Here is a 288,358-nt window from a genome sequence, read left to right as displayed (position 1 = left end):
GATATGGACTGCTTCCGCATGTGCAATCATCAGCGAACATCCCCACTTCTCACCTTATGATGGATGGAAGGTCATTATTGAAGCAGCTGAAGATGGTTGGGCCAAGGACACTACCCTGAGGAACTCCTGCAGCGATGTTCTGGAGCTGAGATGATTGACCTCCAACAACCACAACATCTTCCTTTGTGCTAGGTATGACTCCAACCAATGGAGAGCTTTCCCCTGATTCTCATTGACTCCAGTTTTGCTAGGACTCCTTGATGCCACACTCCGTCAAATGCTGCCTTGATGTCAAGAGCAGTCACTCATGCCTCACCTTGGGAGTTCAGCTCTCTTGTCCATGTTTGAACCAAGTCTGTAATGTGATCAGGAGCTGAGTGGCCCTGGCGGAACCTAAACTGGGAGTCAGTGAGCAGGTTATTGCTAAGCAAGTGCCGCTTGATAGCACTGTTGATGACCCCTTCCATTACTTTACTGATGATTGAGAGTAGAGTGACGGGGTGGTAATTGGTTGGGTTGGATTTGTCCTGCTTTGTGTACAGGACATACCTGGACAATTTTTCACATAGCCGGGTAGATGTCGATGTTGTGGCTTTACTGGAACAGCTTGGCCATGGGTGTGGCAAGTTCTGGAGCACAAATCTTCAGTACTATTTCCAGAATATTGTCAGGGCCTATAGCCTTTGCAGTATCCAGTGCCTTCAGCCGTTTCTTGATATCACGCGGAGTGAATCAAATTGGCTGAAAACTGGCATCTGTGATGCTGGAGACCTCCGGAGGAGGCCGAGATGGATGATCCACTTGGCACTTCTGGCTGAAGATTGTTAAGAATGCTTCAGCCTTATCTTTTGCACTGATGTGCTGGGCTCCTCCATCATTGAGGATGGGGGTATTTGTAGAGTCTTCTCCTCCAATGAGTTGTTTAATTGTCTACCACCATTCACGACTGGATGTGACAGAACTGCAGAGCTTAGATCTGATTCATTGTTGTGGGATCACTTAACTCTGTCTATCACTTGCTGCTTATACTGGTTGGCACATAAGTAGTCTGTGTTATAACTTCACCAGGTTGACACCTCATTTTTAGGTATGCCTGGTGCTGCTCCTGGCATGTCTTCCTGCACTCTTCATTAACCAGGGTTGATCCCCTGGCTTGATGGTAATGGTGGAGTGGGGGATATGCCAGACCATGAGGTTACAGATTGTGTTTGAGTACAATTCTGCTGCTGCTGATGGCCTCATGGATGCCCATTCTTGAGTTGCTAGATCTGTTCGAAGTCTATCCCATTTAGCACGATGGTAGTGCTACACAACACAATGGAGGATATCCTCTAATGTGAAGACGGGACTGTGTTCCCGCAATGACTGTGTGGTCACTCCTACTGATACTGTCATGTGCAGATGCATCTGCAGCAGGCAGGTTGGTGGGGATGAGGTCAAGTATGATTTTCCCTCTTTTTGGTTCCCTCACCACCTGCCGCAGACCCAGTCTAGCAGCTATGTCATTTAGTACTCAGCCAGCTCGGTCAGTAGTGGTCCTACCGAGCCACTCTTGGTGATGGACCTTGAAGTTCCTGACCCAGTGAACATTTTGTGCCCTTGCCACCCTCAGTGCTTCCTCCAAGTGGTGTTCAACATGGAGGAGCACTGATTCATCAGCTGAAGGAGGGCGGTAGGTGGTAATCAGCAGGAAGTTTCCTTGCCCATGTTTGACCTGATGCCATGAGACTATATGGGGTCTGGAGTCGATGCTGAGGACTCCCAGGGTAACTCCCTCCCAACTGCATACTGCTGTACCGCCACCCCTGCTGGGTCTGTCCTGCAGACGGGACATGACATACCCAGGGATGGTGATGGTGGAGTCGGGAGGAAAGCAGCTTTAAGAAATAAGTATCTAGGAGGAAGTGTGGCAATCGGCAAAGGTAAAGGAGAAAGGGGTACACAGCCTAAGTTTCCAAATGCTGCTGAACTGATTGTAGATGCTGTGGATGGAGTCACATTGATCAGAAAGAAACTTGTCCTGCGTAGTGCCAGAAGTACATGTTGTGAACAGAACCATTTCTCAGCCAAACGCCTGAAGGCCAAAACTCAGGGCAAAGGCAGACAGCGGTGATATACTGTAAACTGAAGTTGCTGGGGGCTCAGGCTGATGCTGCATTCTCTTGCCTGAAGTTGTTACGTCAGTAAGCAGGTAGGTGAGTGCAGTGCATTTGCAATCCACAGACCTGGAGTTAACAATCCAGAAAAAGGGCAATTAAGGATGGGCAATAAATGCTGGCCCAGCTAGTAACGTCCACATCCTGGGAACAAATAAAAAAAAGTAAGTTTAAATCCCACTAGGTTATCGTGAGAATTTGAATTCAGTTGTTTTTTTTAAAAAAACTTAAGTAAAAATCTTGTAACAGTAAAAGTATCCATGAAATGGTCAGACTGTTGCAACAATCCAACTGTTTTGCTGATGCCCTTTAGGGAAGGAAACCTGCTGCTATAACTGGGTTAGATCTACATGTGACTTCAGTTCCACAGTAGCATGGTTGGCTTTTAACTATGCTCCTAAGTGAGCCATTCAGTTGTATCAGGGCAAGTAGGGATAGGTAATAAAAACTTTGTCAACGACACCCTTAACCAGAGGATGAATTTATGAAAGTTACACCAGTAAGTCCTACGCAGTGCATTCAGAAGCAAGAAAACTTGGACTTCAGTGCAACAGTGGTGGTACAGTTAATATTTTATCTCAGTTTGAGCACCACTATCTGATGATCCAATTGGCAAACAGCTACAGGTCCCTTAACAGTTCATTGCTCACGTTTAAGAAAACGGAGATTCCATCAGCAGAGAATATAAAGAATCAGTGTCAGAACACCAGGCAGCACAAAACGTACAGCATCACCTTTCATCCAGTGCCAAGTGGAAGTAGGCCTGTTCTAGGTGTCAAAGTTTCTTAAAACTTACCAACTTATGACAGTGAATCACCGGATAATTAAAACAAGACATACAGGCCAAATCCAAGGACCTCCAAAAAATTAGAAAGCATCCTACATCTTTAGTAAACTATAAAACCTCACCCACACAGCTACCACCTGCAAACAATCCGTGATTTACTGGTCCTCTTCAGTACTGGTAATAATAAATGGGAATGTTTAAGTGCAGTTGATTAAATACCACTTAAAGCTCTCATAGGGTTGAGACAGGAATATTCTGGGCATTGCTGCCCACTCTGCAATGTCACCAGCTGCCGCCAAAGAGAAACAGCACATGTTTCAGCATGACTGGAAACGAAGCCGACCGGGGGAGAATCAGCTGGGAGTTTTGAGGGGGAAGAGAGGGAGCGAGAGATGAAATGGGATCCAAGGAGATGGGGGAGGGATAAAGCCTGCTAGAAGTGGCATTGATTGAGAAATCTGATTGCACCTTGTACAATACAAAGGGATTCTGGCTGTAAGTACAGGGTGAATAGCCTGTTGTAGGGTTACAACTGGTCACAGGATGTATTTCAGGGCATTACATCTATTACTACTGATTACATGTAGACTTTAAGGGAGTTATTGAATTCCTGTTATTAATGAGAAAAGTCTGAGTGTCACCAGTATTACTATTATTTTATATTCTCTCTCTTCAGATACCATTCCCTAAAAGGTGTGGGCAACCATGGACCTCCATGTTACTCTGGAGGTGTGGATTATCTTAATTGGCGGTACATTCATCCAGTTTGTGAGGCTCTTTAGAAAGATCATTCTTTGTCTACCTCAGTCTTTCACCTCGGCATCTGACTTCCTAAATCATGATTTCTTATTACATACCCAGGAAATTCCAAGGGCAGTATTTTACATCCCGTGGGAGGGCCGTGCCCGACCCGATTGGGAGTAAAATAGTTCGCAACGATGTTGGGTGAGTGCCCCGAAGTCATCATGCACTTGAGCAACATTTTGGTTGGCGGGCATGCGCGAGAGCTGGCAGCATGCCCGCTGACAATCAAGAGGCCTATTAAGGCCATTAATCAATTAACTTAATCTTATTCGCCCAGCCTATTCACCCACCCGCCAACTGTAAGGTTGGACAGGCAGCGAAAAATAGGATTCCCTTGGAATGTACCACAAATTAAGATGATCCACATCTCCAAAGTAAGATTAACAAGGAGGTCCATGGTTGCCCACACCTCTTAGGGAATGGTACCTGAAGAGAGAGAATATAAAATAATAGTAATTCTGGTGACACACATTTATAAGGAAACCTCATCCATGGGTGGGGTGAGGCTTCCAATAGTAATTAAAAAAAATAAAAGTTGTTAAACATAATTTTTAATATGTCCCTGCGTCCCTGTTCATGTGACTTAGTCACATGTGGGAACATGTTTCCCTTATTTTCAAAATCTTTATTTTAAATTGTTATAATTCTTCAGCTCCTTGAGGCAGCTCTGTGCCTTCAGAGAACTTTCAGTGTGCGCTCCCTCATGCACGCGCCAACTTTAGTGCTTGCGCTCCTCCTGCCACCATCTCGGCAGCGCTGAGCATTTCGGCGGTAAGTCATGGTCGGGGCCCATCCACCGTGCTCACCCGATGAAGGGGAAATCCTGCCCCACTGTCTCTTCCCTGATCTTGGTCAGCAGAGTTCTTTTGGCCTCAGATTTTACTAGTGCCTCTTCATTGGTCATGTAACCCAACCAAGATATCTTCATTATTCATCTCAAAAGCTATAACTCTGCAGCCTCAATTCTTCTCTGCATTGCTTCATTGATCATCCAACACTTTCTTCCGTATGTCAAAATTGGTGTGATGTAGCGTTTCAGCATTCTACATTGCTGCTGTTATATAATTATTTATCCTATTTATATTACTGTTAGTGAGTTACTATTAAGTACTGATGGAGTCAAATTGTCTTCCACTACTGGTTTCTCAACTGCAAATTGCTGTCCCACCTTCTCCTCTTCTCCACCCTTGGTTTCCTTCCTTGTCTTCTTGCAGGTAGCCTTCTGATTTTGCCATCTATCGGCTCTGGGTGAGTTGCAGTTCAGGTAGCAAAATGGAAGCCCATCAACACCAAGGAAAGGAGGGTCAAGGGCAAGGTAGGTCTCCCTCTCTGGGGCAATGTGACTCTGTTCTCTTCTATCGATCAGCATGTTGCTTGTGGAATGCAACAAGACTGGGCAATGTTAGGTTGATAAACTGTCATTTTAATTTTACTCTACTGCCTTTAGGTAAGAGATGGCAGAGTTATCAATACTGGAATGTCTCTCTCTGGAGATATTCACCTTCCTCAGGAGAATAAGTAAGTTTAAAAAAAAAAGATCAATGCACAAATTGTACATAGTCTGTGAAAGAAGCAAATTAATGGAATTGTTATTTTGGGCTCCCATTTTTCATGGATAGTCTTGTACATGTGAAGTGCATTGATGTAGAACAAAAGGAACAAATTGCAAGGCTATGGGGAAAGAGCAGGGGAGTGGGACGAATTGGTCACTCTTTCAGAGAGCTGGCACAGGCACAACATATCAAAGACCCTCCTTCTGTGCTGTATGATCCCATAATATGTTTCATTTCAATTGCATTACAGGTCCAGTTTACTGCAAACAATCCAAGTTTAATCAGTCGGGATCAGTAACTTTACATATTGTTGTCACAAATCTGGGAAGAAAACATCAGCTGACAACAGTAACGAATGCACCAAAACTGGAAGCCATAGGGGGTCATTTCTTTTCCCATTAAATAGTCTTTGTGAAGTAAATATGTTACCGAACATTAAGCTCTCTTGAAAATAAATACTGATTGTTCACACTTGCACTCCTTGTCAAGCATGATGCTTTGGATGGTGCAGGTTAATAATCAAGGCTTGGGTAGGAGGTGAGAGAGTGTCACCAATAGCCACTGCCTGTTTATTCACCTTACTGCACTCAGCACAGAGGTTGAATGATAGTCAACAGATTGGACATTTACAATTAATAATTTCTTCAAAAGAGAATTTGACTGAAAGGTGACTGCAGATAATTTGGCAGATCCAAAGTCTTACTCATCTTTCATAAGTAACTATCAAATGGTGGGTGGTTGACAATGAACGAATCCTCAAGGCTGACACATATTGAAAATGCAACCACCTGAGCAACTAACTTGCTTTAAGTAACAAAAGCAGATGAATTCAAGGTTAGATTAGTGCACCATGCAATTTAATACTTGTCTGGAATCGGTCAACTGAATAGAAAAGTAAGGGAACCAGCAAGGTTTAACAAGGTCGCCATGCAACCAATTGCTTTAACATTTAGCCTGTCAGAATTGAGTTAGATCCCAGTGATTATGATTATTTTTACCCTGTCATTCACTTGTGTTTGTTTCCTCCCAGCAAACAATCCTTGTCTGATTCTCAGTTCTATAGGCTTAACATAATGGGTTACCTTATTTTTTGGGGAGCGTGATTTTTATGTTCACACAATGGAATGTTAAAAATATATTTATTAAAAGAGAGATTTGCATTTATAAAGGGATTTTCATGACCTCAAGACATCCCAAATCACTTTGCAACCAATTAAGTATCATTGAAGTATAGTCACTGTTGCAATGTAGGAAATATGGCAGCAAGTTTCCACACAGCAAACTCCCATCAACAATAATGAAATAAATAACAAGATAAATAATAAATAACTGTTTTAATGATGCTGATTGAGAAATAAATATTGACCAGAGCACCTACAGAATTACCCTGCTCTTCTTCGAATCATGCAATGGGAACTTTTTTTCTATTTATTCATTCATGAGATGTGGGCATCGCTAGCTAGGCAGCATTTATTGCCCATCCCTAATTGCCCTTGAGAAGGTGGTGGTGAGCTGCCTTCTTGAATCTCTGCAGTCCATGTGGTGTAGGTACACCCACAGTGCTGTCAGGAAGGGAGTTCCAGGATTTTGACCCAGCGACAGTGAAGGAGCGGCGATATATTTCCAAGTCAGGATGGTATGTGACTTGGAGAGGATCTTGAAGGTGGTCGTGTCCCCATGTATCTGTTACCCTTGTCCTTCTAGATGGTAGAGGGCATGGACTTGGACGGTGCTGTCGAAGGAGCATTGGTGAGTTGCTGCAGTGCATCTTGTAGATGGTACTCACTGCTGCCACTGTACGTCAGTCATGGAGGGAGTGAACGTTGAAGTTGGTGGATGTGGTGCTGATCAAACTGGCTGCTTTGTCCTGGATGGTGTCAAGCTTCTTGAGTGTTGTTGGAGCTGCATTCATCCAGGCAAGTGGACAGTATTCCAATACACTCCTGACTTGTGCCTTGTCGATGGTGGACAGGTTTTGGCGAGTAAGGAGGTGAATAACTTACTGCTGAGTTCCCAATCTCTGACCTGCTCTTGTAGCCACAGTATTTATATGGCTGGTCCAGTTAGGTTTCTGATCAACGGTAACTCCCAGGATGCTGACTGTGGGGGATTCAGCGATGATAGTGTGATTAAATGTCAAGGGACGATGGTTAGATTCTCTCTTGCTGGGGATAGTTATTGCCTGACACTTGTGTGGGACGAATGTTACTTGCCACTTATCAGCCTAAGCCTGAATATTGTCCAGGTTTTGCTGCATTTGGACTTTGGCTGCTTCGTATCTGAGGAGTCATAAATGATGCTGAACATTGTGCAATCATCAGAGAACATCCCCACTTCTGATCTTATGGTGGAGTAAAGATCATTAAGTAAGCAGCTGAAGGTGGTTGGGCCTAGAACACTACCCTGAGGAACTCCCCCAGTGATGTCCTGGGGCTGAAACGATTGACCTCCAACAACTACAAACATCTTCCTTGTGCTAGGTATGACTTCAATCAATGGAGTGTTTTCCCCCGATTCCCATTGACTCCAGTTTTGCTAGGGCTCCTTGTTACCACACTTGATCAATGCTGCCTTGATAGCAAGGGCAGTGACTCTCACCTCACCTCTTGAGTTCAGCTCTTTTGTTAATTTTTGGACCCAGGCTGTAATGAGGTCATACGAACATATGGAATAGGAGCACAAGTACTCCATTTGGACCCTCGATCCTTCTCTGCCATCCAATAAGATCATGGCTGATCTGTTTGCGTTTCAAATTCCACATTCCCATCTACTCTGATAACCTTTGATTCCTTTACCTAACAAGAATCTATCTACCTATGTCTTAAAAATTTTCAGTGACCTCACCTCCACCGCCTTCTAAGGCAGAGTTCCAAAGTCGCACAACCCTCTGAGAAAATACTTCTCCTCATCTCTGTCTTAAAAGGATGACCCCTAATGTTAAAACAGTGCCTCTAGTTCTGGACTTCCCCACAAGAGGAAAGATCCTTTCCACGTCCACCTTGTCAAGGCCGTTCAGGATCTTGTATACTTCAATCAAATCACCTCTCGCTCTTCTAAACTCCAGTGGAAACAAGCCCTGTCTGTCCAACCTTTCCTCATTTCATTTATCAATCTAGTAAACCTCCTCTGAACTGTCTCCAATGCATTTACATCCTTCCTTAAATAAGGAGTTCAAAACTGCACATAGTATTCAAGATTTGGTCTCACCAATGCCCTGTACAACTTGAAGCATAACATCCTTACTTTTATGTTCAATCCCTCTCGTAATAAAGGAGAGCATTCCATTAGCCTTCTTAATTACTTGCTGTACCTGCATGCTAACTTTTTGTGACTCATGTACTAGAACACCTAGATCTTTCTGCACCTCAGAATTCTGCAGCCGTTCTCCATTTAAGTCATATTCTGCTTTTATCGTCTTCCTGCCAAAGTAAACAACTTCACATTTTCTCAATAAACTCCATTTGCCAGAACTTTGCCCACTCACTCAACCTATCTATATCCATCTGCAACTTCCTCATGCCCTCTTCACAACATACTTTCCTACCTATCTTTGTGTCATCTACAAATTTAGCTACTATGCTTTCGTTCTCCTCATCTAAGTTGTTAATATAAATTATAAAAAGCTGAGGACCCAGCCCAGACCCCTGCGGGACTCCACTTGTCACATCCTGCCAATCAGGAAAAAGACACATTTATGCATACTCTCTGCTTTCTGCTAGCCAGCCAATCTTCTATCCGTGCTAACATGTTACCCCTACATCATGAGCTTTTATTTTTGACAGTAACCTTTGATGTGGTACTTTATCAAATGCCTTCTGGAAATCCAAGTATAGAATGTTCACAGGCTCCCCTTTATCCACAGCGCAAATTACTCCTTCAAAGAACTCCAGTAACTTGGTTAAACATGATTTCCCTTACACAAAACCATGCTGACTCTTCCCAATTACCTTGGGTTTCTCTAAAGGCCCAGCTATAACCTCCTTAACGATTGATTCTGACACATACCCCACAACAGACATCAAGCTAACTGGTCTATAGTTCCCTGTTTCCTGCTTCCCTCCCTTCTTGAATAGTGAGGTTATATTTGCTTCTTTCAAGTCTGATGGAATCTTTCCATAATCTAGGAAATTTTGGAAAACTAACATCAATGCATCTACTACCTCATTAGCCACCTCATTTAAGACCCTAAGATGAAGTGCATCAGGACCCGGAGACTTGTCAGCCCACATTTCCATCAATTTGCTCAGTACCACTTCTCTAGTGATTGTAATTTCACCAAATTTCTCTCTCCCCTCCACCCCCTGACTTACAGCTATTTGTGGAATGTTTTTGTATCCTCTATAGTGAAGACAGAAGCAAAATATTTGTTCATTTCATCTGCCATTTTCTTATTATCTACTATTAACTCCCCATTCTCACTCTCTAGAAGACCAACACTCACTTTACGTACTCTTTTCCTTTTTAAAAACCTGTAGAAGCTCTTGCTATCCATTTTTACATTTCTAGCCAGCTTCCTGTCATGCTCTAATTTCCTTCTCCTGATTAACCTTTTATCTATTCTTTGCTGTTCTTTATATTTTGACCAATAATCTGATCTGCCACTCACCTTTGTGCAGTTATATGTTTTTTCCTTAAGTTTGATGCTTTCCTTAACTTCTTTAGTTAACCATGGATGATGGGTTCTCCCTTAGAATTTTTCTTTATATGAGGAATATACTTATTCTGTTTATTCTGAAATATCTCCTTAAATGTCTGCCACTGCTACTCTACTGATCTGTCCCTTATCCTAGTATCCCAGTTCACTTCAGCTAGCTCTGCTTTCGTGCCCATATAGTTGCCCTTATTTAAGTTTAAAATACTAGTCTTACCCCCACTCTTCTCCCTTTCAAACTGGATATAAAATTCTATCATATTGTGGTCGCTGCTACTTAGGGGTGCCTTCACTCTGAGGTCATTAATTAATCCTGTCACGTTACACAATACCAAGTCTAAAGTAACCTGCTCTCTCTGGTTGGTTCCAGAACATGCTGCTCTAAGAAACTATCTCAAAAACATTCAACAAACTCCTCATCCAGGCTACTACTGCCAATCTGATTTTTCCAGTTTATGTGTAGATTAAATCACCCATGATTATTGTCGTACCTTTATCACAAGCAACTCAATATTTCTTCTTGTATACTTTGTCCAACATTGTGGTTATTTTTAGGGGGCCTGTAGACCACACCCACTAATGACTTTTTCCCCTACTATTCCTCATCTCTACCCAAACCAATTCTACATCCTGATCTCCTGAACCAAGGTCATCTCTAACTATTGTCATTCTTGCTTAACAGTGTTAGCCCTCCTCTATTCTTCTTGAATGTCATATACCCCTCAATATTCAGGACCCTAGCCTTATCATCCTGCAGCCACATCTCTGCAATGGCTATCAGGTCTTATTTATTTACTTCAATGTGTGCTATCAATTTGTTTACTTTGTTATGAATGCTATGCGCATTCAGATACAGGTCAAGAACTTAATGGCCCTGGCGGAAGAAAAACTGAGCGTCAGTGAGCAGGTTATTGCTATGTAAGTGCCACTTGATAGCACTGTCGACGACACCTTCCATCACTTTTCTGATGATCGAGAGTAGCTTGATGGGGCAATAATTGGATGGGTTGGATTTGTTCTGTTTTTTGTGGATAGGACATACTTGGGCAATTTTCCACATTTTTACTAAGAATATCACTTTATCTCTCCAAGAGTAACAAACACTTTTGTACACCCAGACATACATGAAGACACAAGGACACACATACAAACAGTCCAGAGGCAATAGAAATCAAGTCAAAAAACATAATTTAAAGCAAAGTGTTTACATAGGAACCACCTCAGGAGGGTCACTCGAAGACTGGGGGACGACAATGTGTGGGATGCTCTGGAGAGCAGTGCAAGTATGGCATCTAGCTGTAGCCTGTTCAATGGAGGCATCCATATCATGTGCATAGAAATACTATATTGCTGGGTGACTGATTTGAGTTGATGACATGAGGGGTGACCAAGACATAGCAGTGATAAGAGCTTCCAGAACATTACATGGAATGGTAATGCATTCTCTGGATGGGGCAAGAGGCTCATTGTGCTGAACATTGAGTAAATCATCCCAGACAATGGTAGCAACCCAGACATAACATGTGACATTGTGAATGTTGACACGTTTCTTTGAAGGAAGGATGCATTACAACAGGTGGGCGTTTGTGCAATGAAGGAGGGGCCATTCTGACTGGATAGCTAGCTATGCTGCTCTGCTGGTGAAAGGGAGCTTTGTTGAGCCCGATACAATGTCATCAATGGATACCTGGTGAACAGTGGAACGTGAGGTCTGGTGTATGAAGGAACAGACTTGGCAGATGAGGTCCTCACAGTGAGGTGCACTGAGGCTTGCAAAATCTGATGGGATACTCACAGATCCAGCTAGGTGTCTGACAGAGGCATGGTAGTGACCGGCCATAGAAAGGAAAGTAATGACATGTGGACTGGCAGAAAATTCTCCCCTGCACAGTTTCTCAGAGGCCTGCACATAAGGTTTGTTGTCTGTGAAGTTACAAGGATGGTGTTTGGGCCGCACAATATACAGGCTGAAATCTTATGGTCTTATAAGTGTTTGCTAGAAGCTGCAATGAATAGATCTTCAATTTTACAAGCCAACCAGGTGATTTGATGACCACACAATTTGGTGCTGAAAATGCCAGCCAGTTTGAGTCTGTTGCCAGGGGCACATCCAGGGTTGATGCGATATCATGCTTCTTAACAGCACTGTCTGTGATAACTGGACGGGGAAAGATAATGGTTTTAGTAGATGAAAGAGCAGATTGAAACAGCAGATTGAACAGGAAGTTCATGCACAGATCACCTGTCCACTTGACCGCTTCATTGGACTGGCACCTGGCAGCAACAGCATCCAAGGGGGTTGTGTATGAGGCACACTGAGGAAGGACCTTGAAAAGCATTTTTTAGGCTCCGATGGAAGAGTTCACGCCAGAAAGCTTCTCCTGTGGAGAGCAGGTAGAGAGAGCAGCCATGTGGTGTGGGCTAGCTTTCATTGTGCCAAATCCATCCCAGGATAAGTTGTAGTCTTAGCACAGATGACAGTCCTAGAGGCAGATAGACACCGATCATATCATGACAGAGCATGAAGTACACTTTGCCATTTAGGAGGAAGCTCATCAGAACCGTTACCATTACAGTACAGGTTGTCTGCAAGCTTGACGACTCAGCCCTCCTCTAGAAGATCACCTAAGACACTTCATGTCAATCCTTAATGGTGGATTGAATGCATACACCCTTTGTAGGGTGTGACCACTCCACAGTACTTCATTGAATATTTGCTAATGGAATCTTGTAAAAGGTGTTTGCCCAATTTGTTGCAATGATGTGTATCCACTGGGGAATTTTGCATAAGGTTGAGTCAGCATTTGACATAAGTGAAGATTGTAGCTTACTTTAGAACCTAACATCAGTGAATGCTGTGACAAGTCAAAAACCAAGTTTAACCTCTTCACCAGAAATGATGGGTTAAAGTACTCCACAGTGATCCCTATGTCTTCAAGTTGAGCAAAGGCTTCAAGGCCTTCAAGGTCATCAAATTTTCGTTATAACTTAAGTTTATCTCTGGCATACTGGAAAGGCGATCCTAGCGTTGCGGAGGTGAAACATCGAGTTTTAATGCAACCACAAAATTGGGCAGTACAATAAGCAATAAAAAATTGGCTGTCCCCTCACCACCCCCCCCCCCCCCCCCCCCCCCCCCCCCCCCCCGTCATGGGAACGGGCTTCCAGTCATCAGAGGACAATAATATAATGGCACTACATGCTTGAGGTGCGCGCACATCACGCCCACGCTAGTGTCCTGTCAGTCAGGACATACAGCATGAACTGAGCCCAAAGTAGCTGGAGGTGCTCTGGCTGCCAATTTTTTTGAATGAGGGTTTCTGTAGTGCCACTAGTGCCAGTGCTCCAGAGCCCAATTTCACAGCCAAGATATATGGTGATTTTAATACCAATGATGAAGGAGCACAGACCGTTTCTGGGGAGGAAGATGAAGGGTTTAAAAAAGGATGAGGTTGAATTTTGTGTTGCGATTTTCTACTGCATTTTGCAATTGGTCGGCCTCCCACCGCGTAACTTTCGTAAACTTAAGCTTGTAACTCTTTTAAGTACAAGCCCATTTCCATCTGTTTCAGATGAAGTTACATTGTTTCATAGTTTGCCATTGTGAGATTTGAACTCTTGATACTCTTTTGAGTAAACCTGTTTTCATCTGTTTCAGATGAAGTTACATTGTTTCATAGTTTGCCATTGTGAGATTTGAACTCTTGATCTTGGGGTTACAAACCCAGTACCATAACCACTTGGCTATTTAGGCCAAGCCTCATCAGCTGAAGGTGCAGTCACCATAGAATGATTAAAATTGGGGATACTTAAGCAGCCACAATTAGAGGAATGCAAATATCTTCAGATGGGGCTGGAAGGGCTTGCAGAGATGGGGAGAGGCACAACCACAGAGGGATTTGAAGACAAAGATTAGAGTTTTAGGGTTGTGGTATACCTTAACCAGGAATCATTGTTAGTGAGCACAGGGTGACAGCTGAATGAGACTTGGTACAAGTTGTGCAGCAGAGTTTTGGATGACTTCAAAATTTATGAAGGATAATATGTGGGAGGCCAGCCAGGAACGGAATAGCCAAGTCTATTTTTTTTAATTAATTCACAGATGGTTACAAAGTTATGGACAGTCATAAACCTGAACTTACGCCCAGCAGAGTATGCACACTTGTTTTTAGTTCAAACCAGTTACTTCAGAAACAAGCCTACTGTAGGGGTGTCAACCCTCCAGGATTGTCCTGGAATCTGTAGGAATTAAAGATTAATCTCCTGGACATTGCTTCTAGCCATCCTGGAGGAAAACTATTGGGGACATTAAAATTTAAAAATATATTCTTTTTTTTAACTCCCATTTATTGTTGGAGATAGGAAGAAATGCTGTTTGGCTAACAGACAGAAATGATCCAATCAAGGAAAGGAGAGTCAGTCTGCTTTCCACAGTTGGCTGTGGGAACGGGGTTTGCCCATGAGAATTGTTGTATGGGGAATTCCTCCAACCAGAGTTGGCAATCCTTGCCTATAGTATGGACATGAGTTTTAGAGCACATGGGACTGGGGTCTAATTTTAACATACAGCCTAGAGATTACTGTTGCCAATATTAGCAGCCAAACGCTTAAACTCTTGTTATGATATTCTGCTTGCTGCTCTTTTGGCATAGCGTTAAAAGGCCCCTCTACATTCAAGTCACTGTGATCTTCACAATCTACATTTCAATGTTCATCATTCCTGTCAGCTCCACCTTGTCTGATGTTCACCGCCCTCAATAATAACATTAGCAACTTACATTTATATAGCCCCAGAACCAGGGGAAATGTTACAAGGTGCCACACAGAGCAGTAAAAGGAAGGGATGCAGAGCTTTTGACAGAGAGTTAGTTTATGGAGGGTTTTAACGGTGGGGAGGGAGGCAGAAAGATTTGGATAGGGTCAGGACGACTGGAAGTGGGGTTTTCAACAGTGGAACAGTGGGAGAGGGATATACAGGAGGCCAGACTGTGGGGATTAGAGGATGCAGGAGGAGATGGAAGGCCGAAAAAGGTTGTAGTGGTTGGGCATGGCCATAGGGGAGGATTTTAAATTTAATTCATTGATGATGGGGCTCAGTGTAGGTCAGTGAAGAGGCAAGAGACAGACAAACAGGGAGCAGTGTGCAGCCTGATGGAGGTAGTGCCGTTTCAGACAATGTGGAATTTACAGAGGGTGATGGCAGACAAGGAGAACTTTGGAGAAGTTGAATTTAAACGTAGCAGAGGAGGGCATATAAAGGTTGGCAAATTTATTGTCACTATGGGGAAGTATGAAGATGAGAAAGAAGAGTGAGTGTGCGTTGATGCTATGGTAAAAACATTTGGGTCACTTAAAAGCAGATAAGTTTATGTGACTATGGCATATACACAAAAATTGCTATTTAAAATCAGTGTGTTGCCTCGGTGTCTATGTCTATCCACACATGGATCCATGTACATTTATATGTAAAAGTATGCCAGAGATGAGTGTAAGTCTGTATGTATCTCCTTTATGTGTCTATGTATGTATGTGCAGCATTTCTGTATTTACATGCCCATAGGTATAAGACTGCACGTGTATGTGCAGGAGTGTGCATGGGCGTTTGTTATGTGAGGGTATCTGTGTAAAATTCGCACAATTGGCATTACTTTACAATTCAAATGGTTGCCATTTCTTACATATACTTTTTTGGCCAAGGCTCCAATTTCCATCTTAAACGCTGCCTCTGCTTTCTATTCTACACACTCTGTGCTACTGTTCTGTCTCTTTACTGTCCCTGTGCTTCCCTATGTTGGCCAAATGGGTGACTGTTGCAAAATCTTCAATTATACACTCTAGTGTGGTAAATAGTTCTTCTGAGTTTGGAGTTAATGTGCATTATCCCTCGTATTAGTTTTTGCATTAATAATGTAAGAAAGTTTCTACACTTGCGAGATTCCTTTTCCCGCCAGTTTTACCCTGTTTAATAATAGACGATTGTTAGTGAGAGGATGAAAGCAGCTTTATTTCTTCAACATTTATTGTACTTGTCTTGATACTGGGAGAGTGGAGAGAATTTTTCCAAGCATGAAACACAATTGGCCTGGAATTGATCTACTGCAATATGTTCCAATCCCATCACTGACATCTCTCATGCCGATGAGTTGAAAAAAATAAATCACGCACAAGAATATACATTAAAAACCATGACAGAAATTGTCTCACAATCAGGAGAATGAAACAATTACCAAGAGTTTTACTTACTGTTAACTATTCTGTTAATCTCTCTCTCTCTCTCTGATGAATTAAATTGATGGTTTAAATTAAGCTCTTAGTCACTGTGTGGGCAGTAATGCTATTAAACTAGTTACCCAGCAAAGTCATCAGCTCTTGTGAGTTAAAAAAAACATAAGAAAATGGACAAAGCAAAATTGAAGGATGTTAATCGGAAATCTTTTTTAAGCATTGTATAGAGGAGTCCTTGTAGTTTCCGCAGTCATGCGGTCCTAACCTCTGTTTAAAGACAAATAGCTGCCAGTGTTCAAAGGTTCATACCTGTTGCCCAGTGGACACTGAAGACTATCCGCGCCAGTGGGCTCTGCTGAGCAAATTAAACACGAAAGTAAATTCAGAGAGTGAATAGGTTTCGCTGTCAATCAGCTTTCTCCTACCTGCTTCTCTTGTCTTCCTGTGAATATTTAAGGGGTTATTATGTGAGCCTGCGGTGACAAGAAATCCTAGACAGGATGTGGTCTCATGTGGTCTCTCCATTGACAGCACAGCCCGACAAAATTACCCCATGGTTTATCGCTAGATTTTACATTTAAAATCAATTCAAGTTCTGCCAACTAAAAATCGTCTACAAATCATAAAATAAATACCAATAATAACACAAATTTCCCGTGCACAATATTAAAATGCAGTTAATAAAACCCAAGAAGATGTAACGAGTCATACCAGTTCCTTCAGTATATTTTCCATTAGATGTTGATCCCAAATCACTTTCTACACCCAATTTCTGCAAAAGATATGAAAAATTACAAAGGGAGCAAAGCCCAGGCAAGTTTTAGTTGAATGACAGAGGGGAACTGAGGAGTATTGGGAGCCCAATGCTGCCGAGTTTCAGCATGAGTCTCATATATAGTTGGTGTAAGAACAGGACCATTCCAGAATACCTCTTCATGGTCTGTTAATTATGCTAAAAATACCTGAATTGCATTTTCTTCACATTTATGATGAGAAGCCCAATTGACCTTTAGAAGAACTGAACTTTCCCAATCACTGGTGCTGTCCAAGTGACTGTGACACAGCAATTGAATTGCAATCTGTGTAAGCATTCTACATTGAACAGGTTGCAAATTACAATCAATTCCTTCAAAGTCCCAGAGATATATTTGGTGGGTCCCATATAGTGGGCACCGCAGTGACATAGTGCCATGGTACTGAGGTTAATATTCCCCCTGGCCATGAACCCAGTCTTCTGGCCTCACTTCCCCTAGTTGATGAGTTCATAACCTTGGCCATGGTATGCGAGGTGGAGAGACATTGAGAATGAAAAAAATGTAACAATTGCCATCTAGTTGCCAAGTGTTAGCTGTGGCTCAATTGATAGCACCCTTTCTTTTGAGTCAGAAGGTTGTGGGTTCAGGTCCACTCCAGGGGTATATAGGAACATAGAAAATAAGAGCAGGAATAGGCCACTCAGCCCATTGAGCTTGTTCTGCCATTCAAACAGATCATGGCTGATCATCTTCCTCTTATGGCATTTTTCTCACTATCCCGATATCCCTTGATGTCATTAGTATCCAGAAATCTATTGATTTCTGTTTCGAACATGCTCAACGGCTGAGCTTCCACAGCCCTCTGTGGTAGAGGATTCCAAAGATTCACCACCCTCTGCATGAAGAAATTCCTCCTTATCTCATTCTCAAATGGCCTGCCCCTTATTCTGAAACTGTGTCTCCTGGTTCTAGATTCACCAGCCAGGAGAGACATCCTATCTACATCTACCCTGTCACATCGTGTAAGAATTTTGTAAGTTTCAAGAGATCACCTCTCATTTTTAGAAACTGTAGAGAATACTGGCCCAGTATCCCCAATCTCTTCTCAAAAGACAATCCTGCCATTCCAGGGATTAACCTGGTGAATGCACTTCCTCTATGGCAAATACATCCTTCTTCAGATAAGGAGACCAAAATTGTACACATTACTTCAGATGCAGTCTCTCCAAGGGTCTATATAATTATCGCAAGACATCTTTACTCCTGCACTCAAATCCCCTTGTGATGGAGGTTAATTTGCTTTCCTAATTGCTTGCTACACCTGCATGCTAACTTTTAGTGACTCATGAGCAAGGACACCTAGGTCCCTTTAGACATCAATACTTCCCAAACTCTCACCATTTAAGAAATACTCTGCCTTTTTGTTTTTTCTACCGAAGTGGGTAACTTCACACTTATTCACATTATATTCTAAATGTCATGTTCTTGACCATTCACTTAGCCTGTTCAAATCCCCTTGAAGCTTCCTTGCATCCTCACAACTCACATTGCCACCTAGTTTTGTGTCATCAACAAATTTGGAAATATTACATTTGGTCCCCATATCCAAATCATTTATATAGATTGTGAAAAGCTGTGGTTCTAGCACTGATCCTTGCAGCTCCCAGTTGTAACAGCCTGCCATCCTGAGAATGACCTATTTATTTCTACTCTTTTCTATCTGTTAAGCAATTCTCAATCCATAGCAGTATATTACTCCCAATCCCATGTGCCCTAATTTTGTTTACTAACCTCCTGTGTGGGACCTTATCAAAAGACTTCTGAAAATCTAAATACATCACATCCACTGGTTCTCCTTTATCTATGCTACAAGTAACATCTTCAGAAAACTCCAACAGGTTTATCAACATGATTTTCCTTTCATAAATCCATGTTGACTGCCCAATCAGATCATTATTTTCCAAGTGTCCAGTTATCACATTTTTTATAATAGACTCTAACGTTTTTCCTACTACTGATGTCAAACTAAGAGCTCTGTGGCTCTCAGTTTTCTCTCTCCCTTCTTAAATAGTTGAGTTATATTTGCTACTTTCCATGCTGCAGGAACCTTTCCAGAAGCTATAGGATTTTGAAAGATATCCACCAATACATCCATTATCTCTATAGCCTCTACCTTCAATGCTCTAGCCTGCAGCTCACCAGGTCCAATGGATTTATCAACCTTCAATCCAATTAATTTTTTGAAAATTACCTCTTTTTTTCATTTATTCATTCATTCAAGGGATGTGGGTATTGCTGGCTAGGCCAGCATTTATTGCCCATCCCTAATTTTCCATGAGAAGGTGGTGGTGAGCTGCTTTCTTGAACCGCTGCAGCCCATTTATTGTAGGTAGACCCACAGTGCTGTTAGGGAGGGAGTTCCAGGATTTTGACCCAGCGACAGTGAAGGAATGGTGATATATTTCCAAGCAGGATGGTGAGTAGCCTGGAGGGGTACTTCCAGGTGGTGGTGTTCCCATATCTCCGCTGCCCTTGTCCTTCTAAATGGTAGTGGTTGTGGGCTTGGAAGATACTGTCTAAGGAGCCTTGTTGAGTTCCTGCAGGGCACCTTGTAGAAGGTACATACTGCTGCTACTGTGCATCGGTGCTGGAGGGAGTGAATGTTGGTGGATGGGGTGACAGTCAAGCTGGCTGCTTTGTTGTGGACGATGTCAAGCTTCTTGAGTGTTGTGGGAGCTGCACTCATCCAGGCAAGTGGAGAGTATTCTATCACACTCCTGACTTGTGCCTTGTAGTTGGTTGGCAGGCTTTGGGGAGTCAGGAGGTGAATTACTTGCTGCAGGATTCCTAGTGTCTGGCCTGCTCTTGTAGCCACAGTATTTATTCAGCTGGTCCAGTTCAATCTTTGGTCAATGGTAACCCCCAGGATGTTGATAGTGGGGGATTCAGCAATGATAATGCCATTGAATGTCAAGGGATGATGGTTAGCTTCTCTCTTGTTGGAGATGGTCACTGCCTGGTGCATTTGTAGCACGAATGTTATTTAGCACTTGTCAGCCCAAGCCTGGATATTGTCCAGGTCTTGCTGTATTTGACATAGACTGCTGCAGTATCTGAGGAGTCACGAATGGTGCTGAACATTGTCCAATCATCAGCGAACATCCCCATTTCTGACTTTATGATGGAAGGAAGGTCATTGATGAAGCAGCTGAAGATGGTTGGGCCTAGGACACGACCCTGAGGAACTCCTGCAGTGATTTCCTTGAACTGAGTTGATTGACCTCCAACAACCATAACCATCTTCCGTTGTGCTAGGTATGACTCCAACCAGTGGGGAGTTTTCCCCCTCATTCCCATTGTCTCCACTTTTTCTAGGGCTCCTTGATGCCACACCCAGTCAAATGCTGGCTTGATGTCAAGGGCAGTCACTATCACCTCACCTCTGGAGTTCAGCTCTTTTGTCAATGTTTGAAACAAGGCTGTAATGAAGTCAGGAGCTAAGTGGTCCTGGCGGAACCCAAACTGAACATAAATGAGCAGCTTATTGCTAAGCAAGTGTCACTTGATAGCATTGTTGATCACCCCTTCCATCACTTTACTGATGATCGAGAGCAGGCTGATGTGCACTAATTGGCTAATTGTACAGGACATACTTGGACAATTTTCCACCTTATGGGATAGTTGCCAGTGTTGTAGTTGTGCTGGAACAGCTTGACTAGGGGCACGGCAAGTTCTGGAGTACTTTTACTGGATTATTGTCAGGGCCCATAGTCTTTGCATATCCAGTGCCTTCAACCATTTCTTGAGATCACATGGAGTGAATCGAATTGGCTGAAGACTGGCATCTATGATGCTAGGGATTTCTGGATGAGGCCAACTTGGATCACCCACTCGGCACTTCTGGCTGAAGATTGTTGCAAAAGCTTCATCCTTATATTTTGCACTGATGTGCTGGGCTCCCCCATCATTGTCGATGAGGATATTTGTGAAGCCTGCTCCTCCAGTGAGTTGTTTAATTGTCCACCACCATTCACAACTGGATGTGGCAGAACTGCAGAGCTTAGATCTGATCTGTTGGTTGTAGAATCGCTTGGCTCTGTCTATCACTTGCGGCTTAATATTAAATTCTTTCAGTTCCTTATTTTCATGAGTCCTTTGGTTCCCTAGTGTTTCTGGGAGGTTTTTTTTTAGGTTTCTCCACCATTTCCCCATTCTCCATTATAAATTCTCCTGTCTCTGCCTGTCATGGACCCATATGGACCTTGCTAATCTTTTCCTTTTCACATAGCTAAAGAAGCTTTTACCATCCACCTTTATGTTACTCACTAGCTTGCATTCATATTCTCTTTTCCCTTTCTTAATCAGCTTCTTGGTTCTCATCTCAAGACACCCAAAACATGGATTTTAAGGGTGAGATAAAACAGTTCAATAGCACTAAGCTGGAGCATGGGATTCGATGGGTTGATTTTGATTGATGTCTTCCAAATCCCTTGCAATTCATTGTTAATGACACAAGATGGTCTTCCATCACTTTTAGTGTAGTTCACTGGTTGAAAACTTGCTTTTCAAAGTGATTTTCCCCTTTTCATCTTGACAGGGGTTTTTTCAGAGAGAGCAGGTTACAGAGGTATGAAGAAAAAGCCAGCTAGCTAGCCTTGTAGATTTACTGGAATCTTACACATACAGGAAAGAGAGGTTTTAGGTGTGTTCTCTTTGCAGACTAGGATCTCCCTGCTCACTGCTTTCACACAAGACCTTGGCCACCTGATCAGGAGCCAATTAAAATGTTGTTGCTAGGCAGTTTCCCTTAGTTCAGGACTCCCTTTCCAGCACCATTTTATCTAACCTGGCACACTCTGTTCCAGGAGATAGCAACATTGTATTTTCTCAGCCTATTCCAGTGAACATGTCTTTCAACTGCAGCCATGGTAGTCTTTAAAGCCAAGTCCAAGAAAATAAAAATAGGTTCTTTACACTACCATCAAATCTTTTAGTGCATTTTCCCAATCCACCACAGCCAACTTGCCTCTCATACCTTCATAATTTCCATTGTTCAGATTTAGGACCCTAGTTTCAGAATGGACTATATCACTTGCAAATTCAGTGTAAAACTCTATCATATTATGGTCACTGTTTCCTAATGGCTCATTTACAGCAAGGTTATTGATTATACCTTTCTCATTAGAAAATACGAAATCTGAAATAGCCCGATCTCAAGTTGGTCCCTCAATGTACTGCTCCAGAGGCCCATCTTGTACACACTCCAGCGAGTCATCCTCTACAAGATTAGTTCTCATTAGGTTTACTCAGTCTATGTGTAAATTGAAGTCGCCCATTATTACTGTATTACCCATGTTACATGCAGCACTAATTTCCTGATTTATACAATGCCCAACATAATCACTACGGTTTCATGGCCTGTAAACAACTCCCACCAATGTTTGCAGCTGCTTGTTGTTTTTTTAGCTCCACCCAAAATTATTCTACATCTTGATCCTTTGATCTGAGATCCTCACTCACTAATGTACTGATCTCATTCCTTATAACAGCACTACCCCACCACCACCCCCTTTTCCCCTTCTAAATGACGAATATCCCTGAATATTCAGTTCCCAGTCTTAGTCACCCTGTAATCTTGTCTGTGCAGTGGCAATGGTTACAGGGGAGGTGGTGGCGTAGCGGTATTGCCGCTGGACTAATAATCCAGAGACCCAGGGTAATGCAGTAGGGATCCAGGTTTGAATCCCACCATGGCAGATGGTGAAATTTCAATTCAATAAATGACTATGAAACCATTGTCAATTGTCGTAAAAATCCACCTGGTTCACTAATGGCCATTAGGGAAGGAAATCTGTCATCCTTTCCTGGTCTGGCCCACATGTGACTTGAGACCCACAGCAATGTGGTTGACTCTTAACTGGCCTAGCAAGCCATTCAGTTCTATCAATCCACTAAAAAGTCTAAAAGGTATGCCGGACCACCTGGCATTGACCTAGGCACCAGAAACAACAATGGAAAAATCAGCCGTGTCAACCCTGCAAAGTCTTCCTTACTAACATCTCGAGGCTTGTGCCAAAAGTGGGAGACTGTCTCACAAACTAGTCAAGCAATAGCTTGACATAGTCATATTCACAGAAACATACCTTACAATGTTGCACACACCACCATCACCCAGGGAGGGAGTTGCCCTGGGAGTCCTCAAAATTGAAATCTCATGGCTTCAGGTCAAACATGGGCAAGGAAACCTACTGCTGAGGACCACATACCGCCCCACCTCAGCAGATGAATCAGTACCTCTCCATGTTGAACACCACTTGGAGGAAACACTAAAGGTGGCAAATGTGCAGAATGAACTCTGGGTGGGGGATTTCAATGTCCATAACCAAGAGCGGCATGATAGCACCACTACAGACCAAGCTGGCCGGGTCCTAAATGACATAGCTGCTAGACTAGGTCTGCGGCAGGTGGTGAGGGAGCCATAAAGAGGGAAAAACATACTTGACCTCATCCTCACCAACCTGCCTGCTGCAGATGCAACTGTCCATGACAGTATTGTTAGGATGTGACCAAAGCACAGTCCTTGTGGAGATGAAGTCCAACTTCACATTGAGGATACCCTCCATCTTGTTGTGTGGCACCACCACCATGCTAAATGGGATAGATTTCAAATAGATCAAGCAACTCAAGACTGGGCAACCATGAGGGCCATCAGCAGCAGCAGAATTGCACTCGAACACAATCTGTAACCTCATTACAAGGCATATCCCCCACTCTACAATTACCACCAAGCCAGGGGATCAACCTTCATTCAATGAAGAGTGCAGGAGGGCATAAAAATGAGATGTCAGTCTGGTGAAGCTACAACACAGGATTACCTGAATGCCAAACAGCATAGATAACAAGTGATAGACAGACCTAAGCGATTCCACAACCAACAGATCAGATCAAAGCTCTGCAGTCCTGCCACATCCAGTTTTCAATGGTGGTGGACAATTAAGCAACTCACTGAAGGAGGAGGCTCCGCAAATATCCCCATGCTCAATGATAGGGGAGCTCAGTGCAAAAGATAAGACTGAAGCATTTGCAACAATCTTCAGCCAGAAGTGCCGAGTGGATGATCCATCTCAGCTTCCTCCTGAGGTCCCCAGCATCACAGAGCAAAGGCTTTGGGCCCAAACAATATTCCAGCAACAGTACTGAAGACCTGTGCTCCAGAACATGCAGCACCCCCAGCTAAGCTGTTCCAGTACATCTACAACACTGGCATCTACCCAGCTATGTGGAAAACTGCACAGGTATGTCCTGTAGACACAAAGCAGGACAAGTCCAACACAGCCTCATCACTCTCCACTGTCAGTAAAGCGATGGAAGGGGTGATCAACAGTGCTATGAAGCTGCACTTGCTTAGCAATAACCTGCTCATTGACACTCAGTTTGGGTTCTGCCAGGGCCACTCAGCTCCTGACCTCATTGCAGCATTGGTTCAAACATGAACTAAATATGGACAAAAGAGATGAAGTCCAGAGGTGAGGTGAGAGTGACTGCCCTCGACATCAAGGCAGCATTTCACTAACTGAGGCATCAAGGAGCCCTAGCAAAACTGGAGACAATGGGAATCGGGGGAAATTCTCCATTGGTTGGAGTCATACCTAGCGCAAGTGAAGACAGTTGTGGTTGCTGGAGGTCAGTCATCTCAGTTCCAGGAAATCACTGCAGGAGTTCCTCAGGGTTGTGTCCTAGGCTCAACCATATTTAGATGCTTCATCAATGACCTTCCTTCCATCATAAGGTCAGAAGTGGGGATATTCGCTGATGATTGCACAATGTTCAGCACCATTCACAACTCCTCAGATACTGAAGCAGTTCATGTCCAAATGCAGCAAGACCTGGACAATATCCAGGCTTGGGTTGACAAGTGGCAAGTAACATTCATGCCACACAAGTGCCAGGCAATGACCATCTCCAGCAAGAGAGAATCTAACCATCGCACCTTGACGTTCAATGGCATTACCATCACTGAATCTCCCACTATCAACATCCTCGAGGCTACCATTGACCAAAAACTGAACTGGACTAGCCATACGAATACTGTGGCTACAAGAGCAGGTCAAAGGTTAGGAATCTTGTGACGAGTAGCTCACCTCCTGACTCCCCAAAGCCTGTCCACCATCTACAAGGCACAAGTCAGGAGTGTGATGGAAAACTCTTCACCTGCCTGGATGAGAGCAGCTCCAACAGCACTCAAGAAGCTTGACACCACCCAGGACAAAGTAGCCCACTTGATTGGCACCCCATCCACAAACATTCACTCCCTCCACCTGACGCATAGTAGCAGCAGTTTGTACCATCTACAAGATACACTGCAAGAACGCAACAAGGCTCCTTAGACAGCACCTTCCAAACCCATGACCACTACCATCTAGAAGGACACGGACAGCAAATAGATGGTAACACCACCACCTGGAAGTTACCCTCTAAGACACTTACCATCCTGACTTGGAAATATATCACCGTTCTTTCACTGTCATTGGATCAAAATCCTGGAACTCCCTCCCCAACAGCACTGTGGTTGTACCTACACCGCATGGACTGCAGCGGTTCAAGAAGGCAGCTCACCACCACCTTCTCAAGGGCCATTAGGGATTGGCAACAAATACTGGAAATAGGAGCCCACGTCCCATGAATGAATAAAAAAATTTAAATCGTACACATTGACCTCTATTTGTGCCTTCAAATCATCTATCTTGTTGTGAAAACTGCATGCATTCAGATAGAGTGCCCTTAACTTTGTCTTTTTTACATTATTCTGCATTCTGATCCTATTTGGTGCTTGCCTTTGTTACATCTGCCTTCTAATTTGGCTTACTGCTTTTCTACTTCCTGTTAACAGTTTTGCTTCACTCCAAACTGAGCTCCCTTTCAGGTTCCCAACCCCCTGTCAATCTAGCTTAAACGTTTTAGACTTGAGCACAAAATCTAGATTGATGCTTTGGTGCAGGACTGATGGGGTGCTGCACTGTTGGTGATCATGTCCTTTAGATCGGACATTAAAAGGTGAGCATGTCTACCCTCTCAGGTGGACATAAAAGACTCGATGGCATTTTCGAAGAACAGGGGGTTTTTCCCTCGGGCAGGATCTTTAGGTCGGCGAGCGGGAGGCGGAGGGGGGTGGGCCCAGTCGCCGACACGTAAAATGACGCGCCTGCCCGTGCCTGCTATTGCACTTTCCCCTGGTATCTAGCTGATATTTACCCTTCAACCAATATCACAAAAACAGATTATCTGATCATTTACCTCATTCTTATTTGTGGGGCATTGTTGTACACAAATTAGATACTGCATTTCCCTCTATTGCAACAGTGCACCACTGCTTATTGTCAGTAACTTGTTCTTCATTTGTTTCGCAATCAGAAAGGCTTGTGAACAATTCTATCAACACGCTACTGCATCAATCTTTACAACACTAATTTTTTTTTTTATTCACGGGTTGTGGGTTTCGCTGGCTGGGCCAGCATTTATTTCCCATCCCTAGTTGCCCTTGAGAAGGTGGTAATGAGCTGCCTTCTTGAACCGCTGCAGTCCATGTGGTGTAGGTACACCCACAGAGCTGTTAGGGAGGGAGTTCCAGGATTTTGACCCAGCCACAGTGAAGGAACGGCAATGTATTTCCAAGTCAGGATGGTGAATGATTTGGAGGGGAACTGTTCAGAAATGGGTAACCAGGACAAAGAATTCCACAGGGTTTACCATGGGAGTGTGATGCCACAGAAACAAATTGGTCACATGTACAGTAACAAGTGCATTCTGGATTTTTCCTTATGCATTGCGCAAGCTTCTTTGGAAGATTTCATGGGTTGACTGGAGTGCGCAATAGACCAGAATTACACACAGTCTAGGAGGAACTGCTTTGTTGTGCAAAATGACCCTTTCTCAGTTCATCTTTTTTTTATGTCCTGGAACCAGTGGAGTCACTAATATTATTGGGAACTGATGCCTCATAATTTTATTCCGACTTCCGGCTATTGCGGCCTCACAAGTTCTGTCTATGTAACTTGAACGTACAAAGCGTTTGTAATACTATTAAGGAGCATGTGATTTGTCTTTGCCCTTTTGGTTGGTAAGCAGCCTCGAGCCCTGTGAACTGTAGCCCCTCATCAGTACAATGGGAAGTTGCAGAGGTTACAATTGTAAGACACATTTTGTAACACATTTCGATCTCCTGTACATTCATCATTAACTAGTGTCCAAAAATATACATGGTGCCTTAACCAATAATACATGCTGTTGCCCAGTAATATACATTGTTCATTGTTAGCCAATAATAAATTGCAATAGTGAAATTCTGTTGTGCTTTAAAATAAACCCATGTATTGTAAATCAGCACTTTAGCATTAAAATGCCAAATGCACATTCTTGGCTTTTGCCAATTTTGCTCCCTATAATTTCAGAACCATATAAAAGCTAATACACAAATTTATTCATGCTTTAATTTGATTATCTTACTGACGCTCTCTGCAAAAGTGATATCAATACAATGGGAAGAGCCAGCAATTATAAAAAATGGTCCTGAAAATTTAAGATCCCGCTCAACTGCCAAAACAATGGTTTACTATGACTTCTGCATTACACAATTACTCACCTGACCCCACTGGGATACCCAGGATCTGGCCAGTTAAATAAAGTGTGGGTGCCCATGCCAGTAGCAGCACAGTGAAGCTGTCCATTCGGTTGGAAGTAGAAATAGTAGCATTGGCAAAATCTCTGAAGAACAAAGAGTCAGTAGATCAGGCATTAGATTTCAGAAATTAACAAAGAGTCTCCCTTTCCAGAGAGTCCAATCTAGAGCAGCCAATCATGTTGCATAAGACCACCGCAACCTCCAAATTCCCCACCATCTTGTCTTAGACAATTATCACCACACGTCCATCATTGCTGGGTTTAAATCCTCGAGCTCCCTCCAATACAATTATGGGACTTCACCGTCACAAAGACTGCAATGGTTCGAGGATAAGGGCCATCACTGCCTTCTCAAAGCATCAAGGGGTGGGCAATAAATGCTACCTTGCTCACGTCAGCCGCTTTCAGAGAACAAATAACAATATAAATCTCAATTCACAAAGAAACTGATCTTCTGCTCCCTTGACACCCCAACCCCCTATCCCCGCACCATTCAGTTCCTGATCACTGAACTCCTGTTCCTGCACCCTGTGGAATGTCAATGGTCCCTTTTCCTCAGGAAATGTCCCACTCCCCCATATTTCAAAACTGCCATCATCACCTGTTTCTCAAAGAAACATTGATCCAGCTTTTCTCTCCAACTGGCAAGTGGTTTTGTGACTGGAGGGCTGTTTCCAGTGGGGTTCCGTAGGGGTCAATACTAGGTCCTCTGCTTTTTGTGGTACATATATTAATTATTTGGACGTAAATGTAGGGGTATTATCAAGAAGTTTGCAGGTGACACAAAAATTGGCCGCGTGGTTGATAGTGAGAATGGATTCTGTAGGCTGCAGAAAGATATCAATGGTCCCGTTGGGTGGGCGGAAAAGTGCAAACGGAATTCAATTTGGAGAGTGTGAGGTGATGGATTAAGGAGGTCAAAAAGGCAAAGGAACACAACAAATGGGAGAATACTGAGAGGTGTGGAGGAAGTGAGGGACCTTGGAGTGAATGTGTACATCTCCCTAAAGGAAGCAGGACAGGTCGATAAGGTGGTTAAGAAGACATAGGGAATACTTTCCTTTATTAGCCAAGGCATAGAATATAAGAGCAAGGGGGTTATGCTGGAGCTATATAAAACCATTAGGCCATAATTTGAGTACTGTGTGCAGTTCTGGTCACCTCATTACGAAAAGGATGTTATTGCACTAGAGAGGGAGCAGAGGAGATTTATGAGGATTTTGCCAGGACTGGAAAATTGCAGCTATGTGAGAAGATTGGATAGGCTGGAGTTGTTCTCCTTGGAACAGAGGAGGCTGAGGGGAGATATAATTGAAATGTGCAAGGTTGTGAGGGTTCTGGATAGAATGGATGCAAAGGGCCAATTTACCTTAGCAGGTCTGTGACTGGGGGGCATAGGTTTAAAGTGATTGATAGAAGGATTAGAGGGGAGGTGAGGAAAAATTATTTCACCCAAAGGGTAGTGGTTATCAGGAACTCACTGCCTAAAAGTAGAGACAGAAACCCTTAACTCATTTAAAAGGTGTCTAGACATGCACCTGAAGCCCTGCTATCTCCAGGGCTATGTAAGAAGTGTTGGAAAATGGGATTAGGCTGGGGTGCTCGTTTCTCGACCAGCGCAAGCATGATGGGCAGAGTGGTCTCTCTCTGTGCCGCAGATTTTTCTAAATATCTGAAAATATGGAATGTGCAGGGATTGTGGGAGTGGCAGTATGTGAATTTCTCCTTAGGAGAGCCAACACACACATGATGGGCTGTATGGCCTTTTTCTGTGCTCTATGATTCTAACGACCACCCCATTTGTAGCGTACCTTTCCTCTTTAAAGTGTTTGCGTGTGTCCCGGCTCGATGCCTATCTTTTCTGAAATACCCTATTCAAATCCCTCCAGTCAAACAACCTTTCTCATAATCACAAATGGCCGCTTTTGTAATGGTGCACATTTTCCCTTCCCATTCTCCTGGGCATATTGGCCAGAATTTTCCCCACTTAAAAGATTTTCGGGGTCCTGACCCATTGCACCTCATTAATGCACCCACCAGCTTAATTTTGCAGGAGGCAGCCAATTAATAGGCCGCCACCCTGATTGCCATCCAATTAGGGATGGTGAGCAGGCTGAGGAGTGGCTGGGTTTGGAGCTGCATTAAAAGCTTAAAGAGTCCAGTTCCTCATGGAAAACTCCTCTGGATTAATTTTGAGGTGTGGCCACTGCTTACATGGAGGCAAACTTTGCTCACAGCAAATTTCCACAAGCAACAAAGGCAACGAATGACCAGTGTATCTGGTTTGTGCGCTGTTAGTTGGAATGCTGGCTCTTTCTTTGAAAGAATGTTACTGGCAGCTTTGTAAATATTATGGGTACACTTAGCTTGTTTTAACTATTAGTGGTGCATTTAGCATGTCATACATATTATGAGTGTATTCAACTTGTTATATATACTATGGGTTTATTTAGCTTGTGTTACAAATTAAGGGTGTTTTTTTTTTAATTTGTTCATGGGATATGGGCATTGCTGGCTAGCATTTATTGCCCATCCCTAATTGCCCTTGTTCAGAGGGCATTTTTAAGAGTCAACCACATTGCTGTGGGTCTGGAGTCACATGTAAGCCAGACTGGGTAAGGACAGCAGATTTCCTTCCCTGAAGGACAGAGCAATAGTTTTGTGGTCATCATCAGACTTTGAATTCAAATTTCACCATCTGCCGTGGCAGGATTCAAACCTGGGTCCCCAGATAATTATCCTGGGTATCTGGATTACTAGTCTAGTGATAACAACACTATACTGCACTACCTGTAGCCTGTGATATATATTATGAATGTTATTACTCTGTATTAGTATTTTTTAACTCTTTCATGGTTTGTGAGTTTTGCTGGTAAGGCCAGCATTTACTGCCCATCATCAATTGCCCTTGAAAGGATGGTGGGTTGGGCATTGTCGGGAGTGGGGGTGAGCATTGTTGGGGGTGGGGGGGGTGAGCATTGTCGGGGGGTTGGGGGGGTAAGCATTGTCGGGGGTGGGGGTGAGCATTGTGGGGCGTTTGGGGGTGAGCATTGTCGGGGGTTTGGGGGGGTGAGCATTGTCGGGGGGTTTGGAGAGGTGAGCATTGTCGGGGGTTTGGAGGGATGAGCATTGTCGGGGGTTGGGGGGGTTGAGCATTGTGGGGGTTGGGGGGGTTAAGCATTGTCGGGGGTTGGGGGGGAGGAGCATTGTCGGGGGTTGGGGGGGGTTGAGCATTGTCGGGGGTTTGGGGGGGTGAGTATTGTCGGGGGTTTGGGGGTGAGCATTGTCAGGGGGTTGGGGGAGTGAGCATTGTCGGGGGATTGGGTGGGGTGAGCATTGTCAGGGGTTTGGGGGGGTGAGTATTGTCGGGGGTTTGGGGGTGAGCATTGTCAGGGGGTTGGGGGGTGAGCATTGTTGGGGGTTTGGGGGGTGAGCATTGTTGGGGGGTTGGGGGGGTGAGCATTGTTGGGGGGTTGGGGGGGTGAGCATTGTCGGGGGTTTGGGGATGAGCATTGTTGGGGGTTTGGGTGGGGTGAGTATTGTCATTTTGGGGGGTGAGCATTGTTGCGGGTTTGGGGGTGAGCATTGTCGGGGGTTTGGGTAGGGTGAGCATTGTCGGGGGTTTGGGGGGGTGAGCATTGTCGGGGGGTTTGGAGAGGTGAGCATTGTCGGGGGTTGGGGGGTTGAGCATTGTGGGGTTGAGCATTGTGGGGGTTGGGGGGGTTAAGCATTGTCGGGGGTTAGGGGGAGGAGCATTGTCGGGGGTTGGGGGGGGTTGAGCATTGTCGGGGGTTTGGGGGGTGAGTATTGTCGGGGGTTTGGGGGTGAGCATTGTCAGGGGGTTGGGGGGTGAGCATTGTTGCGGGTTTGGGGGTGAGCATTGTCGGGGGTTTGGGTGGGGTGAGCATTGTCGGGGGTTTGGGTGGGGTAAGCATTGTCAGGGGTTTGGGGGGTGAGTATTGTCAGGGGTTTGAGGGGGGTGAGCATTGTCGGGGGTTTGGGGGGGTGAGCATTGTCGGGGGTTTGGGGGGGTGAGCATTGTCGGGGGGTTGGGTGGGGTGAGCATTGTCAGGGGTGGGGTGAGCATTGTCGGGGGATTGGGTGGGGTGAGCATTGTCGGGGGTTTGGGGGGATGAGCATTGTCGGGGGTTTGGGGGGGTGAGCATTGTCGGGGGTGGGGTGAGCATTGTCGGGGGTTTGGGGGGATGAGCATTGTCGGGGGTTTGGGGGGATGAGCATTGTCGGGGGTGGGGTGAGCATTGTCGGGGGTTTGGGTGGGGTGAGCATTGTCGGGGGGTTGGGTGGGGTGAGCATTGTCGGGGGTTTGGGGGGGGTGAGTATTGTCAGGGGTTTGGGGGGGTGAGCATTGTCGGGGGATTGGGTGGGATGAGCATTGTCGCGGGTTTGGGGGGTGAGCATTGTCGGGGGTTGGGGGGGTGAGCGTTGTCGGGGGATTGGGTGGGGTGAGCATTGTCGGGGGTTTGGGGGGGGTGAGCATTGTTGGGAGGTTGAGTGGGATGAGCATTGTCGGGTGTTTGGGGGGGGTGAGCATTGTCGGGGGTTTGGGGGGGATGAGCATTGTCGGGAGTTTGGGGGAGGTGAGCATTGTCAGGGGTTTGGGGGGGTGAGCATTGTCGAGTTTTGGGGGGGTGAGCATTGTCGGGGGGTTGGGGGGGGTGAGCATTGTCGGGGGTTTGGGTGGGGTGAGCACTGTCGGGGGGTTGAGGGGGTGAGCATTTTGGGGGCTTGGGGGGTGAGCATTTTGGGGGATGATGGGGAGTGAACATTGTTGGAGGTTGACAGCTCCATTTAAACACTTTGCAAGTCAGTGAACTGAAGACAGACCTTAAGGGACGTGTCTTCAGTTCATGACAAGAAAGGATGTACAAAGTTTGGCTTCACTTCAGTTATACTTCACCACTAGGCCACCCGACTGTGCTCAACACTGCATCAAAGCTGGAGCTGGTACAGGAAGGTCCAAACACTCCAGCATAAATAGTTAAACAGGCTGTTTAAATCGCAGTTAGCAGTGTGCACACCCACTCTGCTCCTGACCGGAAGATCCTGGCCAATATTTAACATCTGTGGTCTTTCATCAAAACTGAGAAAAAGAACAAAAGGGAAGGAGGGGTTAGGGTGGAGGAGAGATTAAATGACAAAAGATTTCACGATGCAAAAGGCCAATGGAAGTGGTTATGTGACAAATTGGGGAATCAGTTCTGGCTGAATGAGGAGTGTAAGAGGGCAGGTCAGGAGTAGCCCCAAAGTCCTGTCTCCCAATCTTAAATTCTACTCTATTTTTTATTAATAACAAATTTCTCAAATTCCCCAGTACCGCCCCATAAGAAATCATTAGCATGTGTCATCAAAGTAGCTAAAAGTTTTCTTTTATGACATTAATGTTTTCAGCAAAACAGGTGTCACTAAAAAGTATCATACCCTGGAACCATCATTCAGGCCATAGATGGATTTGTTTCATTTCCATAGTTTTCCTTCTACATCCACTGCATCTTTAGGCAGTATCAGAAACATTTCTTTCAATCTGAAAAGTATCCCTTTGCAGCAATGCAGCTCTTGATTTACCTGCACTCCCATGAATATGTGACCAAGGGACCCAAAGAGATTTTAGCTCTGGGAGAGGCCATTCTAGCATCTGTAACGCCCAGTCACTCTTCAAAACCCCTAACAACCAAACTTGCTTTAGCCTTATAAATCCCATCTGCAAGGACATTACCAGTACAAATCCACCTGTGGCAAAGCTGATTGAAGCCTGTTTAATACCTCACAGAAAACTCCAAACTCTGTCTAAAATGATCTTTGTTTTGCCTTTCTTATTAGTTTACCTTTATTGGCAGCAACCAAAACTTCACAATCATGAGGACTTCTGTGCTTGGTTCTGTGACTGGACTGCTCCATGGCCTTTGTTTCTTTGTCTCAGCTATATCTATTAGAACTAGCATTATGGAATCTCCCTCTTACACTTTCTCCAGTACATGCTCATTTTCTGATGTTAGAGCCACTTCTGGACTCATCAGTACTTGTACAGGACTTTCTTATCATCCACTCTTTCACCCATTCTGCCAGGCCATGGACCTCACCTATTAGTAACCATCTTGGACACTCAACTTATATTTAAACTTACTGGTAGTTTTTCCTGCCTGACCCACAGCTGTCACATTCCTCTATTCACTAAAACCTTCTGAAATATATGTCACCCAGGTACCTCGTCAAAGCAACAGGCCTATGGATGTGATAGCTCTGCCATACGTGTCATGATCACTCACATTACCACTATCAAGTCCTTGATCCAATGCATTCAGTACCTCAAGACCTTCAACACAAAAAGCATGACTATTTGAAATGCAAGATGCTTCATTTGCTTCTATCAGCTGCTCAGAGTCTGAGATTTTGTAATTAATTCCAATTAATCATGATGAATGAACCTTAACAGTTTGATTGCCATGTTTGATAAGTACTGACTTACCATCATGATCCATTACCTTACCAGGTCCTTTTGATTTCCCATGACCCTCTCTTTTGTAGTATATCCAATCTCCTGACTTGAAGTCTGTCGCGGATGGCCTTCTATGATGATTCAACACTTTCCGAATTTTCTTCAAGACCTCAGCCTTGATGAAAGACTGTCTCCCTGTATGTAAAACATTTAAAAGTGCGGAAAAAATGCTCTAATTCTCATTCCTTCCAGAGCAGGAGGATTATCGCACAGAACAAAAGACAATTTGGGATTTTACCAATAGATAATTGACATTTATAACCTCCAAACTTCTGATGTGAATTGTTTACAAGAACCATCCATGCAAGGGAGATTGTCAGCTTGCAGTCTGGTTGATCAGCTAAAATTTTATGCAGCATTTCATCGATCACTGTATGACTCCTTTCACAGACGCCATTGCTGAAAGGACTTTGAGCTATATTATCCATGACCATGATGTTCATATGTTCACACATCTCTGAACATGTCATTGGCAAATTCCCCTTCGTTGTCAGTCAGCAACTTCATGGGTGTCCCAAATACAGTCTCCATCAATTTCTGCATGATTTTGTCTATAATAACCATTTTGGCCTCGCTATGTATTACTGTAGAAAGATTACATTTGCCAGATCTATAAAATGTAGGATAAAAATATTTCTGCATTTGTCTCACACCCTTAGATCCATGGCAACTATCTCATTAATGTCACGTGCCAATGGACAGCTTACAATAGAATGTAATGTCATCCTTTGATACATTTTACAGATTTCCCAGTTCTGACTAATCCCTTTTATTAGCCTCTCATACAATTTATCAACCAGACCTGCAATTTTAGCTGGATTTTTAACCTTTGACAGTAGGCTGAGTAAATTGTCTATGTAACTTTGAGATTTTTTTTGTCCCCCTGATTCTTATCACCTGATGCCACTAATAATTGTCTAAAATTCTGATGAGCAACATCAAGTTTCAATAAGGGGATACAATAATGTCCTGACTGAGTAAACTGAAGATCCACTAATTTTTCAAAAATATATGCCTTATCGAGTGCCATACCAAGTTTCATTTGTTCCTTTTTCATAAAAAGTTTACTCAACACCATGCTACACCAGTATTTATAAAATGGCTTACCTAAGGTATTTCACATGGAATTACAACTTATTTTAGTAACCTCAATGTGTTGCCATCATCAAACCTAATGCAAATAGTGCTTTTATATTACTTAACCTTGCTTCAATCCTCATTACTTAATGAATCAACATAACATTTGGACCAAGCTGTCGCACATAATAGAGAAGTGCAAGTACTATCTAGTACTGTACAGTTAAATGAATATGCGATCAACATTTTCATCAGAGGACTGAAATTCCTTGTGACCAATGTAATTTGTTTGGATTAATCATTATCTTCGTCCTCTTCTTCAGAATTATTTTTGTAATCTGTCATTTTGAGGACCAACCTTTACTATAGACATTCCCTGCATAATGATACTTTGAGTCACACCTGAAGTTCCCTCTGGGCATTCTTGGGATTCTAATTTTATCTTCTGCCATCCTTTTCTCATCTGGTTTCTGCCTGTCTTTAATCTTTCCATTTTGTTGAAGCCTGTGTCCAGTATCTAGCTAATCATATTTGATAAATTTATTAGGGTTTTTTGAAGATGTAACTCACATTATAGATAAAGAGGAGCCAGTAGATATAGTATTCTAGGATTTTCAAAAGGTATTTGATAAGGTGCCACACAAAAGGTCAATATGCAAGATAAGGGGTCATGGGTTTGGGGATTATATATTAGCATGGATGGGATATTGGTTAATGGGCAGAGAGTAGGATAAATGGGACATTTTCAAGTTAGCAGGTTTAAACTTGAGTGCTGCAAGGATCTTTCTCCCTTATTGTAGCATCCTCAGTTATCTGAGAGTTGTTAGCAACATAGGACATAGGAGCAGGAGTAGGTCATTTGGCACTTCGAACTTGCCTTGCTCTTTGACATGATCATGGTTGATCTGGTTGAGACCTCAAGTCCACTTTCCTGTCTGCCCCCTCCATAACCATTAACTCCCTTGTCTATCAAAAATCAGCCTTGAATAAACTCAATGACCCAGCTTCTGTAGTTTTCTGGGAAGAGAATTTTTTATTATTATTTCATGGAATGTGGGCATCGCTGGCTTGGCCAGCACAAGCCAGCGATGCCCACATCCTTTGAGAAGGTGGAGGTGAGCCTCCTTCTTAAACTGCTGCAGTCCATGTGGTGCAGGTATATCCACAGTGCTGTTAGGGAAGGAGTTCTAGGATTTTGACCCACTGGCAGTGAAGGAATGGCGATATGTTTCCAAATCAGGGTTGTGGGTAGCTTGGAGGGGAACTTCCAGGTGTTGGTGTTCCCATGTGTCTGCTGCCCTTGTCCTTCCAAGTGGTAGAGTTTGCAGGTTTGGAAGGTGCTATTGAAGGAGCCTTGATGAGTTATTGCAATACACCTTGTAGATGGTACACACAGTGCCACTGTGCATCAATGGTGCAGGGAGTGAGTGCTGAAAGTGGTGGATGGGGTGCCAAACAAGCAGGTTGCTTTGTACTGGTTGACGTTGAGCTTCTCGAGTGCTGTTGGAACTGCACTCATCCAGGGAAGTGGAGAGTATTCCATCACACTCCTGACTTGTGCCTTGTAGGTGGTGGACAGGCTTTGGGGAGTCAGGGCGTGAGTTACTCTGCACAGGATTCCCAGCCTCTGATCTGCTCTTGTAGCCACAGTATTTATATGGCTGGTCCAGTTCAGTTTTTGGTCAATGATAACCCCCTGGATGTTGATAATGAGGAATTCAGCAATGGTAATGTCATTGAATGTCAAGGGGAGATGGTTAGATTCTCTTTATTGGAGATGGTCATTGCCAGGCACTTGTGTGGCATGAATGTTACTGCCACTTAGTAGCCCAAGGCTGAATGTTGTCCAGGTCTTGTTACATATGGGTATGGAATACTTCAGTATCTGAGGAGTCATGAATGGTGCTGAACATTGTGTATTCATCAGCAAACATCCCCAATCTGACCTTATGATGGAAGGAAGGTCATTTGATGAAACAGCTGTTTGGGCCTATGACACTGCCCTGAGAAACTCCTCCAGTGACTGAGATAATTGACCTCCAACAGCCACAACCATCTTCCTTTATGATATGTATGAGTCCAACCAGTGGAGAGTTACCCCCTTATTCCCATTGATTCTAACTTTGCTAGGGCTCCTTGATGTCACACTCAGTCAAATGCTGCCTTGATCTCAACGGCAGTCACTCTCACCTCACATCAGGAGTTCAGTTTTTTTGCCATTTTTTGACCAAGGCTGTAATTAGGTCAGGAGCTGAATGGCCCTGGCAGAACCCAAACTGAGTGTCAGTGAACAGGTTATTGCTGAACGAATGCTGTTTGATAGCAGTGTTGACAACATTTTCCGTCATTTTGCTGACGATCGAGAGTAGACTGATAGGGTGGTAATTGGCCGAGTTGGATTTGTCCTGCTTTTTATGTACAGGACATACCTGGGCAATTTTCCACATAGCCAGGTATATGCCAGCATTGTAGCTGTACTGGAACAGCTTGGCTAGGGGTGCGGCTAGTTCTGGAGCACAGTCTTCAGTACTATTGCCAGAATATTGTCAGGGACCATAGCCTTTGTAGTATCCAGTGCCTTCAGCCATTTCTTGATATCATGTGGAGTGAATTGAATTGGCTGAAGGCTGGCATCTGCAATGCTGGGGACCTCCGAAGGAGGCCGAGATGGATCATCCACTTGGCACTTCCAGCCGAAGAATGTTGCAAATACTTCAGCCCTATCTTTTGCACCGACGTGCTGGGCTCCCCCATCATTGAGGATGGGGTTATTGGTGGAGCCTCCTTCTCCAGTGAGTTGTTTAACTGTCCACCACCATAAATGACTGGGTGTGGCAGGACTACAGAGCTTAGATCTGATCTGTTCAATGTAGGGTTGCTTAGCTCCGTCTATCGCAGGCTGCACTACTGCTATTTGCCAGACAAATAGTCCTATGTTGTAGCTTCACCAGGTTGACACCTGATTTCTTTTTTAGATATGCCTAGTGCTGTTGCTGGCATGTCCTCCTGCAGTATTCATTCAAACCAGGGTTGATCCCCTGGCTTGATGGTAATGGTGAAGTGGAGGATATGCCAGGCCATGAGGCTACAGATTGTGGTTGTATACAATTCTGCTGCTGCTGATGGCGCACAGCGCCTCATGGATGTCCATGCGTTGCAAAATCTGTTCACAATCTATCCCATTTAGCACGGTGATAGTGCCACACAACATGATGGAGGGCATCCTCAATTTGAAGATATGACTTCATTTCCACAAGGACTGTGTGGTGGTCACTCCGACTGATACTGTCATGGACAGATGCATCTGCAACAGGCAGGTTGGTGAGGGTGAGGTCAAGTATGTTTTTCCTTCTTGTTGGTTCCTTCACCACCTGCTGCAGACCCAATCTAACAGCTATGTCCTTTAGGACTCAACCAGCTCGGTCAGTAGTGGTGCTACCAAGCCAGTCTACGTGATGGACATTGAAGTACCCCAGCCAGAGTACATTCTATGCCCTGCCACCCTCAGTCCTAGTCCAGGAAGAGCAGGAAGGTATTGTGTGGTGAAATATTCAACAGGCATGACACTGAACCTGTAAGATTACCTTTCAGCTGAAAGGAAGATAAAAGTTTTCATGTCACCAATCACAATAATGTACACTTATATCAGGCAACCCTGGCAAAATGCATGCAGGTCCCTTTAATAGGACTTTAAAGACTTTTACGTTTAGAAATGTAGTTGTGCAAAAATGTTAGTGTACTGTAATTTAGATGGGGAAATCCGTGATTATTGGTCCATTGAAATGGGTTCCTTCAACCAAACAAGCTTGAGAATAATGTTGCAAGCCTGTATTATATATTATGGGTGCTAATAGCCAATATTTTGCATTTTGGGTAAATTTAGTCTATGTTACATGTTACAGGACAGATCCAAATAGAGAGATCTCCCTCATCAAACCATCCCAACATTTGAGAACAGAGTCAGGTCCCTACTGGACAAGCTAGCCTGCTGCGTAGCCATTGTATCCATGCAACCCTCTAACAGTGAACTTTAAATGTAATATTGCAGTTTCACATGTAAATCAATGTTTGGTTTAACATCATAGAGAAGGCCACACCAATTTAAATGTTGAACTACTGGTCTCCTTGCTGAACACGCATCCGTGGAAGTGACAGGAGACTATCGGATCAAATATCACAGGTATACATAGCTTCTATTGCACATTATGGGTGTTACTAACTAGGGTTGCATAATAGTTTTGTTATTGTTTAATTTTTGCCTGCTTATCCTTAATTTTTAAAAAAGGCAAGTTGATGAGCTCTGTATTCACACGCTAATTCACAGTCATAGCTGTGTTCCTTTGGTGTGATATATTAAAACGGAAAGGTTGACTTTTGGAGTGAAATAGTTACGGACTTGTTCCAGTTTGTCCCGACGCCCGCCCGCCTTCCGTCCCAAATACTAGCTGATCATCATTATAACACAGCATTCGCAAAATCATAGATCAAATGCGGCTGTTAGGAGCTTGGAGCACTCTGAATAATCCTATTTTACTTCAAAGATAACGTTGGCAGGTGCAAGTTGAAATATCTGCGCACCTGGCATTTATGTAGTGTGGACACTGTGTACCCTCCATAACCACATCCTGCACTCATCGTCTCAAGCAGCGTCCAGCTCCAAGACAACTTTGGACAGCTCGTCTTGCTAACAACGGACCATTCAACCGTTTCTGAAATGCTTTAGATTTAAGACGGCGGCTATGTCCGTCTGGTGTGAAAGCACGGGGTGAATCACACAAACGGCAGACATAAGAGCACTTTGCTCGGATTTCACACGCTTTTAGCTGCTCTCCCTTTTCCAACTGCTGTACATGCCTCAGCAACGGGAAATTCAACAACCCATCTGAAGTCAGCTCCAGTTATTTCAAAGTACTGCTTAAGCAATGGGTGCGGGCACTCAGCCCCAGCAAATGACTATGTTTCGCACTCCACACCTGGTGGAGGAAGGGGGAATGGCACGGAGACAAGACACCTGGTGGAAACCCAGATTCTTTCCAGGAGTGCTGGTTTAAAATGTCCTGGTTAAAGCAATTCGCAATATTTTTTGGGCAAAGAAAGACACGTCTATCTGACAGGGCCGTCACAGTTTGAAAATAAGGGGTCTTCCATTCAAGATAGAGATGAGGAGGAATTTGCTCCCTCAGACTTTCACAGAATCACAGAATCACACAGCGCAGAAGAGGCCCTTTGGCCCATCCAGTCTGCACTGACAGGTGAGAAACACCTGACCTACCTAATCCCATTTACCAGCAATTGGTCCATAGCCTTGAATGTTATGACATGCCAAGTGCTCATCCAGGTACTTTTTAAAGGATGTGAGGCAACCCGCCTCCACCACCCTCCCAGGCAGTGCATTCCAGACTGTCACCACCCCCTGGGTAAAAAAGCTTTTCCTCACATCCCTCCTAAACCTCCTGCCCCTCACCTTGAACTTGCGCCCCCTCATGACTGACCCTTCAACTAAGGGGAACAGCTGCTCCCTATCCACCCTGTCCATGTCCCTCATAATCTTGTACACCTTGGCTTTGGAATTCATTTCTCCACTGAGCAGCAGAGACTGGGTCATTGGATGTATTCAGGGCTGAGTTAGACCAATTTTTGTTTGACAAGGGAGTCAAGAGTTATGGAGGGTTATGGGGGCCGGCAGGAAAGTGGTGCTAAGGCCACAATTAGATCAGCCATGCTCTTATTGAATAGTAGGACAGTCTCAATGGACCCATTGGCCTACTCCTGCTCCTATTCCTTATGATTGGCAGATTTGAATATTATTGATAAACAGGAATTAATTGTGAAAAGTCACATTTTAAATTGTAGCCAGACACAATTACATTTAATAGAAGAGCAACAATGTACACTGTATTGGACAGAATAAAAAATGAGTTGATCAAAGAGGGAGTGGGAGAAAAAGGAGACAATTCTTATTTCCTGGAAGACTCCACTAATTCTGAGGTACAGTGAATAATCCAGTGATCTTGGGACTGGACCAGTAAGTCAGAGGTTATGAATGTCAATGTAATAAATCTGATAAATTGTTGGGCTGGCAATGAGGGAAATAAATTATATAAAAGCTACCAAAATCCAGTTAGTTCACAAATGCCCGTCAGGGAAGGGAACTTGCTTCCCACCTACCCTGTCTGGGTCTACATGTACTTCCAATCCCAGACTAGCTGGTTGACTCCTAGTGCCCTCAAGGCTTTTGGAAAGGGGGAAGGCTGTATTGCCAAGGACAGCCAGTATAAGATAAATTCGGATGAATGCTATGTTATTTCTAAAAACCACTGTATCACTCTAAGATGCAGCAACTCTTGTTACCTCCTCTTGGCACCATGCCCTAAGGTGGCATTAGCAACAATAGACTTCCATTGGATTGGTCCATGATTGTGCTTGGCGAAGTACCGCAGTGGTTTGTCATTGCCTTCTGCAGTATGGCTGACCAGGAAACTCTCCCACTCTTACCACCTGCCATCAGGCATATTGGAAGCATTTGCAGGCTGAGAATCAACCTGTTTGGCCACTTTATGAACGCACCTTCCATGGCCACCAAGTCCTGACATGGGACTTGAACCCAGAGCTTCTGCGCCACAAGACCTCCTCACCCTTGTTATACACTTGCATGAAATTATTTGCAATAATACACAAGCAAGTACTTTGGGAGACATTAGGTTTGCAGCCCGTAATCATCGATCTTTCATAAGTTCAAATCAGTACTGGTGGGGGATTTCAAATTTCTTGCTCAGTTTTATATATTTTGCCCTGATAATTGAGTGATCTCAGTGTTAACCGCAAGAATATGGGGCATACAGTGACATATAGAGCACACCATGGAGGAATGGGGTCAGACATGAGTGAGGCAAATGGTTTCATATAACAATTCAGCAGCATTCCCCGTTACTATCCCACAAAGCATCGAAGGTAGCAAATTTAACCTAACAAATTACCATGCTGGAATTTCAACACACAAACTCAGTATTGCTGTCAGCCTTGGACCACTGTGGGGTTGCTGCAATAAACCTCATTTTGGAATACTCTAGTATGAATTCAGCATGTCCATATCTCAAATCACAACAGATAACTCTTCAGGAGCCACAGGCATTTCAGAAATGTAAGAACCTGCAACATCTTTTAGATATCCCAGGTCAGCACCAGGTATTACAATACAATATGGAAAGTGAAGCTTCCTCTACCCCGCCTCAGCAGTACTACTCTAAAGCTCATTTCCAATCTCGGATGTTAGCAGCATTTCCATATCCAGCAGCAGGTGTGCCCTGGCCCCCCCTAATCAGCCTTCCAATTTATTACCATTAATACAAAATTAAAGGTAGTTTTGTGCAATGAGCTTTGCCCGCTGGAGCTCCCGAACTTATTTCACAGTAAGAACCATTAGAATCAGCAAAGAATGGGCAGCATTTATCCTATCAAACTGAAATAGAAGTTAAACTCTCAAGGGTAGCTTTAAAAACTATCCGACTACTATGAAGTGCAGCATGTCAAATATCCTTCCACCACTTGATACAGAGGAGGGAACACACTTTGTCCAACAGGCCCCCAGGAGTTCAGGGGTACAGCACAGGTCTAGAGTAAAGCAAAAAGGGGCATCATCGCCTTTCCAGGATTATCCTGAAGACTAATCTCATCCAGACAGCCAAGTCACCGGGAAAGACAATTGGATGGAATGTAAAACAGGTGGTCGATTTGCTATCATACATTCTGTGCCAGCACCTAAAATTGAATTCTATCCACTCTAACTCTCATTTCTACCTCTTTCAGGCGCTACTAGAAGCTTGCTCTGAGCGCATATATACGTTGCAGGATAATTTTGCTCAATCAGATTTTTGTACATGTTTCCGATCACAGCACTAGCAGTTGAGGACTGTAGAAGCACTGGAAGGTATTGCATGGTTCAGAAACGTTTTCTGTACATTGGAGTGGTCACCAAAGTAATGAGATCTACACAGGGCAGCAGGTAGAACAAAAACAAATGTGCAGCCCAGAGATAAGAACCCAGGATGGAGTAACGTGAGAGCTGCAAGTTATTTATTTAACTTCGATAACGTATATCAAACTTCTTACACAACTGATTTTGTAACACGAGGCTATCACAGTCTTAAGCCTCACTATCTCCAGGGAGATCCTAACTCCCACTACCACTCGTTTACCAAGTTTAGAACAATCCAGCTGATTTAGAGCAATGCAACTGATGAAATCAACAATACATACAATTCAACTGCTCTCAGGAGCTTCTATTTTTCACACAGGCGAGGAAGGCAATTTGAAATAGATCATGAATTAAGCACTGGAGAAAGTGCAAAAAGAATAATTTACAAGGGTAATATTAGAACTAAGAAGAGATAACTTTGAGGAAAGACTGAAGAAGCTGAGGCTCTTTTCTCCAGAAAAAACTGAGGTGACCTGATAGTGGTCATTAAAATTAATGAATGTTTTCCATAAGCTAGACATAGAGAAGATGTTTCCACTTGTGGGCAAGTCCAAAACTAAGGCCCATGTACATTGGATACTCACTAATACATCCAATAAATAATTCAGGAGAAACTTCTTTACTCACAGATGGAGATAACGTGGAACTTGCTACCATATGTGGTGGTTGATGTGAATAGCATAGGTGCAGGTAAGCGAAAGCTAGATAAGTACATAAGGGAGAAAGGAATAGAAGGTTACAGAAGCAAATTACATAGATGCTGGAAATCTGAAATACAAAACAGAGAATGCTGGAAATACGCAATAGGTCTGGCAGCATTTGTGGTGAGCAAAAACGAAGTTACAGTTTCAGGCCTGTGACCTTTCATCAGTCCTTCCTGATAATTGTACTTTCTAGGTTCCAGCTGGTTCCAACGCATTTTGATGAAGGTCACAGACCTGAATAGCAGGATATATTCATAGGGTGAGATGAAGGTGGAGGAAGCTCGTATGAATGATAAACACTGACATAGATCTACTTCTGTGCTGTAAATTCTATTTATTTCATTAATGCACCTGTTTTTTTAAATCTATAATTGTACATCAGGAACATCCAACATGGCTTCATCTTAAGTGCTAAACTGAGATTGTTTCAGAAACTGCACATAACCAAATTTGGAATCAACAGACATCTGACCCTAAATGAACTGCAACCCTGTCCCCTATGCTATTCGATAGGAACCTTGCAAGGAGAGGAGGCTTTAATCTATTGGCCCAGGTCAGATTTGAATTTGAAAAGGATAAGTTGTTCTATCACCAAGATGGTGGCCTGGCAAAGTAAAATTGTTACGTTGCGAAGAATACCAACAAAAATTCACTTAGCACCGGGATGTCACCTGTCATGGAATATTTCAGTGCTGCTGTTTGCCTGCTTACCTGTAGAAATCTGATTCCATAGGCTGAGATTTGATGCACCAGAGGACAGTATAGGATGTTCCAGATAACTAAGACTGACTGCTCTGCACATCAAGCTCACAAGGAAGCCAGAGCTCTCAGTGGGTGTGACCAGCATAATTTGGATGTAGTTATCACCCTTAAGTGACAAGATTTATAACCAAAGCATGACAACCACTTGATGCCAATAAATAGAATGAGTTACTGAATTTTAGCTCACATTCCAATGGGAATTAATCCAGGGAACAAACATTAGCACTTCATTTAACATTACAAATCTCTATTTTTGAATCTGGCTGTTTGTGTAATTAATCAGGCTTAAATGATCAAACTGAATTGTACGTAAGCTGACTGATGAAAAGTTTTAATTTGTAAGTATTATTGGGATGATTCATGAATTTTGGGGTACGTTGTAACAAAAGTCTTAAAGTTTAAGTGCCAAATACTGTGATGTAGCTTTAGGCAAGAATATGTGGGTCCTTTGAGAGTGAACTGAAGTAATAGCTAGGACATATTTGCACATTTGGGTTCCACTGAGTCTAGCTTAGCAGTAAAGAGAAGCCAAAGCTACAATGATGATTAGCCAGGAAGGTGGCCCAAGGACTAGATGTTCCAGAGTCTCCTGTCAAAGATACAAGTTATAGTTTAGCAGTTAGAAGGGACGCCAAGGCCACAAAGCTGATCAGCTAGAAGGATGGTCTTGGGCTTAGAAAGTTCCAAGGAACTCTGGTTAGAAATCAAATTTCAGTTAGGTTGTGGGGACATTAGGGAAACTCTTCCCATTGGTCAAGAGTTGCAAATATTGGGTTAGAAGTCTTAGTTGTGTTGTTTCAGGTGCACATACATGTGCTATGTGTCACAAAGCTACCTACAAAAAGGGGGAAAAAAACTGAGTGCACTTGTCAAGGGTTAACATTTGTCACAGGATACTTGCTGGAAGACATTTGTCAGGAGAGGGAGTCAGGATTCACTTACTAGGATGTTAGCATTTGTGTGGGACATTGCCAGTCGATGGGTATTTGTCACAAGTTGAGGGGTTGAACCCAGTATTATGCTTACTTAGTGACCAAAGTAACTGACACAGGGCAGAGGATTGCCTTGTGAGCTTGACATGCAGAGCAGTCAGTCTTAGTTATCTGGAACATCCTATACTGTCCTCTGGTGCATCAAATTTCAGCCTATGGAATCAGATTTCTACAGGTAAGAAGGCAAACAGCAGCACTGAAATATTCTATGACATTTGACATCCTGATGCTAAATGAATTTTTGTTAGTATTCTTTGCAACGTAACAATTTTACTTTGCCAGGCCACCATCTTGGTGATAGAACAACTTATCCTTTTCAAATTCAAATCCGACCTGGGCCAATAGATTAAAGCCTCCTCTCTTTGCAAGGTTCCTATCAAATAGCATAGGGGACAGGGTTGCAGTTCATTTAGGGTCAGATGTCTGTTGATACCAGATTTGGTTATGGGCAGTTTCTGAAACAATCTCAGTTTAGCATTTAAGATGAAGCCATGTTGGATGTTCCTGATATACAATTATAGATTTAAAAAAACAGGTGCATAAATGAAATAAATAGAATTTACAGCACAGAAATAGATCTATGCCAGTTTTTATGTTCCATACGAGTTTCCTCCACCTTCATCTCACCCTATGAATATATCCTGCTATTCAGGTCTGTGACCTTCATCAAAATGCATTGGAACCAGTTGGAACCAGTTGGAACCAGGAAACCTTGAGTATTAGAGATCAATGGACCCAGTATAGACAGAACTCCCAGGGCTAAAGGAATTGCCTTAAGAGAGAGTGAATAAAAAGCATATAATCACTTAGCTACAGAGGATTCATTCAGTCAGTTAAAATCTAGCTTGGAAGAGTTTCTCTTTTCATTTATTCCATGGGATGCGGGCATTGCTGGCAAGGCCAGCATTTTTTGCCCATCCCTAATTGTCCTTGAACTGAGTGGCTTGCTAGGCCACTTCAGAGGGCAGTTAAGAATCCACCACATTGCTGTGGGTCTGGAGTCACACGTAGGCCAGACCAGGTAAGGATGGCAAATTTCCTTCCCTAAAGAACATTAGTGAACCAGATGGGCTTTTACATCAATCATTGGGTTGCATGGTCACCATTACTGACACTAGCTTTCAAATTCAGAGCTTATTAATTGAATTTAAACTCCACCAGCTGCCCCAAAGGATTAGCCTGTTTCACTGGATTACTAACCCAGTGACATTATCTCAACGCCACCATCACCTCCCACTCCCACTCAAGTTGAAGTCCTAATTTGGTTAAGCTAAAATCTTGAAAGGATGTCGTGAGACAAGAGGCCAGGTTGAAGGAACCAAGAAGCGAAGACCCCAGAAGTTCTGAGACTTATGGAAAAGGCAGACCAACATGCATTCAACTTGTGTATTGTACCTCGACTAATGAAGTATTAAGTATCAATCTTTATTGTCCAATAAACCTTGTTAGCTAGCTCTCTAAATTAGTGATGTTGCCAATATGGTTATTCCTTGACAAGAATTTTCTTCCTCTGGGGTTTAGTATCGAGTCCGAATCCCTACAAGGCTATACTGGCATAAATTAGTCCTGTTTGTGTCAGAAAATAGGCTGAAGTTCTATTCTGCTAGAACTCCACCATGTTAGCATAGCCCCATTTTCCACCATTATTTCCAGTTGCACCCCACTTTTATTTTACCCTTAATAGTTCATGGTCTCGCATGAACAAAACTGCCATCTAGGGACAGCCGCCTCCAAAGCAAAGACAAGAGTGAATAAATAGAGCACGGTAGATGTTGTACAATTGGTAGAAATTTTTAGGGGTGCCTTTAACCCAACTCACCCTTTGGGAACTGATAGGATTGAGTGGAACAGCCATTTAACCCCTGCCTAATATTACATTCCATTCAATTCCAATTCAATTTCTGACTTGATTTTTGGTACCAATGACTTTCCCATCTACTTTTGTGTCTTATGCAGCAAGGCATCCATTTCCACATCCCCTCCAACTCCAACACTCCACCCTCATCATTTCAGGCAGGGTTAAATGGAAACTTACTGGTATTTTTGGATTTTGGAAGAAGAGGAAGCAGCAATGGGGGGATACCAAGCTTTCAGGCAACACTGGAGGTGCTTGACACTCATCACTAGTGCTTGCCCGCTTAAATATATAAGCAGGAGTGTACATGGCTTTCTAATAAGAGGCATGGAATATAAAAGCAAGGAAGTTATGGTAATCCCTTATAAATTACTGGTTAGGTCCCAGCTAGAGGATATTGTGTCCAATTTTGGATTCATTCCAATTGGTAAATGTGGTCATTAGACACGTATTTGGGAACTAATGGAGTTCAGTTCCACATGCCTGGATGGGTCCAACTGTGGAAAACACTCAAGAAGCTCAATACCATTCAGGACAAAGCAATTCATTTCATCGGCAGTCCATCAATCACCCTTAAACATGCACTCCTTTCACTATCAGTGCACAGTGGCTTCAGTGTGTGCTATCTACAGGATGCGTTGCGGCAGAACCTCTCAAACCCCTAAGTCCTGCACCATCCCGACTTTGGACATATATTGCTGTTCCTGCATTAGTGCTAAGTTAAAATATTGTAACTTCCTACCAAACAACACAGTGGGGGCATCTTCACCACTCTCACTTCCAGTTGATCAAGAAAAAGGCAAACCATCACACTATCAAGGGTAACTAGGGATGGGTTGAAGTGCTGGCCTTGCTTGCTATGGGGTCAAACCAAGGCTTTCTACAACTAAAGCATCATTTCCTCCCTTTTGTATTCATTTCCTTTGTATTCCAGCCTCCCTTGAAATGAGAATCTACATTTCAATAGCTATTTCTGGTTGCTTTTTGTACCTGACTACTGGAGTTTAATGATTTATGTACTTGGACTCTCAAATTTCATTGGTCCTCTACAGTCCCTAGTTTCTCACCATTTAGAAAATACTCATTTATCTTTCTCAGGTCAAAAGTGGATGACCATACACTTACCCACATCAAAAATCCATCTGCAATAGTTACGCCCACTCACTTAATCTGTCTCCATCCCTTTTCATCTTTTGGTTCCCATCTATACTACTTACTGTCCCTCCTAACTTAATGTCATCCGTAAACCTGGATAAAGAAAGAAGGAAATACTTGCATTTATTTGGTACCTTTCATGATCTTAGGGTGTCCCAAAACATTTTACAGCCAATGGAGTGCTTTTGAAGTATGGTCACTGATGTAATATAGGAACATACAACTCTCTATACCTTCATTGAAGTTATTAATAAATAAATATGGTGAAAGGTTGAGGCTCCAGACTTCCTATCTTTTATCCTCACTATTGTCTGCCAACCAATTCTCAAGCCAAGTAAAAAGGCTACTTCCAATTCCAAGCCCATTTTTGCTAATAATTTCTTGTGTGGAACATTAGAGAATGCTCTTATAGATAAAGGTAACATCCATACACACTTCCTTTCTACGTTATAAATGAGCTGCTCGAAAGATTCAATTAGAACAGTCAGATATCATTTTTTCTTAATGAAGACATGTTGGTTCTCTCTGATCAACTCATATTTATTTACCACCTAGAAGTTCCTTTCCAAGTCACTCACCATTCTGACTTGGAAATATATAACTGTTTCTTCATTGCCTCTGGGTCAAAATCCTGGAACTCCCTCCCTACCAGCACTGTGGGTGTACCTACACCACATGGACTGCAGCGGTTCAAGAAGGCAGCTCACCACTACCTTCTCAAGAGCAATTAGGGATGGGCAATAAATGCTAGCCTAGCCAGCGATGCCCACAACCCATAAATGAATTTAAAAAAACCCAGTCTCTCTTTCACTAATGACAGATTCTAGTAGCTTCCTCACAATTTAAATAATTTTTTGTAAATAATTGAGTGACATTAGCAAATTTCCGATCTAATGCAAAAGGGCTTTGAAAAATAACTAACACTTCTACAATTCCATCACCTACTTATGTTAATACCTGAAACCATCTGATTTTGGAAGTTTATCTATATTAAATCCTATCAATTTCACCATTAACATTTTATTACTTATACTGAATCCTGTAAGTTTCTCCCTTTGATTACTTTCTGATTTCCCTTTGGCATCTTATCCTCTTCCTCTACTGTGAAAATGCATGCCATTACCTTATTGTCTATATCATCTACATCTGTCTTTAATGGACTCACATCTTAATATATCTAAAACTTTCACTATTTGCTTTTATATTGCTTGAAATTTTTTTGTGTTTCTCTTTCACAACTCAAAGTTTTCTTTGTGCCTCTTTATTGCTTTCTATATTTCTCCCAGCCATCTGATTACCACTTTTGAAAATTGTATAAGTCACATCCTTTAGTTTTATACTCTCTCTTACTTCATCTGTTGACCATAGTTGTAGACTGTGCAATTGAAACTTTTTTTTTCTCTTTATATGTATGTATTGGCCTTGTACTAAACATTTATTCAAATATCTCCCACTGTTTTACATGTTAACAGCTCAGCCCAGTTTAATGTTTTCAGCTTATGCCTCATCCCTTCAAACTCAGCCTTACTTAAGTTTAAAACCTTGGTTTGTGTGTGATCTTTCTCCTTCACAAGATTAATGTCAAACTCTATCAAGTTTTGGTCACTATTTGCATGATGCTTCCTTAATGTCAGGTGATCAATTAGTTCTGGCTAGTTAGTCATTACTAAATCGACTATGGCTGTTTCCTGTTGGTTCAGCATATTCTCTAGAGTTCATTGCCTTTGTGACTTGAGCTGTTTTGCATCTTCCAATCTATGTGCAAATTAATCCTCCTGTTATAACTCCTTTGCCTTTGCAACATGCTTTCCTGATCACTGTCTTACTGCTGTGATGAGGTCTGTAGACTACACCCATCAGCGTTTTTTATCCTTGGCTATTTCTTAACTCCAATCAGTCTTTCTAATGCCTGCTCAGCCTCATTCGATGTCCTTTCTTTCAACTGATGTAACATTATCCTTTAGCGATTTTGATACTCGTCTTCATTCATTTCAGGGCAGTAGGGTCATTTGAGACCTCAAGGGTAGTTGCCCCTGCCTTTTTCTGAATCATGCCAGACCCAGGTAAGTGTTTCATGCTCAGGGTTATGAGCGATGGTCAATGGCAAAGCCAGCAAATTTTTGGTGGTGATGGTGGAAAAGTTAGAACCACAGGGCACAAAGCTGCTTAAAGGCAGAGGATGCTTCAGGAAGAGGACTTGTATTTCCTTAAGCATACGAGAAGGCAACAGAAAACCACGTCATATATTCTTTTCCCTAGTCTTATTGTTCATTGCTTATTGGAGCTGAAAATGAGAGGCTCTTACTGATAACTGAATAAGGCAGCGCAGGACCACAAGACATGGATAAATGGGCAGAGGAACTGCCCTTGGGAAGAGCACAACTACATTAACCTCATTCATCTATTACCCTGTCCTTTCTAAAGGTCTTATAACTTGGAACATTAAACTCCCATTCATGACCAGCTTATAGCCATATTCCTGATATGTAATTTATGCTCCTAATTTGCTTGTTTTACTCCACATATCGTGTCAACTTGCGTAGAGATTTATGATTTGGCTAACAGCCCATTGTCAGTTTTGACTAGTTTCTACCTTGGAGAGACAGTGGAGTAGTGGCAATGTCACTGGATTAGTGACCCAGAGGCCCAATGCCCTGGTCAATATTTAACCCTCAATTAATATCACTAAAACAGATTAGCTGCTGATTATCACATTGTTGTTTGTGTGAACTTGCTGTGCGCAGATGGGTTATCATATTTCCTACAAAAGTGGCTACAATTCACAAGTACTTCATTAGCTGCAAAGTGATTTTGGAAGTCCTGAGATTGTGAAAGGTACTTTATAAATGCAAGTCTATCTTCTTTCTTTACAGTGAGCAAGTCACCAGTGTACTATTTGCTAAAGCAAGTAAATTTATCTCCTTCCTCATGGTTAATCGGGGCCAGCATCAAACGGTGGTCAATGATGTCATATTGGAACAAGCCTATACCACAGAATCTAAATGCAGTTGTGATCTTTAAAGTATGATACCTGAGGATGGGTGGGGTTATGGGGTTAAATTCTAACATGCGGTATGATTGAGTGATGTCTTCCTTTGTAAAGTGAAGTCCCTACATACACTGCTCCTCAGATAAGGCAAATTGTGGTTTTAAATTGAGCATTTTTCCAATGAGATCCAATCACTACTGCAGTACTCCCAGGAGTGATGCTGGTTCCCTTCCTGTTAATGTTTATTAATGATCTGGAGCAGGACATAGAAAGTTGTTATTAAATTCATGGATAATGCTAAATTATGTACAAGAATTAGGGCAACTTCTTATGTTTTTGGTTATCAGGTTCACTTTGAACATTAGCTGCGCTCTTGATATTAGTTGGTGCTTGAAACAATATAAGCAGAGACCAATTAACTGAACAGACACTGGTAGTTTATTGGAACTAAGAACAGAGCACTAACACCATGTGTGCTTCTTCGACAACCTCTAGCTGTAGACTTCCAGTTAATCAAGAAACCCACACTGTGTAGCGATTGGTCAATACAGTCACATTGTCAACTAACTACATTCTCTTAAAGGTACATAGCACTCCAGTTTACCACATCCCTCCCCCTTTACTTGAAAGTACAATTGACAAGCATCACAACATCCCAATTATTTACACGAATAACTATTTACAACTCAAGTCTCTCAGGGGACTTCTTCAGACTTGTCGAGCGTCATAGCTCAAAGGCCTCTCTGGTTTTTCTGAGACTCCCTTCTCAGGGGTCAACTGTCCACCGGGCTCGTCGGTGGAAGTGGGCAAGTTTGTGTCTTCGACCCTCTCGGGTCCAACAAGCCCCACCGGGACTTCCAAATCATGTGACATTTTTTCCATATGCGGTGCAGACTCGAACACAAATGATGACAGCATTCCTTCATCTGGGACTGTCTCTCTTCTCCTGAGATGATCCACGTGTTGTCTAATTATTCAGCTGTTTACCAACACGTTATAGGAGAAGGGGTCCTGTCATGGCAGTCACTTTGTCTAATAGCCAATTTGCCCAAAGTTCTTCAGGAGAACTGTGTCTCCCACCATTAAGTTTCTTTCATGATTACGGCCATCATGTCTTGCCTTCTGGGCCTCTTGGCTTCTCTCCACCCTCCCCCATAAATTCGGCCTTATAAAATTGGACGGGTGCAGAGACATCACTTCATTAGTAATTCAGCGGGGGCAATACCGGTGGTCGTGTGTGGCATCATCTGGTATGTGAACAGGAACATTGACAATACGGTACTGATGGAATCGCTGTCCAGCTTTTCCATCCTGGACTTAAAAGTTTGGACCACCCGCTCAGCCAAACCATTAGAGATGGGGTGGGAAGGCGAGGTTTTGATATGAGTTATTCCATTGAGGGTTGTAAATCTGTGGAGCTCCCTGCTGGTGAATACAGTCCCATTGTCTGACACGAGCACCTCTGGTAACCTGTGCGCTGCAAGACTCTGTCGCAAATGGTCTATGGTGGCAGCAGACATGGATGACCAGAATTCGCAGACATCCATCCACTTGGAGAGGGCGTCTATTTGTAAAAGTAACATCGTGCCCAAGAAGGGCCCCATATAGTTGATGTGGAGGCGCACCCATGGCCGCCTGGCCATTCTCCGGGGTGCAATGGAGCTAAGGGGGGGTAGCTTTTGTACCTGCTGGAATTGAAGACAACTTTTAACTAGGGATTCGATGTCCATGTCCATCCCTAGCCACCACAATTAGCTGCATGTGAGCATCATCATCCTGCTAATGCCAAAACATTATAGGAGAGGGGTCCTGTCACGGCACTCACTTTGGGTGAGCACTATGTAATTCGGCCAGTAATGACCTTTGCCCTCTCAGGGGCATGATTACCCTTGCTGCCCAGAGCAATATGCCATCCTGGCAGGTGAGCTCATATCAATGATTGAATTAGGGCCTCATGTCATCAGACTTTGGCTCACCTGACCATCCATTCAAGACCTGCTCCCGGACATGAGATAAAAGTGGATCTTGGCTTGTCCACTTGTGGATTTGTTTGGCCTGGACAGGGGAGGAACCCAAAATATTTAGTACTAAGACGAATTCCTGGGGAATTGGAACTTTTGCGTTGTTATCTGGTGGCTCAGCACGTCAGCATGTGCGATCTGGTTTCCCAATTGGTGAATAAAAGTGTATTCGTAAGCAGCCAGTATCAGTGCCCACCTCTGAATGTGAGCAGATGCGATGGGGGTATCGTCTTATCTTCTCCAAATAATCCCAGCGGAGACTTGTGGTCGGATATAATGTGAAAATATTGACCGTGGAGGTATTGATGGAATTCCTGAACACCAAACACAACAGGCAAGCCCTCCTTCTCAATTTGAGAATATCATCGCTCTGCAATACAGGGCGGACGAGATGTATAACCAATGGGTTGTTCAGAGCCATCCGCCATCCAATGTGAAAGTAAAGCCCCTAATCAATAAAGGGATGCGTCGCAAGTTAAAATCAATTCTTTCTTTGGAACAAAGTGGACCAGTGGGGCTGATGATCTTAACAATTGCTTTACCTTCAGAAACGCATCCTGGTGCCAAATCCATTTATGGTTTTCCTTCAGCAATGTGTATAATGGAGCCAGTATGGTTGATAGATTTGGGAGAAATCTTCTATAGTATAAAAACAAAAAACTGCGGATGCTGGAAATCCAAAACAAAAACAGAATTACCTGGAAAAACTCAGCAGGTCTGGCAGCATCGGCGGAGAAGAAAAGAAATATCCCTCTCTTTAGATTCATTCAGTTCTGTTGAAGGGTCATGAAGACTCGAAACGTCAACTCTTTTCTTCTCTGCCGATGCTGCCAGACCTGCTGAGTTTTTCCAGGTAAATCTTCTATAGTAGTTTATCATACCTAAAAAGGCCTTTCATTCTGTAGTGTTTCTCAGTGCAGGTGCCTCGCGAATAGCCTTTTCTTCTACGGGATGCAGGCCCTGTGCATCGACCTTATGGCCCAAGTAAACTATCTCTTTGGCTTGGAAAAGACATTTTTCTCGCTTAAAGCGCACCCCTGCTTGTGAGAATCATTTCAACATCTCCTCCAAATTAGCTAAGTGCTCTTCGTCAGTTAGTCCAGTGACTAAGATATCATCCAGATAAGCCATGATGTGGGGCAGGCCCTGAAGCAGATTTTCCATGGTACGCTGGAAAACAGCACACACCAACGAGACCACAAAGGGTAGTCGAGCATATTGATACAATCCTCGATGTGTATTGATGGTCATGAATTCCCTAGGGCCTTCTTCCAACTCTACCAGCTGGTAGGTGCGGCTCATGTCAAATGTTGAATATGTGATGCCCGCCCAATTCTGAGTATAATTTGTCAATCTTCAGTATCGGGTGTCTATCAACTTTGGCCACTCTATTTACAGTTAACTTATAGTCACTGAGTAAGTGAACACTTTGGTCTGGGTTCAATACGGCTGCTATGGGTGTCGCCCACTCGGAAAATTGTACCAGTTGTAAGATACCCAACATTTCCAGCCTGTTCAGCTCAGTCTCAACCTTGTCCCATAGAGCATAAGGGACTAATTTGGCTGTGATAAATCTGGGGGTTGCATCAGTGTCTATGTGGATTTTGGCTTGTAGCCTGCAAATCCTTCCCAGCTTGTCACTGAAAATGGAAGCGTACTTATGTAACAATTCCTGTGAGTTTCTTGTTCTGATTTGAAAAATCTCGGCCCATTGCAATTTAATCATTTTGAGCCAGTTACAACCAATTAAACTTGGACCCCCCCAGCTACTACTGTAAGGGGTAAATTTGCAAACTGATCCCCATACTGCACTACATACTTGACATATCCCTTTCACTCTTATCTCTTCACCCATATATGTTTTTAATTTAATGTCCAATTGTTCCAAACTTAAAAGGATGGACTCCTCTATTCAAGTGTCTGAACGTATGTTCTCCTGTGACAGATATTGATGCCCCAGTATCGACCTCCATCTTGATGGTTGTTCATTGACTCTAATGACTACCTGGATTGGCTCAGTTCTACCCACTTTCAGGCTGTATAATGAATAGATGTCAGGATCTGCTTCCCCTGGTTCTTCAAGGAGACAGATTTCGTTATTTATATTTTTGTTTTTAAAACACTGTCTCAGCCGATCTTTACAGAGCTGCATTATGTGACCACTGGGGGGGCAGAAAAAGCATTCGATATTTCTGAACTGTCGATCATCTGCAGGCTACCTGGATGCATTTCTCTCATTAATGTCATGGGGTTTCATTGTTGTTCTTCAATGGTCTGTACATAGTGGGCGTTCCCTGCCTTTCTACAGAGTCCGACGTTTTCGGGCCTTTTGTTACCGGCCCCTCCCACCCTACAAGATGGACGGCGCCATTTTGTGTATCTTTTATTGCCCCCGAGTCTCTAACAGCCTCTCCATGGCTGTTGCCAATTCTAATACCTTACTGAAGTCTAGATTGGTTTCAGATAGCGATCGCTTTTGAATAGCACCATCCCCAATTTCGCATATCAAATGATCTCTCAACATGTCATTAATTGAAGTTCTGAGTTCACAATATTCCATTAATTCCTTTAAAGCAGCCACATTGCCAGCGATTGTCTCTCCCAGGAGCTTATTCCTCGAATTGAGTTTAAAATACTGCATAGTGACTGAGGGCTTTGGTTTCAAGTAGTTTTTTACAATGTTTACTAACTTGTCAAAAGTCTTCGTATCAGAGGGTGTTGGGTGATGTGAGGCTGTGGATCAGCCCATACGTTTTTCTCCCACATGTAGACAAAAGAATCACCCTCTTCTTGTCCTCCCCGCGATGTTGTTAGTGGTAAAGAAGAACATTTGATGTAATGAGACCAGTTATTAGAAATGGGGTTGAATGGTTCAAGATGTCCAAATTGCGGCGTACTCAATGACTAAGGAGACTGCACTGTCAAACAGCTTTCAAGATAGTGGCGAAGTAACATAGCTGGCTCACCGCGGCATTCTTGATTGCCGTCAATTGATCCGGTTTATCCTCGTCGCCAGTTTTATGTTTTTAGTTATCAGGTTCACTTTGTCCGGCAAACACTAGCTGCCCCCTTGATATTAACACATTAGTTGGTGCTTGAAACAATACAGGCAGAGAGACTGATTAACTGAACAAACACTGGCAGTTTATTGGAACTAAGACCAGAGCATTAACACCATGTGTGCTTCTTCAATCACCTCCGGCTCTAGAAGTACAGTTACCCAAGAAGCCCGCGCTGTGTAGTGATTGGTCAATACAGTCACATGGCCAAGTAACTACATTCTCTTAAAGGTACATAGCACTCCACTTTACCACAGCCTTAGAAAGAGAAAATAGATTGAGGGAGTGGGCCCAAGACTGACAATGTTACCATATATCTGTTGCTCTAAATTGAACCCTCAGTTGAACTTCTGAGCCATTACAGACTGAAGAATGACAAATGGTGCATGGAGGAACACTACCCCTCTTCCTTTCCCTCAAAAGTGAGATCCAAATGCCATCAATGGTTGGGATTTGGAATCTGACCCAGTGAATGAAAGTCAAAATTCTTATTGCTGCAGTTGCACTACATTGAATGTGATTTCCTTTTATTACACAGAGATTATTTTGAAAATTAGTACAGTGACCATGGCATCATGTATCAATGATTACAAGTCTAGACTTGAAAAGAAATACAGGAAAAGAAACACAGTGCCACAGGTAACATTAAGTAAAACAAAATATTGTGGATGCTGCAAGCCTGAAATGAAAACAGAAAATGTTGGAAAACACTCAGCTAGTGAGTCAGCATCTGTGGAGAGAGAAACAGAGTTAACTACTCCATAGCCCCCACCCCACACCACAAAGACGTGTGTTTTTGGTTCAGGTGGGTGTTCAAAATTTTTTAAAGTTAAAATAAGATCCCAACCAGCCTCAAACATGCCCACTCCAGTTCTCATAGATCAATGATGACTAATCTGTTGGCAGGTCAGCCACATAATAGGGAGGTTCAAAGTTTGATGCCTGGTCAGTCCTGAATTGCTGTTCAGTGACCCCTGTTAGAAAGTGAAAAACAGAATTGTATCATATGAAAATGTGAATTAGGAGCAGCATTAGGCCATTCGCTTCCTCAAATCTGCTCCACCATTTGATAAAATGATGGCTGATCTCATTGTTGCCTCAATATCACTTTCCTGTCTACCCCCGATACCCTTTGAGTCCATTGTCAATCATGAATTTATCCAACTCAGATTGTGATCAATTCATCAGCTGTCAATCATTGTCTGATCTTGTACAAGTAGAATAAATATTTGATGAGCTAGCCAGTATAAGCTTGTGGTTGTGAAACTGTATCCCAGTGCTTGCCGGTATCTTCAGAAGACGTGAAGTGAAAAAAGTGCAGAGAGCTTACAGGCTAAATTATGAAGATAAGTGGCATAAACTTGGCTTGTATTTCCCTGAATATCGAAGATTGAGGGATTATCTGATTAAGGTATTAAATGTTATAAGGGTCAGTAGGCAGAATTTTATGGTGCCCTGTGGGCAGGTTTGCAGGTGGGGGGGTGGGTAATGTCTAAAATTCCATGGGTGCCTTTCCTCCTATCTACCTGCCTGCCCTCAACCTGGCCGTGACTTAACGCCAATGTCCTCACGCCAATTGAGGCCCTTAAGTGGCCAATTAATAGCTGTTTAAAGGCTACTTCCTGCTCGGCCATAATGTTTCAGCCAGTGGGAGGAGGTCAGCAATTGGTGGGAAGCCCAGCAGGTATATCTGCTTGGGTCTTGGGTGGAAAAGAGATCATGTCTCCTTCACAGGCTCCCTTTTCTGATCAGAGAGCCCCCACATGTTCCCTCCACTCCTGGCCACAACCCGCTCCCACTCCCCTCCAGGGCCTCCTATCATGGCCCCACTGAGAACCCCCAACTTTGCCTTTCATCCAGCTCCTGGTTCTTTTCCTTTGAGGACTGGATGAGGTCCCAGTGGCCATCACTCCCAACCTGATTGGCTGGTAGCTCTCAGAGGTGAGATCTCTTCCCCAAATGAGGGTGGAAGACCCATCTCAAGCCATTTAACTGCCTCAGAGCATTAAATGCTGTGGGACAGCCTGCAGGACTGGGGGCGAGTTTTATGGTGACTTTTTCGGTGGTGGCGCAAAAAGGGTGTAACGATAAACCCAGCAACTACAGGCCATTCAGTTTAACCTCAGTAGTGGGGAAGTTTCTAGAAACATCACTTGGGTGAATGCAGGTTAATTAAGAAAGCCAGCACAGATTTGTTAAAGGCAAATTATGTTTAACCAACGTGCTGGGTTTATTGGTGAGGTAACAAAAAGGGTTGATGAGGGTAATGCTGTTGATGTGGTGTACATGGACTACCAAAAGGCATTTGATAAAATGCCAAACAACAGATTGTGAGCAAAGTTATAACGTATGGAGTAAAAAGTGCAGTAGTGACATGGATACAAAATTGGCTGAATGACAGAAAACAGAGTAATAGTTAATGGATGTTTTTCAGACTGGAGAAGAATTTGTAGTGGAGTTCTCCAGGGGTTTGTTTTAGGACCCTTGCTCTTCCTGATATATATTAATGACCTAGACCTTGGTGTACAGGCAACAATTTCAAAATTTGCAGATGATACGAAACTTGGAAGCATAATTGTGAACTGTAAGGATAGTGTAGAGCTTCATGGGAGATTCTGCAGTCAAATTAATAATTACATGCAATGGAGTACTAGTCTTTTCAGTGTCAGTAAGGGATCAGAAAATGAGGAAGGATGTATTAAGGTCAGGAAAACTTCTCTGTACAAAGTAACAGTGCAGAAGCCTGGGTTCAAAGCCTTACATATAAGAGAAGCCAAGAAGACCCTCCAAAGGTAGGCTGTGAAAACAGCAGCCAGTCCATTTTGTCCACAGAATCTTGGAGCACTCTTGTATGTGAAGCCTAGAAACCCCCAAAATCTGTACTGCTGGCCATGCCAACTTGGTGCAAGAACATGATGTGGGCTCGTTTGTGCATAGATGTAGATCTCAATTTTGTGCAATAATGTAAAACAGGCAATGAAAAATCGGCAGCCCCTTTTACCTCTCTCCCTAAAACAGAAATAAAAATGGGGAGACATGTAGATGTGCTCCTGTTTTAAACCATTGCATAAAGCCAAGATCTATCTCAATTTTTTTAAGTTAGAGGAAAAGGGCCTCAAGACGAGTTGTTCTCCATCATTGGTCCATCACTTGGCTGCTGGGCAATATTCATTAATTCAGACGTGTACCTGTCTATAAGATAATTAATATAAAGCCAGAAATAAACTGACACATATTAGCATTTAACCTGCTTCCTTATATGGTTCATCAGATGCTTTAAGTAAACACGAGACTTAATAGTGTAGTACACGGAACATTCTTAATTGGTAACCAGCAGCGATCAGCCTAGCTGTATACAGAGAGAATAATTCTTTGGTTTCTCTATCTTTCAAGAGCTATTGAAAACCTGATCCTTTATAAAACATATTTTCCCTACATCAAAGGTGCTTGTCACAGTTTTGTCTTCATGATGTATCTATTCTCAAATCCTTTGAAGACAATTTATTCAAGTAACAGTTGTAGTTCTGAGGAAGAGTTATCCTGAGCTTGAAACATAACTCTTGTTTCTTTCTCCACAGATGCTGCCAGACCTGCCGAATTTTTCCAGCACCTACTGTTTTAATTTCAGATCTCCAGCATTCACAGTATTTTGTTTTTATAAACAATTGTCGTTGTTTACTTCAAAGCTGCTTTGCTCACACGAAATATCTAAGCCCAAATTTTCACTGCAGGCACAGGAATTGGAAGTAGGGACCATTTCCAGGTCTCAAACCCATCCCCTGGAGGAAGTAGAAATGGATTCTGAGTTTGATGGGGCGACCCCTTAATTGATACGGAGATGGGGTGGGGGGCGGGGGTTTGACAGCCAATTAAAGATGGTGGGGGTGGGAACAGAGTCAGAACAACTCAAATGCAGGACCAACTTAAACTGTCATGGCTGCTGCTTTGCTGCTGTGACTGAACAGTGAAGGTTCACAGAAAATTTCATTTCCACAATGTCTCAGGTGAACTAAAGACCTGAAACCCAGGACAGGGCAGCCCTTAGATTTTCAGATGTGGGCCTGGAGGTCATCTTGGAGATTGTGAGGAGGGGAGGGAGGTCCTCTTCCCAGAGGGTAGCAGCAGAAGGCCACCCACACAGACCTAACTGACATGGATGCACGTCGCTGCCACTATCAGCAGCAGAAGTGTGGTGAGAAGGACCTGGATTCAAGACAGGGAAATGTTCAATGGCCTGATACACTCTGGCAAGGTGCGGATGTGAGCTACTCCCAACCTTCAGGATAGGTCTCTGGGTACTCACCGTCCAAGTAGAAACATCAGCTGAGGGTGCATGCTGCTCCTGAACATGGAAGGAATGTGTGCCCTAGATATTTACTGACATCTCAGAATGACTCAGAGCCATGCACTGCTGAGGACTTGTCAACACTGAAACATGCAGCTTCTAATGTCAAGAGCAGTTGGCATTGACTGTAGAGGTCAGCAGTGCCTTATCTCCCTCTCTTCTGTCCTTGCGGGAGAAACGGCATGTAATGCCCAGGAGGGGGACCAAACAGGGTGGAGGTGTCCCCTAGCTTCACAACATCACACCAGTGAAGGAGGGAGCAATGGAAATAGTTGGAATCACAGGCCATGAGGTAGTCAGCCCTGGCAAGATGGGCACTCATAGTGGAGATGGTGAGTACAATGCGCTCCACCCCATCAGCATGCAGAGCACTAAGCTGCATTGGGAAGCCTCTGCACATGCTCAGCTTTTGCTCTCCAAGGCTAGTTCTCATCATCTCTTCCTGCGTCTCCCACACATGCAAACATCGACCCAAGGAGACCTTCTCCCTTCCAATAACTGGGCCAAGAGAACCAACAAAGCGCTCTAGATGCAGCGTCACACCTTACAATCATACACTCCACCAACACAGAAATATTTACACCTTGGTGGTTCCTTGCATGCATACAGATAGGGTGGCGCTAGGTGAGGAGCCGGCATTAGTGAGCTGGAAGAGAAGGCCGGGAAAGAGGCAGCTTTGGGCAGTCTCCTTCGGAGGATGGAGGACAGACACAGCCCTGCTCAGTTAGGCACAGATGCAGGGCCTCAGGAGTCAAAGAAAAGGAGGCTCTACCTCAGTCGTATTCATGAGAAAAGTAGTACAGGCCAATTGGGTAGAAAATTTTAATTGGGTTTGAAGTAGCTTTTAAAAATATAGATTCATTGTTATTTTTTCTTCAGAAAGGTATCTTTGTACAAAAAGCACAAAAAATGATAAAAGTTAAACTATACAGATTATGTTCCTAACACGTTTTATAACTTACTCTTTATAACTTACTAACTCTTATAACCGATTAACTCTTTCTACCTCCTGCTTGCCACCTCCCTCCCACTCCCTGACCCTCCTACTCATCAACCCTCCTGCCTGTTGTCTCTCCCAAACCCTCACAGTGAGTGAAGGCTTGGGAGAGGTGTAGTAAGAGGGAGGAAGCAAGTGAGGGAGCGAGGGACTGGGAGTGGGAGGGTCAGGTAGAAGGTAGGTGGCAAGTGGGAGGGTCAAGAGAGGCAGCAAAAAGGAGGGAAGTGGGAGGATCAGGGAGGAAAATGGCGAGCAGGAGGACCAGTGAGCTGGAGGGTCAGCGACGCAGAGAGTTGGTGAGCGGGAGGGTTGGTGAGCAGGCCACAGCAAGGATAAATGCAGGCGGCAAGCAGCCCCAGACCTGTGTAGTGAATACTGTTGCTCCATCTAGACCAACAGCAACAAATCTGTGTACATATGTCAGAGCTCACTGAGGCAGTACTGGGTCATGGGCTGAGATTGGAGTCGTTGATTCAGTTCGTGTGCATCACAGTGGTTCAGGGTTTTGAGGACATTAGCTCCTCTACTGAAAGAGTGGCCAATCTCATGGAGAGCCAAGTGTAGCAGCATTTGGAATGCATGCAAGAAATATATTCTGATATACATAGAATGCAAGGCATACATATATGGATTTGTCCAGTCAGTGCTCCTGATGGTGCAGAGATGTTTGGAGTGGATGCAAGTTGTACCCCTGCTGGTGCTCCCTTCCAGACCTCTGGAGCGTCATCAAAGGGCTGAGGATGTCACTGAGGAGGATGGTCAGTGTTCTACCCCTCAATGGGTGCCTTCATCATCTTTGGTCTTATTGGCCCCTGAAAGTGGGAGAATCAATGTAGCAGGGCAATGAATGAGAGTACCATCACCCCTCCAAGCCATTCACCATCCTGACTTGGAAATATGTCGCTGTTCCTTCACTGCCGTTGGGTCAAAATCCTGGAACTCCCTTCCTAACAGCACTGTGGTATACCTACACCACATGGACAGCAGCGCTTTAAAAACGTGGCTCAGAACCACCTTCTCAAGAGCATTTAGGGATGGGCAACAAATGCTTGCCTTTTCAGTGATGCTCACATCTCAGGAATAAGTAAAATAAAATTGATTGGTCATTTTTTTAACAATTATTTGTGAATTAAGCAATGTCCCATTGAGCAGCAGTAAGGCTGATTTTAGTTGCAGCCTTTTAAAAATTGATTTTTAAATAATACACTGTTAAAAACAGTTTAATTAGCATGTCAATTATTTAATGATACATACATTGTACGGGGTGTTTAAGCCCTGTTCAGGAATTTGACTGATATCACCTGAGTAGATAGCACTGTTGGAAACTTTGGATACAAGTACATCTTCAACATGACAATTCAAATGTGCTTTACCATATTACAGTTATATACAATAGCACTCACTAATTCTCCAAGAATGCAGCATTATAAAAGATTCTTGCTCATGCACTGATTCTATACAGTCTCTGATTCAGTGATTTTGCCATGTGCACTCAATCTGAGGTGAGCTCAATAGCAGCATTTAACAAAAGTGTCATCATGTAATAAATACTATTATTTTCACTTAGTTCATAGAGTGTTTTATATTGTCCCTACATGGTTCAGCAAATTAATACTATCCTCATATTGATGCCTTTGGAGAGGATCAGTCATCACAATTGGACCTTTCATAATCAAATTTTGATTGTTGTGATGCAGGCTATCTTCCATACCATTAAACTGATATTTCTGGTATCTGTTTTCATTCAGCAAATCAATATTTTCACTGTTTCATTGACTGATTCCCACAATCTCAGATTAATCGTATCCTAGCTGTGTTATTAACACCTCCGCGTACTCTTACTCTTTTCACAACTGCTGCTGTTTCTTGTGATTTTCCTGCATGTTTTGGTTTGGTCCTTACATCTTCGTTATCTGAATGACATTTAAACTCTGTACACACCATTGAGGTTTCCCATTTACCTTCTCTTTTCTGGGCTGTAAAGCTTAATTTAAGCATCTTTAGTCTTTCTTCATAGCCCTTTATTCATGGGAATTAACTTCTTGCTCTTCTCCATATCTTCAGCAAAGTATAAATTTCCTCTCATACAATGGCATCCAGGTCAACAAACAGTACTTCTAAAGGGACCTAATAAGTGCATTAAGAAGCTTCAGCATAACTTGTATTTGTAAGGTTAAAGGTAACCTGAGATGTCGTGTACTTGGCTTTCCAAAAGGTATTTGAGAAGATGCCACATCAAAATAAGAGCTCTTGGTGTAGGGGGTAACATATTTACGCAGATGGATGATTGGTTACCTAACAGGAAGCAGACAGTAAGGATAAATTGATCATTTTTAGGTTGGCAAGCTGTTACAACCTATACCAATGACATGGATGAAGGGTCTGAATGTATGGTTGCTAAATTTACCGATGACACCAAGATAGGTAGGAAAGTAAGTTGTTAAGAAGACGTAGTCTGCAAAGGAATACAGGCACGTTAAATGAATGGGCAAAAATTTGGCACATCAAGTATAATGTGGGAAAATGTGAGCTTGTTCTCTTTGGCAGGAAGAATAAAAAAGCAGTATACTATTTAAATGAAGAGAAACTGCAGAAATTGGTGGTCCAGAGGGATCTGAGTGTCCTGGTACATGAATCACAAACGTTTATATGCAGATACAGCAAGCAGTTAAGAGGGCAAATGGAATGTTGGTATTTGTTGCAAGGAGAATGGAATATAAAAGTAGGGAAGCTTGACTGCAGCTTTCTAGGACATTGGTGAGACCACATCTGGAGTACTGTGTACGGTTTTGGTCTCCTTATTTGAAGCAGGATATAATTGCATTAGAAGTAGTTCAAAGAAGGTTCACTTGACTCATTGCTGGGATGAAGGGCCTACTTTATTAAGAAAGACTGACTGGGCCTATACCCTTTGGAGTTTAGAAGAATGAAAGGTGATCTTATCAAAATATATAAGATCTTGAGGGACTTGATAGGGTGGATACCAGACAATGTTTCCTCTTGTGGGAGAGACTAGAACAAGGGGACACAATTTAAAAAAAGAGGTTTGATGGACAAGGAAATCAAGGATTATGGAAGGCAGACAGGAGACGAGTTGAGACCACAATCAGATCAGCCATGATCTTATTGAATGGTGGAGCAAGCTCGAAGGGCCTACTGTTGCTCCTGAGTCCTAGTTTCCTATGTATGGTGCATTTAACGTACGAAATGTGCCAAGAAATTTTTAAAAAGGGGGAAAAAATCAAAATTAATAAAGGGAAGGACATTGAGATATGGTTGGATAGTCAGGAGAGATTGCTGAAAGCTTGGTCAAAACGTTTTAGAGGCAGGGAGAGAAATGGAGAGCAAGACTCTGGTATCAATTCTGAGATGGAGATAGGAGCATATACAAAAGGTAAAGCTTAAAAACAGAAGGTGGGTGACGTTACTCCGAGAGGGTGGGTCAAAGCCAGAAAGGACTTAAAGAAGGAAACAAGGATTTTCAAAGCAATGCCTTATCGGATAATAAGCCTTTGTACAAATAGCAGGTTCAGGGCAATGGGCATTGAATCTGAACATGAGAAAGGTGGTTATGTTCTGAACAGGTTGGAATCTAGTGGAGAAAGGGAGGCCAGAAAGTAAGACATGAATGAAATAAAGGGCCAGATTTTTATTTACCTGACCCGCCAGGGAATGAGAGTCAAAATGGCATGGAGAACCTGGTTGTCACATTCCCCTTCACACTGTGGAGTTTTAATGCATGATATCACTGATCAGTTCCTGCCCAGAAGCCAGCCTGATTGCCAGTTTTGGTAGCTCCACATCAGGATAGGGCTGAACTTGGAATCATGGTGAGGGAGAGGGGCTGGTCACAAGGGTTCCTCTGGAAGGCACACTTGATCCAGGAAGTAGGTGAAAAGACACTCACCTCCCGAATGAGAAAAGTTAAATTCAAGAAGCTGAAAGACAATTAGGTTCGCAGTCTCATTATCATATTTATGGTGTTAATCCACCTCCATGAAGCAGTTTAATCCCCCGACCACATTCCTGCCTCAGGTTAAAGCCAAAAATGGGCTTTAATGAGGCAAGTTTAGGTCGGTAATCTGATTTTTAAGACTTTAATCCCACATTCAACCCAAACAGATCCATTTTTTGGGGGTTAAAATTTTCAAGAGTCTAGACTGACTAGCATTTTGCAGTGACAGGGTTAAGGTAGTGGCAAAGAGTGGTGATGTTATGTAAGCAATCTTGATGAACAGGATGTGGAGTTTGAAGCTCAGCTCAGGGTTGAACAGGATATCAGGGTTTCACACAAACTCTCAGCTGAGAGGACAGACCCTCAGCTTTGGGACTTCCTGGAGACTATCTACTTGGATGAACAAGAGGTGGTGATGGGGTTGAGATGGTGGTGGTCATGTTTAACAACTGGATGTTTAAGTGTACAAAAAAAAGCTGATTCAACACAAAAACAAAAATACCTGAAAAAACTCATTAGGTCTGGTAGCATCGGCGGAGAAGGACAAAGTTGATGTTTCGAGTCCTCATGACCCTTCAACAGAACTAAGTAAAAATAGGAGATGGGGGAAATATAAACTGCTTTAAGGTGGGGGGAGGTGGGGGGGCTGTGGGGTGGTTGTAGGGACAAGCAAGCAGTGATAGGAGCAGAAAACCAAAAGATGTCACAGATAAAAGAACAAAGAGATGTTGAAGGTGGTGATATTATCTAAAAGAATGTGCTAATTAAGAATGGATAGCAGGACAAGGAAGGTACAGGTAGCTCTAGTGGGGGTGGGGTGAAATAATACTAAAAGGGTATAGATTTAAAAATAATGGAAATAGGTGGGAAAAGAAAAATCTATATAAATTATTGGAAAAAACAAAAGGGAGGGGGAAGAAACGGAAAGGGGGTGGGGATGGAGGAGGGAGTTCAAGATCTAAAGTTGATGAACTCAATATTCAGTCCGGAAGGCTGTAAAGTGCCTAGTCGGAAGATGAGGTGCTATTCCTCCAGTTTGCGTTGAGCTTCACTGGAACAATGCAGCAAGCCAAGGACAGACATGTGGGCAAGAGAGCAGGGTGGAGTGTTAAAATGGCAAGCGACAGGGAGGTCTGGGTCATTCTTGCGGACAGACCGAAGGTGTTCTGCAAAGCGGTCGCCCAGTCTGCATTTGTTCTCTCCAATGTAGAGGAAACCGCGTTGGGAGCAACGAACGTAGTAGACTTAGTTGGGGGAAATGCAAGTGAAATGCTGCTTCACTTGAAAGGAGTGTTCGGGCCCTTGGACGGTGAGGAGAGGGGAAGTAAAGGGGCAGGTGTTGCACCTTCTGCGGTTGCATGGGAAGATGCCGTGGGAGGGGGTTGATGTGTAGGGGGTAATGGTGGAGTGGACCAGGGTGTCACGGAGGGAACGATCCCTATGGAATGCTGCCGGGGGGTGAAGGGAACTTGTGTTTGGTGGTGGCATCAAGCTGGAGTTGGCGGAAATGGCGGAGGATGATCCTTTGAATAAGGAGGCTGGTGGGGTGATAAGTGAGGACAAGGGGGACTCTATCATGTTTCTGGGAGGGAGCAGAAGGCATAAGGGCGGATGCACGGAAGATGGGCCAGACACGGTTGAGGGTCCTGTCAACTACCGTGGGTGGAAAACCTCGGTTAAGGAAGAAGGAGGACATGTCAGAGAAACTGTTTTTGAAGGTAACATCATCAGAACAGATGCGACGGAGGCGAAGGAACTGGGAGAATGGGATGGAGTCCTTAAAAGAAATGGGGTGTGAGGAGGTGTAGTCGAGGTAGCTATGGGAGTTGGTAGGATTGTAATGGATATTGGTGGACAGTCTATCACCAGAAATTGACACAGAGAGGTCAAGGAAGGGAAGGGAAGTGTCAGAGATGGACCATGTGAAAATCATGGAGGGGTGAAGATTGGAAGCAAAACTAATACATTTTTCCAAGTCCCGACAAGCGAACGAAGCAGCACCGAAGTAATCATCGATGTACCGGAGAAAGAGTTGTGGGAGGGGGCTGGAGTAGGACTGGAACAAGGAATGTTCCACGTACCCCATAAAGAGACAGGCATAGCTGGGGTCCATGCGGGTACCCATTGCCACACCTTTTATTTGGAGGAAGTGAGAGGAGTTTAAGGAGAAATTGTTCAGTATGAGAACAAGTTCAGCCAGACGGAGGAGAGTAGTGGTGGATGGGGATTGTTTGGGCCTCTGTTTGAGGAAGAAGCTGAGAGCCCTCAGACCATCCTGGTGGGGGAATGGAGCTGTAGAGGGATTGGACGTCCATGGTGAAGAGGAGGCGGTTGGGGCCAGGGAACTGGAAATTGTTGATGTGACGTAAGGTGTCAGAGGAATCACGGATGTAGATGGGAAGGGACTGGACAAGGGGAGAGAGAAGGGAGTCGAGATAACGAGAAATGGGCAGGAACAGGCTGACATGATCAGTCTGCTGGGACAGTCCTGTTTGTGGATTTTGGGTAGGAGGTAGAAGCGGGCTGTCCGAGGTTGGGCGACTATCAGGTTGGAAGCTGTGGGAGGAAGATCTCCAGAGGAGATGAGGTCAGTGACAGTCCTGGAAACAATGGCTTGATGTTCAGTGGTGGGGTCATGGTCCAGGGAGAGGTGGGAGGAAGTGTCTGCAAGTTGACGCTCAGCCTCCGCGAGGTAGAGGTCAGTACGCCAGACAACAACAGCACCACTCTTGTCAGTGGGTTTTATGACAATCTTAGGGTTGGACCTGAGAGAATGGAGTGCAGTAAGTTCAAAGAGAGACAGGTTAGAATGGGTGAGAGGAGCAGAGAAATTGAGACAACTAATGTCACGCTGACAGTTCTCAATGAAAAGATCAAGAGAAGGTAAGAATCCAGAGGGAGGGGTCCAGGTGGAGGGAGAATATTGGAGGTAGGTAAAAGGATCCATTGAACAGGGAGAGGACTCCCGCCCAAAGAAGTGAACATGCAGATGAAGGCGGCAGAAGAGTTCAGCTTTGTGCCGAGCCCAAAATTTATTGAGATGAGGGCTTAAGGGTATGAAACAAAGTCTTTTGCTGAGCACTGAACGTTCAGCATCGGAGAAGGGAAGGTCAGGGTGTATAGTGAATACACGGCCGGGGCTGGGATTGGAAGATGGGGTGGGGACGGAGGGACAGGCAGGGGTGGAGGGTCCTAGATGGGTGTTGGTGTCGATGAGTTGTTGGAGCTTGTGTTCCTTAGCACTTGAGAGAAAGAGAAAAAGTTTCTTGTTGAGGAGTCGGATGAGACGAAGAATAATATGAAACTGGGGGCACACGCAATTTTGAAAAAGGGTGCGGCGGTGCTGCTGGAGGGAGAGGTCGAGTGTGTTCATATGGCGATGCATGGCACTGAGTGTGGATCTCAGAACGCGACGGGAACAGCAGTCCGAGAAACGTTTTATGTCCCGGAGATACCTGTAATCCTGGGTGGGTTCAAAACATGAGAAATGGAATTTCAATTGAAATCCACGTGGGGTAAGCCGGAGATGGAGACAGTCACTGAGAAAGGAAATATGCCTGTGAAAGCGGGTTTTAGTAAACACCTTGTCAAACACCAGGAGAGAAATGGAAAGCAATGAAGGTGAACAAGGCAAGAGAGAGATTCGAAAATCCTGACGGAGAGTAGAACAGAACTTCTTCAAAGTAGGCATTTCTTGAAGAGAAGTGGCAGTCAATTAAACACAGAGATAAAAACAAAAAACTGCAGATGCTGGAAATCCAAAACAAATCGCCAAGTGGCAGCATACAAATAAGGAATAGGACTGGACCAAGTTTAGATCCTTGGGGAACTCCAGAAGTAATGTCATAGAAGTAAGAAGAGATGGAGATTGTTGCAGTTGCTGTAACAACAGTCAGGTTGGTAAGAATGAAACCAAGCAATGGCAGTCTCATTAAGTGGGACAATGGAAGGGAGGCGTTAGAGAGGGAGGATGTGTTTAATCATGTCAAAACTCTGGAAAGAGGTTGAGAAAGTGGAGGGGCTGTAATGCAACATGGTTATAGTCACATAGGATGTCACGTGTGACCTTGGTTAAGGCTATAAGGCAGTGCAAGGAACAATTGGAAGAATTCAAACAGGGAGTTTTAAGAGAGATGGGATTTTATAAGGGAGGCAACAACAGAGTCAAGGAGTTATTGCCGCACAGGAGGCGGCCATTCAACCCATTGAGTTCACGCCAGTTCTCTATCGAGTAATCCAATGAGTCCCATTGTCTCGCTATATCCCTATAGCCCTCCAAGTTAATTTCTCTCAAGTGCCCATCTAATTTCTTTTTGAAATCATTCATGATCTCTACTTTGAGCACCATCACAGGCAGTGAGTTCCAGGTCATTACCACTCACTAAATAAAAACATTCTCCTTTGCATACCCATTCATCCCTTGCACAAAAACTTAAATCTGTGTCCACTTGTCCTTGTACCACCAGCGAAGGGAAACAGCTTTTCTTTATCTACATTAACAAAACCTGGCATAATCTTATATGCCTCAATCAAATCTCCTCTCAAACTCCTTTGCTCTAAGAGAATAACATCACCTTCTCTAATCTAACATTATAGCTAAAATCCCTCATCCCTGGAACCATTCTGGTCAATCTCCTCTGCACCTACTCAAGAACCCTCACACATTCTTCCTGAAGTGTGGTGACCAGAACTGGACGTAATATTCTAGCTGTGGCCTAACCAAAGCTTTGTGAAAGTTCAGCATAACTTCCCTGCTTTTGTACTCAGTACCTCTATTAATGAAGCCCAAGATCCTATATGTTTTGCTAACTACTCTCTCAATATGTCCTGCCAACTTCAAAGATTTATGTACATCAACCCCCAGGTCCCTCTGTCCCTCTATACTATTTAGAATTGTGCTATTAAGGCTATATTGTCTCTCACTATCCTTTCTTCAAAATTGCATGATAAAGGACATTGGAAAGGAAATAGAGATTGGGTATTTGCATGAACATGCAATATAAACCTTCATCTGCCACGAGCTCTCAATCCAGTGAAACAGATAATAGGAAAGCTAGACTAGCCATCAGCCAGCCAGACTCTACAAATGAAGTCATGCAACCACAACCATACAGATATATGCACTAGTAATTACAATATTTTCACAAGTCACAACTCGCTGATCCCATTGAAATTACGTTTGTGAAACTCCTTGGAAATTTCCAAAAAGGACTTCCCCTTTGTTTCTGGCAGGAAGATTCCAATGAATAAAGCTGCGACCAAGCTCAGGCAAATGAATGGCACGTAACAGAAACTGCCCAATCCCTCCTGAAAGGCAGAAAGGCAGAATGAATGCAAGCATACAATGTTTTTGTTCTAAAGAATGAAGTCAGTTGGTCGTTTTCTACTTTTACCTTTTGTCAGGTTTCCCTCTCCCACCCCTTTACAGCAGTTCTGACTCTAGGCTTCACCAATGGTAGAGATCCCACCTTAAATCAAATGGTTGTGATTAGTCTAACTCCAGAGAATTGAGCACATAACCTATGTTGCTCTTCTCTTCTCAGGCAGCCCCTGGGGATTGAGGATCACTTGCTTCCACTCAGGTTCGATGGGCTCTGAAATGGCTGATAATTTACGATCTGCAGACTCTGCCATGTGGGGCAGGTGGTTGAAGGGTTGGGTAGGTAGTCGTTTGGAGGGTAATCTAGGCTACCACTTCAGTGCAATATTGAGAGGCTTCAGCACTGTCGGAGGTGTCACCTTTCAAATGGAACTGAGGCCTGATCTATCCTCTCAGGTAGATAAAAAAAGATTCCACTGAAATATTTGTGACTGAGCATAGAAATTGTGTGTCCTGGCCAATATTTATTCCTCAAGTAACATCATTAAAATGATTTAGCTGACTGTTGTTTGTAGGATCTTGCTGTGTGCAAACTGTTACTGTTTCCTATATTACAACTTGACTACAGCTCCAAAACACCTGATTGCCTGTGAAGCACTTGGGATGTCCTGAGGATGTGAATGATGCTATATAAATGTAAATTCTTTATTTTCTCTGTAACTTTTACAGAAATCACCAGGTAGTGACCAGGAACAGCTGTAGGTGGCTTCCTCAGTGGGTAAACACCTGGCCTTGAATTGTACAAGCAGGACTGGAAAAGCATAAGTTTCAAAAAGTCGGCACAGAAGTGAAGAACCAAATGTTCTCCTCCAGTACTGCATCATTCTATAAAGGTGGGGTTGATGGAATGGAGATCCTGTTCCAATACCTTATCTTCTGCCTCCAACATAGCACCTCATCAATCCACCAACCAAGACTAATACCAATGCCCAAACTATCCAAAATTGTGGGGATCTGGGGTGAAAGAACAGAGTGGAGCAGTAACTGTTCATAATTGGCCTGAGGTTCCCAAACTCCAATCCAGTCCATGATACTTTTATGACATATACTGGTGCAATGTTCCCATTGGCCAAGAAGAGGGAGAAATCTACCTAGAATCAGCATGAGCTCTGGTTTTGTTGGTTTAGATTTGTTTAGTTAGTGCTGCTGTGAAACTGCGCTTCAAGATGCCTGGAGCCACATGAGTGATTATCTACATGATGAATGGTGCTGATGGAGGGCAAGAGCTGAGTCTAAGCAAACTGCTCTTAAGGGACAGCGAAGGAAAATCATCCAACCAAGTACCCTAGGCGTCTGCTGTATAGCTCCCAACCATTGCCTAAATAGCAGAAAAGGCTCAACAATTGACCCCTCTGCCCCTCAAGCTAGATAATTCTACAAAGGTCTCATGAGAACAGGGAAAGTAGGGGAAGGAAAAGGAATTTTTTTTTAAATAGGAGAACAATCCATTATAAAGAAGGAGTCAGAAAGCATGCAGAACATCACAAGGGCTGCGGTTGTCAGGAAGCAATATGACAGCGAGAAGGTAGCTTGTCACAATATTAAGTATCATTTAATCTCTGTTCAAGGTACTTACAATAATGAATGGGAAAGTCATTCCTACAACAATAAGGTTTATCCAGAGCAGAGAGCCATTGATCATGTAGGCTGCTGGCCGTGCAGTTTGGTCAAAGATCTCCATCGGTATGACCCCAGTTACTCCAGCTAAGGGCAAAGAGGTCACAATGGATTTAGAAGTTGGGGTGCATAAGCAAACTTAGTATTTGGAGTAACAAGCAGTCAACAGAAGAGAATATCTCCTCACATGTTACGGTCATTATAATTGATACACAACAGAGAGCACTGGTGTAAAGAAAGACCTGCAAGGAATGACACTGAACCAAATGGGGTTGCAGTAACACACATTACTGCTCACCATGCCCAGAAGCTCATTTTCTGATAAGAATGAACATCATGTCATAAAAGTGCTATTTCATTGGCCACTTCTCCTATTAAGTTACCAATCCTCTGTGGGATTCCAAACAAATGTTTTGGCATTTCCGTATGAAGAAGCTGAGGTTTTAGTGCTAGGGAATGAAATAAAGCTCCCTTACATCTCCACAACAGCTTCCGAATCAGGCATGGCGGCAAAGGTTAGATGCAGCATTTCTTGCTTTTCCATTCTGCAGGTCTCATGTCATTCAATCCATTAACTCCCTTGATGTGACTAGGGTACGTGTTGTCCCCACTCCCTTAGCTTTTTTGGTTCAGATTCTATAAAATGCACATTTATCTTTCTGTTTTGAAGGGCTTAGTGTGAAATGTTAACCTGTCTACTTTTTCTAGATGTTGACTGACCTGTTCTGTAATTATAACATTTAGAGTTTTTCCTTTATGTGATTATAATTACAATTCAGTGAGTGACCTACCTGGTCCAATTCCAAAGCTTAAGATGGATGCAAAGATACAAATCATGCTCATGTATGGCATCCAGCTGATCTTGATCTAAGTGATGACAGACAGTATCAGTAAGACATGCAGGGCTTATCTTTCCCATTTACAATTAACTGTTGGACAAATTAATTCCAACAGTGCAACAAAAAAATTATACTCCGACAATGACTAGGTTCAAAGAGCTCATTGAGTTGGTGAATATTTTTTCGAATGAGAAGTTGAGCCACACAAACCTCTCCCAGATCTGATCCCTGTTTTGAATAAGTTTAACATGGACACTGAAGATCTACAATTAATCTCATCACCGATGGGTTGAGGAGATAAATTAGCTGAAGTTTCCACTCTGGATTGTTATGCAGCAATACCTGGTCTAAGAGCTGTGTGTGGGCACTGGATACAATACCCCTACAGTCAACAGACAAGATTGACATGTGAATAATGTCCACTTTGGGCATGGTATTGGAAGAACCATAACCCAGCAGGAAGCCTATGCCCTCAAAACATAAAAGGAAGGAGAGGGCAGGGGAGGAGTGGTGAGGTTTGAAAAGGAGGTGAGGGCTGGAAATTATCAGCAATTGATAGTTTATAAACGGCGAACATGGTTGTACCACATCGCTCTTACATTAGTAGCTGAGTTTGCCTGTTTATTTTTTATAAAGTGGTTCCAGTACAGCTACAACACTGGCATCTACCTGTCAATGTGGAAAACTGCCTAGGTACATCCTATCCACAAAAATCAGGATAAATCCAACCTGGCCAATTACTACCCTATCAGTTTACTCTCGATCATTGGCAAAGTGATGGAAGGCGTCACTGACAGTGCTATCAAGCAGCACTCACTCAACAATAACCTGCTCGGTATGACTCCAACCAGTGGAGAGTTTTCCCCCGATTCCCATTGACTTCATTTTGCTAAGGGCTCCTTGATGCCACACTCGGTCAAATGCTGCCCTAATCTCAAAGGCAGTCACTCACACCTCACATCTTGAGTTCAGCTCTTATTTCCATTTTTAGACCAAGGTTGTGGTGAGGCCAGGAGCTGAGTGGCCCTGGCGGAACTCAAACTGGGCAGCAGTGAGCAGGTTATTGCTAAGCAAGTGCTGCTTGATACCACTCTTGATGACCCCTTCCATTACTTTACTGATGATCGAGAGTAGACTGATGGGGCGGTAATTGGCTGGGTTGGATTTGTCCTGCTTTTTGTGTACAGGGCATACCTGGGCAATTTTCCACATAGCCGGGTAGATGCCAGGGTCGTAGTTGTACTGGAACAGCTTGGCTAGGGGCGCGGCAAGTTCTGGAGCACAAATCTTCAGTACCATTGCCAGAATATTGTCAGGGCCCATAGCCTTTGCAGAATCCAGTGCATTCAGCCGTTTTTTGATATCACATGGAGTGAATCGAACTGGCTGAAGGCTGGCATCTGTGATGCTGGGGACCTCCGGAGGAGGCCGAGATGCATCATCCACTCGGCACTTCTGGCTGAAGATTGTTAAGAATGCTTCAGCCTTATCTTTTGCATTGATGTGCTGGGCTCCTCCATCATTGAGGATGGGGATATTTGTAGAGTCTTCTCCTCCAATGAGTTGTTTAATTGTCTACCACCACTCACGACTGGATGTGGCAGGACTGCAGAGCTTGGATCCGTTGGTTATGGGGTCAATTAGCTCTGTCTATCACTTGCTGGTTATGCTGTTTGGCATGCAACTGATCCTGTGTTAATAGTCTCACCAGGTTGACATCTCATTTTTAGGTAGGCCTGATGCAACTTCTGGCATGCCCTCCTGCACTCTTCATTGAACCAGGGTTGATCCCCTGGCTTGATGGTAATGGTAGAATGGGGGATATGTCAGGCCATGAGGTTACAGATTGTGTTCACGTACAATTCTGCTGCTTTCCCAGTCTTGAGTTGCTAGATGTGTTCAAAATCTATCCCATTTAGCACAGTGGTAGAGCCACACAACACGATAGAGGGTATCCTCAATGTGATGGCAGGACTTTGTTTCCACAATGACTGTGCGGTAGTCACTCCTACTGATATTGTCATGGGCAGATGCATCTGCGGCAGGCAGGTTGGTGAGGATGTGGTCAAATATGTTTTTCCTTCTTGTTGGTTCCCTCACCACCTGTTGCAGACCTAGTCTAGCAGCTATGTCATTTAAGACTTGGCCAGCTCAGTCAGTAGTGGTGCGACCGAGCCACTCTTGGTGATGGATATTGAAGTCCCCCACCCAGAGTACACCCTTGCCACCCTCAGTGCTTCCTCCAAATGCTGTCCAACATGGGGGAGCACTGATTCGTCAGCTAAGGTACATGTTTTCCTGGCCCATGTTTGACCAGATGTCATGAGATTTCATAGGGTCCGGAGTCGACTGTATACCACTGCGCCGCCACCTTTGCTGACATTCCTCACAGGAATCATAACCTTGCAGATAACCTTCCAGACTCCACCATCACCATTTCTGGGTATGTCCTGTCCCACCGGCAGGACTGTCAGGCTGTTGCTTGACTAGTCTGTGAGACAGCTCTCCCAATTTTGGCACTTGCCCCAGATGTTAATAAGGAGGACTTTGCAAGGTTGACAGGATGCCATTGTCGTTTCCAGTGCCTCGGTCAATGGTGGGTGATCTGTTCAGTTTCATTCCGTTTTTGTGACTCTGTAACTGAGGGCATTACTGTGTGTCTGGAGTCACATGTAGGCCAGACCAGGTGAGAATGACAACAATCAAAAATGGTTTCATGGTCATCATTAGACTTTTAATTGCAGATTTTTATTGAATTCAAATTCCACCATTGGCTGTGGCAGGATTAGAACCCAGGTCCCCAGAGAATTACCCTGGGTTTCTAGATTACTAGTCCAGCAACAATACCACTACACAATCACCTCCCCTTTGGTCTCACCATATAATTGAAGCAAGGCATCCCTATTCTCCAACCCTTTGCAATAAAGATCAACAAACCATTTGTTTTTCTAATATGAGCTGCAGTAGGCTATTCGGCTCTGCAAGGCTGCTCTACCATTCAATAAGATCATGGCTGATCTTCTACCTCAGCACCATTCCGCATTATCCCATATCCCTAATTCCCTAGTATCCAAAAATTAATCAATCTCAGTCTTGAATATACTCAATGACTGATCATGCACAGCCCTCTGGAGTAAAGAATTTCAAGGTTTCACAGCCCTCTGAGTGAAGAAATTTCTACTCATCTCAATCCTATAATAATTGACCTCTTATTCTGAGGCTGTGATGCCTAGTTTTAGGCCTCCCAGGTAGGGGAAACATCCTCCCAGCATCTACCCTGTCAAGCCCCTTCAGAATGTAATTTGTTTCAATGAGATCACCTCTCATTCTTCTAAACCCTAGATCTAGTTTAGTTAATCTCTCCTCAAACGGCAATGCCTCCGTCCTGGGAATCAATCTAGTCAACCTTTGTTGCACTCCCTCTCAGTCGCATTTCCATTCCTTAGGTAGGGGGATCTAAACTGTGTACAATACTCAAGGTGTGGTCTCACCAAGGTGCTATATAATTGAAATAAGACTTCCCTATTCTTATACTCCAACTGTTTGCAATAAAGATCAACAAACCATTTGCTTTCCAAATTGCTTGGTGTAACTGCTTATTAACTTACTGTGATTTGTGTACATGGTTACCCAGGTCCCTCAGAATACCGATCTTTCAATCTCTCACCTTTCAAAAAAAATTCTGCTTTACTATTTATCCTCTGAAGTGGTTACCTTCATATTTCTCCACATTATATTCCACCTGTCACATGTTTACCCACTCACTTAAACTATCTATATCCTTTCCAGCCTCTTTGTGACCAACTCACAGCCTACTTTCCCACCTAACTTTGTACTGTAAGCAAACTTAGATACATTGCACTTAGTCCCCTCATCCATTATGAGGAAGATGACAGGGGGAAACGCGTTCAAAGACTTAGGAAATATGAATTACCAAGGCTAAGAAGTGATAGGAACTGGTATGAAAACCTCGACTAAGTAAGGATAAGTAACTGATGCCTGATGGCATGGAACTGGTACCAGTGGAGTTTATTCAGTACGATCACTAAAACAGATCACAACTGTTTCAGGTGATATCTATTTGGCTCCTCAAAAAATGCAAGGAGCTTTCAGTATGACATAATTCCTGCACATGTTTATTTACTCTCTCACTTAATAGTTGAAGTATTCAGGTTTATTACTGGCCAACAACCTGGTGGAGAAAAAGGGCCTCATTGGGCTTCCTAGCCAGGGGAAAGCTTCCCTGCCAGTGAATGCAGCCATTTAAAAAGGTTTGGCATGGTCAGCACTATATCAACCTGAAAATCAACCCAGATTGAGATTCCCAAAATGTGATGCTGGACACCAGGAGGCTTTATGCTGAGATGGGATAAACAATGCCTTTACATATTTGTTTCAACATCATTCCTGTAATTTACTAACTGAAAATTTATTGTCCTGGGGATCCCAAGAAGTTTGAGAATTTTGATACTAACTCCATTTCAACAGACTCTTCCCATTCTGTTCAATTCAAGACGAAAATACAAGACGAAATCAGGAGAATTTACAATGGGCCTATCCTAAATAACACCCAAATATAAGTTGTCCTGAAATTGGGAATCATATTCTGAAAATGCACGAATTTCAACCTTTCTTTTAACAGTGAGAAAGAGACTGTGACTCACCTGGAGAGTCAATGAGATGGTGAACAATATTCCAAAACCAACCATCAAACTGTAACCTCCCATAAGTAGCACTCTGCGCCCAATCCGGTCAATAAACAGGTTCTGATGAAGGAAAACCATGTGCAACATGTTGATTACTCACACCTCCTTCTACACCCTGCCCCAGTGAAGGTAGTAAACATTCCCAGGTCTGGTAAGGTACACTGCAAATTTGTGAAAACTCCCACACTGTCTAAACAATAGCAAAGCACAGAACCTGGCATAAACCCATTCTCATGATGCATTTGGGCTCTGATTCTGCAGCTTACTGTGATCTGCTGTTTGGAATGGTCTTTTGGATGCCTCTGCAGTCTGCACCATATAATAGCTTATTCATGTATTGGCTTTGAATTGGTTTGAAATCCCAGTCATAATATCATTCGATATTAAGTTTCAGTCTGCACCAGTTGAGTAATATATTTACATGCCTGCATTTGGTACAGTATAGTAGTGCACTAACCCATTTACAAGATGACCTAGTAGAGTATAATGACCTGTTCACAGCCTAGCCTCATCTGGATCAGTGCAATAACCTATTTATAGCTTGGCCCAGTCTGGACCAGTGCAACACCCTAGTCTTGTCTGAATCAGTGAAGTAATTCATGCACAGCCTGACCTGGCACAGTATAGTGATCCATTCACAATCTGGTCTGGTACAGTATAGTAATCCACTCAACACCCATGACAGCACTAGAATACAAGATCAACAGATAATTAAAGATGAAGGAAGCCATTCAACCCATCCTGATTCAGCTATTCAGGCATGTCATTCCAATGTAAAATCCAATCGTTCCCTAAACAATTCCAGGGTTTTTGGCTCTACTACTCTCTCTGGAAGCTTATTTAACATGCTGAATATTGTGTGAAGAATTTTGCAATAATAGTCCTTGTTAGCAGATTTCTTAATGGTTACTATTGCAATAAACTAAATTGTGTGAGTCTGGCGCAATAAATCTGCTTAGGATTCACTCCTGCATGTTTTTTTTTAATATCAAGGTTTAATACAGTAATCTGATCTTCCAATTGTATTAAATGACAGACAAATAATACAATGTGGTTCTCAGGTTCCGACTGACATCAGAGGGCATTCTTGGAAGTACAGAAGATCACAAGCCCTGGAATGAGCAGCTTCTGGTACTCAGGCCCATTATCTAGTTGCATTGCATCTGACCCTTGAAATTTCTCTGATCTTAAAGGGGACTTGGTTCTATTCTTATACTATAATACAACCTAGGCCTGTGCTTATGTTAGATGTAGTTTTCACATTTAGCTGAGGTGGCAGTTATAATGTCAGCCTTTGCCTCTTTGATACGAGCTTTGTTCATAGTACAGTAAGTACTTATACCAAATGTTCATCCCATTTCCTAGTACTACTGTTCATATCTAGAGACAAGATTCTCTCACATTTGCTGTACCACTAAAAATACTAAAAAAGAGGAATGCTAGGATAGTTTGACTTTTAAGATCATCTTGAAACATTCTAAAAGTTCTAAAATTACCTTTTACTAGGTTGAACCCTTAAGTTTTACTTCAGCAATTTAAAGTAATATTCCCAATCAACATTTTCTATCTGCTTAACAGTTTTCCACCTCCTTACCAGTCTTATAAATCCCTATAAGATCACCCACACCACATGGACTGCAGTAGTTCAAGAGGGCAGCTCTTCATCACCTTCTCAAGGGCAATTAGAGATGGGCAATAAATGCTAGCCTAGTCAACAATGTCCACATCCTATGAACGAATAAAAGGTCCACTATTCCTAGGTTCATTGCCTTAGTTTCACCCTCAAATATCTCAACACTATTCATGGAGTTCAGAATGTTTATTTTTGCTGTCTCAAGGTTGCATTGTACTGAAGTGAGAGACCTTTTACCTGTCACATTTTCCATAATAACCAAAGAAAAATGAATGAGGCAGTTATTAGAAAATAACTAACAATAAACAGCTTGCTATCCAGCAGGGAAATTAAAGATTTTTTAAAATTTACACTATCTGATTACCCTATATCTAGCATTTCAGTCTGTGTATTAACCAGTATCTGACACCCTGTAGCCTCAAGACAATCACACCTTTGTCTTATCCTCTAATCCTCTCCAGTTTGTCATTATCTTGCACATAACATGTCCTGAGCACAGTACCCAAACTTGGACATAATGCAGTTCACTCAATATATTATCTGGAAAATAATGGCTCCCATCCCATAGCGTATAGTATTCTTCAGTCTGTGTATTACCCTGTGTAAAGCACATTTCAATTTTGTATTATCGCTTTCAATTTAAAAAGAAGGGTCCTTGCTAACTGTTAAGTTGTCCCATAGACTGATCATGAGCCAAAATGGAAGGTGGGGAGATGATTCTACCCTAGCACCATTATGCTCGCTGTAATTTGTGTGGAACAAAAGGGATTTGGAGCAAAATAAATAAGCATAAGCAAATAAACTAATAAATGCAGTGAAGCAAAGGAAAATTAAACATACACTTGTTACTGCAGTGATGAACTCACAGCACCCAGTTCCAATTGTAACATACTGGATCTTTTCATTGGGAATTCCTGCAGCACGAAACACATACACAGCGTAGAAATATACCTGGTGGAGAAAACAACATTAAACCCTGAGTCCAACAAAATATATACAGGCTCTGGTAATACACTTATTATGCAGTGACATATATAGAATACATATAAACACAGGGCTTGCTGTTCTCTGTACAATATAATAGGCTCCACAGGCTGTTATTTCCTGTTTTATACAGTGCATTTTACAACATACACAAGATCTGCCATTCCCCATGATATACAGGGTTTTATATATTATGCACATGGCCTTCTACTCTCCGTGATATACATTGCATTAATATACATAGGGCCTGCTAGCGCCTGTGATATACAGTGCCCTACATAATATACACAAGACCCACTATTTCCCGTGATATGCAGTATTTTGTTATATGATACACGTGGTGCTGATTTCCTGCAGTTTTGCTCTCAGGTAGTCAGAGTTTTGAAGCCTGTTTGGCAAGTATGTTAGAGATATCTGCCTTACCATTAACACTGTACTGATCCCACCTAACTTTACTGTAGTGAGTTCCATATTCTCCACACTCTGAGTATAGAAGTTCCTCCTGAATCATTTTTGGATTTATTAGTGATTATCTGACATTCATGTCACCTAGTTTTGGATTCCCGACAAATAGAAGGATCTTCCCTACATCTACCCTATCAAATGCCTTCACAATTTTAAAGACATCTATCAGGTCATCTTTCAGTCTTCTCTTTTCTAGAGAAAAGAGCCCCAGCTTGTTCTGTTTTTCCCAATTGTGTCCTATGATCCCTGTAAATCTTTTTTAAACATCTCTGTGCTTCTCGATGTCTTTGTTGCGATATGGAGATCATAGCTCCACACAGTGCTTTAAGTGTGGTCTAACTGAGGTTTATGTAAGTTCAACATAAATTCTCTGGTTTTGAATTCTATTCTTCTAGAAATGAAGCCCAAGGCTTTGTGATCATTTTTACGACTTTGTTAACCTACAATGTCAATTTTGATTATTTATGAATCAGTACCTCTTGACCCCTTGCACCTCTACCATGTTTAAATAATTGTTTTCTAAGTAGTGGGTGCGCTCCCTATTCCTCCTGCCAAATTGCACCACCTCACACTTACCCAAAATTGAAATTCATTTGCCGATTAAACACTAATTTTGCAAGTTTGTTAACATTTTCTTGTGATTTGTTGCAGTCATCTGCAATATTAACTACAGCTTCAATTTGGTATTGCCACAAATTTTGATATAGTACTTCCAATTCCCAAGTGCAGGTCATTTATGTAAATTGTGCATAATTCTGATCCCTGTGGAACAGCACTTCCCAACTAGATGTTTTTCTATTACATCTCTGAGTAAAGATTCCAATATCTTTGTTATCGGTAACATTAAGCTAAATGATCTATATGTCCCTGAACTTTTTCTATCTTCTTTTATAAACACAGGAATAATACTAGCTATCCGCCAATACTCTGTCACAATTCACTTTTCTATATACGTACCTAAGTACAAACTAAACTTGTCACAGAACATTGTCTTCTCAATACATGCTTTATCATCCTTTTAACACTGATAACAGTTAATTACTGTCAATCAAACCCTCAGGCACTGAAAATTAATTATTAAAAGTGTTTTGATATGGCAGTGATAATTGTCAAGCTGACCAAATGCCAAAGGGAAACTTGATCAAGCTATCACAACGATTTGCAATTTGTATTTTTATTACGAGAAGGTATGTGTACTGAAGTCAGAAGTAAAGGTTCCACTACCACTTCTGGAGATTTTCTAAAACAGTAATTAACAAAAGAAAAGAAAACTTAAACACATAAGATTACAGTTACACAGTTAAATTTAGTCTTACAACATTTCCCAAAAGATTTCTACTTAGCTAGACTTACACATAAACACTCTTTTCCAGGCAACAGTCTCTATAGATTCTTAATCTATTAAAAAATCCAGTAATATTACCACAAGGCACCCACTGCTACTATTGGGGAGGTATTTCACAGGGCTTCTCTCTCCCTCTCACTCGACAATGGAAATTCAAGGCTTGTAACAAAACCTTGCTTTCTGGAAGAAACAAACACTTTTCTGGGGTGGCTAAAGGTTGCTTTCTTCACAGGTCTGTCCTCGCACAGCACATTCTTCAAGATCACATGGCCACATCTCTCATACAGTTTTCAATCTTTCCTTAAATATGTCTTTCTCTTTCATCTTTAAACCCATTGTTCGTAACTTTCTTTGGAAGTTACCTTTCCCGGAATATAAAAAATCTTCCATGTTGTCTTTATGACCACTGCTTTTGGGAAAAATAAACTTAATAACTTGTTTTATTAATTTATGATCTTTGCCAGTTGTAAAACCTCCTTTCTTCCCTTTGAAATTCAACAGCTAAAGATTCAACTCTTCTTTTATCTCCTAATGCAAATTCCTATTCATGTTGCAGTTACTTGTATCCCATCTTAGCTTGTTCATCACCACTTCAAAGTGCCTGCTTTTACACCTAACACTTTGATGATTTAAACCTTGCAGTCTGTCTTCAATTTAATTAGTCACACAAACATACACACAGCCCCCACAAGCCTGCTTCACAGTGTCCCACAGTAATATTGAAAATAATCACTTTTTTTACAGTCATTAATTGTTGTTGGAGATTTTCTAAATGTTAGATTCTAATTTTTTGATTAAAAAATGTATTTTTTCTGTCTGTGTCCCATATCATTTAATTCAATCTTTCTTTCCCTTCGCTGCATCTCTCTTTCTGTACCTGATTTGGCATTGTATTCAACCAATAAATTTGCACCTCCTTCTCTGTCCTTCCTCAATATAGTTCTCAATCCTTCAATCTGATTGATTAAGGAGATTCACATTTGATTACCCTAGTCACTCAGGTCCCAGATGCAATGTCATCAGCGCACACTTCCAGCCACTTGCCACAGAGTCATTTATGGCCCATTCAAGTCCAAGCCAGTCTCTTCAGAGCAATCCAATCAGTCCCACTCACTCACTTGATCCCTGTGGCCCTGTAAGTTTATTTCTTTCAAACGCCCATCCAATTTCCTTTTGAAATTATTGATTATTTCCGCTCACCATCCTCGTGGGCAGCAGGTTCCAGGTCATTACCACTCGCTGCATAAAAATGTTCTTTCTCACATTCCCCCAAATCTCTTGCCCAAAATCTTAAATCTGTGTCTCCGCGTCCTTTTACCATTAGATAAGGAGGAAGATTTTTGATGCACAAACACTTTCAGGTTCCTCCGTTCGTGTTTGTGGTGAGGCGGTGGCGTAGTGGTATTGCCACTGGACTGGTAATCCAGAGACCCAGGGTAATGCGCTGAGGCCAGAGTTCAAATCTCACCACGGCAGATGGAATAACTTGAAACCGTTGTTGATAGTTGTAAAAAAAACCCTTCTGGTTCACTAAGGAGATCTGCTGTCCTCACCTGGTTTGGCCTACATGTGACTCCAGACCCAAAGCAATGTGGTTGACCCTTAAAAATGCCCTCTAAACAAGAGCAATAAATGCTGGCCTAGCCAGTAATGCCCACATTCCATGAACAAATAAAAAAAACACTTGTGCCATTAAATCCATATTGCCTTTCCCTATCCCTTCTGCCAAAATGCATCATCTCACTTCTCTGTATTAAATTCAATCTGCCACTTGTCTGCCCATTTCGCTGGTCCACAATGTCCTGTTGCAGGCATTTAGTATAATCCTTACTGTTTGTCTTCTCTAATTTTGCTATCATCAGCAAATTTTTTGAAAATTTAATCCATATTCCAAGATGCAAGTAATTTATACATAGCAAAAAAAGCAGTGGTCCTAGCTTGGGGAACACTACTGTCGACCATCCTCCAGTCCAAAAAACAACCATCTACCACGACTCGTTGCTTTCCGTACTTAAACCAATTTTTTACTCAATTGGACACAGACACTTCTACTCAATGAGCCACAATTTAGTTAACCTGCCTTTTATGTGGTATCTTGTCAAACGCTTTCTTAAAATCCATATAGAAAAATCCACTGCATTCCCTTCACCAACCTTCTCTGTTACTTCATCAAAAAATTCAATTAGATTACTCAAGCACCATCTTTTACAAGCTGTGCTGACACTCCTTAATTAACTCAAACCTCTCCAAGTGCTTGTTAATTTTTTCCCCGAATATGGATTCCAAAAACCTTACCCACCATTGATGTTAAACTAACTGGCCTGTAGTTGCTAGGGCTGTCCTTACAGCCTTTCTTGAATAAAGATGTCCCATTAGCCACGCTCCAATCCTCTGGCACCTCCCCCATTTCTAGGGAAGATTGAAAGATTAACCCTTCCTCTACCTTCAACCCCATTTCTTTTAGCAATGTGGGATGCAAGCCGTCCAGACCAGGTGATTTATCTACCCTAAACATGGCCAGTCTTTCCAGTAGCTGCTTTCTTTCAATTTTCGCACTGTCCATTGCCTCCACTTTCTTCACTTCGACCAATATTTTATTAATATTCTTCTTCCTTACTAAACACTGATACAAAATGCTCATTAAGTATTCTAGCCTTGCCTTGAGCCTCTAAGGATTCATCAACCTCTGTTCATCCTGAACAGGGCCCAATCTACCTCTTACAGCCTAATTACTATTTACATGCTAGTGGAAGATTTTGGGGTTCTCTTTTACGTTGACTGCCATTCTATTCTCATACTCTTTGCTAGTCTTATTTTCCTCTTCACCTCCCCTCGCAACCTGGTCTCATTCTCACTTGAAAAATATACCCTCTGTTTTTGTTTCATATAATCTCTATCTCACTCATTATCCAAAGAGCCCCATTTTTGGCTCTCTTACCTTCTGTCTGTACACAAAGCACCTCTTCCTTAAATATCACCCATTGTTCCATTACAGTTTTTCCTGTCAGTCTCTGGTTCCACTTTACAATACTAGTTCCCTTCTCAACGCATTGAAATTAGCCCTCTTCCAATTTAGAAAGCTCGATGTTAGATTGTTCCTTGCTCTTCTCCATTACAAATCTTAACTTTATGATACGATGATCACTCTTATCCAAATGTTCCCCCACAGTTACTGAGCCCACTTGGCCCACCTCATTTCCTAGCACCAGATCTAGCAATACCTCCTTCCTAACTGGGCCAAGAACATACTGATCAAGGATGTTCCCTGAACACATTTCAGAAATTCGTCCCCCTTCTTATCTTTTAATCCAATATTATCCCAATCGATATTTGAGTAATTAAAGTCCTCCAGTGTCATCACTCTATAGGTTTTGCATATCTCTGTGATTTCCCTGAAGATTTGTTCCTCTATCTCTCTCTCACTATTTGGAGGCCTGTAGAATATTCCAATCAGGGTGATGTTACCCTTTTCGCTTCTCAACTCTAACCAAATGAATTCTGTCCTTGTGCCCTCTTTGCAACAGTGCAATGTCTTCCCTGATTAGTACTGCCACCCCACCTCCCTTTATCCTTCTCTATCTTTTCTGAAAACTTTATATCCTTGAATATGAAGTGCCCCGTCATCACCATTCTTAAGCCATGTTTTCCATTATTTCCACTACATCATATTCCCAAACTGATATTTGTGCTTGTTGCTCACCAGCCTTATACACCACACTTTCTGCATGTACATACATGCATTGAAATCATGGGCAGGATTTTCGGGTCGGCGGGCAGACCCAGGAGCGGCTGGAAAACGGGCCACCGCCTGCAATTGTACCAGGACCACAATTTCACGCTCGCTGGCTGTTAATTGGCCAGCCAGCATGAAAGGCACACTGAAAGGCCCAGTGCTGCCGTGGTGGAGGGGTGGGAAGAGGGTGCTGAAGTCAGCATGGGTGCAGGGGAGTGCGGAATGAAAGCTCCCTGAAGGCAGAGAGCTACTTCAGAGAGCTGAAGATTTTTAAAGACAAAAATAAACATTATGAAATTCCAAAAAAAAATCCCACCCATAAGAATCACTCACCTAAACATATTGATGATAAAAATTCTGCCCAAACATATTTTTTAGTAGAGACACCTGGAGAAGGAAGAGATACTTTGTATATCTAAGTTAACAAAGAGCTGCTGTTACCAGGCTAAAGACTCTCAGTGATTGGTTAAAAACACCTGGCCTGAGGGAAGTATTCTCTGAACATTTTATTCTTTGAAACTCTCAGACAGAGTGTGTATGTTTACCTTAGAAGCAGGCTGCAAGAAGACTCTCTTTCTCTCTCTGCCCCACCTTTGTGTTACATGCAGGCTAGAGTAAGTTAAACTTTCATCAGAAATGTGTCATTAGAATAGCCCGTCTGGTTTTTTTTTGAAAATCTGCAAAGTTGTGATAAATAAAAGTCATCAAGGACAGTTTCACCAAAGGTCCATCTGAAAGAACTTCCAGATCTATTGTGACCTGAATTCTGTTAGATCAACAGAGTTGAGATCTTTTCAAATTTTATCCTTTTAAAAGCAACATTCCCATATTCCAGCCTCTGCAGGGGACTGTGTTTGTTTTTTCCCACTTTGTGTTTGTGTGTGATTGTATGGGGGTTTGAATATCTGTTTTTCTTCAAAAAGGGGAAAATTGTTACACTTCTAAACTACAAAATGTATGTTAACCAGTTTTATAAATTTTTTTAAAAAAAAGTTTGTTTCGTAATAAATCAAATTTATTTTGTGTTCGCTGAAGGGAGCCTGTTAGAGTCTTTTTATACTGGAGATAACAGTATCAAAGGTAAACAACTGACCAGTTCTGATGGTGAGTTAGATATTTAAACTATTGCTACGACGTGTGGAGAAGTGGGGCTAGAATTGACTGCGCACTCTCCCATCACGGTCTGTAACATAAGATTGGGGTCTCTCACGGGATTTGAAATGCGGACAACATATGATTGGATGCAGATTAATAATAATTGTCAAAGGATAAAAAGGCAGATACTGCTTTTCTGAATCATTGGTAATCGACATGGCTGTGGAAGTTGCTATGACTTTTTTAAAGATGGAAGATTTATCCCTGACTAGTTTACAAATAGTAACCAAGGCTAAGCTAAGGGAATTGGCAGATAAATTGAAGTTAGAATTAACTAAAGAGGCGAGGAAAGCAGCCATAGTTGAATAGCGCAGCATTTGAAATTGGAAGGGATGCAAGTGAAACCACATTCTCCAGGGAATGAGTCAGTTGAGTTAGCTAGGATTTAGTTGCAAGTGGAGCAGCTTGAACATGAGAAAGAAATGGAGAAACTTAAATTTGAACAGGAAAGAGCAGAAAGAGAATGAGCGTTTAAGCAGCTAGAACTGGAATTTCAGGCAAGAGAGAAGGAATGAGAAAGGGGATACCAGCTTAAAAGGCTGGAATTTAAAACAGAGGCACCAGATGTTGGGGAACGTTTTGCAGATGGAACAACTTATCCCTACCCAGAGTCCAGTGGGGGGATGTTTAAATTTGTACATGTCCTTCCAAAGTTTGAGGAAAGGGATGAAGAAGCGTTCTTTATTTCATTTGAGAAGGTACCTAAGCAAATGAAGTGGCCAAAAGAAAATTGGACATTGCTTCTGCAAAGCAGATAGTGGGGCAGAGCTCATGTGGTTTACACATCGCTTTTAGAAGAGGTGTCTACAATTTATGATGCAGTAAAGAAGGTTATTCTTAGTGCGGTTGAACTGGCCTCTGAGGCATACAGGCAGAAGTTTTGAAACATAAGGAAACAACCTGAACAGACCTACATTGGGCAGAATTTCGCCCTTGATGGGCGGGCGGGCCCCACCAGCTCGGTGGCGGGCAGACAGCCGATCGCCGCCGCCGAAACAGGCCCCGCCGCCATTTTAAGTGGGTGGGCCTTAATTGGCCCGCCCAGCAGGCCGCCTGATGGGAAGCGCTGTTGGGGAGTGAGGGGGGGGGATTCCCCAACTGTCAGAGTGCGCGAAAGAGCGCACATCTCCCTGAGGCAAAGTGCTGGCAAATATAAAAAATAGAACAATACAAATTCATTGACATGTCCCCTTCATGTGAAAATGTCACACGAGATGGAACACATTAATGAAATAAACAAAACTTTATTAAATGCTTTTAAAACTGCTATCAAACCTCATCTTGCCACTGGATGGGCCCATGCACCAAGCCAAAGTTTGCACGGGCCCCTCAAAATCGTCAATGATTGGCAAGTTAAGGGCCTTAATGAGGCCTTTAATTAATGGCGGGCATGTGCCCGCCGACCAAAATATCGCGATGCCGCGCACTGACGTCGGGACGCGTGCCTGACATTTTAAGCATTGGCATGCAGGCTCTGCCAGCCGCATGCCAGCCAGAAGATTCTGCCCATTGAATTTGAGAGGGTAAAGCAAACTAACTTTGATTGTTGGATACGGGCACTAAAGATAGAGGCCGTGTATGAGTGCCTTAGGGAAATAATTCTCCTGGAGGAATTTGAAAATTCACTTCCTCCAGCAGTAAGAACTCACAAAGAGAACCAGAAGGTTTCAACAGCTAGACAGGCAGTGGCAATAGCTGATGATTACGAGCTTGTCCATAAATCCAAACCCTTCTTCCATCAGTCCCACAAACCCGAGAAGCATAGAAAGTGGGAGGGTGAAAGGAAGGCAAGTAGCCAGGGAAGAGAAGGGACAGCTGGGAATGTGCTGAAATCTCCTCCTCAGACCAGAAAGGAAAGTTCCGAGGGTGGGAGTGATGTCTGAAGGCCTTAGTTTTTCCATTGTAACAAGGTGGGACACATTCAGGAAAATTGCTGCAAATTGCGTAGGAAATCCATGGGGCGTAATAGGGTACGTAAGGATGATTCAAGAAAAAGAGACCCGGCTGAAAATACAACTGATCAAGTTGTAATGTTAACTGCAGCTGTGAGTCCAAATGTGAACACTGCTGAAAGTGCTGGGGAGGTGAACAAGACACCTGAAAGCAACACGGAATTCCTGTCAAAAGGAAAAGTAATTCCTTATCCCTCAAGTGAAGCAGGTAAACCTATAGTTAGGGATACAGGGGCAACCAAAACTCTTTTGCTCGGGAAAGGCTGACTTGTCCACCAGAGAGTTCCCATCACGGTCCGTAACAAAGGTTACCACTGAATTTGCTTCCATTACCCTTTCAAGCAGTGCAGATCATATCAACTCACTGCATAAAAAAGTTCTCATTCCCCTTGTGGGTCTTTGCTAATTATCTTTAATCTATATCCTCTGGTTTCTTGCTAGAGGAAATAATTTTTCTTTACCTACTCTGTCAAATCTTAGCTTCTCTAGCCTTTCTACATAACTGAAGTCCCTCATCCTGGTGCCATTCTAATAAATATCTTCTGCACCATCTCCAAGGTCTTGACATCCTTCCCAAAATGTGATGCCCAGAATGGGATAATACTGCAGCTAAGGCTTACCTTGTAATTTATAATAGTTTATCACAATTTCCTCGCTATATATGAATAGACAAATTAGGAGCAGGAGTGGGCCACTCGGCCCCTCAAACCTGTTCTACCGTTCAATAAGATCATGGCTGATTTGATTGTAACCTTAGCCCCACATTCCTGCTTAACCCCAATAACCTTTCACCCCCTTGTTAATCAAGTATCTATCTAGCTCTGCCTTAAAAATATTCAAAGATTCTGCTTCCTCTGCCTTTTGAGGAAGACTCACTACCCCCTGAGAGAAAGAATTTCTCCTCATCTGTCTTAAATGAGTGAACCCTTATTTTTAAATAGTGACCCCTAGTTCTAGATTCTCCCACAAGAGGAAATATCCTCTCCACATCCACCCTGACAAGATCTCTAAGGATCTTAAAAGTTTCAATCAAGTCGCCTCTTACTCTTCTAAATTTCAATGGATACAAGCCTAATCTGTTCAACCTTTCCTCATAAGACAACACACCCATTCTTGCTATTAGTCTAGTATACCTTCTCTGAACTGCTTCCAATGCATTTACATCATTCCTTACATAAGGAGACCAGTCCTGTACAGAATACTCCAGATATGGTCTCACCAGTGCCCCGTACAACTGAAGTATAACCTCTCTACTTTTGTAATCAATTCCTCTCACAATAATGATAACATTCTATTAATTTTCCTAATGACTTGCTGAATCTGCATACTAGCCTTTGTGATTCATCGATTAGGACTCCCAGGTTCCTCTGAATCTCAGAGCTCTGCAATCTCTCATCATTTAGATAATAAGCTTCTGTTTTATTCTTCCTGCCAAAATGAACAATGTCACATTTGCCCACATTGTACTCTATGCCTCTATAAAATCATAGATCCATTATGCTTTTTAAAAAAATATCCTTAACAACTTGTCCTACAACCTTTAACAATTTGTGTAAGTGATCCCCTTGGTCTCTGTTCCTGCACCCCCTTTAAAATTGCAACATTTAATTTATATGGCCTCTCCTCATTTTTCTACCAAAATGTATTGTGAAATGTAATCACAAGGATGAAGGCCAGCAGAGGATTGGAAAAATTAAGGCTTTGTTATTAATGCCTTTTGCAACACATTCTAATGAAGGTTTACATTAGCAGCCCTGCCTACATAAGATCCTGGGCATCAAATGGAGAAAACATCACCAATGAAAAAGTACTCAAGCGGACTGGTCAGAGGTACCTGCAGGACATCATGATGGAGAGGCGACTGAGGCTGGCAGTAGAATGGATACCACCAGGTGAATGAAGAAGATGGGGCTGGCAAAAGAAGACCTGGCAAAATATATTTAAGGAGGACCTTCAAGAGCAGGGCACCAACTGGTCTGGAGCGAAAGAAATTGCAAAGGATTGGGGCGGATGGTGGAGACTTGCTGCCTGTTGTCCTGCATGGGACTGGAGGAGCTAAATCTAAGTAAGACTTGCTTTTTACATTTCCAGGTGCGAAGCTTCCAGTGATGTCAGTCCTACTTACAATGTCATTCCCACACAACTGTATTGCGCTGCCCAGCACCAAGGTGATGATCAACTGCCACCGGACAGAGCGGTCTTGGAAAAGATCCCATAGTCCTTTTGCACTTTGGCCTTTCAGCGCCGTTTGTTCCTCCAGCAGTTCATCCATTTCTGTGGTGAGGTCAACATCACCACGTAATCTCTTCAATGCTGCAGAAACAGAAAGGGTGATGCTAGTGGCAGTCAATCAGAAACATACACCAATAGATTCACCAATAGAAGGCCTCTGTAAATCTCTCACACAATTAAAACTTACAATGTTGCACTAACTCTTGTTACATATTGCTAGTGAATTTCCTATATTATTTTGTCTCCCAATTCTATCACAACCCAATTTTTCTCAATGGATAATGCCTTGGATATTTGATAGAGTATCTCCCCACATTGCCACATTGCCAAGAGGATTCAGCACCATCCAGGAAAATCTCAGATTTAATGTCTGGCCAGAGTTGAATTAGAGGATATTAGTAGAGGAGCAGTAGTGTTATAGAATTGGTCTCGATGCACCCCAACTAAGGGGGGAAAGTCAGATAGCCAGTGTTCCTGCTTCTAAATACTGTTAGGAACGTATGAACCAGAATGCGCCATTCAGTTCCTTGAGCCTGATTTGCCAATCAATTAAATTGTAATTGATCTGTTTCCTAACTCAATTTACACACATTAGTTCTGCAACTCTTAATACCCTTAGGTTAAAAAAAATCCATCAATCAGTTTTGAAATTTTCAGCTGACCCAATTCTCACCCCCCTCAGCCTCAACAACTCTTGGGGGAGAGAGTTCCAGATTACCCTGAGAGAGCAAAGATCTGCCTATCCCAAACTTAAATATATTCAATGATAGAGCATTTACAACTGTCTGGGGTAGACAATTCCAAAGATTCATAACCATCTAAATGAAGAAATTTCTCTTCATCTCAGTCCTAAATGATTGACCCTTACCCTGAGACTGTGCCCCATGTCTAGGTTCCCCATTCAGGGGGAACAACCCCTCTGTGTCTACGCTATCAAGCCCCTTCATAATTTTGTATGCTTCGATGAGATCAGCTCTCATTCTTCTAAACTCCAGACAGTATTTGCCCAATTTACACAGCCTCTCACCATGGGATAACTCTATCATCACAGGAACCAATCTAGTGAAGCTTAGCTGTGCCGGCTCCAATGCAAATATGTCCTTCCTTAAATATGGAAACCAATATTGCGCACAATACTCCAGGCGTGGTCTCACTAAAGCCCTATACAACTGTAACAAGACTTCCTTATTCTTGTACTCCAATCCCCTAGCAATCAAGATCAACATACCATTTGCCTTCCTAACTGCTTGCTAAAACTGCATACTAACTTTCCGTGTTCCTTATATGAGTACACCCAAGTCTCTCTGAACATCACATTTTGAAATTTCACATTTTTAAGAAAATTCTGCTTTTCTGTTGTTACTATCAATGCAAATAACCTCATAGTTCTCCACAATATACTCCATCTGCTACCTTGTTGCTCATTCACTTAACCTGTTTATATCTCTGCAGCCTTTTTGTGTCCTCACAGCTTACATCCCCAACCACCTTTGTATTGTCAGCAAACTTGGATACTTCACTCTTGGTCTCTTCCTCTAAGTCAGGAATATAGATTGTAAATGGCTGATGCCCAGCACTGATCCTTGCGACACTCCAGTAGTTACTGCCTAACAACTTGAAAAATTCCCCGTTTATCCCTACTAATCAATCTGTCTACTAATCAATCCTCCATCCATGCAAATGCATTATTTCCAACCCCATGAGCACTTATCTTATGCATTAACCTTTGTTTGATGTTGTATTGAATGCCTTTTGAAAGTCCAGGTATACTACATCACTGGTTCTCCTTTGTCTACCCTGCTGGTTACATCCTCAAAAAGCTTTAATAAATCTGTCAAACAGGATTTTCCTTTTGGAAAACCATGTTGGCTTTGTTTGATCATACTTTGAGTATCCAAGTACATTGTTAAGACTTCCTTGATAATAGATTCCAGCATTTCCCAATGACTGATATCAGGCTAACTGGCCTGCAAGTTCCATGTTTTCTCTCTGACTTCTTTCTTGAACAGTGCAGTTACATTTGCTAGCTTCCTATCTTCTGGTACCATTCTAGAATCTAGAGAATTTTGGAAATTTATAACCTGTTTATCCACTATCTCTCCAGCTACCTCTTCTAGAACCCTAGGCCATCAGGTCCTGGGGATTTGGTGGCTTTTAGTTCCTTAAGTTTCTCCAATATTCTTTCTCTGCTGATGTTAATTATCTTAGGATCTTCACTCTTATTAGCCCTAGGTCACCCTTTATTATCATCTACAGTGAAGACAGATAAATTATTTGTTCAACTTCTGTCCTATTTCTTCATTCTTCATGATAATTTAATTATTGGCATAGACAGGAGAAATTAAGAGACCAACATTTACTTTAGCTAGTCTCCTTTTTATATACCGGTAAAAGCTCTTATAAAGTGTTTTTATATTCCTGACTGCTTGACTCTCATTCTATTTTTCCTCGTTTTAATCAACTCTTTGCTCACCCTTTACTGGTTTCTAAAATAATCCTCAGGGTTGCTACTATTCTTTGTAACATTATAAGCCTCTTCTTTTAATTCAATACTATCCATAACTGCTCAAGTGGGCCTTGGATAGATCTTTCTTGTTTAGATTTTGTTTTTTATTGGAACGTACTTTTGTTGAACATTTTGAAATTGTTTAGAGTCATAGAGGTCTACAGCACAGAAAAAGGCCCTTCGGCCCATCAAGTCTGTACTGGTCAAACAAATGCCTAACTATTCTAATCCCATTTTCCAGCACTAGGCCCATAGCCTTGTATGCCATGGCATCGCAAGTGCACATCCAAATACTTCTTAAATGTTCTGAGGGTTTCTGCCTTTACCACCTTTTCAGGCACTGGGTTTGATTCCCACCACCCTCTGGGTGAAAAAATTCTTCCTCACATCCCCTTTAAACCTCTTGCCCTTTACCTTAAATCTATGCCCCCTGGTTATTGATCCCTTCACCAAGAGAAAAAGTTCCTTCCTGTCTACCCTATCTATGCCTCTCATAATTTTAGACACCTCATTCATGTCCTCCCTCAATCTCCTCTGCTCCAGGGAAAATAACACCAGTCTATCCAATCTCTCCTCATAACTAAAACTCTCCAGCCCAGGCAACATCCTGGTAAATCTCCTCTGCACTCTCTCTAGTGCAATCACATCCTTTCTATAATGCAGATTTCAGAACTGCATGCAATACTCGAGCTGTGGCCTAACCAGCATTTTATACAGTTCCAGCATAACCTCCTGCTCTTATATTCTATGCCTCGGCTAATAAAGGCAAGCATCCCACATGCCTTCTTAACCACCTTGTCTACCTGTCCCGCTACCTTAAGGGACCGGTGGACATGCACACCAAGGTCCCTCTGATCCTCAGTACTTCCCAGGGTCCTACAATTCATCGTGTATTCCCGTGCCTTGTTTCTCTTGCCCAAGTGCATCATCTCACACTTAAATTCCATTTGCCACTGATCAGCCCATCTGACCAGCCCGTCTATATCCTCCTGTAATCTAAGGCTATCCTCCTTACGATTTACCACCCAACCAATTTTCATGTCATCTGCGAACTTACTGATCAACCCTCCTACATTCAAGTCCAAATCATTTATATAAATACCACAAACAGCAAGGGACCCAACACCGATGCCTGTGGAACCCTACCGGACACAGGTATCCAGTCACAAAAACATCCCTCAACCATCACCCTCTGCTTCATGCCACTCAGCCAATTCTGGATCCAATTTGCCAAATTGCCCTGGATCCCATGGGCTCTTACCTTCATTATCAGCCTCCCATGCGGTACCTTATCAAAAGCCTTGCTGAAGTCCAAGTAGGCTACCTCAAATGCATTGCCCTCGTCTAAACACCTGGTCACCTCTTTGAAAAATTCAATCAAATTGGTTAGACATGACCTCCCCTTAACAAAACCATGCTGACTGTCCTTGATTGCTCCCTACCTCTCTAATTTCTTTAAATGTTCCTACTGTTTATTTATCGCCACATCTTTTAGTCTACCCCCCTTCCCGTTTCTTCCCCCTCCTTTTGGTTTTTTCTGATAATTTATGAAGGTTTTTTCTTTTCCCACCTATTTCCATTACTTTTAAATATATTTCCACCATTGTTTATTTCTATCTTTTAATATTCCCCCACCTCCACTAGAGCTATATGTGCCTTATCTGTCCTGTCTTATACTCTTAATTAGCACATTCCTTTAGATAATATCACCACCTTCAACACCTCTTTGTTCTTTTGTCTGTAACAGCTTTTGGTTATCTCCTCCTATCACTGGCTGCTTGTCCCAAACCACCCTCCACCCCCTTAAACCAGCTTATATTTCACCCCTTTCCTAATTTTACTTAGTTCTTTTGAAGGGTCATGAGAACTCGAAACATCAACTGTACTCTTCTCTGCCGATGCTGCCAGACCTGCTGAGTTTTTCCAGGTATTTTTGTTTCTGTTTTTGAATCAGAAAATGCTGCTGGGAGTAGATTATAGGCCCCCAAACCGTAGTTATACTATTGGACAGAGCATTAAGCAAGAAGTAATTGGAACTTGCAACAAAAGCAATGCCATAATAACGGAGGTATTTAAATCTTCATATACACTGGACAAATCAAATTGGAAAATCCGGAAGATGAATTTGTAGAATGTTTTCACAACAGCGTCCTGGAACAATACATTGAGGAACTAACTAGGGATAAACCTAATCAAAAATGAGAAAAATTAGGTTGCTGGAATTCTGGATACACTCAGCAGGTCAGGCAGCATCAAAGGGATAAGGCTATTTTAGAACTAGGATTTTAAAATGGGGCAGATTTAATTGGGAATCTCATTGTAAAAGATCCTCTGGGAAAGAGTGATCAAGGTACAGCTCTAGTGGGGGTGGGGGAGCATAAAAGATTTAAAAATAATGGAAATAGGTGGGAAAAGAAAAATCTATATAAATTATTAGAAAAAAAACAAAAGGAAGGGGGAAGAAACAGAAAGGAGAAACAGAGATGGAGGAGGGAGTTCAAGATCTAAAGTTGTTGAATTCAATATTCAGTCCGGAAGGCTGTAAAGTGCCTAGTCGGAAGGTGAGGTGCTGTTCCTCCAGTTTGCGTTGGGCTTCATTGGAACAATGCAGCAAGCCAAGGACAGACATGTGGGCAACAGAGCAGGGTGGAGTATTAAAATGGCAAGCGACAGGGAGTTTTGGGTCATTCTTGCGGACAGACCGCAGGTGTTCTGCAAAGCGGTCACCCAGTTTACGTTTGGTCTCTCCAATGTAGAGGAGACCGCATTGGGAGCAACGAATGCAGTAGACTAAGTTGGGGGAAATGCAAGTGAAATGCTGCTTCACTTGAAAGGAGTGTTTGGGCCCATGGACGGTGAGGAGAGAGGAAGTGAAGGGGCAGGTGTTGCATCTTTTGCGTGGGCATGGGGAGGTGACATAGGTGGGGGTTGAGGAGTAGGGGGTGATGGAGGAGTGGACCAGGCTGTCCCGGAGGGAACGATTCCTACGGAATGCCGCCGGGGGGGGGTGAAGGGAAGATGTGTTTGGTGGTGGCATCATGCTGGAGTTGGCGGAAATGGTGGAGGATGAACCTTTGAATGCGGAGGCTGGTGGGGTGACAAGTGAGCACAAGGGGGACCCTATCATGTTTCTGAGAGGGAGGAGAAGGCGTGAGGGCAGATACGCCCTCCCAGAAACAAGATAGGGTCCCTCTTGTCCTCACTTATCACCCCGCCAGCCTCCGCATTCAAAGGATCATCCTCCGCCATTTCTGCCAACTCCAGCATGATGTCACCACCAAACACATCTTCCCTTCACCCGCCTGGCAGCATTCCGTAGGGATCATTCCCTCCGTGACACCCTGGTCCACTCCTCCATCATCCCCAACTCCTCCTCCCACGGCACCTCCCCAAGCAAACGCAGAAAATGCAACAACTGCCCCTTCACTTGCTCTCTCCTCACCGTCCAAGGGCCCAAACACTCCTTTCAAGTGAAGCAGCATTTCACTTGCATTTCCCTCAACTTAGTCTACTGCATTCGTTGTTCCCAATGCGGTCTCCTCTACATTGGAGAGACCAAACGCAGACTGGGTGACCGCTTTTCAGAACACCTTCGGTCTGTCCGCAAGCATTACCCAGACCTCCCTGTTGCTTGCTATTTCAACACTCCACCCTGCTGTCTTGCCCACATATCTGTCCTTGGCTTGCTGCATTGTTCCAGTGAAGCTCAACGCAAACTGGAGGAACAGTACCTCATTTTCTGACTAGGCACTTTACAGCCTTCCGGACTGAATATTGAGTTCAACAATTTTAGATCTTGAACTCTCTCCTCCATCCTCACCCCCTTCCTGTTTCTTCCCCCTCCTTTTTGTTTTTCCAATAATTTATATAGATTTTTCTTTTCCCACCTATTTCTATTATTTTTAAATGTATTTCCACCATTGTTTATTTCTACCTTTTAGTATTCCACCACCCCCACTAGAGCTATCTGTACCTTATCTGTCCTGTCTTATACTCTTAATTAGCACATTTCTATAGATAATATCACCGCCTTCAACAGCTCTTTGTTCTTTTGTCTGTAACGGCTTTTGGTTATCTCCTCCTATCACTGGCTGCTTGTCCCAAAACCACCACCCCCCCCCCCCGAACCCCTTAAACCACCTTATATTTCATCCCTTTCCTAATTTTACTTAGTTCTGTTGAAGGGTCATGAGGACTCGAAACGTCAACTGTACTCTTATCTGCTGATGCTGCCAGACCTGCTAAGTTTTTCCAGGTATTTCTGTTTCTGTTTTTGTTTTGGATTTCCAGCATCCGCAGTTTTTTGTTTTTATCTCAGCATTTTCTGATTCTTGTTATTCCTAAACTTCACCCATTCTGATTCTACTTCCTGATTTTCTGAGCCAAGATTCTTTCTCATTAATTATTATCAGGGCTACTCCTTTTTTTTGAAACGTTGTCTACCCTGGAATATTTGTCTCACAACCTTGGTCACCTTGTAACCATGTCTCTGTAATTATGATTAGATCAAAATCATGTATCTCTGTTTGTGCCACTAGTTCATCTATCTTATGCACATCCGGATGTCAGATGAGGATGAGATGACACAGCAGTTACCCACCTTATAGTAAATGCACTGTGCACACTCATTGTCAAGGTGCATACATGAAGAATGTTACTTGGCTGGGGTGGCAGAAGGCTGTAAGTCCTTCTAGAACCATACGCCAGGATGATAACATTTTCAATAGTTGAGCAGAGAAAATGGAAATAGTTCTGTGTTTTAATATAGTGCATGGCTTGCCTTTGTATCCACTTGGGTAACCTCCAAGGTTTCTGAGCCAACGGGCAAAAATATTTATTCTCTCCTCTCTGAACCACTTACCCTTCACGCACAAGTTCTCGTTTTCCCTGTCAATCAGCAGGTACCTGGGGCTCTCTGGGCACCATGGCAGAGTGATGATTTGGATTAGAGCCGGCACTGCACAGGACGCCAGCAGTAGAGGCCACAATTCTTCACTGCCCAAAATCTCCCTGCAATTAATATTATGAAATGGCTTCATTTCCTTATGAACACACTTTATGCTACTAACACATTCAATGTACATAGTCACAATATGCACAAAGGATCAGCAGCGGGCAGCAAATACAGTACAGTCCCTATCACTTGATCGCAATTACAGGCTAAAGGAACCTGAATTATCTCTAAATGTGAAGGCCCCAAAAGTTCCTCTTGCTTTACATCCCTACACACATTAACGTCTGCTTGAGAACTGTTGCAGAACTACAGTGGCACCAAGCCCTCCTTACATTTATTATAACCATAGAAATTAATAATAAATAGCCAAACTGAAGTGTAACAGAAATCACGCAACAGACAATTCATGATGTAAAAAGAATTGAGAATCAAGTGTTATAGTATGCAACACTTTGACGTTAGGTAGATGGACATGTAATTGTCAACCACACTGACAGCTGCTGACACCATAAAACCAGAAATAACTGTGCTTCATTTGATAGTGAGCTATGTAAGAAGATATGAGGTGACTGAAAGCTTGGCCAAATTGGTAGGTTTTAAGCAGTGCTTTAAAGGAGAAGAGGGGTAGAGAGGTTTCAGGGGCAAATTCTAGAACTTAGGGTCTTGCCAACTGAATAATTAGTTCTCAGTGCTTAGTCCTCAGGGTGTGAGATACAGGTTGTAAAATAAACAGAGAGCAATAGATATCCTGAAATGAGTTACAGTTTGTATGTAGAATATAATGTACTGATGATTGTAATATTGAATACTATCTACCTGAGAGTGAATTAGAGACTTGGATTTAAATCAAGTTCAAACAGTTTACACAGAGTATAATAGCTACCCAAGAATTAACAAGAGGCCGATCAAAGGGTTGGACAATTCAGATATAAAATAAGTATGTCCAGACCTGTCTGGCCCTTTCAACTGTGGCTCATGCGACTTCCTTTTTCCATTTGCTCTGGGGTGTGGGAATGAACATTAATCCCATGTATCTCGATGAGAGCTGGATGCCATTGTAGCTCTGTATCAGTTCTCAATCAGAGGTGATTGAATTGTAGGGATGGAAAACAAGAGGATCTTTTGGTGCCTTCACATTCAGAGATAACTCAGATTCCTGTAACTGGGAGTATTTCAATAATCAAGTGTTACTTTACCTGAAATTTAATTAACAACAACAGCTTACATTTATAAAAACAAAAATACCTGGAAAAACTCAGCAGGTCTGGCAGCATCTGCGGAGAGGAGCACAGTTAGCATTTCAAGTCTGTTTGACTCTTCAACAGAACTAAGGAACAATAGAAAAGAGGTGAAATATAAGCTGGTTTAAGGGGGAGGGTGGGACAAAAAGGGCTGGATAGAGGGCCAGTGATAGGTGGAAATAACCAAAAGATGTCACAGACAAAAGGACAAAGAGATGTTGAAGGTGGTGATATAATCTAAAGGAATGTACTAATTAAGGGTAGAAAGCAGGATGAGCAAGGTACAGATATCCCTAGTGGGGGTGGGGTGGGGTGAAGGGATCGAAAAAGGCTAAAAGGTAGAGATAAAATAATGGATGGAAATACATTTAAAAATAATGGAAATAGGTGGGAAAAGAAAAATCTATATAAATTATTGGAAAAAACAAAAAGGAGGGGGAAAATCGGAAAGGGGTTGGGGATGGAGGAGAGAGTTCATGATCTAAAATTGTTGAACTCAATATTCAGTCCGGAAGGCTGTAAAGTGCCTAGTCAGAAGATGAGGTGCTGTTCCTCCAGTTTGCGTTGAGCTTCACTGGAACAATTCAGCAAGCCAAGGACGGACATGTGGGCATGAGAACAGGGTGGAGTGTTGAAATGGCAAGCGACAGGGAGGTCTGGGTAATGCTTGCGGACAGACGGAAGGTGTTCCGCAAAGTGGTCTCCCAGTCTGCGTTTGGTCTCTCCAATGTAGAGGAAACCGCACTGGGAGCAACGAATGCAGTAGACTAAGTTGAGGGAAGTGCAAGTGAAATGCTGCTTCACTTGAAAGGACTGTTTGGGCCCTTGGAAGGTGAGGAGAGAGGAGGTAAAGGGGCAGGTGATGCACCTTCTGCGGTTCCATGGGAAGGTGCCGTGGGAGGGGGTTGAGGTGTAGAGGGTGATGGAGGAGTAGACCAGGGTGTCCCGGAGGGAACAATCCCTACAGATTTCTGCCAGGGGGGGTGAAGGGAAGATGTGTTTGGAGGTGGCATTATGCTGGAGTTGGCAGAAATGGCGGAGGGTGATCCTTTGAATGCGGAGGCTGGTGGGGTGATAAGTGAGGACAAGGGGGACCCTATCATGTTTCTGGGAGGGAGAAGAAGGTGTGAGGGCGGATGTGCGGGAGATGGGCCGGACACGTTTGAGGGCCCTGTCAACCACTGTAGGTGGAAAACCTCAGTTAAGGAAGGAGAACATGTCAGAGGAACTGTTTTTGAAAGTGGCATCATCAGAACAGATGCGATGGAGGCGAAGGAACTAAGAGAATGGTATGGAGTCCTTACAGGAAGCGGGGTGTGAGGAGCTGTAGTCAAGATAGCTGTGGGAGTCGGTAGGCTTGTAATGGATATTGGTGGACAGTCTATCACCAGAAATTGAGACAGAGAGGTCAAGGAAGGGAAGGGAAGTGTCAGAGATGGACCATGTGAAAATGATGGGGGGGTGGAAATTGGAAGCAAAATTAATAAATTTTTCCAGGTCCAGACGGGAGCATGAAGCAGCACCGAAGTAATCATCGATGTACCGGAGAAAGAGTCATGGGAGGGGGCCGGAGTAGGACTGGGACAAGGAATGTTCCACATTCATTCATTGTTTCCAGGACTGTTACTGACCTCATCTCTTCTGGAGATCTTCCTTCCACAGCTTCCAATCTGATAGTCTCCCAAACTCGGACAGCCTGCTTCTACCTCCTACCCAAAATCCACAAACAGGACTGTCCCGGCAGACCAATCGTGTCAGCCTGTTCCTGCCCCACGGAACTCATTTCTTGCTATCTTGACTCCATTCTCTCTCCCCCTTGTCCAGTCCCTTCCCACCTACATCCGTGATTCCTCTGACACCCTACATCATGTCAACAATTTCCAGTTCCCTGGCCCCAACCGCCTCCTCTTCACCATGGACGTCCAATCCCTCTACACCTCCATCCCTCACCGGGATGGTCTGACGGTTCTCCGCTTCTTCCTCAAACAGAGGCCCAAACAATCCCCATCCACCACTACTCTCCTCCGTCTGGCTGAACTTGTTCTCTCACTGAACAATTTCTCCTTAAACTCCTCTCACCTCCTCCAAATAAAAGGTGCGGCTATGGGTACCCGCATGGACCCCAGCTATGCCTGTCTCTTTATGGTGTATGTGGAACATTCCTTGTTCCAGTCCTACTCCGGCCCCCTCCAACAACTCTTTCTCCGGTACATCGATCATTACTTCAGTGCTGCTTCATGCTCTCATCGGGACCTGGAAAAATGTATTAATTTTGCTTCCAATTTCCACCCCTCCATGATTTTCACATGGTCCATCTCTGACACTTCCCTTCCCTTCCTTGACCTCTCTGTCTCAATTTCTGGTGATAGACTGTCCACCAATATCCATTACAAGCCTACCGACTCCCACAGCTACCTCGACTACAGCTCCTCATGCCCCGCTTCCTGTAAGGACTCCATCCCATTCTCTCAGTTCCTTCGCCTCTGTCGCATCTGTTCTGATGATGCTACCTTAAAAAACAGTTCCTCTGACATGTCCTCTTTTTTCCTTAACTGAGGTTTTCCACCCACGGTGCTTGACAGGGCCCTCAACCGTGTCTGGCCCATCTCCGCGCATCCGCCCTCACACCTTCTTCTCCCTCCCAGAAACATGATAGGGTTCCCCTTGTCCTCACTTATCACCCCACCAGCCTCCGCATTCAAAGGATCATCCTCCGCCATTTCCGCCAACTCCAGCATGATGCCACTACCAAACACATCTTCCCTTCACCCCCCTGGCGGCATTCCATAGGGATTGTTCCCTCCGGGACACCCCGGTCCACTCCACCATCACCCCCTACACCTCAAACCCCCTCCCACGGCACCTTCCCATGCAACTGCAGAAGGTGCAACACCTGCCCCTTTACTTCCCCTCTCCTCACCATCCAAGGGCCCAAACACTCCTTTCAAGTGAAGCAGCATTTCACTTGCATTTCCCCCAACTTAGTCTACTGCATTCGTTGCTCCCAATACGATTTCCTCTACATTGGAGAGACTAAACACAGACTGGGTGACCGCTATGCATTACCCAGACCTCCCTGTCGCTTGTCATTTCAACACTCCACCCTGCTCTCTTGCCCACATGTCCGTCCTTGGCTTACTGCATTGATCCAGTGAAGCTCAACGCAAACTGGAGGAATATCACCTCATCTTCTGACTAGGCACTTTACAGCCTTCCAGACTGAATATTGAGTTCAACAATTTTAGATCATTAACTCTCTCCTCCATCCCTACTCCCTTTCCGATTTTCCCCCTCCTTTTATTTTTTTCCAATAATTTATATAGATTTTTCTTTTCCCACCCATTTCCATTATTTTTAAATGGATTTCCATCCATTGTTTTATCTCTTTTAGCCTTTTTTGATTCCTTCACCCCATCCCACCCCTACCAGGGTTATCTGTACCTTGCTCATCCTGCTTTCTACCCTTAATTAGCACATTCCTTTAGATAATATCACCACCTTCAACACCTCTTTGTCCTTTTGTCTGTGACATCTTTTGGTTATCTCCACCTATCACTGGCCCTCTATCCAGCTCTTCTTGTCCCACCCTCCCCCTTAAACCAGCTTATCTTTCACCTCTTTTCTATCGTTCCTTAGTTCTGTTGAAGAGTCATACAGACTCAAAACATTAACTGTGCTCCTCTCTGCAGATACTGCCAGACCTACTGAGTTTTTCCAGGTATTTTTGTTTTTGTTTTGGATTTCCGGCATCTGCAGTTTTTTGCTTTTAGTTTACATTATATGGCGCTGTTAATGTAGTAAAACATTCAAGGTGCTTCAGAGGAATATTACCAAACAAAATCTGATACTGAGCTATATAAGAAATACTAAATACGTAAACATGGCTGACGTCTTAGAATGTGAGGTGAGGAGAATTTGTATTTTTACATAAATCAGGGCAGTTTGAATTTCAAAGAGAAGTTAGGCCAAGCAGTGTGTTTATTTTTTCCAAGGGTTACTGGCAGTATTAACATCATGAAAAGATTAAATTATGAGAAAGGTAAAGTTCCAAAGACATATGGGAACAATGGAATTTACATTAAAAGGGAGAAACATATATAAAGGAGAATGAAGTAGCGTGTCAGAAAAGGCAGTGTGAGATCTAACAGGAGCATGAGAAGCCTCCAGTGTTTGTGCATTAAGCCTGCTGTATTCAGAAACCGAAGCTGGGAAAAGCCACTTTGAATTCTACTGTCCAGGGAATTTTATTGACTTTCTTGAATCTGTTTAAAACCTATTATTTTTATATACTGTTGCCTTAATGGGGGTGTAATTGGAAGCCAGATTAACTAGGGCTTTTAGGAGTTATTATAGTAGTAATTTGTAGACCTACGTATATGCTAGAAATCTTTTCTTTTGTTAATAAATGTTTAATTTAGTTTTCTAAAAAATTCTCTGAAGTCTTGGTGGACTTATTTTTTTCTGAATTCAGAGCATGCATCTCGAAATAAATACAAAGTGCAAAACCGTTGTGACCATGTGATCAAGTTTCCCTCATGGATTTGAAACGTCTGGCACACATCATCTGCCGCATCATAACACTTACTTAATTCCGACGGTCTGTCCCAGCACTATTCCAGCTGCAGTGAATGGAGCAAATGACAGGGCCACCATGCCTCGGATTTCCTTTGGTGCACTCTCTCCGAGATACAGGGGGTTAATGTTCATTCCCACACCTAAGTGCAAAAGGAAAAAGGTATTTGCATGAACCACAGTTAAAGGACTGGACAGATCTGCAGCAATGGACCTCAAAAGGATAAAACAGTAAAAACTGGGAAATTAGAATGCTGGTCCAAACTGGTCTTATATACCTTAAAATGGAACACCAGTAAAAACTGGGAAATAAGGGTACTGGCCCAAGCTGTTTTTTTCCCTTCTGGGACTGCAGCGGTTCAAAATGGTGGCTCACCACCACCTTCTTGAAGGCAATTAGCAATGGCAGCAAGTGCTGGCCTTGCTAGTGATGCTCACATCCAATGAAAAAAGCATCTGGGTGTTCTTATCCATTTTTGTTTATAATACTGCACTGATTAATTCAGCCTATAAACTTGGTTCACAATGCACTAATTTCTAGCTTGGTTGTTGGCTTGTGTTAAATAGCTGCACTAAATTTTTGTCCCATCTTCCCTTGTTTTCCCATAGCTCTCTGAAACTACTGACTTAATGAGGGAGTGCAGTTTTACATGCTGCTCACTCTTCGTGTGTGAGCTTGGATGGTGCATGTCAATAGAGTCTTTAACTCTAGGAGGGGAAAGGCTAACCCAGCCTCACCGAATTCTGCTTCCAGCTTACGTCCAGACACGTGTCATTTTTCAGCATGGTCAGAGGACTGTGGTCAGGAGTGCAAACCCCAAATGATTTTGCTCCCCTCCTATCCTGAGGCCAACTGTACCAATTGACTATAACCCAATATCTGGCATGTACCAGATCAAATTCTACATATGATAGTTTTATTGCTTCCAGCTTTGAAAAGCAAAGGCCATCAAGGCAGTACACTGTCCCACAGCTGACTAGTAGAGGGCAATGCCCCACTGTTGCCAAGAGGACAGATTATGTGATAGCCATTATGTGAAGATAATCCTCAATCAGCCGGAGAAGAGTTTCCAAAAGTCCGAGCAAATTAAAAAGTCAATGCTTGGTTAAGTAACCCCAAAACTTCAACACTGAACTTTAAATTTAAATGACTTCCAAGATAACAATGCCCTTGGTGCAATTCCTATCTCTATATCATTCTCAGTGCTGTCCCAAGATATGGATGACTGTATGGTTCCTTTGCATGACACGGTGCGAATGCAATCTTAAATTGTTAGACAAAAGATACCTGCATTTATTCCAGTAAAGAATCTCCCGATTAAAATCATCTCAAAGGATTTGGCTGTTCTGCTTAGCCCCATTATCAAAGCACCAACGAATATGAAAACATTGCTTAGCAGCATCAAATTTCTCCTGAGGGTAAAAAGTTACGAAAGTCAGTCAGTAAAATGTGATGGAGGTGCTTCCATGTAATGGTAATCATAACAGCAGCAAGTTCCACTCAGCAACTTAGCTTCATACCCCAATTTCCATATTTATTTCAATGGAACAGAGCTCTGAAGATGGCCATTTGAGTCAATCCCATGATTCAATATCAGTGTAGTTTTGAGAAAGATCCCAGGTCCAATCTGCAATCTGTGGTGACCTTGTGACTGCACACTTTGGCCAGGATTCTGTCTGGCCGATGGGGTTGGATGGGAACCGCCGCCAGTTCTGTGGGAGCAGTCTGATTGGATCATGTGTCCTTCAGGCACTTAATTGGCCACTGTCAGGTCTTAACGATTGAGATCCCTGCCAGCAAAGTCCTGCCCATTGAGTGCTGCTGGCCAACCAGAGGCTGGCAGCTCCTCATGCCACCAGCATCAGTGGAAGCAGTGGCAGCTGTGGGCACTGTATCCACCTGAGGCCTAGGACCATCATGGGACACCAGACCAAAGATGAATGAAGACAGGATGAAGATTATGGGATGTGGATCATGGAGTCAATCATGGAGTGACGGGGGCGGGGTTCGGAGGAAAGGGAAATGGGGTACTTTCAGCATCCCCCCCCAGCTTTCCCAATGCCGGGTTCCTAGATCAGGCATGGAGTGCCTGACTATGAGGGGCAGCCCCTTTAGGCCTCTGGCAAACCCGCACAGGTTCTGCTGGGTGCCTTCTGGAGGCATGGGCAAGCTGCGTAGCCCCCATTTAATCCCTAAGCCACCAGTAAATTACTGTGGGCACAGGGATAATGAATGTCAATTAGTTCATTATGAATCTAAATGACATCCTGCCGCCAGCAGCTGGGACCCCCATTTCTGCTCCTACCCCCTCCAACTTAATTGGGGTAGGTTTTGCCTCAACCAAAAGACAGATGCGGGGCCTCTCCTGCAATTAAGAGGGCCTGGCCACCATGTTTCCATCGCAACAGGCTGCATTTAATCCAGCCCTCTGAGTCAGAAGGTTGGGGATTCAAATCCCACTCCAGGGACTTGAGCATAAAATATAGGTCAACAATCCAAAGCAGTATTGAGGGTGGGTTGCACTATCAGAGGAGCCAACTTTTGGATGTGATATTAAACTGAGACCCAGTCTACCTTCTCAGGTGGATGTACAATATCCCTTGACGCTGTTTGAAGAAGAGCGAGGAAGTGGTCCCCACTGTCCTGGCCAATGTTCAGCAATAAATACTGTTTATTTTGCACTAAATTTCACTGCTTGCTTTAAATTCAGTAGGTCTTATGTCCTGCCCCAAATTCAACTCATTGGCTAACACAGTAGTATCAAGAGACACACCAAATATTGATCCCTCAATCAGCGCGTAAGAAACAGATTATCTGGTTATCACATTGTTGTTTGTGGAACCTTGCTGTGTGCAAGCTGGCTGCCTCATTTCCTGCACTTGTAGGAAATGTGACTACACTTAAATAAGAAGTACTTCACTGGCTGTAAAGCACTTTGGGGCATCGTGAGGTCATGAAAGGTGTTACATATTGCAAGTCTTTCATTTTTTTGTGATGGTCCCTGGATGAGGCAGACAAAAACAAACAGCTAAGTGTTCCCAATACTGATCATTATTCAATGACTCCTGCTGGAATGCATGCATTCCTGTGATGCTCACTACAATTAAATTGTTTGCTGATACAGTGTTTAGTGAGGAATGGTATTTAGGCAAGGTACCAAAGGGCAACTAGTGCCTGTGGAAGCATACTTTTCAATATTGTATTCTATTACAAAGGGGAACAAGGCTCACATTTGCCTCCAGATACCTTCAACTGGCCCTTCTACAGGACTAGGAGTAGAAAGAGAACTATTCCCAGCCCATCTTTCTAAAGACACTAAGATCCTCTCACTCTCCTTTGTCCCAGTAGTATTCTTGGGCAATAGCTGACCTTGAACAGCAAGAGAGGAGAAGAAATAAAACAGCTAATAGAAAGCATACAGAGAAAAACCTGGAGAAAAAGAAAAGCAGTTTAAAACAAACTGGAATTTCTGAACCTTGCCTGGATACAATAGAGTCACAGGGCTGTAATACCACACAGGGCTACAAAGATATCAGAGACAAGGGCAGAAAAGGCGAGAATTATTTAATTAGATTATCTGGTCAGTGACTTTGCAGTTCTACCTTTGAACTATGTAGTTTTGCTCCTGGAATTGTAATCTGAATTACTAATATTTGCAACTGTCTTGATCTTCTGAAGTGATATAGTAATCCATACAAGTTAAAATACTCAGACTTGCCTCCAAATGACTTCTGCAACACAGGAATAGGAATATTATCACTCCTATCTAAGGACAGTAAGGTCTACTCCCTCCCCCTTGTCTAAGTAGTATTCCAAGCAAAGCTGAGCCCCACTCTACCTTAAAACTCCAAGTGTTTGGGGAAATCTGGACTTCTGAATTTCCCCATCCCAGTAAATATCGAGGACTATGCATCAGCATAGTCGCATTTGTAAATCTACAAAGCATTCACAAGCAAATAGCTCTAATCTCATTTTCATTCAATGGCATACCCAATCTAATCTTGAATGTTGACATAGTTTCTGCCTCAATCACTGAGTGAATTCCACAACTCTGTATAAAGAGGCTTCTAGCCTCCGCTCCAAATCTCTTACATTTAATCATTTACCTACTGGCCCTCATTTTTAACCCCTCAACGTCTCTGAATTTGTACGTTCACAAGACACTATTTGAGATTCCCAAATTTATTTCACTCTGAAACCTTGGAACCAGCAGTGAGAGCCCTTCATTCTATTTGCTTCAACTGGGTTTAAATGGAGAGAGTCAGGATAAAACTCAGGCCATCATTGCCACTGGGTTTGTCAACATATTGGCACCAAAACGCCAGAAAAACATAATGCCCAACTTCTAACAAAAAAGTTCTGCAAACACTCAGCAAATAACACAAGCCACTGTGGAGAGAACAATAAGGTTAAGGTTTTAAGTTTGTACTCTTTGTCCAAACTGAAAAGGTTAATGATAAACAGCATTTGAAAAGGAATGGAACAAGGGTAAGGAGGACAGAAAATACCCTGATGTACAGGGCACAAGTTTAAATTTGTGGATGCTACAAAACTTGGAAGCATTGTGAACTTTGAGGAGCATAGTGTGGAACTTCAAAAGGACACAGACAAGTTGGTGGAATGAGCGGACAGGTGGCAGATAAAGTTCAATGTGCGAAAACGTGAAGTGACTCATTTTGGTAGGAAGAACATGGAGAGAGAATATAAAATAAAGGATACAAAGAAGGTGCAGAAGCAGGGGATCTGGGTGTATATGTGCATAAGTCTTTGAAGGTGACAGGACAAGTTGCGAGAGCAGTTAATAAAGCATATGGTATCCTAGGCTTTATTAACAGGGGCATGGAGTACAAGAGCAAGGAGATTATATTGAACTTGTATAGGACACTGGTTTGGCTTCAGCTGGAGTATTGCATTAAGTTCTGGGTGCCGCACTTGAGGAAATATGTGAAAGCATTGGAGAGTCTGTAAAAAAAATGTTCACAAGAATGATTCCAGGAATGAGGAACTTCAGTTATGAAGATAGATTGGAGAAGTTAGGATGTTTTCCCTGGAGAAAACAAAGCTGAGAGGAGATTTGATAGAGGTATTCAAAATCATGAAGGCCCTGAGCAGAGCAGAGTAGATAGAGAGAAACTGTTCCCCACCCATGAATGGATCAAGAACGAGAGGGCCCAGATTTTAAGTAATTGGCTAAAGAAGCAAAAGCGATGTGAGAAAAAATGTTTTCACTCAGCGAGTGGTTAAGGTTTGGAATGCACTGCCTGAGTGTGGTGGATACAGGTTCAACTGAAGCATTCAAAAGGGAATTAGACTTATCTGAGAAGGAAGAATGTGTCATGTTACGAGGAGAAGGAAGGAGAATGGTACTAATGAACTGTTCATTCAGAGAGCCAGTGCAGACACAGTGGGCCAAGTGGCTTCCTTCTGCGCTATAATAATTCTGTGATTCTATGACACACATGCACACAAACATGAAAAGCAACAGGAAAGTGCTTAAATGTAAAACAGAAGACAGTTAAATCCAAATGTGATATAAGCATGAGCCAATAGGAAGCATTATGAGAGCTATTAAAAAAATAAGGTACACAAGACGGAGAGAATAAGAGAATAGCTTGCAGAAGATAGGTGAAAGTGAAGCAGGAAGAAGTAGCATGCACCAGTAGCTCAGGAGCCTATATAAGGAAAATAACCAGGCTGACAGCACAATGCAGAGCCCTGTGGAGTTCTGATGGGCCATCTCCACACCAAGGACCAAGCTGTTCCTTGTCACCATCCCCAGAAATGCTGGCAAATTAATCCCTGCAAACTAAAACTGAAGCAGCAGATCCATGGGAACACCACCATGTGCAAGTTCCCCTCCAAGTCACACACCATCTTGACTTGGAATTAAATCACCATTCCTTCATTGTCGCTTGGGCAAAATCCTGCAATGTTGGTGTACATGGACTGCAGCGGTTCAAGAAGGCAGTTCACCACTAACTTTTCAAGGTCAATTAAGCATGGGCAGTAAATGCCTAAGAAAGAAAGATTCTAGGAAAAGGATGTATTATCCAGGGTTAAAAAAGGAAGTTAGGATAGCATCACATTAAAAAACAAACTAATCCTACATTGCCAGTACTGCCTGCTAGGGCAAAAGATGGGAGCTGTAATTAAGGTAACAATGCAGTAACTAGCAGAAAGATCAGCTGCAGTTCCTGCAGCTTTCCTTAAAATTAATTGGAAAAGTGGAGAAGGCCAAAGGCAGAAAGGTCAGATTGGGACTGGGAAGCAACAGGCAGCTCAGGGCCATGCTTGTGGACAGGATGGAGATGTTCAACAAAGTGGTCACCTAACTTGCACTTGGTCTCCCATTTATAGAGGGGACTCATACTGCAAATAGAAATTTACAGGTTCTTGTGCCACAGGTGATTGCTCCACTTTGCCAGTTTTTTTACACTTCCCTTTCACCTGCCTACTCTCCAAACCTATAGCTATTCACACACTCTCAAAATCTCTTACTTGATTGCTCTCATTATACCTCTTACTGCCTCATGTCTATATCAATTCTGTCATTACATATATCTCATTCCAGCCTTGGTCCAAACATGTGCAAAAGAGCTGAACTGCAGAGGTGAGGTGAGAGTAACTAGCCTTGACTGAGCATGGTATCATGTAGCCCTAGCAAAACTAAAGTCAAAAATTGAATCAAGGGGAAACCCTCCACTGGAGTCATATCTAACAAAAAAGAAGATGGTTGTTGGAGGCCAATTGCCTCAGGCCCAGGACATCGCTGCAGGAGTTCCTCGGGGTAGTGTCCTTGGCCAAATCATCTTCAGCCACTTCATCAATGACCTTCCTCCATCATAAATTGAGAAATGTGGATGTTCGCTAATGATTTCACCGTGTTCAGCACCATTCACAACTTCTCAGATACTGAAACAAAAACAGAAAATGCTGGGAAAGCTCAGCAGGTCCGACAGCATCTGTGGAGAGAGAAACAGAGTTAATGTTTCAAGTCCGTATGACCTCTTCTTCAGAGTTACAGAGAATATAGATGCTGTCAGACCTGAGTATTTCTAGCATTCTCTGTTTTTGTTTCAGATTTCCAGCATCTGCAGTATTTTGCTTTTATCCTCAGATATTGAAGCAATCTGTGCCCACATGTAGCAAGGTCTGAACAGCATTCAAGATAAATGTCAAGTAACATTTGCGCCACACAGGCACCAGGCAATGACCATCTCCATCAAAAGAGGGTATAAAAATGACAAAACAGCATTACCATCACTGAATCCCTCATCAACATTCTGGGAACTACCATTTAAGAAGAAACTTAGTTGGAACAGCCATTTAAACACTGTAGCTCCAAAAGCAGTCCAGAGGTTGCGAATTCTATGGCAAGTAATTCAATTACTGACTCCCTAAAGCCTGTCCACCATCTACAAGGCAGGAGTGTGATGGAACACTCTCAACTTGCCTGGATGCATTGTGAGGAACCCATTTTTGGAAAATTTGAAAGACAGTGAATTTTGGACATTCTTCCTCCTGAGTTATGTTTTAAAAATTTGCAATATTAATTTTGACTGTGACTATGCCTTTCTTCAAGAAACCACGGGTCAAGATAGATGTCCAGTGGGGAACACCTGCTGAGGGAAGAGATACTTTGTATATCTAAGCTAACAAAGAACTGCTGTTGCCAGGCTAAAGGCTCTTGCTGATTGGTTAAAAACACCTGGCTGAAGAGAGGTACTCTTTGAACATCTTGGTCTTTAAAACCTGAGTGTGTGTGCAGGTGCCTTGGAAGCAGGCTGCAAGAAAAATACTCTCTCTTTCCCGGTCTCTGCCCCGCATTTGTGTTAAAACTTCCTCAGAAACATCTCTTCAGGATACCTCATCTGTTTTATTTTGAAAGTGTGCAAAGTTGTGATAAGTGAGAGTCATCAAGGAAAGTTTTACCAACAAATCCATCTGAAAGAACTTCCAGATCTACTGTGACCAGAATTCTGCTAGATCAACAGCACTGAGATCTTTTCGAATTTTATCCTTTTAAAAGGTATGTTCCCATACTCTAGCCTCTGCAGGGGACTGTGTTTGTTTTGGCTTGTTTTGTGTTTGTATGTGAGTGTATGGAGGTTTGAATCTGTTCATTTTAAAAAGGGGAAAATCATTACACTTCTAAACTTGTATGTTAACCAGGTTATTAACCTGTTTTTTAAAAAGAAGTTTGTTTTTTAAAAAATCAATTTTTATTGTGTTCACTGAAAGAAGCTGGTTAGATTTTTTTAATGCTGGGAATAGCAATGTCAAAGGTAAACAACTGGCCATCTGGAATACTGTACACAGTTTTGGTCTCCTTATTTGAAAAAGGATATAACTGAATTAGAAGCAGTTCAGAGAAGATTCACTCAACTCCTTTCTGGTATGAAGGGCTTATCTTAAGAAGAAAGGTTGAACAGGTCAGGCCTATACCCACTGGAGTTTAAGAGAATGAGAGGTGATCTTATTGAAATATATAAGATCCTGAGGTAGGGTAGATACTGGCTAGATACCAGGCGGATGCTTCCTCTTGTGGGAGAGACTAGAACTAGGAGACACGGTTTAAAAATAAGAGGTCTCCTTTTTAAGATGGAAATGAGGATTTTTTTTATTTCTCAAGGGATCATTAGTCTGTGGAATTCTCTTCCCCAGAGAGCAATGGAGGCTGGGTCATTGAATTTATTCAAATGCTTTAGATAGATTTTGATAGACATAGGGGTCAAGGGTTATGGGGGGGCAGACAGGAAAGTGGAGTTGAGATCATAATCAAGTCAGCCATGATCTTATCGAATGGCGAAGCGGGCTCAAGGGGCCGAATAGCCTACTCCTGCTCCTAAGTATTATGTACCTAGGTCCTATGTTCCCCGGAACAAAATAAAACAAAAACATATCCTGTTTTTTACATACTTTTACAATTTTTATTTCCCTCTCCTTTCTCCTCGTTCTGTTTTGCTGCTCATCTGTAATATCTTCCAGTTCTGACTGAGGGAGCAAGCGTTAAATTTTAACTTCTTTATTGCTGGCCTGCTGGTTGTGTGTTTCTGTGTATTTTTTTTTGTTTCGGATTTCTAGACCCTACACTATTTTGCTTTTTTTCTGTATTTAAGCTTCATTGTTGTGCCAATACTCTTCCTGTGTGATGATCTGAATTCATTAACTGACATATTAACACCAACAATGAAAGACCTACAACCACCAGTGCTCCATACTGGTGTTGTAGAACTCAAAGCACTGGGCCCAGACACAGTTCATGTTTAGAATAATAAAATCTCAGCAGTTAAATGAAAGTTCTGCAGCTCCCCAATTCTTATTTCTTTTTATCTATTGGCATTTTAGACAAATCTATCTCCCCCATTATAAGATCAACTCAAGGTAGTTTAAAATAAGAACAAAAAAAAAGCCAAAAATGCATAATGAGGCTTGGTTGAAAGCCCAGGCATCTATTAGAGTGTTGAAGCTGCAGGGCATTGGGGAAAACATTGCTCAATTGACAGCTCTGGCTCTCTGATCTATTCTGTCAATTGCACAATGTTTATTTACATAAGGTAAAGAGATTTCACAAGCTTGCAGTATCTGCTTTTGATACTTTAAAGGGATTGGATGATTGACACTTTTATTGGGCTGGAGTTAAAGGTGTTTTTTTAAGAAAGTGGAAAGTAATGAATGATTTTTTTTCAAGCTCTTTTCACACGTCCTATTGACACTATAGGGTTCATTGATTCTATGCTGAGTGTATAGAGGGTGAATGGGATTGGAAGCATCATAGTTTGGCATGAAGGGTATGAGAGGCTGTGGGGGATGGGTGAGGGACATTGCTTGGTAAGAATGGTATGAGGAGCCATGGGGGGGTGGATGGAGGGTCACAGCTTGGAATGGAGGGTGTGAAGGGCCAAGGAGGTAAGTGGGGGGGGATAGTTTGGCATGGGGGTATAAAGGGCCATGGGGGTAGGTGGGGGCAATGGTTGGCATGGGGGGCATGGAACTTTTATACTTGTCTTTCCGTAGGTTCCCTCATCTAAACTATGGTTCAACACTCCTTTGAGGTGCCGTGAACCATGAGTCCTGTAACAGTTGGCCCAACTCCATGAAAATTGTGGATGACTAGGAAATGCCTATCCCCGCTATGGAGCTGGCCAGGTCTGGAGTGAAGGATGCAGGTTTGTGACCCGCAGCAGCTCACGCCCTTAACCCGCATTGGTGAAAATTGGAAGCACCAGGAACAGGGCTAGGAATCTGAAGTTGGGTCCCGGTAGCCATTTTCACACCTCCATGGGTCTTCCCAACTCCATGACAATCCAGTCCAACATTTTATGTCAATGACTTTTCATCAGAACTGAAGAAAGAGAAGTGTAAGAGATTTTAAGCCAGTGGAAGAGAGCAGGAAAAACAAAGGAGAAGGTCTGTGATATGGTGGAGGCCAGGGAAGATTAAATAACAAAGGAAGTTCATTTCCCTTGGCATGACAACTAATTCTTTTGCCCTCAGAAGTCTTAAAAAATCACAACTCTATCAAAGCTTTGAATATAACCCCATGTGGGGTTAATCATCTAAAATCTTCTTTCACATTCTTGGACAAAACAAAAGAAAAGCTTTGTCATCCATCAGGCAACACCTCTCATTCTGAGCTTTCTTCTCCATACCCTGGTATCACTTTCGCCCTGTGCTGCGCTCCCATCTATGAAATGGATGGTTAACAATCCACTCACAGGACATAAAGATAATTTTTTCTTGGCAGTGAACAGTCTGATTGTTGGGGTTTAACCCTAACATTCCCCCTGTAGCTCATACCTTCCAAATCTTATGGCCATGGGTCCAGTAATAAGGGCTCCAACTAATCCTCCGATAGAAAAAGCGGCCACAATGAAGCTCCAGAGTAGTGTGATGACCCAGCCCTCTAGCTGCATGCCATAGCGCTCAGTCCAAGTCTCATTGATAAAGTTTTGGATGAACTGTCATGGTGAGATAAAGAAAAATACAGATTTAGTTTTAATTTTGCCTTTACGACTTGGATACAACTGACCTTTACATGTTAACCATTGGTCTGGACTCACAGTTGTTGGTGCATTGATGATTGTCAGGTTAAACCCGTATTGGAAGGTGCCACCAATGGAGGCAGCGAAGATAGTCAGGAGGAGACATCTGATCTGGAGCTACAAGTACACAAATGAATTAGAAATGATTACCTTCCAGCAAGGCTACTTCAGTTATACAAACAAGGAGTTTCACAAATGCTATTGTCATTACCACACAACATATATTATATAGAATTATATCTCCTCCTCCATGTTTAAACTCTATGGTCCCACACCAAGTTTGCAAATGATCAACACAAAATGCTGGAAATACTCAAACCTGCTGCATATTTCCAGCATTGTCTGTTTTTATTTCAGATTTCCAGCAGTTGCAGTATTTTGCTTTTGCAAATGATCAAAATTGTCAGTACATCTTTCCAGCAACAGGCGATCGTCTGTCATCTCCAAACGGAATTTCAAAAACCAATTTATTTTTAAATCAAAATTATCTGCAAGAGCAACTATGCTTGCTTTTTAAATAATTAATATTATCCCTTCTTCTAAATAGAACCAAGGGGGCGAGACCGTTAAAAATCTACATTAGGTATTTGGCTCCTTGTGTCTATATAACTCTTACTACATTCAGATGGAATGTCAGACAAGAGATAGAGCTTCAGTTTACGTAGGGCCTTTCATGTCCACAGGACTTCACAAAACACTTTGCAACCGATAGATTACTTTTGAAATGTTGTCATTGTTGTTATGTAGGCAAAGACAACAGTCAATTTATGCACAGCAAAGTCCCAAAACCAGAAAATGACCAGATAAACTGTTTTCAGTGGTGATGGCTAGGCACCAGGACAATTCTGTGTTCTTCATTGGCCAGCACCCTGGGATCTTTTACGTTATAAACATCCAAACAGGTGGATGAAGCCATGTCTCATCCAAAGACACTGCAGCATTCTGATTACTGCACACGCTCAGATTAACAGTGGGACTTGAACCCAAAGCCTCCTCAGAGGCAAAGTAAATTACAGGGACCAAAATAGCTAATTTACAGAAGCGCTTCCAGATCCCGCTGTGCACTGGATAAGATACAACACAGCGTAAGTATTTCCATTTCCTTACAGTCTTTCTAAGAGAGTGACTATTAAAAACTTTTTTCTCTTTCATGTCCATGGGACAATTCTAGTCGGGAGAGAAAAGGATTTCAGCCTTTCAGTCTGGTATTGATTCCAGCCAATAGTAAAATAACAGTGAGTGAGCAAGCAAACTCATGCACATACACACACATTGAGAAGTTTCAGGTATAGTATATTCTTTGCAATTGACAGTATATCACATATGTGCAACTGTACGCTACTTGCCAACATTAGTTCAGTGGTAACGCACTGAGGCAAGAGGGTTGTGGACTCAAGTCCCACTCCAGAGACCCCCCCACATATCATCCAAGTTGATACATCAGGTACCACACTGAGGAAATGGTGTACTATCGGAGGTACCATTCTTCAGATGGGATGTTAAACTGAGGTCCAGTCTTTTCTCGCAGATGCATGATTTCGAAGAGCAGGGGTATTCTCCCAGTGCCCTGTCCAACATTTATCCCTCAACCAACATCACCAAAATAGACTGTCTGGTCATTATCACATTGTTGTCTACAGGAGAGGATTGGCTGCTGCATTTTCTACACCTACAGCTGAAAAGTTCTCCGTTATATGTAAAGTGTTTTGGAAGGCCCAGAGGTTGTGAAAGGTGCAATTTTTTAAAAAAGATATTTTTTCATGAGTTGTGGGTATTGCTGGCAAGGTCAGTAATTGTTGGTCATCCCTAACTGCCACAACCAAATAGCTTGCTAAGCTCTTTCAGTTATGATTCAACCACATTACTCTGGGTCTAGAGTCATATGTGGGCTAGATCAGGTAAGGACAGCAGGTTTCCTTCCCTAAAGGACATTAGTAAATTAGATAAGTTTTTACAACAATCAATGATAGTTTCATGGTCACCATTACTGAGGCTAGTTTTCCAATTCCAGATTTATTAATTGTACTCATTAATGAATTGTATTCAAATCCCACCAGGTGGGAATTGAACCTGTGTCCCTAGGCCATGAGCCTGGACCTCTGGATTACAAGTCCAGTAACATTACCATTATGCCACCATCTCATAAATGCAGGTCCTTTCCTCCCACGTCAGTAATCCTTATGTCTCCTCTAAGTGAGATTGACAAGTTAGTGCCATTTAGGGGTAATTCTGTGCCCTCTAGACTCAACGGTGCCTACAGTCACTGAAAACTGAGATACCCAAACTCATCTTTTTTTCAAACTTGTTCAGCCAAATTACTTCATCCTTACTGCCAAAAAACAATGTAGGAATTAACCCCATTAGTTTACACTGTATCTGAACTTTTGGTAGCAGAGGGAAAGGCTTAGCTCTTAGTACAACTTAGCTCTTCTTTTCATTTCCTATTTTTTCCTGGTACTACCAGTCAGACATAAGTAAATATGAAGTGTTGTGCCGCTGGCAATGCTGGACATACAGACATCAAGTAATTGATAATCCAAGGTGGTAAACCTGCAATTATTCAATAAGAGCTGGCTGCTGCCAGGGCATAAGCAGTAACACAGGATCTTACAAAATTTACCCTACATAATGAGAAGAACAATTCAATCTGCTTGGGCCCACTCCCTTGTTTGGGTCAAGGGTCAGGACCTACTTAGGCTATTCTCATTCTCTTCCTTCCTGAAAAACTTCGAAACTTGATTATGACTATGGTCAATGCCAAACTATAATAGCATGGGCATGATATAAGTAGCCAAAATCAATATTTATCCACCATTCTAAACATGCTCCAAGCTCATAACTCTCAGTTTGGTGGCCCCGACTGTAAACTAATCAAATGCTGATATATCCAGGTTCTCTGGTACTCAAACAATGTGATTAAGAGGCAAACATTCTGTTGTGTACAGAGCAAATGCCTTAGAAAACATTTTTACATTACACTTCATATTGTGATAAGAGTTATGAATGAGTAATAAATCAAGTCAATGGACATATTGATAAATGTGTTGCCTTCACAGACTGGCAGTAACAAAACATTAACAGTTCTCATCCTGCTCAAGTGGATCAGTATCTGGATTGGAACTGCACAGGACCTGAATGAGAAAGGAAGGGAGGGGGTAAACACACTGGGTGCAAACCTTCATTGGAGCTCTCATGAGGAATTACATCCAGAGGATTAACCATTCAGATGCTCATCAAGCATATTTCCAGTATGTGCTTTGGTATTTTTGTTCTTTGACTAGAAACGGTTTACCTTAATCAACTTTTTATAGTATAACTTTGTTGTGGTTTTTCTCCTTTCCTTTCATCCTACCATTTTGTGTCAGCACTCAACACTACCTTGAAAACTACAGGTTATTTCAACCATTGATACCTACACAATACCCTGAAGTTGCCTCTTCCAGGACTAACAACTTCCTATGTAGAAAACTTTAAAGTCTTCATGAAGCCAATTTTAACAACTCATCCCAATAAAAAATATATTGTGTTTTCATTCTTCGAACTGGAGAGAAAGAAATTTGAGACTCTCACAAACTAAGTATCTGAGCTATGTGCTTTGCATTATCCAATTACGTTGTCTTCAGCAAATCACATGGTTACTGCGGTGGTCAGTGACATTAAACAATCAACATACTGAGCATTGTTTTAAATGTAATTGAACTAAACATTCCAGGATGCTATGCCAAAAATTACAACTCATTTAGTGCTTGATGATTTATTCAACGGTTCAAGCCCAGCTGACTTATAAATTGCTTCTCACTGTCGACTTCTCTGTTGTAATACCGAACCTTACCCTTTAACAATCCAATGCACATCTACAACTAACCATACAACATAGCAATGTCAGAGTGACTACTTTCAGTTTTCCACTGAAAAGGAATGGTAAGTGCTCACTGAACATCTGTCAGTGGCTCAAGAATTGACAAGATCTGCGTTTCACAGGGAGAGGTTTGCAAATTCACTGCAGAAAACTATGAAATCTGTAATGATTCAATGGACTCGAAATTCAGATCCATAGCACAGTTGGAGGTGAGGTTATGGAAACAAATCACCCTCCTGTGGGTGCCCTCTAAACTTCAAGCAGCCAGTGTTCCTTCTAAGCTACACAGCAAATTGAAAATCCCCGTGCATTGGCCCTTTGAATTCCAGTATGTGTGTGGCTGTGCAAATGTTTTACAGGGGCCACGTACTTAAACAAATCACCTGCCACTCCGAAGAAAATTACAGAGAACATTGTCACCAGCCACTTGCAGCTGAGAACAGCACTTGAGTGAATTTCCCCTGCAAATACCGGAAGCAACTGAACTGGTGACATCTTGACATCGCATAGCCTTGCATGTGACAACCAGTTTCCAAATTTGGACCACAGAAGTCCATTCAACAAATTTGCACATCACTCATTAAAGGATTAAACATGAAGCTGCAATATGTTGGGACAGGCAGTCAGCAGCACCTAGAGGAGAGAACAAGAGGAAGACCCTGGGACAGGCAGTCAGCAGCACCTGGAGGAGAGTGCGAGAGGAATATCTTGGGGCAGGCAGTCAGCAGCACCTAGAGGAGAGTGTGAGAAGAAAAACCTGGGGCAGGCAGTCAGCAGCACCTAGAGGAGAGCTCAAGAGGAAGACCCTGGGATAGGCAGTCAGCAGCACCTAGAGGAGAGTGCGAGAGGAAAACACTGGGATAGGCAGTCAGCAGCAGCTAGAGGAGCAAAAGGAAGACCCAGGGACAGGCAGTCAGCAGCACCTAGAGGAGAGTGCAAGAGGAAGACCCTGGGACAGGCAGTCAGCAGCACCTATAGGAGAGTGCGAGAGGAGGACCCTGGGACAGGCAGTCAGCAGCACCTAGAGGAGAGAGTGAGAGGAGGACCCTGGGACAGGCAGTCAGCAGCACCTAGAGGAGAGAGTGAGAGGAGGACCCTGGGACAGGCAGTCAGCAGCACCTAGAGGAGGGTGTGAGAGGAGGACCTGTTTCTACCTATCAGAGCTGAAATGTGGTCAAAGGAAAACAGGTAGGTGATTGGTAGGTATCTCTTCCTTGTGTCTTTTGATTGGCCAAGTGGTTTAAATCAGGATATGTTATTACAGCTGCACAGTACAGTTAAGAAATTTACTTTTAAAATATTTAACATCCAAATTAATTAAATAGAATAGAGATTGCTGGGCAGACAATGTGTTGCAGCTATAGTATGTGGGAGCTGGTGGACATCAGCGTGATCCACAGTGACCACATCTGCAGCAAGTGTTGGCTGCTCGAGGAACTTCAGCTCAGAGCTGATGAGCTGGAGTCCAAGCTGTGGACACTGCGACACATCAGAGAAGGGGAGAGTTACCTGACATTGTGCTTCAGGAGACAGTCACACCCCTTAGATTAATTACATCAAATTTGTGGTCAGGGACAGGAGGGTGTGATTGTGAGTGAGGCAGGTATGGGGATCCAGAATTTAGCTTTGGAGGAGCCTCAGCCAGTGCCCTTGTCCAATAGGTAAGAGGTTCTTGCTCCTGGTGTGGATGAGGGCATAGGCTGTAGGGAGGATGAGCGAACTGACCACAACACCATGGGTACAGAACGCCATTCAAGTGGAGGGAGAAAAGAGAAATGTAGCAGTAATAGGTGATAGCATAGTTGGGGGAATAGATACTGTTCTCTGCAGCAAAGACAGAGTCCCGAAGGCTGTGTTGCCTACCTTGTGCCAAGGTTAAGGACATCTCTACTGGGCTGGAGAGGAACTTGGAGTGGGAGGGGAAGGATCCAGCTGTCATGGTCCACATAGATACCAATGACATAGGTGGGACTAGGGAAGAGGTTCTGCTGAGGGACTAGAAACAGCTTGGGGCTAAATTAAAAAGCAGAACCACAAAGGTGATAATCTCTGGATTATTACCTGAGCCATGTGCAAATCAGCATGGGGTAAGAAAGATTAGAGAGGTAAATGTGTGACTCAAAGATTGGTGTGGGAGAAATGGGTTCCGATTCATGGGGCACTGGCACCAGTGCTGGGGAAGGAGGGAGCTGTTCCATTGGGAGGAGCTTCATTTGAACCATGCTGGACCAGTGTCTTGGCAAATTGTATAACTAGGGTTGTAGGTAGGACTTTAAATTAATTGGTGGGATAGCGGGTTCAATTGAAGGGAAGTTTAAAAAAATCAGAAAGAAACAAGAGAGCAGAGGTGCAGGGTAATGAAGAGGTGAACGATAATCAAAGTGTGACAGGAAGGGGCAGAAAATATAAGCAGCAGAATGCAGCAGAAATCCAAACCAGAATGAGCAATAATGGTAAAAAGTCAAAGCTTAAGGCACTTTATCTGAATGCATACAGCATTTGCAACAAGATAGATGAGTTGATGGCACAAATAGAAAAAAAATGAATATGGCTTGATGGCTATTACAGATATGTAGTTGCAGGGTGACCAAGACTGGGAGTTCAATATTCAAGGGTACTCGACATTCCAGAAAAATAGGCAAAAAGGAAAAGGAGCTTTGTTAATAAAGGAAGGTATCAGTGCAGTGGTGAGTGGTGATGTAGGTGCAATAGATCGTGATGTGGGATCAATTTGGGTGGAAATAAGGAATAGCAAGGGGAAGAAGTCACGGGTGGGAGTCACCCCTGAAGAGTTGTCTCACTATATGACAAAGTTTTATTGGGAAATAACGAAGGGGTGTAAGAAAGGTGCTACAATTGTCATGGGTAATTTTAATCTGCATATTGACTGGACAAATCAGATTGGCAGGGGTAACATGGAAGACAAATTTGTAGAGTGCATCAGGGATTGTTTCTTAGAGCAATATGTTGCAGAACCTACCCGGGAACAGGCTATTTCAGATTTAGTAATATGTAATGAGGTAGGATTAATAAGAGATATCATAGTTAAGGATCCTCTAGGGGGTAGCAATCACAACATGGTAGAATTTCAAATTCAGTTTGAGGGCGAGCAACTCGGGTCTCAAACCAGTGTCCTCAACTTAAATAAGGGCAATTACAGAGGTATAAAGAAAGAGTTGTCCAAAGTGGGCTGGGGAAATAGACTAAGGGGAAGGTCAATGGATGAGCAGTGGCAGACATTTAAGCAGATATTTCATAATGCTCAGCAAAAATTTATCCCGGTCAAAAAGGACTCAATGAGAAAGATGAACCACCCATGGTTAACAAAGGCAGTCAAGGAGAGTATCTGATCAAAAACTAAGGCATACAAAGCAGCAAAAACTAGTGGTAGGCCAGAGGATCGGGAATTTTTAGGAATGAGCAGTGCATGACTAAAAAACATGATTAAAGAAGGAGAAAATTGATTATGAAAGTTAATTGGCAAGAAATATAAAAACAAATAGCAAGAGTTTCTGCAGGTATATTAAAAGAAAGAGTGGCTAAAGTGAGCGTGGGACCCTTGGAGGATGCAACTGGAGAATTGATAACGGGGAACAGGGAAATAGCAGATAATTTAAACCAATATTTTGCATCAGTCTTTATGGTGGAGGGCACTATAACCATCCCAAAGATATCAGATAAGCTAGGAGCTAATGGGAGGAAAGATCTCTTAACAGTCTCTATCACGAGGGGCAAAGTATTTGATAAGCTAATGGGACTAAATGCAGACAAGTCGCCAGGACCCGATGGCCTGCATCCAAGGGTTTTAAAGGAAATGGCTGCAGAAAAAGTGGGGGCATTGGTCGAAATACTCCAGAACTCATTGGATTCAGGGAGGGTCCCAGCGGACTGGAAAACCACTGATGTGACGTCCCTGTTCAAGAAGGGGGAGACAAAAAAGCAGGAAACTATAGGTCAGTCAGCCTAACTTCTGTCGTTGGGAAAATGCTAGAGTCCATTTATTAAGGAAGAAATAGCATATTTATTTATTTATATGACAGGAGCAACAGCACTTAATACCATCACCACCACCAGCAACACAAAACTCTACTAGTGACGGAGTGCAAATAAATAACTTACCAGTTCCATCTATAAACTTTTATAGTGAGAAAGTTAGATGGAGGGTCAGATCCAGAGTCAGGACAGCACCAAGGTTGAAAAGGGTAGAAGAGAAGATGCGGTAAATCAAGTTTCCTTGCTCAAGCACGAGGTGAATTACCCGTTCTGTAAAGACAAAACAACAGATGGTCACTGCAATAATCTGTGTGTCTTTGAAGTAGCAAAAGGAAGTGAATGACATTCTTATTATCCTCTTCATTCAAAACATTATTTCCAAAATACTTTGGCGTTCTTTGTGACGGTTCAGGGAAACTATTGCCCAGTTCTAAAACTCAGGGATAAAAGGCCATTGAATCACTTTTCTTCACATTTGTCTACTAGGCAAAGACAGAACAAGCACTCCAGTAAGAATGGTTTATTGTGCGCACTCGCTTGGCAAAGCATTGATGGCTACCCACAGAGTGACGGAGAGGACTGAATATAAAAATATTTATGTAGAGCAGAAGGTAATTCAAATATACTATGTCTCATACATTTCTGCATATTGATGCTGAATCCTCTACTTCTTTTCAATCAATGCCGAGGTTTTAACATGTTACTAACAAATCATAGATACTAGAATTACTTTCTGCATGCATTCTTTGATTGCTTTGACTAGTTTGGAATGCAACATGGAACATAGGCATCATAATGTTCTCCCCTCGCTTAAGCATGCCATAGAGAACATCTGAAACTCAATAAACCTTTCACTTATTCAACAATGTAGAGGTTACCACCTTAGTACTCTTTAGTTTTGTTCACTGCATTAATGATTGCTTTGCTCCTAGGGGAAGAGTCTCTGAAGGGAAACAACTTCCCACCTGGGCCAGTCTGTTGTTCCTTTAACATATGTCATGAAAATATAATAATTTACATAAAACTATTGTGAGTTATTGTAAAGGTAGGTTAATAGTGGGGTTTGGATTCGTTTCTCTATGTGGGGGATTTGATTGATTGGAGACAGCTGGTCTGGAGCTTTAGAATTATCAAAAGGGAGGCTAAGTTTGAAATGCTAAATACATAAAGTTTTAGAACATTTGTGAGGAACATTTGAACTTTTAGATATGATAGAATAGCTTGAATTTCAAAGAGATGGTAGAATGTTGCACCTAGCTAAAAGAAGCTAAGCCAGTTTGTTGATTTTTCCCAAAGGTTATTGATAATATGAGTACTATGAAAGATTTATATTATGAGAAAAATAAAGTTGTAAAGACATATTGGAACAATGGAGTTTGCATTAAAAGGGAGAAACATGTATAAAGGAGATGAGGTTATATGTAAGGGGAAGGAATCCTAAGATCTAACACAAGTGTGAATAGCCTCCAGCCTCAGTGCACCAAGCTGCTGTCCAGAGGAACCGAAGCTAAGAAAGCTCACTTTGAACATCACTGTACAGGGTATTGTGTGCTTTGCCTGGGTCTGTTGAAATTTGTTTTTATTGCTGCCTTAACAGAGGTGTAACTGGGAGCCAGATTAATTATGGGATTTAAGAGTTGTTATAGTAGTAATTTGTAGGCCCATCTATGTGCTTAGAATCTTTTCTTCTGTTAATAAGTGTTTAATTTGGTTTTGTAAAAAACTTCTAAGTCTCGCTGGACTTATTACTACTGAATTCAAGGCACGCATCTCGAAATAAAATACAAATTGCAAACAGTTGTGGCAGCTGTTTCAAGTTTTCCTCTGGGATTTGAACACCTTGGCATTTACCATCTGCTATGCCATAACACATAAGAATGTAAAAATAGTAGTAGGCCATTCGGCCCATTGAGCTCCACCATTGAATTAGATCCTTTCTAAGCCATTCTCCTTACATCTTATTTCTTTCACACATGGTGAAGATCTTGTTATTTTAACCTCATTTACTGACAAGAGTAGTAACACTTCTGCCATCTTCACTGTCAATTATTTACACAACACTCTACAGCAATAATGTTTAAATAACTTAGCAGCTGCGTTCATATACATTTTTTCTAGTGAGAAAATTAGGTGGAGGGTGAATTTAATTCTTGTCAGATCTTTAGTAATTAATTTTCTTCCTTGTTATAGATTACTTTAAACACAAATGCAAATTCTTCTAACCCCAGTTTAGATTCTTGGAACTTGTCCTAAACTAACAAGGCATCAGACAGATATAGAAGTTGAAAGATAGAGCATAATTATCTGCAAGGTTTGACATTTCCTATACATGACTAAGAAACTTCGATTCCCAGGGAAAGCACTGCTTTTTTAGAAGAGATGATAAAGTCACTCCTTAAGCAGGTTGTGTTAAATTAAGGTATTTTCATGACCAATTCACCCATACGGCCAGTGAGAAAGCCAGACAACTCTTGGAGATTGACAGTCAACTATACAAGGTTAAATAAGGTAGGGCCTAAATGCACACCATTGTTAGAGAAGTACCCACATTGCTTTCTGAAATACCAGCAAGAGTTAAAGTATTTTCTATACTGGATATTGCAAATGGATTCTGGAGCATACCAGTAGCAAAAAGAGATCAGTGCAAATTTGCATTCCCATTTGAGGATCATAGCTTCACTTGGACGGTGATCCCGTAGTGCTTTTATAACACTCCTACTATTTTCCAAAAAAGAATGGGAGAAATTCTGAGAGCCTTTCCGCAGTCAAAGTGTTTGTTGAAGCATGTGGATGATTTATTCTTAGCCATTGAAACAGTTGATGAACATCTTAAATTATTAAACGACTTGCTGTCTTTGTTAATGAAGTCGGGTTTGAAAGTTAACCTAAGAAGATTCAGCTGTTGCTCCTGGGGGGTGTTGATACCGTGGCCTGAGTCCAGTCACAAGGTAGAAGTCAATCAGAGGGTGCCTTTGTCAACATCTAAGTCTGCACTTCATTCATTTTTGGGATTGATGGGTTACCAGCGCAGCTTTATTCTGGGTTTTGCAGAGATTTCCAAACCTCTCTATGGGCTTCTTAAAGGCAAGGAAAATCAAGTATTGTCTTCGTGGATAGCAGAGCACACTGAAGTGGTGGAGAAGTTAAAAGTAGCAGTTATGCAGGCTAACAGTTTAGTGCCAGATCCAGAGCAGCCATTTAATTCAGAAGCAGCTCCCAAAGAGGAGAGTGTAACGGCAGTATTGGGACAGGACTGTGCAGGCCACAAGCATCCAGCAACTTATGCCTCTCACATCCCACAGTGGGCAGAGAAGTCTTATTCGATTTGTGAATGGAATTTGTTAGCTATCTTTTGGGCAGTATGTTACTTTACTTATTTCACAGGCCTACAGAAAATCATCATCCATTCACTTCATACTCCTTTAAATCTATTGATGAAGCCAGGAGATACTTTAGTATCCTCACAGAGACTGGGTAGATGAGCACTAGAATTACTTCAGAGACTTAGATGTGACCCCACATAGTATTATCCTTCTTCCAGTAATGATGGCGTATGAAGGCCAACCTCACAAGAGTCCTTTACCATTGTTGGATTTTTGAGCAGTTTGAGTTCCTATTGAAACTCCTAATGTTTATATTGATGGTTCATCACACATGTCAAGGGAATTCTTCACACAGGATTTGCAGTGGTATTGCCTGAAAGTACTCTCAAGTTCAAGTGTCAGATTAAAACTGCACTTTGGTCTTTTTCAGATGGTGTGAAGTCTTCAATGTCCAAGGCTTTGAAGAAACAAAAACAGACTTAGAGATGTAGATTTGCAATGAGTATTTAAAGGGGGAAGGAATTGTTTCTCTCAGTCTCGAGGTGGGGAGTCTGTTAGAGTTCACCCTGTTGGCACATTTGTGTAATTAATAAGGCTTAAATTATCAAATTGTACTGTACATAAGCTTACTAATGAAAAGCCTTTTGTGTATTATTGGTGTGATTTGTGAGTATTGAAGTATGCAAAAGTCTTACAGTTGGCATCTCTTTAAGTGTTAAATACTGTGATGTAGATTTAAGCAAGAGCATGTGTGTCCTTTGGGAGTGAACTGAAGTTATAGCTAAGACACATTTGCGCTCCAGTGATCCTGGCTTAGTAGTAAAGAGAAGCCAGAGCTACAATTCTGATTGGCCAGAAGGGTGGCCTGAGGACCAGATGTTCTAGGGCCTCTGATCAAAGATACGTTATGTTTAGCAGTTAGAAGGGAAGCCAAAGCTGACTGGCTGGGAAGGTGGTCTGAGGGCTAGAATGTTCTAATGACCTCCAGTTAATAGATACAAATTAAGGTTAGATTGTTGTGGGGATGCTAGGAGTGCTCTTCCCATTGATCAAGAGTTGCAAATATTGGGTTGGAAGTTGTTAATTGTGTTGATCCAGACGTACATACTTGAGCTAAATGTTGCAAAGACACCTGAAAAGGGGTAAAAATAGGGGTGCATCACTGAGGTCTTTGCACTTGCCAAGGGTCAGCATTAGTCCCAGGACATTTGCTGGGGTCATTTGCCGGGAGAGCAAGTTAGGAGTAGGGCATTTGCAGGGAGAGCACTTGCCAGGGGTAGGGCACTTGGAGGAAGTTAGCATTTGTGTAGGGCATTGCCAGTCGACGGGTATTTGTCACAGGTTGAGAGGTTGCTATAAGAGCCAATATTGGCTTAGTTAGAGACTAAAGTAACTGTCATGGGGCTGAGGATTGCCATGAGATTCCAGTGTTAGGGATCAGTGGATCCAGTATAGACAGAATTGCCAGGGCTAACGTAATTGCCTTGGGAGAGAGAGACAGAATAAGAACACTCAGCAGGCAGCTGTGAAGTGTGTAGCTTTAGCAATTAAGGTGGACTAGGGGCTTTAGCAGTTAAGGTAGACTGGGAAGTTGTGAGTTGGAAAAGGAAATACTAGAGTTGGAGTCTTAAAGATGCAAAGGGCTTTGTATGTATGTCAGAACTAAAATGCTAAGCCAAAATCCAGATCTTAACCACTTGCTGTGTGAAAATGCTTCTCATGTCACCATTGCTTCTTTTGCCAATTACCTTAAATCAGTGCCCTCTTGTTCCCAATTTTTCCACCAGTGGGAAAAGCTTTTCCCCATGTGCTCTGTCCAGACCCCTCATGATTTTGAATACCTCTATCAAATCACCTCTCAACCTTCTCTTCTCCAAGGAAAACAGTCCCAACTTCTCAAATGTTTCCACGTTTTCTGAAGCTCCTCATCCCTGGATTCTTGTGAATCATTTCTGCACTCTCTCTAATGCCTTCACATCCTTCCTGAAGTGTAAGGACAGAACTGAACGTAATACTCCGGTCAAAGCTGAACCAGTGTTTTATACAAGTTTAACATTACCTCCTTCCTCTTATACTCTATTGCCCCTATTAATAAAGCCTAGGATACTGTATGCTTTCTTAACCACTGTCTCAACCTGTCCTGCCACCATCTAAATTTATGCACATATACTCCCAGGTTCCTCTGCTCCTGTACCTCCTTTAGAATTGTACCATTTATTTAATATCGTCTGTCCTTTTTCAGTCACTTCACATTTCTTTGCATTGAATTTCACCTGCCACTCGTTCACTCGTTCCACCAACTTGTCTATGTCCTTTTGAAGTTCTGCACTATCTCTTCACAGTTCACAATGCTTCCAAGTTTCATATGATCTGTAAACTTTAAAATTGTGCCCTGTACGCCAAGGTCTAGGTAATTAATATATATCAGGAAAAGCAAGGGACCCAACACCAACCTCTGCAGAGCTCCACCACAAACCATCCTCCAGCCTGAAAAACATCTATTAACCACTAAATTCTGTTTCCTATCACTCAGCCAATTTCATATCCATGTTGCCACTATTCCTTTTATTCTTTGAGCTATAACTTTGCTCACAAATCTGTTTTGCGGGCACTGTATCAAATGCCTTTTGGAAGTCCATGTACACCACATCAACAGCATTACCCTCATCAACCCTCTCTGTTAACTCTTCAAAAAAACTCCAGCAAGTTAGTTAAACAAGATTTGCCTTTAACAAATCCATGCAGGCTTTCCTTAATTAACCCACATTTGCCCAATTAATTTTGTGTCGAATTATTGTTTCTCGAAGCTTCCCCACCACCAAAGTTAAACTGACTGCTCTGGAGTTGCTGGGCTTATCTTTACACCCTTTTTTGAACAACGGTGTAACATTTGCAATTCTCCAGTCCTCTTGCCCCATTCCTGAATCTAAAGGTAATTGGAAAACAATGGCCAGTGCTTCTGCAATTTCCACTCTCACTTCCAGTGCAGAATAACTTTTTTTTCCAGAATAATGCCTCAGTCTACCAACAGATTGCTCACCTTATGAGCAATGTGTTTAAACATACTCGTGGTACAAGGTTTAGTTTGCTTAAGTCTGACATCAATAACAAAATAAGAGCAAAACAAGACAACGTGAAGATGAATCATGACACGCAAGGTGTGAAAATTAGAGAGTTCAGTGCTGGTTAGAAGATCGTGGTGAAAATCTACTGAGGTGATAAGGAGAAGAATGTAATTGGAGCTGTTGTAAAGAGACTAGGTGCATTCACATATCTAGTGAAGTTTGGAGAAAGACTCTGTCAGTGTAACGTGGCTTATTTGTTTGAAAGAGGAAATCTGATGAAAGGAGAGTGTGATAAACCTCTTATAGTCCAAATTCCTCCTACAGTTCCAAATGAAAGTCAGAAAGAAAGTAAAAGTCACAAAGAAACTGAAAGTTTGCTGGTATCACAGAGTCCACTGATGGAGAAAAGCAAACCAGGGTCTTTGATTAAGACAAATCAATCAATGTCACAATCCCAACCATTAAGTGGAGTTGGTAGTCAAAGTCAAAATTGAGGTTTGACATGAGTCAGTGATGTTGAGAGAGCAGAGTCAAGCTAATGGAAATGGAAATGAAATAAGGTACCCAGACAGAAAGAGAAAGAAGCCAGTTAGATTAATTGAAAGTACAAAGGGAGAAAGAAGAAGAAAATTGTTCTTTTCATTATTTTTTGTGGGGATCAGTTAGTTCAATTGGCAAGATAGCTAGACTGTGGTGCCAACAACCTGGGTTCAATCTCTGTACTAGCTTTGGTGGTTCATGGAGGGCTGCCTCCTTGCCTTACCACACACTTGATCTGGAGAAGTGCCTATCAACTATCTACTGTCTCTCCTTAATAGACAGAGATGTCCATGGTCCTTCGTGGGCTACAGCAAATTACCTGTCAAATTATGATATTTTTGTTAAAGATATGCTGGTGTTAAGGGGAAACATTGTTTTTCTTTACATGTAAATTACTCTAGAAATATTGGTCATATATGATTTGGCTGTGATTACAATCACAACAAATTTGCAACTCAACCTGTTAAATCTTCAGATGTTCTGATGTTGGTTTCATCATTTTGTATTCTGGGAAATTATGTGCATGTGCCACTTTGCATTTTGATGTATGATTGTTTTTTTAAGTGGGGAGGAAGTATCGTGTAGAACCGTCTCTGCTGCCCTCTCTGTTGGGGAGGTGTAAATAAAATTGTTCAATAATGGTTGTCTCCGCATGTGTTAGTCTTAGTGCAACAAACAATTATCAGCGTAGACTTGGATTCTGAAGTAGTATTTTCAGATGTTGCTAGGGGACAACATGGAGATGAGGAGTAAAAGGGGATCAAGGCTAGATGCTTGGAGGACTCCAGAGGTATTGGGGCAGGAATGCTAAGAGAAGCTGTTGCAGGTGATTCTCTGGCTAACACTGAATAGATAAGAACCAGGTGAGAAGTGGGGAAAAAAGACTCGGGACTTAAACTGTAAACAAGTCAATGATGGGATTGCCGTAAGAGCACCAAAGATAAGATTATTATTAACACACAAATGACAAATGACATCTGCAATAACAGACCTGTCACAAAGGCAGATACTGTCACTTCGACAACTTTTCGCCACCATCCCAGCCAGTTGAAGATTATTCGCCTGTTGCATCATGTCATTGACAGAATCTGTGTTAGCGTGCAAGCGGAAAATACTCAGGCACACTGACACAGTTACATTTCATGCAGCTGGATTAGACTGAGATAGCGAACAGGTTGATCCTGTGTCCAATCTATTCATCTTGTTTATGTACAACCTGCAGCCCCTAGCTCTGAGATTCTGCTACTCAAATCTTTTTAGAATCCTCTGAAGTCATATGTACAGAGGATCTGGAGCCAATGCTCCAGTACTCCTGTGGTTGAAATGGCATGGTAATACCATGTGGAGGTCCGTCCATAGCTCAGCAGCTATAACTCTGGAAACAGAACAAAACTGATCAATTCAATACAGAAAACATGCCATATATCTATCACAATAACAATATTTTTTTTGAACCTAGCTTACAGAATCATAGAGCTTGCAGCACAGAAGGAGCCCATTCAGCCCATCCTACCTATGTTAGTTCTTCGATAGAATTATTCAATTAGTCCCATTCATTCTACTCTTTTCACATAGCTTTGCAAATTTTCCTTTTCAAGTATATATCCAATATATACTTGTAGTTTTGCAGCAGTAAATATAATCACCGTGGAACTGTAAATGTTGCCTAAATTGGTTAGTGATTGCAAATGGCCACCAGAGATCGCATTGATGTCTTTATTTTTAACATAAGTCATTTTATTCACTTATATATTTGTTATTGCCATAGATTTCATTTGTTAACAGTCTGTTTCCACCTACGTGTCCTTCAAATACAGATTAAATAAGAATAGGAGCTGGAGTAAGCCATTTGACCTTTCGAGCCTGCTTCACTGTGCAACAATATCATGACTAATCATTTACTTCAGCTCCGCTTTCCCATATTGTCTCTATATCCCTTAATTCACTTAATACTCAAAAATTTATTTACCTTTGTCTTGAATATACTCAACTACCAAACATCTACAGCTCCAAAGATTCTGAGCCTTTCAAATGAAGAAATTTCTCTGCATCTATATGCAGCTTGACATACTGAGATCCTTCAGCTGTTCAATCTTTGGTGCAATTTAGAAATTACTGGAATGTCTAGTCACAGGCTACTCTCTATTGTTGAGATCCTGCTATCATTAAGCTGTTCCTGTTGGTGACCTGTGTCAAGTGCATCACCATTATTATTTCCTCCCTGAAAATGACCATGAATCCACATTGATGCATACGCGCACTATAATGCACCATGGGAGTTCATTACACATATCGCAATGTGCACCTTTGTGGGCAGAGCTGACCATCAGTGCAGGAATCTCCATGTAGATTAGAATTGGCCATTTCAAATGATAAACTCCAATGCATGGAATTGTTTAGTATTTTCTGCATTCCTAACATGAGTTTGGATGCAATCCCCTCAAAGGATCAGCTAAACGAACGCTTTTGGTACTTACACATATTAAGAAATTACTGGAATTAACACATTTTCCAAACTTGCAAACTGGCATTATACCATCCAAAGCAAGGCTTGAAACCCAGATTGCAATCGATTCAATCAGTGTGCTATTCAGTTCCAGTTAAAACTGTAAATGAGGAACAAAGCACCAACAGGTTGAAAGAGCCTCCGAAATATGTACTGGCCTTGCATTATACATACATTCTTGATCTCTGCCCTATCTTCTATTATCAGATTCCTCAAGTTCCGGTGCTCATTTGGCTCCACTGCAGAATCTGAACTAGGTTGAAAAGCAACTCAGAATCTTATAACTAAAATATCTATACTGTCAATGACTTTGAGCTGATAAAATTGCAATATTGCATATTAACCAATTTGCAAACATCCTTTCACTCTCAGCTACAAACAGCAATCTATATGACCAAGTTTTTCTCAAACATATCAATTAGTAGGCCACTCAGCCCCTCCAGCCTGTTCCGCCATTCAATAACATCATGGCTGATCTGATTTTAACCTCAATTTGACATGCCTGTATACCACCAATAACCATTCACCCCCTTGCTTATCAAGAATCTACCTCTGCCTTAAAAAGATATTCAAAGGGTCTGCTTCAACCACATTTTGAGGAAGAGAATTCCAAAGTCTCACAACCCCCTGAGAGAAAAAAATTCTCCTTATCTCTGCCCTAAATGGGTGACCCCTTATTTTGAAACAGTGGCCCCGAGTTCTAGATTCTTCCACAAGAGGAAACATCCTCTCCACATCCACCCTGTCAAGTCCCCTCAGGATCTTCTATGTTTCAATCAACTCGCCTCTTACTCTTCTAAACTCCCGTGGATACAAGCCTAGCCTGACCAGCCTTTCCTCATAGGACAACCCACCTATTCCAGGTATTAATCTAGTAAACCGTTTCTGAACTGCTTCTAATGCATTTATATCTTTCCTTAAAGAAAAATATAGTCTCTCAAATAAGATAAGATTTTGAATTGTGAAAAATTTATGTACATAGACTCATTTCAAAATGTCATTAACCAATTTGCCCAGAATTTTTCCCCAATTACCCACACCTTAAACCAACATTGTTTCAATCTATAAATATCTAGGAGGAAGTTTTGCGCTTATTTAACATATTATCTTCAAATGAAAAACAGTCCTAATTTTAGACTTGCCTTTGTTCCTATTTTGTTTTGGACTTGAGAAGATTTGTATTGGAAACTTTTTTTAAGAAAAAGAGGTTGTGTGTGGGGTCGGATTTTAATAGTGAAGAGCACATGGGTATGGGATTGTCACGGACAGGAGGGGTGTTTAATGTAAATAGCCCTGATTTCTCCTCTCATTACCTGTCTGTAAACGGAAATGTGTTTTTGATTTCCGATTTCCCTCTTTATAAATGGTGGAGTGGTTTCCCCAACCCTTCAGTTTTGGAGTGATCCAGTCATCTATTAATAATCCCACAGCAAACTCAAGATAAAGTAAAATAAGGGTGTTGATTTATTTTACACATGCACAAAACGTGGGATTGGATTTCACAACGTCTGCCCCTTTTTGCACTCATACAAGAAAAGAGGGAAAAGAGAAAGAAAGGGGAGCAGGGCAAGACCATGATAAAAATAAGAGTTACGGTTTCCCGTGAGTCCAGAATCAAAAGTCCAATGGTGTATTCCTTCAGAGAATAGCAGGATGAAACACTTACAGGGTGATCCACCTTCCCAGAAGTGGTGACTTCCCCAATGGAAGAAGGCACGTAGAGGTGAATGAGTCTTATAGGCACAGATACAGGAGTTCCAATGTTCCAGTAGTACACAGTATAGATGAGGGCCAGGCAATGTATCTGGACATTGCTCTTTCTGCTGCTACCTGTTAGGTGGTAAAATGGTAGACTGCCTGGGTTCAGTTCCACACAGCAATATTACAGGTTCTAGCAGCTTGGCGGGAGGATTGATGGTGGGCACACACACCTCCCACTTCTTCTCCTGGGTGTTGGACAAAGGATGCATTTTAACAGGTCTGGAATCTTGAGATGTTTAATAGAGGGGTCAGGGTCCTTTTGGTCCTTGTAGACATAGCAGCTCCATTAGCCACAGTTCTGCCTTAGAAATGTAAAGGGTGCGGGTGCCTCTCTTTGGAATTTTATTTGCTGCAGTCATAGGGAGAATTAGCCTCTATTTTAAGGTAACAAGGCCCCTGCTGGTATGAGTCATGGCTAGTCAGACATGTCAGGGTAAAGCCTTTGTCCATTTTAAAAATAAAAATAACAACATTATAAAATAGCCAGGTTGATGTAGATATATATTTTCCTTCCTGTCTTCTGGACGGGACAGGAGTCAGAAGGATTATTAAAATTGGTGAAAATGCTGTCGTGTCCAGAAGACATGCATCACCCTGCTGTTGTGCTTTGGAACTGTGGAGCCCAGAGGTATAATGATGATTACGCACCTAAGTTAAAATCACATGTTCCAACGTGCCAAAACGTTCAGTGGGTTTCACGTGCTATCACCAGCCTCTCCCCCCTGCCTTGTATGTCCTCAGGGTGACCCAAAGTGCTTTGCAGCCAATGTAGTACTTTTGAGGTATAGTTGCTATTGTCATGTAGGCATTTGTGGTAGGTAATTTGCACACATACAACAACGAGCTAAATGATCATGTTCTCTGTTTTCATGATGTTGACCAGGACCCTGGGAGAAATCATGCCATGGGATCTTTTATATCCATTTGAGAGGGTAAATGAGGTCTTGGTTTAACAAATGCTGACACTATTACATAGAGGGCAAATGTTGCAGTTAGGTCACATAGTAAGATCCCACAAACAAAAATGAATTTGTTGCCAGGTAATGAATTTTAGAGTGTTAGTTAGAAATGTAGCTCTATTCTAATTTTGTTGATGAAAGCACAATCATTTTAATCCATAAAAATAATGTTTCTTCTCACACAAACATCACAAGTGATTTTTTAAGAGTGTTCTTGGGTTGTGGCCAATGCTGACAAAGCAGCAGTTATTACTAACTTCTAAATGCCCTGTGGGCATTCTGATGCAATGTACCACAATGGAGTTACATATAGGCCAGATCAGGAGGGCGTGTCAGGTTCCGCTCCCAAAAGGACATGGATGAAATCTGTTGAAATTTTACTCCAATCAGGTAGTTTCTCATGGACATTTTTGTTGCTGCCAAGCCACAACTTTATATATTTCATTGAATCAGATTTCACAACTTCTTTACAGGTCTCATAAGAGAATGATCATCAGATCCCATTTGAAAATTCTGGTGGATTATAGCCACTGATTTATTACATTTGTTTCTTCACCAGTAATTATCTCAGGGAATTCCAAAGTTCTGAGACATGGTGTGTCACCTCTAAATTCACACCAATGAATCTTTATGTCGGCTCCTCTTTCAGCGAGTGCTGATAACACTCTGTAGAATGCTCAATGTCTTCCCTGTATTTTTGTTAGGCTAACTAGTCTATAATTCCCAGGAAAGAAAGCCCAATGGTAATCCCCTTCCTCATCACACATCTAATCCCAGAAGAGTTAGCCTTTCCCAGCTCCACTGCTAAGTAAAACTTGTGAAACCAGGGAACTGTGGTAAGTGCCTTCCTGAAATGTAGATGGCCAACACCCTTATCCACCAGATTGGTAATCCTCCTGAAATGGGTCTGATGTGGATGAATCCATACAGGTTCTCTCTAATCACACGCTGCCCTCGGACAGCAAAGGGAAGCTCAGCAACCCCCATAGTTAACCTCTGGGGACTCAGTCTCAGAGCTGGGCTGAACTCCGCGTGGCCCAGTTGTACAGCCAAGCTCAAGTGCCTTATTGACACCACCGTGTCAACAGGTGGGTGGGACTTAGGACAGCACTTACAACATTTGCTCAGCAAACAGCATAACCTATCTACACGATCGATTTAAAAAGCCGCTGACAACTAAAGCAAACAGAGCTCAGCACCTTCTCCCATGAAGAAGCTGAGTGATTTCTCCAGAAAATTGCAGTGAGCGGAGCGTAGTTACATACTCAATCCCAGTCTCTAATCCAGGCTGGCACTCCAGGGAGTGCTGCACTGCTAGAAGTGCCGTCTTTCGGATGAGACGTTAAACCGAGGTCCCGTCTGCCCTCTCAGGCGGATGTAAAAGATCCTGATACTATTTCAAAGAAGGGCAGGAAGTCCCCTGCGGTGTCCTGGCCAACATTCATGCTTCAATCAACAACCCAAATACAGATTACCTGGTCAGTATCTATCTCATTGCTGTTTATGGGAGCTTGCTGTGCACAGATTGGCTGCTGGGTTTCCTACATTGCAACAGATGCGCTCCCAAAGTTTTTAATTGGCTGCAAAGCACATTGGGATGTCCTGAGGCAGTGAAAGGTCTATTTAAATGCAAGTCTTGCTTTTGTTTTACAGCAGTGCAAGCTCTAAGTGAGAGCTGTAGGTGTCAATCACCTCTATTCCAGCTGGAACTTGTGTGGACACTACATGCAGCCTTTCAGATGCAGGCTCAGAAAATGGAGTCAGAATGTGCAGCAGGACCGGTTCCCATGGTAACCCTTGGTCAGGACACCAAAGTCGGGAGTGTTTCTGGGTCCAGACCCTGCCCCAGGCTGGAAGGGACACACCCACAGCCACCCTTGTTTTTCATGGAGAGGGTTGCAAATTGGCCAGGGGGACAGGTTGGGCAGCCAATTAGCAATTGCGGGAAGGGGGGGTTGTGTAAGTGTGGGCTCAATTTAAACAGACCATAGCAGTTATTAATATATTTTATAAATAATAATTAATAAAAACAGAAAATGCTGGAAAAACTCAGGTCTGGCAGCATCTGTGGAGAGAGAAACAGAGTTAACATTTCAAGGCCGTATGACTCTTCTTCAGCTCAGATTTCCAGTATCGGCAGTATTTTGCTTTTATCATAGCGGTCATTATTCTGACAGCCCTTTTATTCAGTGAATTGAAGCAGCAGTGACAGGAGAGGAAAGACAGAGGGCTGGGGGCCAGGCCAAGGGGCCAAAGGGCCGGGGGCGCAGGGAGAACGGTGGGGGGCGGCGGGGGGGGGACCGGGACCAGGAGCAGGGCTGAGACCAGAAGCGGGGCCGGGATCGGGAGCAGGGCTGACTTCTTGCTTCAATGTCACTGGACCTTGAGGTCCTTCTTGTGGCAGTGAGGGAGAGGAGGTCTTCTTTCTGGAGGGTGGCATTTTCCCAAACCAAGCAGGCATGGATTGAGGTGGCTGGGAACATTAGCAGACTTAGGTGTGCTCAGGAGGAAGTGGATCCAGTGTCAGATAAGCTTCAATGACCTTATTCACTGTGGCCAAGCAATGCTGGACCCTCGTGACAGGCCTCTGGGTATGCAACGCCCAGCAGAGGAGTCTGAGGGGGTTACTCTGCTCCTAAACATGACAGGAATGTATGCCCAGAGTATTTACTGAGTCTTCAGCAAGACCCAGAACCATAGTGCTGCTGAGGACTTACCAGCACCAATACATGAAGCTTCCTGTGTGAATGAGCCATTGGGATTGGCCATCAAGGTGTCTGATCTCTCTCTCTCTTATCCTTTTAGAAGGGAGCACATAACGCACGAGAAAGGACACAGACGGTGGGGGGGTCCCCCATCTGCACATCGTCTCTGCCGCAGAGGAGGGAGTAATGGAGATTGCCAGGGTAGGAGCTCAGGGGCAGATCAGAGAAGGTGAGATAGGCATTCCTGGTGGAGAGAGTGTATAGATACTGCAATCTGTATGTGAAGGGGGTGCTCCACCCCACTGACAGCATGCCAAAGACTCAGATGTATTGGGAAGCCTCGGTAATGCAGAGGTTTTTGCTCTCCAAGGCTAGTTCTCATCATCTCTTCTTGTGTCTCCTACTGATTCGGACATGAAGGGGGAAGGACAGAATCCTGCAACACTACAAGGAAAGTTACTGTGTAAACACCGTGACATCTTACACACACAGCCCTCCACCAGCACCGACATTCACCTTGTTGGGGCCTCACACCCAATTAGATAGGATGGCACTGGGTGATGAACGTGGCATTATTGAGCAGGAAGAGGTGAAAGAGGCAGAGGCAGCTGTGGGCTGTCACCCTGGGGGGAGGGAGGACAGACACAGCCCTGCTCAGCTAGGCCTTGGGAATCACAACAAAGGAAGCTCTACCTTAGGCCAGCAGCAACAGAGGTGTTCCCACATATTGGGAGTTCCCTAAGGGAGTGCAGATTGGAGGAGTCCATTCAGCACATGTGCAGCACAGTGGCTCAAGGCTTGAGGGACATGAGCTCCTCTATTGAATGAGTGGCCAAGCTCATAGAGAGCCATGTGTGGCAGCACTCAGAATGGATGCAGGAGCAGTGCACTGACATGCACAGGATGCATGCCACACTCTGTCACATTCACCGATCAATGGCACTGATACACAGAGATATGTGGAAGGGATCCCAGGTATGCCTCAGCTGGTGCTCCCCTCCAACCATCCAGAACGCCAACCAAGGGCTAAGGCCATCACCAAACAGGATGAGGGTGCCACCCCTCACAGGGCATCATCATCATCATCATCAGTCTCATTCATCCCACTGACCGAGGGGCCATCCACCCAACTGGGCTATTATGACACAGCCAATGGTAAAGGCCGAATTGTTCAAATCCCAGAGGGAAACTTGAAACAACTGCCACAATCCATTTTTTGCAATTTGTAATTTCGAGATGCAGACTTTGGATTCAGTAGGAATAAGACCACCGAGTCTCGTGGTTTTTATATAAAACTAAATTAAACATTTATTAATTTAACATCAAATTAAACACGTACATATAGCTATTAATTACTACTATAATAACTTTTAATAAATCCCCAAATTAATCACCCCAGGTAAATCACCACTAAGGCAACAGTAACCCATAGACTTTAAATTGATGCCAGGCAAAGCACATTTGACCTTACGAATTCCAAATGAGGTTCCTTTGCAAGTTGGTTGGAGGCATATAGGCTGGGTAGGTCTTAACTGCCTCTACCTTACACACACAAACTGCTTTCTTTATACATCTAGCTTTCCCTTTGAATGTAAATTTTCCACTATATCATTGGGTCTTTTGAACTTCAGCTCTTCTAACAATAAAATCCCTTTCATAAGGTGGGTTCACCAATTTTATTAGTAAGCTGAAAAAATAAACACATTGTTTGGCATTTTCTAGTGAGGGGCAAGGTTTTACCCACAGTCTTGAAAGGTTTATTCAACAAATACAAATGAACACTTTACTGTTCCCCTTATATTCACCCAATTAACGTCTCAAAACTATTATATATCAAAGCACCGAATAGCTGGCTTTAATCCAATTAAGACACACACAGACACACATTCAAACACAGAGCCTCACTAGAATTCTATTTTAAAAAATAATTTCCAATAACATTGTACACATTAATATCTCTTCATGACATGAGCCCCATCATGGAGGTGCCTCTGCAATAATGCCAGTGTGGCAGCCTCTGGAGGTGCCCCACTGGGCATGTAAATGTGCACTTCTCATCCTTTCCAACATAATGTAAATATTGATATCTGAGGCCAGATGTGTGAGCTTCCATTCTTTCATAGTGCAATAGGAAAAGAGGGAAGAGGTGATGAAAGGAAGCAAAGGTCCTGCAAGAGGGACAGTGAAACCTATGGACAGACGTAGATCATTCATTGGCAGTAAGAGAGGATCTATCCCAGGCTGCTTCTACAATGGAAGTGCTCTCCTAGGCAGCTTAAAGCGAGTTCCAGACCATGCCATCCTCCAGGGTTAAGAGGGCTCAGCTGAAACATGCCCTAATCATATGATCCCTGCTGTTGGTGGACGTTTTGATGAGACAGCGAAGTCCTGTGCCAAGCCCAGCTACCTCCCTGTGCAGCCAGAGAACCTCTGTGTTCTGCATCTTTCTCCTCCTCCGATGAGCTGTGTCATTCCAGAGCCTCACTGTCCACAGCTCTCTGGAGAGCCGTGTTATGGAGAGTGCAGCAGACCACCACAATGCACAAGACTCACGTATTTCAGGGCACCAGACCGGCCCAGGTACTGGAACCGCATCTTCACAAGCCCGATAGCCTGCTTGATGGTATCCTTGAGACCAGATGGTTTAGATTGTAGCACCACTGCGGTCCTATCTTGGGGTCTCGTAGAGCGACGAGCAGCCACCTTTTCAAGGGATGACTTTGGCCCCTAGAATTCATACAAATGGTTTGGGAGGTGGAATGAAAAGCTGCGGCATCCTGGGCTGCTAGAGCATGAAGGAGTTGTGGCAGCTGCCAGGGAAGCAAACACACACATATACTCTTGATGTGGTCATAGACCAGTGAACTTTGAGGAAGTGGAAACCCTTCCAGTTGATGGGTCTCACTGGCTGCCTTGATGGCCACATGGGTTCAATTGGTGTTGTCCTGCACCTGTGGAAATCCAGCAAAAACCTAATGCCCTCTGCCCCTACGAGGCCACCTCTGTCTGAATTGAATGTATTGTCCAGCTCTTACAAATAAGGCATCAGTTACCTGTGAGTTGCAGTGGTGTGCAGTCAGTGTTATGGCACCGTGGATGGTAAATGCCGAGCTGCTCAAATCCCAGAGGGAAACTTGAAACCGCTGCCACAACTGTTTTGCAATTTGTATTTTATTTTGAGATGCATGCCTTGAATTTAGTAGTAATAAGTCCACCAAGGCCTAGAGATATTTTACAAAACTAAATTAAACATTTATTAATAGAAGAAAAGATTTTAAGCACATACATAGGTCTACAAATTACTACTATAACTCCTAAATCTCCTAATTAATCTAGCTTCCAGTTACACCTCCGTTAAGGCAACAGTAAAACAAAATAGATTTAAACAGACCCAGGCAAAGCACACAATACCCTGGACAATGATATTTACAATGAGTTTTCTTAGTTTCGGTTCCTCTGGACAGCAGCTTGGTGCACAGAGGCTGGAAGCTTTTCACACTTGTGTTAGACCTTAGAATGCCTTCTCCCTTACACATAACCTCATCTCCTTTATACATGTTTCTCCCTTTTTAATGTAAATTCCATTGTTCCAATGTGTCTTTGCAATTTTACTTTTTCCAAAAAACAATCTTTCATAGTACTCATATTATCAGTAATCTTTGGGAAAAATAGACACACTGTTTGTCTTAACGTTTTATGGCTAGGTGTAACATCCCGTCATCACTTTGAAGTTCAAACTACTCTGGTTTATCTAAAAATGCAAATGTTCCTCACACTTCACATCCTAAAACTTCAGCCATGTTTATGTACTTATCATTTCAAACCTAGCTTCTCTTTTGATATTTCAAAAGCTCCAGACTAGCTGTCCGCAATTCAATTAAAACCCCAACACTACACAACCTCACACAGAGAAACTAATCCAAATCCCACTATTAACCTATCTTTACAATAAATCACAATAATATTTTGAAAATTATTATATTTTCATAACAGCCATTGTGAGATGTCCACAGCTTGGAAGGACACAGAGGCAAATAAGTTCAAAGCCACAGTGGATTTGATGACAACTGGTAGGGTGTAGATGGCAGTGCCATGAGCTGTGAGTCTTTGTCAACAAGGGCACAAATCTCTGTGACCATCTGCCTGGAGAAACACCGTCTCCTGCAGCACTAGTTCTCCAATACCTCCAGGTAGCTCCTATGGGGAAGGCATGGCCTCCATTTCCTTCTTGCCCCTCGTCCCTCTCCACTGCGCTCCTGATCACAAGAGCTCTGTCTTCCCTGGAAGGGTGTTGCTCCTTATCGCCAATATTGGAAAACTGAGCTTGTATTACCAGCTATTGCCTTCCTTGAGCTCCCAATAATGTCTGGAAGCCTGACCCCCTCCTGCTCTTATGCCCGAGGTGGCAGGAAGGCGAGTGTGGGCGACCACTCTCCCCGCAACCTGTGTGGCGATGGCTGAGTGGCACTCTCTCAGGGTGCCACCCTGACTGGCAATGTACACCCGGGTCAGTCCCTGGCACCCCCTCACAAACTGACCCTGAGCCCTCAGTGGAGATCCTTCACCACCTGAATTGGTCTCAGAGCAATAGGGAGTCCATCCCCTCCTATCCCCTCCCCTCCTCCCCCAAGGTTCCTAGGGTCATCCTGTGGGGCAGGTGGAGGGGAGGCTGCCGGTCACTGGCCCAGGTCAATTCCCAAACTCTCTCCCACCGCCTCCCTACCTGCTGCCGATCCTGCAGCTTCGGCACCACCTTCAGCAAACGAGTCGACATTCCCAGCGAATAATTAATTCACTTTGCCACAACTTCACACTTCATCCCCTGAACCGATTCCGCATTCCCCACCGACATAATGCAGCTCACTGAACCGGCCCCAGGATAGTCCTCCGGGCAGCAGAGGGCGCTGAACCCGCCGCCAGGATAGTCCTCCGGGCAGCAGAGGGCGCTGAGCCCACCGTCTCTGGGCTCCTCCGGGCAGCAGAGGGCGCTAAGCCCGCCGCAGGATAGTCCTCGGGGCAGCAGAGGGCGCTGAGCCCGCCGTCTCTGAGCTCCTCCGGACAGCAGAGGGCGCTGAGCCCACTGTCTCTGGGCTCCTCCGGGCAGCAGAGGGCGCTGAGCCCACCGCAGGATAGTCCTGGGTAGCAGAGGGCGCTGAGCCCGCCGTCTCTGCGCTCTTCCGGGCAGCAGAGGGCGCTGAGTCTGCTGTCTCTGTGCTCCTCCGGGCAGCAGAGGGCGCTGCCTAGAGAAAATTCAAGTTGGAAACAAAGAACATGCAATTTCGTTTATTTTTATTTATTTTGTCGAAATATAGTGCTAATCCCACCAAATCAAATCAAGACAGAAATATAAAATCAAGAGATTTGGTGTAAAAATCATGAGCTGCTTTTTTTCCCAAACATAAACCATTAATTAGAGATTGACTATTGATTGAAACCTTAATTTGGCCTAAAACAGGTAAGAGTTATTTACAAAACCACTTAAAATATTGTACAAACAAAACTGCTTGTGTTCCGCAGCATTTCCCACACAAACCAATAGAGTGAGATAATATGAGGGAACAGGTTCAAAGGGCTGAACGGCCTACTTCTTTTTCTACCTTTCTCCCTTTGGCATTCCTGGAGTCTTGGCCAACTACCCTGTAAATGGTGAAGATTGAGGAGCCTACACACACCATTCTCAGTGATGAGATCTTGCAAGTGCACAACCACTTTCCCCGAACCTAAATTTGACAAGTCCACAACATTGGCTATTTTTATAATTTGAGCTGTAAGGATAAGTGATATTTTGCTCACTAAGAATGGACGGGTGAGGGTGACACCATTGCAAGTGATGGCACTTGTGCAGCTGTAGATTTTTAGCTTGCACTGAGAGTGACTGGATGACATCACGGGTCCATCGAAAACTGGAAGTAACCAGCAGTCAGTAATCACTCTGTCAGATTGAACACTCTAGGAGAGAGCTGTAGACACTGAGAAAACATTGTGTGTGGGACATAGATTGTTTTCAGGTTCATTGTGTTACATTATAAAGTGAATAGTAACCTTTTTTTTTATTCATTCATAGGATGTGGGCATCACTGGTTAAGCCAGCGTTTATTGCCCATAACAAAAACAGAATTACCTGGAAAAACTCAGCAAGTCTGGCAGCATCGGCGGAGAAGAAAAGAGTTGACGTTTCGAGTCCTCATGACCCTTCGACAGAACTTGAGTTCGAGTCCAATTATTGCCCATCCCTAATTTCCCTTGAGAAGGTGGTGGTGAGCTGCCTTCTTGAACCGCTGCAGTCTATGTGGTGTAGGTACACCCAGAGTGCTGTTAGGAAGGGAGATCCAGGATTTTGACCCAGCAACAATGAAGAAATAGTGATATATTTTAAAGTCAGGATGGTCTGTATCTTGAAAGGGAACTTCCAGGTAGTGGAGTGCTTCTATGCAGTTTGCTGAGCGAAGGAGTTCAGTGAAGAGGAAAGGAGGTGCTCCTTTCCTTTTCTACCTTTCCTCAGAAAGAAGAGCAGTGGCCTTGGCAAGTAGGACTTGGTGAGTATTTCTACTTTCCTTAATATTCTCTAAATTAGAGGAAATAAAAGTAAAGGCAGTAATTTAAAGGTAAGTCATGGCAGGGCAGATCGGTCATGTCGAATGCTCCTCCTTGCAATGTGGAAAGTCAGGGACACTTCTAGTGTCATGGTGAGCATGTGTGCAGGAAGTGTCTCCAGCTGCAGCTACTTGAAATCCACGTTTCGGATCTGGAGCTGCAGCTGGAGTCACTGTGGAGAATCCGCAGGGCTGAAATCTTCGTGGATAGCATGTACAGTGAGGTGGCCACACCGCAGCTAAAGAGTGCACAGGCAGAAAGGGAATGGATGACTGCCAGACAGAGTAAAGGCACTAAGCAGGTAGTGTAGGAGTCCCGTGGGTCCATCTCCCTCTCTAACAGATCTTTAACTTTGGATGCTACTGGGGGAGATGGTTTCTCAGGGGAATGCGACGAGAGCCAAGTCCATGGTACCACGAGTTGCTCAGTTGCACAGGAGGGGGAGAAAAGAGATTGGGGAGAGAAATAGTGATAGGGGATTCTATCATAAGGGGAACAGATAGACTTTTCTGCAGCCATGGGCATAACACCAGGATGATATGTTGCCTCTCTGGCATCAGGGTCAAGGTGGTCACTAAGTGGCTGCAGAACATTCTGAAGGGGGAGGGTGAACAGCCAGAGGTTGTGGTTCACGGTGGCGCCAACGAAATGGGTAAAAAGAGGGATGAGGTCCTGCAAACAGAATATAGGGAGCCAGGAAATAAATTAAAAAGCAGGACCTCAAAAGTATTAATCTCAGGATTACTCCCAGTGCCACGTGCTGGTGAGATCAGGAATAGGAGAATAGACCGGATGAATGCATGGCTGGAGAGATGGTGCAGGAGGGAGGGATTTAGATTCCTGAGGCATTGGGACTGATTCTGGGGCAGATGGAACCTGTACAAACCAGACGGGTTGCACCCCAGCAGGACTGGGACCAACATCCTCACAGGGGTATTCACTAGTTACTGTGGGGGATGGAACCTGAGCAGGGAGACACAAGAGAGGGAAACAAAGATGGGAATGAAAGACAGAAAAGTAAAAAGCAAAAGTGGAAAGCAGAGCAAACAAGGACTAACAGCAAATAGGGTCAGAGGACAAAAAAAGGTTCCATCCCCCACAGTAACTAGTGAATACCCCTGTGAGGATGTTGGTCCCAATCCTGCTGGGGTGCAATCCGTCCTGCTTGTACAGGTTCCATCTTCCCCAGAATCAGTCCCAATGCCTCAGGAATCTAAATCCCTCCCTCCTGCACCATCTCTCTAGCCATGCATTCATCCGGTCTATTCTCCTATTCCTGATCTCACCAGCACAAGTCTAGACAAGTCTAAAGGCACTGTATCTGAATGCATTCACAATAAAGGTAGGCGAATTAACAGTGCAAGTAGATGTAAACGGGTGCAATATGGTTGCAATTACAGAGACATGGCTACCAAGCCTGGGAACTGAATATCCAAGGGTATTCGATATTTAGGAAGGACAGGTAAAAAGGAAAAGGAGGTGATATGGCATTGTTAATTAAAGATGAAATCAGTGCAATAATGAGAGACGATATTGGCTCAGAAAATCTAGATGTAGAATCAGTTTGGGTGGAGCGAAGAAGCAACAAGGGCAGAAAACATTAGTGGGAGTTGTCTCTAGGCCTCCAAACGGTAATGATAAGGTAGGGAACGGTGTTAAACAGGAAATTAGAGAGGCATGTAACAAAGGTGCTACAGTAATCATGGATGAATTTAATCTACATAGAGACTGGGCAAACCAAATTAGCAACAATTCTGTGGCGGATGAATTCCTGAAGTGTGTACAAGATGGTTTTTTAAACCAGTACATCGAGGAACAACTAGGGAACAGGCTATCCTAGATTTGGTTTTGTGCAATGAGAAGAGGTTAATTAATAATCCTGATGTACGGGGTCCTTCAGTGACCATAACATGATAGAATTCTTCCTTAGGATGGAAAGTGAAGTAGTCCAATTCGAAACTAAGGTCCTAAATCTAAACAAAGGAAACTATGAAGCTATGAGGCGTGAGTTGGCAAGGATGGATTGGGGGACTTCATTAAAAGGCATGATGGTGAATAGGCAAAGGTTAATAGTCAAGGAATGAATGTATGCATTGCAACAGTTATGTATTCCTTTCTAGCACAAAAACACAACAGGAAAAATGGCCCAACCATGGCTAACATAAATTAAGGATAGTATTAGATCCAAAGAGGAATCATATAAAGCAGCTAGAAAAAGTAGCAAGCCTGAGGATTGTGAGCAGTTTAGAATTCAGCAAAGAAGGACCAAGAGATTGATTAAGAGGGAAAAATAGAGTATGAAAGTAAACTTGCAAGGAACATAAAAGAGGACTGTAAAAGCTTCTATAAGTATGTAAGAAGAAAAAGATTAGTGAAGACAAATGTAGGTCCCTTACAGTCTGAAACAGGAGAATTTATAACAGAGAACAAGGAAATGGCAGAGTAATTCAGCAATTACTTTAGTCCTGTTTTCACAGAGGAAAACACAATAACTTCCCAGAAATGCAAGGGAACCAAGGGTCTAATGAGAAGGAGGAATTGAAGGAAATTAGTATAACTGAAAAAACATTACTGGAGAAATTAGTGGGACTGAAAGCCAATAAATCCCCAGGGCCTGATAATATATATCCCAAGATACTAAAGGCAGTGGCCAGAGAAATAGTGGATGCGTTGGTTGTCATCTTCCAAAATTCTGTAGATTCTGGAACAGCCTTGGCAGATTGGAGGGTGGCAAATGTAACCCCACTATTTAAGAAAGGAAGGAGAAAACAGTAAATTACAGACCAGTTTGCCCAAAATCAGTAGTAGGGAAAATGCTAGAATCTATTATAAAGAATGTGATAACAGGACACTTAGAAAATATCAATGGGATTAGACAAAGTCAACATGGATTTATGAAAAGGAAATCATGTTTGGCAAACCTACTGGAGATTTTTGAGGACATAACTAGCAGGATAAATAAGAGAGAACCAGTGGATGCGTTGTATTTGGATTTTCAGAAAGCTTTTTTTAAAGTCCCACATAAGAGGTTAGTGTGCAAAAATAAAGCACATGGGGTTGGGGGTAATATATTGGCATGGATTGAGAATTGATTAGCAGACAGGAAACAGAGAGGAGGAATAAATGAGTCTATTTCAGAATGGCAGGGTACCGCAGGGATCAGTGTTTGGGCCCCAGCTGCTCACAATATATATCAATGATTTCAATGAGGGAACCAAATGTAATATTTCCAAGTTTGCTGATGACACAAAACTAGGTGGGAATGTGATGGTGAAGAGGATGTTAAGAGGCTTCAAGGTGATTTAGACAAGTTGAGTCAGTGGGCAAATATATGGCAGATGCAGTATAACGTGGATTAATGTGAAGTTATCCACTTTGTTAGGAAAAACAGAATGACAGAGTATTATTTAAATGGTGATAGATTGGGAAATGTTGATGTACAAAGGGACCTGGATGTCCTTGCACACCAATCACTGAAAGCAAGCATGCAGGTGCAGCAAGAGTTCGGAAGGCAAATGTTATGTTGGTCTTCATTGGACTTGAGTACAGGAGCAAGGATGTCTTACTGCAGCTGTATATGGCCTTGGTGAGACCACACCTGGCGTACTGTTTGCTGTTTTGATCTCCATACCTAAGAATATACTTGCCATAGCAGGAGTGCAGCGAAGGTTCATCAGACTGATTCCTGGGATGGCAGGATTGTAGTATGAGGAGCGATTGGGCTAACTAGGCCTGTATTCACTGGAGTTTAGAAGAATGAGAGGGGATCTCATAGAAACATATAAAATTCTGACGGGGCTGGACAGACTGGCTGCAGGAATGATGTTTCCTCTGGCTGCGGGGGTCTAGAACAAGGGATCATAATCTCAGGATATGTATTGGGCCATTTAGGACTGAGGTGAGGAGAAATGTCTTCACTCAGAAAGTGGTGAACCTGTGGAATTCTCTACCATAGAGGGCTATAGAGGCCAAGTCACTGAATATATTTAAGGAGAAAATAGATTTCTAGACTCTAAAGGCCTTAAGGGATATGGGGAAAGAGCGGGAGTATGATGTTGGGATTGAGGATCAGCCATGATCATATTGAATGGCAGAGCAGGCTCGAAGGGCCGAATGACCTATTCTTCTTCTATTTTCTGTTTCTGTATTTCTCTACATCCCAGGAATGACTCAAGTGAACCTTCACTGAACTGCTTCTAACGCAATTATATCCTTTTTCAAATAAGGAGACCAAAACTGTACACAGTATTCCAGAACAAAAACAAGAATACCTGGAAAAACTCAGCAGGTCTGGCAGCATCTATGGAAGGGAGCACAGTTAATGTTTTGAGTCCACATGAACTCTTCAACAGAACTAAGGAAAAATAGGAAAGGGGTGAAATATATGCTGGTTTTGGGGGGTGGAGCGGTTGGGACAAGAGAGCTGGGTGGAGGGCCAGTGATAGGTGGAGATAAACAAAAGATGTCACAGACAAAAGGACAAAGAGGTTTTGAAGGTGGTGATATTATCTAGGGAATGTGCTAATTAAGGGTAGAAAGCAGGACAAGCAAGGTACAGATAGCCCTAATGGGGGTGGGGTGGGGTGAAGGAATCGAAATAGGCTAAAAGGTAGAGATAAAACAATGGATGGAAATACATTTAAAATAATGGAAATAGGTGGGAAAAGAAAAATCTATATAAATTATTGGAAAAAACAAAAAGGACGGGGAAAAATCAGAAAGTGGGTGAGGATGGAGGAGAGAGTTCATGATCTAAAATTGTTGAACTCAATATTAAGTCCGGAAGGCTGTAAAGTGCCTAGTCGGAAGATGAGGGGCTGTTCCTACAGTTTGCGTTGAGCTTCACTGGAACAATGCAGCAAGCCAAGGACGGACATGTGGGCAAGAGAGCAGGGTGGAGTGTTGAAATGGCAAGCGACAGGGAGGCCTGGGTCATGCTTGGGGAGAGAACGAAGGTGTTCTGCAAAGCAGTCACCCAGTCTGCGTTTGGTCTCTCCAATGTAGAGGAAACCGCATTGGGAGCAACGAATGCAGTAGACTAAGTTGAGGGAAGTACAAGTGAAATGCTGGTTCACTTGAAAGGAGTGTTTGGGCCCTTGGACAGGGAGGAGAGGGGAAGTAAAAGGGCAGGTGTTGCATCTTCTGCGGTTGCATGGGAAGGTGCCATGGGAGGGTGTTGAGGTGTAGGGGGTGATGGAGAAGTGGACCAGGGTGTCACGGAGGGAATGATCCCTACGGAATGCCGCCAGGGGGGTGAAGGGAAGATGTGTTTGGTGGTGGCATCATGCTGGAGTTGGCAGAAATGGCGGAGGGTGATCCTTTGATGCGGATGCTGGTGGGGTGATAAGTGAGGACAAGGGGGACCCTATCATATTTCTGGGAGGGAGAAGAAGGTGTGAGGGCGGATTTGGTTATCTCCACCTATCATTGGCCCTCTATCCAGCTCTCTTGTCCCAACCCCCACCTCCCCCTTAAACCAGCTTATATTTCACCCCTTTTCTATTTTTCCTTAGTTGTTTTGAAGACTCATGCAGACTCGAAACGTTAACTGTGCTCCCTTCCACAGATGCTGCCAGACCTGCTGTGTTTTTCCAGGTATTTTTGTTTTTGTTTTTGATTTCCAGCATTTGTAGTTTTTTGCTTTTATCACAGTATTCCGGATGTGGTCTCACCAAGGCCCTGTACAGCTGCAGTAAAACTTCTCTAATTTTACATTCCAAACACCAACATTCCATTTGCCTTCTTAATCACTTGCTTTACCTGCAGACTAACCTTTTGTGATTCATGTACCACCAAGCTCTGAAATCTCTAAAATAATATGCTGCTTTCCTATTCTTCTGCCAAAGGGGACAACCTCACGTTTTCCCACTTTATACTTCAAATGTTAAATGTTTGCCCGCTCACTGAACCTATCTATATCCCTTTGCGATCCTTTACCTCCTCATTATAACTTACTGTCTTACATATCTCGGTGTTATTGTCAAATTTAGCTACCATTTGTTCGGTCCCTTCTTCCAAGTCATTGATAGAGATTGTAAATAGTTGAGGCCCCAACACAGATCCCTGTGGCACTCCACTAGTTACAGTTCGCCAACTCGAAAATGACCCATTTTTCCCTTCTCTCTACATCCTGTTAGCTAACCAATCCTTTATTCATGCTAATATGTTACTGCCTGCACCATGAGCTCTTATTTTGTGTAACAACCTTTGATGTGACTTTATCAAATGCTTTTTGGAAATCCAAGTACACCACATCTTTATTCCCCTTTATCCACCTTGCCTGTTGCTTCCTCAAAGAGCTCTGATAAATGAGGTGTAAAGCCCCACATGACAGAAGGCAATCTCAACCATTTCTCTGATAGGGATAGCCATCATTTTTTGTTTTTATCCAATTCCCATTCGATGCCACCTTACACATACTTTTAGTTTGTAACAAGCAACCGAATTAAACCTACTGTTGGCCTGAGCTCTTAATGCAAAGAAACAGTCATTTAAGAGAAAAACTAGACATGTCAATAGATAGAAACGATATGCTAATGCTATGGAAACATGACAGTAACAGATAAACATTGAGCTTTTATAACAAATGGTTGGTTTTCAATTCTTTCACATTCTGATTCCAACTTATTCCACCTGAGCTTTGAAATTGTGTCTGTGAAACTCCTGAGAAATTTCCAAAAGTGTCTTTCCTTTTGTTTCCGGCAGAAAGAATCCAATAAATAAAGCGGTGAGGAAGCTAATGGAAAGGAATGGCACGTAACAGAAACTGCCCAGGCCCTCCTGAAAGACAAAAAGAGGATGAATGCAAACAGAACAAGATTTGAAATCTAGTAAAGATTCTGCCATTGCCTTTTACACCCCCTCCAAAACCATCTTTTATTTCTTTGTCTCATGAGCATTCCCTTTGGCTTTGTACTAAAATCCCTTTTGTCATTTAATTTCTCAGCCTTCCACCCTACCATTGCCCTTCTCTTTTGTTCTTTCCTCCCCCCACTCCTTTTCTCATCTCTGTAATCACTTTAAACCTGATACATCTCTATAACCTTTTCCAGTTTACGTAGGATATATGGCAGAAAAACAGGCCATTCGGTCCAAGCAGTCCATGTTGTGTTTATGTTCCACTCGAGCCTCCTCTGACTTTCCTTATTTAAATCTACTATTATAATCATCTACTCCTTTCTCCCTCATATACTTGTCTAGCTTCCCCTTAAATGCGTCTATACTATTCTCTTCAACCACTCTCTGTATTAGTGAGTTCCACATTCTTACCACTCTTTGGGTAAAGAACTGGGCTAGTAATCTAGAGACCTGAGCTAATGATATGGAGACATGAATTCAAATCGCATCACATTAGCTGGAGACTTTAAGTTCAATAAAATAAATCTGGAATAAAAAGCTAGTACCATTAATTGTGACCAAGAAACTATCAGATTCTCATAAAACCCCATCTGGTTTACTGATGTCTTATAGAGAAGGATGGAAATCTGCCATCCTTTCCCGGTCTGGCCTACATTTGACTCCAGACCCTCGGCGATGTGGTCGACTCTTAACTGCCACACATTTATATTCAAGAACATTGGCTCAACATCACCTTCTCCAGGGCAATTAGAGCTAGGAAATAAATGCTGGGATTGCCAGAATATCTCACATCCCGTAAATGAATTTTTAAAAATTAACTCTTATCTCTCTTTCCATAGATGCTGCCTGACTATTTGCAGTATTTTCTGTTTTTATTTAATTTTTTTCTTTAGGGTCTCAAGTTATTTTTATTTCTTCCCATTTTTCTCTCATACCCCACCCCAACCAGGAGAATGAACAGCACAACTGCCTATGGGCTCTCTAATGCTGTTGTGTAATCTCCAGCTGCTATTGGCTCTGAACAAAGGTCACGAAGTCAGTGGTCATGAGTAGGTATAAATGGCTCTTCCCCTGAGATTTCTTTCCCCTTCCATCCCTCAGGCCTGTGCTCTTTGGAGCTGCCATCTCTGGCTGGGCATATCCCTGGAAATATCATCAGATGACCATCTGCCTCTATCCATCCAGCCCCCACACACCCACCATTGGCTGCACAGAATGCGCACGACCTTCTCACAGCCAATTAGAAAGAGAACTGACTGTCTGGCTGGATGTTTCTTGACTGTCCGTCCATGTCCAATATTCCTATAACTAGCAATCAAAATTGCTCAAAGCATTCTTTAAAAAAACATTTTTAATGCCCCAATGATTTTTTTTCCCCCCAAGGGTACTCTGCAATATCATGGAGAATATTCACTAATATCTGGAGACTCCAGAACAGTCCTGGAGGATTGGTAAACCCCTACCAATGGGCAGGAAGAGCTGAACCAAACCCTAGCAGGCAGAGATGGCAAATCATCAGGGCACCATGTTATGATCTCAGCAGAGACCAGTAGAGACAAGTAACTTTTCTTTTAAACAGAAGAAATATGAAATCCCAATTATTTACTGAAGGAATGAAGCCATAAGATTCCACGGTTTCAAACAGAATTTTTTTAACTATACAAGAGTCAACAAAGCAAATATAAATATTATCTATCCTATACTCTAAGTTCCAGAATTAACATGAGTTAAACATGAATTAACAGGCAAACCATGGTCGAATATAAACTATAAATTATGCAGTAAATGGCAGATACAACTAAGGCAGATTTAACGAATTAGCAGCCCAGTAATCATGCTAAGTCAAAAAGTCCTTCAAAGTCTGTCTTCTATGTGAGAAATTTCAGCTCTTCCTTCTAGTCGCTAGCCTCATTCCCAGTTCAACAACAGGGTACAACCAACCAGAGTTCCATGGGTGCTGTCTTCTCACAAATAGCTCACATCTACAGAACCTCCCCAACTCGGTGTGGATGGTGTAGATCCACCAATGTTATCTTCAAATAACAGAAACAGCTGCAGCAACTTATTCTCTTTCCTTATTCTCAACTGCTGGATCTGGCCTCCTCTTAAGTTTTGTTCAGCTTGTCTGTTCTGCTCCAGTTAACTCCTTTTATTTCTTTTAACAAGGTTTAATTTTGATTTCCTAACCTCAGCTTGCTCCTGATTTCCTTAGAGACTGGAAAGTTCAGTTTCATTTCTGTGTTTACCTTTATTGCTTTCCTTTCAGTTTCATTTTCGGTTCAGCTTCTGATTTGAGGTAGGATCTGCCTCAAAAACATACCAATTAAAATTTCAAAATATTTACGCACACGGGACGTAAAATTCCGGCCCATGTTATTTGGAGTGGCAATAATAACTCCTCCTACTACATCTTCGCCATCTATTTTCTATCTGTAGTTTGTTTTCAAAAACTTCAATAAGTGGTTTGTCTTCTGAACCTGATGAAGTTACTCTCACAATAGATTATGAACACACTGGTGAGGAGAGGAAATTCCTTGCTGTTTTCTTGCAAGATCAGCATCTGAAAGTTTATTATACTCAGCATCAGATGACGGTGAAAGAAGAGGGCTACCACTCTCTGGAGAACTTGCTGCACCAGATGAAGAATGTGTATCCAGCACATATAAAATCTGACCAGTGAAAAGCCTGTTGACCTGCACAAATTCTCTGGGAGTAACATCAAATTTCAAAACGCTGGTATTAGATTGTTATCTGAAAAGGAAGAATGTGCAGCGTTATAGGGAGAAGGCGGGGAAATGGAACTAGATGAGTTGCTCAATCGGAGAGCCAGTGCAGACACGATGGGTGAAATGACCTCCTCCTACGCCATAACAGTTCTGTGATTCTGTGAAGTGTATCTTGAGATTCAGCCAAGTATTCAGTTGATCCTGTTGGCTTCTGGGAAACCACTTTCTTTTCCTTCTCATTGTTTATTAGACTGTCACCAGACAAGTAAAAATTCTTGAGCATTGCACGTTGGTTTTCTTTCCTTTGAACAGTTTTTCTTTTATTGTTTTCTGCAGTATTGTCCCTGAATTACCCATAATGGTTAAATGATACTGATGCCTTGTTTTAGTTTTGGTTTTGGTTAGGGGTCCTACACAATCCACTAGAACCCTGTTAAATAGTTCATCAGAAGCGGGTCTTGGGATCAATAGAGCTGGTTTAATCAACGCTGGGGCTTCCAAACCAGTTGATATGTCCTGCAGAATTCAACCACATGTCCTTGCAATCCCAGCCAATAAATGCAATTTGTTATTTTGGCCTGAGTTTTACTTATTCCTAAATGACTTGCCATCAGAATATCATGTGGCAATTCTTAAAATTTCCTTGCAGTAACCAGGAGGGAGAACAATTTGGTAGACTACATCTTTGTTGGATTCCATGAGAAACGTGTCTTCGATCGAATGGCACCTAAACTCCTACCATTTGCATATTTCCAAAATGTGAATGACATGTTTACTATCCGCAGCTACATGTAATAATTTCCTTGCATGTTTTAATGGGCCCTATCCTGCTCTCAAACTCAGCTTTGAAATGGATCAGTCAAATGAACTCCCTTTCCCTGACATACTAGCTGAGAAATCTGCCAGGGCGTTCTCTACCATGGTCTACCACAAGCCTACCTTCACTGGTCAATACACATGTTGGGATTCTTACAGTTTCATAAGGTATAATATTGGCCTTATCAGCAACCTCGTAAATAGGGCCTAAGCCATTTGTTAACCATGCAAGCTTGATGCTGAAATAGGGCACATCAGAGACATCCTGCGGGATAATGGCTACCTTGATCAGATCATTTTGCACTATATATCGCCCAAACTCATAAACAGGCCTAAGGCTGTCACTTTCGGCCCTGAAAAGTGCCCAGTCTACCTCAGGTTACCCAGGAAGGGCAAAGTAACTCAAAAATTTGAGCAGCAGGTAAAGCTAGCTGTTTCACGGTGCTACTGTGCAGTAGCAACATTAGTGGTATTCACCACTAACAGGATGCTGCTGTCAAGCCAAAAAGTTATTCTGCCTATCACAAAAATAAGTAATGTGGCATATGGATTTCAGTGCTGGTGTGATGCTAGATATATAGTCTGTACATCCCAAAGATTGGCAGATTGCATTAAACAGCATGTCCCTTCCACTATTCACAATGGGCAAGGTGCAGACCGCACCCAACCAGCCCGTACTTGCAAAACTCAAAACACAGTGCCTGTTATGACACAGCAGTTGGTGAAAGCTGAGTTATTTAAAATCCCAGAGGGAAACTTTAAACAACTGTCATAACCTATATTTTCAATTGGTATGTTTGAGATGCAGCCCTGAATTCAGAATTGAAACCACCAAGTCTCCAAAGGTTTTTTTATATAAATTAAATTAAACATTTATTAATTTAACAACAAATTTAAACACATACACATGTCTACAAATTACCACCATAACTTTTAAACAAATCCCCAAATTAATCACTCCCAGGTAATCTTCCCCAAAGCAACAATAACCCATAGACTTAGACACCAGGCAAAGCACAGAATCACACAGTGGCCATCGAGTCTGCAACGGCACGTGAGAAACACCTGACCTACCTACCTAATCCCATTTACCAGCACTTGGTCCATGACCTTGGATGTTATGACATGCCAAGCGCTCATCCAGGTACTTTCTAAATGATGTGAGGCAAACCCCCTCCACCACCATCCCAGGCAACACATTCCAGGCTGTCACCACCCTCTGGGTAAAAAAGTTTTTCCTCACATCCCCCCTAAACCTCCTGCCCCTCAAATTGAACTTAGGTCCCCTCGTGACTTATCCTTCAACTAAGGGGAACAGCTGCTCCCTATCCACCCTGTCCATGCCCCTCATAATCTTGTACACCTTGATCAGGTCACCCTTCAGTCTTCTCTGCTCCAACGAAAACAACCCAAGTCTATCCAACCTCTCTCCATAACATAAATGTTTCATCCAAGACAACATCCTGGTGAATCTCCTCTGCATCCCCTCCAGTGCAATCACATCCTTCCTATAATGTGGTGACCAGAACTGCACACAGTACTCCAGCTGTGGCCTCACCAAGGTTCTATACAACTCCAACAAGACCTCCCTACTTTTGTAATCTATGCCTTGACTGATAAAGGCAAGTGTCCCTTATGCCTTTTTCACCACCCCACTAACATGCCCCTCTGCCTTCAGAGATCTATGGACACACACGACAATGTCCCTTTGTTCTTCAGAACTCCCTAGTGTCATGCCGTTCATTGAATACTTCCTTGTCAAATCACCTCACACTTTTCAGGGTTAAATTCCATCTGCCATTTATCTGCCCATTTGACCATCCCGTCTATATCTTCCTGTAGCCCAAGACACTCAACCTCACTGTTAACCACCCGGCCAATCTTTATGATATCCACAAACTTACTAATCCTACCCCCCCACATAGTCATCTATGTCATTTATGTAAATGACGAATAATAGGGGACCCAGCACAGATCCCTGTGATACGCCACTGGACACTGGCTTCCAGTCACTAAAGCATCCTTCTGTCATCACCCTCTGTCTCCTACAACTAAGCCAATTTTGAATCCACCTTATCAAATTACCCTGTATCCCATGTGCATTTGCCTTCTTTATAAGTCTCCCATGTGGGACCTTGTCAAGGGCTTTGCTGAAATCTATATAAACTACATCGACTGCACTAACCTCATCTACACACCTGGTCACCTCAAAAAATTCAATTAAATGTGTTAGGCATGACCTCCCTCTGACAAAGCCATGCTGACTATCCCTGATCAAACCTTGCCTCTCCAAGTGGAGATAGATTCTCTCCTTCAGAATTTTCTCCAATAGTTTTCCTATCACTGATGTGAGATTCACTGGTCTGTAGTTCCCTGCCTTATCTCTACAAACCTTCTTAAATAGCAGAACCACATTAACTATTCTCCAGTCCTCTGGCACCTCCCCCGTGGCCAGAGAAGAATTAAAAATTTGGGTCAGAGCCCCTGCAATCTCCTCCCTTGCCTCCCTCAGCAATCTGGGACACAAATCATCCGGATCTGGAGATTTGTCCACTTTTAAGCCTGCCAACACCTCCAATATCTTTTCACTCCCTATATCAATTTGCTCAAGAACCTTGTAGTCTCTCTCCCTGAGTTTGATACTTTCATCCTCCTTCTCTTGGGTGAAGACGGATGTGAAGTATTCGTTCAACACTCTAGCGATGTCCTCTGGCTCCACCCATAGATTGCCCCTTTGGTCCCTAATGGGCCCTATTCTTTCCCTGGTTATTCTCTTCACATTGATATACTTATAGAATATCTTGGTATTTTCCCTACTTTTACCAACCAGACCTTTCTCATATCTCCTCTTTGCTCTCCTATTTGCTTTCTTAAGCCCCAACCTGCACTTTCTTTAGTTCACTAATGCCTCCACACATTTTATTTTAAAAATTCAAAGTGAATTCCCTTTCAATTTGGTTCCTTTGCACAGTTGTAGGCTTACAGGTGGCTTAGATATTGCAGGCCTCTGACCAACACACACAAAACTCCTTTCTGTCTATACCTAGCCTTCCCTATGAATGCAAATTCTCATAGTACCACCAGGCCCTTTGAACTCCACCTCTCCTAAGAATAAAACCTCTTTCACAATACTAATTTTATTAGTAATATGAACATATTGCTTGGTGTCTCCTACCTAGGTGCAAGATTTCACCCCCAGTCTTTGAATGGTTTACTCAACAAAATGCAAATGCACCCTCTACCTTACTGTTTAACATCTCAAAACTACTATACATCAAAGCACCCAGACTGGCTGGCTTAAATTCAGTCAAGACACACACACTCACACCCACAGACACAGATTACAAGTCCAATTTAAAATAATTTCCAATAACTTTATATACGTTAATATATCCATGACAACTCCCTTCGTATCGAAAAATGAACGTTCAGAATTCTAAAAGACGGCTTCATTTTTTAATAACCTATCTCACACTATCAGCTGCATGTATTAACATAACATATATACACAAGTCCTTGATATCAACAGAAATCACTCCAGTTCAGTGTCCAGGTTTTTTTTAAAGTATCCAATTTTCCTTTATCCTTCAAACTCTTGAAAACACATCTGTGAATGGATTCTCTCTATCAGAAACATGTATAATCCGTAGATTAAATGGTGGTAATAATAGACTGCACCTGAAAAGTCTTGCACTTTTGTCTTGAAATTTGTCCAATGACTTCAAAGGATTGTGGTCTGTATAAACAATTGTTTCTGATGAATTGTTGGCAACATAAATTTCAAAATTCTGCAACACTAACACCAAACCCAAGATCCCTTTTTCAATCGTTGAATATCTTCTCTGTTGTACATTCAGCTTCCATGAAAAATATCCTTTCGGTTTTTCAATTCCAGTGTCATCTTCTTGTAACAGTACAGCCCCAATGCCTATATCACTTGCATCAATGGCCAACTTGAATTGCTTGGCATAATTGGGTGCTGCCAGCACTGGTGTTGTAGTTAATACAGTTTTCAAGCTATCAAATGACTTCTGACACTCCAGTGTCCATTGAACCTTCTTGTTCTTTTTTAATAGTTCAGTCGGTGGAGCGACCACTTGGCTAAAGTTTGGTACAAATTTCTGGTAAAACCCACTTGTGCCCAGAAATCTCAAAACTTCTCATTTTGTTGTAGGCTCTGGGAAATCCACAATAGCCTTGACTTTCACATCTCTCGGGGCCACCTTACCATGTCCAATGGTATGGCCTAGAAATGTAACTTGCGGTTTTGCAAATTCACTTTTAGTCAAGTTCATCACCAAATTAGCTTCTTGAAATCCAGAAAATAATCCTTCCAGATGCTGTAAATGCTCCTCCCATGTAGGACTGAAAACTATTAGATCATCAATATAAACAGCACAATTGCTTAGATCTGCAATTACTTTTGTTTGTCAGTCTTTGAAATGTCGCAGGTGCATTCTTCATGTCAAACGGCATGACTTTAAACTGATATAGTCCACTTGGCGTTACATAAGCCAATATCTCCCTTGCTCTCTGCAATAACGGAACCTGCCAATATCCTCCTAGCAAGTCAATCCTTGTGGTAAATTTCGATTGTCCCACTTTCCCAATACAATCTTCCAACCATGGTATAGGATATGAATCTGTTTCTGTCACCGCGTCCACCTTTCGATAGTCCACACACAGTCTTTGTGTTCCATCTGGTTTTAGTACCAGCTCAATAGGCAAACTCCAGTGACGGCAACTAGACTCAATGATATCAGTTTGAAGCATGAAATCAATTTTTTTTGTACTTGTGATAAATTTGCTGGATTTAATCTATAAGGATGTTGCCTTATTGAAGATGAAACCTGTACAGAGACATCATGTATAGCTAAATGTGTCTTTCCTAATTTATTTCCCAAATAGGTTTGAGTGCCTGCAATAGCTTTTCCAAATCACTTTGACACTTGCTTGGAAGGTTACTTAATATTTCATTTAAATTTTCAAGCACCCTTTCATTATCCAATTTGATTAGAGGAAAATCAATTTCAGTCCTACACTTCTACCTCTTTCTCATCACCCACCATCACTAACACCTGTTTTTGTTCCTCTTCCTTGTCAAAGTGCTTTTTAAGCATATTTACATGACACACCTTCTGCTTCCTTCTTCTATCTGGAGTATTTATTAAGTAATTTACTTCACTCAATTTCTTTTCAATACTGTAAGGCCCACTAAATCTTGCATTTAATGAATCACCTAACACTGGTAACAAAACTAATACTTTCTCACCAGAAACAAAACTGCAAGCTTTAACTTTCTTATCTGCCTTCATTTTTATCACTTGCTGTGATATTTTTAAATGTTCCCTAGCTAACTCACATGCTCTGCTCAACCTTTCCTTGAAATTTGAAACCTAATCCAAGGGAATAGTTTCTGAATTTTAACCAAACAATTTCTCATGAATTAATTTCAGTGGTCCCCATACCTTAAATAGGATAACATTCTGATGCACCTCACTCCAGCTTTCATTTGCTGAGACATGATGCGGCCTCCATTTTCTCTTAAAATATCTCCCTTAAGGTAATAACATATGGGAATACATTTTGCTTCTATTTCTGAATAAGCTTTCTGATATAACTGCTTTAATTGCAAATCATTTCTCTGTAACTCCACTAAACTCCTTCAGTTAAACACTTCAGCTGAATTGACCTGTAGATTTTCCTCCTGAACAATGTTATCAAACACAGTGCCAGATAATTGGATTTCAACACCTTCTTGCCTTTGAACTGCTTGCCCTTCTTGTTTCAACCTGTGTGCCTGTGACCTCATTACCACACAATCTGGAAACAATCCAGGATGCCTCCTCTGTAACACCTCTGTTGAAAACACTTCTACAGACTGCTCAACTACTCTAGGCATCACTCACATTTGTGATCCAGCTATATTACCCAGAATAAAATGAACCCCTGCTATGGGCAATTTTTCTACTACTCCAACAATAACTTCACCTGTTCTCAATTTGCTCTTTAAATTTACCTTCCATAACGGAATAGATTTAGCATCTCCATGAACCCCACTTATTATCACCTGCTCCTGCAATACTCCCTCTGACCAACAAATATTACTATCCCATAATATTAAAGATTGACTATCCCCTGTGTCCTCTTAAAATTTTAACATTATACCTACTCCACCCTGGATACATGGAAAGACTTTGCCTTCACACACAAAGGCCAGAATTCTTACTGATGGGCGGGTGAGCCCCAGCGGCTCGGCGGCCAGCGGGCAGCCAAACTCTGCCGCCAAAATGGGGCCAACCGCCATTTTGAGTGGCCGGTCCAATTAAGGCCCACCCAGCGGCCTGCCCGACAGGAAGTGCCATGCGTTTCCTGTGCGGGGGGGCGTGGGGGGGGGGGGGGAGGTGGAGGGATTCCCCATCTGTCAAAGTGCGCTCTTTCGTGCATGTGCGCAAAAGAGCGCACTGCTCCCTGAGACTAAGTGCTATCTCAGGGAGATCACTGACAGTGTAAAAAACATTAAAAATAGAAAAATATAAAAATTATTAACATGTCCCCCTCAAGTGACAATGTCACACGAGATGGGACATGTTAATAAAAAGGACATAAACTTTTTAAAAACGGACATGAAACCTCATCCTGCCAGTGGATGAGGTTTCATGTATTATCAGGAGCCCACTGGAGCTCCTGGCCTGCTCGCCAGCCTTAAGGTTGGATGGGCAGGGTCTTTAATGATCTTAATTAGCCTGTCAATGGCCTTAATTGGCCATTGACAGGCCAGCCGGCAGACAGCTGATTTTGCTGTCCGCCCGCCTTCCTCAATATTTAAGTGGACTGGGATGATGTCGGGGGTTCCTCTCAACATCATCCCGCATCATTTTCCCATCAGCGAGCGGGCCCCGCCCCCAAATTGCTGCCAGGAAAATTCTGGCCAAAGTCTTTAACATTTCTACAACCTGCTCCTCAGAATTCTCTTGCGTAAATTGTGAACACATTCCCACTTCCTTACCTATCACTGATTCTTCCTGTTTTACCTGTACACAAACCATTGGTTTTTCCTTTGCCTGTACCTCAGAACACACAGTACTTTTACTTCCATAACTTTTCTGTACCCCAATAATTCCTACAGATTTTCCCAGTAATTTCCAACACACTGACTTTGCGTGCCCCACTTTATTACAATGAAAACACCTCCATTTTTGAATGTCCCTCCCACCCTCAGCACCTTCCTTTTTATTCTGAGAAAAAACGTCCTGGGAATTCCCAGCCACTTGTTCTCTTCCCTGATCACCTACCTTCCTTTCACCTTCCCACTTTCTATCCTTTTCCAATTTGAAAGGGTGACAGAAAAAAGGTTTAGCTCTATGAACCAACTCATAATCAGCTCTCTCTACTACTTGTCTTACAGTTTGGACGCCCTGTTCCTCCACATGAGTTCTCACTACCAAAGGGATTAAGTCTTTAAATTCTTCCAAAATAATTACTTCCCTAAGAGCTGCATATATTGTCTATATTTTTAACACCTGTATCCACCAGTCAAAATGATGTTGTTTTACTCTCAAACTCAGTATAAGTTTGCCCAGGCTGTTTTCTCATATTCTTAAATTTCTGCCTGTATGCTTCAGGAACCAACTCATATGCACTCAAAATAGCCTTTTTCACCACATTATAGTTCACCGATACCACTTCAGACAGCAAAGCATATACCTCGTGTGCTCTATCCAGCAACTTAGACTGTAATAATAACATCGAGTACTCCATTTCATCTGTTTCGCTATTGTAAATGAAATAAAGAATGCTTCTACATCTCGATCCTCAAACTCTGCAAGAGCATGTACAAATCTAAACATCTCCCCACTAGGTTTTAGATGAAAGGTCTTTTCATCGTCAGAACCCTCCACAGAATCAGAGATCTCTTTTTTTAACTTCCAGCCTTTTAAGCAGGTATTCTCTTTCTCTCTCTTTCTCTCTTTCCTGAAATTCCAGTTCCCCAGCTTACTTTCTTTCTCCTGCCTTTCTGCTTGCTCCCTTTTAAATGCCATTTCTCTTTCCTTTGTATTTAACTGTTTTTTCAGTTCCTTTGCTTGTTCAAATTCAAGCTTCTTCATTTGCAACTGTAGTCTCACTGCCTCCAGCTGTGACTCACTAGTGTCAGGTATCACATGCAACTGTAGATGCTGTGCTATACTTTTAGTTATATCTGATTTTCTAGCCCCAGTTGGTAACCCCAATTTTAACTTATCTGCCTACTCTGTCAACTTACTCTTGGTTATTTTTTGCAACCCAATCAGAGTTATATCTTCTACTCCCAGACAAGTCTTAGCAACTTCCAAAGCCATCTTGCAGTCTCATCGCTTCTAAAAATTCTCACTAACTTCTGAATTCAAAGTGCTTCTTGTACTTGTAACCTTAAGATTCACCGATTCCAATCAAGGAATTACAATAATTATCCCGCCACAAGCCCCCAGTTGTTATGACACAGCAGTTGGTAAGGGCTGAATTATTTAAAATCCCAGAGGGAAACTTTAAACAACTGTCATAACCTATATTTTCAATTGGTATGTTTGAGATGCAGCTCTGAGTTCGGAAGTGAAACCACCAAGCCTCCAGAGATTTTTTTTATATCAATGAAACATTTATTAATTTAACAACAAACTTAAACACATGCACATGTCTACAAATTACTACCATAATAACTTTTGAACAAATGCCCAAATTAATCACTCCCAGGTAATCTTCCCCAAGCCAACAATAACCCATAGACTTAGACACCAGGCAAAGCACATTTTATCTTACAAATTCAAAGTGAGGTTTCTTTCAATTTGGTTCCTTCACACAGTTGTAGGTTTACAGGTGGCTTAGATGTTACATGCCTCTGACCAACACACACAAAACTCTTTTCTGTATATATCTAGCCCTCCCTTTGAATGCAAATTCTCATAGTACCACCAGGCCCTTTGAACTCCACCTCTTCTAAGAATAAAACCCCTTGCACTGTGCTAATTTTATTAGGAATATATACATCTTGCTTGCTGTCTCCTAGCTAGGTGCAAGATTTCACCCCCAGTCTTTGAATGGTTTATTCAACAAAATGCAAATGCACCTTTAACCTTAGTGTTTAACATCTCAAAACTACTATACATCAGAGCACCCAGAGTGGTTGACTTTAATCCAATTAAGACACACACACACAAACACAGAACCTACTACAAGTCCAATTTAAAATAATTTCCAATAACACTATATGCATTAATATCTTCATGACAGTGTCCAACATTAGATGTGATTCCACGATAGGACAACATTTGCTAAATAATCCTCAGTGTGCTAAAAATTATGCTGACAACCAATTTAAGATTGTTAGTTGAGCCCACAGTGTGGCACATTTGCATGTATTGGAAGCTAACTATATTAAAACACAGGGCCTTGCTCTTTGCAGACAGAAAGAACATGTACACACATTGCACCTGTTTCAGCTAAACAAAATAAGATAGCCATTCACTGCTTCATTCCTCAGGGCAATGCCTTGACCAATCAGAGTAAAGCTACCTGGTTTAAATTTCAAACAATTCTTGGCAGTTAACTGTCAGTCACCCTTAACTTGTGCATTCTCCATGGCAACGTCTCTACTAATCAGAGTCCACTTGTCAACCAATCAGCACTCCCTTCTCATACAATATAAAGTTGTTACTTCCCCTGACATTTGTATTTTAGCAATTGCCTTGATGAGCACAAGACAAAAAGCTTTGACAAAATGTCCTTTTTTAAGCAATACTCTTTCACATTCTCAAAAGTTTATTCTAGTTTCATTGATCAAAACCACCTGTCAAACAACATTTCCTTCTCCCTGGCAAATTCTACAAATGTTTGATTCTGTCTTTTCTTCAAAGTCCAAAATTTTAATTGATATGCTTCGGGGACAAGCTCAGAAATATTAAGCACCGCAGTTTTATCTGTCTCATAATTTGAGGATTGTTCGTTTGAAAGACCAGATTAAACATCCATAGCTTTCCCACCAAAACGCTCTGCAAAATAAGAGTCCATATGTCCTTTGGCTATCCAAGTTTTGTAGCTACTTTTTCAAATGAGTTGAAATATCTCTCAACTCCGTCCTCAGTGCATTTAGGGACTAGGCAAAGATTCTTTGTTAAATCAGAGCTCAGAATGGGACTTGATTCATCATCTGAACTATTAGCCTCTCTTTCACTCCATAACCTAAGATTTTCTTTAGCCAGGTCATACTGTCTGATTTCTTTCTTTCTTTGAAGCTCTTTATCTCTTACCTCCCTTGCTAACTTCTCACTCTGGAGTTCAAGTTCAAGCCATCGCATTTCTCTTTCTTTCTTTTTCAAATTCAAGATTTTTTTCATTTCTTTTTCTTTCTTGCATTCAAGTTTTTCCTTTTCTCTTTCTATGTCAAGCTGCTTCGTCTGCAACTAAATTTTAGGTAACTCAAGCTGTGTCTACCTGGTCAGGCTTTTCTCCTTCCAATCCCAAATGCTATGCTATTACATCAATATTTTCTGCTATTTTAGCCCCTGCTTTTAACTCTAACTCCAACTTTTCTATTTATGGTTAATTTTGTAAACCACTTGAGATAAATCTTCCCTCTCCAGAAAGGTCGTGGCAACTGACAAAGTTATTCTGCCTTTCAATACGTGTAGTAAAATTCACCATGAAATTTTGTTAGCCTTAATCCCAAGAAGTCCCAGCACCCGTATATGTCTGTGGATTTGAAATCCTGCAAAAATCCCCCAGTTTTGTTGCAATCTTGGTACACACCAGTAACTTTTTCTTAAATAAAAGAAATATTAAATCCTAGTTATTTATTAAAGGAATGAAACCACAAGATTCCACGGTTTCAAACTGAATAATTTTTACTACAAAAAGTCAACAGAATCAACAAAGCAAACATCATTATCTATTCTATATTCTAACTTCCAGAATTAATATGAGTTAAGCATGAATTAACAGGCAAATTGAGGTTGAATATTAACCAAAAATTGCACAGTAAATGGCAGATACAACTAAGACTGATCTTACGAATTAGCAGTCCATTCAGTATGTAGTTATCACACTCAGTCACAAAGTCCTTTAAACTCTGTCTTTCTCATGAGGAATTTCAGCTCCTCCTTCTAGCAGCTAGACTGATCTCCATCCAACAGCAGGGCACAACCAACCTGAGTTCCATGGGTTTCATCACAAACGGCACACATCTGCAGAACCTCCTCAACTCAGTCTGGACGGTGTAGATCCACCAATGTTATCTTCAAGTAACAGAAACAGCTGCAGCAACTTATTCTCTTTCCTTATTCTCAGCTCTAGCCTCTTCTTGAGTTTTCTTCAGCTTGTCTGTTTTGCCCCAAAAACAGCTTGGACTGATTGGTGTCCTTTTATATCTTACAACAATATTTCAGTTTAGATTTTCCAACCTCAGCTTGCTCCTGATTTATTTAGAGACTGGTAAGTTTAATTTCATTTCTGTGTTTATCTTTTCTACTTTCCTTTCAGTTTCATTTTCAGTTCAGCTTCTGTTTTGAGGTCAAGTCTGCCTCAAAAACATACAAATTGAATTTTAAAATATAGATTCCCTCAGAACCAACATTACCAACACCTCCTAGTGGCTGACTGAAGAGAGGAGACTGCTAGATGTGGGCCTCAAGAAACCAAAGATGGATTGCAGGGTGGCAGAAAAATACATTTTAAACGGGTAAGATTTATTAAGGTCAATAAAAAGAGGGATCCAGAAAGGATACACTGCACAACAAGGTGTGTGTTATATTAGAGAGTGTTTATAAGTTAATTTTGTCACAATATTAAGTTAAATTTAGTCTCTGTTCAAGATACTTACAACAATGAATGGAAAGGCCATCACAACAACAATAAGGTTTATCCAGAGCAGAGAGCCATTGATCGTGTAGGCTGCAGGCCGTGCAGTTTGGTCAAAGATCTCCATTGGTATGACCCCAGTTACTCCAGCTAAGAGCAAAGGGGTCATCAACAAACACGTTATTAGGGGGTAATGAGACAATATTCATTAGCAGTCAACAAGTGAATACAGTCTTCACATACTACAGTGATTGTAACTGAGATATAAAACAGAGGGCACTGGTGTAGGGAGTGACACAGAAACAAATGGAAACATTATGGTTCTGAAATTCCACAGGCTGCAATCCTGACAGTTGCCCTCCAATGCTGACCTCTGCCAGCATCTGCAGAGTCAGTGGGAGGTCTTCTACTTAGCACAATGCAATTGGGTGGCAAACACCATTTCATATACATCTTTGACATCCACCTGTCTCACATGCCTAGAAACGTGCGTGCCTGCCTGTGGCAGGCAGAAGTTGCCAGTGTTCCCATCCATCCCTGAGCTAGGGACGGAGCCAGATAATTTTCATCTGGGTGGGTGGGGGTAACGGATCAGGCAGTTTTCCAGATACAGACCTCACAGGTGGGACCCCCATGCGCCTTAATGGAAGCTGTTAGCCTTGTACCTCTCCATGTACTAGCTATCACTAATAATGCCAATTACAGGTAGCAAGTCAGGACCAGGAATACCAGGCTTAGCAACTCTCCACCCTTGGCTTCATCCTTCATTTGCCATGCAAAGGGCTGACAGAAGGCCCATCACTCAGATAAATACCGAAACAACAGACACCCCGCGTTTCCTTGGAGGTTCCTCCTATCTGCTGCTCAAGTTGAGAGATCTGTACAACCTGGTAGAATTTTAGGGGTCCAAATCTTTGATGATGTGGTTTTTCATGTATTACCTACTGATCACCAGCCATTTTTCACAACCAGTCTCCGCCAAAGTTGATTTTCACTCCCTTTAACTCCTTTGGAGAGGAAGCAGAATTGCCATTGCTGAGTACAATGAGGACAATATCTGGTTTCCCTGTGAAACCCCAGACAGTTGAGTGGCCTGTGAAACCGCACTGCAGCAGGAGTCAGCAGCTCAAAGGAAGGAGCAGAGAAAGCTGAAGGGGAAAAATGTAAAAGGAAGGGAAACTCCTCATGAGAAATTTGGGTGAGAGGTCAGAGCAATCAACCCGTTCATGGAATGAGAGCACAGCTGTTCCCCATTCATCCCCTTTGGACCCAAGCTGAGTCAGCTGAAGAGCCTAATGACATGTCAAGCTGAAGAAAGTCAAGTTAGTCCTGTCCACAGACTAAGGGCAGAATATTTTGCTCGTCGGGTGGGCATGCGCCTGACCCAAATGAGCGTAAAATGATGCACAATGACATCGGGCAAGTGTCCTGACATCATCGCGTACTCATGCAATATTTTGGTTGGCGGGCGTGCGCGGGAATCGGCAGCGCGCCCGTCAACAATTAAGCAGCTTATTAAGGCCATTAAAGCCATAATTAAAAGATCTTTTTTGCTGCCTGGCCGACCTTACGGTTGGCAGGCAGACAAAGCAGCCAGGCGGCCTTTGGATTTTTTGCGAAACCTCATCCACAGGCCGGATAAGGTTTCGATCAGTGATTTAAAAAAAATTAAAATTTTTCAAACTAATTTCAATCATGTCCCAGCTTATGGGGGGGACATGTTTTTAACACTTTTAAATTCTTTATTTTTTATTTTAAGAATCTTTTTACTGCACGCACCCACGTGCATGCCCGAACTTCCGCAGTCGCCCTCCTCCTTCCCAACCCTGGCAGCGCTGCAGCGCACGATTCACACTGGCTGGCCGAATTTGACCAGCCAGCATGAAGTCACGGTCAGGGCTCAATCGCGAACTGTTTCGCAGCCGCTCCCGCTCACCCCCACTGAGCCGACCCGACAACTGGAAAATCCTGGCCTAACATTCACAAGGATGATACCAAAACTGGGAGGTTATAAGAAGAAAGACTGGAACAAACTGGGCTTTTTCCTGTAGAAAGTGGTAACCTGATACAGGTCTTTAAAATTATGAAAGATTTTGACAGGGTAAACATACAGAAGATGTTTCCCCTTGTGGGGAGTGCAAAAATAGAGGCCATAAATAAAGGATAACCATTAGTCTTTGTAATAACGAATTCAGGTGAAACTGAGAGACTGGTTGAAATGTGCAACTTAGTACCACCTGGAGTGCTCGAGAGAATTAGCAAAGATGTATTTAAGGGAAAGCTAGTTAAATATATGAGGGAGAAAGGAGTAGACAATTTTGCTGATAGGGCTAGATGAAGTAGTGTAGGAGAAGGCTTGTGTGGAGCATAATCACAGTTCAGTTGGGCTTAAATGGCCTGTCCCTGTGCTGCCAATACTATCCAATTCTATGTAATTTTGAAATAAAAACAAGAAGTGCTGCAAATACTCAGATCATCCGGCAGCATCTGTGGAGAGAGAAACAAAGGCCGGATTTCTACGGCCCTATCGCGGCTGGGACGGGGCTGCAAAACATGGCGAGCCATTCTAAACTCCATTGTAAAATCCTGCCGCCATAAAATTCCACCCAAAGTCAATACTTTGAGTCAAATATGGATCTTCTTCAGATCTATGTAATCTTGAGTTCTGGACAATTCTAGATGCAAACCACAGTCTTAACCAGTAGGTGAACAGCTGAGCACACTAACTCCTTATGTTGTCAGGGCACCTCACATGAGGTGGTTCTCAATGAGGAACTGTTCCTTTCTGCATTATAAGAATGATTTATGGACAACCTACCTGGCCCAATTCCAAAGCTTAAGATGGATGCAAAGATGCAGGCCATGCTCAAATATGGCATCCAAATGATCTTATCCTAGGTCAACAGATAGAGAGTTTCAGTAAAATATGCAGCGCTTAGCCCTTCCTCTTACCACTTTTTAGTTACAACTAACTGTCAGTGTCAGCAAGGCCCAGTAAGTAACTGTCACCTGAGTCAGAATGTTGTGTTTCTGTGGCTGGCATTGCAGCATATTATTGAGGAAGTGCTGTCCTATCACTCTCATTACAACAATCTAAGGTAGATTGAGATAGATTTTTTAACTTGCCAACCAGGTGTAAAACTGGCTTTGTGGATTGGCTAGCCCTTATAGAAACTGCCACCCCACACCCAATATGGTCTCCTCTACATTCAGAAGGTCAAATGCAAGTTGGATGACTGCTTTGTGGAACACCTCCATTCAGTCCACAAACATATCCCCAAGCTTCTAGACACCTGTCATTTTAATTCTCCACTCCACTCTTTGTCCTCGCCCTTCTACACTGTTCTAGTTGTGCTAAATGGCCTCTTTCTGTGTTGTAAATTCTATCCAATTTTATGCAATCTTGAAGTAAAAACAAAAAGTGCTGGAAGTACTCAGCAGCTCTGACAGCATCTATGGAGAGAGAAACAGGGTTAACGTTTTAAGTCAAATGTGACTTTCCCTTAGAACTATGTAATCCTAAATCCTGGACAATCCTAGATGCAAACCCCAAATAGTCTCAACCAATAGGTGAGCAGCACTGTTCCAATGTGTAAGTATAAGCTCAGAGAACAGAGCGTCATCTTTTGATTGAGCACTTTACAGTCTTCTGGACTCAACATTGAGTTCAACAATTTCCAATCATACCCTTGCCCCCTTCTTTGTTTTTTTATTGTTTTTGGACAGCAGTTGTTGATAATGTTTCTGTTTTTCTTCTATTTACACCTCCTCTAGGTAGATCTTTTGTTTTTATATTCATCCCATTACCGCCCCATTTTGTCTTGCACCACCATCTCTTGTCATTCAATCTCTTCTGTCTTCCATCTTATCACAGACTTTCACTTTTGTGGGTGCCCCTGATCCCCCATTCCTGTGTCTGAATATGCTTAAAACCTGGTACATCTCAAATTTTTTCCAGTTCTCATCAAAGATCATCGGCCTGAAACATTAACTCTGTTTCTCTCTCCACAACTTGTGCCTGGCCCACTGAATATTTCTAGCATTTTCTGTGTTTATCTTTCTTTCTGCTACCATATTGACAGATTATTATAAGTGTTTATCACCTTTTGACTCAAAATTATTTTCTGCAAGTACCAATAAGTTAATTCAGCCCTCTGGTTGTGCTCATGAATTCACTGACTGGCAATAGAAAGAAGATTTGTATTTATGTAAGGCCTTTCACAACCTCAGGATGTCGTGAATTGCTTTATTGCCAATGAAGTACTTCTGAGGTGCAGTCACTCTCAGTGTAAATGTAACCCTAAAAGCAACATTACCAGCCTTATCTTTCAAGCTTATAATGAGAACTAGAATTTGAAATAATTCTAACACCTAAGTCTAGGTCATTAATACAGAACAAGAAAAGCATTGGTCCTAGTACAGACCCCTGGGGAATCCCATTATATACCATCCTCCTGTCCTCCAATTCACCACTACTGTTTCCTGTTATTTAATATTTCATATCCATGCTGCCACTGTCCCTTTTATCCCATGTGCTTTGACTTTGTTGACAATCCTTTGTTAGGTGGTATCTTATCAAATGCCTTTGGAAGTCCAGTACACCACATCATGGGGGAGATGATGATGCAGTGGTAATATTACTGGGCTAGCAGTCCAGAAGCCCAGGCTAATGCTCTGGGGGCATGTGTTCAAATCCCACCACGGCAGCTGATGGAATTGAAATTTATTTAATAAATCTGGAATTGAAAGCTAGTCTCAGTAGTGGTGACCATAAAACTGTCCATATGGTGACCATAAAACCCATCTGGTTCACCAATGTCTCTTTAGGGATGGAAATCTGCTGTGCTTACCTGATGTGGCCTCCATGTGACTCCAGACCCACATTGCTCTCTGAAATGTTCAGTTCAGGGCAATTAGGGCTGACAATAAATGCTGTCCTCCCCAGTGATGCCCACATACCATGAAATTTTTTAAAAATTGCCCTCACTAACTCTCTCTGTTACCTCATCAAAAAACTCAATCAAATCAATGCTGGTTTTGTTTAATTAATTCACATTTGTCTAATGTTAATTTTATCCCAGAATTCATTTCTAAATGTTTCCCCATCATGAGGTAAAAACTGACTGGCCTAGAACTGGGGTTATTTTGACAGCCCCGTTTTGAACAAGGGTGTAAAACTTACAATTCTCTCCTGTATCTAAGGAGGGTTGTGGGCAGAATTAGTGGGCAGGAAAAAGGACATTTTACCCGCCAGCTACAATGGCGGCTTCTCACGCTGTATCATCCCATTCACGCTTCATTAATCATGCATTCCTGGGAAACACACCGATGGTGGGTGGGCTCTAATTCAGCTGCCATGCCATCACCTTGCTGCTTCATCACACCAGGCACCACATTTAAAGTGCAGCCACATGCATGCCTCTCAGTGCTTCCAGCCCAGGACTGCTGCACAGAAGGCATGGCCCTGAAAGGCAAGAACACTGCAACACCCCACCTCCCGGTTTAGTGACTTGTCCCTTGAGCAGCTTTTGGACACCATGGGGGGCCCTCTGTGATGTCCTCTACCCCTCTCTGGCTACAGAGCAGCAACATTACCATCCGGCTTGGCAGGCGATGGCAGTGGTGGTCAGTGCCAATGCTGCACAGAAGAGGTTGGTCATCCAATACAGAAAGAGGATGAATAATCTCATCCGTGCCGCTAGGGTAAGGCAACCATCTCATCACTCTAAACTCACACACTCACAAGGCCATCGCACATTCACTGGCATCTCACTCACTGTCAGCTCAAGGGACATCACCACTCACTCTTTCACACACCCCCTCACATCACCAGCTGGCTTAATCTCCTCTGGAGACTGCCTCCTCAGCCCTCACTATCTTGGGGCCACTTGCACAGATCAAAATGTGCCTCCACACGCACACTGGGATACCCCCCTTCCCCATTACAGTCCTCACCCTGCAGTCTCTTCCCTTGCCTGAGGCCATTTTGCCTCCTTCCCCAAGCCAATCCTAGCCCTGTAGCCCTGCAAAAGCCACCCCCGCCTTACAGCTGGCATGGTAGGTAGAGACCTGCCTGTGACCCCCCAAAAAGTGATGAGGTGCTGCCTGTGAAGCTTGGCACTGGTGACTGTGAGTGCTGCCTGAAGCAAGATAGGCAAACAAACCTCAAAGTCCCAAGTGAAGTTCAGCTCCTCAAGTGCACTTTGCTTATGTACAGTTGTGAAACACGTCAGCATGCAATCCTGCCGGCGTGCTTGGATGATCCAACGTGGTGGTGTGATTTCGGAGAGCTGGGCTTATAACAATATGCAAATTTATTACAATAACGTTCCCAACATCCGACAGAGGGAAACGCAGCCGCCATTGATGGGCACAGCAAATGATTGCAAACTGGTTGTGAAACCAATTTTTGGCCTTCTCGCCATATTATCTGGTCACACCGCTAAACACGCCCGACACCAGCGGGCATGGAAAATTTCGCCCAGTGTTTCCACAATTTCCATCCTTACTTCCCTTAGTATCCTTGGATGCATCTCATCTGGTCCTGGTGAGACAGCCTTTCTCATCCCTCCTCTTCATCAATTTTTAGCCCATCCCGTATCACAACTACTTCCTCTTTCAGTATGACTTTGATAGCATATCTTTCCTTGGTAAAGCCAGATACCTCAGCTATGCCCTCAGGCTACATGCATAAATCCACTTTTTGGTCCCCAATCAGCTGCACCCTCTCATTTTGTTACCCATTTACTTTTAGAGCCTATTGAAGACTTTTGTATTTCCTTTTTTGTTAGCTGCCAGTCGCTTCTCAGACTCTCTGGGTGGAATTTTCCCAAAACGAAACTGTGGTGGCGGGTGTTCTCGGAAGCGCCCAGCCTCGCACCCAATTCTGCACTTGGAGCCTCATTAATTATGCAGAGGTGCAAATGAGTCCGAATGACCTGGCCGGTTGGCAGCTGATTCATCCGTCCACCGTCAGCTGGCGGGTTCGATGGTCCGGGAAACATTTTTAAACGCCAGTCAACACACAATCTCACTTTCCCCAGCCCACCAGAGATGTCTGGCAGCCAGAAGAAGGCCGAGAGCCTGAAGAGAAAGGCAGCACCAGGCCTTGATCAGTGGAGTGCAGCTGCACAGGTAAGTGCTCTATCCAAGGGATGGCTGCAGGAAGCATAGCAGCATCACCTCTCCGGCCTGGGAGACCTTTGCGGAGCAGGTCAGCAAGGCTGGCACCCGGACCCGAAGTGCCACCCAGTGCAGGAAGAGAATAAACGATCTCATCCGCTCCACCAGGGTAAGTCATCCTTCAACAACCTCCAGTATCAAACTCTCATCATGGCATCATGCACTTAAATGGCTACTCTCTTCAGAGGTCTCACACAACCATTACAGGGGGACACATATCAACACTCATTCTCTCGCCAAGACATTCACATCACCACCATCCTATCTATCATGTTCCTAGCCTTTGACCTGCTTTTGTAGCCACAGTATTTATATGGCTAGTCCAGTTCAGTTTCTGGTCAATGGTAACCCCCAGGACGTTGCTAGTGGAGATTCAGTGATAGAAATGCCATTGAACATCATGGTTGGATTCTCTCTTGTTGGAGATGGTCATTGCCTGACATTTGTGTGGATTGAAATCCCTTGGCTGTTCTGGTCGACACCAACTATAACATATCCACCAGAATACCTGTAAACTCCACCAGAATTGGATACACTGGGATCTGGTCTTTCAAAGAGGCTTCAGCAGTTCCTCAGTCTGCTCCTTATGAGGAGGTGTAGGGAGACCAGGGTGGTGGGATTCCTATGGCTGGGATTTCTCATAGCCTTGGCCAGAGGTATGCCACATCATGGGTCATCAACCAGTATATCCAAAAGGAAGAGATGCACTGGCATCATGGATTGGGGAAGTGGGATTCAGATTGGGGGTTTGGGATCAGGAGGAGGCCTAAACCCCACATAAAGGGATCACTGTTGCAAGAGGGCTGGTGGGTAAACAGTGAAAAATTTCCATACCCAAACCTGGCATAGACAGCTATGCCCCATTTTGTGACTTCCTGTGGTAGGAGTATCAGAGATGCAGCTGTAATGATGCAAGGGCCTACCGTGCTATCTGGGTGCCATTCAGATCACCCAAACATTCTGGAGGACACTAGAAAGTGCAACCCCAGTGTAAGGGTGTGTATCGTAGTCCGTTGAAAATTGGCCCTACAAATGCAGCAGGGAATTAGAATAATGCTCTGCCACCCCATACTCTCAAAAATATCACTCCATTGAAAGTCCCAATATGATTGTTACTTCCATAATTTTGAAAAGTTTACAATTACCCATCCTACACGAACACACCAGAAATGGGCGTTCCTGGGAGCAGGAATCTTATCCTGAAAATGCACTAATTCCAACCTTTCTTTTAACAGTAAGAAAGAGACTGTGACTCACCTGGAGAGTCAGTGAGATGGTGAACAATATTCCACAACCAACCATCAAACTGTAACCTCCCATAAGCAGCACTCTGCGCCCAATTCGGTCAATAAACAGGTTCTGATGAAGAAAAATCACTGTTAGAACATGTTGCTTACTCACACTTTCTACACCCTGTCCCAGTGAAGACAATAAACCCTCCCAAGTCTAGTAAGGTACACTGCAAATCTGTCAAAACTCCTACACTGAGCAAACATTAGCAAAGCATATAACCTGGCATAAACCCATTCTCATGATGGAGCTGATTCTGAAGCTTTGTGTGATTTACAATTTTATTTGTTCTTCAGCTTGTCCAATCGGGACCAAGTTACAGCCTGCCCATTTATCATCTGTTTTAGTGTAGTCTACTTCATCAGCAGGAACCAGCGTGGATTAATAAAGGGTACATCACGCCTGATGCACCTGATTGAATTTTTTGAAGAGGTAATGGGTAGTGGATAGGGAAAGTCACTGAATGTTATTTAATTAGACTTCCAGAAGGCATTAAATATACTGTGGGCTAAAGTTGGTGTTCGTGAAATTGAAGGAAAATTATTGATCAGATTAGGAAATTGGTTGAGCAGCAGGAGACAGAGAAGGGATAATAGGTCCTCTGATTGGCAAGATGTAACTAGTGGTGTCCCACAACAACCTGTGTTGGATCTTTGACTATTTACTGTATTTATTAATGACTTAGATGATAGAATAGAAAGCCACATGTCCAATTTGGCAATGACACAAAGATAGGTAACATTGTAAGCAGCATAGCCGGAACATACCATTACAATCAGATATTTAAATGGACTAAACTGTGACAAATAGATTTCATTGGAAGCAAATGTGAGGTTATCCATTTTCGACCTGAAATGGATAGAACAGCGTACCTGCTATATGATGAAAAGCTTGAAACAGGGGAAGTCCAAAGAGACTTGGGTATCCAAGCAATGGTGCAGTGGTATTGTCGCTGGACTACTCCAGAGACCCGAAGTAATGCTCTGGGGACTCGGGTCCAAATCCTGCCACAGCAGATGGTGGAATTTGAAGTCTAATGATGACCATGAAATCATTGTTGACTGTTGTAAAAACCCATCTGGTTCACTAATGTACTTTAGGGAAGGAAATCTGCCGTCCTTACCTGGTCTGGCCTACACGTGACTCCAGACACACGGCAATGTGGTTGACTCTTAAATGCCCTCTGAAATGGCATAGCAAGACACTCAGTTGTGTCAAACTGCTAGAAAGTCTTAATAAAAAGGAATGAAACCGGACAGACCACCCAACATCGACCTAGGCACCTGAAACGACAACAGCAAACTCAGCCTGTCGAACCTGCAAAGTCCTCCTTACTAACATCTGGGGGCTAGTTCCAAAATTGGGAGAGATGCCTCACAAACTAGTCAAGCAACAGCCTGACATAGTCATCTTCATGGAATCAATGACCCAGACACCACCATCACCATCCCTATTGGTGGGACAGGACATACCCAGCAGAGGTGGCAGCACCATGGTATACAGTCAAGAGGAAGTTGCCCTGGGAGTCCTCAACATCGACTCCAATTGTATGAAGTCTCATGGCATCAGGTCAAACGTGGGCAAGGAAACCTCCTGCTGATTACCATGTACCACCCTCCCTCAGCTGATGAATCAGTGCTCCTCCATGTTGAACGTCACTTGGAGGAAGCACTGAGGGTGGCAAGGGCACAGAATGTACTCTGGGTGAAGGACTTCAATGTCCATCACCAAGAGTGGCTTGATAGCTCCACTACTGACCGAGTGGCTGAGTCCTAAATGACATAGCTGCTGGAATGGGTCTGCGGCAGGTGGTGAGGGAACCAACAAGAGGGAAAAATGTACTTGACCTCATCCTCACCAACCTGCCTGCCACAGATGCATCTGTCCATGACAGTATCGGTAGGAGTGACCACCGCACGGTCATTGTGGAGAGAAAGTCCCGCCTTCGCATTGAGGATATCTTCCATCGCATTGTGTGGCACTACCACCGTGCTAAATAGGATAGATTTTGAACAGATCTAGCAACTCAAGAATGGGCACCCATGAGGCACTGTGGGCCATCCAGCAGCAGCATTGTGCTTGTACACAATTTGTAACCTCATGGTCCTGCATATCCCCCACTCTACCATTACCATCAAGCCAGGGGATCAACCCTGGCTCAATGAAGAGTGCAGGAGGGCATGCCAGGAGCACCACCAGGCGTACCTACAAATGATGTGTCAACCTGGTGAAGCTATAACACAGGACTACTTGCGTACAAACCAGCATAAGCAGCAAGGGATAGACAGAGCTAAGCGATCCCACAACGGATCAGTCTAAGCTGTGCAGTCCTGCCACATTCAGTTGTGAATGGTGGTGGACAATTAAACAACTCACTGGAGGAGGAGGCTCCGCAAATATCCCAGCCCAGCACATCAGTGAAAAAGATAAGCCTGAAGCATTTGCTTTAATCATCAGCCAGAAGTGCCGAGTGGATGATCCATCTCAGCCTCCTCACAGATGCCAGTCTTCAGCCAATTCAGTTCACTCCACGTGAAATCAAGAAATGGCTGAAAGCATTAGATAGTGCAAAGGCTATGGGGCCTGATAATATACCGGCAATAGTACTGAAGATTTGTGCTCCAGAACTTGCCATGCCCCTACCCAAGCTGTTCCAGTACAGCTACAACACTGGCATCTACCCGGCTATATGGAAAATTGCCCAGATATGTCCTGTACACAAAAAGCAGGACAAATCCAATCCAGCCAATTACCACCCATCAGTCAACTCTCGATCATCAGTAAAGTGATGGAAGGGGTCATCAACAGTGCTGTCAAGTGACACTTGCTTAGCAATAACCTGCTCACTGATGCCCAGTTTGGCTTCCGCCAGAGCCACTCAGCTCCTGACCTCATTACAGCCTTGGTTCAAACATGGACAAGAGAACTGAACTCCCAAGGTGAGGTGAGAGTGACTTCCCTTAACATCAAGGCTGCATTTGAGCGAGTGTGGTATCAAGAAGCCCTAGCAAAACTGGAGTCAAGTGGACTCAAGGAGAAAACTCTACACTGGCTGGAGTCATACCTAGCACAAAGGAAGATCATTGTGGTTGCTGGAGGTCAGTCATCTTAGCACCAGGACATCACTGCAGGAGTTCTTCAGTGTAGTGTCTTCAGCCAAACTATCTTCAGCTGCTTCACCAATGACCTTCCTTCCATCATAAGGTCAGAAGTGGGAATGCTCGCCAATGATTGAACAATGTGCAGCACCATTCGCAACTCCATAGATACTGAAGCAGTCCATATCCAAATGCAACAAGATCTGGACAATATCCAGGCTTGAGCTGACAAGTGCCAAGTAACATTCGTGCCACACAAGCGCCAGGCAATGACCACATCCAACAGAAGAGAATCTAACCATCGCCCTTTGACTTTCAATGGCATTACCATCCTGCTGATTATCACCTACTGCCCTCCCTCAGCTGATGAATCAATGCTCCTCCATGTTGAACACCAATTGGAACAAGCATTGAGGATGGCAAGGGCACAGAATGTATATTGGTTGGGGGACGTCAATGGCCATCACCAAGATTGGTTCTGTGGCACCACTACTGACCAAGCTGGCCCAGTCCCAAAGGACACAGCTGCTAGACTAGGCCTACAGGAGCTGGTGAGGGAACCAGCAAGAGGGAAAAACTTACTCCATTTAATTTTTTACTCGTTCATGGGGTATGGGTTTCATTGACAAGGCCAACATTTGTTGCCCATCTTTAATTGCCCTTGAACTGAGCAGCTTGCTAGGCTAATTCAGATGAGTTAGGCATCAAGCACATTGCTGTGGGTCTGGACTCATATATAGGCCAGGCCATGTAAGTATGGCAGATTTCCTTCCTTAAAGATGGATTTTTACAACAATTGATAATAGTTTCATGGTCACCATTCCTGAGTCTAGCTTTCAACTTAAGATTTAGTTAAATTCCCCCAACTGCCATCATGGTGGGATTTGAACCATTGCCCCCCAGGGATTACTAGTCCAGTTACATTACCACTACGCCACCATCTCCCCTTACCTTGACCATGTCCTCACCAATCTACCTGTCACAGATGTATCTGTCCATGACAGTATTGCCAGGAATGACAGCCACATAGTCCTTGTGGAGACAAAGTTCCATCTTCACATAATGCACATATTCACATTGAGGATACCCTCCATTGTGTTGTGTGGCACCACTGCCATGCTAAATGGGATAGATTTCTAACATCTAGCAACCCAACACTGGGCATTCCTGAGGTGCTGTGGACCATCAGCAGCAGCAGAATTGTACTCAACCACAATCTGTAACCTCATGGCCCAGCATATCTTCCACTCTATCATTACCACCAAACCAGGGGAATCAACCCAGGTTCAATGAAGAGTGCAGGAGGGCATGCCAGGGGCAGCACAAGGCATACCTAAAAAGAAAAAAGGTGTCAACCTGGTAAAGCTGCAACACAGGACTATTTGCATGCCAAACAATGAAAGCAGCATGCGACAGACAGAGCTAAGCAATCACACAATCAATGGACCAGATCTAATCTCTGTCATCCTGCCACATCAGTTGTGATTGATGGTAGATAATTAAACAGCTAACTGGAGGAGGAGGCTGCACAAATATCCCATCCTCAATGATGGAGTAGCCCAGCACATTAGTGCAAAAGATAAGGCAACCATATTCAGCCAGAAGTGCCGAGTGGATGATCCATCTTGACCTCCCTCAGCTTTACAAGTGCCAGTGTTCAGCCAATTCGATTCACTCCACATCATATCAAGAAATGGCTGAAGGCACTGGTTACTGCAAAGGCTATAGTTTCTGATAATATCCCAGCGATGTTACTAAAGACTTGTGTTCCAGAACTAGCCTTGCTCCTAGTCAAGCTGTTCAAGTGCAGCTACGACACTGGCATCTACCTGGCAATATGGAAAATTGCCCAGGTTGGTCCTGTACACTAAAAACAGCATAAATCCAACCCAGCCAATTCCACCCCATCAATCTACTCTCAATTATCAACAAAGTGATGGCAGTGGTTTTCAACAGCGCTATGAAACAGTACTTACTCAGCAATAACCTGCTCACTGATGCTTTATTTGGGCTCTGCCAGGACCACTCAGCTCCTGAACTCATAACAGCCTTGGTCCAAACAGGGACAAAAGAGCTAAACTCAAGAGGTGAGGTGAGAATGATTGCCCTTAACATCTAAACAGCACGCGACCAAGTGTGGCATCAAGGAGCCCTAGCAAAGCTGAAGTCGGCTGGAATCATGGAGAAAACTTTCCACTGGTTGGGAGTCATATCTAGCACAAAGGAAAATGATTGACCTCCAATAACCACAACCATCTCAGTCCCAGGACGTCACTGCAAGAGTTCCTCAGGGTAGTGTCCTGGGTCCAAACAGCTTCAGCTGCTTCATCAATGACCTTCCCTCCATAAGGTCAGAAGTGGTGATAATTGCAGTGTTCAGCACAATTCACTACTCCTCAGATATTGAAGCAGTCTGTGTCCATATACAGCAGGATCTGGACAATATGCAGGCTTGGGCTTATAAGTGGCAAGTAACATTCAAGCCCCACAAGTGCCAAGCAATGACCATCTCCAACAAGAGAGAACCTAACCATCTCCCCTTGACATTCAATGGCATTACTATCACTGAAACCCTACTCTCAACATCCTGGGAGTTATCATTGGCTGGAAACAGAACTGGACCAGCCATATAGATGCTGTAGCTATAAAAGCAGGTCAGTGTCTGGGAATTCTGCAGCGAGTAACTCACCTTCTGAATCCCCAAAGCCTGTCCACCATCTAAAAGGAAGTCAGGAGTGTGATGGAATACTCTTCATTTGCCTGAATGAGTGCAGCTTCAATACTCAAGAAGCTCAACACCATCCAGAACTAAGCAGCCCACTTGATTGACACCCCATCTATCATCTTAAACATTCACCCCATCGTCCACCATGCACAGTGGCAGCACTGTGTACCATCAACAAGATGCACTGCAGCAACTCACCAAGGCTCCTTCAGGAACACCTTCCAAACCCATGATCTCTGTCACCTAGAAGGGCACCTCTTGAGAGTTCCCCTCCAAGCCACTCATCATCCTAACCATTCCTTCACTGTCGCTGGGTCAAAACCCTGGAACTCCCTCCCTAACAGCACTCTGGGTCTATCTACAACCACATGGACTGCAGCAGTTCAAGAAGGCAGCTCACCACCAACCTTCTCAAAGGCAACAAACGCTGACCTAGCCAGTAACTCCCACATCACATGAATGAATAACTGAATGAATGGCTGGTCTCTAATTCCCCGGACATCTGTCTTCCTTTTTAAATGTAGAATTACATTAGTTATCTACCAGTCCTCTGGCACTACACCTTTTTCTAATGAATTGTTAAATATGTGTAGTAATGCCTCTGCCAACTCTTCCCGCGACCCTTTTAACATACTGTACGTAGATGCAATCCATCTGAATGAAGGGCTTTTTCCTCTTTGAATTTATTTAGTTTATCCAATACACCCCTTTTTTCATTTTAAATGCACTTATCGTTCAGATTTACAGAGGAATAGAATACAAGTGCATTGAAATTATCCTTCAGCTTTAGATTTATAAGAAAGATATCTGAACTCCAAGGAGAAAATTAAAAGAAGAGATTGCATTAACTAGAGTTGCATTCCTTGGAATTTAGAAGATTATAGGATGATTTGATGAAACTTTAAGATATTAAGGAAACAGGCCTGAATTTCACACTTGGTGTCCGCGCGAAGTTGGCGAGTCGGAAGTGGATGCAGGATCTGCCCCCAAGTGAGATCGCGTTTTGAATGCGATTTCACACTGAGTGGCCAATTGACGTCCACCCAGCGTGAAACGTGTCTTTTCCCTGGTCGAAGGGCTGGGCAGGGCTGGGAGTCAGGTCCAATGGCAACCTGGTGGGGGATTCAAAAGCAGAGAGGCAGCTCCCTGGCTGCCAGGGGACATAGAGGAAGCTGTCGAGTTCAAGGAAGAAAAATTTGTGTGCAACAGCAATGGCATCTGCACCTGCTGGGCACGCCAGGCAGGATGGCAAGTCCCGTGGGCACTCATCCCCCATAGTTCTCGGATGAGTGCCTGGGATCCTTGTGGGGGAGGTCAGTGCCAGGTGGGACATCTTGATACCTAGGAATGGAAGGAGTAGGCCACTGTACCTCACCCCAGGGAGGCATGGGCAGAGGTGGCAGCCCAGGTCAGTGCCAATGATGTTGTGCGGCGCACATGGGTGCAGTGTCATAAAAGGCTCAATGATCTGCTGCGCTCGGCAAGGGTGAGTACTCAAGTTGGCATGGATCTGTGTGGAGAAGTGATAATGGCTGGTGGTGCTCAGGGGTGTAAGAATCTGAGTGCCAACTGTCACTGACATCAGCGCCGGCCAAGGTGATGAGCTCTGGCTGCTTGGCCTGATTGCTTTGCGGGTTGAGGGCCACAACTCGGATGTGCCCTGCAAGGTTTTCCTCAGGTGGGGTTGGCCAGGCTGCAATGGTACTGCAGATAGAGAGTGGAATAATCAGTGCTCCTCTGTCCCTTCAGGAGAAGAGAAGCATAACACCATCAAGAGGCCAAGGACAGGCAGAGGCCCCTCAAACCTGATGATTCTGATGACGTACAAGATGAATGCCCTGGAGATGGAGTGCCGACGCCAGGCTGTGGAGAGGCTGGGGGCTCTGCTGAAGGTAAGAGTGCAGTGTACCAATGTGAGAGTGTCAGAGTGCGTAAATATTGTTGTGTTGTCTTACCTAAAATGGAAACCTCAAACCTGCAGTGCCCATTGTTCATTGAAACACAATGGCACCATGTTGCAAATTTTCATTTTCTCACCAGCCTGCCTACTATGCACAGTGACAGTGTGATAACAGATACTACTGATATGTCATTTCCCTCCTCTAGAATCGCCATCCAGCAAATGATTACATGACCCTGAGTAGCCACCTTGACACCGGAGGACCAGTGCCTGTCAGATGCACCTGCGTTACACCCCCTCTCCGAATCAGGTACCAGTGCAGATACAAGCAATCACATGAGGAGCTGGTGCAGGCAGAGAATGCCCACAGTGCCGGCAATTGGAGGACAGCTGGAGAACAGGGCCATGCTGAGTCCGTGGCAGATGATGAGTCTCTGGAATTGGGAGCATGGCAACTCTCATGGAGAGGCAGCTCCAGGAACAGAGTCAGGGGCTCTCAGGTTGCACTCGGACCTGCAAGCTCTCACACAGGTAATGACCTCAGGAGGTCACTGCTAGTGTGAGAGATGGATGAGGCACCTAGTATCTCTGCCGGCGCTGTGGGCATTCTCTGCCTGCACCAGCTCCTCATGTGATTGTGCCGAGCCCTCCCCACAATGCACTGACATTGTAGTTGATGATCTAATGTCCACCGAGGTGCTTGTATCTGCACTGGTACCTGTTCAGAGAGGGGTGTAACGCAGGTGCATCTGAAAGGCACTGGTCCTCCGGTGTCAAGGTGGCTACTCAGGGTCCTGTAATCATTTGCTGGATGGCGATTCTAGAGGAGGGAAATGACATATCAGTAGTATCTGTTATCACACTGTCACTGTGCATAGTAGGCAGGCTGGTGAGACAATGAAAATTTGCATCATGGTGCCATTGTGTTTCAATGAACAATGGGCACTGCAGGTTTGAGGTTTCCATTTTAGGTAAGACAACACAACAATATAGTGTCTCTGCTAGGTGCCCATCTCTCAATGGTGTTATGACGCAGCAGATGATGTGTGCCAGGCAGATCAAATCCATGAGGGAAACTTGTATCTTATTTTGAGGGGCATGCCCTGAATTCAGTAGCAATAAGTCCACCAAGACTCTAAAGATTTTTTTACAAAACTAAATTAATCATTTATTAACAAAAGAAAAGACTTCAAGAACATATATATGTCTACAAATTACTACTATAATAACTCCTAAATTCCCTAATTAATCTGGTTTCCAGTTACACCCCATTAAGGCAACATTAAACAAAAAAACATAGATTCCAGCCAGTTAATATAATACCCTGGACAGTTGAATTAAAAGTGGCTTTTCCCAGCTTCAGTCTCTGTAGACAGCAGACTTAATACACAAATACTAGAGCCTTTTCACACTTCTGGTAGATCTTACAACGCCTTCCTCTCTAACACATAGCCTCTTCTTCTTTATACATGTTTCTCCCTTTTAATGCAAATTCCATTGTTCCCATATGTCTTTGGAACTTTACCTTTCTCATCATATAAATCTTTTCATGATGCTAATATTGCCAGTAATGTTTGGGAAAAATAAACACACTGATAGGCCTACCTTCTCTGGCTAGGTGTAACATCCCACCATCTCTTTGAAATTCAAACTACCCTGATTTATCTAAAAATGCAAATTCTCCTCACCTCACTATCTAAAACTTCAGCCATGCTTATGTATTTAGCATTTCAAGCCTAGCTTCTTTTGATGAGTCATAGCCTCCAAACCAGCTATCTCTAGCTCAATTAAATCCTGCCCCCCCCCTCACACACACACATAAACTATCCAAAACCCATTATTAACCTACTTTTACAATAAACCACAATAATATTATGAAAATTATTATACTTTTGTGACATTGGTCAGCAGGGAGGTCCAGAACAACCTCCCGTTAGCTGACGAGCTTTAAGCGGTCTCTGGAGGTTCCTCTCAGGGTGCTCTGGATGACAGCAGCAGCTCCTCCACCCCTCTGCCAATGACTGTGGCCATCTGATGAGGCTGTGACGACTGGGAAATGACCAGCTATGGCACTGGACACACCCTCACAGGCAGTAAACATGCAGACTCTACCAGCCAGAGGACGACTGCCAAAGTCAGCATGCTGCCTCCAATGCCGTGCCAGCAAGTGGGAGGGGACCAAGATGCAGTACTCACAAACGTTCATTTAAATCACCATGAACACAAAAGGGACTTTTCATGGGTGATCTTCCGTTCTGCCATTATTTGTTAAGTTGTAAGTTGTTTACTGGAATAACTGTTAACACCTTCATGCTAAGTTCATTGCCTGTAAGTGCCAAGAGCATCTAAAGTTTGCTTTTGTGTTAATGGCCTGAATATACTTCACTTATTTTCTAGGTGCAGGGCATGCCAGTGTCTAATGCTGGACATGAGGGGCTCTAAACCTTATTGCACAGGTTCTGAGTGGATTTTGGGTGCAATGGAATGGGTCATTGCAAGCACCTGGTAAGGAGGTGGCATCCCTGGCATGAGGTGGAAGCAGTGTCATGGCAGCCTAGCTGAAGGAGCATTGAATCAAGGCCTCCCTGGTGTCCCTGCCTTCCTGAAAGTTCCAGAGGTCTGCCTACACGTCCTCACTGTGTTCTTCCCCAGGTTCCTCTTCTGATCCATCTTTGGAGTCATCATCTGTGGCTTGTGAAGCTGCCCTGAAATCCTCATCCTACAGTGGGTCCCCCCTTTCCAGAGCCATATTGTGGAGAGTGCAGCATGCAATGACTATAAGAGACACACCCTCTGGAGGACATAGCAATGCTCCCCCTGAACGATCCAGGTATCTGAATTTCATCTTCAACAAACTAAAGGTCCTGTCTATCATCGCCTTTGTGGAGGCACAGCTCCTATTATACCTCTGCTCTGCTTCTGTCCTTGGGTGCTGGACAGGCAACATAAGCTACCTGTTCAATGGATAGCCCTTGTCACCCAGCAGCCAGGAGGGATGAACAGTCTTGGCACCTGTGAGTGTCGGAGGATTATGTATCATGGGAGCAGCCAGGTTACCTTGCACAGACTTGCAGAATCTGCATCTTGTGGTAACAAAATATCTGCACGTTCATGGAGTGGAAGCGCTTCCTGTTCACGAAGGGATCCGGCTCACCTGCTGGTGCCTTCATGGCCACATCAGTGCAATCGATGACACCCTGGATGCCAGAGACTCGGCAATCACAGCGAAGCCTCTGGCTCGCTCAGCCTGGCTGGCCTCGTCTGTCCGAGATATGAATAAATGTCGTGACCAGCCTGAACAGAATGTCAGTCACCAGCATGACGCAACTGTGGACAGCTGATTAGGAGACTCCACGCAGATCCCCCACTGACCCCTGGAAAGAGCCGGAAGCATAGAAGTTGAAAGCAGTTGGAGGTGATCTCCAGCCCATCATCTGACAAATGGAGGTCACAGTCTCCCTGGGGAGGTGAAGCCTCCTTCGGCACTGCATCCCTGACATGTTGAGGTAACTGCATCACTGCCTGTACAATTAGGCAGCAGGATAGTGGCGTCTTCTGTGGCCCCTTCCGCCTTGGACTTTTTGTTGGCCCTGCGTCCCCTGTGCCTGCGTCTCTCCTCCCACAGGTCAGTTGGATACTGCCTACGGATACTCTGCCTCCTCCCTTCTGCCTCTCTCTTCCTCCTCTAAGGAGGTCCCACCAGTGGATTAGACAATTCCCATGACCAGAGAAACAGAAAGCTGTCTGGTGACTTGAAGGATCCACATAGTATAAATCCTCCAAGGGCCTTGGAGACACCAATGAGCCCTGAAATGAAGGCTAGCAATGCAAAGACTGAAGCTAAAAATGGAGGTAAAGCTGTCAAGTTTCACTAAGTAACCAGCAGCAAACTATCTCCTAAACTCCTCACTACCCACACTGGCAATGCTCCGGACCCATTTTATCCCACCCTTGGATGACAATTTGATAAAAACGTGCTGCCCGCCTGCCCGTTTTGCCCGTGCGACGAGTGCGAAATTGAATGGGCAGTGTAAAACCTCGGTCAATAGGCTTTTTAATAGCCTTAACTGGCCCTTTAATTGTTGGTAGGTATGGCTCTGACTCCCGCATGCGCCCGCCAACCTCAATACTGCATGTGTGCTTGATGACATCAGGATGCACGCACAACACCATTTTGCGCAATTTTACGTGTTCAGCTCGGGCATGCGCCCAGCCTCAGAACATAAAATTCAGGCTATAAGATAAATAGAACAAAACTATTTCTACAGGCAAAACATTCCAGCCCAGAATGTGCTTTATCCTATATGTACCCAGACTGTACTTTATCATCTTATATGTAGACAGATGATGCTTTATCTTATATGTAGCTAGATGGTGCTTTATCCTTGTCATGGAGCTATTAATATGTATAATATTATTGGAAAATAGTTTTCTTTTTAAAGAGAGGGAGTGTCTTAATTGGATTAAAGCCAACCAGTCTGGGTGCTTTGATGTATACTAATTTTGATACGTAAGAGAGATAGCGTGCATTTGCATTTTTTGAATAGAGCATTGAAGAAGTGGGGTGAAAACTTGACACCTATCTACCAAACCATATGTTTATATTACTAATAAAGTTGGTACTATGAAAGGGGTTTCATTGTTAAAAGGTGACTTTCAAAGAGGCTGGTGAGACAATGAGAATTTGAATTCAATCAGTGGTGGTAGGTATAACTTCAGCAGTTTTCAGGTGTGCAGAGCAGAGGCAATGTGAGATCAAAAGGCAGCTGCAAGCCTCCAACTGGCTCCACAAAGAACCTCATTTTGAATTCATAAGGTGAAAATGCTTTGCCTGGTGTCTGCTTAAGTCTATGGGTTGCTGTTGCCTTAATGGAGATTGGTTTGGGAATTTGTTAAAAGTTATGAAAGTAGTCATTTGTAGCCATGTGTATATATATTTTAATCTGTGTAAATTAATAAAATGTTTCACTTAGTTTAATATACAACCTCGAGAACTGGTGATCTGATTCCTAAATTTAGAGTCGCATCTCAAACATAACACTTAAAATTATAGGTTATGACAATTGTTTAAAGTTTCCCTCTGGGATGTTTAAATAACTCTGCTTTACCAACTGCATCAGTCATAACAATCCTGTATGTACCAAGCTGTTTCCCTCCCATCTAAACTATACTACTATATACTCATAATATGAAAGTGCTGTATATAACGAATGTTTAATAATGCTTTTAAGAAAACAGGTATTTACTTACAGCTATCAGTAAGATGCGTCTGTCTGTTTCTCACATAAGAGCCTGTCTATCCTTGTGTGCTTCCCTCCAAGGTGAAACAGCCAGCTCACACTGCACTGCTCATCTGGTGGCCGCACTCCGCCCCTGCCTCCCAACTCACAATTCACTTTATTTTGCCTGTCCCCTGGAAAGGCATTGCAGACTCCCAGAAGTCAGTGGATCCTGGTTTGAGAACTGCAGCATTAGCTTGGGCATTACCTTTAGATAACATACTTCAGCCGGTGCATTATCTTTTAGGCTCTGAGTAGAGGAGGGAGACTGAGTAAAGTGGGGCAAAATTAAATACGGTGAGACAGTCAACACTACTTTAGTCCTGCTCACCTCTGAATCATATAGCAAAAATGGGAGTTTATCATTGACTGATAATCATCTAACCATAACAAATAAATGACAATGGAAATTGTTTCACTGTGAAACAAAACAGAATTAAAACAGTACTTACACTTGTTAACGAAGTGGTGAATTCACAGCACCCTGTTCCAATAGTGACATACTGGATATTTTCACTGGGAATTCCAGCAGCACGGAATACATATGCTGCGTATGTATATGTCTAGTGGGAAAAAAAGGCATTCAGTTTCTGAGTCCAACAAAATACAGTGCATATGCAGTTTGGAGTCTAATGACATTACACACAAGTGTGCATTAATTCAATATCTTATTCTGTAACAATATACAGGACCTGCTATTTCCTACAACGTGGTGGTTGTTTCTACATATTTAATAAGTGGAAACCTCATGGCATGGCTCGCAATGGGACTTAATGACTGTAAAGCTATCACACAGGTCACTGCTCAGATACACAGGAGAGAGTGGAATATAAGGGAGCCCAACTGAGCGAGCATGATGGCGGGGGTATGGGGTGCTAAGGGAATCGAGCAGGTGTACCCATGTCCTATTTTCAAAAGTGGGAAAACTGTCCCAATTTTTGTCAGAGGCAGGAAGGGCCCAACAAAGGAATACCGCCCATTGGCGACAGGATGTCAATTAGGAACATTAATGAGCCACTTAAAATCAATTATCCCTGAGCCCACCAGGATTTGATGGTAGCTCAGGAATTTTACAGGATTTGCATGGGTATCCCGTGCCACCTGAAAGCTGCCCAGCAAGGTCTGTCAACTTTGCCAGCGGCCTATTGTGAGGGGTGGGGTGGGACCTGATTGACAAGGTATGCAGCAATAGGAAATGGAGGGCAGCTGCTGAGAGCCAACACCCTGCCCTTGCTTTCCATTCCCCTCCAGCCCATCTATGGCAACCCCCTCCTCATGACCTGCATCCCACCTCACTTACCTGTCCCCTGGGATCCAACAATGGTCCCTGGGGGAGGCCTCAGAGCATTACCAGCAACAGACACTGCTCCCTGTGGCACTGCCAGCAATGGAGAGCTGCCAGTCTCTGGTAAGACAACAAATATAGAGGGCAGGATATTTCTGCCCTACTGGGGCCTTGATCCCGTGGGAGGCCCAATACTGGCCAGGTAAGTGCCTAATTGGATTAAAATGGCGTTAGACCTCCCGGAGAGAAGCGATACAAATCTCCCATTGATTCCCCAAACAGTAGGGGTCTCCTATTAGATAAACTGATTTCCACTAAGAGTTACCATTTGGAGTGGGAGTCATGGCAATGGGGAAAAGGCTGTGGCTGAAATTAGCAAGGGGTGGCAAGAATACCCAGGGAGCAATGAGGGGGATAAAGGCATGAACATTTGAAAGAGGGAGAACTTTTATAGATAGATTCAACATGAACAGAGTCCACCATCCTGTGGTTTGGAGTTTAAAACAGGAATGGAGGTCCAGTATTTCCTGCTACCCTGTGGTCAACACCTACCTATTACCCTGACAACACTGCAAGGCTGGCACAATGTACTTTAGCACTTAATGTTAGAATGCAGATACAAAGCAAAAAGATCAACACAGCCTTTCAGCAACCCAAAGAAGACCTGAGGACTTAGGCACTGCATATTCAGCTGAAGTTCTACAGTGGCACTGCTGGGCTTATTTTTCATTATTAGGAGCTAGGCCTCCAGTGGACCTCAGTCTTACTTACAGCATCATTTCCACATAACTGCATGGCACTACCCAGCACAAAAGTGATGATCAGCTGTTGTTTGACAGAATGGTCTCTGAACAGATCCCACAGTCTCTTTGCCTTTTGACCTTGAAGTGCCATTTGCTCTTCCAGCATTTCATCCATTTCGGTGGTGAGATTGGCCTTGCCATGTAATCTTCTCAATGCTACGGAAATTGAAAAGCCAATGATTAGGTAACCAGAAGGGCAATCAGACCTCATTAATCCCTGCCCCTCCAATTACAGAAGTCATTTATCCTCTTCAAATACTGCTGATGCCGGAGATCTGAAATGAATACAGAAAGTGCTGGAAAAACTCAGCAGGTCCGGAAGCATTCATGGAGAGAGAAACAGAGTTAACATTTCGAGTTCCAGCACTTTGTTTTAATTTCTAGTCGGGTAACCTTTCTTTGAAAGCTCCTGATCAACCTCAAAGGGATTTGAAAAGAAGTTGGTTGATGAGACAGTGACTGGAGTCAGGCAGTGTTCACATAACTGTAAGTTCCATTCATAAAGCTCCAAATTAAAGGCATATTTGAATAGTCCTGCAGCTTGCATTTATGTGAATTGAGTGACTTGCTTCATCCCTCAAGCAAACTGGCCAGAAAGCAACTGGACCATTGTTGCAACATTATGTTGAATTAAACTTGATTATGATTTCTGTGAGTAGAGATATATTTTTAACATCTTCATCGAATGAAGAAAATTGTTATCTAGTTAAACTTAGGTAAAAACACTTCAGTTTTCTTATAGTCCCCATTAGCTGATTGCTAATTTGTTTTATTCATTTCTGGGATGGGGGCATCGCTTGCTGGGCCAGCATTTATTGTCCATCCCTAATTGCCCTTGAGAAGGTGGTGTTGAGCTGCCTTCTTGAACTGCTGCAGTCCCTGTGGTATAGGTACACCCACAGTGCTGTTAGGAAAAGGGCTTCTGGATTTTGACCCAGTGACAGTGAAGAAGCAGCGCTATCTTTCCAAGTCAGGATGGTGAGTGGCTTGGAGGGAACTTCCAGGTGGCAGTGTTCCCATGAATCTGCTGCCCTTGTCTTTCTGGATGGTAGCAGTTGTGGGTTTGGAAGGTGCTGTCTAAGGAGCCTTGGTGAGTTTCTGCAGTGCAGCTTGTAGGTGGTGTCAAGATTCTTGAGAGTTTTTGGAGCTGCACTCATCCAGGCCAGTGGAGAGTATTCCATCACACTCCTGAATTGTGCCTTGTAACTAGTGGACAGGCTTTGGGGAATCAGGTAAGTTACTCACCGCAGGACCCCTGGCCTCTGACCTGCTCCTGTAGCCACAGTAATTATGTGGTTAGTCCAGTTCAGTTCTGGTCAACGGTAACCCCAGGATGTTGATAGTGGGGGATTCAGCGATGGTAGTACCATTGAATGTAAAGGAACAATGGTTAGATTCTCTCTTGCTGGAGATAATTATTGCCTGACACTTGAGTGGTGCAAATGTTACTTGCCACTTGTCAGCCCAAGCCTGGATATTATCCAGGTCTTGCTGCATTTGTACATGGACTGCTTCAGTATCTCAGGAGTCATGAATGGTGCTGAACATTCTGCAATAATCAGCAAACATCCCCACTTCTGACCTTATGATGGGAGGAAGATCATTGATGCAGCGGCTGAAGATGGCTGGTCCTAGGACATTACCCTGAGAAACTCCTGCAGTGATGTCCTGGAACTGAGATGATTGACCTCCAACAACCACAAGCATCTTCCTTTGTGCTAGGTATGACTCCAATCAGCAAAGAGTTTTCCCCCTGATTCACACTGACTCCAGTTTTGCTAAGGCCCCTTGATGCCACACTCAGTCACATCTGCCTTGATGTCAAGGGCAGTCACTCTCACCTCACCTCTGGAGTTCAGCACTTTTGTCCATGTTTGATCCAAGGCTGTAATGAGGTCAGGAGCTGAGTGACCCTGGTAGAACCCCACTCTGAGCATCAGTTGCTAAGTAAGTGCTGCTTGATAGCATTGTTGATGACCCTTTCCGTCACTTTACTGATAATTGAGAGTAGACCGATGCGGCAGTAATTGGCTGGGTTTTGTTTGTCCTGCTTTTTGTGTACAGGACATACCTGGGCAATTTTCCACATTGTCGGGTAGATGCCAGTGTTGTAGCTGTACAGGAACAACTTGGCTAGGGGCACAGCAAGTTCTGGAGCACAAATCTTCAGTACTATTGCCAGAATATTGTCAGGGCTGTAGCTTTTAGCTGTTTCTTGATACCACTTGGACTGAATCGAATTGGCTGAAGACTGGCATCTGTGATGCTGGAGACCTCTGGAGAAGGCCGAGAAGGATCATCCAGTCGGCGCTTCTGGCCGAAGATTGTTGCAAATGCTTCAGCCTTATCCTTTGCACTGATGTGCTGGGCCCCTCCATCATTGAGGATGGGGATATTTGTGGAAGCTCCTCCTCCTTATGGGATATTTGCTAATGCAGATTTTAAAAAGTGGGGACAAAGATTTGGAAGTTATTCTATGGCAAGAGGCGTGGAAGAGGAGAACACGTTTTCAATGAAGGAATTTGGTAAAAGTCTATGAGATGTGTATTCAGAGAAAATGAAGTGAATGATTTCTTTCCCCTTGATTGCTGGAAAATAAATAACACCTTCTTTATCCATTGCAGGTAGATTATTAAAGAAATAAATTTATTCTCTTCACAAACTATAGTTTTTAAAATAAATAAATCTGTGCAACTATGATGAGGAAAGGTTTGTTTATGGAAGAACAAAACAGGTTGGGGTAACTTTCTATTCCAGCTATCACCAAAATCATCCAGCCAATGGGTAAAAATATTTATTCTTTCCTCTCTGAATCACTTACCCTTCATGCACATGTCCTTGTTCCCCCTGTCAATCAGCAGGTACCTGGGGCTCTCTGGGCACCATGGCAGAGTGATGAGTTGGATTAGAGCTGGCACTGCACAGGACCCCAGCAGTAGGGGCCACAATTCTTCACTGCCCAAAATCTCCCTGCAAATGGTATTATGAAATGGCTTAATTCCCTTATCAATACTCCTTGAGCTACCAACACAGTCAAACTACATAGTCATGCTAAACACAAAGGATTAGCAGTGAACAGAGATCTGTAGTGGGACAATATTGACAAACTGTTCCTGGCAATGAAGTTAATATTCAGAAGAATTATTTAAAAATTATGCTGATGTAGAATATATACACATTACATATACAAAAATATATTATTAACTGACTTGTTGGTTGTAAAGGCATCAAATTTTTTAATCTGCACATTGGAAATTATTTTCCATACAAGCAATCTCATGAGAGCAGCCTGGTTAAACTATCTAATTCTGCTTACTTTCCTTAAATGTGTGACACTCCTTCATTCATTACACAGGCAGTATCAGAAGTGAACTTGACACTGCAGAGAGGAAGGCTCACAGAAGTCAGCACCCAGCTAATGAGCCCCCGGGTTCAAGAAACAGGATACTGACTGAGCAAAGGCTTTGAGAACAAACCAGGGATCTTCCATCAGACCCAGAATGTGGGCATGGCTGGCAAAGCCAGCATTTATTTCCCATTCCTATTTGCCCTTGAGAAGCTAGTGGTGAGCCACTACCTTGAATTGCTGCAGTCCATGTGATGTAGTTGCACCATCAGTGCCATTCCCTACCAGTTGTATCCCTCTGTGCTGCCACAATTGATGTGTCTGCCCAGCCAGTGGAACAGTAAATATCCAGAGATGGTGATGAGGAGTCAAGGACATTGGCTTTAAGTTATGATTCAGTGAGTATGACTATGGCAGTTTGTTGCTTGACTAGGCTGTGGGACCGCTGCCTCAATTCTGTCACAAGCCCCCAGATGTTAGTGAAGAGGAAGTCATAGGATCAACTGGACTGAGTGTGCTTTGTTGTGTCTGGTGCCCAAGTTGATGCCGGGTGTTCCATCTTGTTTTATTCTCATTAGACTTTCTTGTAGGTCGTATACAACTGACTGGCTTGCTAGACTATTTCAGAGGGCAGTTAAGAATCAAACCAGTTGCTGTGGCTCTGGAGTCACAAATAGACCAAACCAGACTAGATAAGTTCAGCAAATTTCCTTCACTAGTGAACCAGGGGCAGAACTTTGCTCTTATTGGGCAGGCTTGGTGTGGGCGGCCAGGAGTGGTCGGGAAGCTGACCACCGACGGCAATTGAGGTTGGTAGGTGATTTCATGCTGGAGGGCCAATTAAGGCCCACCCAGCGCAAAACACGAGCTGCAGCTCTCAGCGCTGCCTGTGGGGTGGGGTGGGGAGGGCGGTAGGAGGGCGAATGCAAGTTCGCACAGGCATGCGAGTGCGCGTTGGAAAAGCTCCCTGAGGCACAGAGCTGCCTCAGGGAGAGGAACAGTTTTGAAAATAAAAAATAAAGGTTTTTAAAATGTTAACAAACATGTACCGTTATGTGACAGAGTCACATGTAACGTGTTTGTTAACATTTTAAAATGGCACATGAGCAGGGAAATGTTAGAAATTAGGATGAAATTTTTTTTTAAAGTTTTTTAGTGACGGATCGAAACCTTATCCCACCCGTGGATGAGGTTTCACTTAAAATGCAAAGGCCACCTGGCCTTTTCAGCTGCCCGCCCAGCATAAGGTTGGACGGGCAGTGAAAAATTTAAATCAATTGGATTGTTAATGGCTTAATAGGCCTTTGAATTGTCGGTGGGCATGCTGCCAACTCCCGAGCATGCCCGCCGACCAAAGTATCACGCAAGTGCGCAATGACATCGGGACGCTCGCCCATGTCATCGCACGTCGTTTAATGCTCAAGTGAGTCGGGCACGTGCCCATCTGCTCAGCCAAAATCCTGGCCCACATAGATTTTTGCAATAATCCAGCGGTTTCTTGGTCACCATTATTGGTGTTAGTTGTTTATTCCAAATTTACTTCATTAAATTTAATTTCCCCAGCTGTCATGGTGGGATTTTTATTTATTATATCATTTATGCTATCATTCTCATGTTACTATTCAGCCACATTATTCTGGGCCTGGAGTCATAAAGGGGAAAGCTATCCATTCGCTTTCAGTGGTGACACAGTCTGTAGCAAAGTCTCCACAGGACTCAGAAGTCCTGAGATGAGGACCAGCTTGGAGTTGGGCAGCCAAGAACCACTGTTGTCCTATCCCTCAGGTAGCTCATAGGTACAGCACCAAGTTAGAATTACGATCACCACCAAGATGCACCAGCGGCAGATCATGTAGTAATATGAAGTATACAAATACACAGTAAAAAAGGTTCATTGTTCCAAAGTAAATCTGTTTATGGGGCTTGAAAGAATGTTTGGAGATTGATTTGCAACAGGGTCCTTCTAAACCTTCCTACTGAACCGCTGCCTCTATAAACAGCGTTCTTCTAGATATCATCAAAAGCATGGCTTAATCTGTAGCCTCTAATAGAAAGGTACTTGCACCAGTCTTCTCTTTTAGTGTAACCTTTTCTTACGTGGCTCAGTCATTTTCACTTTCTCCTGCTCCTGTTCTGCCCCTGCCAGAAGACTATATGGGAATGGCCATGTTGAACCCCATTATAAGGGTTCAATGTTGGAATGGTAGGAAGAGTAAACTGTTGAATTTTCTTAGGAGTGGGCCCATCTTACAGAAGCATCCAGCTCTGCTGAAATTTAATACTTACTTTTGAATAAGTGTGTCTCAGTTACAGATCTGCTACCTCCACATCAGATCTAAACCACTTCAGCATCAAAAATAACATTCAGAATTTCACATCCTATATCTTTATGTAGCATTTTATCAGAAACATACACCGAGCCCTGTAAAACTGCACCATGTAGAAGTATTGTAAAACTAGAGTAAAACGTAGGACTTGCCTAAGTCCAATGGTTTGGCCCAGCACTAATCCAGCTGCAGTAAATGGAGCAAATGACAGGGCCACCAGGCCTCGGATTTCCTTTGGTGCACTCTCACCCAGATACATGGGATTAATGTTCATTCCCACACCTCAAGCAAAAGGAAAAATTAAGTTATGTGAGGCATATTTATGGATCCAACCATTTTTGTTCACTATTGTTTGTAGTTTGACTGAATATTCCCAACACTGCCAAATTATTCAATCTGTAAATTTGTTTCCAAGGTACTTTATGATGCATTTGTGTTTTGCTTGGATATTAACTGTGTAGAATTGTAGTGGGAAACATTCAATTTGGCCGGTAATCAGATGTGGCGACTGTATACACAAATAACACACGAGCTGGCATAGCGATGAAAGCAGATCACAAACTTTGTGCTGCCTGCTAAATTAAATGATATATTGTTTAGCTGAGTGTAAGAGCACTGCTGAGCAGCTGCATGCCTTAGCTGGGACCCAAACTTGTTTAACGCTAGCACCATCAGTTCTGATGACAGGTCATCAACCTGAATCGTTGCTCTCTCCACATATGCTGCCAGACCTGCTGTATATTTTCAGTATTTTCTTCTTTAAATTCATTTAAAGTTAGCTTGCCCTACTTAAAGCCAGTCTGCACCCTTAAATGTGAGTTTTGTTCTTTCTGCAGCAGCTGCTGGAACAGGTTAAAGAGGAGTTTATGAGCAGAAAGAAGAGTAGAAATGGTGCAACCAGCCAGACAGTATGGCCTTTGGCTCTCCAATGCAGCACTGGAAGCATTGGTGCTAGAAGATGCAGGAGGAAAGAGGTCCTTGTCCCTCAGGTGGCCAGGAGGCCCATCAGACAGACATTACAAAGGCAGTGGGAGCAAATAGCCCTCACAGTTAATGCCAACAATCTAGTTCTGATAATTCAATGACCTCACATGAGTTGTCGGGCAGGAGAATACATCTTCAGCTGCCATATCCTTATAAACGACCCACTTGTACATTCCTCCACTCAAACCCCTGCTTCACTCACCTACCAACAGTCTTAATCAAGCAGCCAAACATTCCTTGCCTCCTCACCCTCACACACTTAACACTGCTACAAGCCTCACATTCAAATCTCACAGCTCGCACATGGTGCAGAAGGCACATTACACAAACACATTGCACCACAACAACAACTTGCATTTATATAGTACCTTCAATGTAATTAAACATTCCAAGCTGCTTTACCAGAGCATTATCAAAATAAATTTGATAATGAACCTATAATATACTATTAGGCCAAAAGCTTGGGTGGGGAGTATACTGGGCAGGGAGTATACTGGGCGGGCGGGGGGGCAATCGCGTGGGGGGTGTGTCAGGCAGAGAGTACATCACACAGAGAGTATATCAAACGAGATGTGTATCAGGTGGGAAGCATATTGGGTAGGATGTTAATCAGATAGGGAATATATCGGACAGTGTATATATCAGGCAGGGAGATATATCAGGTGGAAAGTACGTTCGGTGGGCAGGCCGTACAATTAGGCAGGCCGTATATTGGTCAGGCTGTATAACGGGCAGTGAGTATAAAGGGCAGGTGTATATTGGGTGTGGTGTATACCGGATAGGGAGGGGAGAGGGTGGGGGGCAAGGTTAGAAAGAAAGGGGGGTGGGACAAAAAGAGGGTACCAATTTGTTGGGGAGAGTGCCCCCAATCAGCACAAGGGACCCACCCCCCCCAAAGAAGGAACCACCCACCCCCCCAACCCCAACCAGCTCAAAGCACCCCGCACTGTCCAAGCTGCCAGACTGTGTGCCTTGCCTCCACCTTCCCATGCAGACCGAAAAATTGTGGCGGAGACAGAATTTAGGCCCTGAAGTGGCAATTAATTGTCAGCGACCAGCAGGCAGGGCTACACCGGGCAGTATCAGACGGGGTGTATATCAGGCAGTGTGTATATTGGTGGGCTGTATATGAGTCAGCAGGTATACCAGGCAGGTATATAACAGACGGTGAATACTATACCTTCTATTATGTGCTCCTGTCCAAGGCCAATGCCCCCTAATTTGTTAGAAAAAATGTTACCTGAGTTTATTCCAGAAAAGAATCTCCCGATTATGATCAACTCAAAGGACTTCACTGTTCTGCTCAGCACCATTAGCAAAGCACCAATGAGGACAAAAATGTTGCTTGACAACAGTGAACCTTTCCTGGGAGAAAATGAAGTAACAGAAGTTTGTCAGTAAAATATTCTAGAAGCGCCTCTATGTCAACAGTAAGTTCCCCTCTGAAAATTTTTACCAGATTTTTCACAGTCTTATCAATAGAGCTGAGCCCTTCATAACTGCCTACAATTCCTCTAAATAGTAAATGTGCCAGCATCTTCGGTGGAGGTATTTATATTCAAGACTTAGAGTTTTCTCCATTAAAAATGTGAAGACTAGAAACAGTTTTTTCCTCTGAATCACTTCTGGGATTTTAATTTTTGTTATTTGTTCATTGTTTCTGGGCATCGCTGACTAGGCCAGCATTTATTACCCACCCCTAATTGCCCTTAAAGTGGGAATGGTGAGCCACCTTCCTGAGCTGCTGCAGTCCATGTGGTTTAGGTACGCCCACAGTGCTGTTAAGGAGGGAGTTGCAGGATTCTGTCCCAAACAGCAGTGATGGAACAGCGATATAGTTCCAAATGAGAATGGTGTCACTTGGAGGAAAACTTGCAGATGTGATGTTCCCGTGTGCCTGCTGTGCTTGTTCTTTGAGCTAGAACTAATTCTGGGTTTGGTAGGTGCTGTTGAAGGAGGTGGATGTGGGGGTGATCAATGATTTCAAAAGAAATTGGATAGGCATCTGAGGGAAATAAACTTGCAAGGCTAGAGGGATAAAAGTGCAGGAATGGGACTGACTGGATTGCTCTACATAGAGCAGCATGCAGTGAATGGGCCAAATCTTCCTTCTGTGTCATAATGACTCTATTGGAGTGGATTTTATGGGAGGACAAATTACCCAGCACCCACCGCACCGCCCCCCCCCCGCCCTCCCCACCGCAATCCTAAAAGTTGGTCGGCACCTCGCTAATGTGAAATGTGGTTGTCCGGCAGCGAAAGTATGTGGTGGTGGCCTTAATCAGTGCAGAGTGGGACTTCTGCCCCTCAAGGACAAGTGCCTGTGAGAGTTGTCAGCCTACCTGGTTGGACAGCTCTGTAGCCCCAGCAGCACTGGAAGACAGTAGTGGGCACTATTGGGATACAACCAGTCCCCACAAAGTGAAGATGTCTCCCGGGCTTCAGGTAAGTCCAGTGATTTTGGGCTGGCATGACTGGGAGACCCCAGCGAGGGAGGGGAGTGAGAGAGGTGGGGGAGATGGGTTAGAGATGCCAGTGTGGCTGTCCCCATTGGGCACAGATGACCACCCTCCCTAAAGGAAGTACCCTTAATTCCTGCTTGGCAGCAACCCATGCTGTCAAAGTTGCTGAGTTGTTCACCTTATAAAAACAAAAAACTGCAGATGCTGGAAATCCAAAACAGAAACAGAAATATCTGGAAAAACTCAGTAGGTCTGGCAGCATTGGCGAAGAAGAGCAAAGTTGACGTTTAGAGTCCTCATGACCCTTCAACAGAACTAAAGTAAAAATAGGAAAGAGGTGCAGAGAAGAGCAAAGTTGATGTTTCGAGTCCTCATGACCCTTCAGCAGAACTAAAGTAAAAACTGGAAAGGGGTACCCCTTTCCTATTTTTACATAAGTTCTGTTGAAGGGTCATGAGGACTCGAAACATTAACTTTGCTCTTCTCTGCTGATGCTGCCAGACCTGCTGAGTTTTTCCAGGTATTTCTGTTTTTGTTTTGAGCTGTTCACCTTCCCCTGCAGACTGAAAAATTGTGGCAGAGGCAGAATAAGGCCCTGAAGTGGCAGTTAATTGTCCATTTAAGGGCCTGAAAAAGCCTAAGGGTGGTGGGCTGCCTGACATCTTAAGCACCCCCATAATATGGGGGACAGGTCAGGGGTGGCGGGAAATTCACTCCTATGATTCTATAAGATAGTCACAAGATATCACACAGGGATTTAATAACTTCAGAAACCAGGGGACAAAGGGTGTGAGTGATTTACACACTTTGGGCAGAATTTAGTTGTGGCAATGGATTGGTTGGAGAACCGATGTAAACCCCACATTGCTTTTCAATGGGAGGCCCGACGCAATTACCAGGTAAGCAGCCACTTACCTGGACAGCATCAGGCCTCCCGTTGGATTAAGCCCTTGGTAGGGTAGAAATCCCTCCCCCAAGAGCTTTTATTAATTTATTCTTTCGTATGATATATGAGCGTTGCTGGCTGGGCCAGTATTTGTTGCCCATCCCTAACTGCCCTTCAGAATGCGGTAGTGAACCGCCTTTTGCAGTCCATGTGGTGTCCAGGCGAATTTCCCTTGTCGACCCCTTGCTGCTGCTCACTTAATGTGGGACAGCTTTCCCACCACCTTCTGGGAGTCAGACACATGGTCTCCCCCACAATTCTCTGGGCCTGCCCGCCATCTTGCCAGCTCCAGCTGGCTCCACTAAATTGCATCGTTATCTGGGCAGTAGGATTGCAGTTTTGCCTTTGAACCACCACTAAGTTATTTGGTTTGGTAGTTGTAGGCTGGTTCATCAGCACTGCCTTGATTCTGTGACACATTACAATTGCATTAACTTATGAGGCCACAAGACACTGCTTGATAGTGCAGCAACTCATTTTGCTCAGAAACCTTGTAGCCAGCAGACACTCATCCATCCCATCCATCTGAACTGAATTTACACTTATACTTCCAACAACATTAAAGAAGCTGGGCACCATCCAGGACAAAGCAGCCCGCTTGATTGGCTGGGAGTCAGACCCATGGCCTCCCCAAAACATTCACTCCCTCCACCATCAACGCACAGTGGCAGCAATGTATACCATCTACAAGATGCACTGCAGAAACTCACCAAGGCTCTTTAGACAGCACCTTCCAAAACCTCGACCGCTACCATATAGAAGGGCAAGGGTAGCAAACACATTGGAGCATCACCATCTGGAAGTTCCCCTACAAGCCACTCACCATCCTGACCATGGAAATATATCACCAATCCTTCACTGTCACTGGGTCAAAATCCTGGAACTTCCTCCCTAACAGCACTGTGGACCACATGGACTTCAGCGGTTCAAGAGACAGCTCACCACCACCTACTCAAAGGCAATTAAGTGTGGGCAACAATGCCCACATCCCATGAATAAATAAAAAAAGGGCAGAGGTGACAGGATTCTCAGGTGAAAAAGGCCTATTTCAAATACAAAGGGCAGAATTTTCCCCCCACTGGGGGGGAATTCAGGAGCAGGCGCATACAGGCGCTCCTCCGATCGGCACCCCTGATCGGCGGTGTGCCGCCATTTTACGTGGGCAGGCCAATTAAGGCCCGCCAGGCGTGACATCCACCAGGAAGCACTATGTGCTCCCTGTGCGGGTGGGGGCGATTCCCTAAGCCAAGAGTGCGCTCTTATGTGCATGCAGGCGAAAGAGCACTGTCACCTCCCTGAGGCTAAGTGCTGCCTCAGGGAGATCAGTGCCAAATTCCAAAACGTTAAAAATAGAAAAATAAAATTTCCCTGACAGTGTCACATGAGTTGGGACATGTCCATCACTTTTAATTAAACTTTTATTAAATTTTTAAAAACCTACATGAAACCTCATCCCACCTGTGGATGAGGCTTCATGCTTTTTCTGAAGCCGGCCAAGGCTCCCAGCCTGCCGTTGGACGGGCAGGTCCTTTAAATACTGCAATTACTTTTTAAATGGCCTCAATAGGCCGTTGACAGGTTGGTGGGCACACAGCTGATTCAGCTGTGCTCCTGCCGACCTGAAAATTGAAATGACGTGGTTGATGTCGGGGGTTCCGCCCGGTGTCATCCCATGTCATTTTACATGTCGGCAAGTGGGTCCCACCCCCACACGCTGACCAGGAAATCCTGCTCATACTTTCACCAGGAGCTGGAATTAACCATAATTAAAACTGTCATTTCATACTTTATTAGAAATAAAAGCTCAGTGAACTTCTAAACTCTCTGAGTCTGCAGGATTATCAAAGGCTGTTCCCTCATTGGTGGATTTAGCCAAATCTGGGAATAGACTTGTGACCATAATTAGTCTCTGTCCCCAGGAGCTGCAACTCAGCCTAGCCAGCTTTCAAACTTCGAGCGATTAGAAGGATGAAGCAGAAGGTTAGAGGTTGGAGGGAAAGGATAGGAATAAGGTTGGAAGGAGAGAACGGAGAAGAAAGGTTGGGAGGATAGAGGAAGAGGATGGGAGTGAGAATAGAGGGAAAAGATGGGAGTGAGGATAGGGGGAAAGGATGGAGGGAGAGGAGGATGGAGGGAGAGGGAGAGGATAGGAGTGAGCATAGAAAGAGTGGGATGGGGTGAGAATGAAGCCAGAGGGCCGAAGTGTGAATGAAGGAAGTATGAATGGTAAAAAAAAGATGGGGTTGAGAATGGTTGGAAATTCAGAGAAAGCTTGAATGTTTTTTTTTGAAGGCTAGGGGCTTGAAATGTCTGTGTTATGGGATCTGGCTACCCTCAGCAGCTCTTAACTCTGAACAAAGGCAACTCCATCCAAACTTTGGAAACTCTTCAACATCTGAGGAATTTCCTCTAATGGCTTGCTGACAATCCTGAACAAGATTTAAAAAGTTCCTTACCCCTAGACTGCAACCTCTTTCTCTCACTTGCTTATTCTCATGCCTTCCTATTTCCCGTTAATTTTGTCTACGAACTTTTCTTTTTTACTTCTGAGCTCCAAATAGTGCTCTGCGTCCCCCTCGAGTTGGAACCCAAACTTACCTCATTGTCCCCTCCTACAACTTTCTTTCCCAGGAACTCTGAATTAATGAACTACCTCCATCCATCTCTGAATTGCCTCTTCTTACAATCCTCAGGCTATTCACAACACAGTTTGGTATCAGACTCACTGATATGCACACCTGATATGAGCATTTGAATTTTTAACTGCTCAATTGTTACTTCCTGATGTACCTCAATCCACATTTTATTGATTTTAGTCATACTGGGCAGGATCATCCGGCCCCATTGGTGGCGGGCATCATGCCATGTTGGGGGGTGGGGGGAGGCAGGTGGGGGTTGACAATATGGAGAGAAAGCCATAAGTTGGTCTCACACCAGCCTGAAAGCACAGCGGGATCATCTGATGGTGTTCACCATGGCAGAACGCGAATCCTGTTGGAGGCTGGTGCGAACCCAATTTGCATTCGGGTAATGGAATGCAAGGTAAGACCTGACCTGAATCGTTCCCCCATGCCAGATTTACCATTATGCTGGCGGGAAAACATTCTGGTCCAGAACACATCTGGACAAGTGTGACGTGCAGAAGTTGGGACTCACTGTTACAGCCTTGCTCAGATCACGGACATCCAAGGAGAAGAAGATACTGGAGCCCGACAGCTACCGGACCCTGGAGGAACACGCACACTGCATGCTGGGAGGATTCTCATGGACATGGTTCTGCTGTGAAGCAGCTCGTGGAAGAAGGGAGGTCTCTGTTGATGCTTCGGTCCTGCTTTGGAACATCATGGTCTTGGCCATGGGCTGCTATGCATGATTGGAGAGGGGGGTGGAGAGGAAGGTCTAGGTTGTGAGTGGGAATGGAAGGTGTACTGGGAGGGGTTGGGAGGGCAAAGTCTAGGTGTGAGTGCGAGAGGAAGGTCTAGATGTGACTGGGAGAGGAAGGCATATTGGTGGGGGGGGGGCAATGAAGGTGTTGGGGGGGTGAGGTTATGAGAGGGGAAGAGGGAGTACGGGGGGAGGAGGGCATAACGGGAGAATGCAGCAAGTGGGGAGGTGGCTGTAAGGGGAGGAGAAGGGAGTAAGGGTGGAGAAGGGAGTAAGGATGGAGAAAGGAGTAAGGCGGGAGATGTCCAGGTGAATGTACAAGGGAGGAGTCTGTGGTGTCAATGATTGCCTTCTGGGGAACAAATTGAGGATGGGTGTGGTAGAAGGGGATGGTGAGTATGAGACTCAGCAGAGGGACCCAGTGGGGTGGGAGGTTGAAGGTGCATCGGTAGTGGTAGAAGTGACAGCGAGGATGGTTGGTGGGGACTTGGAAGCAGACACAGACCCTGGGGGTGGGAAGGAGGAGGTCAGGGAGGTCAATGTGGATGGCGATGGTATTCTCAGGAAGGAAGGGAATATGCACGTTCACCTGGACATCCTAGAAAGACAAGCTTCCTGTTGGGAGGTGACATTGGGGAGGTGGAAGGTGATGCTGGGCGTTTGACAATGATGGGGGAAGGGACATGGGTGACTGGGGGAGGGGAAAGGACGGGGGAGCTGACAATGTACTTGACCATGGCCATTGCTGTCAAAATAGCAAGTGAGTGGAGCCTTGTGTTGGGTGGGCACAGGTGCTGCATGGGAGTGTGATCAGTGCAGGTCAGCTCAGGTCAGCTCAGATGGACAACTGAAGGAGAACCACAGCAGGCAGCATTGAAAATGCTCAGGACAGTAAGATGAGTGTGATGGATGAAGGCTCTGCATGTGTGGGAGAGTGCTTGCACGAGACTTTGAAGTGCCCTGCCACACGCACTTCTCCCTCATGGTCCAGCTGCATGCAGCTGAACTGCTAGTGGGGGAGGGGATGCAGTGGGAGGACTCACAAAGCCTGGCAATGAAGCTGAAAGACAACATACACATTATTCAGTGAAAGTGAATATATTTTCTGATTATAAACTGACAATATAAACTCACCTGTACAACCACTTGTGATCAGAATTTCTTAACTTTTCTAAGCCTATCACTTCTTCTAGGTGCTGCCCTGTAATCCGCAGCAGGGTGGAGACAGCCAGCGTAATGTTTGGCCCTGTTGCCTCTGATGACATGCATCCTCTGAAAAGCCAAGGCTTTGAGAGCCCCGGCTTGCTTTCACTGTCCTCCTGTGGGCCAGCTATTCCCTCCATGGTGACAGAGGACGAGGTTGAGGGGCTCACAGGCAAATGGGACTCAGAGGAAGCAGATAGCCTCTGAGATTCTTGAGTGGATGATCCAGGGGTGTCCAGCAGCCACTCCTCTTCCCTTTGGGTGCCCAAGGGCCCTGTTCTGACTCCTTGAAGGGAAGGAGCACCTGGAGGGATGTCGAGGTGCCCTGTTTCCTCCTCGTGCTGCCACTGCAGGAACTCAACCATGGCTACCACGATGGAGTGCAGGTCTGCACACACCTCCGCATTTTGCTGGACCAGGGTCTCAATGACGTCTGCCATCCTTTCCAAGGAGAGCTCCATGCATGCACATGTGGGCACCACTTCATCAGAGAGCAGGCGGACAGACTCCCCCAATTCACGTGCTACACTGCTGAGGGCTTCCAACAGCTCTATGTACCCTGCCTTCTGCTGACTCTTCATGATGAGCTGGAAGGCCGAATCCACAGGCTCGTCTTCTGCCTCGGACCTCACAGATGCCTATTCCAAGGAGCTCGGCTGAACCTGTCTCTTCCTGCTGCGGACACATGTCTGTGCAGTGACTGCCAGATTGTGAACCTAAGCTTGCTCTAGATCTAGGTCCCACCAAAGTGTGTGTCTCTGTGCTGGTGCAGGGTATAGGTAAGCGCTGTGATGGGTCTTCCAGGCTACTTGCTTCCAACTTTTCAATGGAGGAGATGTCCTCTTCGCTGGAGGTGAAGACCTACATAGAGCGAAGGGACTGGCTGGCTTAGGGCGTCGGTCGCTTGGCAGAGATCCCTGTGAACCAAAGTAGAGATAATTAGTGCATGACAGCAGAGTCAAAAAGCAGGAGAGAGAGCACTCACAGTTGTGTTGAGAGAGGGATGATGTGGTTCAGGATCCTCACGTGGGTGTTTACCACTGACCTCACCATCACCACAGGCACAGTCCACATCCTCACCAGTCAGCACGATGGCACACTCCTCAAAGTGAACGAGGGGCCTAATGTGGGCCATACCACCACCACCACCCCCCCCCGGTCTGGGACCTCTTCCTGCTGTTGTGAGCCAGCTTCTCTTGCATGAAAACAGATGGAGAGAGTGTGGGCAGGACACATGGCACTGTGGGGAATGTTTGTGTGGTGAGTGGAGCCATGGACAGGATGAGAATGTGAGCTCGAGCGGATATGAGCCTGATGGAGACGTGAGGGTGTGTGTGAGTTAGTGGTGTTGTCTCTTGAGGTGTGAGATCCCTATAAATGTGTGATGAGTTTGGGAGTGTGTGAGTTGAGAGTGATGAGGTGGTTGACTTACCCTGGTGGAATGGATGAGAGCATTCATCCTCTTCCTGCACTGGATGGCTGACCTCCTCTGTCCTCTGGTGGTGCTGACTGCCACTGCCTCCCAGGCCAGATTGGTGGCTCTGGTGGACCTCCTGTGGCCAAATAGGAGTAGAGGGCATTGTGGTGGCCTTCCACTGCTTCCAGCAGGCACCCCAGAGAGGTGTCATTAAATTTGAGGGCTACTGTCTTCCTTGCTTTTGGGGTTATCTGCCACCTGGAGCAATCCTGGTCTGTAGACATGAAGTCAGCTGCACTCTGGTGCGCACTAAATATGGCGCCCGGAGTGAGGAAGCACTGAGGTCACGGCATGGTGGGCAAATCTAAGCCTACCCGCCAGTGATCCTGAGTGTTTCCCGTGAATGCATTATTAAAGAGGTGGGACATGCTGGGAAGAGGACAATACAGCGTGAAAATCTGCCATTGAGTCCAGCTTGTAAAAAGTCTTTTTTCATACTCACTCCCTCACTTAGTGCAAATCTGGGATGATTCCATCCATTGATTACAATGGCTTTCTGAATTTTTGAAAAGGTAACACTTCATTGAAACCCCATAGACAAGAATATTATATAAAAACTGTTTGTGCTCAGTGTCCATTGAATTGTTGGACAATGATTAGACAGGTTGTAAGGGGTACATTTGCAAAGTGTTCATTTCACTTTGGATGCTGGGTTGGATTGGTTGATATTGATTGGTTGCCACTTGACACCCTACCCAATTTTCCTTTCTGTTGAAGTCAATGGGAATTAAAATGCGAGAGCTGAAAATCACACTGCCAACTCATTATTGATCATTTTTAACCTTCAGTTTATGCAAATCTTGACCCAGATGTACCATTTCTTGGCAGTGAATAGTCTAATTGTTGGGATTTAACCCTAACATTCCCCCTGTAGTTCGTACCTTCCAAGCTTTATGGCCATGGGTCCAGCAATAAGCGACCCAACCAATCCTCCAATAGCATAAGCGACCACAATAAAACTCCAGAGCAGTGTGATGGCCCAGCTCTCCAGGTGCATGCCATAGCGCTCAGTCCAGGTCTCATTCAAAAAGTTTTGGATGAACTGTCATTTTGAGTATAAAAAAAAATATTGATTTAGTTTTAATTTTGCCTTTACGGAAACAATTGGCCTTTTCAAGTTGACCATTGGTCTAGACTTACAATTGTTGGTGCATTGATGATCGTCAGGTTAAACCCATATTGGAAGGTGCCACCAATAGAGGCAGCGAAGATAGACAGGAGGAGACATCTGATCTGCAGCTACAAGGGTACAAAGGAAATAGAAATGATTATTTTCCAGCAAGGGGCTTACTGATATCGAAAGAAAAAAAAGCCTGCACACACATTGGATATTTCACATTCTCACAGTATCCCAAAGTGCTTCAGAGCCATTTTTTGAAGGGTAGTTATTATTTTAATGCAGGCAAATATGGCAGCCAGTTTGTACACTGCACTGTGGTTTATTAACGATAAGTATCATTTGTCAATTTTGGACAAATGTTTATTTGTTTTTTGGTTGTTACATTATTTTGACTGACTTCTTTGGTGCTGATCATGCTTGATTTTTTTTTTCATTGCAAGGAACTTATTTTAAACTTTGCTTATTTTAACAGTCTATCTTCGAGCTGCTATTTTGCTTGCAAAAACCAAAATGGGCAAAATGGTAAATCCTTTGAGGCAGAAAGGGTGTACGGTGGAGGGTAGGAATAAATTGCAGCCCTAGATTTGAAGGAGGAAGAAAATTTCTTGAAGGAGAAAGAAAGGCAAAATTGACCGCACCTCAAGTGTCAAATACACACATCTGTTTCCACCCCATGTTCTACATACTTGGCCAAGTAATCCCTTCTAGTTATCTCAGAGGAATATTGTCTTGCTGGAGAGTCTTTCACATTGCAATGCAGTTGCTCAGAAACAGCATGAAGGTCACAATGGCATTAAGGTTTTTCAAAACTCAGCCTGTCCAAGTGACTGATAGGAAATCATCGACAATCCATCAATGCATGAAGTGAGACAAAGGGGCCACAGCCATAAATTCCACAGGGGCTCTCCCAATCTCCCACTATAACATTGATGGCAGATTGGTTTCAATACCAGGAACATCTGCATATTGATGTCCAATGTTGCTCGGAATAGCTCAGGGACCTTTAAAATTATTTTGCCAAAAAAGCCAATGTCCTGAATCGTGCTTAGCCAAAAGAGAAAAGGAATTTAAAACAGCAGCAGAGGCCATCTGACACAGTCAACCAATGCCAGCACCACACTCCCCAAGCCCCCCAAACTCCCAAACTGTCTGGCAGAGGCTGTGAGGGAGAGTCTGCTTGGCAAATGTGTGTTACCCTTAGTTCAGAAAACTGGTGCCAGATTGGCAGCGTCGGCAAGGAAATGGCATTAATGGCTATTTTCAGCTCGAGTTACAATGGGAACTGAGGAGAGCTTCTGTGGAATTCTGGGGTCAATACAATTGTTACTTTTCCCGTGATAAGGAGTCAACAACTCAACAGAGCACCCCACATTTCCCAGATACCGAGGTTCCTAAGAGGGTATAAATACCCATGTACTGAACAGACTGTTAAACCGACAGGCTAAGTATATTTCAGGCCATTGCAGGTGTTGCCCTGAAGTGACAAGCAGTACAAACCTCCTTGCAGCCATCTTGTACAGGAGCATGTATATTTTGCTGGGCATTGATTGCCACACCAACACAGATTCCATTTCATGCATTCTTTTATCTTGCCTGGTACTTTGTTATTGCCCTCATTTGCAGCCACTTACCTTAAGTACACATATTCTTTTAAATTTGAGTTGCTGGCCAGATTACCCATTGCCCATTTTAGGTGTGTTACCAGCACAAGGTGTTTAGAGAGGGTTTTAAACTGAATAGTAGGGGCAAGGGATCAAATTTGGGAAAATGTAGTAAACCAAAGAGTTGAGACAAGGCAAGAGAGAAATATATTAATATGGGAAATGATAAACAGACCATGACAGGAAGGGACAGAGAGTAAATCAGCAGATAAGGTTAGACGCTACAAAAATAATAAAAGGACAAGACTAAAGGCTCTGTATCTAAACACATATAGCATTTGAAACAAAACAGATGAACTGATAGCACAAATAGAAATAAATAAGTACAATCTGAAAGCCATTGCAGACACAGTGCTACAGGATGGCATAGATTGGGAAGGGGAACTGGTGGATGTACTGTACTTAGATTTCCAGAAGGCATTTGACAAAGCATCACATCAAAGGTTATTGTAGTAAATAAAAGCTCATGATGTAGAGGGTAACATATTTGCCTGAATAAAAGATTGGCTAGCTAACAGGAAGCCAAGAGTTGGCATAAATGGGTCTTTTCCTTGTTGGCAGGATGTGACAAGTGGTGTGCCACAGGGATCAGTGCTGGGGCCTCAGTTTTTTACAGTTTATATAAATGGCTTGAATGAAATGACCAAAGGAATGGTTGTTAAATTTGCTGACGACACAAAGATAGGCAGAAAAGTAAATTGTGAAGAAGACACAAGGAGGCTACAAAGTAACGTAGATAGGTTAAGTGAGTGGGCAAAGATCTGGCAAATGTGAAATTGTTCATTTTGGCAGGAAGAATAAAAAAGAAACTTGTTATCTAAATGGTGAGAGATTGCAGAGCTCTCAGACTTAGAAGGATCTGGGTGTCCTAGTGTATGAATCACAAAAGGCTAGTATGCAAGTACAGCAAGTAATTAGGAAAGCTAATAGAATGTAATCATTTATTGTTTGGGGAATTGATTACAAAAGTAGGGAGGTTATGCTTCATTTATACAGAGCACTAGTGAGACCACATCTGGAGTACTGTGTACAGTATTGGTCACTGGATTTAAGGAAAGATGTAAATGCTTTGGAAGCAGTTCAGAGAAGATTTACTAGACTAATACCAGGAATGGGCAGGCTGCCTTATGAGGAAAGGTTGGACAGGTAAGACTTGTTGTATCCACCAGAATTTAGAAGAGTAAGAGGTGACTTGATTGAAACCTTTATAATCCTTAGGGGTCTTGACAGGGTGGATGTAGAGAGTATATTTCCTCTTGTGGTAGCATCCAGAACTATGGGTTACTGTTTAAAAATAAGGGGTCACTCTTTTAAGACAGATGAGGGGATTTTTTTTCTCTCAGATGGTAGTGAGTCTTTGGAACTCATTTCCTCGAAAGGAGGTAGAAGCAGAGCCTTTGAATATTTTTAAGGCAGAGCTAGATAGATTCTTGATTAACAAGGGGGCGAAAGGTTATTGGGGTAGACAGGAATGTGAGTTGAGGTTACAATCAGATCAGCCATGATCTTATTGAATGGCAGAGGAGGCTCGAGGGGCCAAGTGGCCTATACCTGTTCCTAATTCGTATGTTCGTTCATATGTATGTTCATATGTCCGAATGAGAGTGTATGCTAATTATTAAATTAAACTAATCTCATAAATGTGGGGACAATGATCTCAGCAAATCCATCCTTATGGGTCTAGGTTGACCCAGAAAGCATGCAACTCCCAGCTCAGAGTTTGCTGGGATCACAAAACTAGGTTTAAGAGGCCAGACATGAGAAGCAATGGCTCAGTAACTATTGAGACCATTATCATCTCCTTCCTGTCAAATCACAGTATCAAAGACCACACCTCAGGTAGTAAGTTGCTACTATTTCTCTCAGCTAACCTAATCTTGGCCGAAACCTAACAAAACAAAACAAGCTGATCCAATAACAACAAGTTGCATTTAAATAGTGCCTTCACAGAATCACAGAATCACACAGTGCAGAAGAGGCCCTTCAGCCCATCGAGTATGCACCGACACGTGAGAAACACCTGACCTACCTACTTAATCCCATTTACCAGCACTTGGCCCATAGCCTTGAATGTTATGAAGTGCCAAGTGCTCAATGTAAAAAAAGCCCCAGCATTTCCAATAATAACCTGTTCTTGCTTTAGATTTACAGAATCTCTGGTTTTCAGATTGTTCAGGGAGGTGAGAGTGACTGTCCTTGATCAGGACAGCATTTGACCAAGGAGCCCTAGCAAACTTGAAGTCAATAGGAATTGGGGGTAAATACATCACTGGATGGATTTGTTCCTAGCACAGAGAAAGATGATTGTGGTTGTTGGAAGGCAACCATCTCAGCCTTAGGATATCACTGCAGGAGTTGCTCAGGGTAATGTCTTAGGCCCAACCATCTTCAGCTGCTTCATCAGTGACATTCTTGTCAACATGAGGTCAGAAGTGGGGATGCTCACTGATGATGGCACAGTGTTCGGTACCATTTGCAACTCCTGAGATAATGGAGCCATTCATGCCTGCATGAAGTGAGATCTAGACGACACTCAGGCTTGGGCTGATACGTGGCAAGTAACATTCCCATCAGGCAGGTTCCAGGCAATGACAATTTCCAATAAAAGAAAGAAAGATTTGCATTTATATGCCGCTGTTCACAACCACAGACTATCCCAAAGTACTTTAGTCAATGAAGTACTTAGAAAGTGTAGTTACTGTGGCAGCCAATTTGCACACAGCAAGCTCCCACAAACAACAAATGCCCAAAAATCTGATGCTGACTGAGAGTTAAATATTGACTAATACACCAGGGATTAACATGCCTGCTCTTCATCAAAATAATACCAAGGGATCTTTTACATCCACCTGAGAAGGCAGGCAATGCCTCGGTTTGACATCTCATTCAAAGGCCAGCACCTCCAATGGGGCAGCATTCTTCAGTACCAGTAATAGAAATTTGATTTTTGTGCTGAAGTCCAATGGGGCTGGATTTTACACTTCCCTGCCAGCGGATTTGAAGGTGGGGCACTTATAAAACCCAGTGGGTGACCTCTCCACCACCTACCACCTAGCCCCAACCTGAATGAAATTTTACAGGGAGGCATTAGGTGGCTCACCCACACTTGGGCCTACTGAGGCCCTTAAGTGGCTAATTAGTGGAAACTTAAGGACCTCATTCCACCCCCGCCACTATTCTACCCACGGCAGACGGAGGCCTATGCCACATGGAAATTCCGGCACCTTTAGCTGCACAGAGGTGGTGGAACCTCCTTTGCAGGTCCCCTGTGACCACCAGAGACTCTCTCTCAACCTTCAAGATCACACTTCCCTCTTTACTCGCACCCCATGGCCTCTCGAACCCAGCCGCCCACCCACCTCACACCTCTCACCAGAGCCTGCCAGCCTGACGCTGGCAAAATTCCACCCCCCCCACACTTACTTTGGTGTCCGGTTAAGTGATGATCTGCATTGGGGATTGCCAAGCAGGAGCAGTGGCCACTGCTGGGAGAGAGCTGCTGGCCATCAGATTGGCTGGCAGCTCTCAAAGGCAGGGATTCCTGCCCTGAGATGACGAACTCCTGCCTCCAGCCTATTAATGTCCAATTGGCTATTAAATGACAGGAGGACAGCCATTTTTTTCTGGGCAGACTCTCCAAAAACTTTTCAGCTGACGGAGCAGGGACCATGGTGCCCCATAAAATCCAGCCCATGAAGTGGGACTTGAACTCACAACCTACTGACTGAGGTGAGAGTGCTACCAATTCACCCAAAGCTGAAAAGAGAGTCCAAGCATCTCCCCTTGACATTCAATGACATTACAATCCCCAACCATTAAAAATCCCGGGGGTTATCGTCGACCAAAAACTTAACTGGACCAGCCACGTATAAACTGTTGCTACCAGAACTGTTCAAAGGCTGGGTATTGTTATGATCTCTGTGGAGACTGTTAGTGATTAAAGAAAAATTCAAATACCCAGTGGTTAACTGAAAGAGCTATGCCACAAGATTTCCCAATTTTAAACTAAAACAAACTTTACTGTCTAAAAAGAATTAAAGCAAGCACTACCAATTTAACACTATGCTATGAATATAGTTCTATTTTTTGTTCTGCCCAAGAGTTCCCTTACACTTTACAAGAATCTTGTTGGTACATTCACTTCTTCTGGGACCAACCCAAGGTCTGCCACTAACTCAGAAATTCACTTTGGTTTCTCCTCAGTGTTCCAGATAGTCTCTAATGTATGAGGTTTCTTGGGATCCCTCCACTAGCATCTGGCTAGGCGATCCTCAGGCTATCCTTCAAGACCTCAAGACTGGACTCCCCAGCTCAAACATGGGCCTCACTGCCTTTTTGCTTAGGGATGTGAACATCAGGAACACACCTGGTTCCTCATGGTCTCCATGCTCTTTGTCCTGGCTTTGGACAGAAGCAGACTGCTTTCTCCATGTCTGTTCCCAAGCTAACTGCCTTTCACTTTGAGGGTTACTGTAGATTTCTTCCCCAAGCTCTAAGCTAGGCAAACTTCCAGCCCCTTTTCCTTCCATGAACTATGTCTTCAAATGGAGTGCAAGCTCCCACCCACATCCATTTGGTGAACTTAGCATCTTCTCTGCTCAATTTCTTTTCCCCCGGACTTTCAGTGAGCTGCAATCTACATAAGAATAGAGTTACAACTGTCTCTGCCTATGACATTCCTGGGTTCATAGGCTTCCCCTATCCCCTTCCCCACTGCAACAAGGAAATGGGTTTCAGGAGATTCATAGGCTTCAATTTTACCCTCGGGGTGCGCCCGAGTCGGCACAGCCAGAAGCGGATGTAATACTTGCTCCCAACCAAGCTTGCGCTGTGAACGTGATCTTACGCAGGGTGGCCAATTAAGGCCCAGTGTGAAACACAACTGCCGCATATGTCCTCCATGCGCGGAGGCAGGAACGCATTGGGTGCCAGGTCCAACGGGCACCCAGCAAGGTATTTGAAAAACAGAAGAGGCAGCTCCCTGAAGGCTGCCAGGAGTTGTGGGGGAGGCTGAGGGACCTGTCGGGAGGCTGCTCAAGAAGTGTCCTGGTATACAGACATGGCCTCAGCATCTGGAAGTCATGGAATGCAGGAGGGCAACTTGGGCGGGCACACTGTAGCCACACCCCCCCCCCATTAGTGGGCACGATGTGGTGTGCTGCATGTGGCTTCAGTGCCACAAGAGATTCAATGATCTGCTGCGATCAGCAAGGGTAAGTGCAGAAATGGAATGGACCAGTGAGAGAACTTTAGTCAGGTGCCCGTTGCTTGGAATGTTCAACTGTCTAAGAGTATGTCTGCCAAATGGCACTGAAACCTGCCCTGCAAGGTTGGGATGTCAGCACAACTGGCCTCAGTGCATTGAAGGGTGAGATGTGCCACAGTGACATGGTCTGCCTGATGCCCAGGTGGGAACCAGGAAAGAACCTTCAAGGAGATGGAACAATAATGAGGCTATTTTTCCGTCGGGGAAGAGTAGTCATAATGCTGTGGAGTGCTGCAGGACAGGTGCAGGAGTGCCAAATCTGTACTTCCTCACTAAGCATGAGAGTGATGTACCGGAGCTTGAATGCCATGGGCCCGCTCACTCCACCGGTCATGGTGAGGTGGGGGTCTCAGATGAAGGTAAGAGTGCAGGTGACAGATGTGTGAGTGGTGGGCACTGGAAACATAATGGGCTCCTCTCATCAGAAACTGAACTGTCATAGCCAGAGAGCCCATTGAAGCTCCAATGCAGGTGACACCATGCAGCAGGTCTCCACTGTCTCCTCAGCCCGCCTAGCAGGCAAAGTGACTTTGATGATTGAAGGTATTGATCATTTGCCTTCCTCCTCTCAGATGCACCATCCGCAGGAGATGCTGGCGACCATGAGGACTTCTCATTGAGCTCTGGGGAAAACAGCACACCTGCACCAGTGTCACACTGTCTCTCTGAACCAGGCACCAGCGCAGATACTCACACGTCAGTGGGCATTAGGTATTCGGCTCCCCTGGTAATGCACAGGGGTGAGAGCACACCACACTCTCTTGAGGAGCTGGCTGAGGCAGAGGGTCTCAGAGAGCTGACAGTGGGATCACAGCTGGAGACCAGGAGCATGCTACATCCGAGACAGATGATGAGACTCTGGAGTTGTCCATCAGGTGGCAGATGCTGGAAGTCCAGCGGGATGCACGGGAAGAACTGGCAGAGATCCATGAGGGTCTGCGTGCCATGGTCTCCGTCATGGAGGAGTCCATGCAGAGCATGAGTTCTGCATTGATCCTTAACACCAAGCGCACAGCCTCCTCCATTGAGAGAGTAGCGACTCTCATCAAGTGGCAGCTTCAGGAGCAGATCCAGGGATTCCTGGGGTTGCACTCGGACCTACAAACTCTCACACAGGCAGCAACCTCTGGAGGTCACTGGCAGTGTGAGAGATGGACGAGGCACCTAGTCTCCCTGCTAGGTCCCCGTCCATCAATGGTAAGCAGGGAGGTGCAAACATACCTCAGGCTGGCAGACGCGCTGCCTTTCATCTCTTTGGGCTTCTCTTAAGGTGTTCTGGATGAGGGCACCAGCTCCTCTGCCTCTCTACCAGTGTCTACTACATCTGATGATGCCGCAATGACTGAGGAGCACCCAGCAATGGGGCTGGATGCACCCTCCCAGGAGGAGCCTACTCAGGCTCCAGCGGCCAGAGGACACCCGCCATGATCATCAGGGCCACCAGGACAGAAGAGTCAGCAGCTGCCTCCAACTCCACTGTCAGCGGGGGTGGGCGCCAAGATGCAGCACCCACAAACATAAGTTGAAGCCTTGAGCACAGCACGGGCATGTCACAGGTGAAATTTTCTGCATTTTTTTTTAACTCTTGTGTGTTGGACACTTTGTTTGTTCTTTGTTTGTTCATATTAAGAACCATAAACATTTATCTTACTTAAATGGGCTGAGCTGGTTGGATGGTTTGAAAAGGTGCCAGATGCAGCACAGGCTTGTAAAAGCGTGGTGCTGGTGTTAAGTGCTGGGTTCTCATTTATTGATTGTTAGCAAAGGAAACAATGCCACTGGCTTGATGAGGCATCAATGTCTTGGATGCCTGGCTGAAGGTTCACTGGATCAAAGCATACCTGGTGTCCCTGCCTCCATGAATGTTCCTGTCCTCTGCCTTGAGGTCCTCATCCTGTGCCTCCCGAGGCTCTTCCTCTGAGCCATCACTTGAGTCATCCTCTGTGGCCTGTGGAGTTGCCTCACTTTCCTTAGCCTCCAGTGGGTCCCTGTCTTGCCAGAGCCAGGTTGTTCAGGGTGCAGCGTGTGATGACTACGAGGGAGACACGCTCTGGAAGATACTGCAAAGCTCACCTTGACCAGTCCAGACATCTGAAGACATCTTCAGAGGTCCAATGGCCCTCTCCTCTAACACCCTTGTGGAGGCATGAATCCTGTTGTATCTCTCCTTGGCCTCAGTTTTTGGGTGACGGAGTGGAGTCATCAGCCACCTCTTCAAGGGATAGCCCTAGTCAACCAGAAGCCATCCAACTACTCGTGCAGGAGCCATAAACAGCCTTGGTACCTGTGAATGCCGCAAGATGTAAGCATCGTGTGAACTCCCAGGGTAACGGGCACAAACTTGGAGAGTCTGTGTCCTGTGGTCACATGTGATCTGTGTCTAAAGATAGCATCAGTCATGAGCTTGACACAACTGTGTTCAGCTGATTGAGAAATGCCACACAGATCCCCCGCTGAGCCCTGAAAAGAACCAGGGGTGTAGAAATTGAAGGCCATTGTGACTTAGTTATGGCATGGCTGTTAGTAAATGCTGAGTTGTTCAAATCCCAAAGGGAAACTTGAAACAACAGCTGCAACTTATTTTGCAATTTGTATAAATGTTGAGATGCATGTCCTGAATTCAGTAGTAATAAGATCACCAAGTCTTATAGTTTTTTACAAAACTAGATTAAACATTTATTAATAGAAGAAATGACTTTAAATACATACATAGATCTACAAATTATTACTATGATAATTCCTAAATCCCCTACCTAATCTGACTCCCTGTTACACTTTTGTTAAGGCAATAGTAAGACACATAGGGCAGATTTTGCCATCAGTGAGCAGGGGGCGGGGCCTGCTCGCCGACGCATAAAATGATGCGGGATGACGTCGGGTGGAATCCCCGATGTCATCCTGCCCCATTTAACTTTTCAGGAAAATGGGGGCGCAGCAAAATCAGCTGCGGGCCCGCCGACATGTCAATGGCCAATTGAGGCCATTGACAGGATCATTTAATCAATTGAAGGACCTGCCCGTCCAACCTTAAGGTTGGCAGGTCGGCCAGGAGTCCCGGCGGCAAATGGAGAAAACATGAAACCTCATCCAGCGGCGGGATGAGGTTTCATGCAGGGTTTTAAAAATTTTAATAAAGTTATTCTGTAAATTATAAACATGTCCCAACTCATGTGACATTGTCACATGAGGGGGACATGTGAGGGATTTTTTTTTTCTCTATTTTTAATATTTTTCAAAGTCCAGGCGAAGCCGCTGAGGCTGCACTTAGCCTCAGGGAGATGTGCGCTCTTTCGTGCGCATGCGCAAAAGAGCACACTCTCACTTTTAGGGAGTCCCCCCACCCGCACAGGGAGCGCTTAGCGCTTCCTGGCGGATGTCATGCTGAGCGGGCCTTGGGGGGGTGAGGGGTCTGGAAGTCGGTGGGGGGTCTGGAAGTCGGTGGGTGATCAGGGTCCTGAGGTCAGGAGGGGATGTCCAGAAGTCAGGGGGTGGGGGTGGTCCGGTGGCCGGGTGTTCCAGAGGTCAGAAGGTGGTCCGTGGGTGGGGGCTTCTGGAGGTTGGAAGGGGGTCCGAAGTGTTTCGGAGGTCGGAGGGTTGCTGGGGGGTCTTAATTCTTCTAAATTTTTCTGGGTAACTATTGGTATAATCCCTGCAGAACTATCTGAAGTTTGTGATTTAAATTACATTTCTGGATGGTTCCCAGCACAGCACAGTTGTCCAGAGGAAATTAGCGCTCCTAGGCAATTGCCATGTAAACCCATGCCTGGGGACTTGCCAGAAGGATTCACCAGAGCACCTTTCGGGTACCCCCCAGATCTGACACTGGGGAGCATGGAAGTTGCGGGCCATCATGTATAGCTACATCTGTCCTCCCCAACATATTTCTACAAATAGCTTTGTGTGACTGCAATAGCTTTTCCAAATCACTTTTGACACTTGTCTGGAAGTTAATTCATTATTACATTTACATTTTCAAGTACCCCCTCATTATTAAATTTGCTTGGAGGAAAATCAATTTCAGAGTCCTGTATCTCTACTTCTTTCTCATTATCTATGACCACTAACACTTCCTTTTGGTACTCTTCCCTGTCAAAACATGTTTTAAGCATATTTATTTGACACACCCTCTGCTTCTTTCTTCTATCTGGAGTATTTATTAAATAATTTACTTTATTAATTTCTTTTCAATCCTGTAAGGCCCACTAAACTTTGCCTTTAATGAGTCACCCAGTACTAGTAATAGAACTAGCACTTTCTCTTCAGCAGCAAAATTCCGAGCTATAGCTTTCCTGTCTGCTTTCACTTCCATCACTTGCTGTGAAATCTTTAACTGTTCCCTAGCCAACTCATATGCTCGATCCAATCTTTCTCTGAAGTTTGATATGTAATCCAGTAGAGTAGTTTCTGAATTTTGACCCACCAATCAGTTTTGGTGGTCCCCTTACCTCATGACCGTAAACTAGTTCAAAAGGAATAAACCAGTCAATGCATTAGGAGCGTCCTTAATAGCAAATAGCAAGAATGGAATTCCTGTATCCTAATTCTGTTGATAATCCTGACTGTACGCTCTCATCATAGTTTTAAGAGTTGGATGCCATCTTTCCAAAGTCCCTTGTAACTCAGGATGATAAACTGTTGACTTAAACTGTTTTATCCCCAAACTGTTCATTACTTCCTTAAATAATTGTGACACAAAATTTGAACCCTGATCAGGTTGTACTTGCAAATCCGTTTTTTGTACTAACCGCTAACCTCCACTAACCTCCTTGAGTTAAACACTTCAGCTGAATTGTCCTCTGCCCCGTCATCCTGAACAATGTTATCAAACACTGTGCCAGCTAATTGTACTTCAATGCCTTCTTCCTGCCTTTGAACTGCCTGTCCTTACTGTTTTTCTTGTTTCAAACTATGAGCCTGTGGTTTTGATACTGCACAATCTGCAGGCTGCTCAACTACCATAGGCATCACCCACATTTGTGATCCAGCTATATCATTACCTAAAATAAATTGAATCCCTGCAATGGGCAATTTTTCCACTATTCAACAGTCACTCGCCTGTTGTCCCCTTACTCTCTCAATTTACCTTTCACAAGGGAATAGGTTTAGCATCCCCATGAACCCCACTTATTATCACATGTTCCTGCAACACTCCCTCTGAACAACAAACATCACTATCCCACAAGATTAAGGATTGACAACTCTGTGTCTCTTAAAATGTTAACATCTTTACCTACTCCACCCTATACACATGGAAAGATTTTCCCTTCACATACAAAACCTCTAAACATTTCTGCGACCTGCTCTGCTGAATTCTCTTGGGTAAATTGTGAACACATTCCCACTTCTTTACCTATCACTGATTCTCCTGTTTTACCTGTACACAAACCATTGCTTTTGCCTGTGCCTGAACCTCAGAACCCACAGTACTCTTACTTCTAGCGCTTTTCTGTACCACTATAATTCCAACAGAATCGTCAGTGAGGTATATCCTTACCTGTTATTCCTTCTGGAGTTACAGAAAATGATGAATGGACAATATGAGCCGGTGATTAACTAGCTCCCACCCCTGAGGAACTAACAACCCTTCAGGGTAATTCTGATTTTTACTGATGATCTGTTTTTAGTCTACAAGGAAAGAACAATAATTCCAACAGATTTCCCTGCAATTTCCAGCACACTGACCTCATGTGTCCAATTTTATTACAATGAAAGCACCTCAATTTTCAAATGTCAATTCTACCTTCAGCACGTTCCTTTCAATTCTGAGAAAAAACTTCCTGCAAGTTTCTACCTACTCCTCTTCCCTAACTACCCACCTTCCTTTCACCTTCCCATTTTCTATCCTTTTCTGATTTGAAAGGGTGACAAAAAAAGGTTTAGCTCTATGAACTAACTCATAATCATCAGCTATATCTGCTGCTTGTCTTACAGTTTGAACCCTCTGTTCCTCCACATGAGTTCGCACTACTAAAGGAATTGAATCTTTAAATTCTTCCAAAAGAATTATTTCTCTAAGAGCTGCATATGTTATCTCCATCTTTAATGCCTGTATGCACGGGTCCAAATTACTTTGTTTTACTCTTTCAAACTCAATATAAGTTTGTCCAGGCTGTTTTCTCATATTCCTAAATTTCTGCCTGTATGCTTCAGGAACCAATTCATATGTGCTCAAAATAGCCTTTTTTACCACATCATAGTTCACAGACATTTCTTCTGACAGTGAAGCATAAACCTCATGTGCTCTACCCACCAACCTGGATTGTTACAACAATGTCCAGTTTTCTTGTGGCCATTTCATCTGTTTAGCCATCTTCTCAAATGAAGTAAAGAATATTTCAACATCCTTTTCCTCAAACTTTGGAAGAGCTTGTACAAATTTAACCATCTCCCACTGGGTTCTGGTCTAGAAATGAGCCTTCTTCACCTACTGGAATCTTTTTTAACTGCCTGCATTTTAAGCTGGAACTCTCTCTCTTTTTTTCTCTTTCCATCTTTTCTAACTTCACCATTTCTAATTCCCTTTCTTGTTTTCTTTCTCTCTCCTGCCTTTCTACTTGGTCCTTTTGAAATGCTCTTCCTTTTTCTTTTTCTTCTGAATCTAAGTGAAGTTTTTTTCATTTCCTTTGCTTGTTCAAAGTCAAGCCTCTTCATGTCTAACTAAAGTCTACCTTCAGCTGTGACTTACTAGAGTCAAGCATCACCTCCAACTTTAAATACTGTGTTATACATTCAATTATATCTGCTTTCTTCACCCCTGAGGGTAACCCCAATTGTAATTTATCCACCTATTCCAGTAACTTAACTTTAGTTCCCTTTTGCAAACCATCCAAAGTTATAATGTCAACTCCCAGTCAATTCTGAGCAACTGCCAAAACCATATTGCAGTCTCACTACTTCAAACAAACCTCACACCAACTCCTGAATTCAAAGTTCTTCTCATACTCATAACCTTAAGATTTACCAAACCAATCAAGGAATTTCAAATACATCACGCAAAGAGCCCCCAATTTTTGTTATGGCACAGCTGATGGTAAATGCTCTGTTGTTCAAATCCCAAAGGGAAACTTGAAACAACTGCCACAACCTGTTTTGCAATTTGTATAAATATTGCCCAGAATTCAGTAGAAATAAGACCACCAAGTCTTACAGGTTTTTACAAAACTAGATTAAACACTTATTAATAGAAGAAATGACTCTAAATACATATATAGATCTACAAAGTGCTACTATGATAACTTCTAAATCCCCTGCTTAATCTGACTCCCAGTTACACTTTCATTAAGGCAACAGTGAGACACATTAGGCAGAAATTTTCACTCGGCGGGCATGCGCCTGACCCTCTCGAGCGGTGAAATGAAGCGCATTGACATCAGCTGAGTGTGGCGACGTCAACATGCAGTCGCGCGATAGTTCAGATGGTGGGAATGCCACACCCGCCGACAATTAAAAGACCTGTTGAGGCTAATAAGTAATCAATTAACTTAAATTTTTCATTGCCCGTCCAACCTAATGGTTGACAGGCAGGCAAAAAGGCCAAGCTGCCTTTGCATTTTTTTGGAAACCTCATCCACGGGCAAGACAAGGTTTCCAAAAGCAAATAAATATATAATTAAAGTTTTAAACTTGAATTAATAACGTGTTCCTGCTCACGTGACAGAGTAACAAGTGGGGACATGTTTTATTACATTTTTATTTTCTTCATTTTCTTTTTTCAGCAATGCTTCATCTCCCTGAGGCAGAGAAACTATGAAGCACTCACTCAGTGCAAGCACGGAATTTGCGCTCGGCCTGCTCGCCCTTCCCTCTCCCCACCACACCCCCTGTGCTGAGCGCTGCTGCTCGCTTACCACGCTGGGCGGGCCTTAACTGACTCGCCAGCATGAAATCGTGGCCCGGTCCCAATTATGGTTGGCAGTCGGCTTCTCGACTGCCCCCGCTGAACGCACCCATCAAGGGCAAATTTCTGCCCATAGATTTTAAAATACTCAGGCAAAATGAACGATACCCTGAACAGTAGGATTCAACGTGAGTTCTCTTAGCTTCAGTCCCTGGAGGCAGCAGTTTGGTACATACAGGCTGAAGGTGTTTCACACTTGTTGAATCTTAGACTGCCTTCCCTCCTTTATACATATTTTCCATTTTGAATGCAAATACACATTGGGCAGAATTTTCCCCCATAGGGGGGAAGTTTAGGAGCAGGCGTGTGGAGCTGCTCCTCCGATTGGCACCCCTGATCGGGGTGCGCCGCCATTTTACATGGGCAATCCAATTAAGGCCCGCGCAGCGTGACCTCCGTAAGGAAGTGCTATGCACTCCCTGTGCGGTGGGGGGGGGGGGGGAGCGGGAATCCCTGAGCCAAGAGTGCGCTCTTTCACGCATGCGCACAAAAGAGCGCACTCAACTCCCTGAGGCTAAGTGCTGCCTCAGGGAGATGGGCTCCTGTCTGAAAAAATTTTAAGAACACAAGAGATAAATTTCCCTGACATGTCCCCTCATGTGACATTGTCACATGAGTTGGGACATGTCCATTAATGACACTTTTATTAAAGATTTTAAAACCTACATGAATCCTCATCCCGCCTGTGGATGGGGTTTCATGCTTTTTTTAAGCCCGCTAGGGCTCCTGGCCTGCCCGCCAACCTTAAGGTTGGACGGGCAGGTCCATTAATTACTTTAACTACCTTGTCAATGGCCTCAATTGGCCATTGACAGGTCGGTGAGCACACAGCTGATTCTGCTGAGCCCCTGCTGACCTGAAAATTGAAATGTGGCAGGGTGATGTCAGGAGTTCCGCCCAACATCATCCCCCGTCAGCGAGCGGGCCCCGACCCCGTTCACTGACCGGGAAATCCTGGCCATTGTTTCACTATTTCTCTGGACTTTACCTTCCTGCGAATAAAACATCTCTCATTGCACTAAGTTTTACCAGTAATCTTTGGGAAAAATAAACACACTCTTTCTAAACTTGACCTGGCTGGGTGACAAATTTCACTCTCTCTTTTGAAATCAATCTAGTCTTGTTTATTTAAAAATGCAAATGTTCCCATGACACCTATGTTTCTAAACTTCCCCCATGTTTACCATGTTTACCTAACTTCTCTTCTTACATCAAAGCCTCTGCATGGCTGCCCCTAATTCAATTAAATCTCACACACACGTAGACACATCCCACTATTACTCGATTTTACAATAAATTCAAATAACATTATGGAAATTATTATATCTTCCTGACACCTTCAAAGCCACTGGCATGGGGTGTCCATCCATGCAGTTGGAGGTGATTTCCGGACCTATCATGTGACATATTGCTGTCACTGTGTACCTGGGGAGATGGAGCCTCCTGTGGCACTGAACTTCGGACATCTGGAGGTAGTTGGAGCGCTGCCTGAACACTCTTGGACGCTTGGTAGTGGCATCTTCGATGTGCCCTCCCACCTTGGCCTCCCTGCTGACCCTGCACCAACTGAGCCCGTGCCTCTCCCCTTAAAGATCTGTCCTTGGGACGCTGCCCATGCCCATCTGGCCTCTTCTCCCTCCTGCCCATCCCTTCCTCTTCAGAGTGGAATACACTATCCCTATTAGATGGGATGCAGAGGAGCAGAGCCTTGAAAATGAAGGAGTGCTGAATACTCAGGGGAACCTTCCAGGGAAGATGAGGACCTGAGATGCTGAAAGGCAAGCTGGACAATCAAACAAGATGCCTAGAAACTCTGGGACAGCTCTGTTCTCACACAGTAAAGGACTGGCAATGACGGGGAAAGTGCTGCTGCTCCCGAGGCTTTTTATCCCGTCCGTGGATCAGGAAATGATAAAAACGTGAAATTCGCCCACCTGTTCTGCCTGTGCGATGAGCTAAACATCGCAACGTAAAATTGCTGACAATTGGCTTTTTAATGGCCTTAATTGTCCCTTTAATTCTTGGCGGTTGCTGCTCCGAATCCTGCGCACAGCCGCCGACCTCAATATTGCACATGTGCGCGATGACGTCAGGACGCACGCCCAATGTCTTTTTCGGCTATTTTATGAGTGTTCAGGTCGGGTGCACGTCCAACCTCAGAATGGAAAGTTCGGGCCATAGTCTTTTGATTATGGACATAGCCACAGCTGTGATGGTCCTCAAGTGTAAATATTTGTCACCTCCCTTTCAGTATCATAATTTGAATCTTCCCTCTGATCCTTACTACTACCCAGATTTTACAGTCAGGTAGACGCCAACACAGATAACATGATCCCTCTCATTTATCCTAAATACCTAAATTTAAAGATGAAGTCCCAAACTATAGCCCTCTTACCAATCAAGAGATAGAGCCCTAAAACATAATAATCATATAAACTTCACCATTGTAACAGTATTTTGTAATGAGTAACTCAAGTCATGACTCTGCAAAGCCTTTTCACCACCGATAAGGCAAAATTCAGAATGGGATATATGCTCCACTTGTCCATCTGAGTGGGGGTCCAACAAGAAACACAACCATTCAGGACAAAGCAGACAGTTTGACTGGCACCCCATCCACCGCTGTAAACATTCACTTCTTCCAGCACCCTGGCTGCTGTGTGTACCATACACAGGATAAACTGCAGTGACTCAGCAAGGCTCCTTCGACAGCACCTCCCAAACCTGCAACTTCCAGCACTTACAAAAGCAAAAACAGTCAGCAGATGGAAACACCAATGCCTTCAAGTTCATTCTAAATCACACAGCATCCAGACTTAGAAATAGATCATCGGTGCTGAGTCAAAATTCTGGAACTCCCTAACTAAATTTACTGTGAGAGTATATTCAGCACAAAGAATGCAGTCCTGCAAGATGCCAGCACAACACTATCTCGGGGGAACTTAGGAATCAACAATAAATTATCTCATTAACAATGACACGCCTTGTGAAGGATTTTTTTTCAAAAATTGTAATGTTGCTTTGCTTAATTTTAACTTTTATCATTCGAACACCTGAATCCTTTCATTTTGTGACACAACACATTGAATATCCACAGTGAACATAATCCCTGAAAATTCAGGTTACTTGAGTTCTTTATGCCAACATGTAGCATTTTGAAGGTGAACTTACCAGAATAAACCACTATGTTATCTGAAATCTCCCTTGATCAGAACTGGGAGGTTAATTCAAAAGTTGCCAACCTTCACTCAATTTACAGATATTTAGGTCAATGTTTTTGGCTCTCCAATATTACAGCAAATTACCTAATCCAGCCCTGAGGAGAGTCTGAGTTTGCCAGGAACATTGGAGTCTATTGTCCGGAAGTAATTTTGCTGATTCAAAACTAAAAATATTGTGTAATTTTACTCTTTCAACTAAATAAAAGAACATTTAAACCCTCACCAACTTCTTCAGTGCCTGCGCCATCAGGATCCTTGAGTCTGTCAGTTACTGCAGTAAGTTACGTTGATACTTGCCAATCCATCCAGTGTTAATTAAAATGTTACGCACTCACACGTTCCAAGAACACATGACAAAAGCCCAATTAAATGATAACTTGATTGCCTATTCATTCACACACAGTTGACTCATTAATTATTTTTCACTTCCGTGCAATAACACTAAAGTTACCCATTTACAACTAGTCATTGGATTCTCACTAGTTAACTGTAGAATATTGACTGCATCTACAACCGCTGGCCCAAGGAGCTCAGGCCTATCACCTGAATTTTTCCGTTGGCGAGCAAGGGGTGGGGCCTGCTCACCGACGTGAAAATGACGCGGGATGATGTCAGGAGGAACCCCCGACAATGGCCAATTGTGGCCATTGACAGGATAATTAAAGCAATTAAGGTTGGTGGGCAGGTCAGGAGCCCCGGCGGGTTTCTGAAAAAACATGAAACCTCATCCACTGGCGGGACGAGGTTTCATGTCGGTTTTAAAAAAGTTTATTAAAGTTTTTGTGAAATTTATTAACATGTCCCATCTCGTGTGACATTGTCACGTGAGGGGGACATGTTAATGATTTTTAAATTTTTCTATTTTTAAAGTTTGAAAACCTTTCAGCGATCTCCATGCGTGTAAGAGCGCACTCTCGCATTTGGGGAATCCCCCCACCAACCACAAGGAAGCGCATTGCGCTTCCCATTGGGCTTCACACTGGGCGGGCCTTAATTGGCCCACCCACTTAAAATAGCGGCGGGTCCCACTTCTCCGGCGGGGATCAGCTCCTGGCCCGCTAGAGGTTGGGTCGGGCTTGCCCGCCCGACAGGCAAAAAATTCAGCCCAATAATCCAGGTGTGGTCTCACCAAGTCCCCGTATAATTGCAGCAAGACATTCCTGCCCTTGTGGTGACACCAGTCCAATAGCTAATGAAAGGTCTTGGGCAATTCATTTTAATGACTGAAGAATGGACAATGCTACTGGACCCCTCAGAAGGAGCTTGTGAAATGCACTGCAGAAGAATCTGGTGAGTTAAAGATTTTCACTAACATGTTCTAAATGACCTTTGCATATACTTGCCACTTCTTCCCCAGATGTGAAAGCTTGTTATTTTAATGTCATTTATTGACAGGAATCAGAGCATTTCTTTCATCTTCACTGTCAGTTATTTTTGCAAAACTCTACTGGTAACAGTAGGCAACCATCTACAAACGTTTTTAATGAGGAACTTAGGTGGAGGATCAAGTCCCCAAGGGTAAGACAGAACAGCACCAAGGTTAAAAGGAGTAGGAGAGAAAATGAGGTAAATCAATTTTCCCTACTTGAACCAGAGATGAATTATTGTTTCATAAAGACAAAAGAATAAATAGTCACTTTGCAAAAATCTATGGGTCGTTGTCCAACTGTAGTGGGGAGGATAAATATCAGCAAGGGGAAAAAAGAAACATGTAAAATTACTACCCTGGGTAACACCAAATAAGTCATGGAACAAAATTTAGCAAAATTAACAGGAAATATAGAAAAACTTTTCAAATATTTTTAACAGTGAGTTAAAATGTGCTATTCTTTAAAGATTTCTTGTCTCATCTCCTGGTTAAAACCTCTATGTTCCCAGCCCATGGGCAGGATTTTGCCCTCGGCTCAGGAGCGGCCACAAAACCGACTGCCACCCAGCATGAAACATGACACGTCACTGGCAGGGAAGGCCGCCCCATGGTGACCTGGCAGCTAGTTTAAAAAAGGCCCAGGCAGCTCAGAAAGGCTGCCAGGGGAAGACGTATGTCTGCCGTTGTGAAGATGGGCTTGAGTGCGGCTGCAAACGCCAGGCGGGAGGGCAGGTCGGGTGGGCATTCAGCCTCCCGCTTTTCAGGTGAGTGCCTCGCTGTCCTCCTGGAGGAGGTGGCTGCCAGGGGGTACAACCTTGTCCCCAGAGATGGCAGGAGAAGGAGGGCACCGTACCTCACCAAGATGGCATGGGAGGAGATGGCAACCCTGGTGAGCAGCCATGACGTGGTGTGACACACATGGGTGCAGGTGCCAGAAGCGCTTCAATGACCTGCAGCACTCAGAAACGGTGAGTGCCGTGTTGGCATGGGTCAGCTTGCAGAAGTGTTAAGATGTGGCCGCCACCCCCCACCTCCCCCCACTGCCGCGGCCCTCAGTGATGCTTGAGTCTGAGTGCCAACTGTCAGTGAAGCCAGAGCTGGCTAAGTGGGTGAGCCCTGGCTGCTTGGACTGATTGCCTTGTGGCTCGAGGGCCATAACTTGGATGTGCCCTGTGAGGTGCTTCTCAGCTGGGGTTGGCCAGGCTGCAATGGTGCTGCAGGTAGATAGTGGACAAATCAATGCTCCTCTGTTCTTCCAGGAGAAACTGAGCCACAACCATCCGAGAGGGCACGTACAGGCGGAAGCTCGCCCAACTGGCTGCTGCTGACCAGGTTTGAGCAAGATGCCCTGGACCCAGCACGCTCTGCATGCAACTGGGCATGGAGAGGCAGGGGTGCCAGATGAAGGTAAAAGCATAGTGCCCAGAGGTGAGAGTTTTGGATTGTGCAACCATTCTAATGTAGCCTCCTCATTGATGTCAGCCTTGAACCCGGAGTCCCCATTGATCATTGAAAGACGATGGCACTGTGCTGCAGATCTCCATTGTCTCACCAGGCTGCCTGGCATGCACAGTGACAGTGTGATGACTTTAACTAATGACATGTCCTTCTCCCTTTTAAGGTTGTCAGAAGGCGTCCAATCTGCAGACCCCAAAGGGCCACCCCGACACCAGAGGACCACCGGGCATCATTGTCACCTGTGTCAGATCCGCTCTCTGAAGCAGGCACCAGTGCAGGAACCAGCACCTCGATGGGCATTAGATCGGTGGCTAGTATCTCAGTGCATATTGGTGAGGGCACTTCACGCTCGCTTGTGGTGCAGGTGGAGGCAGAGAGTGGCCAGTGTGCTGGCATTCAGAGGACTGCTGGGGCCCAGGACAATGCTCAGCCAAAGGCTGATAATGAGCCCCTGCTGTCATCCATTAGGCAGCAGATGCTGGATGTCCAGCGGGATGTGCGGGAGGATCTGGCGGAGATCCAAGAGGGCCTGCGTGCCCTGGTCTCCATGATGAAGGAGTCCATTTGGTGCATGAGCACTGCATTGACTGTCCTGGGCAAGTGCGCTGCCTCCTCCATTGAGAGAGTGGCGGCTCTCATGGAGAGGCAGCTCCAGGGGCAGAATGAGGGTTCCTGGGGTTGCATTCGGACCTGCAAGCCCTCACACAGACATGACCTCAGATGATCAGTTTCAGTGTGGGAGATGGATGAGGCACCCAGTTTCACAGCTAGGTGCCTGTCCAATGGCGAGCAGGGAGGTCTACAGCAACCTCACGTTGGAGCACGAGCTACCTGCTGTCTCTGCGGGCTCCTCTCAGGGCACTCTGGAAGATGCCAGCAGCTTCTCCACCCCTCTGCCAGTGACCATGGCAACTGATGAGGAGTGTGGCAACTGGGGAGATGCCAGCTGTGGCACTGGCCACTCCCTCACAGGCAGAGCCAGCACGGGCATAACTGGACAGACGATGACAGCCACGGTCATAAAGGCCAACAAGACAGCAGGGTCAGCAAGCTGTCACTAATGCCAGTGCCAGCAAGGAGGGAGCACCTAGATGTAGCATGTGCAAACATAAATTAAATGCGCCCATGAGCACAAGAGGGATAGCTCATGGGTGATTTTATGTTAATTTATGTTTAATTTATGTGTACTGGTCTGGGAATGAAGACCAGAGAAGTTTACATAAATAGTTTGGAATTGTCAAAGTGAGATAAATTTAGTTTTTGTCATCATGGCCTGAGTGTGTTTCACCTTTTTATTTTATTGGTGCTGGGTGCGCCGGTTTGTAATGTTGGATGTAGGTGGCTCTGAACTTTATTGTACCGGCACTGAGTGTTCTTTCTGTTCAAATGAAAGCGTCCTTTCAGACATCTGGGATGGAGGCGGCAGCCCTGGCATGTGGTTGAAGCTGATCTTTGTAGCCTAGCTGAAGGAGCATTGGATCAAGGCGTCCCTGGTGCCCCTGTCTCTAAGGAGGTTACAGAGGTCTGGCTCCATCCCCTCAGCATTCTCACTGTGCTCCTCTTCTGACTCACTACTGGATTCATCATCTGTGGCCTGTGCAGCTGTGTCAACATCCTCTTCCTCCAGTGGGTCCCCCCTTGCCTGTGCCAGATTGTGGAGAGTGCAACATGCAACCGCTATCAGTGACATCCGCTCTGGGGGTATTGTAGTGCTGCCCCTGCACGGTCCAGGCATTGGAAGCGCATCTTGAGAAAGCCTATGATCCTCTCTACCACTGCCCTTGTGGAGGCATGACTCCTTTTGTTAAGCTTCTCAGCCTCTGATCTTGGGTGGTGGAGAGGCGTCATGAGCCACCTTTTCAACGGGTAGCCCTTGTCACCCAGCAGCCATCCATCCAGCTGGGCTGAAGCACTGAAGAGCCTCGGCACCTGGGAGTGTCTCAGGATATAAGCATCAAGGGAGCTGCCAGGGTACCTTGCACAAACTTGCAGAATCTGCATCCTGTGGTCACTCACTATCTGCACATTCATGGAGTGGAATCCCTTCCTGTTGACCCGGCTGACCCACTGGCACCTTGAAAGCCACATGTGCGCAGTTGATGGCTCCCTGGACACAGGGGAACCCAGCAATCGCTGCAAAGCCTCTGGCTCACTCAGCCTGGCTGGCCTCATCTGTACGGTAAAGAATAAAGGTCAGGACCCGTGTGAACAGAGCTTCTGTCACCAGCTTGACGTAACTGCGGACAGCTGATTGGGAGACTCCACACAGATCCCCCACTGACATCTGGAAAGAGACGGAGGCATAGAAGTTGAGGGCCACATTGACCTTCAGAGCCACTAGCATGGGGTGTCCGTCCACACAGTCGGAGCTGATCTCAGGCCCAATCATCCGGCAAATGGAGGTCACAATCTCCCTTGAGAGGTGGAGCCTCCTTCAGCATTGCACCTCAGACATATTGAGGTAGCTGCATCGTCGCCTGTAAACCCTGGCAGTAGGATAGTGGCATCTTCTGTAGCCCCTTCTGCCTTGGACTTCCTGCTGGCCCTTCACCCCTTCTGCCTGCACCTCTTCTCCCACAGGTCCCTCCCCTAGAAGCTGCGTTGGGACACATGGCCTCCTCTCCCTTCTGGCCCTCTGTTCCACTTCAGAGGAGGTGCCTCCAGTGGAGACCACAATCCCCATTGTCAGGGTAAAAGAAGTCTGTCTGATATCTAGACGGGTCCACACGGTCTGAATCCTCTGGGGGCTTGGCAGACAGCAGTGAGTCCTGAAATGAGGCCTGGGCCAGGATTTTTCAGTCGGCGTGCGTGGGGCGGGCCCAACATGCCAGTGCGTAAAATGACGTGCGACGACGGGCATGCATCCCGACGTCATCACGTTGTATCGCGATGTTTTGTTTAGCGGGCACACGCTGGAGTCAGCTGCACGCCCGCTGATATTTAAAAGGCCTATTAAGGCCATTAAGGAAGTAATTAAGATCAAATTTACTCTGCCTGTCCAACCTTACGGTTAGCGGCAGGCAAAAAGGCCAAGCAGCCTTTGCATTTTTTAAGAAGCCTCATCCATGAGCAGGATGAGGTTCCCCAAAGCTTTAATGAATTAAATTTTTTAAATTTCTGAAATATAAAAACATGTCCCATCTCATGTGACACAGTCACATGTGGGGACATGTTTAATTAAATTTTTAATCCATTTATTTATTTATTCCAGAAGCACTTCAATCTCCCTGAGGCAGCTCCGTGCCTCAGTGAGATGAAAGTGTTCTTTCACGTGCATGCACAAAAGAGCGCTGGCCCCGACTCTCTCTCCTCCCCCCACCTGCACAGGTGAACACTATCGCTTGCGTCTTATGCTGGGCGGGCCTTAACTGGCCCGCCCGTGTAAAATGGTGGTGTGGAGCCGTTCGCAGGTGGCAGTTGGCTCCGCGACTGCCCCCGCCTGCTCCTGCCAAGCCCAGCCGACACAGGAAAAACTCAGGCCCTGGAAATACTAGGAATGAAGCCCTGAACAGAGATGAAGCTGCCACATACCGATAAGCAACCAGCTGCAAACTATCTCCAAAACTGCTTACTACTCACACTGGCAATGCTGCTGACCCTTGGATGAGGTTCGTGAAAATGTCTGGGGCTGCTTGCCCGTTTTGCCCGTGAGACAAGCAGAAAATCACACGGGCAAAGTAAAATCACAGACAATTGGACTGTTAAGTGCCTTATGCGGCCTGTTAATTAATGGCAGGCGCCACTACAACACCTGGGCATGCCCACCGAGTGAAATATCTCACGAGTGCACGATGACGTTGGAACACTCGCGTCATCGTTCCCTATTTTACTCCTGTTCGGTGGGGCGCGTGCCCGCCCGTAGAACAAAAAGCTCTGCCCCATGTTCCAGTCTGGGCTGGGGAACATTGCATATTCATGTGAATTTGGAAACTAGCAGGATCAACAACAATTTGAACTTATAAAACTTTAATATATTAAAAAGTCCCAAGTCAGCATTACCAAACAAACTTTGACACCAAGCGACATAAGGGGTCAGAGAGGGAGGTTTTAAGAAGGATCTTAATGGAGGAGAGAGAGAGGCAGAGATGTTTAGGGAGGGGATTTCAGAGGTTAGAGTGCCAAGAAGTCACAATCGCCAATGGTGGAGCGATTAAAATCAGGGATGCACAAGGGACCAGAATTAGAGGAGGATTCTAGGAATGGAGGACATCTCAGAGATAGGCAGGGTCAAAGTCATGGAGTGAGCTGAAAGCAAAGACAAGAATTTTAAAATCAAGGCATTGCTCAACCAGAATCTAATATAGGTCCACAAGCACAGGGGTGCAGGGTGAATGGGACTTGCTGCAAGTTAGGATATGGGCAGCAGAGTTTTGAATGAGTTTAAGATTATGTAGAATGAAAGATAGAAAGCCAGCCAGCATTGCAATCAAGTCTAGAGGTAACAAATGCATGGGTAAGGGTTTCAGCAGCAGTGGTGGAGTTGGCCAAAGTTATGGAAATGAAATAGGAGGTATTAGTGATATCACGAATATGTGGTTAGAAGCTCATCTTGGGATCAAAGATCAGATCCAGGTTACAAGCAGTCCAATTCAGCTTCAGTCAATTGCCAGCGAGAGGGATGGGACTGAACTTTCCATTGGGCAGCAAGACCCCGACGTCAGTAACCTATGTCGGTCCTGACCCCGATGGTGTCCAAGCCCTGGCTGCCTGTGTTATCTTGTCAGAGGGGCTAATAAAGAGGCTGCCTCCAGGAGCAATCTCCAGATAGGGGCAGTGGGCAAGCTGCACAGGTGGGAAGACCAATTGGGCTGCCTGAAGCTATGGCCATCTGGCAGCCCCACTTGGAGAGGTGGGCACTGCCAATGTAGTTGGGAGATCAGGCGGGCTCCTCAAGATGAAGGTGCCCCCTGAAGACTTACAAAATGGTTAAAAGTGTGGCCACTGCTCCCAGGCCATCATTTTGGAAGGAAACCCATCCAGGAGAGGGGCTGATTTAAAGGAGGCATCAGTGGCCCTCTGGCCTGCAACCAGGAGGCTTTGTCATAGGCTTCAGCCTTAGGAAGGGATGTATCCAACATTGGGAAGATCAAAATCTGTCACAGCGGGAAAATTCAGACTATGGCATCGATGGCTAGGGAACTTAGTCTGTGGCAGGGACTAAAGACAATGACATCGGTTTTCACAGTATTTAGTTGCAGCAAACTTCTGCTTATCCAGTATTGGATGTTGGACAAACTGCATGAACAATCAAAAACAATAGGAGAGCCAAAGAGGTGGTGATAAAGTCAATTTAGGTGTGACTAACATAGATGTAGACCCTGACGTGTTTTTGGTTGATATTGCCAAGGTGCAGCAATTAAATGAAAAATAAAGGGGGGCCATGGACACAAGAAATAGGAGCAGGATTAGACCACATGGTCCATTGAGTCTGCTATGCCATTCAATATGATCATGGCTGATCTTGGGCTTCAACTCCATTTTCTCACCACTCTCCATATCCCTTAATTCCCTGAGACCAAAAATCTGTCTATCTCAGCCTTAAATGTACTCAATAATGGAGCATCCACAGTCCTCAAGAGTAGAGAATTCCAAATATTCACAACTCTTTGAGTGAAGTAATTTCTCCTCATCTCAGCCCTAAGGGACTGACCCCTTACCCTGTGTTTTAGACTCCCCAACCAGCAGAAACAATCCCTCAGCATCTACCCTATCAAGCCCCTTCAGAATTTTGTGGATTTCAATGAGTTCGCCTCTCACTTTTCTAAACTCCAGAGAATATAAGGCCAATTTTCTCAGCCTTTCGTCATAGGACAACCCCCTCATCTCAGGGATCAATTGAGTGAACCTTCTCTTTACCAATGCAAGTATATCCTGCCTTCAATATGGAGGCCAAAACCGCACACAGTATTCCAGATGTGGGGCTAAATAATACAGTTGCTTGCCAACCTTGGGTTCCGCACCTGGAAGACAACAGCATTCCGACTTCTGGGCTCATCGTAGGTGCATGCCTGATAATACACTAATTGCTGGGAATTAGCAGCAAAGGCAGCTTACAGACTGTCATCCTGCCCAAAGCGTGCTGGAGGGCAGGATGCCCAGTCTCAAAGCTGCAGGGATAAGGAATAAGGTAATGGCCAATATTCCAAAGGGCCCCTGGCACTTGACAGTGTCAGGTGACCCATCCGATGATCAATCGAGTGCATCTACTATACATAGTGAAGACTTGTGGATCTTCCAGTCTGGTGAGGTCAGTCAATTTAAATTTTAGCTGAAATAAAAGGAAAATCCTGCGGATGTTAGAAATCTGATATAAAAACAGAAAGTGCTGGAAAATCTCATCAGGCCTGGCGACATCTGTAGAGGGACAAACAGATTTAATGTTTCAAGTCCTTATGACTCTTCTTCAGAGCTGAAGAAATGTAGGAATGCAATGAATTTTATACTGTTTAAGAGGGAGTGGAGTAGGTGGAGCAATATAAAAGGTCAGGGATAGGTGGGAGCTCAGGAGAGGTTTGACAAAATGTCATGAACACAAGACAAAGAAAGTGGTAATGGTAGTGTTAAACGCTAAGGAAGGTGCTAATGGTGACATAAATGTCAGACAGCAGAAAGTGTTATCAGAAGAAGACAGGCCAGAGCTCTCTGAAAGCAAATGATAAGAATAAGTTACAGTCTGGCCCTGAGGGAGGAAGGCATTGGGAAAAGAATAGCAAAATGGAGGGCAGGGTTCATGGTCTGAAGTTGTTGACCTTAATGTTAAGTGCAGAATGTTGTAAAGTACTTAATCAGAAGATGAGGTGCAGTTCCTCTAGTTCCCCGATTAGGCACTTTACAAGCTTTTGCACTTAACAATGAGTTCAACAAATTCAGACCATGAACTTTGTTCTCCATGTTGATATTTTTTCCCAACTCAATCCCCCCACAAGGCCAACCGGTAACTTGTTCTTATGTTTTGCTGACCCTGGTTCTGCTACCAACACATCCTGCCATCAACACATCCTGCCATCTGATCTTTGTGCAACTATTAGCTCCTTCCTTAGTCTTTAAAACTATCATTACCACATCCTTTATCTTGTGTCCATGACATCTTTGTCAAATCTCTCCTGAGCTCCCACCTATCCCTGACCTTCTATTTCACTCCAACTGCTCCACCCCCTCTTAAACAGTATAAAACCCATCACATTTCTACCTCCCTTCATCTCTGAAGAAGAGTTAAATGGATTCGAAATGTTAATTCTGTTTCTCTCTCCACAGATGCTGCCAGGCCCACTGAGCATTTCCCAGCATTTTCAGTTTTTATTTTAAATTTTAGCTAATCTCTGCCAACCATGTCAAACTTCATAGGTGACAGAAGTTTTAAAATCCAGCAAGTCTCCCACATTTTGGTATTGAGGAGCTAGACAGTTATATATACAAAAACAAAAATAGCTGGAAAAACTCAGCAGGTCTGACAGCATCTGCGGAGATGAATACAGTTAACATTTCGAGCCTGTATGACTCTTCATCAGAACTAAGAAATATAGAAATGAGGTGGAATATAAGTTGGTTGAGGGGGGTGGGACAGGTAGAGCTGGATAGAGGGCCAGTGATAAGTGGAGGCAGAGAAGAGATTGCCAAAGATGTCATAGACAAAAGGACAAAGGGGTGTTGACGGTGGTGATATTAGCTGAGGAATGTGCTAATGGTGACATTAAGGGTAGAAAGCAGGACGAGCAAGTGACACATAGCCCTAGTGGGGGTGGGGTGGGGGGAAGGGATCGAAAAAGGCTAAAAAGTAGAGATAAAACAATGGATGGAAATACATTTAAAAATAATGGAAATAGGTGGGAAAACAAAAATATATATATAAAAAAATATTAAAAATTATAAATTATTGGAAAAAGGGGGATTGGAAAGGGGGTGGGATGGAGGAGAGAGTTCATGATCTGAAGTTGTTGAACTCAATATTCAGTCCGGAAGGCTGTAAAGTGCCTCGTCGGAAGATGAGGTGCTGTTCCTCCAGTTTGCATTGAGCTTCACATGAACATTGCAGCAGGCCAAGGACAGGACATGTGGGCATGAGAGCAGGTTGGTGTGTTGAAATGGCAAGCGACAGGGAGGTCTGGGTAATGCTTGCAGACAGACCGAAGGTGTTCCGCAAAGTGGTCACTCAGTCGGCATTTGGTCTCTCCAATGTAGAGGAGACCGCATTGGGAGCAGTGAATGCAGTAGACTAAATTGAGGGAAGTGCAAGTGAAATGCTGCTTCACTTGAAAGGAGTGTTTGGGTCCTTGGACAGTGAGGAGAGGGAAGTAAAGGGGCAGGTGTTCCCCCTTCTGCGGCTGCATGGGAAGGTGCCGTGGGAGGGGGTTGAAGAGTAGGGATGTGATGGAGGAGTGGACTAGCGTGTCCCGGAGGGAATGATCCCTATGGAATGCCGCCGGGGGGTGAAGGGTAGGTGTGTCTGGTGATGGCATCATGCTGGAGTTGGCAGAAATGGCGGAGGATGATCCTTTGAATGTGGAGGCTGGTGGGGTGATAAGTGAGGACAAGCGGGACCCTGTCATAGTTCTGGGAGGGAGAGGAAGGTGTGAGGGCGGATGCATGGGAGATTGGCCTGACACGGTTGAAGAAGACATGTCAAAGGAACTGTTTTGGAAAGTAGCATCATCAGAACAGATGCGACAGAGGCGAAGGAACTGAGAGAATGGGATGGAGTTCTTACAAGAAGCGGGGTGCGAGGAGCTGTAGTCAAGGTAGCTATGGGATTCGGTAGGCTTATAATGAATATTGGTGGACAGTCCATCACCAGAAATTGAGACAGAGAGGTCAAGGAAGGGAAGGGAAGTGTCAGAGATGGACCATGTGAAAATGATGGAGGGGTGGAAATTGGAAGCAAAATTAATAAATTTTTCCGGGTCCAGACAAGAGCATGAAGCAGCACCGATGTAATCATCGATGTACCAGAGAAAGAGTTGTGGGAAGGGGCTGGAGTAAGACTGGAACAAGAAATGTTCCACATACCCCATAAAGAGACAGGCATATCTAGGGCCCATGCGGGTACCCATAGCCACACCTTTTATTTGGAGGAAGTGTGACGAGTTTAAGGGGAAATTGTTCAGTGAGAGAACAAGTTCAGCCAGACGGAGGAAAGTAGTGGTGGATGGGGATTGTTCAGGCCTCTGTTCAAGGAAGAAGCAGAGAACCCTCAGACCATCCTGGTAGGGGGTGGAGGTGTAGAAGGATCAGGCGCCCATAGTGAAGAGGAGGCAGTTGGGCCAGGGAACTGGAAATTGTTGATAATATGTATGGTGTCAGAGGAATCGCGGATGTAGGTGGGAAGAGACTGGACAAGGGGAGAGAGAATGGAGTCAAGATAGCAAGAAATGAGTTCCGTGGGGCAGGAACAGGCTGACATGATCGGTCTGCTGGGACAGTCCTGTTTGTGGATTTTGGGTAGGAGGTAGAAGCGGGCCGTCCGAGGTTGGGCGACTATCAGGTTGGAAGCTGTGGGAGGAAGAACTGCAGAGGAGATGAGGTCAGTGACAGTCCTGGAAACAATGGCTTATTGTTCAGTAGTGGGGTCATGGTCCAGGGGTAGGTAGGAGGAAGTGTCTGCGAGTTGACGCTCAGCCTCCGCGAGGTAGAGGTCAGTGCGCCAGACAACAACAGCACCACCCTTGTCAGCGAGTTTGATGACAATGTTGGGGTTGGACCTGAGAGAACGGAGTGCAGTAAGTTCAGAGAGAGACAGGTTAGAATGGGTGAGAGGAGCAGAGAAATTGAGACACCTAATGTCACGCTGGCAGTTCTCAATGAAAAGATCAAGAGAAGGTAAGAATCCAGAGGGAGGGGTTCAGGTGGAGGGAGAATATTGGAGGCGGGTAAAAGGATCCGTCGAATCGTGAGAGGACTCCTGCCTGAGCACGGAGACGAAGGCAGCAGAAGATGAGTTCAGTATTGTGCCGAGCCTGAAATTCATTGAGGTGAGGGCGTAAGGATATGAAACTGAATCCTTTGCTGAGCACTGAACATTCAACATCAGAGAGGGGAAGGTCAGGGGGTATGGTGAATATACGGCCGGGGCTGGGATTGGAAGACAGGATGGGGACAGAGGGACGTTGGGTCTCCATCCCAGGGTTGGAGGGTCTTGGATGGGTGTTGGTGTCGATGAGTTGTTGCAGCTTGCATTCCTTTGCACCTGAAAGAAAGTGACAAAGTTTCTTGTTGAGGCGTCGGAAGAGACGAAGAATAAAATTAAACTGGGGGCAAGGACAGCTTAGAGATAGGGTGAGTTGGTGCTGCTGGAGAGAGAGGTCGAGTGTGTTCATATAGCAGTGCATGGCACTGAGTGTGGATCTCAGGATGTGACAAGAACAGCAGTCCGAGGAGCGTTGTATGTCCCGGAGATATCTGTAATTCTGGGTGGGTTCGAAACATGAGGGATGGAACTTCAGTTGGAATCCATGTGGGGTAAGTCGTCTCACTTGCTCCAAATAAAAGGTGTGGCTATGGGTACCCGCATGGGCCCAGTTATGCCTGTCTCTTTATGGGGTATATGGAACATTCCTTGTTCCAGTCCTACCCAGGCCCCTTCCCACATCTCTTTCTCCGGTACATCGATAACTGGTGCCACTTCATGCTCTTGTCTGGATCTGGAAAAATTTATTAGTTTTGCTTCCAATTTCCACCCCTCCATCATTTTCACATGGTCCATCACTGACGCATCCCTTCCCTTCCTTGACCTCTCTGTCTCAATTTCTGGTGATAGACTGTCCACCAATATTCATTACAAGCTTACCGACTCCCACAGTTACCTCGACTACAGCTCCTCACACCCTGCTTCCCCTAAGGACTCCATCCCATTCTCTCAGTTCCTTCCCTCTGTCGCATCTGTTCTGATGATGCCACTTTTCAAAAGAGTTCCTCTGACATGTCTTCTTCCTTCTTCCTTAACCAATGTTTTCCACCCACAGTAGTTGACAGGGCCCTCAACCGTGTCCAGCCCATCTCCCATGCATCTGCCCTCACACCTTCCTCTCCCTCCCAGAACTATAACAGGGTCCCCCTTGTCCTCACTTATCACCCCACCAGCCTCCGCATTCAAAGGATCATCCTCCGCCATTTCCGTCAACTCCAACTCCAGACACACCTTCCCTTCACCCCCCCAGCTGTATTCCGCAGGAATCGTTCCCTCCGGGACATGCTGGTCCACTCCTCCATCACCCCCAACACCTCAAACCCCTTCCACGGCACCTTCCCATGCAACCACAGAAGGTGCAACACCTGCCCCTTTACTTCCCCCCTCCTCACCATCCAAGGGCCCAAACACTCCTTTCAAGTGAAACAGCATTTCACTTGCACTTCCCTCAATTTAGTCTACTGCATTCGCTGCTCCCAATGCGGTCTCCTCTACATTGGAGAGACCAAACGCAGACTGGGTGACCACTTTGTGGAACACTTTCGATCTGTCCGGAAGCATTACCTAGACCTCCCTGCTCTCATGCCCACATGTCCGTCCTTGGCCTGCTGCAATGTTCCAGTGAAGCTCAACGCAAACTGGAGGAACAGCACCTCATCTTCCGACGAGGCACTTTACAGCCTTCCGGACTTAATATTGAGTTCAACAACTTCAGATCATGAACTGTCTCCTTCATCCCCACCCCCTTTCTGATCCCCCTTTTCCAATAATTTATCATTTTTAATATTTTTTTAATATATATTTTTCTTTTCCCACCTATTTCCATTATTTTTAAATGTATTTCCATCCATTGTTTTATCTCTACCTTTTAGCCTATTTCGATCTCTTCCCCCCACCCCACCCCCACTAGGGCTATCTGTACCTTGCTCGTCCTGCTTTCTACCCTTAATATCACCATTAGCACATTCCTCAGCTAATACACCACCGTCAACACCCCTTTGTCCTTTTGTCTATGACATCTTTGGCAATCTCTTCTCTGCCTCCACCTATCACTGGCCCTCTATCCAGTTCTACCTGTCCCACCCCACCTCAACCAACTTATATTCCACCTCATTTCTATATTTCTTAGTTCTGATGAAGAGTAATACAGGCTTGAAACATTAACTGTATCCCTCTCTGCAGATGCTGTCAGACCTGCTGAGTTTTTCCAGCTCTTTTTGTTTTTGTTTCAGATTTTCAGCATCTGCAGAATTTTGCTTTTATCTTAGTTATTACATATTACTCTGCATAAATACCTGCACCATCAGAGTGAGGGGGAAAGCGTGATAGAAGGGGTAAAGCTGCCTCCAGGTTCAGTGCTCTCTTTCATGCAGTACATGATGGACATCACCAGCTCATGCCAAACACTCGGAAGAGGAGGAAGCCCAGGCAGACTTGTGCTGTGTGGGAAGAGGTGGCTGACGAGGTCAACAGTATTGACTTGGTGGGGAGAACTTTGTCCCAGTGCCACAAAAGGCTCAATGATCTCATGAGATCAGTTGCCAGTAGCTAGATCTCTGCCTGTATACCCTTGGGGCGGCAAAAGTTCATCTACACCTCCGCTGAGTTTTTCTGGATTGCTCCTAACCCTTGGGGTCTGGTGCTGCTCTGTCCCCTTCCTGAGGAACCACAGGATCCTGAGCCTCCCTGTGTTCCTTTCTTCCTCTCACCCTTCTCCTCCTCATATTCATAATCCTTCTCTCCTGCTCACTGGAGACCATGTCTCCAACTACGACAACAATCCTCATCTGTCTCCGACACTTATTACCCCTCATCCCGGGTAATGAACAGGAAAATAATCCATCAAAAGATCCCTCTGAATCAGAGGAAAGTTCTCCTCATGAAACGAACCCAAAAGGTTCCTCTGTCCATTCAACTGAGCAGTGGCTGCAGTCATTATGGGCAGAATATTGCTGTCGACATGCGGGGGCAGGCCTGACACACCGACGCGTAAAATGACACGTGATGATGTCAGGCGTGCGTCCTGATGTTATCACACGTCATTTCGATGTGCAGCAGGCAGGCCCAGAGGCAGCTGCCAATCTATTAAGGCCATTAAAAATGTAATTAAAGTTGTTAAGCGGCCTTCGTGTTTTTCAGGGAACCTCATCCACAGGCGCAGTGGGATTCCTGAAGGTTTTATAAAATAATTAAATAAGTTTTGCAAACTTCACAAACATGCCCCAGCTCATGTGACAGTGTCACATGAGGGGACATGGTTAAATATTTTTTTTACTATATTTTTAAAGAAGTTTTATTATCAATTTAATTTCCCTGAGGCAGCTCCGTGCTCAGGGAGCCCAGGGAGATTGCTGCGCTCTTTCACGCGCATGCACAAAAGAGCGCAGGCACCAACTCTCCCTCCTCCTACCTGCCCGCACAGGTAGCGCTGAGCGCTACCGGACACGCATAACACTGGGTGGGCCTTTATTGGCCCGACCGTGTAAAATGGCGGCGCGCAGCCGATTGTGGGCGGCGATTGGCTCCACGCCCATCGGTGCCCGCTCCCAAACAGCCCGCCTGCCATAGGAAAAGTTCACCCTTTTGAGTTTGAACTGTGAAGCTGAGGCTCTGGTCTCAGCTCCAGTTTTAAAACCTGCCCAAACAAGCTTGCAGTTAAAGAAAATGGATTCTCCACCTGTGGTAAATTTTGTCCTGAAGGTGTTTTATTGCCTTCTGACCGTATTATGGCAGTGAGATGGGTTGTTAATTAGCTGAGTTGCCTTTTAAATTGCTATTTAAATAATGCAGGCAGGTTCTCGACTTTCTGATCTGCCCAGCTGCCATATTATCTGAAACTGGCCTGATGACGTTGTAAACGGCACCTGGCATCAGTATGCCCCATCATATACTTCGCAAAGCGAGAAACACTCCCGAGCTGGAATTTTTATCTCGGCGGGCGGCTGCGCGCCCAACCCAACTGAGCATGAAATGATGTGTGATGACGTCAGGCAAGTGTGCCAATGTCAATGCGCAGTCACGCGGTAGTTCAGTCGGCGGGCGAGCATCAGGGTCAACAGTGCGTCCACCGACAATTAAAAGGCCATTTAGGGCCATTAAGTTATCAATTGTCCTAAGCTTTTCACTGTCCGTACAATCTAACAGTTGACGGGCAGGTGAAAAGCCAAGCAGCCCTTGTATTTTTTTGGAAACCTCATCCACGGGCGGGATGAAGTTTCCAAAAGTAAATACAAATAAAATAAAAACTTTAATTTTTAATTAAAAACATGTCCCTGCTCATCTGACAGAGGGGACATGTTTTATTAATTTGTTCTGCTGTTTAATAATTTTTTTCTTCACCTCCCTGAGGCAGCTCTGTGCCTCAGGGAGATTATTCAGGGCTCTTTCACATGCATGCTCAAAGTGTCCGCTAGGCCTGCTCGCCCTCCTCCCTCTGCCCGCACAGGCAATGCTTAGCACTGCCACTCACATATCATGTTGGGTGGGCCTTAATTTGCCCACCAGCATGAATACACCGGGCACTGTGGATCGTGGGCAGTGGGCGGCTTCCAGACTGCCCCCACCCATTCCCGCCGATCCCGCACACCAAAGGCTAAATTCTGCCCCTGATCTTGGAGTATGAAAATTCAGTCCGTGGTCTCACCAAAACCCTGTACAATTGTAGCAAGACTTCTTTATTCTTGTGCTCCATCCTCTTGCAATAAAGGCCAACATGTCATTTACCTTCCAAATTGCTTGCTGCACCTGCATACTCATTTTTTGCATTCCTCATACGAGCATACCCAAGTCTCTTTGAATATTAACACTTACAAGTTTCTCGTCTTTTAAAAAATATTCTGCTTTTCTGTTCTTACGACTAAAGTGAATAACTTCACATTTCTCAAATTATACTCCGTAATCTTGTTGCCTACTCACTTAACCTGTCTATATCTCTTTGCAGCCTCTCTGTATTTTCCCCACAGCTTACCTTCCCTCCTAGCTTGGTATCATCAGCAAACTTTGTTACATTACTCTCTGTCTCTTCATCTAAGTCTTTAATATAGATTGTAAGTAGCTGAGGCCCCAGCACTGATCCTTGCAGCACTCCACTATTCACTGCCAGCCAACTTCAAAAAGGCCCATTTATGTCCACTCTCTGTTTTTTATTCATTAACCAATCCTCTATCCATGCTAAAATATTACCCCCAACTCCATGAGCCCTTAGCTTGCCAATTAACCTTATCCAGTGCCTTTTGAAAATCCAGGTATACTACATCTACTGGTTCCTTTTTATATACCCTACTAGTTATATCCTCAAAAAACTCAAATAAATTTGTCAAACAAGATTTCACTTCTGTAAAACTATGTTGACTTGTTCTAATCATTCTATGTTTTTCTAAGTGCATAGTTAAGATTTCCTTAATAATAGATTCCAGCATTTTCCCAAAACCAATGTTAGCCTAACTGGCCTGTAGTTCCCTGTTTTCTCTCTCCCCCTTCTTTCTTGAAAAGCGATGTAACATTTGCTAACTTCCAATCTAATGGGACTGTTAGCAAATCTAAGGAATTTTGGAAAATCATAGCTAGCACATCCACTGTCTCTCCAGCTATCTCTTTTAGAACCCTAGGGTGTAGACCATTAGGTCCTGGGGATTTGTCAGATTTTAGTCCCTTAAGTTTCACCAATACTCTTTCTCTACTGATTTAAATTTCCTTAATTTCCTAGCTCTTTTTAGCGCCTAGGCTACCATCTATTCCTGGTATGAAAGTTGTGTCTTCTACTGTGAAGGCAGACACTAAATATAAGTTCAATGCCTCTGCCATTTATTCAAACCTCACGATAATTTCTCCTGTCTCTGCTTCTAAGGGGGCGAACATTTACTTTAGCTACTCTCTTCCTCTTTATATACTTACAAAAGCTCTTACAATCAGTTTTTTTATATTACTGGCTAGTTTACTCTCATATTCTATTTTTTCCTTTTAATCAACTTTTTGGTGGTCTTCTGCTAGTCTCTAAAACACTCCCAATCCTCAGACGTGCTACTTTTTTTTGCAACATTATAAGACTCTTCTTTTAATCTAATACTATTCTTAACTTCCTAACTGAGCCATGGATGGGTCTTTCACCGAGTTTTTGGTTTTCAATTAGATCTATTTATTTGAACATTTTGAATTGTTTCTTTACATGTTCCTACTGTTCATTTACCGACATACCTTTTAGTCTATTTACCCAAGTAGCCTTAGCCAGTTCTCTCTCATGCCTATTTAAATGGCTTTGTTTAAGATTCTTGTTTGTGATTGGAGTATATCACTTTCAAACTTAACATGGAATTAAATGGTATTGTGATCTCTATTTCCCAGTGGATCTTTTACTATGACATTACTAATTAACCATGTTTCATTACACATTACTAGATCTAAAATTGCTTTATTCCATTCAGTTCCACAATGTACTGATCCAAGAAACTGCCACAAAAACATTCTACAAGCTCAGCTTCTAGACCACTCTTGCCAATTTGATTGTCACAGTCTATATGAAGATTAAAGACCCCCACAATTATTATATTTTCTTTATTGCAAGCTCCAATAATTTTTTGTTTAATGCACTGTCCAACAGTATAACTACTGGTAGGGGGCTCATGAACTGCTACTGCCAGTGTTTTCTGGCTCTTGCTATTCCTAATTTCCACCCATATTGATTCTACTTGAGGCCAGATCCTTTCTCACTAATGTCCTTATGTCATATTTTACTACTAGGCCATCCCTCTTCCTTTGCCATTCTGCCTGTCTTCTGAAATATTGTGTACCCTGGAATATTTATTTCCAAACCTTGATCACCTTGTAACCATGGACAGAATTTTTCGCTTGGCGTGTGAGAATGCGCCCAACATGCTCAAGCGTAAAATAGCAAGCAATATTTCGATTGGTGGGTGCATGCCCATCATTAAATAAGAGGCCACTTAAGGCCAATATAAAGTCAATTGACGCCGATTTTTTTGTTGCTCATGCGATTTTGTGCTCGTTGCACAGGCAAAACAGACAGGCGGCCAGCCGGCAATTTCAAAAACCTCATCCACAGGCGGGATAAAAAGGGTCAGCAGCATTGCCAGTGTGAGTAATGGGGATTTTGGTAAATAGTTTGCTGCTGGAGACTTATTGGTACGTGGCAGCTTCATCTCTGTTCGGGGCTTCATTCTTAGCATTTCCAGGCTGCATTTCAGGTCTTCTTGCTGTCTCCAAGGCACCCAGAGGATTCAGACCATGTGGATCCTCCCAGGTATCAGACAGCCTTCCCTTACCCTGGTAATGGGGATTGTGGGCTCCGCTGGTGGCACCTCCTCTGAGGAGAAAGAGACGGACAGAAGGGAGAGGAGGCCAGGTATCCCAATGCAGTTTCCAGGGGAGGGACCACAGGATGCATATTCTGCAAGTCTGTGCAAGGTACCCTGGCAGCTCACATGATGCTTACATCCTGAGACCCTCGCAGGTGCTGAGGCTCTTCAGTGCTCCTGCCCGACTGGATGGATGGCTGCTGGGTGACAAGCGCTATCTGTTGAAAAGACGGCTCATGACAGAGGCAGAGCAGCGTTATAATAGGAGTCATGTCCCCACAAGGGCGGTGGTAGAGAGGACCATAGGTCATCTGAAGCTGTAATTCCGATGCCTGTACTGTTCAGGGGGTGCACTACAATACCCCCTAAACGGGTGTCACTGATAGTGGTTGCATGCTGTGCAATCTGGCACTGTCAAGGGGGGACCCACTGGAGGAAGAGGATCTTGACACAGCTCCACAGGCTACAGAAGATGAATCCAATAGTGAGTCAGAAGAGGAGCACGGTGAGGAAAACACTGAGGGCGTGGAGTCAGACCTCCGTATCCTTCAGGGAGTCAGGTGCACCAGGGATGCCTTAATCTAACACTCCTTCGGCTAGGCTGCTAGAGATCCACTCCCACTTCATGCCAGGGCTGCCCCCTCCATCCCGGATGTCTGAAATGACCCTTTCATTTGCACCCAAAGTCCACACAGTGCCTGTGCAATTAAGTATTGAGTCACACATGTCCAGCATTACATATTGGCGTACCGTGCATCAGAAAGAAAAAAGGTGAAGCATACTCAGGCCATCCGAGCCAAAGCAAATTTAATGTTATTGTCACATTAAAAGCATAATGGCATTATCATTACTGATGATGATGTCTTCACCAGCAGACATATAAGCCAAACATAAATGAATAGGAAATCACCCATGAACTGTCCCTCTTGTCCTCATGGTGCCTTTAACTTATGTATGTGAGAGCTACGTCTTAGTGCACACGCACCCCCGCACCCCCGTCCCATCCCTCCACTCACTGGCACCGGCATTGGAGACAGCCTGCTGACCCTGCTGTCTTGTTGGCCTTGATGACTTTGGTGGTTGTCCTCTGGCCAGTGAAGCCTATGCTGGTCCTGCCTGGGAGGGAGTGGCCAGTGCCACGGCTGGCATCTCCCCAGTCATTGCAGACTTATCAGTCATTGGTGGAGGGCAGAGGGGCTGCTGCCATCATCCAGGGTGCCCTGAGAGGAGTCCGCAGAGACAACAAGCAGCTCGTCTGCCAACATGAGGTCATTCTGGACCTCCCTGCTCACCATTGATTGACGGGGACCTACTGGATTACTGGGTGCTTCATCCATCTCCCACACTGGCAATGATCACCAGAGGTTGCTGCCTGTGTGAGGGCTTGCAGGACTGAGTGCAACCCCAAGAACCCCTGATTCTCTTCCTGCACCTGGCTCTTCATGAAAGTCGCCACCTTCTCAATGGAGGTGCAGTGCACTCGGCCATGAGGGTCAACGCAGTGCTTATACTCCGCATGGACTACTCCATAACAGAGACCATGGCACACAGACCCTCATGGATCTCCGCCGGATCATCCCGCACATCCCGCTGGACATCCAGCATCTGCTGCCTAATGGACGACTCCAGAGGCTCATCTGCCTTCGACTGAGCTCCGGCGTCATTGCCAGTTGGCACTCAGACTTTAGCACCCCTGAAGTCCATGGGGGTATGGCCACACCTTAACACTTCCGCACACTGCCCCATGCCAACACGATACCCTTCCTGAGTGCAGCAGGTCATTGAACCTCTTCCGGTACTGCACCCATGTGCACTTTGCCACATCATGGCTGCTCACCAGGTCTTCCACCTCATCCCATTCCCTCTTTGTGAGGTGCAATGGCCTCCTCCTCCCATCTCTGAGGACAAGGGTGTGTCCCCTCCTGGCCGCCACCTCCTCCAGGAGGACCACGAGGCACTCATCAGAAAAGCAGGGAGCTGAGTGCCCACCCGGCTTGCCCTTCCGCCTGGCATCTCCAGCCACACTCGACTCCTTCAGCTCAATTTTGACGATGCAGAACAGACATTCTTCCATGGCAGCCTTCCTGGAGCTGCCTGAGCCATTTCTAAACCGGCCGCTGGGCTGCCACTGGACTCAGCAGCCGACAGGCCCCTGCCCCAGTTTGGCCCTTCCTGACCAGTAAGGGGCCATTTTTAATGCTGGGTGGGCCTTAATTGGCCCGCCAGCGTGAAATGGTGGTTGGGGGCTGATCGCGGGCAACAGGCCATTTCCCGGCTGCTCCCTGGCCTGCTGACCTCAAAATTCTGCCCCCATAAAAATTACTCTGCATTAAAGCTCATTTCCTGAATAAGGTAACTTATAATGCACTGAGGAGCTGTAATGGTGATTAAATATAAGCCATTGACCTCTATATGTGCTACTAGTTTATCTATTTTCTTGCAGGCGCCAGGTGCATTCAGATAAAGAACCTTTAATTTCATTTTTTTACTTCTATTCCCGCAACGACCTTATTTGCTGATGTACAATTTTTGGTAAACTCCCAATCTCTTCCTGTCCCGCTCTGCTTGTCTTTAACCACACTACTTAATATACTGTTCCGATGGTTCAATCTTTCTCTTTGAATTTCCAAATCTCCCTCAGCCCATTCTGCGCACCCCCACCTCCATTAGTTTAAAGCCCTGTCCACAATTGTCATACAATTGGTGAAGACACTGATCCCAGCCTGTTTCAAGTGTAGCCCATCCCAACGGAATATCTCACACTTCCCTAAGTACTGATGCCAGTGTCCCATGAGTCAAAACCCCTCTTCCCACATCATTTTTTGAGCTATGCATTTAATTCTGTAATCTGCTTGACCCTATGCCAGTTGGCACATGGCTGAGGTAACTATGCAGAGATGATTACCTTTGATATTCTGCAGTTTAATTTGGACCCTAACTCCTCAAATTCTCTTAGCAGAACATCATTCCTGGTTCTACCTATGTCGTTGGTTCACGCATGGACCAATGAAAGATACTTGGGAGACTCCAGGCAAACATTGCAGGAGTGGGTAGAGAAGCCATTCAAGTTGATTCTCTGGCTATGACTGGATAGATAACAACCAGGTGAGTGTAGCCCCACCCTGCTGGACAATGGAAGAGAGAAGTTGGATTTTTTTTTGCATGATGTTAGATAACCCTGCAACAGGCACATGGGTCCATCTTACTTCATAAAGAGAGAATGCTGCATTGATGAAGTTGTCGTTCTTCAAAAGAGACGTTGAAAAGAGACCCCACTGGCTCAGGTGGACATTCAAGATTCTGTGGCACTTCTCAATGAAGGGATGGAATCATGCTTGGTGCCATGGCCATCATTCCTCCCTCAACTAACAAGACTTGACCACCTCAACCAACTCTACCCAAAATAGATGAATTAGTTGTCCATCTCATTGCTCTGTGCATGATAGCTGTTTCATTTGTCTTTGTAAAAATTGCTGCATTTTCAAAATAATTCAATACACCTGAATTTTTATCTATATGGATAAATACACATTTATTGCCCATTCCTAGTTCCTCAGAAAAGCTGATGGATCTTCTCCTTGAACCAACTGAAGTTCTTGATGTTACTCCAACAATGGAATTAGTTTAGGACTTCCAGGATACTGATCCAGTGAAAGTAAAGAAATGGCGATATATGTCCAATTTAGCATAGTGTGTGACTTTGGAGGGCATCTTGGGGGCCACGGTGTTTCCCATGATATTATAGGTTTTGTCCTTCTCCCTGATAGACATCAGAGGGGAGGAAGGCACTGTCAAAGTATTCTTGGTGAGTATCTGCACTGCTGAGAGATGTATCGCACAGTACAAATCTAAGTCATTTTTTAAAGAAAAGCTAACAATTTAAACCACATTTGCACTTTTTAGAAATGGGCACAACATAGTATAATGGCAGGGAGTAACTTTCGGCAAAATAACAATAGCAGATAAATATATTAAACATAAAAATTACTCTGCATTAAAGCTGAAGAAGTTAACTTAGTGTACTGAGGAGCTTCATTTTCAAAGAGTTAAGATAAAGTCAAAATGAAAAGATATAATTTTATGTATTATTTTATGAACGTACTGAAATCTTTAAAAGACTGTTCTACTGAGGCATCACCAGCTATGAAGTTTAATTGCTGCTGGTGAATCATATAATGTTCCATTCTGATTGAAATTGGTTAATGTGTCAAATATAAGTTACACTTTATATCCTACAACTGGAGCAGCAACCTCTTGTTCACCCAGCCATCTCACTTCCAAACCAGGGATGCCAAAGAAAACATGACCGTCTCGTCCATAGAATACTGGATTTGATAACCCTGGCAAGACAAGCTCTGTTGCTCATTAGTTAGGAATTGAAGTAAATTTTTACTGAGTTTTAGGAAGACACACTACCCAAAGGAATTTCCAGACTCTCTTTCCGAGGCAGATGGTAAACCTCTGCCCTGGAATTGGAAGCTGTCTCACAACAGCCCTCAGGGGCACCAAGACAGCTTGGTGCCTTCTAACTCACCATTTAGAACCCTTCTGGTTCTCCCTCCACCCTATCCCTCAATTTGAATCTTTTTCTGGTTTCTCTCCTATGTCCTCTCATGCCTTGTCTTGACAATGAAACTCATCTGTTGCTCCTTTGATCCTATTCCCATTAAACTGGTGACCACCCAACTTTCCTTCCTGGCTCCCATGTTAACTGATACTGTTGTTTTTTCTCTTCAACTAATGTCCCCCTCTCTTAGAAATCTGCCCCTTTAATGCCTCCTCAAAAAAAAGGACTTAACAACTCTGTCCTTGCAAACTACTGTTCCAACTCCAATCGCCCTTTTCTTTCTAAAATTCTTGAATGTTTTGTCACCCCTCAAATTCCCAAAACCTCTCCATTGTCATTCAGCTTGGTGGGACTGCAATCACTTGATTCAATTCTTATCTATCTAATCATGGCCAGAGACTCACCTACAATGGCTTCTCTTCCTGCTCCCAGACTATTACCTCTAGTGTCCCCCAATGATCTATCCTTGGCCCCCTCCTTTTTCCTCATGGTAGTGTCCTAGGCCCAACCATCTTCAGCTGCTTCATCAATGACCTTCATTCCATCATAAGTTCAGAAGTTGGGATGTTTGCTAATGATTCTGCAATATTCAGCACCATTCGCAACTCCTCAGATACTGAAGCAGTCCATGTCCAAATGCAGCAAGACCTGGACAATATTCAGGCTTGGGCTGACAAGTGACAAGTGTTATGGACAGGAGAGAGTTTAATTTAGAACAGCCCTGATTTCTCCACTCATTACCCATCTATAAACAGAAAGGTGTTTTTGATTTTTGATTTTCCCCTTTGTAAGTAGTATTTCCCCCAACCCTTCAGTTTTGGAGTGATTCAATCCTCTATTAATAACCCCACAACAAACCTGAGATAACATAAAGTAAGTGGGGTAGTTTATTTTTACAAACACACAAAATGCAGGAAGGGGTTTTGCAACATCCGCCCCTTTTTGCATTCATACAATAAAGGAGGAATAAGGAAAAGAAAGGAGTTCAGGGCAGAGACCACGATAAAAATAAGAATTATGGTTTCATATGATTCCAGAGTCCAGAATCAAAAAGTCCCGTGGGGCATTCCTTCGGGGGTTAATAGGCTGAAACCGTTGTAGGGTGATCTGCTTTTCCAGAAATGATGACTCCCACGATGGAAGGAAAAATGTAGAGATGAATTAGTCTTCTAACACAGTTACAGACGTTCAGATGTTCCAGTAGTATACAGTGTAGACAAAGGCTGGGTAATTTCAAACCTGGATGGAGACCTGGTCTGTTGCTGCTCTGTTAGGTGGTAAATGGCAGACAGAGTTTCTCTTCTGAGATTAAACAATTACTGAAGATAAAACCCAAAAGCTGTTTGATTAAAGCAATTCAAACAGCTCAAGTCTCAGTCATGTTACAGGGTGGTTTCGGGTTGAGCTATTCAGCTAATGAGGCAACTTGTTAAAACCCATTGTGTTTTGAGCAGGTAACTGTAGAACCATTAGCACAATGTTGGAGATGAGGACTCATAAATAGCTCTCCCTTTGTCCATAGCAGGTACAGATATCTTGTCTACTATCCTTTGTGTTGCTTTGGCTGAAATGTTTATAAAATGCAATGAGTATTACATTCCAGGGATTTGATGTGTTAGCCTTTGTCCATTTTTAAACTGCTCAGAAACTTCCAGAACTACCATCATGTGGCCAGCAGTGACTATTTTATCAGTCCAGCCATTTGTCCATTTTAAAAGAAATTTAAAAGAAAACAAATTTCTTTTAGATATTTTTCTTCTTCGCGATGTCTTGGCGGGATACACCTCCACCATTGGAGTAAAAGCTGAATTCAATTTCATTTTTTCATTTAAGAAGGAAGAATAGGAAGTGAAGTATACATGCATTCTCCCATTCACAGTGGCACATCAGACACACCATTAGCAGGGGAAGGGCAGCTCCTGGCTGCATTTTCTTCTTGTGATTTAAACCCTGGACAGGGTGCCCAGAAGGACCTTGCCTGGCCCTGGGATTTGGGAATGTTTAGGTGACTGTGGAGGATTTGAAATTTATCTGCCTTGGGTAGTCTATTCAGTACTAGAGTTCTGAATTCCCTTTAGTTGGGGGGTCAGACATTCCAACCTCCTGATTAAGTTTCTTCGAAAGGGTCTGGGGTTTTACAGGGTGATTAGCACTCAGGGGGCGAGTGATAGTCAAGCCGCTCTGGGCGATCCACAGGGGAATGTTGGGCATCTCACTGTGTGGGTGCAGGGCTCTGAGATCATAGGGCTGAGCTGCTCTTATCCAGCTTAGCTCCTGCCTGTTTACTTTTGTAACCTGGGGTTCAGATGTTCAGACCCAGGGACCATGGATTGGCTGAGGGTCAGGAGAGTAAGGGACTTGGGCCACTTTAGGGGATTGCGGTTTGGGCACAGGCACAGCTGGAGGGTTCCAGCTTCTGTTGCTAGGTGCTTTGAGTTGGCATGGCAACAGGTGGGCAGTTGGGTTTGGACCTTGGGCCAACCTTTCTGGGCCAGGGTGATAGGAAGATGGCCTTCTGGCAGGGGCCTCTCCCACATCCCTACTGGACAGAACTACCATGCAGTAGCCTGGTTGGTGTTTATGGATTATTTTAAATAGGGTGGTTAACTATGTCTGGTCACCTTGCTATTCTGCATTATGATGGGTGAGCATGGGGTCAAATCTGGTTGGGATCCCTTTGCTGGTCAGTCGGGGGGTCGCATTGCATCTTTTGGGACACTACTGCCCTCTCGTGGATGGTCAACTCTTGTTGTACCTCCTGTTGGCTTTTCAATGAAGTGAGGCATGACCCTTACACTTTCTGGGCCAGTTTGGGAACTTTTCTGGTCCACATTTAAATTTGCCATAGTGCTACCAGCCAAACCGATCAATGGCTTCTAAGCTGGGAGTGGGCACTCTCCTAACTTGTTCCATATCCCTTGGAACACATCTGCCCTCAAGTGAATGTGCAGTTCCAGCTATACTCCCTTGTGGCTTTTCAACTGGGGAGGCATCTCACTCCATATCTGCTCATTGGTTTGGGAACTCCCCTTTTCCATATTTAAAGTTGGAATGACGGTTTCAACTAGCCATACTTCAAGAAGTCCTTACCCTTTTCCTTACCGGGCTGAATAACCGGCCTTCCTTCAGCTCTTCAGTTATGTGGGTCATCTCCCTCACTACTTCTCTTCCTTCTCTAGGACTTCTCTAGTCTCTATATAATTCTGAGATACTTGATGAGTCTATTTCAGATTGCGGGGCCTTCTCTGGACCTCTTCTAATATTACCGCCCTGGCTTTGGCCTTGCTACCATCGAGCATCTCTTGCTCAAAGTCTATGGGTGTTATTCCACCCTTTTGGGTTTCAGGACCTTCTGCAGCTTTTTGCCCTTCTGCAGTTTTCTGGTGCTTGGCATGGGCCCCATTTCTTTCGCTGGCTAACACTTTGCTGCCAGCCAAATCGTTCCCAAGGAGGAAATCGATTCTTGCTACTATGAGTTTAGGGACAATGTCTGCTCTAAAAAGGCCTGAAACAAGTTACACTTTAGGTGGACCTTATGCAGGGGTGAAAACACAGATCTTCTTCCCACTCCACTGATCAGTGCTTTGGCTTCAGGGAGGACTTAGGGGGTAGACTTAAGTTTCCCTCCAAAATTAAGGACTGAGTAGCCCCTGTGTCCTGGAGCAGTACCATGGACTTGCTCACATTTTGGAACAGGTAGGGGGACACTGTTTTTGAATGGACATGACTCTGGCAGTTTGTCCAGCTCAGATACACAGTGTGCCATGCACTCGGAAGGATAAATTTCTGTAGCAAGAGGCTCTGCCCGCTCTGCTACACTACACATTGGGGTGTCCTTTGCATGACTACTCATATGAAGCCCTACTAGGCCAACTGGCTTGCCATGCAATCTCCAGCATTCAGGTCTGGAATGGCCTATTTTGTTGCAATGAGAAAATACCGGCTTCTGGCAATTCTCCTTTCTGGCTGCAGGGGGGCTTCTCACACCCTCCTTTGTGTTTTCTTTTCTGAGTGGAGGGGCTTTTCCTATCTAGATCACCCTGTTTATCTTTCCAATGCTCATGGGTGTAGTTTGGAAAGGGTCTGCCTGAGTTTCCATGTCTATATGTGAGGTCATTGCTGTCTGCTCTGACTGCTGCACTCCTGGTGGTGAAGATCCTCTGCTCTTCTAGGTGCATTCGTAGGTTGCAAGGCAATTTTTGAATTCCTCCAACAGTACCAGCCCACACAATCTCTCCTAGGTGCGTGGGAATTTTCAGGACTTTATCCATCGATTGGACATGACTTGTTTCAGCCGTTCAAACTCGATGTAGGTTTGAGTTGGCATTTTACGAGCATTCCAGAATTGCTGGTGGTATGTCTCTGGGACTAACTCGTAGGCACTTAGGGTGACAGACTTAGTCTGTTTCATAACCAGGGACACATCTGAAGGCAGCATGGAATCTTGGGCACTGCCTGTCAACTGCTCTTGACTCAAAAATGTCCAGATCTCTGAGGGCCATTTTAGCTTTCCTGCTATTTCCTCAAAGATGGTAAAAAATGACTCCACATCACTCTCTTCGAATTTGGACAGGGATCTCGCCGAGCGGTTCTGAGTTAGTGGGATAGAGGATGCAACTCGGTGGAGAGAGATTTTCCCTTGCAGTGGCTAGCTGTCTGCTGTCTTTGAGCTGCTACCTCCATTACCCATTTTTGGAGCTGGAATTCCCTTTCCTTTTCTTGTTCCCTTGCTCCCCCTTCCCGCTCTTTCTCTCTTTCCCTCTCCTGAAATTATAGCTGCAGTTTAAGCTTTTCCAGCTTGAAATTGGCTAGGGGAGGGTTTTCGGAGTCATGGTTAAGCTATTCATCTTACTGCACTACTGGTATCGTAAGATTCAAACATCCTACCAAGGACTGGATCAGTTCACTTCATTTGATTTTGCTGGGCAATTTGAACTATATCTCCCTAGCTACAGTTTTCAATTGTTCTGTGCTAAGGGCTGCCAAAGATTCACTGTTTAAATTCCCTTCTGGAACAAATATCTGGGCATCAAACATTGCAATTTTCATAGTGTTAGGACAAGGAATTTGCTGTCGTGAATTACTTGTCTTAACATTAGTTCCAGCCACCGAGTTTCCCACTTTGATCTTCTAATTGACTCTTTTATCGCTAATTTGGCTCACCTCTTAACTTGGTCTCTGGTCATATTCAAATTGGATCAATCCCGGATGTGAGCTCCCAATTTCTGTTATGGATAGGAAGTGGTTTAATTTAGAACAGCCCTGATTTCTCCACTCATTACCCATCCATAAACAGAAAAGTGTTTTTGATTTTTGATTTCCCCTTTATAAGTGGCAGCGTATTTTCCCCAACCCCTCACTTTTGGAGTGATCCAATCCTTTATTAATAACCCCACAGCAAATTTGAGATAAGGTAAAATAAGAGGGGTAGTTTATTTTACACACACACAAAGCACGGGAAGGAGTTTCACAACATCCGCCCCTTTTTGCTTTATAAAATAAAAGAGGAGTGAGGGAAAGAAAGGGGTTCAGGGCAAAACCACGATAAAAGTAAGAATTATGGTTTCACATGAGTCCAGAATCAGAAAGTCCAACGGTACATTCCTTCAGGGGTTAGTGGGTTGAAACTGTGGTGGGGTGATCGGCTTTTCCAGAGGTGATGACTCCCACAATAGAAGTTAAGGATAGTATCAAATTGAAAGAAAAAACATACAGTATGGCAAAGATTGGTGGTAAGCCAGAAGATTGGGAAAGTTTTAAAAAACCAACAAAAGATGACAAAAAAATAATAAAGTGGGAGAAAATAAACTTTGAGGGTAAACTAGCAAGTGATATAAAAATGGACAGTAAGAGCTTCTTTAAATATATCAAAAGGAAGAGAGAGGCCAAAGTGAATATAGGCCCCTTACAGAATGAGGCTGGGGAAATAATAGTGGGGAACCAGGAAATAGCAGAGGAGTTGAATAAATACTTTGCATCAGTCTTCATTGTAGAAGACACTAATAGCATTCCAAAAATACTAAATAATCAAGAAGCAAATGGGGGGAGAGGGAGGAAATAAATACAATAACTATCACTAGAGAAAAAGTAGTAGGGAAACTAAGGGCTAAAGGCCGATAAGTCCCCTGGACCTGATGGGTTGCATCCTAGGATATTAAAGGACGTAGCTACAGGGATAGTGGATGCACTAGTAGTAATCTTCCAAGAATCCTTAGATTCTGGAAAATTTGCAGAGGATTGGAGAACAGCTAATGTAACACCTTTATTCAAAAAGGGACGGAGACAGAAAACAGGTAACTGTAGGCCAGGTAGCTTAAGATCTGTCATTGGGAAAATGTTAGTCTATTATAAAGGATGTAATAGCAGAGCATTTAGAAATGCATGATATAATCGAGCAGAGTCAGCATGGCTTCATGAAGGGGAAATCATGCCTGACAAATCTATTAGAATTCTTTGAGGAGATAATAAGCAGGATAGATTAAGGGAACCAGTAGATGTAATATATTTGGATTTCCAAAAGGCATTCGATAAGGTACTGCACATAAGGCTACTTAATAAGATAAGAGCCCATGGTGTTGCGGGTAGTATATTAGCATGGATAGAGGATTGGCTAACTATAGAAGACAGGGAGTTAGGATAAGGGAGGCACTTTCAGGATGGCAACCTGTAACTAGTGGAGTGCCACAAGGAGCTGTGCTGGGGCCACAATTATTTACAATATATATTAGTGACTTGGATGAGGAAGTGAGTGTAATATCGCCAAGTTTGCAGATGACACAAAATTAGGTGGGAAAGAAAGTGGTGAGGATGACACAAAGAGTCTATAGAGGGATATAGACAGGTTAACTGAATGGGCAAAAACTTGGCAGATGGAATATAATGTGGGAAAATGTGAGGTTATGCATTTTGGCAGGAAGAATAGAGGAGCTGAGTATTATTTAAATGGAGAAAGACTGCAGAAAGCTGCAGCACAGAGGGATTTGGGGTTCCTCGTGCGTGAATCCCAAAAGCTAGCATACAAATTCAGCAGGTAATAAGGAAGGTAAATGGAATGTTGGCCTTTATTTCAAAGGAAATGGAGTATAAAAATATGGAAATCTTGCTAAAACTATAGAGGGTACTAGTTAAACCACACCTAGAATACTGTGAACAGTTTTGTTCCCCTTATGTAAGGAAAGATATACTGACATTGGAGGCAGTCCAGAGAAGGTTCACTAGGTTGATTCCAGGTATGGTGGGATTTTCTTATGAGGAGAGGTTGAGTAGGTTGTATTCATTGGAGTGTAGAAAAATGAGAGGCGACCTTATTGAAACACATACAATTCTTAGGGGGCTTGACAGGGTAGATGCTCAGAGGATGTTTCCCCTTGTGGGAGACTCTAGGACCAGAGGGCATAATCTCAGAGTAAGGGGTCACCCATTTAAAACAGAGATGAGGAGGAATTTCTTCTCTCAGAGAGTAGTGAATCTGTGGAATTTTTTACTGCAGAGGGCTGTAGAGGCTGGACAGTTAAGTATATTCAAGGCTGAGAAAGACAGATTTTTAATCAGTAAGAGAATCAAGGGTTATGGAGCAAAGGTTGGAAAGTGGAGTTTTGGATTATCAGATCAGCCATGATCTCATTGAATGGCAGAGCAGACTTGATGGGCTAAATGGCTTACTTCTGATCCCATGTCTTATGGTCTTATGGAAGAAGGCACATAGAGATGAATTAGTCTTCTAGGTACAGATACAGAAGTTCAGATGTTCCAGTTGTACACAGTGTAGGTGAGGCCCAGGTAATTTAAAAACCTGGACAGAGCCCTGATTCCGTGGCTGCTCTGTTAGGTGGCAAATGGCAGACAGAGGCAGACTGACAGCCTGGAGACTTGCTTCTCTTTTGAGATTAAACAGTGACTGAAGATAAAAACCCAAAGGCTGTTTAATTGAAGCAACTCAAACAGCTCAGGTCTCGGTCATGTTACAGCGTGGTTCTGGGTTGAGCTATTCAGCTAGTGAGGTCCCTTTTTAAAACCCATTGCATTTTGAGCAGGTAACTGTAGAACCATTAGCACAATGTTGGAGATGAGGAGTCACAAATAGCTCTGCCTTTGTTCATAGCTGGCGGGTGCAGACATCTCATCTACTATCCTTTATGTTGGCTTGGCTGGGATGTTTATACAATGCAAGGAGTGTTACATTCCAGGGGTTTGATGTGCTAGCCTTTCATCCATTTTTAAGCTGCTCAGAAATCTCCAGAACTACCATCATGTGGTCAGCAGTAGCCATTCTATCAGGCCAGCCATTTATCCATTAAATAAAACAGAATTTAAACAAAAGAATATGGAAGAGAAACAAATTTCTTTTAGATATTTTTCTTCTTCATGCCATCTCGGCTGAACACAAGTAACATTCATGCCACACAAGTGTCAGGCAACGACCATCTCCAACAAGATAGAATCTAACCATCTCCCCTTGACATTCAACGGCATTACCATTGATGAATCCCCCACTATCAACATCCTGGGGATTACCATTGACCAGAAATTGAACTGGAATAGCCATATAAATAATGTGGCTACAAGAGCAGGTCAGAGGCTAGAAATACTGCAGCGAGTAACTCACCTCCTGACCCCCCCAAAGCCTGTCCACCATCTACAAGGCACAAGTCAGGAGTGTGCTGGAATACTCTCCACATGCCTGGATGAGTGCAGTTCCAACAATATTCAAGAAGCTTGCCACCACCCAGGACAAAACAGCCCATTGGTTATGGCACAGCTGATGGTAAATGCTGAGCTGGTCAAATCCCGAAGAGAAACTTGAAACAACTGCCAGAACTTGTTTTGCAATTTGTATCGATTTCAAGATATGTGCTTTGAATTCAGGAGCAATAAGACCACCAACTCTCAAAGGTTTTTACAAAACTATATTAAACATTTATTAATAGGAGGAAGGGCATACATACATCCACAGATTACTACTAGTCCAATTACTATTTCAGGTCAGTATCACCACGATATGGCTGAAAACAGTTACGATCCCCAACACGGCTGGTCTGTCCAGTGTTGACTGTAGGCCTGAGTCAAGGTGACCAAACTTGACCCTTCTTCCAACTGTAGCCCAGATGCTCAGATCTGCTCTGCTTTTATAATAATTAAACTTCTAAATCTTCTACTTAGTCTGACTCCCAGTTACATTTTCGTTAAGGCAACAGTAAGACACATATTTTTAAAAGACCCAGGCAAAGTAAACAATACCCTGAACAGTCAAATTCAAAGTGAGTTCTCTTAACTTCAGTCCCTGGAGGCAGCAGTTTGGTACATACAGGCTGAAGGCGTTTCACACTTGTTGAATCTTATACTGCCTTCCCTTACAAAGAGTCTTTGTTCCTTTATACACAATTTCCCCTTTAGCTGCAAATACCCATTGTTTCACTATGTCTTTGGCTTTACCTTGCTGATAATAAAAATCTCCCATAGCACTAAGTTTTACCTGTAATCTTTGGGAAAAATAAACACATTGTTTCTAAACTTCACCTGGCTAGGTGACACATTTCACCCCAGCGTTAAAAACAATCTAGTCTGGTTCATTTAAAAATGCATATGTCCTTTTATACCTTACATCCTAAACTTGCCCCATATTTACCATGTTTACATCAAAACCTTCAGCCCAGCTGCCTTTAATCCAATTAAGTCACACACACACACACACACACACACACACACATAGACCCACCCAACTGTTATTCTATTTTACAATAAATTCCTATAACATTATGGAAATTATTATATCTTCCTGACATCCCCCTCCTTATTAAAAAATGAACCATCATAATTTAAAAAGACGGCTTCATTTTTATTAACCCATCTTATCCTATCTCCTATACATATCTATATACTTACACTATTACATTACCAGATGCATGCATTAGCATAATATTTGTACAAATCCTTCATATCAACAGAAATCATTTCAGTTCAGTGTCAAGGTTTTAAATGTCTAATTTTCCCTTTAAACTTCAAACTCTTGATAAAGCATCTGCAATCAGATTTTTCTCATCCAATAACATGTATAATCTGTAGATTAAATGGTTGCAGTAATAAGTTCCATCTGAATAGCCTTGCACTTCTGTCTCAAAATTTGTCCAGAAACTTTAAAGGATTGTGGTCTGTAAAAACAATTGTTTCTGATGAATTGTTTGCCACATAAATTTCAAAATGCTGCAACGCTAACACCAAACCCAAAGTTTCATTTTTGATCATTGAACATCTTCTCTGTTGTAGAAATACCCTATCAGTTTTTCAATTCCATTTTCATCTTCTTGTAACAGTATGGTCTTGTAGGGGTTCCTCTTTTCCCTCAAGACCCTCCCACCTTCAAGTTTGTGACACCAGATTCACAAGTATATGGCTTGAACAGAATGACCAGCGAGACAAGTTTCTTCTGATAATTCACAACTGCTTTACTGAATTACCCACAACTCCACAGTATAAAACCCAAACTTTAAAACAACATATTCCCACTACCCGACACAAAGTCACAACGACTGAGTTAAAACTTACAAAAACACAGGCAAGACACCACGTCCTGTCCTGAAACCTTAACAAAAAAACCCTTAGACCAATATCACCAAGATATGGCTGAAACAAGTTACAGGGTACCAGCAAAAAACATCAAGTTTTCGCCCCAAACCTTCACAAAACCCTCAGACCAACATCACTATGATTTGGCTGAAACTTACAATCCCCAACACGGCTGGTCTGTCTATGTTGACTGTGGGCCTGAGTCAAGGTGACCAAACTCGATCCTTCTTCTGACTGCAGCCCAGATGCTCAGATCTGCTCTGCTTTTAAAATAACTTAAATCAGATGTGTCAAAGCATATTTCTTGTTGTTCCAATGTCCATTTAGTTGATTCCACGCAAAGTCCATACAAATGTCATCAGCTCCTGCTGGTTGAACCAGTACAGGGTTTTCGATGGACGATGTATCCATATGAATATAATCAGTTCTCATTGTATGAGCAATTCTCCTGCTGTTTGAGGTGGTACAGTAACAGCACCTGGTTCCAAAGTTAATGAGGATTTGAATGACCCTCTTCCAATACTATTGTTTGTAGTGGTTCTATAATTCCTTGAGTGTATTGTATTGATGGTATGTCCTTTCTGCATCATATTGGGTAATCAGACTGCTTGAACATGTTAATCAATGTCCAAATCCTTTTGATGAGTCAGTGTGTTTTCACTAAATGTCCAAATTAACCCCTTGCTGCTCAGCCCTGTACATCTGACTGCAGCTTATCTTTTTGAAATTGATTGTTCCAATCATGAGGTCAAAACATGTCCTTGAGTTTGAAAATATGTTCCATAAATTTCCCAGTTGGAGGGGATTTCGATTCTATATCCCCAATGTCTATATCGCCTGAGTCAAGGGCCAGCTTAAATTGCTCGGCGTAATTGGGTACTGCCAAAACTGATGTTGTAGTTAATACAGTTTTCAAATTGTCAAATGTCTTCTGACACCCCTGCGTCCATTGACACTTCTTGTTCTTTTTTAATAGTTCAGTCAGTGGAGTAACAACACTGCTCAAATTTGGTAAAAATTTCCAATAAAACCCATTCATGCCCAGAAATCTCAAAACTTCTCATTTGTTGTCGGCATTGGGAAATGCACTTGAGCCTTGACTTTCACATCTCTCAGAGCCACCTTACCATGTCCAATGGTATGGCCTAGATACGTAACTTGAGCTTTTGCAAATTATCTTTTAGCCAAGTTCATCACCAAATTAGTTTCTTGTAATTGAAAAAAACAATTCTTCCAGATGCTGTAAATGCTCCTCGCATGTAGGATATGAATTTGCTTTTGTCATCGCATTCACCTTTCGATAGTCCACACACAGTCTTTGTGTTCCATTCAGTTTTAGAACCAGCACAATATGAATCTCCAGTGACGGCAGCTAGACTCAATGATATCATTTTGAAGCATGAAATCAATTTCTTTTTGTACTTGTGATAAATTTGCCGGATTTAATCCATAAGGATGTTGCTTTACCGAAGATGAAACTTCTACAGACACATATAGTATAGCTAAATCTGTCCTCCCCAACATTTTTCCACAAGTAGCTTTGTGTGACTGCAAGAGATTTTCCAAATCACTTTTACGCTTGTTTGGAAGGTAATTCAATATTACATTTAAATTTTCAAGTACCCCCTCATTATTAAATTTGATTAGAGGAAAATCAATTTCAGAATCCTGCATTTCTACTTCTTTCTCATAATCTATGACCTCTAATACCCCTTTTTGGTCCTCTTCCCTGTGAAAGTACTTTTTAAAGCATATTTACATGACACATACTCTGCTTCTTTCTTCTATCTAGAGATTTGTTAAATCATTAACTTCACTCAGTTTCTTTTCAATCCTGTAAGGCCCACTAAACCGTGCCTTTAATGAGTCACCCAGTACTGGTAACAGAACTAACACTTTCTGTTCAGCAACAAAGTTCCAAGCTGGAGCTTTCCAGTCTGCTTTCACTTTCATCACTTGCTGCGATATCTTTAAATGTTCCCTAGCCAACTCACATGCTCTGTCCAATTTATCCCTGAAGTTTGATATGTAATCCAAGAGAGTAGTTTCTGAATTTTGACCCACCAATTTCTCATAAATCAATTTCAATGGAATTCCTGCATCTCAATCCTGTGGATAATCCTGACTGTACAGTCTCATTATAGGTTTTAGAGTTTGATGCCATCTTTCCAAAGCCCCTTGTGACTCAGAATGATGAGCTATTGATTTAAATTGTTTTATTCCCCAAACTGTTCATTACTTCCTTAAGCAGCTGTGGCAAAAATTTGAACTCTGATCTGATTGTATTTCCTTAGATAAACCATATCTTGTAAATAAAATTAGTTAACTCTTCCACAATCTTCTTTTTTGTAATGTTTCTCAAAGGTATTGCTTCAGGGAACCTGGTAGATATATCCATTATTGTCAGTAAATACTGATTTCCACTTTTTGTTTTAGGGAGGGGTCCTACACAATCAATCTTGATCCTAGTAAAACGTTCTTCAAATGCTGGAATTGGAATTAAAGGTGCCGGCTTAATCACTGCTTGTTGTTTCCCTATCACCTGACATGTGTGACATGCTCTACAGAATTTGACTACATCCCTATGCAAGCCAGACCAAAAAAAATGTTTTTGTGTCTTCACCTGTGTCTTTCTAATTCCTAAATGTCCCCCCATTGGAATTTCATGAGCTTTCCTCAGAGTCTCATTTCTATATCCAAATGGTATTACAATCTGATGTACCTCCCTCCAGCTTTCATTTGCTGAAACATGATAAGGCCTCCATTTTCTCATTAAAACATTACCCTTAAGGTAATAACATTCTGGGATACATTTTACCTCTGTTTCTGAGTAAGCTGTTTGATATAAATGTTATGTTTGCAAATCCCTTTTCTGCAACTCCACCAACTGCTTTGAGTTAAATGCTTCAGCTGAATTGTTTTCTAGTCTTTCTTCATGAACGGTGTTATCAAACACATTGTCAGCTAATTGGATTTCCATACCTTCTCCCTGCCTTTGGACTGCCTGTTCTTCTTGTTTCAATCTGAGCCTGTGATCTTGTTGTCACACAATCTGGAAACAACCCAGGAAGCTGCCTCTGCAACACTTCCATTGAAGACACATCTACGGACTGCTCAATTACCATAGGCATCACCCACATTTGTGATCCAGCTATATCATTACCCAAGATAAATTGAACTCCTGCAACGTGTTGGAAAGTTCATTGATTACTATAAAGGGATGGAGAGAGAGGGACAATTATAAAGGGGGTCCATGAACATGGGGACCTGGGAGTATATGTGCACAATACATTGAAAGTAGCAGCACAGGTTGAGAAAGTGATTAAAAGGCAAACTGGATCCTTGGCTTTTTAATTAGAGGTCTAAAGTACAAAAGCAAGGAAGTTATGATGAACCTTTATAAATCTCTGGTTCAACCTCAGCTAGAGTACTGTATCCAATTCTAGACACTACACTATAGGAAAGATGTGATGGCATTAGGGAGGGTGCAAAAAAAAAGACTTACAGGAATGGTTTCAAAGGCGAGGGAATTCAGTTACATTGATAGATTGGAGAAGCTGATGTTGTTCCCCTTACAGAAAAGATGGTTGAAAGGAGATTTTATTGAACATTCAAGATCAAGCAGGGTCTAGACAGACCAGATAGAGAGAAACCGTTCCCATTGTGGAAATGTTAAGAATCATAGAGCACTGATTTCAAGTGGTTGGCAAAAGAACCAACAGTGGCATGAGGAAAAGTTTTTTATGTAGCAAGTGGTTAGCATCTGGAATGCACTGCCTGAGAGTGCTATGGAGGCAGATTCAATCAGGGCTTTCAAAAGGGAATTGGGTAAGAACCTACAGAGAAAACAATTGCAGGGCTACAGGGAAAAGGCGGGAAATGGATTAGCTGAGATGCTTCTGCAAAAGCCAGTAGAGATACAATGGGCCAAATGGTCTCCTTCTGTGCTGTAACCATTCTATGATTCTATGCTTCTGGGTTTCACAGTCAGATGTTACCAAGTTTCAAAACTGACTGATACTTGAGGACTTGGTGTGAATTGTTTGATCACAAAAGTATGAGCAAAGTGTTAAGTACAGATCAACTGGTCAATACAGCAATAATATTTTTCCATATGTTACAAATTTGAGACCACTATCATCTTGAATTCACTGATTTCAGATGCCCCCGTAAATGCTTTAGCGTGTCTTGCTTCATGGGAGTTGCTTCACCTTGGATTATTTTTGTTTGTAAAGCAATTTCCTGGGGGTGTAACAATAGTACACAGTGGGACCCCTGTAAAGCTTCATGGGGGAGCAGTATTGAGGGAGAATGCACAGCACTCTGACAACAGTTCCCCTCCTTTCCAAATGTCTCGGCACACCTATCTTTTAACACTGCACTCTCTATTGTTGCTACGTTAGTGTGTTTGCCCTTGTAGCCCATGAAATGTTGCAACTAAGACAAACTACCCTCATGTTGTTTGTTCATAGACTTGTATCAGGAGGTTGATGGCTGGGATTTTCTGCCAGTATTTGAGGCAGATTCTCTCCTTCACCTATACCATGGCAAAGGCCCTTTGCAGGGCAAGATTGTGGAAAGCACTTTTGCTGCAATTCATCTCTTACGGCCTGAACTGGATTTTCATCTCTTTAGCATGTGTACATCTTCAATCTGCCCAAAGCTGGACCAATGAAACATTTAACAAGGTAATGCTTTTGCAAATTAAACTGCTTTGTATCACAGCAAGTGAACTCCTAATTCTGATTAGGGTCACTTTTGTTTTATATTCGTTCATGGGATGTGGGTGTCGCTGTCTAGGCCAGCATTTATTGCCCATCCATAGTTGCCCTTGAGAAGGTGGTGGTGAGCTGCCTTCTTGAACTGCTGCAGTCCACAGTGCTGTTAGTGAGGGAGTTCTAGGATTTTGACCCAGTGACAGTGAAGGAACATCGATATATTTCCAAGTTAGGATGGTGTGTGACTTGGAGGGGAACTGGTAGATGGTGCTGTTCCCATGCATCTGTTGCCCTTGTCCTTGTAGGTGGTAGAGGTCACGGTTTTGGAAGGTGCTGTCAAAGGAACCTTGGTGAGTTGCTGCAATGCATCTTGTAGATGGTACACACTCCTGCCACTGTGCATTGGTTGTGAAGGGAGTGAATATTTATTAAGGTGGATGAGATGCCAGTAAGTGGGCTGCTTTGTCCTGGATGATCTTGAGCTTCTTGAGTGTTGTGGGAGCTGCACTCACCCAGGCAAGCAGAGAGTATTCCATCACACTCCTGACTTGTGCCTTGTAAATGGTGGACAGCCATTGGGGAGGTAGGAGGTGAGTTACTCTCACAGGATTTCTAGTCTCTGACAGGCACTTGTAGCCACAGTATTTATATGGCTAGTCCAGCTCAGTTTCTGTCAATGGTAACCCCCAGGATGTTGATAGTGGGGGATTCAGCAGTAATGCCATTGAATGTCAAGAGGTGATGGTTACATTCTCTCTTGTTGGAGATGGTCATTTCCCAGCACTTGTGTGGCACAAATGCTACTTGCCACTTGTTAGGCCAAGCCTGAATATTGTCTAGGACTTGCTGCATACAGACATGGACTTAGTTCTATCCATACAATTTACCTTTGCATAATGACTCAAAATAAAAAAAATATGCTTCATTGCATGAGTGGGTCAGGTTTACTTCAGATGTTTTCTAACTGTTGCTCCAGAATTTCTTGACTTGCCTAAATCTTTCTCCGTTCTCATATAAAAGCCTAATTGTCCTTCAGCCTTCATATTCTCTGACAATAACTTAGCATTAGGCACAATGCTTTGTTTCACAATGAAATAATTTCCATTGTCATTTATTTATTTTGTTTGGTTGATTATTATTCACTGGTTTTAAACTCCTAAACTCCCTTTTTGTCCCCATATCAATCAGAGGTGAGCAAGACCAGTAAGTAGTGTCGACAGTCTCACCATCTTTAATTTTGCCTCATGATCAATAGTTGTACCGAGCAACAACTTCAAATCAGTCAGTCTCCCTCCTCTTCTCAGTCTAAAGGATAATGCAAAGGCTGAAACATGTTATCTGAAGGATAATGCACAGGCTAAAACAGTGGTTCTCAAACTGGGGTTTGCTGGCTTCTGTGGGTCCATTTGATAATTAACTTAATTTATTATTTCAAAACATTCATTCTAAAATTTCATACAGATCAGTACACATCAGCGGAGATATTTGTGGCACAAATCCTATCTTTTATCCTTCTGGAACAACACCTCCTTCCCAGTGAAGCAGGTAAACATACATTGCCAATGGCCATGGAGAGTGCCTATGACTGGAGGTCCTACCTCCCAACCACCCCCACCCAAAACCCCTGCCCCAACTCCCCCTCAACGCATCTACCCCCTCCCCACCCCGGGTCTCTGCCTTTTACCAAGTTGCGAGCTATTTTCTCCTCGAGGTAAGAAAACAGAGTGTTACGGCTTATGTGGAGAGGAGGGACATGCACCATTTGTGGACGGTGACTGTGAGACATGGGTATGAGAGGGCAATGGGCCAAGGAAGAGTGTGAGCGTTTGGGGTACACATGGGCATGCGAGGAGCCTCCTGCAGGGAGAGGAATGGTTGGAGCTACGAGCTGTGTTGTCTTGAGGCCATGCAGGAGAATGCTGAGCAAGTCAGTGTGCGGGCCTTGGCACCTGACAATGTTATGCCACTCACCTGACATGCCCTCCTGAGGTCCTGGATCCTCCTGGTGCACAGGTTGAAGGAAACACTCTCCTGCTGCTGATTTCCTCGGCCACTTCCATTCAGGCTTGCTTGTTTGGAGAGGTTGTCTGCTTCTTCCCATCTTTGGGAGATCTCACCTCACTGAGCCCCTCAACTCCCTCAACTGGTTCTCCAGGTAAGAGTGAGAGACACTGTAGGGTTGGTCGGGGGCATGGGGAGGGTAAGGGCAGCCTTCCCAGGTCTTCTCTCTATCCCTATGGTTGCTGCAGCCTGAAAAGTCCAAGTGCTGGGGAGCAGTTCTGAAATCTGTAGTGGTCCTTTTAATGAGAAATTCTTTCTTTCACAGAAAGGGGTGTCAGAATTGGTCATGGAGCCCACACACCGCTTTTTAATTAGTTTGCTCTGATAAAGAGCAACCACAATGCTCACGTTGAGAATTCAGTCTTCAAACCCAAAAACGGACCAGGAGCAAAGCCTTATGAGACCCATGGGGATGGGTTTAGAGGTGGGGCTGGGCGGGAACTCTGAAAGGTCACCATTGGATTGGCAGGCTGACACGTTCCCACCTCCAGGAAATCTTGTCAGAAGCAAGTGAGCAATGGAAGCAGCTACCTACCCGATAGCCCAGTAGTGGCAATTAACTGGTCATTTGAGGCCAAACTGGGGACACCACTGGGATCTTACCGACGGTCCACAAGCCTCACGCAGCTGGCAAAGCCCAGCAGGTATCAGGCTGAGGGGGTTCAGTGGGGCCTCCATTATTTAACACCGCCCAGCCCCCCCATCAACCACCGGAATTGCTTCTGTCACAGGGTTACAGCTGCAGTCACAGGCCATTCTCTTAGGGTCCTCTTCCACAATGATGACTGGCAGCTGTGGTCACAAATCATTTTAATAATTTCACGTAACTTCAAGAAGGCATCTCCATCTTGAGACACCCTCACCTTCTCCTGCCTACCAGAGCAGCACCCACATCGCCCAGTGGAGCTGCCAGCAAGACACTGCTGTGGGAACTTCTATTGGCTCAGCCAGGTGCCTGTCCCGCCCATCATCCTTAATTGGATGGCCCTCCCAGAGGTGGCCTCTTAATGGGCTGCCACCAGTAAGATGGTGTAGGCAGGCAGTTAGATCTCACCAGCAGAGCTGGGACCTGCTTTTGTTCCTGACCTCAGGAAATCTTCAAAGGCGATAAGATTCCGCCCTCAATGTTTGCCTTTTTGGACAAGGATATAAAGGTCTTTGTGCCAGTGTCTCTATCTCAGAGGCAGTAGTTATAATGAGAATGAATTCCTGCCAGGGTCTCCAGATTGTCTATTTACAACATTTCCCTGGTGGAGGTAAGTACAATCAAAGCATTCAAAAGGGAATTAGACTGTTATCTGAAAAGGAAGAATGTGCAGGGTTATGGGCAGAAGGCAAGAGAATGGCACCAAGGCTCAGTCGGAGAGCTGGTGCACACAATGGGCCGAATGGCCCCCTTCTACACAGTAACAATTCTGTGCTTCTGAAAAATAACTAGCAGCGAACATTAGGCAGCTTTAAAGGGAAGAAAGCACTGAATATATTGAACTGACTTTCAGGGAGCTTTCCCAACACACGAGAGCGTGTGAGTGAGTTCTCTACCACCATGTGTGGAAATCATGGCAATAACACTCTGCAGCAAACCACAGAGTGTGTGGTCACCTTGATGGTTGCTGCGATTGGGCCTTCCAGTGACATCTCATACTGGTGCAATGCAAGGATCTGGTCTCCACCCTTTCCTTCACCTGGAACAGACTAGGGGACCACAAGAAGAGGGGCTTCAGATGGCAGTATGCCCGGAGGCAACAGCATTATCGATGCCCACCCCATTTTAGCTGGACAGTCACTTACACTGACCACACCTACCCTCTCTCTATATCCCAGTTTCCCAGAGCTGGAAATAACCTCCTATATTCCAACATAACCTCCTGCTTCCCAAGGTCACATAGTTCATATGACTTCTTTTTCCCAGCCGATGGCCTGGAATTCCTTTGGAGTTGGCCAAATTCTCCTGCAACATAACTGTGCCGTAAATGCAACAGAAACCCTGTTTGTGCACATATCTGAGTGTTTCTGCTGCTCTTTCCATGAAGTTACGACAGTGCAGTAGGATCAGCTCTGAGGGAAGTCCCAGCCTATGATTTTCAACCTTAAATTGTTTTTTTATTAGTGAGATTAGTGAGACACACATTGTACTATATGTTGACAGCATTATTAACAATAGCCACTGAGAGTAGTCAACACACGGTTTATACAATAAATCACTGTATTAATGAGAAGAAATTCCATGAAGATCTAACTAAACTTATGATGACATCTATCCAATGGCGTTACAAGAACAAGACACTTACTAAAATTCCACATGTGAGAAGAAAGCTGAGGCTTGTAGATGAATGGCGCACTTGTTAGCATGGTTTAAACAGGCTGATCAATAGAAAGCACAAGATGATGGCAAATTCAGGTTTTGGAGAGGATTTAAGAAAATTGACATGAATGATCCCAGATTTAAGTTTCTAACATTATGAGGAAAGAATCACAAAACGGAACTTGCTTCATTGAAAAGAAGATTGAAGGGAATGTGATCTAGGTGCTCAGAATGTCGAGAGGCACAGATACTGCTGGATGTAATCACAATATCGGCCTATAAACCATGAGCACAGGACATGTGGTTTTTGGATTTAAATGAGATTACAGGTTGTATTACAGGGTGAATAAGGGGATCAAAGATGTTTAGAGAGTTTCAAGTAAACAGATTAGACACAATATAGAAGGAATATATATTTCATACTTCAAGCTAACACATAGATACAACAGTACATTCATATCCTATTTACAATAGTGAGATTGGTCCAAATTCCTACACTGATCATTGTATTTTGCTATGGAGAAGCAGATGACTGCTGCACGATCACATTCACAAATAAAGATCTCATAGGGATTATTTTCACCTGGAAGAAACACATGGGAAAATATCAGTGTTTCATTTGGGAACCACTTGTATCAACCGTCCTAAGTGTAGCTGGGACAGGGAGGAGATTCCACAGTCCCTGACTTCTCCCTGCCACCTCTTGATGGATGCTTCCCACATGTCATGCCATCGCCCTGGGCACTCCTGCATATCAGCTGCAGGTGGCAGTGACAGAGGCCTGACAGAGATTAATAAGCCTCTGAAATATCCCTTCTGCCTGATCCAAGCCCCTGTCCATCACTCCCCAACCTCTATCCTGTGAAGGATGGACCATAACCATGTGAATAAACATAAAATGCGAGGGGTGCAGGCCCAACGCCTTCCCGCCTACCCCTGACTCGGCCCCATAATACGGTGGGTTGGGGCGCCAAACTTGGAAGCCTGTCAGCCATTTTTTAAATTAATGACAATTGAGCTTGTTACAAGTATTTCACACTGCCCACACCATTAAAAGTTTGGCGTGAGTAGGCAGGCAGGCGTAGGAAGCCCATTTTTGAAAAAAATGTTGGAAAGGCATGAAAGAGGGGGACACATCATTCGGAGGGTGCCATTGCTCATCAGGGACCCCCCCCCACCAAGATATTACCCCCTCCCACTTTGTTCCTCCCCACCTGGTCTCCAAAGCTCATCCCCCACCCTCTCACACCCCTCTCTCCCTCCCTGGGCTGCCCAATCTGCGACTGCCCTAAAACTCCAGGACTTACCTGGCTCTGGGATCCACTGAAGTTCCATGGGCCTGCTTGCAGACTCAGCAATGCCCACTAGTGAGTTCTGGCACTGCTGGTGCTGCCAGAGCTCCAGGCCAGCCAATTCCACCGCTGAAAGGTAGAAGTCCCACTCTCTGCCTGTTTAGCCCACTGGCAGCATGTTATCACTGCAAGGTGGGCTTTCTTTATGTCCATTGGCCGCCAGCAAAGTTGGGGGGATGAGCAAAATGATCCCCCCCACCTGCCCCCCCCACCCCGCCACCTCCCACCCCCTGGCACTACAAAATTGATTTGTGGGACATCAAAACGAAGGACCAAAAATACAAGATAGTCATCAATATATCCAATAGCGATCAGGACAAACCTCTTAAGCCCAGAGTGCTGAGAATGTAGAGCATACTACCACATGAAGTAGTTGAGGCGAATAGCAAAGATGCATTTAAGGGGAAGCTAGATAAAAGTACATCATGGAGAAAGGAACAGAAGGATCTATTCATAGGATTCAATGAAGTAGAGTGTGTGGAGCATAAACACTGGCGTTGCCTATTTGGGCTGAATGGCCTATTTCTGTGTTTTAAATTTGATGCATGAAATTGAATGTAAAAGATTAGAATACCATGCTGATTGAAGGGTGATCATCCATTGTGAGGATGGTGGGAGGGGAGGTGGGGTTGGGGGGTGGGGGGGGGGGGGGGGTGGGGGGGGGGTGGGTGGTGTAGTTGGGGGCGATCTCCTGACCATCCACCCTAACTTCAGCAGAAGTGTAGCAGTAAATCTGGGAGAAAATAATTTGAGCTGCCGTACCAGAGCTTTTCCATCATTGTTGGAAAACTAACCCACCCGCGGACATTTACTCCTTCAGTCCTTTGTGGGTCCCTAAAGGCTGAGACCCATTCTAGATTCAACCAACATCTGTCCATATGCACTTCCTAACAGAGATTACTGGATAGCAAAGGGGAGCAGGAGTGCTGCCTGAGTTCTGGGCCTATGGGTATGTAGGTGAATTGTAACCGGAGTTCCACTGCTGGCTCAGCAGATCATAGTCTGTACGGACGTCAGAGCTACAATGTGTGACTCAAAACCACAAAGAATTGTGCTTTTGCCTTCTAAGGCTAGGCAGGAGCTGTATCTTACAACCGGTGATGCAGCATATATTTTAAAATTTCATACAATTCAATAAAAAAAGGGTTTTTTGAAAAGTATCATATTTACTTCAGTGACAAATAACTGAGCTATCAAATCAGAATAAAATATATATGGCTTTTTAAAATACTGTTTAAGAAAGTGAAGTCTCAGCATGTCTCGGTTGATAGCACTCTTGCCTCAGAGGCAGAACATTGTGGTTCAAGTCCCCCCTTCACTGACTTAAACACATAACCTCAGCTGACACTCCAGTGTAGTACTGATGAAGTGCTGCACTGCCATAGCTGCCTTTTGTCCCTGGATAAGACATTAAACCAACCCCTGTCTGCCCTCTCAAGTGGACTGAAAAGGAGCAGGGGAGTTCTTCCCCAAAATCCTGACCAATATTTATCCTTCAATCAACACCTATGCCACTGAAAAATTATCTGATTATCAGATTGCTGTTTAATTGGCTGCCACATTTCCTTCTCTTCTTAGGCAGTCCCTTGGAATCGAGGATGACTTCCCTTCCACTCCAGTTTGATGGGTTCTGAGACGGCTGATAATTCCAATGCACAATCTACAGACTCTGCCACATGCAGGGCAGGTGGTGTTAGAGGGTTGGGAAGATGAGTTGTTTGGAGGTTTGTGCTCTCTCTGACTCCTCAATTTTGTTCCTGTGTGCTCCCAACAAAGTCTTTTGATGTGTTCAATGTCTTTCTAGATGAACCTTCTCCATTTTGGTCGATGACAACCCAGGGACTCCTATGAGTTGGAGGGGATTGTTGATCGTTTCAGGGACACTTTGAGGGCATCCCTAAAGTATTTCCACTGTCCTCCTGGAAATCTCCTGCCACAACCGATTTCCTAGTAGAACAGTTGCTTCGGGGGATTGGATTCAGGCATACAAAGGTATATTCTGGTTGGGGGACTTCAATGTCCATCACCAAGAGTGGCTCGATAGCACCACTGCTGACCCAGCTGGCCGAGTCCTAAAGGACATAGCTGCTAGACTGGGTCTGCGGCAGTTGGTGAGGGAACCAACAACATACCTGACCTCATCCTCACCAACCTGCCTGCCGCAGATGCATCTGTCCATGATAGTATCAGTAGAACTGACCACTGCACAGTTGTTATGGAGACGAAGTCCTGCCTTCACATTGGGATACCCTCCATCGTGTTGTGTGGTACTACCGTGCTAAGTGGGATAGACTTCGAACAGATCAAGAATGGGCATGAGGCACTGTGAGCCATCAGCAGCAGCAGAACACAATCTGTAATATCATGGCCTGGCATATCCCCCCCTCTACCATTACCATCAACCCTGGTTCAATGAAGAGTGCAGGAGGGCATGCCAGGAGCAGCACCAGGCATACCTTAAAATGAGGTGTTAACCTGGTGCTATGTGTGCCAAACAGCATAAGCAGCAAGTGATAGACAGAGCTAAGCGATACCACAACCCACGGTTCAGATCTAAGCTTTACAGTCCTGCCACATCCAGCCGTGAATGGTGGTGGACAATTAAATAACTCACTGGAGGAGGAGGTTCCACAAATATCCCCATCCTCAATGATGGGGAAGCCCAGCACATCACTGCAAAAGATAAAGCTGAAGTATTTGCTACAATCTTCAGCCAGAAGTGCCAAGTGGATGATCCATCTCGACCTCCTCCAGAGATCCCCAGCATCACAGATGCCAGTCTTCAGCCAATTCAATTCAGTCCACATGATATCAAGAAACGGCTGAAGGCACTGGACAGTGCAAAGGCTATGGGCCCTGACAATATTCCAGCAATAGTGCTGAAGACTTGTGCTCCAGAATTTGCTGTGCCCCTAGCCAAGTTGTTCCAGTACAGCTACAAAACTGGCATATTTTCGGCTATTTGGAAAATTGCCCAGGTATGTCCTGTACACAAAAAGCAGGGCAATCCAACCTGGCCAGTTACCGCCCCATCAGTCTACTCTCAATCATCAGTAAAGTAATGGAAGGGGTCATCAACAGTGCTATCAAGCAGCACTTGCTTAGCAATAACCTGCTCACTGACGCCCAGTTTGGGTTCTGCCAGGGCCACTCAGCTCCTGACCTCAGCCTTGGTTCAAACATGGGCAAAGGAGCTGAACTCCCAAAGTGAGGTGCAAGTGACTGCCCTTGACAACAAGGCCGTATTTGACCGAGTGTGGCATCAAGGAGCCCTAGCAAACTGGAGTCAATGGGAATCAAGGAGAAAATTTTTAAAAATGTCCCACCCAGCACAGCTGGTTTTGAGTGAACTGCACCTCAGTTTGGAGGATCTTGTGAAGGCACCACAGGTGGTACTTCTCCAGTGCCTTAAGGTGCCTGCTGTAGATTGTCCTAGTCTCTGAAGCATGTAGGATCACTGGGATCACTGCTGCTTCATCTTAGGTTAGGGATCCTGGTCCTCAAATACTCTTTTCCTCAGTCGGTCACGAAGACTGAGCTAGCACATTGGAGGCGATGATGAATTTTGTCGTCTGTATCTGCCTTCATTGAGAGGAGTTTTCCAAGAAACAGAAAATGGTCCACGTTTTTCAGGATTTTGCCATTGATCTTAATCGAAAGGAGGAAGTGTTTTGCTGTGGGAGCTGGTTAGAAAAGGACCTTAGTTTTCCAGGTGTTTATTGAAAGCCCATTTTCTCACATAAGTCAACAATGTCCTGGAGCTCAGTTTCTGATGAACGTGCACACAAGTGTCATCTGCACACTGAGGCTCTATCATGGAGGTTGGACTGGTTTTGGTATTGGATTGATGGTGTAGGTTGAAAAGTTTCCTTCTGTTATGTTGATTATCTCCACACCTATGGGTAATTTTCAGGAGATGAGGTGCAATATTGCGTTGAGGAAAATGGAGAAGAGATTTGGTGCAGTGACACAGCCTTGTTTGACCCCAGTCTTCACTGAGGTAGGATTTGTGGTGGTTCGGCTGGTGAGGATCATGGCTTGCATGTTGTCATGGAGAAGGGGGAGGACGGTAACAAATTTCTGAGAGCACTGAGGAGGATACCCCATAGACCTTTGTGGCTGAGAATCAAAGGCTTTTGCAGTCTCAAAAAAGGCCATATACAGTGGTTGCTGCTGTTCCTTACACTTTTCTTCAATGTGCCATGCAGTGAAGATCACATCATTGGTGCCTTTGGTGGCTGGAAACCAAACTATAACTCTGGAATGAGTTCTTCAGCCACTGGGAGGAGGCGGCTGAGGAGGATCCATGCAATGAACTTTCCTGTGGCAGACAGCAGGGAGAGTCCTGTGTAGTTATTGCAACCAGATGTGTCTCCTTCTTGAATAGAATCACAGTCACAGCATCCCTGAGAACACCCAGTGTGCACTCCTCTTCCCAGGTAAGAGATAGGGGGTTGTACAGCTGGGCCAGGAGGTTAGCTGCCATGGTTTCGAACTTCTGCAGGGATTCCGTCTGCTCCATGGGACTTTGTTGTTCTTTTAGCTGTCAGATTGCTTTTTCAACTTCATCCCAGACTGGGGCAGCACCGAGACTGAGCCAGACAGGGTATTGAGAAATGGAATTGAGGACATTCAAGTTGAAGACAGAGTCTCAGTTAAGGAGATCTTCAAAATATTCTCTTTAGTGAACACAGAATGCTTCCCTATCCTTGATGAGCGCCCCTCTGTGCTTGCCTCTCAATGGGGTGGGCCTGAGTGCCTGGGCCTTGAAGAAACCATGTATGCTGTTGGTGTCCATGAGCTGGTGGAGCTCCCACACTTTTTCTCCCCACCATTTGTTCTCTTTCTACCAGGAAGCGTGGCAATCGGTTTGACAAAAATGACCAAGAGATACAGGGCCAAATCAAGTGTAAACACAAAGTTTTCAGACTGGAAACTTCATCACAGAGTAAAGCAGCAGGTGTACAGGTGACTGAAGGCATTGGTGCAGTGACATAAAGGACAAATGGTTGGCGCATTTCTAACAGTTTAATAATGGCTGCTCTTCAGAACTATTTAATTGGCTATAAAGTGCTTGGAGCACCCTGATATGGTGAAAGGTGCTATATAAATACAAGTTATTTCTTTCATTTGGATCAGTTTTCTCCATTTAGAAGCCCCCAGCCTGTACTTACTGGTGCAGGTAATAGTGTTCTCGGAACAGGTATAACTGTAGCTCTTGGTGTAAGGATTGTCAAAGATTGGCCAGCACACCTTTAGTTTCAGGGCATCACATTAACAGTTGTCGTGGGTTTGACAGCACCTGTTAAATCGTAGATAACAAGTCAGTTAATGCCTGTGTTTTAACCTACTGAAGACCTTAACCAAAATGTTTAGCCTCCAGCCACAGTGTAGGATTGGTCAGGTTATTTGAATTAATGTTATTCATTGTGGATTTCTGTATTTGCCTGTACCTGTGTACAGAGTGCAGGAGGATCCTTGTGGGATGGGCTTTCTCGGAACCAAGGTCTCCTGGAATTTTGGGGAGAGTTGCTAGGTTTTCCTGATAATTGGTTTGTTCATTTTCTCTCCGTTCTCTCTAAATGGCCTACTCCTACCCCCAATTCTTGCTGCGCTGGTACCACTCCCTGCAGAGTTCATGTAGGTGGGTGTAGACATTAGCTCATATCAATGCACAACAGGATCACTGGACTGTTTCCTCTCCTTGCTTTTGTGCATCTGCTTATCAAGGTCAGTGCATCTCTTACGAAATGTCACATCAAAAATGGATGTTTCAAAATGTATTGGAAAATTGGTATCACAGGCTTGAGATGACAGCACCCTCAATGCAGATTAAATCACGGAGCTCGCTAATTTACATCCATGCTCGCGCATGCTTCACGCCTAGTTTTGCTTGTAAGGGGGTTAAGTTGCGACTCCTGAACATACTTGATGTCCACCTACTTGTCCAGTTCATCCACCGGGGTTCCAGATCCCCCGAATCCACAGTAACAGCCGTAATTGCTGAACTGCAGCAGCGGGTAGCTGTCCGGAATACTGCACAGAAGCATCCCGTAGAACTGCCAGAGGGCTCTGGACTGACCGGACCTGCTCTCAGCTGGGGAAAGAGGAGCAGACAAGAGACAGTTGAGTTCCAGCATGGTGAGATCGACAGCGAAAGCAAACCATGCAGCAAAAAGAACCTCTTCTTACCTGTGAGTAGGACTACAACAAGCAGCGAGAACATCTTACGATAGAGAAAAAAAAGCTACCAACGCTGGAAATCCGAAACAGAAAATGTTGCATACGTGAAGAGTCAAAGCTTCAGGTCGATGGCCTTTCCTCAGAACAGCGAGAATATCTTAATTTCCTGCGCTCCCTCCTGGATGTGATTCTTATTCAAATGTTCACTCTGCTCTCTGCAAGTGTGGCTAGCCTTGATAAATAATGAACGTTAGTTCCTGGGTTATGCCGTGCCACCAGATAAAACGAATTAGATAAAGCCACATTTTCCTGTTGGATGCAATGTGATCTCACCCATTCGCCCACCTGGCTGAGCCAGCACAGGCGAGGATTTCCCAACTTCACTTCTTGGTCTCTTATCTGGCTGGAATTGGGTAGGTGATTGTGGTTCAGGGGGATGGGGAGTGTTGACACAGATGTATTATAATCCCTGGAGAGACCCATAACTTTTAGAAAGATACTGGCATTTCCATTAGCTGGCTGGAAGAATCACACGGCAAGATTTCACGTTTTAAGACTTTTACTATAATAAACAAATTAAAAGCAACTATGCCTAAACACTATTCAGGAGGCAATGTATAGTCTAAACTACAGAAAAGACCCCCATTTAACTCTTAAAACGACAGAAAAACCTTCTCCACGAATATATTTTATTCTGTAACTTAAGTGAACACTTCATTCTCCAGAAACCAGTCCATAGCTATTCTCAGCTCCTGATGGCGTGCTCCCTTTTCTAACCAGATAATTCCTAATCCACAAACTGACTTTCACTGTGACTGACGAATTGGAGATTCTTCCCCCTAGCCAAGTTAGGCAAATTTCCCAATCTTGTTTAAATCCGCACAAAGCCAATTTCTTCAACCTGAGCATAAGCGTTTTGCATGGTGACCAACAGGCTTAAGATGCAAGGTTAGCTGACTTTATCTTTCTCTCCAGATTCTTGCAGACTGACCTGTCTGAGAGATACAGGGATAGCATAACAAAACCCAATGTGAATCACATAGGCCTTGGATTCAGGTAGAAATGCTAATTAACTATCTCGTAAACCCCCAATTCCATTCTATCTTGGAAATAAATAGACAGTATAAAGTATAGTAATTCACAAAATCCGATATTCCTACTATCTCCCTGTGACTTGGAGACTAACAGTCTATCAACCTTCAGCACTGTTGTACAAGTCATTGTTTGCAGGTGTGAATATCTTGTACCTTCTTCCCAGTAAGACAAACTGCTCCTCCTCCCTGTCTTAACCTTTAATAATGAAGCCACCCAAGCTTGTTGCTGGGCAGAATTCAGGACAGGTCACTTGATCCCCTTCATTCTTCCAAGTGGGGAGAGAAAAGAGGAATGTGGTAATGGTGGGAGAGAGTACAGTCAGGGGAATAGATATTGTTCTCTACAGCCGTGACGAGGGACTCTGAAGGTTGTGTTGCCTGCCTGGTGCCATGGTTAAGGGCATCTCCTCAGGGCAGGAGAAGAACTTGGACCGGGAGGGGGAGAATCCAGTTGGGGATCAACAACATAGCAGAACATCATTCCTGCTTCTACTTAAGAGAATTTGAGGAGTTAGGGTCCAAAATTAAAACAACAACTTCAAAGGTAAAAGCTCTGGATTGTTACTGGAGCCACATGCCAATTGACATAGGGTCAAGCAGAGTAGAGAGTTAAATGCATGGTTCTAAGAATGGTGAGAGAAGGGGTTTTGATTCATGGCGCATTGGCATCAATACTCAGGGAAGAGTGAGCTGTTCCATTGGCATGGGCTCCACTTGAGCCAGGCTGGGACCAGTGTTCTGGCCAATCGTATACCCAGGGCTGTGTATAGGGCTTTAAATTAACAGAGGTGTGGGGAGAGTTTGGATGAAGGGAGATAGAGAAATCCAAAAAGAAAGGGTGAGGCATAAGAATGCTATAGTAATGTGGGTAAAGACAAGCAGAGTGTGATAGAAAAGTACAGAGTTTAACAAAAAATATACATAACCAAATAAGGACAAGATAAGGCAGAGGTCATGGTACATGTTGGTACAATGATACAGGTAGAAAGAGGAATGAGGTCTTGCATCAAGAATTCAGGGAGTTAGGCATTAGACTAAAAAGCAAGACCTCTCGGATTGTAATCTCTGGATTACTCCCAGTGCCATGTGCTAGCGAGCTCAGAAACAGGAGAATAGCGCAGATGAAAATGTGGCTTAAGAGTTGGTGCAGGAGGGAGGGTTTTAGATTCCTGGATCACTGGGGCTGTTTCCAGGGAAGGTGGGACCTGTACAAGCAGGAAGGTCTACATCTGAACCAGAGCAGGACTAACATCCTTGCGGGCGGGTTTGCTAGTGCTGTTGGGAGGAGTTTAAACTAATTCGGCAGGGGGAGGGGACACAGAACGTTAGCAGAATAGGGACACATCATAAAACAATAAAACAATCAAGTCAGAGGGAGTACAGCTGCATTAAGCTTCAAGGGAGTAAGGCAAGGCTGGATGGCCTCTACTTTGATGCCAGAAGTATTAAGGTAAAACGGATGAGTTAAGGGTGAGGATTAACACATGGAATTGTGATATAGTAGCCATCACTGAGACACGGTTGAGGGAAGGGCAAGATTGGCAGCTCAACATTACGGGATATAGAATCTTCAGGCGAGATGGGTGGGGGGAGGTGAAAGAGGAGGAGGCGTTGCATTATAAGTTAAGGAGTCAGTTACTGCAGTAAGGAGAGATGATATCTTGGAGGGGGCATCGAATGAAGCTTTGTGGGTAGAGCTTAGGAATAAAAAAGGGGCAGCCACATTGTTAGGTGTTTATTATAGACCCCCAGATAGTCAGCAGGAAATTGAGGAGCAAATATGTGCACTATTTGTGGAGGTGTGTAAAAACAATAACAATAGGGTAATTATATTAGGTGATTTCAACTTTCCCAACATTAATTGAGATATACATAGTGTTAAGGGGTTGGATGGAGTGGATTTCTTGAAATGTGTAGAGGAGAACTTTTTAGGTCAATATGTACAAGGTCCAACAAGGGATAGTGCATTGCTGGACCTAATTCTGGGGAATGAAGCCGGACAGGTAGCTGAGGTGGTGGTGGGGGAGCATTTTAGTGATAGCGACCACAACATGGTATAGTTTAAGTTTGTTATGGACAAAGAAATCGACAAGTCGCAAAAAAATATTTTGGATTGGGGGAGAGTGGATTTTAGTAAAATAAGACAGGATCTGGCCAAGGTAGACCGGGAACAGTTACTTGTGGGGAAATCCACAGAGGAACAGTGGGGATGTTCAAAAATGAAATGGGGAGGGTACAGGTTCAACATGTTCCCTCTAGGGTGATAGGGAGGAGTAACAAGCCCAGAGAACCATGGATGACCAGAGATATTCAGGTTACGATGAGAAGGAAAAGAGAAGCAGGTACAAGGGAAGCATATCAGCGGAGGCATTAGTGGAGTACAGAGAGTGCCGGGTGGAGCTTAAGAAAGCAATTAGGAGAGCAAAGAGGGGATATGACAAAGCTCTGGCTGATAAAAGTAGGGAAAATCCCAAGATATTCTATAAGTATATCAACGGGAAGAGGATAACCAGGGAAAGAGTAGGGCCCAAAACAAAAACAAAAATAGCTGGAAAAACTCAGCAGGTCTGGCAGCATCTGTGGAGAGGAGCACAGTTAATGTTTCGAGTCTGCATGACCCTTCAACAGAACTAAGGAAAAATAGAAAAGAGGTGAAATATAAGCTGGTTTAACGGGGTGGGGGGGGGGGGGGGGGGGGGGGGGGGGGGGGGGGGGGGGGGGGCGCCGGTGGGACAAGAAGAGTTGGATAGAGGGCCAGTGATAGGTGGAGATAACCAAAAAATGTCACAGACAAAAGGACAAAGAGGTGTTGAAGGTGGTGATATTATCTAAAGGAATGTGCTAATGAAGGGTAGAAAGCAGGACAAGCAAGGTACAGATAGCCCTAGTGGGGATGGGGTGGGGTGAAGGAATCGAAAAAGGCTAAAAATTAGAGATAAAACAATGGATGGAAATACATTTAAAAATAATGGAAATGGGTGGGAAAAGAAAAATCTATATAAATTATTGGAAAAAACAAAAAGGAGGGGGAAAATCGGAAAGGGGTGAGGATGGAGGAGATAGTTCATGATCTAAAATTGTTGAACTCAATATTCAGTCTGGAAGGCTGTAAAGTGCCTAGTCAGAAGATGAGGTGCTGTTCCTCCAGTTTGCCTTGAGCTTCACTGGAACAATGCAGCAAGCAAAGGATGGACATATGTGCATGAGAGGGGGGTGGAGTGTTGAAATGACAAACAACAGGGAGGTCAGGGTAATGCTTGCAGACAGACCAAAGGTGTTCTGCAAAGTGGTCACCCAGTCTGCGTTTGTCTCTCCAATGTAGAGGAAACCGCATTGGGAGCAACGAATGCAGTAGACTAAGTTGAGGGAAGTGCAAGTGAAATGCTGGTTCACTTGAAATGAGTGTTTGGGCCCTTGGATGGTGAGGAGAGGGGAAGTAAAGGGGCAGATGTTGCATCTTCTGTGGTTGCATGGGAAGGTGCCGTGGGAGGGGGTTGAGGTGTAGGGGGTGATGGAGGAATGGACTAGGGTGTCATGGAGGGAACAATCCCTATGGAGTGCCACCGGGGGGTGAAGGGAAGATGCATTTGGTGGTGGCATCATGCTGGAGTTGGCGGAAATGACGGAGGATGATCCTATGAATGCGGAGGCTGGTGGGGTGATAAGTGAGGACAAAGGGGACCCTATCATGTTTCTGGGAGGGAGAAGAAGGTGTGAGGGCGGATGCGCGGGAGGTGGGCCAGACACGGTTGAGGGCCCTGTTAACCACCGTAGGTGGAAAACCTCAGTTAAGGAAGAAGGAGGACATGTCAGAGGAACTGTTTTTGAAAGTGGCACCATCAGAACAGATGCAACAGAGGCAAAGGAACTGAGAGAATGGATGGAGTCCTTACAGGAAACGGGCTGTGAGGAGCTGTAGTCGAGGTAGCTGTGGGAGTCGGTAGGCTTGTAATGGATATCGGTGGACAGTCTATCACCAGAAATTGAGACAGAGAGGTCAAGGAAGGGAAGGGAAGTGTCAGAGATGGACCATGTGAAAATGATGGAGGGGTGGAAATTGGAAGCAAAATTAATAAATTTTTCCAGGTCCAGACGAGATCATGAAGCAACACTGAAGTAATTGTCGATGTACCGGAGAAAGAGTTGTGGGACGGGGCCGGAGTAGGACTGGAACAAGGAATGTTCCACATACCCCATAAAGAGACAGGCATATCTAGGGCCCAAGTGGGTACCCATAGCCACACCTTTTATTTGGAGGAAGTGAGAGGAGTTTAAGGAGAAATTGTTCAGTGTGAGAACAAGTGCAGCCAGACGGAGGAATAGTGGTGGATGGGGATTGTTTGGGCCTCTGTTCGAGGAAGAAGCGGAGAGCCATCAGACCATCCCAGTGTGGGATGGAGGTGTAGAGGGATTAGACGTCCATGGTGAAGAGGAGGTGGTTGGGGCCAGGGAACTGGAAATTGTTGATGTGGTGTCAGAGGAATCACAGATGTAGGTGAGAAGGGACTGGACAATGGGAGAGAGAATGGAGTCAAGATAGCAAGAAATGAGTTCTGTGGGGCAGGAACAGGCTGACACGATCGGTCTGCCAGGACTGTCCTGTTTGTGGATTTTGGGTAGGAGGTAGAAGCAGGCCGTCCGAGGTTGGGAGGCTATGAGGTTGGAAGCTGTGGAAGGAAGAACTCCAGAGGAGATGAGGTCAGTAACAGTCCTGGAAACAATGTCTTGATGTTCAGTGGTGGGGTCATGGTCCAGGGAGAGGTAGGAGGAAGTGTCTGCAAGTTGCCACTCAGCCTCTGCGAGGTAGAGGTCAGTGCGTCAGTCAACAACAACACCACCCTTGTCAGCGGGTTTGATGACAATGTCAGGGTTGGACCTGAGAGAATGAAGTGCAGTAAGTTCAGAGACAGGTTAGAATGGGTGAGCAGAGCAGAGAAATTGAGACGACTAATGTCACGCTTACAGTTCTCAATGAAAAGATCAAGAGAAGGTAAGAATCCAGAGGGAGGGGTCCAGGTGGAGGGAGAATATTGGAGGTAGGTAAAAGGATCCATTGAACGGGGAGAGGACTCCTGCCCAAAGAAGTGAGCCCGGAGACGAAGGTGGCGGAAGAAGAGTTCAGCATCGTGCCGAGCCCGAAATTCATTGAGATGAGGGCTTAAGGGTATGAAATTAAGTCCTTTGCTGAGTACTGAACGTTCAGCATCGGGGAGGGGAAGGTCGGGGGTATAGTGAATACACAGCCGTGGCTGGGATTGGAAGACGGGATGGGGACAGAGGGACAGGCAGGGGTGGAGGGTCCTGGATAGGTGTTGGAGCTTGCGTTCCTTCGCACCTGAAAGAAAGAGACAAAGTTTCTTGTTGAGGCATCGGATGAGACGAAGAATAAAATGAAACTGGGGGCATGCGCAGCTTTGAAAAAGGGTGCGGCGGTGCTGCTGGAGGGAGAGGTCAAGTGTGTTCATATGGCGGCGCATGGCACTGCGTGTGGATCTCAGAATGCGAAGAGAACAGAAGTCCGAGGAGCGTTGTATGCCCCAGGGACACCTGTAATCCTGGGTGGGTTCAAAACATGAGGGTTTGGAACTTCAGTTGAAATCCACGTGGGGTAAGCCGGAGACGGAGGCAGTCAGTGAGGAAGGAAATATGGCTGTGAAAGCAGGTTTTAGTAAACACTTCACCTCGACTACTCACACCCTGTTTCCTGTAAGGACTCCATCCCATTCTCTCAGTTCCTTCGCCTCCGTCACATCTGTTCTGATGACGCCACTTTCAAAAACAGTTCCTCTGACATGTCCTTCTTCTTCCTTAACCGACGTTTTCCATCCACGGTGGTTGACAGGGCCCTCAACCGTGTCCAGCCCATCTCCCGTGCATCCACCCTCACACCTTCTTCTCCCTCCCAGAAACATGATAGGGTCCCCTTTGTCCTCACTTATCACCCCACCAGCCTCGGCATTCAAAGAATCATCCTCCGCCATTTCCGTCAACTCCAGCATGATGCCACCACCAAACACATCTTCCCTACACCACCCCCCCCAGTGGCATTTTGTAGGGATCGTTCCCTCCATGACACCCTGGTCCACTCCTCCATCACCTCCTACACATCAACCCCCTCCCACGGCATCTTCCCATGCAACCGCAGAAGATGCAACACCTGCCCCTTTACTTCCCCTCTCCTCACCGTCCAAGGGCCCAAACACTCATTTCAAGTGAACCAGCATTTCATTTGCACTTCCCTCAACTTAATCTACTGCATTCGTTGCTCCCAATGCGGTTTCCTCTACATTGGAGAGACCAAACACAGACTGGGTGACCACTTTGCAGAACACCTTCAGTCTGTCCACAAGCATTACCCAGATCTCCCTGTCGCTTGTCATTTCAACACTCCACCCTGCTCTCATGCACACATGTCCATCCTTGGCTTGCTGCATTGTTTCAGTGAAGCTCAAGGCAAACTGGAGGAACAGCACCTCATCTTCCGACTAGGTACTTTACAGCCTTCCGCACTGAATATTGAGTTCAACAATTTTAGATCATGAACTCTGTCTTCCATCCCCACTCCATTTCCGATTTTCCCCATTCTTTTTGTTTTTTCCAATAATTTGTGTAGATTTTTCTTTTCCCACCTATTTCCATTATTTTTAAATGTATTTCCACCCATTGTTTTATCTCTACCTTTTAGCCTTTTACAATTCCTTCACCCCACCCCACCCCCACTAGGGCTATCTGTACCTTGCTCGTCCTGCTTTCTACCCTTCATTAGCACATTCCTTTAGATAATATCACCACCTTCAACACCTCTTTGTCCTTTTGTCTGTGACATCTTTTGGTTATCTCCACCTATCACTGGCCCTCTATCCAGCTCTTCTTGTCCCACCCCACCCCCCCTTAAACCAGCTTATATTTCACCTCTTTTCTATTTTTCCTTAGTTCTGTTGAAGAGTCATGCGGACTCGAAACGTTAACTGTGCTCCTCTCCACAAATGCTGCCAGACCTGCTGAGTTTTTCCATGTATTTTTGTTTTTGTTTTGGATTTCCAGCATCCACAATTTTTTGCTTTTATCAAAGAGTAGGTCCCATAAGGGACCAAGGGGGCAATCTATGGGTGGAGCCAGAGGACATTGCTAGAATGTTGAATGAATACTTCACATCCATCTTCCCCCAAGAGAATGAGGATGAAGGTATCGAACTCATGGAGAGAGACTGTGAGGTTCTTAAGCAAATTGATATAGGGAGTGACAAGGTATTGGAGGTGTTGGCAATTGTAAAAGTGGACAAATCACGAGGTCCAGATGATTTGTGTCCCAGACTGCTGAGGGAGGCAAGGGAGGAGATCGCAGGGGCTCTGAACCAAATTTTTAATTCCTCTCTGGCCACGGGGAGGTGCCAGAGGACTGGAGAACAGCTAATGTGGTTCTGCTATTTAAGAAGGGTTGTAGAGATAAGCCAGGGAACTACAGGCCAATGAGTCTCACGTCAGTAGTAAGGAAACTTTTGGAGAAAGTTTTGAAGGAGAGTATCTATCTCCACTTGGAGAGGCAAGGTTTGATCAGGGATAGTCAGCATGGCTCTGTCAGAGGGAGGTCATGCCTAACACATTTGATTGAATTTTTTGAGGTGACCAGGTGTGTAGATGAGGGTAGTGTAGTTGATGTAATTTATATGGATTTCAGCAAAGCCTTTGACAAGGTCCCACATGGGATTTATAAAGAAGGCAAATGCACATGGAATACAGGGTAATTTGATAAGTTGGATTCAAAATTGGCTTAGTTGTAGGAGACAGAGGGTGATGACAGAAGGATGCGTTACTGACTGGAAGCCAGTATCCAGTGGCGTATCACAGGGATCTGTGCTGGGTCCCCTATTATTCATCATTTATATAAACGACGTAGATGACTATGTGGGGGGTAGGATTAGTAAGTTTGCGGATAACACAAAGATTGGCCGGGTGGTTAACAGTGAGGCTGAGTGTCTTGGGCTACAGGAAGATATAGACGGGATGGTCAAATGGGCAGATAAGTGGCAGATGGAATTTTCCCCTGAAAAGTGTGAGGTGACACACTTTGGAAGGAGTAATTTGACAAGGAAGTATTTAATGAACGGCATGACACTAGGAAGTTCTGAGGAACAAAGGGACCTTGGCGTCTGTGTCCATACATCTCTGAAGGCAGAGGGGCATGTTAGTGGGGTGGTGAAAAAGGCATAAGAAACACGTCTTTAGCAACAAGGCATAGATTACAAAAGTAGGGAAATCATTTTGGAGTTGTATAGAACCTTGGTGAGGCTACAGCTGGAGTAGTGTGTGCAATTCTGGGTGCCACATTATAGGAAGGATGTGATTGCACTGGAGGGGGTGCAGAGGAGGTTCACCAGGATGTTGCCTGGGATGAAACATTTAAGTTATGAAGAAAGGTTGGATTGGCTTGGATTGTTTTTGTTGGAGCAGAGAAGACTGAGGGGTGACCTGATCGAGGTGTACAAGATTATGAGGGGCATGGACAGGGTGGATAGGGAGCAGCTGTTCCCCTTAGTTGAAGGGTCAGTCACAAGGGGGCATAAGTTCAAGGTGAGGGGCAGGAGGTTTAGGGGGCATGTAAGGAAAAACTTTTTTACCCAGAGGGTGGTGACGGTCTGGAATGCGCTGCCTGGGAGGGTGGTGGAGGCGGGTTGCCTCACATCCTTTAAAAAATACCTGGATGAGCACTTGGCACGACA

The 288,358-nt window shown here is 43.9% G+C and overlaps 3 protein-coding genes and 1 non-coding gene across 5 annotated transcripts; 1 reads left to right on the top strand and 3 right to left on the bottom strand.

The window, feature by feature from the left end:
- Nucleotides 1-70,786: 70,786 nt before the first annotated feature.
- On the bottom strand, nt 70,787-145,241 carry LOC121285799 (solute carrier family 2, facilitated glucose transporter member 11-like). Of its 2 annotated transcripts, XM_041202632.1 has the most exons (13): nt 143,803-145,241; nt 124,347-124,490; nt 116,387-116,485; nt 116,124-116,284; nt 106,611-106,735; nt 105,336-105,465; nt 99,417-99,565; nt 91,943-92,130; nt 81,024-81,134; nt 78,509-78,610; nt 73,797-73,872; nt 72,965-73,092; nt 70,787-71,315 (listed from the first exon to the last, which is right to left on the bottom strand). In XM_041202632.1, exons 2-13 carry the CDS (start codon nt 124,353-124,355, stop codon nt 71,157-71,159), a joined length of 1,437 nt encoding a protein of 478 aa, XP_041058566.1. In that variant the 5' UTR covers nt 124,356-124,490; nt 143,803-145,241; the 3' UTR covers nt 70,787-71,156. The 2 variants fall into 2 exon arrangements, with proteins under 2 accessions (XP_041058566.1, XP_041058567.1); XM_041202633.1 differs by lacking the exon at nt 78,509-78,610.
- A 6,609-nt stretch (nt 145,242-151,850) lies between these two features.
- LOC121285798 (solute carrier family 2, facilitated glucose transporter member 11-like) lies at nt 151,851-227,080 on the bottom strand. The gene is made up of 12 exons (XM_041202631.1): nt 226,982-227,080; nt 208,734-208,832; nt 208,475-208,635; nt 199,362-199,486; nt 197,290-197,419; nt 194,286-194,434; nt 191,433-191,620; nt 189,829-189,939; nt 176,342-176,443; nt 170,721-170,796; nt 167,925-168,052; nt 151,851-152,453 (listed from the first exon to the last, which is right to left on the bottom strand). The coding sequence occupies exons 1-12, from the start codon at nt 227,003-227,005 to the stop codon at nt 152,298-152,300; spliced, it is 1,449 nt and encodes a 482-aa protein (XP_041058565.1). The 5' UTR covers nt 227,006-227,080; the 3' UTR covers nt 151,851-152,297.
- LOC121286573 lies at nt 221,112-221,241 on the top strand. The gene has a single exon (XR_005944996.1). It is a non-coding gene; the product is annotated as a U8 small nucleolar RNA (small nucleolar RNA).
- Nucleotides 227,081-270,852: 43,772 nt separating the features above from the next.
- On the bottom strand, nt 270,853-278,723 carry LOC121286263 (phospholipase A2-like). Its single transcript, XM_041203303.1, is given in 4 exon segments — nt 270,853-271,593; nt 277,537-277,664; nt 278,306-278,459; nt 278,555-278,723. Coding segments are annotated over 4 exon segments (438 nt in total). The 5' UTR covers nt 278,589-278,723; the 3' UTR covers nt 270,853-271,471.
- Between the last annotated feature and the right edge of the window lie 9,635 nt (nt 278,724-288,358).

Source organism: Carcharodon carcharias, chromosome 13 (assembly GCF_017639515.1).
Source record: "Carcharodon carcharias isolate sCarCar2 chromosome 13, sCarCar2.pri, whole genome shotgun sequence".
Classification (NCBI taxonomy): domain Eukaryota; kingdom Metazoa; phylum Chordata; class Chondrichthyes; order Lamniformes; family Lamnidae; genus Carcharodon; species Carcharodon carcharias.
This window is presented reverse-complemented; position numbering and strand designations above follow the sequence as displayed.

What these genes read in the sequence shown, in the direction of transcription:
- LOC121285799 (XM_041202632.1), bottom strand. An exon ending in ATGGCCATAAGATTTGGAAG is followed by an intron (nt 106,736 to 116,123) that starts GTATGAGCTACA and finishes TTTTACCCTCAG; the next exon opens with GAGAAATTTGATGCTGCTAA. An exon ending in TGACTTTCCCATTCATTATT is followed by an intron (nt 71,316 to 72,964) that starts GTAAGTACCTTG and finishes TCTGCCTTTCAG; the next exon opens with GAGGGATTGGGCAGTTTCTG.
- LOC121285798 (XM_041202631.1), bottom strand. Translation starts at nt 227,005, where the DNA reads ATGGCGCAGGCACTGAAGAAGTTG. An exon ending in CCATCTCACTGACTCTCCAG is followed by an intron (nt 170,797 to 176,341) that starts GTGAGTCACAGT and finishes CTGTTGACCTAG; the next exon opens with GATAAGATCATTTGGATGCC. An exon ending in AAGCTTTGGAATTGGGCCAG is followed by an intron (nt 168,053 to 170,720) that starts GTAGGTTGTCCA and finishes CTTTGCTCTTAG; the next exon opens with CTGGAGTAACTGGGGTCATA.